The sequence below is a fragment of the Haematobia irritans genome, chromosome 3, assembly GCF_050003625.1.
Source record: "Haematobia irritans isolate KBUSLIRL chromosome 3, ASM5000362v1, whole genome shotgun sequence".
Classification (NCBI taxonomy): domain Eukaryota; kingdom Metazoa; phylum Arthropoda; class Insecta; order Diptera; family Muscidae; genus Haematobia; species Haematobia irritans.
In genome coordinates this window covers 24,667,228-24,955,585 of record NC_134399.1, presented here as the reverse complement: position 1 = coordinate 24,955,585, position 288,358 = coordinate 24,667,228, and the positions used below count along the sequence as shown (strand labels likewise).

Genomic DNA, 288,358 nt, shown 5'->3' with positions numbered 1-288,358 from the left:
TGCGGACGAAATATTTGTCTTCCCTGAGCTTCAATACTGTCTTAACCCTTTCGACTCTGAATTTTTATAGGTATCGCTAATTTTTTTTTTTTTACTTTTAATCATGTTGAAGTCATTTAAGAAGCGTCTAGCCAAAATTTCGGGTCGCCACGCCCATTCGTTTAGGCGGTAGAGAATGTTGCCTGTGGGCAATTGTGACTACAAACAATTTTGTTTACGTTTTATTGGATTTTTGTTAAGTTTTTTGTTATTTTACAGTAAATATATACTTAGATGCGCTCGTGAGTGGAATTTCAATCACGCTCAAATACATCCACGAAGAAATATTTGTACTCACGCATGCCATGTGGGTAGGAATTCACGGTCACGAAATGAAAAGTCATACTGGCACACGCTCACACATGAACAATGTTTATGTCTCACGCTTTCGCACGATTCACGACAATTTTCGTAATTCACGACAAATCTCGTAAGTCACGAATATTTTCGGAACACGACATTTTTCGTGGCTCAATAAAATTCTGGTAATTAACGAAATTTCTCGTGACTCACGCTATTGAAATCTTAAGCGTGATTAAATATGTAAAGGTGATTAAAATCGGTGAGCTTGAATTTAATCGTGAACGTGTATTTGTTCGTGATTGTGACTTTTTTGTGTCTGTTTTACCGTGAGTGCGAATTTTATCGTGAATATGAATTTTATTGTTAACGTGAATTTTATCTTGAGCGTGAGTTGTATCGTGAGCGTGGGTTGGATCGTGAAAGTAAATTTTTATCGGGAGCGTGATTTCGGAGAAAGTTTACTCACTCACAATCACGAACACAATTTGATTTTTACTCACGCTCACGCGCCACACATTTTTCTTTAATCCCGTTCACGCACATTCACGAGGTTTCGTTTAAATTTCATTCACGAGGTTTCGTTTAAATTTCATTCACGAGATTTCGTTTAAATTTCATTCACGGCTTCGCGTGAATCACGCGTGACTCACGAAAATGTTTTGTTTTTAACCCATGTGAATTTAACTGGCGGTGTAAAAAACCAAAGTATTATAAAGCGTCAATATTCGTGCTAATCGACTAGTATGTTGCCAAGAAGTGGCTTCCTCCCTTTTTACGATTCCTTCCAAATTCCCCACTGCACTGCAGATATGTTTTCCACATCATCGCCGCATTTCTCGTCACTGGGACATCCCAATTGAAGTTCAAAATTTTTTCAAAATCATTGTTTTTCAAACCTTTTTTCTCCAGGGCTTATGTTCAAAAATATGTAATTTTACTACCACAATTGCCCAAAGTTGCACACAGGCAACTTTTCAATTTTAAAAATTTCCCATCTGTTGTTTTTTTGCAATTCTAAGATTTGACTTCCAGAAATATTTTATTTGACATGTACTACAATAGATTTAATAAAAACTTTCAACATTTTAGTTGTAATTTTTGAAAAAAGTCACATGTATAAAAACCTCCTTTTAAATTCGCAAATATTTTTTTCGTGAGGTACGTGCGTATTAATGAAATTTTTTTGCTAATTGACAACCAAATTAGCTGATTTTTCATTCAACTTGAAGAAAACACTTGTAGCTTTCGATACCGTTACAGTTTTATGAACAAAAACAAAAACAACGCTGACAAGTCTCAAAACACAAAAAGTTGCCCACAGGCAACTTTAGGGTCGAAAGGGTTAAGAACATTTCCCCAATAATATTTGGCATTTATTTTGACGCCACGTTCGTTTAATGTAGGAGAGGTGCGACCATCGTACGTTTTCAGCTGGCCCCTTTGGCTAGTAAACTCGATCACGCTGATGGATTTTGAATGGCTTTGCATCGGAGGAAACCAAATTTGGTATATGGCCACTTTCGTGTAAGCGAAGTAACTCCTTGGCTGCTTCCATTTAATTTTTTTGTGCATCGGTAAGCTCTTGCACCGTGGTGCAATGGTTAGCATGCCCGCCTTGCATACACAAGGTCGTGGGTTCGATTCCTGCTTCGACCGAACACCAAAAAGTTTTTCAGCGGTGGATTATTCCACCTCAGTAATGCTGGTGACATTTCTGAGGGTTTCAAAGCTTCTCTAATTGGTTTCACTGCAATGTGGAACGCCGTTCGGACTCGGTATCACAATGGACTGAATAGTCTAAGTGAGCCTCATACATCGGGCTGCCACCTAACCTAACCTAACCTAAGCTCTTGCACTTTGGAACTTCCATACCTTTGGTCCAAGCCCAGTTTTCAATATGTGTTTCATTCGCTCTGGCGATATGTTGAGCTCATGAGCAAATTTTCTACCATAGCGGTGTTGTTAGCAAAACAAAACATTTACTCAGGAGGTTGTTTATTCACCAGATGGTGATTTGGATGGCTACAGCGATAAACCCCATAAAGGAATGCTCTTGGTATCCCCGGGGCAGCATTTTTACAGGTCTATATTCCCCTACATGACGCTTGTCTGTGTATTCTACACTAGCGCTGCGCTCTTCACCACTCACCGGCCAATTGTGTCAACAAGGTTACATTGCCCGCACCCCAAGTGCTGCCGGCAAGAGATTTGAGGACCCTGGGGACAGGTGACTTAAAAAATCCGTCGAATGTGACCCCGAGAAGTTTGGAATAGTTTGTTGGCGAAAACGTAAACTGATATCCAACTGCCTGCTTAGTTCTGCCGTCCATGTAGTGAATAGTGTGGCTTAGGATTTGGTGGCGAACATCCTCAAATTTCTCGCAGTGAAATAACTGGAACAGTGGCAGGTAGAAATTTATGCGATCTCAAATGGCCCGGATGCCACGATTATACAGAGAGAGTTAAGAGAGGGAAGAATAGATGAAAGGTAAAGGTTGAATAGGACCGAAGATATCACCACATCTTTGGGAATTCTCTGACTACTAGTCCCTAAATTCCACGAACGACTGGCATGCGTACATATAATAAAGCAACCAATGTTTATTCCATGCCGGCAGAGGCGTGTTAACTATATTCTCGAATAGTTAAAATTTCATTGATGACTCAAGCGCCACGAGGCCCGTCCTGCGGCTCGGTCTGGTTGAGCCCAGAGATGGTGAGTAAAGGTGTTGGAAAATTCTCCAGAAGTCTGGGGAGTAGAAGTGCCGCATGTGTCTTTGTTACTAGTGGGAGAAGGCAATCCTGCCTTTATGATTCACCCTTGTCCGAGTCCTAGCTTGGCTTGGAGTCAACCAAACTTCTAGTATTATGAGAGATTCCAAAGACAAAGTGATTAGCCTGGTCATGTACTCAAATCCCAGGATTTTCAGATGTATCAACAGCAGCATCGAGATTCAATAGAAGCACTTTGCATATTTTGGCGCTGTTGCTGACATCTAGCGAGATTCAATCGAAGCACTTTGCATATTTTGGCGCTGTTGCTGATATCTAGCTGCTGGGAAATTCTCCACAAAGCTGAGGAGGAATAGGAATATGATCACCTCAAACATGTTTCAAGAGCAAAATGTTATTTTTGTATGGTGACCATGTAACATGTTTGTCACTAAAATGTTATTTTCTCGTCAAATATAACCTGCTTGCCGACATCAGATACATGATTTCCGAGAAAATAACATGGTTGCGAAAACCATGCTACATGGTCACCACCCAAAAATAACATTCTGCTCTTAAAACATGTTTGAGGTGACCATATTCCTTGTCTGGGTGTGGTGAGAGAAGGACCTGTATGATTCGCCCTTGCTCTAGTCTTTGCCAGGCTTCAGTAGCAGTAGTGGCGCAAGTGTACTGCGTATTGATGAGAGAGGGAAATCGGCTTGTATAATTCACCCTTGCCTGGTTTCAGTAGTGTAGTCAACTTACCCATGGCTATTGATGATAGAGGGAAGTAGGCCTGTATGATTCACACTTGCTCAAGTCTATGTCTGGCTTCAGTAGTAGAGTTACCCTGACCTTTCTTCCAGACCTCTGGTATATTGGGAGATTCCAAAGAAAAAGTGGGGAGTCTGGTCATATACTCAACTCCCATTGTTCTCAGATCTTTCAGCAGCACCAAATTTCGTTGAAAACTTAAGTGTGCAAAGCTTTTTTATACCCTCCACCATAGGATGGGGGGTATATTAATTTTGTCATTCCGTTTGTAACACATCGAAATATTGCTCTAAGACCCCATAAAGTATATATATTCTGGGTCGTGGTGAAATTCTGAGTCGATCTGAGCATGTCCGTCCGTCCGTCTGTTGAGATCACGCTAACTTCCGAACGAAACAAGCTATCGACTTGAAACTTGGCACAAGTAGTTGTTATTGATGTAGGTCGGATGGTATTGCAAATGGGCCATATCGGTCCACTTTTACGTATAGCCCCCATATAAACGGACCCCCAAAATTGGCTTGCAGACCCTCTAAGAGAAGCAAATTTCATCCGATCCGGCATCCAATTCTGGCTCCCTACGTACCGTGCAAAAGTCCATATCGATTCGTAATTATTTGTAGACTTACATACATTTTTGTCTAACCACGTGTGGACTTACTCACAATTTAGAAAACGATTTAAGATACCACAACCCAAGTAATTCGATTGTGTATAAAAGTCTTTCGTAGAAGTTTGTACGCAATCCATGGTGGAAGGTACATAAGATTCGGCCTGGCCGAACTTACGGCCGTTTATACTTGTTTATTCTGAGTTGTTTACGAAATTCGGGGAGATTAATGTCTTGCTAACTAGTGAGAGAAGGCCTGTACAATTCACCCTTACTCGAGTCCTCTCTTGTCTTCCATAGAGGAGTGAACCTACCCATTTTCCAGGTCATCCGGTATAATGAGAAATTCCAAAGGCAACGGTGGGGTCTGGTAACATACTCAACTGCCAGTGTTCCCGGATATTTCAACAGCAGCAACGAGATTCCACCGCAGCACCTTGCATGCTTTGAAGAGAGAGGAAAATCGATCTGTATGATTAACCCTTGCTTCAGTATTTTAGTGGTTTCGGTAGCGGAATTATGGAAGAATGTTCCTTAAGGCTGGGAAGGAGTTGTGTCGCAAGTATCATGGGTATTGGAGATAGAGGGAAAACGGCCAGTGTGATCCAGCCTTGCTAGAGTCCTTGCTTGGCTTCAGTAGTGGTGTCAATGTACCCATTTTATAGGCACCCATTTTATAGATTCCATAGACAAAATGGGGAGCCTGATCATCTACTTGACTCTCAATGTTCCCCGATGTTTAAGCAGCAGCTCCATATTTTGGTGCTGTTGCTTACATCTAGCAAAGCAAATTGATGACTCCACGTTTTGCAAGGTGAACGAGGGTGCAAAATTATGAGTGATTGCAGCATTTTGCCAGATCTTTCATTACCATCCCTTTGTCTGGTAAATGACGTAACCTGGCTATGATCATTTCACCTCCCCATAATTGTCTCTCATTTATCGACCTTCCGATTCCATAGCATCTGAAGTCTGGACGTTTATTTATCAAAAGATAGCCAATTGGGACGTCTACAGAGAATACGTTAATTACCGCTCCCTCTATTTCCATATTTTTTTCTCAATTATCGACCTTCCGATTCCATAGCATCTGAAGTCTGGACGTTTATTTATCAAAAGATAGCCAATTGGGACGTCTACAGATAATACGCTAATAACCGCTTCAGTGAGCTACCGCTCCCTCTATTTCCATAATTTTTTCTCATTTATCGACCTTCCGATTCCATAGCATCTGAAGTCTGGACGTTTATTTATCAAAAGATAGCCAATTGGGACGTCTACAGAGAATACGCTAATAACCGCTTCAGTGAGCTACCGCTCCCTCTAATGTTCATGTTGCCCTAAAGAAGTTCTACAAAGCAGCAGCATCTCACTTTGGGTTTTATGTTGCTTGAATTATAATAGCGATTTATTCCATTCCATTTTCCTCCCATTATTTTCCAGATCCCTATGTATTAGAGGCTATGAAACCTTGGAAAGACATTGTTGATGCTCGAGGTGAAGTCATAATAGGCCAAACGGTAGTTGATCTCATGAAAACTCCATGCGATCATCAGGAGTGTAATTTAGGTAACTTTTTCACCGATGCTGCAATCCATGCCGTAAGTATAGTCCAAGCGATGAGGAAAGGAACTAAAAATCCAAATAAAATTTTAAATTTCCAGTTTTTGAACTTGGCTCCCTACACTGAAAAAGCATGGTCTGTAGGGCCTATTGCCTTGGTAAATAATGGTGCCTTAAGAGTTCCTTTACATCGTGGTAGTAAGTTAATGGAAATTTCTAAAATTTTATTCCATTGAATTTTAACAAATTATATTTGCAGATCTTAGTTATTCCCAGATTGTAACCATGTCACCATTTGAAAATATTTTGAATGCTTTTGATTTACCTGGAGAAAAATTACTGGAAGCTTTGGAGCATACTGTTAGTTTAATTGATTTAGATAGAGGTATTACAACTTCACGAAATTTCTTACAATTTTCTGGACTTAAAGTAATCTATGATTATAAAAAGCCTATAAATCAAAGAGTTGTAGATGTGAAAGTTCGTTGTGGTTCATGTAATTTTCCCAGATATGAACCCTTCAATGTCACTTCAACTTATCGTGTTATTGCCACCACCTTTCTCTTGGATGGTGGTGATGGTTTCCATATGTTAACCGAATCTGCGAGTAATATTCAGTGAGTATAGGGGGGATATGGGATACCCTTTGACATTTGATATTGATTTATATGGATTTGTTTTTATTTCCTGTTCTAGACCTTATATTAGCGATTTGGAAGCTTTGCTGTCTTATACGGAATTAATCAGTCCAATCTATACAGGATTACAGGGGCGTATTAAAGTAATATAGAGATCAGTTTGAAAAAAGTATCAAAAATTGTCATTGTAATGTTATGAAATATGTTAAAGATATTAAATTTAGAAATTAAATATTTTGTAAAATTTTTAATGAAAACTCGTAATTTTACCAAGTTTCGTTTAAAATAAAGAGTTGAAATAAATTTATGTGTGTATAGCTATTTTTCCAAAAATTTCTAAGGGGTAGTTATCGATGTTTAAGCATGGCACACGAATGTTACACTTCATACCGAGATTTACAGAATGAAGCCGCAGAAGTACGCCGTTGTTGTAACAGTTTTTATTGTAGTTTCATCCATTTTGTTCGATGCTTGTGTAGTTCAACTATTAGGAGCCATACTCCGAGTAGGAAAAATATAATAAATTCCTACTCCGAGTATGGCTCCATTAGAATCATCTGGATATCTGCTCACTGTGGGGTGGATGGAAACGAGCATGTGAATGACCTAGCGATAAAAGCCAGGGAAGCTGAGGAAGTAAACTTGGATAAGCCCAAGCCCTTTGGGGCTACCCGGTCCGAGTTAAAAGTGTGGACGAAGCGAGCACATGTAGAGCTGTGGAACAGTGAAATAGTCGGAAGGACCACGAAGATCATATGGGGAGATCCCGATGAAGATAAAACAAGAGAACTACTGAAGGAGAGTAGGAGTACGATCAGTAGGGCTATTGGAATCATCACGGGACACTTGGACCTCAGGGAGAGGACGAAGAGACGCTTGAACATTATCTGAGTCACTGCCCGGCATTTACAAGATACAGATCCCAACATTTGGGAGTCGAAAACATTCTAAATTTAAACCGATTGCAGGGAGTAAAATGGAAACACATTAAGGAATTCGTCGAAAGCACAGAATTCTTAAAATAGGCATGGGGTTATAATTATAAACTAGAGCGCACAACAAGCCGATTTCTGGCTTAGGTGTATGTCATATGACATGAGACGGAGAAATCCGACTCCTCTCTTCAACCTAACCTAACCTAACATTAGCCAGATCAAGGAAATCTGCTACAAGGATGGGGTGTGTCCAGAGTGATCTGGTGGTGAGACGGGTAGGCTTAGCTGGGCAAGCGAAAAGGTGACGAGTGTCATTTGGCCCTTGATTACAGATGAGGCACACGTCAGTTACGCTGCTTATCAATCACTGATAAGTAGGAATTGAAGCGGCTGTACTTGCCTGATCTTAGTTGGTCCAAAACCAAAACTGGTCTGCCGTGGGAGGTCTTTCTCCTCCGGTGCTATGGGCGGCGTCGGACTCCGAGAACAGGGTTCTCACCGCATCAGCTATAGTATCCTCATGAATTCTGTTCACACCTGTCTGGTATGCTACCTGATCTAGAGGCTCTCTTTTCTAACGCTGGATCTCGGGCTCGGGAAGATGAAGATCAATCCTTACATTCCTGGGTGGAGGTTGCCTATCCACAAGATGGTGATTTGGATGACAACTACGATAGCAACCCAAGAGGTACTGCTTTGACAACATGTAGTTGTGTCGACGCACTGGGATGATCTTGGTCTCTGCATAAAGGTGATCCAGGGGTGTACTACGGAGACATCCTATTGCAGTTCTAAGGGCAGCGTTCTGACAGGTCTGTATGTTATTCCACTGCGCGTCGCTCGTTTGAGTGAGGTGTCCACATTGGCGCTGCATAGTTTACAACTGACCAGCCAATTGCCTTATATGTAGTCAACAAGAAGTACGCTGTCGATTATTTCGATGCAACTATTTCCAACAGTCAATGCATATGAGGATTATTTTGGCTACTATCGACTAAAATTTGCTTTGGCTCTATACAGCAGTGGATATACCTATAATGCTATATGGTATTGTCGTCTGATGGCCGACATTGGAACAGTGAACAATTATAGATAAAGTTCAGCGAATGAGCTGTTTGAGAATGTCAGGTGCACTCCAGTAAGAAAGATTCCATTAATGTCATGTTGCATATATTGCCTTTAGACGTTTGCTATCGCTGTGGTCCGAAAAAAAGCACGGTCACAGTTCTGTCCTCAAAAATAATGACAGATGTTCCAAATATAGTAGATTAAACTGTGGCGTATTCGCTTTTCGACAAGAAACTCTAATTCTCATTAGTGAGGTATGGTGCACACAGATCCCATTGCATCATGTTATGTTGCATCTATTGCCTTTAGGCGGTTGCGCGAGTTATCTCTGTGGTCGGAAAAAAGCACGGCCACAGTTTGGGAGCCACCGTGGTGCAATGGTTAGCATGCCCGTCTTGCATACACAAGGTCGTATATTCGATTCCTGCTACGACCGAACACCAAAACGTTTTTCAGCGTTGGATTATCCCATCTCAGTAATGCTGGTGAGGGATTCAAAGCTTCTCTAAGTGGTTTCACTGCAATGTGGAACGCCGTTCAGACTCAGCTATAAAAAGGAGATCCCTTGTCATTAAGCTTAACATGGAATCGGGCAGCACTCAGTGATAAGAGAGAAGTTCACCAATGTGGTATCACAATGGACTGAATAGTCTATGTGAGCCTGATCCATTGGGCTGCCACCTAACCTAACGGGCACAGTTCTTTCCTCAAACTAATGACATATGTGCCTATCTTAGTGGGTTAAACTGTGGCGAATCCGCTTTCCCACTTGGATTAACAAGTGCGGTTTTGAAGAATGCTTTGTCTGGCGTCTACTCTACTAGATCCTCGACACCAAGAGGCTGGTTGGTATCAAGGACGATTTAAACTAATCGCATTTTAGAACCAAATGTCTTTCGATTGTTTTAAGGCTGCTTACATATGGGCACTTCTAGTTTTAACCGCTGAACCTACTCGATTATTTTCTTCTGCTGAACCAACCAGATTGTTTCAAAAACATTAGCAGACTGCTTAAGTTAACATTTTCCATGTCCGCCAGTAATCTAAAGCTGTATCTTATGCTCCTAAAATTCGCATACACCTTACACAAACTGCAGGATACTAACACAAGAGATGTTTAATTGATTCCTTTTCCTCCGCATCATGACAGCTTATACAATCGTCATTATACTTCACGCCAATAGATTTTTCAAACTCGCTTATCAGGCAGCGACCCGTTATACCAGATATCAGGAGTGATATATGACGTCTTGAGAAACTGCATATCTAGTGTGCGGTTTAAGTTTAAATGGGGCCATATTTGCTTGGTGTTGTTACAACCCTTGCAATTTTCCCATCGAACATTTGCCATCATAACAGCCTTCTCACGCAGTAAGAGCTTGAAGATAGCCAGAGGCATACCAACTGATTCTAGTTCCCCTGGAATATGTAGTTTAGGTTAGGTTAGCCAGAGGGATATCAACAGATTCTAATTTACCTGGAATATGTAAGGTAGTTCCTAGCCTTGCTAACTCATCCGCTTCGCAGTTCACCGGTATATTCCTATGGCCAGGCACCCATAATAGGTAAATATTGTACTGCTCAGCCATCTCGTTAAGAGATTTATGGCAGTCGATGGCCGTTTTCGATTTAAGGACCAAAGAGTCCAAGGATTTTATTGCAGGTTGACTGTGAGTATATGTTAATGCCAACATTTGTTGGAACATTACTTCTGAGCCAATTCGCCACCACTTTTATTGCTAATATTTCAGCCTGAAAAACACTACAGTGGTTAAGTCATATTTTCGCTATTCGATGTTCCAGGTACGTGATGTGATGGAAATTTGGTACGTGATGTTAGTATATGGTATCCAACAACCATGCAGGAATTGGTTCATATCAGTCCATAATTATATATAGCCCCCATATAAACCGATGCCCAGATTTGACCTCCGGAGCCCCATGGAGGAGCAAATTTCATCCGATCTGGTAGAAACTTGGCACGTGGTGTTAGTATATGGTCTCTAACAACCACGCAAAAATTTGTCCATATCGGTCCATAATTATATATAGCCCCCATATAAACCGATCCCCAGATTTGACATCCGGAGTCTTTTGGAGGAGCAAAATTCATCCGATGCGGTTGAAATTTGGTACGTGATGTTATATATGGTCTCTAACAACCATGCAAAAATTGGTCCATATCGGTCCTTAATTATATATAGCCCCCATATAAACCCATTCCCAGATTTGAACTCCGGAGCCCCATGGAGGAGCAAATTTCATCCGATCTGGTTGAAACTTGGCACGCTGTGTTAATATATGGTCTCTAACAACCACGCAAAAATTTGTTCATACCAGTCCATAATTATATATAGCCCCCATATAAACCGATCCCCAGATTTGACATCCGGAGCCTTTTGGAGGAGCAAAATTCATCCGATGCGGTTGGAATTTGGTACGAGGTGTTAGTTTATGACCTCTAACAACCATGCAAAAATTGGTCCATATCGGTCCATAATTATATATAGCCCCCATATAAACCCATTCCCAGATTTGAACTCCGGAGCCCCATGGAGGAGCAAATTTCATCCGATCTGGTTGAAACTTGGCACGCTGTGTTAATATATGGTCTCTAACAACCACGCAAAAATTTGTCCATACCAGTCCATAATTATATATAGCCCCCATATAAACCGATCCCCAGATTTGACATCCGGAGCCATTTGGAGGAGCAAATTTCATCCGATGCGGCAGAAATTTGGTACGTGATGTTAGTATATGGTCCGGATTGCGTGATATTTAGAGACCATATATTAACACCAGGTACCAAATTTCAACTCGATCGGATGAATTTCCGGTTGATCCGATCCAGTGGAAATTTGTTATGTGGTGTTAGTATATGATTTCTAACTACCATGCCTCATACAAAGCCATCTCCATATTTGAATTGAATTATATACGTAGTTAATCTGCCTTTTTATACCCTGCGCCACACTGTGGAACAGGGTATTAAAAGTTAGTGCATATGTTTGCAACATCCAGAAGGAGACGAGATAGACACATGGTGTCTTTGGCAAAAATGCTCAGGGTGGGCTCCTGAGTCTATATAGCCATGTCCGTCTGTCCGTGAACACATTTTTGTAATCAGGTCGTCTAGGTCGCAGTTTTAGCCCAATCGACTTCAAATTTGGCACAAGTATGTGTTTTGGCTCAGAATAGAACTCTATTGATTTTGGAAGAAATCGGTTCAGATTTAGATATAGCTCCCATATATATATATATATATATATATATATATATATATATATATATATATATATATATATATATATATATATATATATATATATATATATATATATATATATATATATATATATATATATATATATATATATATATATATATATATATATATATATATATATATATATATATATATATATATATATATATATATATATATATATATATATATATATATATATATATATATATATATATATATATATATATATATATATATATATATATATATATATATATATATATATATATATATATATATATATATATATATATATATCTATATATATATATATATATATTTCGCCCGATATTGACTTATATGGCCCCAGAAGCCAGAGTTTTACCCCAATTTGGTTGAATTTTTGCACTAGGAGTACAGTTACTAGTGTAGTCAAGTGGGTTCAGATTTAGATATAGCTCCCATATATAGCTTTCGCCCGATTTACACTCATATGACCACAGAGGCCAATTTTTTGCTCCGATTTAGTTGAAATTTTGCACAGGGAGTAGAATTAGCATTGTAGCTATGCGTGCCAAATTTGGTTGAAATCGGTTCAGATTTAGATATATCTCCCATATATAGCTTTCGCCCGATTTACACTCATATGACCACAGATGCCAATTTTTAACTCCGATTTAGTTGAAATTTTGCACAGGGAGTAGAATTAGCATTATTGCTATGCGTGTTAAATTTGGTTGAAATCGGTTCAGATTTCGATATAGCTCCCATATATAGCTTTCGCCCGATTTACACTCATATGACCACAGAGGCTAATTGTTTGCTCCGATTTAGTTGAAATTTTGCACACAGAGTATAATTAGCATTGTTGCTATGCGTGCAAAATTTGGTTGAAATCGGTTCAGATTTAGATATAGCTCCCGTATATAGCTTACACCCGATTTACACTCATATGACCACAGAGGCCAATTTCTAACTCCGATTTAGTTGAAATTTTGCACAGGGAGTAGAATTAGCATTGTAGGTATGCGTGATAAATTTGGTTGAAATCGGTTCAGATTTAGATATAGCTCTCATATATAGCTTACGCCCGATTTACACTCATATGACCACAGAGGCCAATTTCTAACTCTGATTTAGTAGAAATTTTGCACAGGGAGTAGAATTAGCATTGTAGCTATGCGTGCCAAATTTGGTTGAAATCGGTTCAGATTTAGATATAGCTCCCATATATATGTTTTTCTGATTTCGACAAAAATGGTCAAAATACCAACATTTTCCTTGTTAAATCGACACTGCTTAGTCGAAAAGTTGTAAAAATGACTGTAATTTTCCTAAACTTCTAATACATATATATTGAACGATAAATTATAAAAAAACTTTTGCGAAGTTTCCTTAAAATTGCTTCAGATTTAAATGTTTCCCATATTTTTTACTAACATTGTGTTCCACCCTAGTGCATTAGCCAACTTAAATTTTGAGTCTATAGATTTTGTAAAAGTCTATCAAGTTCTGTCCAAATCGAGTGATATTTAAATGTATGTGTTTGGGACAAACCTTTATATATGGCACCCAACATATTTGACGGTTGTGATATGGTATCGAAAATTTAGATCTACAAAGTGGTGCAGGGAATAATACAGTCGGCCCCCCGTCTTTCGACTTTCCTTAATTGTTTTTTAGTAAAATTGTGCACTATATTTGTATATAACTTTTTTTCTTATTTTTAGTTCACATCATTAAAGTTCGCAAAAAATTATTCAAATAAGGAACATTTACTCATATTGTGCAAAATTTAACTAAAATCAACTAATCTTCATGAACTAAAATAAAGTTCAATTGGCATTAGAGCCCATTTTTTCTGGGTGTATGTATATGGGACAAACCTTTATATATAGCCCCCAACATATTTGACGGATGTGATATGGTATCGAAAATTTAGATCTACAAAGTGGTGCAGGGTATAATATAGACGGCACCGCCCGACTTTAGACTTTCCTTACTTGTTTTGTCTAATATATATACTACGTATCGACTTACTTACAATTTAGAAGACGATATTGAGAAGTTTTAAGATACCTTGCCGTTGGTAAGTATTACCACAAGTCACGTAATACGATTGTGGATGACTGTCTTTAGTAGAAGTTTCTACGTAATCCATGGTGGAGGGTACATAAGATTCGGCCTGGCCGAACTTACAGCCGTTATTAATTTTTGAATATTCTCTGTACTTCTTTAAGCCCTTTCTTTAACATGTAGAATTAAAGAATTTCATAACTGCAATATTTATTTATTATACTGAACAGATTTCAAAAATACCCCACAAAAACCCCCAAATTTGTGGAAATTCCCCACCAAACACCCAAGTCCCCAACTCAAAATGTTCGTCTCCATCAACGAAAAAATATCTACGATTAGGGAAAAATCCCCAATACCGGTAACACTGTCTATTCTCTTCGTTAGAAGTTCGTCTAACTATCTAAGTATGCCTTGATCAAAATTTGGAGCTGTCAAAACCCAATCACCAGAATTTGTTATGCAGCACTTACGGAAAGTTTCCTACCCGTATTGGCAAGTCCATGTGGAGATATTCTAAATTTACCCCGTTTTCGGATCACACTCTTTTTCTTTTGCTGGGATACACTACGCATAGGAGGTATCCGGGCTAATCTTTCACAAATTTACAACTTTGCTCCTAATATACAACCATTATAATATTCCAGCTTAATTTTCATTCAATAGAAGAAGATTTGTTATCAAATCGTCGTCGTTGATATCTCGCAGCGAATCAATAAAACCTTCAATAATACCAACATTGAAATCCAAAAACAGCAACAATATTTTCAAATGCCCATCATCGAAAACGGCAGGGAGGAATTAGCGTTAAATTATATGGGAAAGTTAGACATGGCATTGTATGACATGTTTCAGTACTCAACTCGATCATTTGGCTAAAACAGCTTAAAAACGGACCAACACTATACGGGGGAAAAAATAACGAAAATACTCGACATACCGACGGTTACAGTTTGAAATAAAATAGAATGGCTGGCCTGTATAAGCCATTGTGAGAGATCTGAGTTTTATTAAAAAAATTAAATTAATAAATTGAGAAAAAAAAAAACTAAATCATTGGAAAATGTTTTTGAAGAAGTGTTTTATTATAGCCTGTGTGCTATTCAGTGCATCGTTGGAATTGACGAATGGCCAGATTAATAGAGATGATTTGTTTCCTTTGTCCATTATTCATATAAATGATTTGCATGCAAGGTAAGTTTGGACCAAGTGTTCGAGAGTTAAATATCTCATCCGTGACACTCTAACTTCAATGGGTGTAACTCAATTCTATTTTCATCTCTGGAATATTGTCAGCATTACTGGACGCTTAAACTACCGATGAACATATTTTTATGTTTATTTTTTTAGATTTTGTGATTGAGAAAATCGTGTAATTATATTTTTCTTATTTTCAAACAAAGTCGAAAACTTTGTCAAAGAAAGTCGAAGTGAGATCGATGTCGAATCCCAAAAATCAGCTTTTTAGTTTTTTTTTAGTCGACTTTTTGTTAGACAAAGTCGAAGTCGACTTTGAAGTAAGGTTTTTGTCAAAGAAAGTTGAAGCCGACTGTTTTTTTGTTTTTTTGTCAAAGAAAGTCGATGTGAGATCGAAGTCGAATCCCAAAAGTCGGATATTTTTTTGTTAGTCGACTTTTTATTAGAAAAAGTCGAAGTCGACTTTGAAGTAAGGTTTTTGTCAAAGAAAGTTGAAGCCGACTGTTTGTCAAAAACTGTCGAAGTCGACGTTGAAGGCGATTGGTTGTCAAAGTAAGTCGAAGTTGACTTTTTTCAAAGAAAGCGAAAGTTGACTTTTTTGAATCCTCAATTGAACTAATCGATTTTGGTGTTTTTTTAAGGTGTCTAAATCGACCCTTAGCAAATAAAAACTCGAAAAATCGGGTTTGAAGTGCATAGGAAAATTTATGTTGAAATGTCAACAAAAAGTCGAAATTCTCCGACTGTTTGTCAAAAACTGTGAAGTCGACGTTTTGGTAGAAAAAAAGTTGAAGGCGATTGGTCTGTCAAAGAAAGTTGAAGTTGGCTTTTTTCAAAGAAAGCAAAAGCCGAATTTTTAAAATCTTCACTTTGACTAATCGATTTTGATGTTTTTTAAATAGAGTTTAAATCGACTTTTATCAAAAAAAAAAATATACGGCCGTAAGTTCGGCCAGGCCGAATCTTATGTACCATGGATTGCGTAGAAACTTCTACTAAAGACTCTCATCCACAATCGAATTACTTTGGTTGTGGTATCTTAAAACTTCTTAACATGGTTTTCAAAATTGTAAGTTAGTCCATACGTGGTAGAGAGCCAGAATTGAAATATGGGGGTCGCTTATATGGGGGCTATATACAATTTTGAACGTGATATGGACCAATTTGTATGTGATTGGGGATCGATTTATCTGAGAGTTATATATAACTATAGACCGATATGGACCTAGTTAGGCATGGTTGTTAACGGCCATATACTAGGTTAGGTTAGGTTAGGTGGCAGCCCGATGTATCAGGCTCACTTAGACTATTCAGTCCATTGTGATACCACATTGATGAACTTCTCTCTAATCACTGAGTGCTGCCCGATACCATGTTAACTCAATGACAAGGGACCTCCTTTTTATAGCCGAGTCCGAACGGCGTTCCACATTGCAGTGAAACCACTTAGAGAAGCTTTTTGGTGTTCGGTCGTAGCAGGAATCGAACCCACGACCTTGTGTATGCAAGGCGGGCATGCTAACCATTGCACCACGGTGCCTCCCATATACTAGCACAATGGTTGGTACATTGTGCCATATACTAGCACAATATACCAAATTTCAACCGGCTCGGATGAAATTTGCTCCTCCAAGAGGCTCCAAAACCAAATCTCGGGATCGGTTTATATGGGGGCTATATATACTTATGAACCGATGTGGACCAATTTTAGCATGGTTGTTAGAGACCATATACCAACATCATGTACCAAATTTCAGCCGGATCGGATGAAATTTGTTTCTCCAAAAGGCACCGGAGGTAAACTCTGGGGATCGGTTTATATGGAAGCTATATATAATTATGGACTGATATGAACCAATTCCTGCATGGTTGTTGGATACCATAACCTAACACCACGTACCAAATTCAACTGAATCAGATGAATTTTGGTCTTCCAAGAGGCTCCGGAGGTCAAATCTGGTGATCGGTTTATATGGGGGCTATATATAATTATGGACCGATGTAGACCAATTTCTGCATGGTCATTAGAGACAATATACTAATACCATGTACCAAATTTCAGCCAGATCGGATGAAATTTGCTTCTCTTAGAGGCTCCGCAAGCCAAATCGGGGGATCGGTTTATATGGGGGCTATATATAATTATTGACCGATGTGGACCAATTTTTGCGTAGTTGTTTGAGATCATATGCTGACACTATGTACCAAATTTCAGCTGGATCGGATGAAATTTGTTTCTCTTAGAGGCTCCGCAAGCCAAATCTGGGGATCGGTTTATATGGGGGCTATATATAATTATGAATCGATGTGGACCAATTTTTGCATAGTTGTTAGAGATCATATGCTGACACCATGTACCAAATTTCAGCCTGATCGGATGAAATTTGCTTCTCTTAGAGGCTCCGCAAGCCAAATCGGGGGATCGGTTTATATGGGGGCTATATATAATTATTGACCGATGTGGACCAATTTTTGCATAGTTGTTAGAGATCATATGCTGACACCATGTACCAAATTTCAGCCTGATCGGATGAAATTTGCTTCTCTTAGAGGCTCCGCAAGCCAAATCGGGGGATCGGTTTATATGGGGGCTATATATAATTATTGACCGATGTGGACCAATTTTTGCATGGTTAGGTTAGGTTAGGTGGCAGCCCGATGTATCAGGATCACTTAGACTATTCAGTCCACTGTGTTACCACATTGGTGAACTTCTCTCTTATCACTGAGTGCTGCCCGATTCCATGTTAAGCTCAATGACAAGGGACCACCTTTTTATGGCCGTGTCCGAACGGCGTTCCACATTGCAGTGAAACCACTTAGAGAAGTTTTGAAACCCTCAGAAATGTCACCAGCATTACTGAGGTGGGATAATCCACCGCTGAAAAACTTTTTGGTGTTCGGTCGTGGCTCCCATCCTCAAAATAAGTCTTAGCCTATATTTGAAGCGTTTTTATCTTAAATATAAAGATTCAATATTTAAATGAATTTCGGGACGGTTTCTTTAAATCAAAAATATGTTTCTTTGCTTTAAAGAAAATTTGCCTTAGTTAAAAAACATGCGACTTTAAAGGAAGGACGTAAATTTGCAAAATTTGTGTCCTAAATTTAATGAAAAAATTTTTGGAATCAAAGATTATAAACCTTCATTAAATTAAATATTAATAACTTTAAAGAAATTTGTCCTTAATATTTTGTAAATTGCTCATCCTAAAATTTAGCTTGTGTAATCTTTAATATCACGGTAATATTTTTTTGCAGTGTGCACAAAAAATTTTTACAGTCAAGGGAACTTTCTCATATTGAATAAATTTTAACTAAAACATAATAACTGGCATTAACTAAAATAGAGTTGCATTGGCTTTAGTGCCCTGGAGGGTTTACTATTTTTTTGTTTGAGTGCACGTATGTCTTTTTTCATACCACTGTATGCCATTCATTGTCCCACAGGGCAAATTTCTAACTGCACAATAAACACGTGCTATAATAATGGGACTTTTATAGTATTTTTTTTTATACCCATCACCATAGGATGGTGACGGGGGTATAATAAGTTTGTCATTCCGTTTGTAATACATCGAAATATCGATTTCCGACTATATAAAGTATATATATTCTTGATCAGGGAGAAATTCTAAGACGATATAAGCATGTCCGTCTGTCTGTTTGTTTGGCACAGATTCGTCTTTTGTTTGCAGGCAGGTCAAGTTCGAAGATGGGCTATATCGGTCCAAGTTTGATATAGTCAATTTGCCTGAAATTGGAAATCTAGAGGTATTATAGGACCATCAAAAAGTGTACCGAAAATGGTGCATATCGGTCCATGTTTTGGTATAGCGCCCATATGGACCGATTTCCCGATTTTGCTTCTTGGGCGTCTATAAAGTGTATTTTCTATCCGATTTGCCTGAAATTGGAAATCTAGAGGTATTCTAGGACCATAAAGAGGTGTGCCGAAAATGTGGTGTATCGGTCCATGTTTTGATTACTTCTTGGGCTTCTATTATCCGTAGTTTTAATCCAAATAACCAAAAATTGGAAATCTAGAAGTACTCTGGGACCCTAAAGACGTGTACCGAAAATGATGAGTACCGGTATATGTTTTGATATAGCCCCCATATAGACCGATCTCCCGATTTTACTTCTTGGGCTTTTAGAATCCATAGTTTTCACCCAATTTGCCTGAAATTGAAATCTAGAGGTATTCTAGGAAAATAAAGAGATGTGCCGAAAATGGTGATTATCGGTCCATGTTTTGATATAGCCCCCATATAGACCGATCTCCCGATTTTACTTCTTGGGCTTCTAGAATCCGTAGTTTTTATCCAATTTGGCTGAAATTTGAAATCTAGAGGTATTCTAGGACCATAAAGGGGTGTGGCGAATATATTGAGTATCGGTACAGTTCGGTCCTCAAAGTAATGCCAAATGTGCCTAACGTAGTGGATTACACCCTGGCAAAACCACTTTTCGCCAAAAAGTTTGAAACTCTAATTCCCAACAGTGAGGCGTGGTGTACACAGACCCCGGGTAATAAAAGATATATAGATTTCTATACTAATGGCTCCAAATTGAATGGACAAGTGGGGTTCGGAGTGTATTCTAAAGATCTGGAAATTCGAATAGCGAAAAGATTACCTAATCACTGTAGTGTTTTTCAGGCTGAAATATTGGCAATAAGAGAGGTGGTGAATTGGCTGAGAAGTAATGTTCCAACAAATATTGGCATTAGTATATACTCAGACAGTCAACCTGCAATAAAATCCTTGGACTCTGTGTTCCTTAACTCGAAAACGGCCATAGACTGCCGCAAATCTCTCAGCAAGATGGCTGAGCAGTACAATATTCACCTAATATGGGTGCCTGGCCATAGGAACATACCGGGGAACTGCGAAGCAGATGTGTTAGCAAGGCTAGGAACTTCCTTACATATTCCAGGGGAACTAGAATCTGTTGATATGCCTCTGGCCACCTGCAAGCTCTTACTACGTGAGAAGACTATTATGATGGCCAATATTCGATGGGAGAATTGCAAGGGTTGTAACGACACCAAGCAAATATGGTCCCATTTAAACTTAAACCGCACACTAGATATGCTAGTGTTCTCAAGGCGTCAGATATCACTCCTGATATCTGCTATAACGGGTCGCTGCCTGATAGGAGAATTTGCAAAAACTATAGGTGCGAAGTATAATGACTATTGTATAAGCTGTCATGATGTGGAGGAAAAGGAATCAATTAAATACCTCTTGTGTGAGTGTCCTGCTTTTTGTGTAAGGCGTAAGCGAATTTTTGGAGCCTATAGCTTTAGATTATTGGCTGACCTGGAAAACGTTAACTTAAGCAGTTTGTTAATGTTTTTGGAGCAATCTGGTTGGTTCCACAAAAGTAAATAATAGAGAAGGTTCAGTGGTTAAGACTAGAAGTACCCATATGTAATAGGTACTTTTAGTTAAATGTGGTATCACAATGGACTGAATAGTCTGAGTGAGCCTGAAATGTAATCGGGCTGCCACTTTAACTTATCTAACCTAACCTAACCATCGATACAGTTTTTGATATAGCCCCCTTATAAACCGGCCCTCCGATTTGGGGTCTAGATTCTAGAACTACAAATCACGGCGTTATTTCATCATTTTCTTGCATACTTACAAGAGATGTTTATGATTCCTCTAAAACTCAAACAAAAAATGGTTCTTGTAAATTCAGAATCTGATCTACATTTATATGTAGGAAGCGTTCTGGTTGAACTGATCTGCTTGGGAAAATATCTGTCATCAAGCCCCCCCTGAAATTTGCAAAGGAAACTATTATATTTGATTCATGGTGGTGGGTATTTAAGATTCGGCCCGGCCGAACTTACTACTGTATATAACATATTTGTTTTTGTTTATTATTGTGACTCTTTTTACAAAGTGTTTTAAAATGCGTGGGAAGTACATTCACCTGAAGCTACGTTCGTAAATAGCAAGCAGCTTAATTACTTAACAGTTAAAAGTTTTATATATTTGAGACTTTGTTGTGAAATGAACGCATTAACCCACGTACTTAGTAATACATAGCTTTATTGACCATTTAATATAATTTCTATTGCTTTGCGATATAGCAATCACTCCTTTACTTCTAGAGTGAAATATACCACACAAAAATTGGAGTGAGCAGATAGAAGGATGACATTTTTGATCCAATTCGATTTTTTATGTACTTGTGAGAAATTTTTCGAGATTTATATTTTTTCTTATATCAAATACTGCATTATCGGCATATGAATTTCTTCTATTAATAATGCCTTAAAAACAGCCTGAAATAAACGATTATTTTCATTTAAACTTGGGAAACCATGAATTTTATTCGATGGCATTGCAATGCCAATGATTGGCTGCCATTGGTTGATATTTAAGCTTAAACAACATTTGCTTGAATTTCCCCAAATATGTTAGACTTTAACAATACGCTTTGTTTTCTTAATAAATACCTTTGTATAAATGTTTATGGTTTTCACAAAATAATATAAATACATAAATATTTGAAAACAAGTGTCTTTTTAATTTTTTCCATTTAAGTTAATTAATATAAATATTTTATATTTCTTTTATATAGCTAAGGAATGGGGTTCTCCAAATAAACGAATATTTATATTAGATCTTAAATCTTATACTTAAATATTATTGCAATAAAAACTTACGCTGTTTCTGGTACCCATAAGACACATATACACACCATTTCTTACCGACATCCTGATTATTTATATTTCAGCCAATCCACGTGATGTCAGTCAAAGATTATAGAAGAGGAAGATAGGAGATTGGCTACTGAGCACATCAAACCAAACGCGTATACGACAAGTATTGACATAGTATTAAAATGCAAATAAAAAGAAATTAAGAGCACGAAATAAATTTCCATAAAGGGGAAAATTAATTTTTTTGTTGTTGCCTTAAAATTTAACATTGTTTCATTAAGAAAATTAAATTTTTCATTTAAAAAATAAAAACTAAAAACAACGAAAAGATTACAGACATGTATTAAACTAATCTGGTATGACGCAAGCCAATCTCCCATCTTCCTCAAATCTATAATCTTTGATGTCAGTATTCATCCCCAAGTAACCACAGAGAGAATAAAAACACAAGAGGACGAAAATTTCTCTTCTACAAAAACAACAAATGTCAACCGTATAGATGTCGCACAATGCCTGCTGCTTTGGTATTACCGACGTTGCGGTCGAAGCGCTGTTTTGATAAACTGTTTTTTAAAGGCATCGGCAGTTATGATTTCAAATTGTCTGCCAAAAAATTTAATAGAATGGAAACATTTGTTACTACAAGTGGGGTTTAAATCCTATTTTCTTTACGTTTCGTAAAGTCGGCAGAGAACTGAACTCGGTGACGCCGACGCAAACTGTATGATATTTGAGAGAAGCGTCGATAAAAACTGTTGTCACCTACTGACGCAGTTTCGCTTAACAGTTTCGTTCTCTTGTGTTTTTATTGTCTCTGGTAACCACACAAGAAGTGGTCCATATTTACAGTGATACCTCTCAGACGAGGAAAACAATTAGTAGTGTAGTCAAGTGTGCCAAATTTGATTGCAATCGGTTCAGATTTAGATATAGCTCCCATATATATCGTTCGCCCGATTTACACTCATATGATCACAGTGGCCAATCTTTTACACCGATTTAATTGAAATTTTGCACAGGGAGTAGAATTAGCATTGTAGCTATGCGTGCCTAATTTGGTTGAAATCGGTTCAGATTTAGATATAGCTCCCATATATATGTTTTTCTGATTTCGACAAAAATGGTCAAAATACCAACATTTTCCTTGTTAAATCGCCACTGCTTAGTCGAAAAGTTTTAAAAATGACTCTAATTTTCCTAAACTTCTAATACATAAATGTCGAGCGATAAATCATAAATAAACGTTTGTGAAGTTTCCTTAAAATTGCTTCAGATTTAAATGTTTCCCATATTTTTATACCCACCACCATAGGATGGGGGGTATATTAACTTTGTCATTCCGTTTGTAACACATCGAAATATTGCTCTAAGACCCCATAAAGTATATATATTCTGGGTCGTGGTGAAATTCTGAGTCGATCTGAGCATGTCCGTCCGTCCGTCCGTCCGTCCGTCTGTTGAAATCACGCTAACTTCCGAACGAAACAAGCTATCGACTTGAAACTTGGCACAAGTAGTTGTTATTGATGTAGGTCGGATGGTATTGCAAATGGGCCATATCGGTCCACTTTTACGTATAGCCCCCATATAAACGGACCCCAAAATTTGGCTTGCGAGGCCTCTAAGAGAAGCAAATTTCATCCGATCCGGCTGAAATTTGGTACATGGTGTTAGTATATGGTCTCTAACAACCATGCAAAAATTGGTCCACATCGGTCCATAATTATATATAGCCCCCATATAAACCGATCCCCCGATTTGGCTTGCGAGGCACCTAAGAGAAGCAAATTTCATCCGATCCGGCTGAAATTTGGTACATGGTGTCAGTGTATGGTCTCTAACAACCATGCAAAAATTGGTCCACATCGGTCCATAATTATATATAGCCCCCATATAAACCGATCCCCCGATTTGGCTTGCGAGGCCTCTAAGAGAAGGAAATTTCATCCGATCCGGCTGAAATTTGGTACATGGTGTTAATATATGGTCTCTAACAACCATGCAAAAATTGGTCGACATCGGTCCATAATTATATATAGCCCCCATATAAACCGATCCCCCGATTTGGCTTGCGAGGCCGCTAAGAGAAGCAAATTTCATCCGATCCGGCTGAAATTTTGTACGTGATGTTAGTAGATGGTCTATAACAACCATGCAAAAATTGGTCCACATCGGTTCATAATTATATATAACCCCCATATAAACCGATCACCAGATTTGACTTCCGGAACCTATTGGAAGACCAAAATTCATCTGATTCGGTTGAAATTTGGTATGTGGTGTTAATATATGGCCTCAAACTCCCATCCAAAAATTGGACCATATCGGTCCATAATTATATATAGGCCCCATATAAACCGATCCCCAGATTTGACCTCCAGAGCCCCTTGGAAGAGCAAAATTCTTGCCATTCGGTTGAAATTTGGTACGTGATGTTAGTATATGGTATCCAACAACCATGCAGGAATTGGTTCCTATCAGTCCATAATTATATATAGCTCCCATATAAACCGATCCCCAGATTTGACCTCCGGTGCCTTTTGGAGAAGCAAAATTCATCCGATCTGCTTGAAATTTGGTACGTGGTGGTAGTATATGATATTTAACAACCATGCCAAAAGTGGTCCATATCAGTCCATAATCGTACATAGCCCCATATAAACCGATCCCGAGATTTGGTTTTGGAACCTCTTGGAGGAGCAAATTTCATCCGAGTGAGTTGAAATTTGGTACATTGTGCTTGTATATGGTCGTTAACAACCATGCCTAACTAGGTCCATATCGGTCTATAGTTATATATGGCCCTCAGATAAATCGATCCCCAATCACACAAAAATTGGTCCATATCAAGTTCATAATTGTATATAGCCCCCATATAAGCGACCCACATATTTCAATTCTTGCTCTCTACGTACAAAAAGTCCATATCGATTCGTAATTATTTATAGACTTAACTATACATAACTTTATTGTCTAATATATACCATGTATGGACTAAATCACAGTCTTTCGTAGAAGTTTCTACGCAATCCATGGTGGTGGGTACATAAGATTCGGCCTGGCCGAACTTGCGGCCGTATGTACTTGTTATACCCACCACCATAGAATGGTGACGGGGGTATAATAAGTTTGTCATTCCGTTTGTAACGCATCGAAATATCGATTTCCGACTATATAAAGTATATATATTCTTGATCAGGGAGAAATTCTAAGACGATATAACGATGTCCGTCTGTCCGTCTGTCTGTCTGTCTGTCTGTCTGTCTGTCTGTTGTAATCACGCTACAGTCTTCAATAATGAAGCAATTGTGCTGAAATTTTGCACAAACTCGTCTTTTGTCTGCAGGCAGGTCAAGTTCGAAGATGGGCTATATCGGTCCAGGTTTTGATATAGTCCCCATATAAACCGACCTCCCGATTTGGGGTCTTGGGCTTATAGAAACCGTAGTTTTTATCCAATTTGCCTGAAATTTGAAATCTGGAGGTATTTTGTGACCACAAATACGTGTGCCGAAAATTGTGAGTATTGATCCATATTTTGGTATAGCCCCCATATAGACCCATCTCCCGATTTTACTTCTTTGGCTTATAGAAATCGCAGTTTTTATTCAATTTACCGGAAATTGGAAATCTAGAGGTATTATAGGACCACAAATACGTGTACCAAAAATTGTGAGTATCGGTCCATATTTTGGTATAGCCCCCATATAGACCGATCTCCCGATTTTACTTCTTGGGCTTATAGAAACCGCAGTTTTTATTCAATTTACCTGAAAATGGAAACCTAGAGGTATTGTAGGACCATAAATACGTGTGCCAAAAATTGTGAGTATCGGTCCATATTTTGGTATAGCCCCCATAAAGACCCATCTCCCGATTTTACTTCTTTGGCTTATAGAAATCGCAGTTTTTATTCAATTTACCGGAAATTGGAAATCTAGAGGTATTGTAGGACCACAAATACGTGTGCCAAAAATTGTGAGTATCGGTCCATGTTTTGGTATGTTCCCCATATAAAACGACCTCCCGATTTGGGGTCTTGGGCTTATAGAAACCTTATTTTTTATCCAATTTGTCTGAAATTGGAAATCTAGAGGTATTTTAATACCATAAAGAGGTGTGTCGAAAATGGTGAGTATCGGTCCATATTTTGGTATAGCCCCCATATAGACCAATTTCCCGATTTTACTTCTTGGGCTTCTAGAATCCGAAGTTTTTATCCTATTTGCCTGAAATTGGAAATCTAGAGGTATTTTCGGGTCATAAAGAGGTGTGCCGAAAACGGTGAGTATCGGTCCATATTTCAGTATAGCCCCCAATAAGAACGATCTCCCGATTTAACTCCTTGGGTTTCTAGAAACCGTAGTTTTTATCTGATTTGCCTGACAAAAACGTGTATCGGATTAGGTTTTTATAGGTCCATTTGGTAATGCCTCCATATAGACCGACTTCACTTCTTGAGGGTGTAGAAGGCGCACTGATGATGAAAATTGCTTGAATCTCAATGTAAAATTTCCAGATTTTACTTCTACAGATTTAAGATTTCAAATCAAGACGTTATTTTATAATTTTCTTGCATACTTACAAGAGATGTTAATGATTCCTCTAAAACTCAAACAAAAATGGTTCTTATAAATCCAGAATCTGATATAGTCCTCATGGATGAAATCTTTAAATTTATCTTCGGGAAGTGTCCTCAAGTCCTCAAGCCCTCCTGAAATTTCAAAGGAAACCCTAATATTTGGTTCATGGTGGTGGGTATTTAAGATTCGGCCCGGCCGAACTTACTGCTGTATATACTTGTTTTTACTAACATTGTGTTCCACCCTAGTGCATTAGCCGACTTTAATTTTGACTCTATAGATTTTGTAGAAATCTATTAAATTCTGTCCAGATCGAGTGATATTTAAATATAGCCCCCAACACATTTGACGGATGTGATATGGTATCGAAAATTTAGATCTACAAAGTGGTGCAGGGTATAAAATAGTCGGCCCCGCCCGACTTTAGACTTTCCTTACTTGTTTTTTCAGGGCATCTGTTTAAAAATCGGCTGTTATTTGCTAATATCAAACAAATGCATATTGGTTATCTTATTAGATCTGTATATGGCGTCTTGATGTTCTTGAAAGTCATGTGAAAGTTTCAATTGGTTTCTCTATTAATATTCGAAGAATTTGTTAAGTATCACGATTAGATAATGTGTGAATATAATTATTAAAACCTCTAAATAATCATTGAAAAAAAGCAATGAACTCTTCAGACTGTTTATAGAATATCATCAACATTTTAAAGATATTGTGTGAAAAACTAGTTTAATTGTAATTATACTTATGGTTACACTGGCCTACCCAAAATTGGGTAAAAATTTACACTCAACAAAGAATTTACATAGATTCAAAGATTTTTGTATTGATCCAGGCTTCTTGTAAATATAGAAATTTTTTGGAAGATATCTAGCTTCAAATCTAGGTTCCTTAAAATTAAAATAAAGTATTTTTGTCATCAATCACGAAATAATTTTATTCAATTAATTTCTAATTAAAAATGTCTTCAATCACAGATATGATATTGTCAATCAATAAAGTCAATTAAAAATTTAATTGATGCTATTAATTTTTTATTTAAATAAATGTATGTTTTAAGAAGATATCTACACGCAGAGAAGGAATATGATCGCCTCAAACATGTTTCAAGAGCAAAATGTTATTTTTGTATGGTGACCATGCAACATGTTTGTCACTAAAATGTTATTTTCCCGTCAAATATAACCTGCTTGCCGAAATCAGATACATGATTTTCGAGAAAATAACATGGTTGCGAAAACCATGTTACATGGTCACCACCCAAAAATAACATTTTGCTCTTAAAACATGTTTGAGGTGATCATATTCCTTCTCTGGGTGTAGCTTTAAATGTAGGTTCCTTAAAATTAGGATGATAGAAAAAAGTATTTTTTTGTCATCAATCATGAAATAATTTTATTCAATTAATGTCTAATTAAAAATGAAATAATTTAGTTTTTGAATATTTTTGAAAATTCAATTAAAATTTTGGAAAATTGGAAAATTTTTTTAATTGGTAATTTTTTCTTTCAATATTTTTGTTTAGTATCCAAAATGTGAACTATAGATTTATTTCCATTCACATTCTGGCAATGTCATCATAAACATTTCTCATGATTGAAAACTGATTTATGGATATTCCATACATGGTATAACCAAATAGTACAATCGATTAACATTGTATTGTAAATCGTATGTAGTTAATAATAAACATACACAAAATAAAATTTTCAAAATCTAATCTTAAAATTAACAAATTAACTAAAATTGTATAAATGTTTGATTAAGATAAGGGGGAGGAAAATCACTTTAAAAAGAAGTTCCCATAAATTTTGCAATTCATGGCATATGGAATAAACTAAGAATTATGATAAACAAATCAATTAAAATTTTGACTGGCGGATATGTTAAATTCCGTATTACAATGTTTTAAGCCATTTAATACGACAGAAATGATTGACATATATTCCGTGGTTATCGCAAACCTATTATACCAATTTGTCCCAACAATTCCAACAAAATGGGGATAGATTACCAGCATGCTCATGAATTTCGAAAACGGCTCGAGACGACACGTTTGTCTGAAATGAAACTGAAACAACTTAAGATATTTTTGTACACTTTGAAAACAAGTCTACAAAATTTCTACAGCTGATTGAAATTTATTTTAGTTCACGAAAATTAGATCTGTTTTTAACTGTGCACAATACTATAGTATGAGAAAAATTTACTTATTTTAAATATTTTTGCTTACTTTAATGATATGAATAAAAAAGTAAAAAATATACAAATAAAGTATACAAATATATTATACAATTTCACTAAATTCATACATATTTTTATACCCTCCATCATAGGATGGGGGTATAGTAACTTTGTCATTCCGTTTGTAACACATCGAAATATTGCTCTAAGACCCCATAAAGTATATATATTCTGGGTCGTGGTGAAATTCTGAGTCGATCTAAGCATGTCCGTCCGTCCGTCCGTCTGTTGAAATCACGCTAACTTCCGAACGAAACAAGCTATCGACTTGAAACTTGGCACAAGTAGTTGTTATCGATGTAGGTTGGACGGTATTGAAAATGGGCCATATCGGTCCACTTTTACGTATAGCCCCCATATAAAGGGACCCTCAGATTTGGCTTGTGGAGCCTCTAACAGAAGCATATTTCATCCGATCCGGCTGAAATTTGGTACATGGTGTTGGTATATGGTCTCTAACAACCGTGCAAAAACTGGTTCACATCGGTCCATAATTATATATAGCCCCCATATAAACCGATCCCCAGATTTGGTTTGTGGAGTCTCTAAGAGAAGCGTATTTCATCCGATCCGGCTGAAATTTGGTACATGGTGTTGGTATATGGTCTCTAACAATCATGCAAAAATTGGTCCACATCGGTCCATAATTATATATAGCCCCCATATAAACCGATCCTCAGATTTGGCTTGCGGAGCCTAAAAGAGAAGCAAATTTCATCCGATCCGGCTGAAATTTGGTATATGGTGTTGGTATATGGTCTCTAACAACCATGCAAAAATTGGTCCACATCGGTCCATAATTATATATAGACTCCATATAAACCGGTCTCCAGATTTGGCTTGCGAAGCCTCAAAGAGAAGCAAATTGCATCCGATCCGGCTGAAATTTGGTACATGGTGTTAGTATATGATCTTTAACAACCGTGCCAGAATTGGTCCATATCGGTCCATAATTATATATAGCCCCCAAATAAAACGTTCTCCAGATTTGACCTCCGAAGCCTCTTGGAGGAGCAAAATTCATCCGATCCGGTTCAAATTAGGGACGTGGTGTTAGTATATGGTCGCTAACAACCATATCAAAATTGGTCCAATCACACAAAAATTGGTCCATATCGGTTCATAATCATGGTTGCCACTAGAGCCAAAAATAATCTACCAAAATTTTATTTCTAGAGAAAATTTTGTTAAAATTTTATTCGGTTCATAATAAAATTTTCATCATTGTCAAAATTTTATTTCTATAGAAAATTTTGTCAAAATTTTATTTCTATAGAAAATTTTGTTGAAATTTTATTAGGTTCATAATCATCGAGTGGCAACCAACTCGAACCAAAAATAATCTAACAAGATTTTATTTCTATAGAAAATTTTGTCAAAAGTTTATTTCTATAGAAAATTTTGTAAAAATTGTATTTCTGTAGAAATTTTTGTCAAAATTTTCTTTCTATAGAAAATTTTGTGAAAATTTTATTTCTATAGAAAATTTTGTTAAAATTTTATTTCTCTAGAAAATTTTGTCAATATCGGGTGAAATATATATATATATATATATATATATATATATATATATATATATATATATATATATATATATATATATATATATATATATATATATATATATATATATATATATATATATATATATATATATATATATATATATATATATATATATATATATATATATATATATATATATATATATATATATATATATATATATATATATATATATATATATATATATATATATATATATATATATATATATATATATATATATATATATATATATATATATATATATATATATATATATATATATATATATATATATATATATATATATATATATATATATATATATATATATATATATATTTCGCCCGATATGGACTTATATGGCCCCAGAAGCCAGAGTTTTACCCTAATTTGCTTAAAATTTAGATATAGCTCCCATATATATCGTTCGCCCGATTTACACTCATATGACCACGGTGGCCAATCTTTTACTCCGATTTAATTGAAATTTTGCACAGCAAGTAGAATTACCATTGTAGCTATGCGTGCCAAATTTGGTTGAAATCGGTTGAGATTTTGATATGGCTCCCATATATAGCTTTCGTCCGATTTACACTCATATGACCACAGAGGTCAATTTTTTGCTCCGATTTAGTTGAAATTTTGCACAGGGAGTAGAATTAGCATTCTAGCTATGCGTGCCAAATTTGATTGAAACCGGTTCACATTTAGATATATCTCCCATATATAGCTTTCTCCCGATTTACACTCATATGGCCACAGTGGCCAATTTTTTTGCTCCGATTTAGTTGAAAATTTTGCACAGGGATTAGAATTAGCATTGTAGCTATGTGTGCCAAATTTGGTTTAAATCGGTTCAGATTTAGATATAGCTCCCATATATATATTTTTCTGATTTCGACAAAAATGTCAAAATACCAACATTTTCCTTGTAAAATTCTGTCCAGATCGAGTGATATTGAAATGTATTTATTTGGGACAAACCTTTATATATAGCCCCCAACACATTTGACGGATGTGATATGGTATCGACTTTAGACTTTACTTACTTGTTCTAAATAGTTCATATTTTTGTAATGGATTAAGTTTACTTAAATTGTCTTCATATTATTTATTTATTTATTTATTAAAATCTTTATTGTAATTACAAATTATAATAAATGTATAACGAAACTAGCAACTAGCAACTTAGGCTGAAAAAAATTTCACTAAATTTTTTCCGATTAAAATCTAAATTCAGTTTTTAAAAATATTCAATTAAAAATTTAAGTGATTCAACAATTTTTTTTAATTGAAATAAAAATCAATCACACAAGTTAATTGTATCAATTAATTTTTCAATTGGATTAATTAATTTTTTACTGTTTTGACTGTCAATTAATTTTTTAATTGATACTATAATTTCTGTGATTGAATACATTTCAATTAAAAAAAATTTTTGTGTGTATGAAGATGGTTACATTTTTATACGCAACTTAAATTTTAGGGTGCGCAATTTACAAAATATTAAGGACAAATTTCTTTAAAATAATAAAAATTTTAATTAAAATGATGTTTATAAACATTGCTTCATTTTTTTTTTATTAAATTTGGGACACAAATTTTGGTAACTTGCATCCCTCCGTTAAGACGTATGTCTTTGAACCAAGGCAAATTTTTCTTAATGTAAAGGAAGATATTTTTGATTTGAAGAAATCGGCCTTAAATTAACTGAAATCCCAGCAAAAAATTGGAAGTTCTTCTGAAGACATAACTTTAAAAGCACTTCCAAAAATGTCCTCCTCAATTTTTAACTTTGTCATTCCGTTTGTAACACATCGAAATATTGCTCTAAGACCCCATAAAGTATATATATATTCGGGATCCATGTGAAATTCTGAGTCGATCTAAGCATGCCCATCCGTCCGTCTGTTGAAATCACGCTAACTTCCAAACGAAAAAAGCTATCGACTTGAAACTTGGCACAAGTAGTTGTTATTGCTGTAGGTCGGATGATATTGCAAATGGGCCATATCGGTCCACTTTTACGTATAGCCCCCATATAAACGGACCCCCAGATTTGGCTTGCGGATCCTATAAGAGTAGCATATTTCATCCGATCTGGCTGAAACTTGGTACATGGTGTAAGTATATATAAATATATATAGCCACCATATAAACCGATCCCCCGATTTGACCTCCGGAGCCTCTTAGAGGAGCAAAATTCATCCAATCCGGTTGAAATTTGGTACGTGGTGTTATATGGTCTCTAACAACCATGCAAAAATTGGTCCATATCGGTTCATAATTATATATAGCCCCCATATAAACCGATCCCCAGATTTGGTTTGCGGATCCTCTAAGAGAAGCAAATTTCATCCGATCCGGCTGACACACAAAAATTGGTCCATATCGGTTCATAATCAGGGTTGCCACTCGAGCCAAAAATAAACTAGAAAAATATTATTTCTATAGAAAATTTTGTCAAAAATTTATTTCTATAGAAAATTTTGTCAAAATTTTATTCCTATAGAAAATTTTGTCAAATTTTATTCCTATAGAAAATTTTGTCAAATTTTATTTCTATAGAAAAATGTTGTTAAAATTTTAATTCTATAGAGAATGTTGTCAAAATTGTAAATCTTGTGAAAATTTTGTCAAAATGTTATTTCTATAGAAAATTTTGTTAAAATCTTATTTCTATAGAAAATTTTGTTGAAATCTTATTTCTATAGAAAATTTTGTCCAAATTTTACTTCTACAGAAAATGTTGTCAAAATTTTATTTCTATAGAAAATTTTGTCGAACTTAATTATATACGTATTTCATCGCCCTTTTTTTAGTTTAATATATACGACGTATGGACTACGTGGTATATAAAGGGTGATTTGTTAAGAGCTTGATAACTTTTTTTAAAAAAAAAACGCATAAAATTTGCAAAATCTCATCGGTTCTTTATTTGAAACGTTAGATTGGTCCATGACATTTACTTTTTGAAGATAATTTCATTTAAATGTTGACCGCGGCTGCGTCTTAGGTGGTCCATTCGGAAAGTCCAATTTTGGGCAACTTTTTCGAGCATTTCGGCCGGAATAGCCCGAATTTCTTCGGAAATGTTGTCTTCCAAAGCTGGAATAGTTGCTGGCTTATTTCTGTAGACTTTAGACTTGACGTAGCCCCACAAAAAATAGTCTAAAGGCGTCAAATCGCATGATCTTGGTGGCCAACTTACCGGTCCATTTCTTGAGATGAATTGTTCTCCGAAGTTTTCCCTCAAAATGGCCATAGAATCGCGAGCTGTGTGGCATGTAGCGCCATCTTGTTGAAACCACATGTCAACCAAGTTCAGTTCTTCCATTTTTGGCAACAAAAAGTTTGTTAGCATCGAACGATAGCGATCGCCATTCACCGTAACGTTGCGTCCAACAGCATCTTTGAAAAAATACGGTCCAATGATTCCACCAGCGTACAAACCACACCAAACAGTGCATTTTTCGGGATGCATGGGCAGTTCTTGAACGGCTTCTGGTTGCTCTTCACTCCAAATGCGGCAATTTTGCTTATTTACGTAGCCATTCAACCAGAAATGAGCCTCATCGCTGAACAAAATTTGTCGATAAAAAAGCGGATTTTCTGCCAACTTTTCTAGGGCCCATTCACTGAAAATTCGACGTTGTGGCAGATCGTAAGTCTATTCATGATGAAATGTCAAAGCATACTGAGCATCTTTCTCTTTGACACCATGTCTGAAATCCCACGTGATCTGTCAAATACTAATGCATGAAAATCCTAACCTCAAAAGAATCACCCTTTACAAGTGTAGCTTAACCAACAGAGGAAAAGTATGCTTGTCAAATTTATTAGGGCAAATTTGTTTAGGCAGTAGACGACTATTAAACCCTTTTTCGGAAGGTTCAAGTGTATTTCACTTTGGGTTGAGTGAATTACCCGAATTTATTCTGATAATTGATTGATAGTTTTGCTGCAAGTAGAGGATGCTGATGAGCAATGTGGTAATTCCGAAACAGCTGTACATCCAACCATCTTGCAGTCTATAGGGCTTTGCCCAAATAAATTTGACAAGCATACTTTTCCTCTGTTGGTTAAGCTACACTTGTAGTTTAGTCAATGCATGGCTTTAAGCTGAGATCAAAAACAACAATAACGATTGAAGAGAAGCCAAAAATAACAAACAAAACGAAATAAAATTTTGACAAAACTTTTTATAGAAATAAAATTTTGGCAAAATTTTCTATAGAAATAAAATTTTGACAAAATTTTCTATATGAAATAAAATTTTCAAAAAATTTTCTATAGGAATAACATTTTGACAAAAATTTCTATAGAAATAAAATTTTGACAAAATTTTCTATAGAAATAAAATTTTCACAACATTTTCTATTGAAATGAAATTTTGACAAAATTTTCTATGGAAACAAAATTTTGACAAAATTTTCTATAGAAATAAAATTTTCACAAAATTTTAGATAGAAATAAAATTTTGACAAAATTTTCTATAGAAATAAAATTTTCATTAAATTTTCTATCGAAATAAAATTTTAACAAAATTTTCTATAGAAATAAAATTTTCACAAAATTTTATATAGAAATAAAAATTTGATAAAATTTTCTATAGAAATAAAATTTTGACAAAATTTCCTATAGTAATAAATATTTGATAAAATTTTCTATAGAAATAAAATTTTCACAAAATTTTCTATAGAAATAACATTTTTTCATTTCCTATAGAAATAAAAATTTGTAAAATAAATTTTTTTGTTTGGTAGTTTTTTGATACAATTTCCCCATTTTTTGGTAGATTTTTTTTTTATACTTTAAAAAATTATATCATATTCCTTCGTTGCGTTCAATCTCTAAATTTAAAACTTATTACGCCCACAGATTTGAAGCCACTGATACATCAGGAGGTAATTGCGAAGCAGATGAAATATGTATTGGAGGTTATGCCAGAACAGTTTATACGGTTAAACAATTATTGGAAGAACAAAAAGAGAATAATGCAGTATATTTCAATGCTGGTGATAGTTTCCAAGGAACTCTATGGTATAATATAGGGCGATGGAATGTTACAAGTCAGTTTCTGAATATGTTGCCAGCTGATGCAATGGTAAGAAAAAATGACATAAAATTTTAAATATTTAAAAATATTAGTTTCTAATCTATAACTTTTGTTTAGACATTAGGTAATCATGAATTTGACCATGGCGTCGAGGGAGTAGTTCCATTTATTCAGACATTAAACAGTCCCATGTTGGTGGCCAATATGGATGCAACCAATGAACCCACTATCGCTGGGACCTACCAAAATTCAATGATTATTGAAAGGAATAATCGTAAAATTGGTGTTATTGGCATCATTTTGGAGACCACCTATGTAAGGCCTGAGTATATGTACACATTTAAGAAATAACAATATTAAAAATTCTTCTTTAAAATTCCAGGACCTTGCCAATACTGGAAATTTAATATTCCGCAACGAAAGTGATACCATTGTTGAAGAAGCTGCCAAATTGAGAGACCAGGGTGCTAATATTATCATTGTAATATCGCATTGTGGTTACGATGTTGACAAATTGATAGCTGCTAATGCTGGTTCCGAGATTGATGTGATTGTTGGTTCTCATTCCCATACATTCCTATACACGGGAGATAATCCACCAGGTCCTGATACACCACGTGGTGATTATCCTACTGAAGTAGTACATGCTTCCGGTCATCGTGTATTGATAGTACAGGCAGGTGCCTATGCTAAATATGTGGGCAATCTAACTGTCTTCTTTGATGACGAGGGAAATGTGGTGGATTTTGAAGGAGATCCAATTTATATGGATGCTGATGTGCCAGAAGGTAAGTTAAAAGTTCTCATTAGAACTCTACCGAGAAGTTTAAGTGCGTTTTTTAATTATTATACGAGCTTTCTTCGCAAAATTTAGGATCAATTAGGTATTTTCAATGACCAGATACAAATCTATACAAGCCTAACGATACATGTTTCAGACCGGTGAGTGCACATTTCCATAGTCTTCAGTATAGATCTGGCGAAAGGAGATAGCTCAAACTTCGTCTTATAAAATATTGTTCTGGGATATAAATTGAATATTAACTTAAGGAATCAGTGGAATTTTTACCAGCAAAATTATTCGCCTTGGACAGGCACAAATAGCAATCACTGGACCGAACCTGGTCCGGTTTGAGCATCCAGACCCGATGCACATGAAATTTGGTATCGAAAAACATCGTGGCCTTTACAGTAAACACCACGAAATACTTGACCATCAGGTTTGGAACCTGATGGTGAAATTGAAATAAACCTTTTCCTCAGGAGTTTATCTACGCCGAGCTTCAATACCGAGAATCAATGTTGAAATGAGGTTATGAACAATGTTCATTGTGGTTGGCAGATCTGGAATTATTTCTTCTTTTTCTTTTTGTCTTTTTTCAAGAGAAAACAAGTATATACGGCCGTAAGTTCGGCCAGGCCGAATCTTATGTACCCTCCACCATGGATTGCGTAGGAACTTCTACTAAAGGCTGTCACCCACAATCGAATTACTTGGGTTGCGATAACACTTGCCGATGGCAAGGTATCGTACAACTTTTTAACACTGTCTTCTAAATTGTAAGTTAGTCCATAAGGGGTATATATTAAACAAAAAAAAAGGCCGATTAAATACGTATATAATTCAGTTTGACAAAATTTTCTATAGAAATAAAATTTTGACAAAATTTTCTATAGAAATAAAAACTTGACAAAATTTTCTATAGAAATAAAATGTTGACAAAATTTTCTATGGAAGTAAAATGTTGACAAAATTTTCTATAGCAATAAAATGTTGACAAAATGTTCTATAGAAATAAAATGTTGACAAAATTGTCTATAGAAATAAAATGTTGACAAAATTTTCTACAGAAATAATTTTTTTACAAAATTTTCTATAGAAATAAAATTTTGACAAAATTTTCTATGGAAATAAAATGTTGACAAACATTGCTATAGAAATAAACTTTTTACAAAACTTTCTATAGAAATGAAATTTTGACAAAACTTTCTATAGTAGTAAAATTTGACAATTTTTACATGGCTGTTAGAGGCCATATACTAACGAAATGTACCAAATTTCAACCGCTTTGGATGACTTTTGCTCCTCCAAGAGGCTCCGGAGGTCAAATCTGGGGATCGGTTTATATGGGAGCTATATGTAATTATATTATATTATTATATTAATTAGACTATATACCAACACCACGTACCAAATTTCAACCGGATCGGATTAATTTTGCTCATCCATGAGGCGCCGGAGATCAAATCTGGGGATCGTTTTATATGGGGGCTATTTATAATTATGGACCGATATGGACCAATTTTTGCATGGTTGTTAGAGACCATATACTAACACCACGTACTAAATTTCAATTGGATCGGATGAATTTTGCTCATCCAAGAGGCTCCAGAGTTCAAATCTGGGGATCGGTTTATATGGGAGCTATATATAATTATGGACCGATATGGACCAATTCTTGCATGCTTGTTAGAGACCGTATACTAACATCAGGTACCCAATTTCAAACGGATCGGATGAATTTTGCCCCTCCAAGAGGCTCCGGAGGTCAAATCTGGGGATCGGTTTATATGGGAGCTATATATAATTATGGACCGATATGGACCAGTTTTTGCATGGTTGTTAGAGACCATATACTAACACCACGTACCAAATTTCAATCGGGTAGGATGAAGTTTGCTCCTCCAAGAGGCTCCGGAGGTCATATCTGGGGATCGGTTTATATGGGAGCTATATATATTTATGGACCGATATGGACCAATTTTTGCATGGTTGTTAGAGACCGTATACTAACATCAGGTACCAAATTTCAACCGGATCGGATGAATTTTGCCCCTCCAAGAGGCTCCGAAGGTCAAATCTGGGGATCGGTTTATATGGGGGCTATATATAATTATGGACCGATATGGACCAATTTTTGCATGGTTGTTAGAGACCGTATACTTAGACCACGTACCAAATTTCAACCGGATCGGATGAATTTTGCTGCTCCGGAAGGCTCCGCAGGCCAAATTTGGGGATCGGTTTATATGGGGGCTATACGTAAACGTGGGCCGATATGGCCCATTTTCAATACCATCCGACCTACATCAATAACAACTACTTGTGCCAAGTTTCAAGTCGATAGCTAGTTTCGTTCGGAAGTTAGCGTGATTTCCACAGACGGACGGACAGCCGGACAGACGGACAGACGGACAGACGGACGGACGGACGGACATGCTTAGATCGACTCAGAATTTCACCACGACCCAGAATATATATACTTTATGGGGTCTTAGAGCAATATTTCGATGTGTTACAAACGGAATGACAAAGTTAATATACCCCCATCCTATGGTGGAGGGTATAAAAACAATATGACTTTCCTAGCTCTTTCATCAACATTGAGCTTAAAGTCCAATCTCATGACCAATATAATTTTGCGCAGTTATCGGAAAGGAATTTCAGGAGGGCTCTCTGAATGTTACCTCCATTTGTTATAGACATTTCTCTTCCTAAATTTCAGTCTCACATACTATCCTAATGTCATACCTTTTATACCCTGTATCACTTGATCATTCCATATGTAACACATTGTAATATGGGTCTCAGACCCCATAAAGTGTATATATTCTGGGTCGTGGTGAAATTCTGAGTCGACAGACCGTCCGTCACGGGTCATACCCGACGACTTTTAGGTATAGCCCCCATACCAACCGATCCTAGATTTAACTTCCGATGCATTTTTAGAATATCATTGTACGCAATCCATGTTGGATGTATCCTCCACCATGGATTGTGCACAAATATCCGGCCTTGCCGAACTTGCCAAATATTCCTCTCCAACTAAGAGGTACAAAATTTTATATAGACATAAAATATTGACAAAATTTTCTATAAAAATAAAATTTTGACAAAATTTTCTATTGAATTAAAATTTTGTCCAAATTTTCTATTGAAATAAAATTTTGTCCAAATTTTCTATTGAAATAAAGTTTTGTTAAAATATTTTATTGAAATAAATTTTTGAGAAAATTTTTTATAGAAATAACATTTTGAAATAAAGTTTGGACAAAATTTTCTATAGAAACAAAATTTAGACAAAATTTTCTATAGAAATAAAATTTTGACAAAATTTTCTATAGAAATAAAATTTTGACAAAATTTTCTATAGCAATAAAACTTGACAAAATTTTCTATAGAAATAAAATTTTAAGAAACTTTTCTATAGAAATAAAATGTTGACAGAATTCTCTATAGAAATAAAATTTAAGAAAATTTTCTATAGAAATAAGATTTTGAGAACATTTTTTATAGAAATAAAATTTTGACAAAGTTTTCTATAGATATAAATTTTTGAGAAAATTTTCTATAGAAATAAATTTTTGAAAAAATTTTCTAAATAAAATTTTGAGAAAATTTTCTAAATAACATTTTGAGAAAAAAATAAAATTTTGGCAAAATTTCTTATAGAAATAACATTTTTACTAATGTTTATATAGAAATAAAATTTTGACAAAATTTTCTATAGAAATAATATTTTGACAAAATTTTCTATAAAAATAAAATTTTGAGAAAATGTTCTAAAGAAATAAAATTTTGAGAAATTTTTCAATTTTTTACGAATAAAATTTTGAGAAAATATTCTATAGAAATAAAATTTTGAGAAAATTTTCTATAGAAATAAAATGTTCAGAAGATTTTCTATAGAAATAAAATTTTTACAAAATTTTCTACAGATATAAAATTTTTACAAAATTTTCTATAGACATAAAATTTTGGCAAAATTTCTTATAGAAATAACATTTTCACAAATGTTTATATAGAAATAAAATTTTGAGAAAATTTTTATAAAAATAAAATTTTGACAAAATTTTCTATAGAAATAATATTTTGACAAAATTTTCTATAAAAATAAAATGTTGACAAAATTTTCTATAAAAATAAAATTTTGAGAAAATGTTCTAAAGAAATAAAATTTTGAGAAATTTTTCTATAGGAATAAAATTTTGAGAAAATATTCTATAGAAATAAAATTTTGAGAAAATTTTCTATAGAAATAAAATGTTCACAAAATTTTCTATAGAAATAAAATTTTTACAAAATTTTCTACAGATATAAAATTTTTAAAAAATTTTCTATAGACATAAAATTTTGGCAAAATTTCTTATAGAAATAACATTTTCACAAATGTTTATATAGAAATAAAATTTTGACAAAATTTTGTATAGAAATAAAATTTTGAAAAAATTTTTATAAAAATAAAATTTTGACAAAATTTTCTATAGAAATAATATTTTGACAAAATTTTCTATAAAAATAAAATGTTGACAAAATTTTCTATAAAAATAAAATTTTGAGAAAATGTTCTAAAGAAATAAAATTTTGAGAAATTTTTCTATAGGAATAAAATTTTGAGAAAATATTCTATAGAAATAAAATTTTGAGAAAATTTTCTATAGCAATAAAATTTTCAGAAAATTTTCTATAGAAATAATATTTTGACAAGATTTTCTATAAAAATAAAATTTTGACAAAATTTTCTATAGAAATAAAATTTTGACAAAATTTTCTATAGAAATAAAATTTTGTTGTTGTTTTTGATTTCAGCATAAAACCATGTATTGACTAAACTGCAAGTGTAGCTCAACCAACAAGTGTAGCTTAGCCGGCATAAGCCGGCTATAGTTTAGTTCGGAAGGTTCAAGTGTGCCTCACTTTTGGGTTTAGTGAACTGTTTGAATTTATTCTGATAATTGGTTGATAGTTTTGCTGCAAGTGGAGGATGCTGATGAGGAATGTGGTAATTCCGAAACGTGCGTCCATCCAACCATCTTGCAGTCTATAGGGCTTTGCCCAAATAAATTTGACAAACATTATTTTCCTCTGTTGGTTAAGCTACACTTGTAGTGGTTTTAAGCTGAAATCAAAAACAACAACAATGATTAAAGGAAAAAAAAACCAACAATAACAAAACGAAACGAATGAGTAAAAAAGAAATAAAATTTTGACAAAATTTTCTATAGAAATAAGATTTTGAGAACTTTTTCTATAGAAACAAAATTTTGACAAAATTTTCTATAGATATAAATTTTTGAGAAAATTTTCTAAATAAAATTTTGAGAAAATTTTGTATAAAAATACAATTTTGACAAAAATTTCTAAAGAAATAACATTTGGCAAAGTTTTCTATGAAAATAAAATTTTTGACAAAATTTAAAATTTTGTATAAAAATAAAATTTTGACACAGTTTTCTATAGAAATAAAATTTTGACAAAATTTTCCACAGAAATAAAATTTTGACAAAATTTTCTATAGAAATAAAATGGTGACAAATTTTTCTATTGAAATAAAATTTTGACAAAATTTTCTATAGAAATAACATTTTGACAATATTTTCTATAGAAATAAAATTTTGACAAAATTTTTTTAAAGAAATAAAATTTATACAAATAATAACATTTTTGAGAACTTTTTCTACAGAAACAAAATTTTGACAAAATTTTCTATACATATAAATTTTTGAGAAAATTTTCTAAATAAAATTTTGAGAAAATTTTGTATAAAAATAAAATTTTAACAAAACTTTCTATGGAGATAACAATTTGGCAAAGTTTTCTATGAAAATAAACTTTTTGACATAATTTTAAATTTTGTATAAAAATAAAATTTTGACAAAGTTTTCTGTAGAAATAAAATTTTGATAAAATTTTCTATTGAAATAAATTGTTGACAAAATTGTCTATAGAAATAAAATTTCGACAAAATTTTCTATAGAAATAAAATGTTGACAAAATTTTCTATAGAAATAAAATTTTGACAAAATTTTCTATAGAAATAAAATTTTCATTAAATTTTCTATCGAAATAAAATTTTAACAAAATTTTCTATAGAAATAAAATTTTGACAAAATTTTCTATAGAAATAAAATTTTGACAAAATTTTCTATAGAAATAAAATTTTGACAAAATTTTCTATTGAAAAAAATTATTGACAAAATTGTCTATTGAAATAAATGTTTGACAAAATTTTCTATAGAAATAAAGTTTTGACAACATTTTCTATAGAAATACAATTTTGACAAAATTTTCTATGGAAATAAAATTTTGACAAAATTTTCTATAGAAGTAAAATTTTGAGAACATTTTCTATAGAAATAACATTTTGACAAAATTTTCTATAGAAATAAAACTTTGATAAAATTTTCTATAGAAATAATATTTTGACAAAATTTTCTTTGGAATAAAAATTTGACAAAATTTTCTAAAGAAATAAAATGTTGACAAAATTTTTATCTTGATATGTTCATAAATTTATTCTATTTGATTTTTATTAATCCTGATATATTGATTTTCTCTCAAAATATTCAAATATCCTCTTTCAGATCCCGATGTTGTGGCAGCTATGGTACCCTGGAAGGAAACAATTGATGCCCAAGGCAAAGTAATTGTAGGAGAAACTCTAGTGGATCTTCTAAAATCTCCTTGTAGTTATCAAGAATGCAATTTGGGTAACTTTTTCACGGATGCTATGGTTCATGCGGTAAGCATAAGAAGAAGAAGACCTAAACATGTTAAAGTAATTTTTTCTAAAAATTTTTATTTAAAGTTTTTGAATTTAGCTCCATACAATCAAGAGGCTTGGACAAATGTACCCATTGGTCTTATAAATACTGGAGCGTTACGAGTACCTCTATACCGGGGAAGTAAGTGGAAAATGCTTTTTATTTTGTTAAGCGATTATATCTATTTGCTTCATGGTTTCCCAATTTCAGATCTTAGTTATTCCCATTTGGTTACCATGTCACCATTCGAAAATATCTTAACTGCTTTCGACTTACCCGGAGATAAGCTGTTGGATGCTTTGGAATTTTCCGCCAGTAAAGTGGATTATGAGAATAATGTCACTAGTTCCTATATATTTTTACAAGTTTCTGGTCTTAAGGTTACATATGATTTCAAGAAACCCATGAATGAACGAGTCATCGATTTGAAGGTGCGTTGTGCTGCCTGTGCCATTCCCCATTACGAACCCTTTGATCCCAGTAAAACATATCGTGTCGTAACACCAAATTTCCTACAAGATGGTGGTGATGGTTTTTCTATGTTCCGTGAATATGGTACCAATGTTCAGTAAGTGCAAACTGTTCGAGGCTTACATCTATTTTGTAATAATTTTTGTTTTTTGTTTTCTTCATTAGGCCCTATATCACCGATTTGGATGCTTTATTGGCTTATACAGCTGCCTTTACACCCATCTACAAAGGTTTGGAGGGACGCATAACCGTTGTATAGAGAAAAACAAATTTTGAAATTTAATTGAATATTAATTATAGTGAAACAACAAAACAGTATTCTTTAGGCTCTTTCGATATAAAGCCTTATTTTTTCAAATAAATTTAATTCGTATTATCGTGGGATATTGGATTTTTTATGGTTGCAAAGCAAAGTAAATTAAAAATCCACAAAGGGGGAATTGACTATTTATCAGCAAATGGATTCAAATCGATATATTTTTAATATTGGTCGTTGTCTTAATTTTACTACAGGATGGCTGATATGTAATGCAAAAAAGCATTTGTCATTCCGTTTATAACAAATCGAAATATTGCTCCCAGACCTGATAAAGCATATATATTCTGGGTCGTGGTTAGAGTGATCAACAAACCGGGTTGTTTAGGTGGATTGGATAGCGGGAGGGGAGAACCAATCTGAAGGAGAAATTAGAGTCTCTTATGTTTACCACCAAGCCAACAAATCCCAGTGTCTGTTGCTTTATGTCTCCACAAGAAATGCTGGAGAGTGGATTCCCAAAATGAAACCAATTGAAAAATCAGAAATGGAAAACAATTGATTTAGGATTGATATTCTAGACGTGGATTTATTTTTCTGGTGATTCTTACCAGTCTAGTGATGACAATCGAATGAGACAGAAGTAAAACACAATTTTGCGGAAACCTAAATATGACATTGGCAGATTTTACGGCGAAGTACATATATTCACAAGATTGGCAAATCGTACGCAAACGTCAAAGATATTGTCCTTTGGGATTTTTAAAATATATGGTGGAAAAATAGGGTTTGTTTAATAGTAACACAAACATGGGTTTTTTTGAAAGTCGGTTTTTCTCGGTTTTAAAAACCCGGGCTTTTTTTCCAAAACCGGTGGACGGTATTATTTGAAACTATTAACCGGCATAACCGGTCCCAACGGTTTTCATAAAAACACGTAATTTTCAAAGGAAATTCTAATTTTATTGTCATAAAAATCAACTAAAAAAAATCGCCTAATTTATTGAAAGTTGGACACAATTGTTATTAATTAAATGAACGTTGCATCTATTTGGAAGTGTTTTCATTGCAGTTTTTTTTTAAATACCCAGATGTATTTGTGTAAATTTGTCATTAAATTGGCAATTTTACAATGAAAATATTAAAACCGAAAGCCGTTGTTGACGCCTTGAAAACACCGGTTCTTCCGGTCCAACGAAAATGTGATTTCCACGAAAATCTACGATCGGTGTAAGATGAACCGGTCTACCGGTTTTTATCCTTCCGTTTTGATCACTCTAGTCGTGGTGAAATTGTGAATCGGTCTAGCGATGTCCGTCTATTATAATCACGCTAACTTCCGAACGAATCAAGCTATCGGACCCCAGATGCAGTGTTGGCAGTATTGGGGATTTTTCCCCAACTTGGGGATATTTTCGTGAATGGGGACGAAATTTGTAAGTTGGGGATTTGGTGGGGAATTTCGAAATATTTGGGGATTTTTTCGAGAAATCGGTTTAATCTTTTTAACAAAATGTTTTTCCTCCAGGAAATTTTGTAAAAAAATCCATTTCTTTCTTGCCAAACTTTTGTCAAAATTGTATTGCTATAGAAAATTTTGTGAAAATTTTATTGCTATAGAAAATTTTGTTAAAATTTTATTTCTATAGAAAATTATGTCAAAATTTTATTTCTATAGAAATTTTTGTCAAAATTTTATTTCTATAAAAAATTTTGTCAAGATTTTATTTATATTGAAAATTTTGTAAAAATTTTATTTATATAGAAAATTTTATCAAAATTTTATATCTATAGAAAATTTATTTTTAATTTTTATAGACAATTTTGTCAAATTTTTTTTTATAGACAATATTGTCACAATTTTATTTCTATATAGAACATTTTGTCAAAATTGCATTTCTATAGGAAATTTGGTCAAAATTTCATTTCTGTAGGAAATTTTGGCAAAATTTCATTTCTTTAGGAAATTTTCTTAAAATTTCATTTCTATAGGAAATTTTCTTAAAATTTCATTTCTATAGGAAATTTTCTTAAAATTCCATTTTAGGATATTTTGTCAAAATTTCATTTCTATAGGAAAATTTGTCAAAATTTCATTTCTATAGGAAATTTTGTCAAAATTTCATTTCTATAGGGAATTTTGTCAAAATTTCATTTCTATAGGAAATTTTATCAAAATTTCATTTCTATAGGAAATTTTGTCCAAATGTCATTTCTATAGGAAATTTTTCCAAATTTCCTTTCTATAGGAAATTTTATCAAAATATTATTTCTATAGGAGCTTTTCTCAATATTTTATTTCTATAGGAATTTTTGTCAAAATTTCATTTCTATAGGAAATTTTGCCAAAATTTCATTTCTACAGAAAATTTTGGCAAAATTTCATTTGTATAGGAAATTTTGTCAAAATTTAATTTCTATAGGAAATTTGGTCAAAATTTCATTTCTATAGGAAATTTTGGCAAAATTTCATTTGTATAGGAAATTTTGTCAAAATTTAATTTCTATAGGAAATTTTGTTAAAATTTCATTTCTATATGAAATTTTGTCATAATTTCATTTTATAGGATATTTTCTTAATTTTGTCAAAATTTCATTTCTATAGAAAATTTTGTCAAAATTTCATTTCTCTTCGAAATTCTGTCCATATTTCATTTCTGTAGGAAATTTTGTCAAAATTTCATTTCTATAGGAAATATTGTCAAAATTTCATTTCTATAGGAAATTTTATCAAAATATTATTTCTATAGGAGCTTTTATCAAAATTTTATTTCTTTAGGAATTTTTGTCAAAATTTCATTTCTATAGGAAATTTTGTCAAAATTTCATTTCTATAGGAAATTTGGTCAAAATTTCATTTCTATAGGAAATTTTGTCAAACTTTCATTTCTATAGGAAATCTTGTCAAAAATTCATTTCTATAGGAAATTTTGTCAAAATTTCATTTCTATAGGAAATTTTGTAAAAATTTATTTTATATAGGAAATTTTGTCAAAATTTAATTTCTTTAGGATATTTTGTCAAAATTTCATTTCTATATGAAATTTTGTCATAATTTCATTTTATAGGAAATTTTCTTAATTTTGTCAAAATTTCATTTCTATAGAAAATTTTGTCAAAATTTAATTTCTCTTGGAAATTCTGTCCATATTTCATTTCTGTAGGAAATTTTGTCAAAATTTCATTTCTATAGGAAATATTGTCAAAATTTCATTTCTATAGGAAATTCTATCAAAATATTATTTCTATAGGAGCTTTTATCAAAATTTTATTTCTTTAGGAATTTTTGTTAAAATTTAATTTCTATAGGAAATTTTGTCAAAATGTCATTTCTATAGGAAATTTTGTCAAAATTTCATTTCTATAGGAAATTTTGTCAAAATTTCATTTCTATAGGAAATTTGGTCAAAATTTCATTTCTCTAGGAAATTTTATCAAAAAATTATTTCTATAGGAAATTTAGTCAAAATTTCATTTCTATAGACAATTTTGTCAAAATTTCATTTCTATAGGAAATGTTGCCAAAATTTCCTTTCTATTGTAAATTTTTGTCAAAATTTCATTTCTATAGGAAATTTTGTCAAAAATTCATTTTTATAGGAAATTTTGTCAAAATTTCATTTCTATAGGAAAATTTGTCAAAATTTCATTTCATTTTGTCAAAATTTCATTACTATAGGAAATTTTGTCAAAATTTCATTTCTCTAGGAAATTTTGTCAAAATTTCATTTCTATAAGAAATTTTCCTAAAATTTCATTTCTAAGGAAATTTTTTTAAAATTTCATTTCTTTAGGAAATTTTGCCAAAATTTCATTTCTATAGATAAAATTTGTCAAAATTTCATTTCTATAGGAAATTTAGTCAAAATTTCATTTCTATAGAAAATTTTGTCAAAATTTGATTTCTATAGGAAATTTTGTCAAAATTTAATTTCTATAGGAATTTTTGTTAAAATTTCATTTTTAACGGAAATTTTGTCAAAATTTCATTTCTATATGAAATTTTGTCAAAATTTCATTTCTATATGAAATTTTGTCCAAATTCCATTTCTATAGGAAATTTTGTCAAAAGTTGATTTCTATAGGAAATTTTGTCAAAATTTCATTACTGTAGGAAATTTTATCAAAATATTATTTCTATAGGAAATTTTGTCAAAATTTCATTTCTGTTCGATATTCTGCCCAAATTTAATTTCTATAGGAAATTTTCAAAATTTCACTTCTATGGGAAATTTTCAAAATTTCACTTCTATAGGTAATTTTGCCAAAATTTCATTTCTATAGGAAATTTTGTCAAAATTTCATTACTATAGGATATTTTGTCAAAATTTCATTTCTCTAGGAAATTTTGTCAAAATTTCATTTCTATAGGAAATTTTGTTAAAATTTCATTTCTATAGGAAATTTTGTTAAAATTTCACTTTTATAAGAAATTTTGTCAAAATTTCATTTCTATAGGAAATTTTGTCAAAATTTCATTTCTATAGGAAATTTTGTCAAAATTTCATTTCTCTAAGAAATTTTGTCAAAATTTCATTTCTCTAGGAAATTTTATCAAAATATTATTTCTATAAGAAATTTTGTCAAAATTTCATTACTATAGGAAATTTTGTCAAAATTTCATTTCTATAGAAAATTTTGTTAAAATTTCATTTCTGTTCGATATTCTGCCCAAATTTAATTTCTATAGGAAATTTTCAAAATTTCACTTCTATGGGAAATTTTCAAAATTTCACTTCTATAGGTAATTTTGCCAAAATTTCATTTCTATTGGAAATTTTGTCAAAATTTCATTTCTATAGGAAATTTTGTCAAAATTTCATTCCTATGGGAAATTTTGTCAAAATTTCATTTTTATAGGAAATTTTGTCAAAATTTCATTTCTGTAGGACATTTTGTCAAAATTTCATTTCTATAGGAAATTTTGCTTTTGCCCACTAAATCTAGCTTTTTTGAAAGAAAAATACATGTGTGGATAAAAGAATTCCAATCTGGGGATAAGAACTAGACAAATACTGGCAACTCTGTACATATCCCGTGAGCATAATGATTATAAATAAATCTCCACTGTTCAACCTGTAAAATAAAACAAACACTGAATTTAACTTTATCAATTTAGCGATAATTCAATTACCCATAATACAAATTCTGATACCTGTGTATTCGAGTTGAGTACACGAATCGAATTTGATTAAATTCATCAGAGTAAGCAAACTCTATAAAAATCCCAAGAGACTTACTGAGCGAGATGTGGGTATGAGAAAGAAATAAAAACAATCATAAGGGCGAAACCCACTGATTGAAAAGAATGCCAGTAAAAAAAGACTAACTACTTGCGATGACCGGCTGGTGGATTTTAGTTCTCAACTCAAACGTTGTGGATAAACAACGACGTCGTGATTCGCGGAAAGTTATTGTAAATAAGTCTTGGTATACGCACCAAGTTAGTGATCGACAGACGAAAATCACCTCCACCCCCTCTCTACCTTCTTCATCGATTTTTATTGCGGGAGCTTTACCGGCATTGAAAAATCGGCTAATAAACAAAAACCATGAAATCACAATTTTTGTTGGTGGCTTTTTTGTTAAATGGCATTACAATAGCCCCTGCATTTGCCGCTGACACGAAATCGGAATTATTTCCATTATCAATAATCCACATAAACGATTTTCATGCAAGGTATGAATTTGCTTAGCGCTCAATTAAATAAACATTTCATATGGTGCACTAATAATTCATGGCACGAGCTACACCAGCAAATACAATGGTCTTAAAATATTATGCGCGATTTTATTTTAGTCATATGTCTTGAAAGTTATTCGGAATCTTAAATTAGATAATATTTAAAAGTTTGCAAGAAAAAGAATTGGAAGCAGTATGACGGGAGTTAATTATGGAAAAATTATTGTAAAAATGGCTACATGAAGCTCCCGAAAGTAAGCAAAATGAATATTGACGATATTTTTGATGCTGGGTTAATTTTAACTAAAAAAATGATTGTAGTAAGTGAATTATGAATATAAAAGGTGATATGTAAAGCTACACTGGATAAAATATGGTCGTGAGGCCAAAGATTTCATGTCTTTAAAATACGAATGCGAATTTTGCTTGACATAGAAGATGCATTTCTCTGATATAAATTTTTTCTTTCTTATCCAAAAGTCGATAGAGTCGTTTTGTCTTTATACACTGAAAAAACAGTGAACCCACCATGAAGTAAATTTTTTGTTAATATTAGAAAATTTAGATTATTTTTAGAAAATTTTAACTAAACAGTATTGCAATAACTGACATCACGCCGATATCACAAATTTTTCAACAAATTTAAGACAATTTTTTAGTCATATTTATTTTTTTTTTCCACTTGTTAACGAAAATTTTGCAGTTTGAAGAAAAAATTGGAGTTAAAAATTGCAAGAATGTCTTTAGTACCTTACGAAGCAGGGATGGAAAATGTAGTACTATAGTACTTTTTTCAATACTTTTACACCTTGGTCAGTACCGTAGTACGCCCGCGAATGATTTAGTACCTTTCGTGTAGAAATTTTTGAGCCGATATCAGATGTATGGTACAATGGTTTTGACATAATAGTTTAATATTTTGAGAAAATCTTTAACAAACTTAACAGGATGTCTGATAAGTCCCCGGTCTAACAAAGAAAAACACATTTTTTTTGTCAAAATTCGTTTTTATTAGTCAACATAGTTCCCTTCAAGAGCGATACAACGATTATAACGACCTTCCAATTTTTTTATACCATTTTGGTAGTACTCCTTATAAAACAAAATAAAATCTTAGTTTTTTATAGTGTTTTATTTTTAATTCTTTCCAATATTGCGAACACCATCGTTGTCCGTCCTCAGGGAAATTAAATGTTTAATATTTTTAATAAGACAAAGTTTACACTGTATAAAAATTTGACAAAATTTTCCATAGAAATAAAATGTTGATAGATTATTTTTGGAGATCGGCGATATATAACTATAGACCGATATGGACCAATTTTGGTATGGTTGTTAGCGGCCATATACTAGCGCAATGTACCAAATTTCACCACGTACCAAATTTCAACCGGATCAGATGAATTTTGCTCCTCCATGAGCTCCGGAGGTCAAATCTGGGGATCGGTTTAAATGGGGGTTATATATAATTAAGACCAGTATGGACCAATTTTTGCATGGTTGTTAAGACCGTATACTAACACCACGTACCAAATTTCAACCGAATCGGGTGAATTTTGCTCTTTCAAGGGGCTCCGGAGGTCAAATCTGGGGATCGGTTTATATGGGTGCTACATATAATTATAGACCAATATGGAACAATTCCTGCATGGTTGTTAGAGACCATATACTAACACCACGTACCAAATTTCAACTGAATCGGATGAATTTTGCTCATCCATGAGTCTCCGGAGGTCAAATCTGGGGATCGGTTTATATGGGGGCTAGGTTAGGTTAGGTGGCAGCCCGATGTATCAGGCTCACTTAGACTATTCAGTCCATTGTGATACCACATTGGTGAACTTCTCTCTTATCACTGAGTGCTGCCCGATTCCATGTTAAGCTCAATGACAAGGGACCTCCTTTTTATAGCCGAGTGGGAACGGCGTTCCACATTGCAGTGAAACCACTTAGAGAAGCTTTGAAACCCTCAGAAATGTCACCAGCATTACTGAGGTGGCATAATCCACCGCTGAAAAACTTTTTGGTGTTCGGTCGAAGCAGGAATCGAACCCACGACCTTGTGTATGCATGCTAACCATTGCACCACGGTGTCTCCCATATACGGGGGCTATATATAATTTATATAGTTTATATACGTTTGTATATGGAGGATATAAAAATATTTTAACCCTCTAATGCCCCATTTTTTGTCAGCTGATTAAATATTCAATAAAAAAATTTTGTTAGCTTAAGGTGTGTTTTACGAAAAGCTTCCTCATTTAACTAAGCCCGCCTAAAGGCGGGATTGGGCATTAAAGGGTTAATTCGGACTGTAACATTTTAGCACTTTTTGTTTTGTTCTTTATATTTTTAGATTATAAAAAATTAAACGAGTATATACGGCCGTAAGTTCGGCCAGGCCGAAGCTTATGTACCCTCCACCATGGATTGCGTAGAAAAGTCTACTGAAGCCGATGGCAAGTTATTATAAAACTTCCTAACAACGTAATATATACCATATAGTCCATACGTGGTACATATTAAACTACAAAAGGGCCGATTAAATACGTATATAATTAAGTTTAAAGTTTCTATAGAAATAAAATTTTGACAACATTTTCTATAGAAGTAAAATTTTGACATAATTTGCTAAGAAATAAAATTTGGAAAAAATTTTCTATAGAAATAAAATTTTGACAAAATTTTATATAGAAATAAAATTTTATCAAAATTTTCTATAGAAATAAAATTTTGACAAAATTTTCTATAGAAATAAAATTTTGACAAAATTTTCTATAGAAATAACATTTTGACAAATTTTCTATAGAAATAAAATTTTGGTAGATTATTTTTGGCTCGAGTGGCAACCATGATTATGAACCGATATGGACCAATTTTTGTGTGATTAGGGATCGGCTATATATAACTATAGACCGATATGGACCAATTTTGGCATGGTTATTAGCGGCCTTATACTAACACCACGTTGCAAATTTCAACCGGATCGGATGAATTTTGCTCCTCCAAGAGGCTCCGAAGATCAAATCTGGGGAACGGTTTATATGGGGGCTATATATAATTATGGACCGATATGGACCAATTCTTGCGTGTTTGTTAGAGATCACATTCTAAGACCATGTTCCAAAATTCCACCGGATCGGATGAATTTTACTCCTCCAAGAGGATCCGGAGGACAAATCTGGGGATCGATTTATATGGGGGCTATATATAATTATAGACCGATATGGACCAATTCTTGCATGGTTGTTAGAGACCATATACTAACACCACGTACCAAATTTCAACCGGTTCGGGTGAATTTTTGCTCCTCTAAGAGGTTCCGGAGGTCAAATCTGGGGATCGGCTTATATGGGAGCTATATATAATTATGGGTCGATGTGGACAAATTTTTGCATGGTCATTAGAGAACATATACCAACACCATCATTCAGGCGGATCGGATGAAATTTGCTTCTCTTAGAACAATCACAAGCCAAATTTGGGGGTCCGTTTATATGGGGGCTATACGTAAAAGTGGACCGATATGGCCCAATTGCAGTACCATCCGACCTACATCAATAACAACTACTTGTGCCAAGTTTCAAGTCGATAGCTTGTTTTGTTCGGAAGTTAGCGTGATTTCAACAGACGGACGGACATGCTCAGATCGACTCAGAATTTCACCACGACCCGGAATATATATACTTTATGGGGTCTTAGAGCAATATTTCGATGTGTTACAAACGGAATGACAAAGTTAATATACCGCCATCCTATGGTGGAGGGTATAAAAAGGCCGATTAAATACGTATATAATTCAGTTTGACAAAATTTTACATAGAAATAAAATTTTGACAAAATTTTCTATAGAAATAAAATCTTCACAAAATTTTGTTTAATAATAAAATTTTGACAAAACTTTCTATAGAAATAAAATGTTGACAACATTTTCTATAGAAATAACATGTTGACAAAATGTTTTATTGTAATAAAATTTTGACAAAATTTTCTATAGTAATAAAATTTTAACAAAATTTTCCATAGAAATAAAATGTTAATAGATTATTTTGGGCACTAGAGGGTTAATTCGGATTGTAACTGCATTAAATATATGGCATTTTAGCATTTTTTGTTTTGTTCTTTAAATTTTTAGATTATAAAAAATTTGAAAAGGCAAAGTTTTTGACGAACAAAATGATTGGCACAGGTAGTTCTAAATGAGTTTTTGGTGGGGATTCCTCTATGTTTGTTAACAACATCAAGTCACCAAGACATTGAATGGACTATTTTTTTATGTTATCTGTACCTAATTTTCTCCATTTTTTCATCAACTTTGTACAAAATCGTTAATAATAGCGACCGGAATACTGCGAACAACAAATACACACAGAAAAAAATATCACCAAAATATTTCTAATTAAAAAGTTAATTGAAGTTGAAATTTTTTTCAATTAATAAATTAATTGGTGCAATTAACTTTTTAATCAAGATAGAAACATTAAGTTAATTAAGTCAATGATTGGAAATTTTAAAATTTTTAATTAAAAAGTTAATTGATACAATTAACTTTTAATCAAATTCGGAAGACTAAGTCAGTTAAAAAAGTGATGAACATTTTTTTTAAATTTTAATTAAATTTTTTATTTCAAACTATCAATTGTTAATCCAAATAAAAATTCTAAGCCAATTCAAAATGTAATTGAAAATAGTTACCTTTTTTTAATAATAAATTAATTGAGGTTTGCAATCAACATCAATTAAATTTTTAATTGAATCAATTAAAAAATTAATTGAAATTTGGTAATGAAATCAATTAATTTTTTAATCAAGATTTTTTTCTATGCCCAATTAAAACTGTGATTGATACTATCATTTTCGTGATTGAAGACATTTCAATTAAAAAATTAATTGGATCAATTAATTTCGTGATCGAATCGGAAATTTTTTTTATGTGCATGCACAGACGGATGGACACCAAGGGCTAAACCGACCCAGGAAATGATTCTGAATCGATCGGTATATTTTTAAAGGGCCTAAAATCAATATTTCTGTTAGGCACATTTTTTGCAGACACTATTTGGGTTATGGCATAATAAAGTGCTGTGCCAATACTTATGTGTGGCACTGTAATTGTTAATAATATTTTATCAAAATAAAATACCAAAATACAATTTTGAACATGTACATGGTGATAAAGATTACGACAATAAACAAGATCGATTATTGTATAATCGGCATGCCAATCTTCAAAAAGTATAATTCGGTTTGGTTTATTGACGTGACCGTTTGTTTCGTTTGTTTGAATACACCAACATTGGTTCAAGATTTTTCTTTGCAAGAGAAGAATGCCTGACCAATATTGTCTAATAATTGAAATGTGTAGATCGTCCAATAAAAGGGAACTGATGAGGATGTGGAAATTCGAAACAGCTGTCTTCCCAACAATTTTGGACAACATTTTCACGTTTCCATAAACCATAAAAATAATCAGTAACAATAGGCTAATAAATTAACCATTATATTATTGCATGTACTACAGTACACTATGTATACTTCGTACAACAAAACAGACTCGAATAGACATCATTGATGTCCAAAAAAAAATCATAGTGAGCGTAAATCATGACAACTTATAATCGAATTTTCGATTTTTAATGTTCCTATCACTAATAAGAAAATTTTCTATTTAAAATTACTTCGATTGAAAATCGATTTTAAATTAGTCCCACTTAATTTTCTATATTCATTTCTTTGCAGATATGAACCCACCGACACATCCGGTGGTGCTTGTGAAGCATCTGCAGAATGTATAGGAGGATATGCCCGCACTGTATATACAGTGCGAAATCTGCTGGAGCAACAAAAAGATAAAAATCCCGTATATTTTAATGCAGGTGATAGTTTCCAAGGATCATTGTGGTATAATATTGGACGTTGGAATGTTACTAAGGAATTTCTTAATCTATTGCCGGCCGATGCAATGGTGAACAATTTAATATTTATCTTAAAATACAATTGAATTAATAACAAATCTTAATCATTGTTTGTTTTTTAGACTTTGGGAAATCATGAATTTGATCATGGCATTGATGGTGTTGTTCCCTTCTTGGAGACCCTAGATAGTCCAATGTTGGTGGCCAATATTGATTCCACCAATGAACCAACTATGACTGGAAAATATAAACCTTCAATGATTATTGAACGAAGTGGACGCAAGATTGGTGTTATTGGAGTGATTTTGGAAACTACCTATGTAGGTATTTTTGAATCGTTGATAGTACCCTCATAGACATAGAGAGTCTCAAATCGCAAAATTTTGTTTTGACAGCTTTTTTCTTCTTCTTTAGTTAATTTAACTAACGTACTCAAAAAAAATATTAAAGGCCAAAAAAATTTCTCAAAACATAAGACTCCATGAACTAAAATAGAGTTAAATTGTGCTCAAGAGGTTTAACTTTTTATGAGTGTTGGCACGAAATCTCGATTTTCTGCTACAAAATATCTGTAAAAATTTCAATTATTCATGCTGGCAAACAATTTCATTTTCTTCGTTAATTTACGGATTTAACAACTGACACGCATTTCCAGTAAAAATGCATATAGTTCTAAAGCCCGATATGCAGCTCTTGCGAAATTCCTTGTAACATGCCAATAATGCAGTTTTGCTATGTATATCTTTTGGAAGCAAAATGTAAACAATCGATAACAATGTCTAACGGATTTTCTTTAGCAAATATAGCAATGTCTTTATTATGGGTAGCGGAAATTTCGTTAGAGGTCTTCGAGTGACAAAATTTTCTATGGAAATAAAAATTTGACAAAACTTTCTATGGAAATAAAATTCTAACAATTTTTTTATAAAAATGAAATGTTGACCTAATTTTCTATAGAAATGAAATATTGACAAAATTTTCAATACAAATGAAATTTTGACAAAATTTTCTATAGAAATGAAATATTGACAAAATTTTCTACAGAAATGAAATTTTGATAAAATTTTCTCTAGAAATAAAATTTTAACAAAATCTTCTATGGAAATCAAATGTTGACAAAATTTTTTATGGAAATAAAATTCTGACAAAATCTTTTATAGAAATACAACCTGGACAAAATTTTCTATGGATATAAAATGTTGACAAAATTTTGTATGGAAATAAAATTTTGACAAAATTATTTTATGGAACTAAAATTCTAACAAAATTTTTTCTAGAAATGAATTTTTTACAAAATTTTCTATGGAAATGAAATTTTGACAAAATTTTCTGCAGAAATAAAATTTTTATAAAAATTTCTATAGAAATAAAATTTTGATAAAATATTCTCTAGATATAAAATTTTGACAACATTTTTTATGGAAATAAAATTCTTATTGTTGTTTTTGATTTCAGCTTAAAGCCACGCATTGACTAAACTACAAGTGTAGCTTAACCAACAGATGAAGAGTATGCTAGTCAAATTTATTTGGGCAATGCCCTATAGACAATTCTGACAAAATTTTCTAAAGAAATAAAATTATTTATTTATTACAAGATTTACAATCATAATAATTTATGAAAATAAATATAAAAAAATTAGGTGCTAACAACAAAGGTTTTCTATAGAAATAAAATTTTGACAAAATTTTCTATAGAAATAAAATGTTGACTAAATTTTCTATAGAAATAAAATTTTGACAAAATTTTCTATAGAAATAAAATTTTGACAAAATTTTCTATAGAAAAAAAATTTTGATAAAATTTTCTATAGAACAAAAATGTGACAAATTTTTCTATAGAAAAAAAATTGGCTGAATTTTTTATAGAAATAAAATTTTGACAAAATTCTCTATAGAAATACAATTTTGGTAAAATTTTCTATAGAAATAAAATTTTAATTAAAAATTTCTATAGAAAAAAAATTTTTGATAAAATTGTCTAGAGAAATAAAATTTTGACAAAATTTTTATGGAAATAAAATTTTGACAAACTTTTTATGGAAATAAAATTTTGACAAAATTTTCTATAGAAATAAAATTTAGACAAAATTTTCTATGGAACTAAAATTTTGACAAAATTTTCTATAGAAATAAAATTTTCTATGGAAATAAAATTTTGAGAATTTTTTATAAAAATGACATTTAAAAAAAATTATATAATATAGAAATAAAATTTTGACAATTCTTCTATAGAAATAAAATTTGACAAAATTTTCTATAGAAATAAAATTTTGACAAAATTTTCTATAGAAATAAAATGTTGACAACATTTTCTATAGAAATAAAATTTTGACAAAAATTTCTATAGAAACAAAATTTTGACAAAATCTTCTATAGAAATAAAACCTTGACAAAATGTTCTATAGAAATAAAATGTTGACAAAATGTTCTATAGAAATAAAATGTTGACAAAATTTTGTATGGAAATAAAATTTTGACAAAATTTTGTATGGAAATAAAATTCAGACAAATTTTTTTTAGAAATGAAATTTTTACAAAATAAATAAGAAATAAAATTTTGATAAAATATTCTATAGAAATAAAAAGGAATTTTGACAAAATTTTCTATAGAAATAAAATTTTCTATGGAAATAAAATTTTGAGAATTTTTTATAAAAATTAAATTAAAAAAAAATTATATAATATAGAAATAAAATTTTGACAATTTTTCTATAGAAATAAAATTTGACAAAGTTTTCTGTAGAAATAAAATTTTGACAAAATATTCTATTGAAATAAAATTTTGACAAACTTTTCTATAAAAATAAAATTCTGACAAAAATTTTCTATAGAAATAAAATTTTGACAAAATTTTCCATAGAAATAAAATTTTGACAAAATTTTCTGTAGAAAAAAATGTTGACAAAATATTCTATAGAAATAAAATTTTGACTAAATTTTCTATAGAAATAAAATTTTGACAAAATTTTCTATAGAAATAAAATTTTGACAAATTTTTCTATAGAAATACAATTTTGACAAAATTTTCTATAGAAATAAAATTTTAACAAAATTTTCTATAGACATCTAATGTTGACAAAATTGTCTATAGAAATAAAATTTTGACAAACTTTTCTATAGAAATTTTAACAAAATTTTCTATAGAAATATAATCTTGACAAAATTTTCTATAGAACAAAATTTTCAGCTTAAAACCATGCGTTGACTAACTAAAAGAGTAGCTTAACCAACAGAGGAAATGTTTTTCAAATTTATTTGGGATTTTTTTGTTAATTTGGTAGATTTGTTTAAAATTTTCTTCAAATTTTGATAGATTATGTTTGGCACGACTGGCAACCGTGTATGCTATCCCTTAGAAATGTGTGACTATTTATGCTAGCGAAAGTATCAAGTGCGTTTGTTATCGATATTTTCAATTTCTTTCCCATGCCACCGTGATGAAATGGTTAACATACCCGTCTCATACTTCATGATCGATAACACAGTATCCATGTTTTCTGGAAATATTAAGAACGGCGACACTATTATAAGATGATTTTGATCATTACTGAAACCTAAGTGGTTTCACCGCTTGCGGTAACATTGAGACCTACTTTTCTGGAAAATATTATAAGTGACATTATCGACTATAAGATAATTTTGATCATTGCGGAAACCGAATTAATTTCAGCTTAGTACTATAGAGGTTCACCTTAATCATAAAGGCCACATACAACTGCGAATACACCTCGTATCTTTGTTATCGATAATTTCAATTTGTCCCCACTTGAGAAAGTTAAGACCGTGATGCAATGGTTAGCATGCCCATCCCATTTTCGTGCGAACACCAAAATGTGTTCATCAGTTGTTTATTCCCTCTCAGCAAAGCTGGTGATATTTTTGAGTGTTTCAAAGCTTATTTAAGTGGCTCTACCGTAATTTGCTGGTCGATAATACAGTATATGTGGGGTTTTCTGGAAATATAATGAACGGCGATGTCGATTAAAGGATGATTTTGATCATTGCGGAAACCAAAGTGATTTCACCGCAATTGATCGGTAACATTGAGATCTTGTTGCCGATCTGCAAAGGAAGATATGATAGCCTTATTCTACCGGTCCAAACCAATGTTAAAGATCAGTATGCAGTTTGAAGTAAAATTACACGATGTCGATATTGCAGTTGATTTTGTTTTTGCAAAATATTATGAATGGTATAAAATAATTTTGATTATGGCGGGAACCGAATTGATTTCAGCATAGTACTTCCTTCATTCAATCAATTTTCATTTTTTGCTATATTCCCCGTCGGTATCGAATTTTTCTTCTCCCTTAAGAAATTTATTTGGTAAATTCTATGGAAAATTCCATTTCATTTTGGACCAATTGTTTACATGATCAATTAAACCTACCCCTTTTCTTTCCCAGGATCTAGCCAATACAGGCAAATTAATATTCCTTAACGAAAGTGAATCCATCTTGGAAGAAGCTGCTAAATTAAAAGATCAAGGTGCTAATATAATTATAGTCCTATCTCACTGTGGTTATGATGTGGATAAGATAATTGCTGAAAAAACTGGCTCTGTTGTCGATGTAATTGTTGGCTCTCATTCTCATACATTTTTGTATACTGGTGATAATCCTCCTGGCCCTGATAAACCTAAAGGAGACTATCCGACTATTATTGATCATAGTTCGGGTCGAAAAGTTTTAATTGTGCAAGCAGGAGCTTATGCTAAATATGTAGGCAATTTAACAGTTTTCTTCGATGATGAAGGCAATGTAGTGGATTTCGAAGGAGCACCTTTGTATATGGATAATAAGGTGCCAGAAGGTAAGTCGTAACATTTGTTTAAAACCAAAAATATTCATGTTTCTCCTATATTGGTATATGTTTTCCCACAAATTTTTAAGTGACTAACACATAGTTTGGTTTAATATACTTATTGCAATTTTGTATAATAAGCGATTAGAACATTTGGAGAGGATAAAATTATGTCAGCACACAAAAAAATATTTTTCTGATTCAATCACGAAATTAATTGATCCAATTAATTTTTTAATTGAAATGTCTTCAATCACGAAAATGATAGTATCAATCACAGTTTTAATTGGGCATAGAAAAAATCCTTGATTAAAAAATTAATTGATGTCATTAGCAATTTTCAATTAATTTTTTAATTGATTCAATTAAAAATTTAATTGATTTTGAATCCAAACCCCAATTAATTTTTTATTAAAAAAGGTAACTATTTTCAACTACTTTCTGAATTGGCTTAGAATTTTTATTTTGATTAAGAAATGTTCATAACTTTTTTTAACTGACTTCGTCTTCTGAATTTGATTAAAAAGTTAATTCTATCAATTAATTTTTTAATTAAAAATTTTAAAATTTTCAATCATTGACTTAATTAACCTAATGTTTCTACCTTGATTAAAAAGTTAATTGTATCAATTAATTTATTAATTGAAAAAACATTCAACTTCAATTAACTTTTTAATTGGAAATATTCTGGTGATATTTTTTTCTGTGAGATATTTATATTTGAATGTAAAACGGTCCCTTGTGAGAATATGTCTTACTGCCACTGTATGAAGTGCTAAAAATGTAATTTTTATTTTATTTTTTTATTTTTATTTACTTTGTTAGTAATTCTTGGTTTAATAAGGGAGCCACCGTGGTGCAATGGTTAGCATGCCCGCCTTGCATACACAAGGTCGTGGGTTCGATTCCTGCTACGACCGATCACCAAAAAGTTTTTCAGCGGTGGATTATCCCACCTCAGTAATGCTGGTGACATTTCTGAGGGTTTCAAAGCTTCTCTAAGTGGTTTCACTGGAATGTGGAACGCCGTTCGGACTCGGCTATAAAAAGGAGGTCCCTTGTCATTGAGCTTAACATGGAATCGGGCAGCACTCAGTGATAAGATAGAAGTTCACCACTGTGGTATCACAATGGACTGAATAGTCTAAGTGAGCCTGATACATCGGGCTGCCACATAACCTAACCTAACCTACTTAAATAAGCTTTCAAAAAACACTCCGAAATATCACCAGGTTTACCGAGAGGGGATAAACCACCAATGAAAAACATTAAGGTGGTGCAAGGCGAGTATACTAAACATTGCACCACGGTGGCATGGCCCATTACAAAGTTGTCTTAACTTTCTCAAGTGGGAATGAAATTGAAAATATCGATAACAAAGGGACGAGGTATTTTCGCAACCGTATGTGGCCTTTATGATTAATGCCACTTATATTATTTTCCAAAAAACGAGGTCCCAATGTTATCACAAGCGGTGAAATCACTTAGGTTCCCGCAATGATCAAAATCATATTTTAATCGGCGTAATAACGTTTCCAGAATTCATGGATACTGTGTTATCGACAAGGAAGTATGACACGGGCATGTTAACCATTGCATCACTGTGGCATGATCCATGGCAAAGTTGTCATAACTTTGTCAAGTGGGAAAGAAATTCCAAATATCGATAAAAAAAAAGGCACTTGATACTTTTGCTAGCATAAATAGTCTCACACTTCTAAAGGGTAGCATACACAAATCTGCCAATTAAAAAAAATCCCAACTAAATTTGATAAACATATTTTCCTCTGTTGGTTAAGCTACTCTTCTAGTTCAACCTATGGTTTGTCAAAATTTTATTTCTATAGAAAATTTGGCAAACTTTTATTTCTATAGAAAATTTTGTCAAAATTTTATTTCTATAGAAAATTTTGTGAAAATTTTATTACACCACGGTGGCATGGAAAATTTTGTCAAAATTTCATTTCCTTCGAAAATTTTGTCAAAATTTTTTTTCTACAGAAAATTTTGTCAAAATTTTATTTCTACAGAAAATTTTGTCAAAATTTGATTTTTATAGAAAATTTTGTCAAAATTTTATTTCTATAGAAAATGTTGTCAAAATTTTATTTCTATAGAAAATTTTGTCAAAATTTTATTTCTATAGAAAATTTTGTCAAAATTTTATTTCTATAGAAAAAATTTACTTTTATAGATATTTGATTTCTATAGAATTTTTTTTTCAAAATTTTATTTCCATAGAAAATTTTGTCAAAATTTTATTTCTATAGAAAATTTTGTCAAAATTTTATTTCTATAGAAAATTTTGTCAAAGTTTTATTTCTATAGAAAATTTTGTTAAAATTTTATTTCTATAGAAAATTTTGTCAAAATTTTATTTCTATAGAAAAAATTTACTTTTATAGATATTTGATTTCTAAAATTTTTTTTTCAAAATTTTACTTCTATAGATATTTGTTGTCTATAAAAATTTTTTTCAAAATTTTTTTTCCATAGAAAATTTTGTCAAAATTTTATTTCTATAGAAAATTTTGTCAAAGTTTTATTTCTATAGAAAATTTTGTTAACATTTTATTTCTATAGAAAATTTTGTCAAAGTTTTATTTCTATAATTTTTTTTCAAAATTTTATTTCTACGGAAAATTTTGTCTATGTTATAGGTATTTTATTTCTATAAAAATTTTTCTTATAATTTTATTTCTATAGAAAATTTTGTCAACATTTTATTTCTATTGACAATTTGGTCATCATTATATTTCTATAGAAAATTTTGTCAAAATTTTATTTCTATAGAAAACTTTGTCAAAATTTATTTCTATTGACAATTTTTTTTTTTTTTTAATTTAATTTCTTTAGAAAATATTGCCAAAATTTTATTTTTATAGAAAATGTCATTTGAATTTTATGCTATTTGGAAGCCAATTAGTGTTGTCAAGATCTCCTGTATTGCACCTTGCGGCAACCGTGATCACTAGTCCCTACACTGTGTAAAAAAAAGTACTATATTACTGCATTTTCCAGCCCTAGGCCATATACTAACACTACGTACCAAATTTCAACTGGATCTGATGAAATTTGACTTGCGAAGGCAACTCCAAGAGCCTCGGCATAAAGATAACAGCTAAAAAATATATTTACTTTATTTTAATTTTTTTTTTTTTTTTGATTAATTTTTATTATATCTTTACTAACTGTTTGAATATTTATGTGTGACAAGATTTTTATTTGAAGCCAATTTTGTATATGGATATGGTCAGAGCAGAGTTCTTTTCATTAGAGAGAAAATGTTTCTATCAAAACTTATTCCTAGTCTCTCATTTTTTACTGGCACAAGAAATTTTTGTTTCAGTCTAGTGATGTGATCATCTTCGAAATATTGGGTTATTGATTGTAAGGATGGTGTTATCGATAGTTTTCTTATATATAGACACTGAAACATTTTCATTTGCTGAAGATGTATTCTGAACTAAAAGCTTTTTTGTAACTAACCTGATATTATAATTAACTCTGCTAAGACACTCTTATGCTCAACTCTTACACTCAAATAATACTACAACGCTTTAATATCTTCAAAGATCTTCAGTGTAAATACAATTTATCTTTGATTACAATATTTATCACGGTTACTAACCTATGTGGTTCCGGCTATGTAAAATTCTAAACATTTATAAAATCATGGTAAGAATGAAGTATATTACTTTTAGAATTGTATTGTATCATTTCATATTTCTTCTTAGATATTAGTGTCCTGGAAGCAATGAAACCATGGAAAGCCTTTGTTGATTTGCAGGGAAAAAGTGTAATTGGTGAATCATCTGTGGATCTCTTAACCAATACCTGTGATTCTGAAGAATGTAATTTGGGGAACCTATTTTGTGATGCCCTAGTAAATGCGGTAAGACTTAATAGAATTCACGTGTTCGTACTTGTCTTGAGCCAATTTTTGGTTTGTAATTGTTTTTAGTTTGAAGGACTGAAACCAGATCGAAAATCTTGGACAGATGTTGCCATTGGATTGGTAAATAATAAGGCACTAAAATCATCTCTACACAAAGGAAGTAAGTTTGATAGATATGTATGTAAGGTGGGAATCATAACTTGGTTGGCTATAGAATATAAATCATCGCATAAAAATATAGGCCAGTGAACTTTTGCAGAGACACTCTGACTCAGATCTTAGGTTTCCATGCTTCTAACATGGTAGACAGAACATATCACAGATGTCATCAAATAAGTCCCAGATGTCATCTATTGAAGACCGCATGGTTTTTAATAGAGAAAAATCCGAGATTAGGAATTTTTGGGAAGACTGGCTGTATTGAAAACTTTGAAGACTGGATGAGATTTTCTCAGAAGGCCACGACTGCGAGGAATTGTTCTTTTTATCGCCCCAACTCTGACGAAATGAGTGCCAGGCGTCACCTATTGAAGCCAGAATGGGGTTTAATAAACAGTGTATATAGTTCAATTTCAGGACCTTTCGATTTGTGCAGAAAAATGAAAAATGCCTGTCGATATTAACATAATATAGGCTGGCTGCATTGAAAAACTTCGTTAGGTCGAGCGCTATTGAGCCCGCCTTATGATACCATCTTTCTAGACGTAAAGTACGACGAGAAAGTCCACGGAAAATGGTCGCTCTTTTCTGTATTAAACCCCACGGGTGCTTCAATAGTTGGCATCTGGAACTCATTTCGAAAGTGATGGAGCGATAAAAAGAACAATTCCTGTCATTTGCAACTTCCTGGGCAATAAAACTCCAGGCGCTTTTTCCAGACCAAATTTCAGCGTTGAGTTTGCATGCAGAGGAGAACCAGTTGAGTGATTCTACTGCTGAAGCTAAAATTGAACTTTGGAATAGCCTACGAAGCTCCTGCCGTTTTGTTTCCCAGGAGGTCATGATTTGGAGGAATTGTTTATTTGTATCGCTCGGAAAGGAAGGAAATTCAAAGACTGTCGGCTTTGAAAATCTTTGGTGGGTGAAGCACCATTAAGACAGCCTTACGATACTGCCTACACTCGGATTCCACAGTCCAATCTTACCTTCAGTAGGAAAATCACCCAACTGTCTTCCTAGCTATAAAATACAACGAGCAGGTTCAAAGGATATTCGGAACAGGTTGTCCTTTGCAAGTAAATCCAACGTTGAAAATTCGGCTGGGAAACTCGCCTGGTATTTTGTTGATCCGCCGTTCAACAAAACACACTTTTTATCTCTCCACAACTTTCGAGATGAGACCCAGATGTCATCAATTGAAGCCCGAATGAAGTTTAATGGAGAAAAATTCGAGGTTAACCAATGACCGTGCATATGGTTCAACACCCTTCCCTTTGTTCAGAAAAGGAGAAAAGGCCTGGCGACATTAATTAAGACTGGATATAGTTAGGTTAGGTTAGGTGGCAGCCCGATGTATCAGGCTCACTTGGACTATTCAGTCCATTGTGATACCACATTGGTGAACTTCTCTCTTATCACTGAGTGCTGCCCGATTCCATGTTAAGCTCAATTACAAGGGACCTCCTTTTTATAGCCGAGTCCGAACGGCGTTCCACATTGCAGTGAAACCACTTAGAGAAGCTTTGAAACCCTCAGAAATGTCACCAGCATCACTGAGGTGGGATAATCCACCGCTGAAAAACTTTTCGGTGTTCGGTCGAAGCAGGAATCGAACCCACGACCTTGTGTATGCAAGGCGGGCATGCTAACCATTGCACCACGGTGGCTCCCAAGACTGGATATAGTGAAAACCTTCGGTAGGCCTAGCGCAATTAAGGCCGTCTTCTAATACAAACTGGATGAGATTCCCAAGTCCGATCTTAACTTCATCAACGTTTTTATATGCGTAAAGTACGACGAGCGAGTTCCCAGAGTATTCGAGTCAAACTGTCCCAACGCTTAAAATTGGTCTGGAAAAAGCGCCTACGTTCAACGTTGGTCTTGATCTGTCATTGGATCAAAAGCCTGATCGCATTAATATACGGTCAGTCATACCACTTTGTTCGAAGCCATCGAGAACAAGTCTTTCCCGGCAAGGACTAAACTTTGATATGGGCAGAAAAACAAAGCAATATAGAGTGAAACAGGAGTTCCCCTAAGTTCCTAAGTTTCGTCTATTCCACACCCTCTTAATGGCGTCGAAATTGTATGTCTACCAAACTGATCTTTACAGTTATTTGTGTATATCCACCACCGAATCCTCTGCCACACTATTCACTATATGGTTGGCAGAAGCACATAGGAACTTGAATGTTACTGTTGACGGACTAATAATTCCGACCCCAAAATTCTCGGGCTCATATTCGACAGTCTTTTCAAGTCTTCTGCCCAAACTACTTTTGATTACCAAACAAGCAATTGGTCGGTTAGTGGTGCAGCGTCAATGGGGACTCAACAAAAAAGCGACACGCAATAGAATAACTTACAGACCTGTCCTCCGCTGGGTCATCTTTATTTGTAGACCACGACCAACACAATTTTGTCTAAGTTGTATATCTTGGGATGTTATGGCAGTAGCAGTAACTATCTCCCAGGAATGTCATATTCTGGAGCGCGTAATCCAAGAGAGTCTCTAGATCAGGTACCATAACAGAACAGTACTCATGAGGATACTCTAGCTGAAGCAGTAGGAAATTGCAAAGTTAATCCTGCCCACGGAGTCCGACCACGGTCTATAGCTCCGGAGGAAAGAAACCTTCCAGGGCAGAAAATAGTGGTTTTAACCCAACTACAATCACGCAAGGGCAGCCACCTTAATTCTTAATCATCCGGAATTGATAGCATCGAAGACGATGTGGATTCCAATGTAACCAAATGCCGTCTTACAACAAGATCACGCGTCCCATCATAGCCGTGGAGTTCCTCGATCTGGATAGAAATTAACGAAACCAATAGTGTATAACGGCAATTGTTATACACTGTTACAACAACAACAACTGATGCCCTTTTATAACTCTAGACGGACGTTCGTGAGGGCTCCAAAGCTGATCACAGCTCTGCTATTTACACTCTCTCCTCATAATTGTAAGCAACGACACTATCCACTTGGATAAGTAGCTTTTTTGTAGTCAATCCACAAATACCATCAACGTACAAGTAGCGCATACATCCATGCAATTGTACTTATAGATCAGATTGTGAACACACACAAGCAGGTTTAAAAAAACTTCATTAAAAGAAAACAAAGCAGCAAGAAAGCCAACTAACTCCTTCTTACAAGCTATGTATGAAATAGAACTCTCGGAAACGGAAATTAAGTAACTTTACTTATTTCCCCAAGATTTCAAAAAAAAAATGTGCGCAAAATATTAAATTTTTACTATAAAAATCCCTCTCTAATTTAAACCATTTATTTTGCAGACATAACCTACTCTCAAATGATAGCCATGGCTCCATTTGAAAATACTCTCGTCTCTTATGATTTACCAGGTGAAAAGTTGAAAGACGCTTTGGAATTATCTGTCAAAGATATGGATCTAAGTAAAGGCATCAATAGATCCTATATATTTTTACAAGTAGCGGGACTAAAGGTTACTTATGATTTAAAACGGCCAATAAACGATCGAGTCGTTGGACTGAAAGTGCGTTGTGCGAATTGTCGACGTCCAAGATATGAGCATTTCGATAGTACCAAGTCGTATCGCATTGTTACAACGAACTTTTTACAAAATGGTGGCAATGGTTATACCATGTTCAGAGATTATGGTTGTAGTGTTCCCCACTCCACATACACACACTTATGTTAATTAATTATTTGTTATTATTATGTAGTATGCCTTGATAAAATGTTTTTCAAATATTGTCAGAATAATAAAAACTTTTGAAAAGAAAAGAAGTTTAAACCTAACAGAATCCTAGGCCCACTTCATTGGCGATCCTGCCAGGAGCATATTACCTCTAATAAAGATTCATATATCAACATAAACGTTAAAATCAAAACTCACCAAGCCAATTAAAAATATCTGCAATTTTTGGTACTCATTGGAAATAGTAATTCCAACGAACGGCGAGAACAACACATTTACCGCTAACGAGGGCTCATACCTTTCTCGACGTAGTCTCACTATATATTCAAATATTACCTTATAGTATATGAACAATCTGGATTACACGAGGCACTTGAATTATAAGAGGCACTTGAATTGATGTATCCTCAAAACATAAATGCTACACTGATGTAAAGGAAATCTCAATACAACTTCCCCGTGTAACTGTATTCCGAATCAAAGCAAGATATCAACCAATATCAAATCTGAAGACAATCATACGTGCTGTTCACTAAACAATTTTAGATTAATTTAAATAATTTAGTTAAGTATTTTATTATTTTACAATATCCACCTAAACCCTTATTACATCACATTTAATGGTACTCACGCGCTCTTCCCTCAGAAACGAACAAGCAACACCTACCACCTCAACCGAATTAACTAATTCTCATCACATCGCCATGACGGAAAATAACACAAACCAACCAATGAATGTCCAAGCCATGAATATTTCGTTAAAACTTCCACAGTTTTGGACGGCTTGTCCTGAAACTTGGTTTGTGCAAGTTGAAATGCATTTTGCATTAAAAGGTATAACGGACGATTTAATCAAGTACCAGTTAATAGTAACATCACTCTGAGATTTTAATGAAAATAATCGATGTGATTCACCGCCCTCCTTCAGAAAATCGATATTCTCACATAAAAAAGATAATTCTGGAGCGTTTTTCAACGAGCGAAGAGAGACGACTTGAAATTCTCATCAATCATTCAGAAATCGGTGACAAAAGACCATCGGAATTTTATCGCGATCTCAAGGTTCTAACCACCAATAACTCTTTGATAAGTGAGGAATTACTTATAAAGTTGTGGATGCGTAAACTATCTCCTACTATACAAATGCACTTAATGGCATCTAATTTACAAAATTTTGACCAAAAACTCAGACTGGCAGACACAATTCACGACTTATCAATTAAACCTCAACTGTCGTCCATATCTAATAATGACTCAGATCCTTCCAAGAAGTCTTTGGAAGAATTATCTAAACAAGCATCAGGGCTGCAAGACCGGGTGGACAATTTGTCACTTGACATAGAAGAAATCAAAGAAAAGTATGGACAAAGACGTAAACAGACGGAAGGAAACAATATACAAAACGAAAGACGCAGATTATGTTGGTACCATCGTAAGTTTGGTAATAAAGCATTGAAGTGCATTGCACCATGCGATTTCAGTACCAGACCTAGAACTAATAGTTTAAACTAATAAGCCCCTCTAACAAGACGGCCAACGAGGGGATAGGTGATCAAAAATCTAGCCGTCTATTTATTATTGACTCTATTAATGGCATTACATTTTTGGTGGACACTGGAGCTACGGTATCCGTGTTACCTGTATCATCATTTAAGAAATCAGAGGATCCATGCAATATCAATTTGGCCGCAGCTAACGGTACAACTATTAACACATATGGGATAAAGACACTTACTATTGATTTAGGACTAGATCGCCCTTTTACATTCACTTTTATTGTAGCTAAAGTGAACCATGCAATTTTGGGTGCTGATTTTTTTGCCAAATTTAATATTATCATTGACATAAAACGCAAAACAGTGACACTGAACAAAACCGCTATTCTGTCTTCCATTGAAATCTCGGATGTACACATTCCACGTATTTCAAAGCCTAAAGATAAATTCCTGGCGTTATTGGCACAATACCCGTCTATAACAGCTGAACCAGATTACTCTAAGCCAATCAAACATTCAACAGTCCACAGGATTGAAATAAAGGGCAGTTCCCCTTTTTCAAAACCTCGTCGGTTAGACCCAATTAAATTGGCAGTAGCTAAATCCGAGTTCAAATTTTTAGTTGATAAGGGTATTTGCAGACCATCACGGTCTTATGTATGCTCCCCACTCCATTTAGTCCCTAAAAAGGAACCAAACGATTGGAGACCATGTGGGGACTATCGCCGACTAAACTGTGTCACTGTTCCAGACAGATATCCACTGCCTCATATCCAAGACCTGTCAATGGAATTTCGTGGAAAACGGATATTCTCGAAACTAGACCTAACTAAAGCATATCACCAAATACCTATGGCCGAGGAAGACATTCTGAAAACAGCCATTACAACACCCTTCGGAATGTTTGAGTTCGTACGTATGCCTTTTGGATTGAGAAACAGCGCTCAAACATTCCAAAGGTTTATAAATGAAGTTTTCTTTGGGATCGACTTCGTATTTACTTACATAGATGATGTTCTGGTCGCAAGTGAGAACGCAGACCAACATTTAGAACATCTAAAAATTGTCTTTACTCGGCTTGAGGAATACGGGTTATCACTAAAGTCTTCAAAATGTGTGCTAGGTGTCTCTAACCTTGAATTCCTAGGTTATCAAATCTCCACGGAAGGAATTAAACCAGCTAATGATAGAACTGAAGCGATCACTTCATATCCTCGGCCGGAATCGATAACAAAGTTACAAAAGTTCATTGGTATGGTAAACTATTACCATAGATATATCCCAATGGTGGCAAAATATTTAGCACCACTTCACTCTATTATAGCGACAGCCTCGGCAAACAAGTCAAAACAAATAATATGGTGCAAAGAAGCTGAGGAATCCTTCGAGAATATAAAGAAAAAGTTTTCAGAGCGAACTCTATTAACACATTTCAATAAAGCTTCAGAATTGAGTTTGGCAATCGATGCGTCAAATACCGCGATAGGTGCAGTATTGCAGCAAGGGAAAGGCAAGAACACCGAACCTTTAGCGTATTTTTCCCGAAAGCTTACGGAAGCAGAACGCAAATATTCTACTTTTGATAGAGAACTTCTTGCTATGTATTCCGCCGTCAAACACTTCAGACATTTTTTAGAGGGCAGGGATTTTACAATTTACACCGATCACAAGCCCCTTACATTTTGTTTATCGTCAAGTACGGAAAGATCTCCTCGCCAAACGAGACACTTGGAATACATAGCGCAATTCACATCACGAATCGAATACATTAGAGGAAAAGATAATGTAGTCGCAGATACATTATCCAGATTTACCGAAATTGAGGCAGTAGCTCCTTGCGATATTAATATCGAAACGCTACGAGAAGAACAAAATAAAGATAATGAACTCAAGGAATTAATATCTAATAGATCCTCGATAAACAATTTGCGAGCAATTTTGACGCCCGAAACCAATGGTATTGTTTGGTGCGATGGTTCTGGAAGTAAACCAAGACCGTTTATCCCCCAATCAATGCGCAGGATGGTGTTCGAAAACTTGCATTCATTATCCCACCCAGGCATGCGCGCTACCAGGAAATTGTTGCAACAAAAATATTATTGGCCAGGAATGAGAAAGGACATTCATTCGTGGGTACAAAACTGCCTCAGTTGCCAAAAATCTAAAATATTTATTCACACTAAATCCAAAGTACAAAAGATAAACATACCTAATGGAAGATTTGAACATATACACATGGACATAGTAGGTCCTTTGCCAACATGTAGGGGATACAAGTACATTTTAACAATCATTGACCGTTTCACGCGGTGGCCAGAAGCATATCCAATCCGGAACGTTTTGTCAGAGACAATATCACGCACGTTCGTAAACAATTACATACCACGATTTGGGGTGCCACTAAAGGTAACTGTCGACCAAGGAACTCAATTCACCTCGACATTGTTCAAAGAGATAACAAGATTGATCGGATGCCATAAGATACATACATCTTGCTATCATCCACAGGCAAATGGGATGGTAGAACGCTTCCACCGACAACTTAAGGACGCTTTGAGAGCTAGTGGTAACATCAATAACTGGTCCGAGGTTCTACCAATGGTGCTTTTGGGAATACGATCAAATATTAAAGAAGACTTGAAACACAGTCCGGCTGAGTTAGTATATGGACAAGGTTTAAGATTACCCGGGGAATTAGTAGCGCCAGTAAACAATTCCTGTGACAACGCTGACATAATGATAAGAAAAATACGAGAATACTTCTCTTCAGTCAGGAGCAAGGTTATGCACCACAATAAGAATATTCCACACTACATGCCAGAAAGTCTTTTTAATTGTGAGTATGTCTTTCTGAAAGTTCAAAGACCTAGTGGCTTACACCAACCTTACGAAGGTCCGTTCAAGGTACTAGAGCGAAGGAACAATACATTCGACATATCCTATGGCGATGTAATAAAGAATGTTCATGTTGATCTACTCAAACCTGCATACGTCGATAAATCACAAACAAGCAGCCAACCAACTCACAACATAACATACAACATTATTTAAATACTATATCGTAATATTATTTTTTTTGGGAGGGGGAGTGATGTAGTGTTCCCCACTCCACATACACACACTTATGTTAATTAATTATTTGTTATTATTATGTAGTATGCCTTGATAAAATGTTTTTCAAATATTGTCAGAATAATAAAAACTTTTGAAAAGAAAAGAAGTTTAAACCTAACAGAATCCTAGGCCCACTTCAATGGTACCAATTTGAAGTGAGTATAATTGGAATTTACGAAAAGGGGGTATTAACTAAAAAAAAAATTGTATTTCTACTATATTTAAATCTAGGTCATATATTCGGGACATTGATGCTCTTGAGCAATATACCAAAGAATATTCGCCTATTTCTACAGGCGTCGAAGGACGCATACAATTTGTTTGAGAAGACAAAAGGTCTTCTCTGGACTTCCACAAATTTTTAGGAATCTCTAATCATACTTAATCATAAAACATTTTTAATAAGATCATCAATCATTTTAATTTAGTATTTTATATTTCAGTGTAGTTTTAATAAATCAAATATTTTTTAGTAATAAACCTTTTAATTTGAAAAGCCCTTTTGGGTCTGGTCACACTAGACAAATATTTGACCAAAATGAGTGTCAAACTTTTTCCAGGACCACTTTCGAAATATCAGCCAGGTCAGGTCGAATTTTATGTTCCCCACCATGGATGGTATTCTGGTAATAAGAGTGGTCAAAACCTGTGGGACTACACCGTTTTCTGTGGATCGATAGAAAAGGTGACTTGAAAAGGTTACTGAAACTTGGCCAAAGTAGCTAGCTGATTAAAGGGTGATACGGTCAAAATTTGGTCAATATATACTTGACGTATTTCGTTCAATTTTGCATTTAAAAAACCTGAACACCCCTCATTTTGAAGGTGTGTGTGTAGAATGTTGCTCCTATTTTGATTTTGGAATTCACTCTTCAGTTGTCAAAATGCCGTCCAAGCAAGAAGAGCAGCGTATCAAAATTTTGCTCGCGCATCGCGAAAATCCTACACTGTTAGAAAAATATGTTTTTCATATGTTCCGATATAAACAAAATGTGTTTCGGGCACGATTTTAAACCACAATATATTTAAGTGCGAACATGTATTGTTCCTAAACTAACACTAAATGTTTGGGACATCTATGTTAATATGTTAGAATATATTATGTTTGGGGCATCAATGTTTCATAAAAACCATATGTGTGAATACAAACATATATAAATTTACAAATTTCGACTAAACATACATATGTTGTGATATTTTATTCAAAGCGACAGAGAGAGTATAGAGAGAAATAGAGATGGAAACCGGGAGAGTTGACGAAAGATATCAATATAACACAGCAAAAGAGTCAAAAGAGAACAATTTCTGTGAAACCGCTTGTATGTTGTTTCGGAAAACTGTTTTATGATAAGGCCAAAAATTTGATATGTTTAAGTCTAAATATTATTTAATTTGAATAAAGAGAATATACATTCTGAACCAAGAGAATAGACATTTGAAAAACAAACAGCTTATGTTTTCGCCTTGAGAGCAGCATTTTATGTATGTGTGGACATGTGTTTTGTTTATCATTTTGGCATTATGGGCACAATTTTTTTCTTGGTTCGTTAAAAGAAATCAGGGGTCTTCATAAAAATAACGAAAGGGCACTATACTCTTCTTAGAGTTGGGACAGTAAAATGAAATAAGGAGGAAATAGTGAAAAATTACACAGTAAAATGTAAAAAAACAAACTTTAGTTCCTCTTTATTAAAAAGTAGTCCACGAGGAGTTGACGGACACCATCAAATATAAAAGCGGGCATTAAGTTCGAGTTTTACAGCTAAAACAATTTAAAAAGTTTATTTTCTTTAAAATGAATTATTAAAGAAAAATAAAAGGAATTTTAGAGCGATGGTGTTAAATGCTAGTAAAAAACTGTTCACTCCTAAATAAATTTATGTTTATATTATAAAATTATGTATGTATGTTTATACTCGACTCCACGTTCTTCTTTTGTTAGTTTTTGAATTCCTTCCAAATTTTAAAGTTTTGTACAAAAACAGTTTTTTATTACAAGATTGTTATTTTTGCAATAAAAAATAATATTTTATCCAAAAATCAGTCAATTTCGTTTATATCAAGCACTGTTACTGACTATAAATCTTTAATAACGCACATTTCGAAGTTTCATTTAAAAAAAATTAATATAGTATAAATATAAATGTGTAAATTAAAAAAAAAAAAAAAAAAAAAAAAAAATGTTCGGTCGGAGCAGGGATTGAACCCACGACCCTTTGCATGCAAGGCAGACATGCTAACCACTGCTCCACGTGGCAAACAAATGTATGTTTCTGTTAAATAATGTTATGTTTGCATGGGCTCGTGGGCGCTGCAAACTATGCTATATAAATGTAACTTAAAACGATAATTATGTACTGGTGACTATAACAGCTACGTAGCCCAGTGGATAGTGTGTTGGCTTACAAACTGTATGGTCCTCGGTTCGATTCTCCGTGCAGGCGAAAGGTAAAATTTAAAAAATTTATAAAAGTGAATAATTTCTTCAACATTATTTGTATTACAGAGAAAGGTTCCAATAACTAAAAAATTTCGTGGAAGTGAAAATTACGAGTATGTTAGGGAATGAGCACAATCGTGTTTGGGAAAAATTCTTCCAAGCATATAATATTTTTGGCTCAAAATGCTTCCAAACATATAATATGTTCACATAAAACAAACATATTAATGTTTCGGCAGTATGCAATAATATATGTACTTCCTGCAAAATATGTTTGGAACATATGTTAAAGAAGCGATTTTTTTTTAGGGTGTAGCTACTCGCACGCAAAGCTGGCAAAATCGCTAAAAGTTGCCAAATCAACCGTTACAAATGTAATTAAAGTGTTTGGGGAACGTTTGTCGACAGCCAGGAAGTCTGGATCGGGGGGGAATCGAAAACCGGAAGCCGCTGAGACGACAAAGAGAGTTGCCGGTAGTTTCAAGCGAAACCCTAACCTCTCTCTCCGAGATGCCGCAAATAATCTGGGCGTATCGTCTACAACCGTGCATCGAGCCAAAAAACGAGCCGGACTATCGGCTTACAAGAAGGTAGTGACTCCAAATCGCGATGATAAACAAAATACGACGGCCAAAGCGCGATCCCGGAGGCTGTACACGACGATGCTGACGAAGTTTGACTTCGTGGTAATGGACGACGAAACCTACGTCAAAGCCGACTACAAGCAGCTTCCGGGACAGGAGTTTTATACGGCAAAAGGAAGGGGAAATATAGCAGATATTTTCAAGCACATAAAACTGTCAAAGTTCGCAAAGAAATATCTGGTTTGGCAAGCCATCTGTACCTGTGGCTTGAAAAGCAGCATTTTCATAGCTTCCGGGACTGTCAACCAAGAAATTTACGTGAAAGAGTGTTTGAATAAACGTCTGCTGCCTTTCCTGAAGAAACACGGTTGTTCCGTACTGTTTTGGCCGGATTTGGCATATTGCCATTACGGTAAAAAGACCATGGAGTGGTACGCGGCCAACAACGTGCAGGTGGTTCCCAAGGACAAGAACCCTCCCAGCACGCCAGATCTCCGCCCAATTGAGAAATACTGGGCTATTGTCAAGCGGAACCTAAAGAAGACCAAAAAAACTGCTAAGGACGAGCAGCAGTTCAAGGCAACTGGCTTTCTGCGGCGAAGAAAGTGGACAAGGTGGCTGTACAAAATCTGATGGCAGGTGTCAAGCGTGAGGCCCGGCAATTCGGATTTGGAAAAGCGAAAGCCTAACTGAATATTTTTCCTGAATTTTATACTAATTGAACTTGAAGAAGAAATTTAATTTGATTTTTTAAATAAACGATTTCACCGATTTACACGCGTTTTCCCTTTACCAAATTTTGACCGTATCACCCTTTACCAAAGCGGTCGATGTATATTCTCAGGAGCAGAGGGTGAATATTGGTCGCCGCATAAGGAAGAGCCCTTACTTACAAAAGACGAATATACACTCAAAAAACATTTACTCCGATCCAAAGGCTTTGACCTTCGTTTAAAGATTTTGCTATTGATTCCGAGCCAAAGATGCGGCTTCTTTAAAATAAAGACATTTTTTAACGACCTCTTTGGCTTCAAATTTAGGATCAATAAAAATTAAAATTATGATACGGATCTCTTTTGTCGAATTTTCCTCCTCTTTTCGCGGTATATTAATAAAGTTATTCACGTACAAACAAATGCCAGTTTAAAAATCCAAATTGTAACGAATACTTCAAAATAACAAATGTTTTCTTAATTCCAAAGAAACTTTAAACCAAAGATGCAAAATCCTCAAAATAAGTCTTAACCTATATTTGAAGCGTTTTTATCTTAAATCCAAAGATCCAGTTAATCAGTTAATTTGAAAACAATTTCTTTAAATCAAAAATGAGGTTCTTTATTTTAAGGCAAATTTGCCTTAGTTCAAAGACATATGACTTTAATGGTGGGTCGCAATATTCCAAAATTTGTGTCCTAAATTTAATGAAAACATTTTTTGAAGCAAAGATTATAAACTTTATTTTAATTAAAATTTCATTATTTTAAAGAAATGTGTCCTTAATATTTTGTAAATTGCGAATCCTAAAATTTAGGTTGCATAATCTTTAATATAACGTAAATATTTTTTTTCAATGTACTATGAAATATTATGGGGAGAGATGTAAAATATGTAAAATTCTTAAAAAGTCAGCCAACATTTGTCTCGTCAACGGCGATTAGCTTGAGTTGCATATTTTATACTATTGTGAGTATGGACTAATACAGAACTGCTTTTCTTGCATCTAAACTGCATGGATTGGTTGCGAAAACGTCCTCGAGTCAACTCATTTGAGTGCTCCTTTAGTTTAAACACAGATTCTCGCGGTGTTAGCATTGTGTGGGAGCCACCGTGGTGCAATGGTTAGCATGCCCGCCTTGCATACACAAGGTAGTGGGTTCGATTGCTGCTTCGACCTAACACCAAAAAGTTTTTCAGCGGTGGATTATCCCACCTCAGTAATGCTGGTGACATTTCTGAGGGTTTCAAAGCTTCTCTAAGTGGTTCCACGGACTCGGCTATAAAAAGGAGGTTCCTTGTCATTGAGCTTAACATGGAATCGGGCAGCACTCAGTGATAAGAGAGAAGTTCACCAATGTGGTATCACAATGGACTGAATGGTCCAAGTGAGCCTGATACATCGGGCTGCCACCTAACCTAACCTAGCATTGTGGCCAATTTTTTCAACTTTTTTAAATTTTTTTTTACAGAAATAAAATTTTGATAAAAATGTCTATAGAAATAAAATGTTGACAAAATGTTCTATAGAAATAAAATTTTGACAAATTTTTCTATAGAAATAAAATGTTGACAAATTTTTCTATTGAAATAAAATTTTGACAAAATTGTCTATAGAAATTAAATTTTGATAAAATTTTCTATAGAAATAAATTTTTTATAAAATTTTCTATAGAAATTGAATTTTGACCAAATTTTCTATAAAATCTCTGATAAAATCTCATTAAATGGATTGTAATTATTAACATAACTAAAATAAATAAAGAGGAATATGAAAACTGAAACTGAAACAAAACTTTCTATACACTGAAAAAACATTGAACCCACCAGGAAGAAAACTTTCGGTTAATTTTAGAAAATTTTGAATATTTTTAGAAAATTTTAACTAAACAGTATTAAAAACGTTGGCATCACACTGATGTCATAAAAATAAGTAAATATTTTTCGACAAATTCAAGAAAATTTATTAGACATAACTAAGTTTTTTTTCACTTATTAAAGAAAATTTTGTAGTTTGAAGGAAAAATTTGAAGTTCAAAATTGCAAGAATGTCTTTAGTGAGCGTCATGGTGGACGCTTTTATGGTAAAATTTACAAATTTAAAGAAATTTTGAAATATTTTGTGGAAGACACGAATTTAGTTCATCTTTATGCTACATTTGAGTATATTTTTTCCTCGGTTTTAGTTAATTTAACTTACGTGCACAAAAATTATTAGAGTAAAGGAAACATAATTATTCCATGAACTAAAATAAAGTTAAATTGGCCTTAGTGAAATGGAGAGTTCACTTTTTTTTGAGTGTAGAAGTAAAATTCTGACAAAATTTTCTGTAGAAATAAAATTATGACAAAATTTGCTATAGAAATAAAATTTTGACAAAGTTTTCTATAGAAATAAAATTTTTACAAAATTTTCTATAAGAATAACATTTTGACGAAATTTTTCATAGAAATAAAATTTTGACAACATTTTCTATATAGAATTTCGACAAAATTTTCTATACAAATAAAAATTTTCCAAAAAAAAATTTGACAAATTTTTTTATAGAAATAAAATTTTTCACAAAAAAAAATCTTTAGAAATAAAATTATGACAAAATTTTCTATAGAAATAAAATTTTTTACAAAATTTTCTTTAAAAATAAAATTGTGGCCAATTTTTTCAATTTTTTTACAGAAATAAAATGTTGACAAATTTTTCTATAGAAATAAATAAATAAATAATGTTGCCAAATTTTTCTATAGAAATAAAGTGTTGCCAAATTTTTCTATAGAAATAAAATGTTGCCAAATTTTTCTATTGAAATAAAATTTTGCCAAAATTTTCTATAAAAATAAAATCTTGACAAAATTTTCTATGGAAATAAAATCTTGACAAAATTTTCTATAGACATACAATTTTGACAACATTTTCTATAGAAATAAAATTTTGACAAAATTTTCTATAGAAATAAAATTTTGACAAAATTTTCTATAGAAATAAAATTATGACAAAATTTTCCATAGAAGTAAAACTCTGACAAAATTTTCTGTAGAAATAAAATTATGACAAAATTTTCTGTAGAAATAAAATTTTTCACAAAAAATTCTTTAGAAATAAAATTTTCAGAAAATTTTCTGTAGAAATAAATTTCTGACAAAATTTTCCGTAGAAATAAAATTATGACAAAATTTTCTATAGAAATAGAATTTTGACAACATTGTCTATAGAAAAAAAAATGACAAAATTTTCTGTATAAATAAAATTATGACAAAATTTTCTATAGAAATAGAATTTTGACAGCATTTTTTATAGAAAACAAAATTTTGACAAAATTTGCTACAGAGATAAGTTTTGAAAAAAATTTCTATAAAAATAGAATTTTCACAAATTTTTCTATAGAAATAAAATGTTGACAAAATTTTCTATAGAAATAAAATGTTGACAAAATTTTCTATAGAAATAAAATTTTGACAAATTTTTTTATAGAAAAAAAATTTGACAAAGTTTTCTATAGAAAAAAAAAATTTGACAAAGTTTTCTATAGACATAAAATTTGACAATATTTTCTTTAGACATACAATTTTGACAAAATTTTCTATAGAAATAAAATGCTTCACAAAATTTTCTTTAGAAATAAAATTTTGACAAAATTTTCTATAGAAATAAAACTCTGACAAAATTTTCTGTAGAAATAAAATTATGACAAAATTTTCTATAGAAGTAAATTTTTTCACCAAATTTTTTACAGAAATAAAATTTTGACAAAATTTTTTACAGAAATAAAATTTTGAGAAAATTTTCTATAGAAATAAATTTCTGACAAAATTTTCTTTAGAATAAAATTATGACAAAATTTTCTGTAGAAATAAAATTATGACAAAATTTTCTATAGAAATAGAATTTTACAACATTTTCTATAGAAAAAAATGTTGACAAAATTTTCTGTAGAAATAAAATTTTGACAAAATTTTCTTTAGAAATAAAATTTTGACAACATTTTCTATAGAAAAAAAAATTGACAAATTTTTCTGTAGAAATAAAATTGTGACAAAATTTTCTATAGAAATAGAATTTTGATAACATTTTCTATAGAAAAAAAAATTGACAAAATTTTCTACAGAGATAGAGTTTTGACAAAAATTTACTATAGTATTTCTATAGAAAAAAATTTTGACAAAGTTTTCTATAGACATAAAATTTGACAAAATTTTCTATATACATACAATTTTGACAAAATTTTCTATAAAAATAACATTTTGACAAAAATTTTCTATAAAAATAAAATTTTTCACAAAATTTTCTTTAGAAATAAAATTTTGACAAAATTTTCTATACAAATGGAATTTTTACAAAATTTTCTATAGAAGTAAAACTATGACAAAATTGTCTATAGAAATAAAATGTTTACAAAATTTTCTATATAAATAAAATTTTGACAAAATTTTCGATATAAATAAAATTTTGACAAAATTTTCTATATAAATAAAATTTTGACAAAATTTTCTATAAAAATAAAATGTTTACAAAATTTTCTATATAAATAAAATTTTGACAAAATTTTCTATATAAATAAAATTTTGACAAAATTTTCTATATAAATAAAATTTTGACAAAATTTTCTATAGAAATAAAATTTTGACAAAATTTTCTATTGAAATAAAATTTTACAAAAATATTCTATAGAAATAAAATTTTACAAAAATTTTATATAGAAATAAAATTTTAACAAAATTTTCTATAGAAATGAAATTTTTCACAAAATTTCCATAGAAATAAAATTTTAACAAAATTTTCTATAAAAATAAAATTTTCACAAAATTTTCTATAGAAATTAAAATTTTTACAAAATTTTCTATAAAAATAGAATTGTGATAAAATTTTCTATATAAATAAAATTTTGACAAAATTTTCTATAAAAATTAAATTTTGACAAAATTTTCTATAGAAATAAAATTTTGACAAATACCGACTTAATCAGAGGCGATTTGTTCAGCAGAGAAGACCAATTTTTAAAATTAATTATAAGATTAGTTGTACAATATCCTACGAAATATCGTTGAAATTACGAAATATTTATAATAAATTCTTGCATATCGACGACATTAATATGAGACAGCAGCACAGAAAGTTTTGACAAAAATATATCTGCTTAATTCTATGTATAGAATATATCCAAATTAATAATCGTAAAACTAATCGACGTAAGTGAAAAGCATCAAAAATACTAACATCTCAAATATTAGATAAGGTAAACTATTATTTAATTTAATTTCTTCTTGGTATCTTATTTTTATACATTTGAACTTTATCTTTCAGATGAGAAAGTTATGTCGTTAATGCCAAAATGGAGAGATATCGTCAATACTCGTGGTAGTGTTAAAATTGGTTCAACAAAAGTGCTTTTAGAGAGCCAAACATGTGGATACAAAGAATGTAATATGGGAAATCTTTATACTGATGCTATTTTATATAAGGTAAGCTTTCGTTTTGTACAACATATATAACTTTTCTACATTGGGTCCTCATTAATATATTTATTGTGCAGACGAGAATAGTGATCATCTTCTATTTTCAGCTTATGCATTTAGTACCATTTAACATGACTAATTGGAGTAATGTTTCTATTGCTATATTGGCGGCTGGAGAACTATATACTACATGGCCCATTGGAGGTAAGTAGGTATATAATTCCCTACAAAATACACAAAAATAAATACGCACCAACATTGGGTCTAAATTCTAGACTCTAGAAAACATGTCTAGTAAACATGTAACATATTTGACGCAAGCATATTATTTCTCGGAAATAATGTATCTGATTTCGACAACCATTTTATATTTGGAAAATATTCTGAGTGGGAAAAGCACACATAGAAGGCATATAATCACCTTAACAATGTTGCAAGATCATAACATTATTTTTGTCACGAGTAACATTTTTGTTGCAAAAATAGTTTTTATTTTCCCAAACATATACATGTTTTCGGAAATCAGTTACATATTTTCCGAGTAAACAATATGGCCCCCCAATATGATCACCGTAACCATATTGCAAGAGCATAAAGTTATTTTTTTTTTTTCACGGGGAACATTTTTGTCACTAAAATATTGACGAAATCCGATACATAATTTTCGAGAAAATAGTATGATTGCGACAAACATTTAAATGTTCTCCGTAAAAAAGTAACATTATTAAATTATGTTTGTGGTGATCGCATTCCTTCTTTGGGTGTAGTTACTCTTAGAGTTCCTTTATTTTGTTATTCTTCTTTTCTTCTGCAGATATCACCTACTCCCAAATATATTCAATGGCCCCATTTGAAGCTCCTTTGGTGGCATTCGATTTACAAGGCCTACATCTAAAAAATGCTTTGGAGAAAAGTATTTCCTATCTTGATGGGGAAAATAGTGCTAGCAGTACCACTTCCTTTGTCCAGGTTACTGGCTTGAAAATTGTCTATGATCTTAAAAAGCCTGTAAATGAAAGAGTCGTTGAAGTAAAAGTTCGCTGTTCGGAATGTAAAATCCCTATCTATGAAGAATTGGATGAAGACAAAATTTATAGGATAATAGCTACAAGATATGTGGCAACTGGAGGTTATGGTTTCTCCACATTTAAAGAATATGGAACGAATGCGATGTGAGTAAACAGATGTTTTCTCCTGATTCAAACACGAAATTAATTGATCAATTTTATTTTTTAATTCAAATTGTTTCAATCACGAAAATGATAGTATTAACAACAGAATTAATTAGACATCAAAAATATACGTGGTTGAAAAGTTAATTGATTTCGCCTACAAATTCAATTATTTGTATACCCTCCACCATAGGATGGGCGTATATTAACTTCGTCATTACGTTTGTAACACATCGAAATATTGCTCTAAGACCCCATAAAGTAAATATATTCTGGGTCGTGGTGAAATTCAGAGTCGATCTAGCGATGTCCGTCCGTCCGTCTGTCCGGCTGTGGAAATCACGCTAACTTCCGAACGAAACATGCTATCGACTTGAATCTTTTACGTATAGCCCCCACATAAACGGACCCCCGGATTTGGCTTGCGGAGCCCCTTAGAGAAGCAAATTTCATCCGATCTGGTTGAAATTTCGTACGTGGTGTTAGTATATGGTCTCTAACATCCATGCAAAAATTCACGCTAAAATTGGTCCAAATCGGTCCATAATTATATAGTCCCCATATAAACCGATCACCAGATTTTGCTTGCGGATCCTCTTGGAGGAGCAACTTTCATCCGATCCGGTTGAAATTTGGTACGTGGTGTTAGTATACGGTCTCTAACATTCACGCTAAAATTGGTTCATATATAAATTGGTCCATGGACCTAATTATATATAGTCCCCATATAAACCGATCCCCAGATTTGACCTCCGAAGCCTCTTGGAGAAGCAAAATTCATCCGATCAGGCTGAAATTTGGTACGTGGTATTAGTTAATGACCTCTAACACCCATGCAAAAATTGGTCCATATCGGTCCATAATTATATATAGCCCCCATATAAACCGATCCCCAGATTTGACCTCCAGAGCCTCTTGAAAGAGAAAATTTCATCCGATCCGGTTGAAATTCGGTACGTGGTAGTTGTATACGGTATCTAACAACCATGCAAAAATTGCTTCATATCAGTCCATAATTATATATAGCCCCCATATAAACCGATCCCCAGATATGACCTCCGCATCCTCTTGGAGGAGCAAAATTCATCCGATCCGGTTGAAATTCGGTACGTGGAAGTAGTATATGGTCTCAAACAACCATGCAAAAATTGCTTCATATCAGTTCAGATATGACCTCCGATCCCCAGATATGATTCCGGAGCCTCTTGCAGGAGCAAAATTCATCCGATCCGGTTGAAATTCGGTACGTGGTAGTAGTATATGGTCTCTAACAACCATGAAAAAATTGGTCCATATCGGTCCATAATTATATAGCCCCATATAAATCAATCCCCAGATTTGAACTCCGAAACCTCTTGGAAGAGCAAATTTAATCCGTTCCGGTTGAAATTTGGTACGTGGTAGTATAGTAATTATATATAGCCCTCATATAAAATGATCCCCAGATTTGAGCTCCGGAACCTCTTGGAGGAGCAAAATTCATCCCATTCGGTTGAAATTTGGTACATTGGGCTGGTATATGGCTGTTAGCGCCATGCAATAATTGGTCCATATCGGTCTATAGTTATATATAGCCAATCATACAAAAATTGGTCCATATCGCCAAAAATAATCTACAAAAATTTTATTTCTATAGAAAATTTTGTCAAACTGAATTATATACGTACTTAATCCGCTTTTTATACCCTCCACCATAGGATGGGGGTATATTAACTTTGTCATTCCGTTTGTAACACATCGAAATATTGCTCTAAGACCCCATAAAGTATATATAAATATTCTGGGTCGTGGTGAAATTCTGAGTCGATCTGAGCATGTCCGTCCGTCCGCCCGTCTGTTGAAATCGCGCTAACTTCCCAACAAAACAAGCTATCGACTTGAAACTTGGCACAAGTAGTTGTTATTGATGTAGGTCGGATGGTATTGCAAATGGGTCATATCGGTCCACTTTTACGTATAGCCCCCATATAAACGGACCCCCAAATTTGGCTTGCGATTGCTCTAAGAGAAGCAAATTTCATCCGATCCGGCTGAAATTTGGTAAATGGTGTTAGTATATGGTCTTTAACAATTGGTCCATATCGGTCCATAATTACATATAGCCCCCATATAAACCGATTCCCCGATTTGGCTTGCGGAGCCTCTAAGAGGAGCAAATTTCATCCGATCCGACTGAAATTTGGTACATGGTGTTGGTATATGTTCTCTAATGACCATACAAAAATTGGTCCACATCGGCCCATAATTATATATAGCCCCCATATAAACCGATCCCCAGATTTGACCTCCGGAGCCTCTTAGAGGAGCAAAAGTCATCCCATCCGATTGAAATTTGGTCCGTGGTGTTAGTATATAGTCTCTAACAACCATGCAAGAATTGGTCCATATCGGTCTATAATACATAATAATAATATACAGCCCCCATATAAATCGATCCCCAGATTTGTCTTGGAGGAGCAAATTTCACCCGATCCGCTTTAAATTTGGTACGTGGCGTTTATATATGGCCTCTAACATCCATGCAAAAATTGCTTCATATCAGTCCATAATTATATATAGCCCCATTTAAACCGATCCCCAGATTTGATCTCCGGAGCCTCTTGGAGAAGCAAAATTCATCCGATCCGGCTGAAATTTGGTACGTGGTATTAGTTAATGACCTCTAACACCCATGCAAAAATTGGTCCATATCAGTCCATAATTATATATAGCCCCCATATAAACCGATCCCCAGATATGACCTCCTCATCCTCTTGGAGGAGCAAAATTCATCCGATCCGGTTGAAATTCGGTACGTGGTAGTAGTATATGGTCTCTAACAACCATGAAAAAATTGGTCCATATCGCTCCACAATTATATAGCCCCATATAAATCAATCCCCAGATTTGAACTCCGAAGCCTCTTGGAAGAGCAAATTTAATCCGTTCCGGTTGAAATTTGGTACGTGGTAGTATAGTAATTATATATAGCCCTCATATAAAATGATCCCCAGATTTGAGCTCCGGAACCTCTTGGAGGAGCAAAATTCATCCCATTCGGTTGAAATTTGGTACATTGGGCTGGTATATGGCTGTTAGCGCCATGCAATAATTGGTCCATATCGGTCTATAGTTATATATAGCCAATCATACAAAAATTGGTCCATATCGCCAAAAATAATCTAAAAAAATTTTATTTCTATAGAAAATTTTGTCAAACTGAATTATATACGTACTTAATCCGCTTTTTATACCCTCCACCATAGGATGGGGGTATATTAACTTTGTCATTCCGTTTGTAACACATCGAAATATTGCTCTAAGACCCCATAAAATATATATAAATATTCTGGGTCTTGGTGAATTTCTGAGTCGATCTGAGCATGTCCGTCCGTCTGTTGAAATCACGCTAACTTCCGAACAAAACAAGCTATCGACTTGAAACTTGGCACAAGTGGTTGTTATTGATGTAGGTCGGATGGTGTTGCAAATGGGCCATATCGGTCCACTTTTACGTATAGCCCCCATATAAACGGACCCCCAAATTTGGCTTGCGATTGCTCTAAGAGAAGCAAATTTCATCCGATCCGGCTGAAATTTGGTAAATGGTGTTAGTATATGGTCTTTAACAATTGGTCCATATCGGTCCATAATTACATATAGCCCCCATATAAACCGATTCCCCGATTTGGCTTGCGGAGCCTCTAAGAGGAGCAAATTTCATCCGATCCGGCTGAAATTTGGTACATGGTGTTGGTATATGTTCTCTAATGACCATACAAAAATTGGTCCACATCGGCCCATAATTATATATAGCCCCCATATAAACCGATCCCCAGATTTGACCTCCGGAGCCTCTTAGAGGAGCAAAAGTCATCCGATCCGATTGAAATTTGGTCCGTGGTGTTAGTATATAGTCTCTAACAACCATGCAAGAATTGGTCCATATCGGTCTATAATACATAATAATAATATACAGCCCCCTTATAAATCGATCCCCAGATTTGTCTTGGAGGAGCAAATTTCACCCGATCCGCTTGAAATTTGGTACGTGGCGTTTATATATGGCCTCTAACATCCATGCAAAAATTGCTTCATATCAGTCCATAATTATATATAGCCCCATTTAAACCGATCCCCAGATTTGATCTCCGGAGCCTCTTGGAGGAGCAAATTTCACCCGATCCGGTTGAAATTTGGTACGTGGTGTTTATATATGGCCTCTAACATCCATGCAAAAATTGGTCCAAATCGGTTCATAATTTTATATAGCCCCCATTTAAACCGATCCCCAAATTTGACCTCCGGAGCCTCTTGGAGGAGCAAAATTCATCCGATCCGGTTGAAATTCGGTACGTGGTAGTAGTATATGGTCTCTAACAACCATGCAAAAATTGGTCCATATCGGTCAATAATTATATAGCCCCATATAAATCGATCCCCAGATTTGAACTCCGGAGCCTCTTGAAAGAGCAAAATTCATCCCATTCGGTTGAAATTTGGTACGTGGTGTAAGTTTGTGGTCTCTAACAACTATGCAAAAATTGCTTCATATCAGTCCATAATTACATATAGCCCCCATATAAATCGATCCCCAGATTTGACCACCGGAGCCTCTGGGAGGACCAAATTTCATGGATTTCTGTTGAAATTTTGTATGTTGTGTTAGTATATGGACTCTAACAGGCGTGTAAACATTAGTCCATATTGGTCCATAATTATATATGGGCCCCATATAAACCGATCCCCAGATTTGAACTCCGCACTGTTAGAAAAATATGTTTTTCATATGTTTCGATATAAACAAAATGTGTTTCGGGCACAATTTTTAAACACAATATATTTAAGTGCAAACATGTAATGTTCTCAAACTAACACTAAATGTTTGGAACACATATGTTAATATGTTAGAATATATTATGTTTGGGGCATGCATGTTTCATAAAAATTATATGTGTGAATGTAAACATATATAAATTTACAAATTTCGAGTAAACATATATATGTTGTGATATTTTATTCAGAGAGCGACAGAGAGAGAGAGAGTATAGAGAAAGAAATAGAGATAAAAACCGGGAGGGTTGACGAAAGATATCAAATTAACACAGCGAGAGAATCGAAAGAGAGCAATTTCTGTGAAACCGCTTATATGTTGTTTCGGAAGCTGCTTTATGATAAGGCCAAAAATTTTATACGCTTAAGTCTAAATATTATTTAATTTAAGTCTAAATATTATTTAATTTGTGTATATTATAAAATTATTTATGTATGTTTATACTCGACCCCACGTCCTTCCTTTGTTAGAGTTTTTGAACTCCTTCCAAAATATCAAACTTTTATACCAAAACCAGTTTTTTATTACAAAATTGTTATTTTTGCAATAAAAAAATAATATTTTATCCAAAAGCTCAGTCAATTTCGTTTATATCAAGTACTGTTTCTGACTGTAAATCTTTAATAACCCACATTTCGAAGTTTCATTATAAAAATTTAATATAGTATGAATATAAATTTGTAAATTAAAAAAAAAAAAAAAAAAACAATTGGTGTTTGGTCGAAGCAGGGATTGAACCCACGACCCTTTGCATGTACGGCAGACATGCTAACCACTGCTCCACGTTGCCAACACATGTATGTTTCTGTTAAATAATGTTATGTTTGCATGGGCTCGTGGGCGCTTCAAACTATGCTATATAAATGTAACTTATAACGATAATTGTCTTCTGGTGACTATAACAGCTACGTAGCTCAGTGGTAGTGTGTTGGCTTACAAACTGTATGGTCCTCGGTTCGATTCTCCGTCCAGGCGAAAGGTAAAATTTAAAAAAATTATAAAATTGAATAATTTCTTCAACATTATTTGTATCACAGAAAAAGGTGCCAAGAACAAAAAAATTTCGTGGAAGTGAAAATTATGTTAGGGAGCACAATCTTCTTTGGGGAAAATTCTTCCAAGCATATAATATTTTTGGCTCAAAATGCTTCCAAAAATAGAATATGTTCACATAAAACAAACATATTAATGTTTCGGCAGTATCCAATAATATATGTGCTTCCTGCAAAATATGTTTGGGACATATGTTAGAGAGGCGATTTTTTTTGAGGGTGCGGAGTCTCTTGGAAGAGCAAATTTAATCCGATCCGGTTGAAATTTGGTACGTGGTAGTATATAAACTCAATTATTTGGATGGGATTCCCCTTCTTTTTCAATTCTTTTTTTGGTTGATTCAATTAAAAATGAAAAAGTTCTACGTTTTTTTCGATTATAAATGTAGTTTTCCATAGGTTGGAAATAATTTTTTATTTAATTAAAATGCTTATTAGGATATTTAATATTTTAATTAAAAACGGAAAACATTGCTATTTATCAATTTCTTAACTGTCTTTATTTTTTTTTTTTTTTTTTGTTTGATTTTATTAAAAATTTTATTGTGTCAAATCAATTTTTAAATTATAAAGTTTTCAGTTTGAATCAACTTCTTAATTGGAAATATATTTGTTATATTTTTTCTGTGTACACAGAAAAATTTTTTTTTTCAATTAAAGTCTTAATTGAGTTCTAAAAAATATTCAATTAAAAATTTAATTGATTCAACAAATTTTTTATTGAAACCAAAAATTTTTAATTGACTTCCAATTATTATTATTATTATTATTTTTTTTTGGATACTATCATTTCTGTGATTGAAGACATTTCAATTAAAACTTAATTGGATCAATTAATTTCGTGATTAAAGATAAAAACTATATTTTTTTTTGCGTAGTGATACATATGACATCATGGATATTGAATACAATATATATATTTTTAATATTTCAGCGAATATTCATCGGAATTTGAATCATTAATGGAATATGTGGAAAAAATGTCTCCTCTGTATACTGGATTGGAGGATCGCATAGTAATTGTTTGAAATTTCTAATTAGAGAACGATGAACTAATTCTAATTGTTATTATGACTTTAGAAAATTTATAAAAAATAGAAATTTTATCAAATATATTATATATAGAAATATATGTAAATTTATTTTTTTTTTAAGTTTTTTCATAATTTGTTTCAATTAATCTATAATTTTTGTTACCGATTTTAATGAAATTGTTGCTTCCACTTCTCTCTTTCAATCTGTTGAAGATGATGACGTCCTAGAAGCTTTAAAACCTTGGCATGAAGAAATCTCCTTATATGGCCAACGTGTATTGGGTTCATCTCGTGTCCATCTGCAGCAAAAGGAGTGTTCCGCTGGAGAATGTAATCTAGGAAATTTTTATACGGATGCAATGTTACATGCTGTAAGAAAATGAATCTTAAGAAACCATCACGTAATTAATTAATGCAATTAAGTTTTAATTGATATTGAAATTGAAAGTGAAATGAGGAAAACAATGGTACACACAAACAAATATTTTTTTTTTGCCAAATCATTCGCCCGAACCGAAACATGTACAGTCCAGGCGTGTATATATTGGTATCTGGCGTTTTCTTTTCAATGGCTCTATTAACCATGTTCCTTAATCTATATCTGTCCATAAAGCTCGAAAAATAATTGTATAATTAGATATAATGCATTTGGACGTCAATTGCCTGTTTCGGTATCAGGCTAACATGTAATATAATAAGCAACGATGAGCCCGTCGTAAAACTAGGAAAAACACGACTAATGTACGCGTTAGAATTGTTGTTGTATCCTGGAAACCAGTTTCTGTTAATTGTCATATGTTGTAGTTGACTGTAGAAACAATAAGCATTGTTCGACTGTTCACCACTTAGGTGAATTCTAACAAATTAGCTTTCTAAAAATAAATTTCGTGTTGTTGCATTACTATGTAACAAAACGAAATAAAAATAAGATTAAGGGACTCGTAAGTTATATGAAAAGATGATGTACAGTGGGAGAAAAGATGATTCAATTTGTAAGAGGAAATTTCCCAAATGTTTTCTCCATAAGGAGTTAGCATAAAGGGCCCAAAATTGAGTTATCTCTCCCAGCCAGATCTATACTAAAGGCTGTGGAAAGGTTCATTCGCCCGAACCGAAACATGTACAGTCCAGGCGTGTATAGATTGGTATCTGGCGTTTTCTTTTCAATGGCTCTATTAACCATGTTCCAAATCGAAATATTAGACCATCAAAGCATTCTTTTATTGCTGAAGTTGTCTCTTTAACGGCAAATAATTATTTGGTTATGTTAACCATTGCCACATTTGCCCCCAACGAACTTTGTTTAGCTGAAAAAATAATTTTAGTATCAAATAAAAACTTCGTTTGTCTAAAATAAAATGTAATAACTATTGATATTGAAATTTTACTAAAAATTAATTTGCAATTTAAACTTAATTGATTTAATTAATTTATTTTAAGAAAAAAGTTCTTACGAAAAATCTTTCTCATATTATGATTTTACACCCAAAGAAAAAATATTTTCCTGCGGAACGAAATTATAGACAAACGAAATTCTCCTGTGTTATAGTATTTTGCTTCATAGAAAATAATAAATAATAAAGAAATCTTTGTTTGTCTAAATTTTCCTTCCACGGAGAAAGATAAATCTTCTTTCTATGTACCTAAAAAATTTTTGATGAAGATTTCATAGGTTCAAGTATTTTTCTATCTTAATCACCAAACCTGAAAATAGATCACGTCATACAAACCGATCCCCAGATTTGGCCTCCAGAGCCTTGTGGATGAGTAAAATTCATCCGATGCGGTAGAAATTTGGTACATGGTGTTATTATATTGTCTCTAACAACCATGCAAAAATTGGTCCATGTCGGTCCATAATTACATATAGCCCCCATGTTAGGTATAGTGGCAGCCCGATATTTCAGGCTCACTTAGACTATTCAGTCCATTGTGATGTAGCCCCCATATAAACCGATCCCCAGGTTTGGCTTGCGGAGCCTCTAAGAGAAGCAAATTTCATCCGATCCGGCTGAAATTTGGTACATTGTGTTAGTATAGGGTCTCTAACAACCATGCAAAAATTGGTCCACATCGGACCATAATTTTATATAGCCCCCATATAAACCGATCCGCAGGTTTGATCCGGAGCCCCTTGGAAGAGCAAAATTTATCCGATCCGGTTGAAATTTGGTACGTGGTGTTAGTATATGGTCTCTAACAACCATGCCAAAATTGGTCTATATCGGTATATACACACAAAAAAAAATTTTCTGATTCAATCACCAAATTAATTGATCCAATTAATTTTTTAATTGAAATGTCTTCAATCACGAAAATGATAGTATCAATCATAGTTTTAATTGGGCATAGAAAAAATTCTTGATTAAAAAATTAATTGATTTTTTAGCAAATTTCAATTAATTGTTTAATTGATTCAATTAAACATTTAATTGATGTTGATTGCAAAACTCAATTAATTTATTTTAAAAAAGGTAACTATTTTTAATTACTTTCTGAATTGGCTTAGAGTTTTTATTTGGATTAACAAATGATTGTTTGAAATACATTTTTAATTAAAAAAAAAATCGGCACTTTTTTAACTGAATTAGTCTTCCGAATTTGATTAAAGAGTTAATTATATTACATGTTAGCCTGATACCGAAACAGGCAATTGACGTCCAAATGCATTATATCTAATTATACAATTATTATTCGAGCTTTATGGACAGATATAGATTAAGGAACATGGTTAATAGAGCCATTGAAAAGAAAACGCCAGATACAAATCTATACACGCCTGGACTGTACATGTTTCGGTTCGGGCGAATGAACCTTTCCACAGCCTTTAGTATAGATCTGGCTGGGAGAGATAACTCAATTTTGGGCCCTTTATGCTAACTCCTTATGGAGAAAACATTTGGGAAATTTCCTCTTACAAATTGAATCATCTTTTCTCCCACTGTACATCATCTTTTCATATAACTTACAAGTCCCTTAATCTTATTTTTTTATTTCGTTTTGTTACATAGTAATGCAACAACACGAAATTTATTTTTAGAAAGCTAATTTGTTAGAATTCACCTAAGTGGTGAACAGTCGAACAATGCTTATTGTTTCTACAGTCAACTACAACATATGACAATTAACAGAAACTGGTTTCCAGGATACAACAACAATTCTAACGCGTACATTAGTCGTGTTTTTCCTAGTTTTACGACGGGCTCATCGTTGCTTATTATATTACATGTTAGCCTGATACCGAAACAGGCAATTGACGTCCAAATGCATTATATCTAATTATACAATTATTATTCGAGCTTTATGGACAGATATAGATTAAGGAACATGGTTAATAGAGCCATTGAAAAGAAAACGCCAGATACAAATCTATACACGCCTGGACTGTACATGTTTCGGTTCGGGCGAATGAACCTTTCCACAGCCTTTAGTATAGATCTGGCTGGGAGAGATAACTCAATTTTGGGCCCTTTATGCTAACTCCTTATGGAGAAAACATTTGGGAAATTTCCTCTTACAAATTGAATCATCTTTTCTCCCACTGTACATCATCTTTTCATATAACTTACAAGTCCCTTAATCTTATTTTTTTATTTCGTTTTGTTACATAGTAATGCAACAACACGAAATTTATTTTTAGAAAGCTAATTTGTTAGAATTCACCTAAGTGGTGAACAGTCGAACAATGCTTATTGTTTCTACAGTCAACTACAACATATGACAATTAACAGAAACTGGTTTCCAGGATACAACAACAATTCTAACGCGTACATTAGTCGTGTTTTTCCTAGTTTTACGACGGGCTCATCGTTGCTTATTATATTACATGTTAGCCTGATACCGAAACAGGCAATTGACGTCCAAATGCATTATATCTAATTATACAATTATTATTCGAGCTTTATGGACAGATATAGATTAAGGAACATGGTTAATAGAGCCATTGAAAAGAAAACGCCAGATACAAATCTATACACGCCTGGACTGTACATGTTTCGGTTCGGGCGAATGAACCTTTCCACAGCCTTTAGTATAGATCTGGCTGGGAGAGATAACTCAATTTTGGGCCCTTTATGCTAACTCCTTATGGAGAAAACATTTGGGAAATTTCCTCTTACAAATTGAATCATCTTTTCTCCCACTGTACATCATCTTTTCATATAACTTTTTTTTCAATGGCTCTATTAACCATGTTCCTTAATCTATATCTGTCCATAAAGCTCGAATAATAATTGTATAATTAGATATAATGCATTTGGACGTCAATTGCCTGTTTCGGTATCAGGCTAACATGTAATATAATAAGCAACGATGAGCCCGTCGTAAAACTAGGAAAAACACGACTAATGTACGCGTTAGAATTGTTGTTGTATCCTGGAAACCAGTTTCTGTTAATTGTCATATGTTGTAGTTGACTGTAGAAACAATAAGCATTGTTCGACTGTTCACCACTTAGGTGAATTCTAACAAATTAGCTTTCTAAAAATAAATTTCGTGTTGTTGCATTACTATGTAACAAAACGAAATAAAAAAAAATAAGATTAAGGGACTTGTAAGTTATATGAAAAGATGATGTACAGTGGGAGAAAAGATGATTCAATTTGTAAGAGGAAATTTCCCAAATGTTTTCTCCATAAGGAGTTAGCATAAAGGGCCCAAAATTGAGTTATCTCTCCCAGCCAGATCTATACTAAAGGCTGTGGAAAGGTTCATTCGCCCGAACCGAAACATGTACAGTCCAGGCGTGTATAGATTTGTATCTGGCGTTTTCTTTTCAATGGCTCTATTAACCATGTTCCTTAATCTATATCTGTCCATAAAGCTCGAATAATAATTGTATAAAAAGTTAATTGTATCAATTATTTTTTTAATTAAAATTTTTTAAATTTTCAATCATTGACTTAATTAACTTAATGTTTCTATCATGATTAAAAAGTTAATTGTATCAATTAATTTATTAATTAAAAAAATTTTCAACTTCAATTAACTTTTTAAGTGGAAATATTTTGGTGATATTTTTTTCTGTGTATATAAATATATCCGATCCCCAATCACACAAAAATTGGTGCATATCGGTTCATAATCATGATTGCCAATCGAACCAAAAATACTCTACCAAATTTTTATTTTTATAGAAAATTTTGTCAAAATTTTATTACTATAGAAAATTTTGTGCAAATTTTATTTCTATAGAAAATTTTGTGAAAGTTTTATTTTTAAAGAAAATTTTGGCAAAATTTTATTTTTAAAAAAAATTTTGTCAAAATTTTTGTTCTATAGAAAATTTTGTCAAAATTTTATTTCTATAGCAAATTTTGTCAACATTTTATTTCTATAGAAAATTTTTCAAAATTTTATTTCTATAGAAAATTTTGTCAAAATTTTATTTCTATAGAAAATTTTGTCAAAATTTGATTTCTATCGAACATTTTTCAAAATTTTATTTCTATAGAAAATTTTGTCAAAATCTTATTTCTATAGAAAATTTTGTCAACATTTTATTTCTATAGAAAATTCTGTCAAAATTGTATTTCTATAGAAAATTTTGTTAAACTGCATTATAACTAATCGGCCTGTTTATACCCTTCACCACTACATACAAATGCACAAACTTATTATACCCTGTAATAAGTTTGTGCATTTGTATGTAACGCCAAGAAATAGTGGTCATAGACCCATCTTTTAGTATACCGATCGGCTTAGAATTAAATTCTGAGTCGATTTAGCGATGTCCGTCTGTCTGTCCGTCTGTCTGTCTATGTAATTTTGTGCACAAAGTACAGCTCGCAATTTAAGTCCGATCGTCCTCAAATTTGGCATAGGGCCGTTTCTTGGAACAGAGACAATCGCTATTGGTTTTGGAAAAAATCGGTTCAGATATATATATAGCTGCCATATATATTTATCCCCGATTTGGTCATAGATAGCGTGTTTATCAGCCGATTTTCTTGAAATACCGTACATCCAAATATTTTATGAATCTCTAAAATTTTGCAAAATATCAGCCAAATCGGTTCAGATTTAGATCTAGCTCCCATATATATCTTTCGTCCGATGTAGACTCATATGACCACAGAGGCCAAAGTTTACTACCGATCTTCGTGAAATTTTGCACAGAGGGTAGAATTGACATTCTACCAATGCTTGGTAAATTTGATTGAAATCGGTTCAAATTTAGATATAGCTCCCATATATATCTTTCGTCCGATTTGAACTTATATGGCCACAAAAGCCAGAGTTTTGCCGTGATTTGCTTCAAATTTTGCACAAGGGGTACGTTTAATAGTATCGTTAAATGCGTCAAATTTTGTTAAAATCGGTTCAAATTTAGATATAGCTCACATATATATCTTTCGCCCGATTTGGACTTATATGGTCTCAAAAGCCAGAGTTTTGCCCTGACTTACTTCACATTTTGCAAAAGCGGTACTTTTAACGATACTATTGTGTGTGCCAAATATGGTCAAAATCGATTCAGATTTAGATATAGCTCCCATATATATCTTTCGACCGATTTGAACTTATATGGCCTCAAAATCCAGGGGTTTGCCGTGATTTGCTTCAAATTTCGCACAAGGAGTACGTTTAGTAGTATCGGTAATTGTGCCAAACTTGGTTGAAATCGGTTCAGATTTAGATATGGCTCCCATATATATCTTCCGTCCGATTTGCACTCATATGACCAGGGGGGGCCAAAGTTATACTCCCATTTATGTGAAATTTCGCATAGATAGCAGAATTATTATTCTAACTATTCATGTCAAATTTAGTCAAAATCGGTTCAGATTATATATAGCTCCCATATATACGTACACCAGAGTTGGGGAAATATAGTAGACTGTTACACATTTTACACCCATATTCAATGGAAGTTTCCTCCGATTAACTGGATAGCGTTAGCCGATTTAAATTTTAATTCTAGAGATTTTGTAGAAGTAAAAAAATTGCCTCCTTTATATAGCTTCCAGCAAATGTGAAGTAGTTGAGATGGTAACACAAATTTTGGCCAACATAGGGGTGAAGGGTATATTATAGTCGGCCCCGCCCCACTTTAGACTTTACTTACTTGTTTTTGTTAAATATATATCCCGTAGGGAGTAACTTACAATTTAGAAGACGGTGTTAAGAAGTTTTAAGATAATTTGCCATCGCAAGTGTTACCGCAACCCAAGTAATTCGATTGTGGACGACAGTCTTTAGTAGAAGTTTCTTCGCAATCCATGGATTAAAAATTTATTTGGAATTTACCAACACTTGCTTAAAATATAACAACATTTTAGGCGATTTATTAAAACTGCAAAAACTTATTCATCATATACATCTAAATAGTTTCTAGACGATACACTTAACAAAAATCGACAGTGGAGTGATGTTGGCATTGCCTTAACTACTCAAGGAAATTTTCGAGTTCCACTACAGGCAGGAAGTAAGTTTTATTTCGAACAAAAACATAATTCTTTCCGCCGAAACAAAATTTTAGATCAACGAAATTTTCTTTTATTTATAAAGACAAAGACAAATAAATCTTTTTTTATGATACCCGTTGCCATGTTTGTTCCCAACGAACCTTGTTTAGCCTGAAAGACACAACTTTAACGACAAAAGAAAATTACGTTAGTCTAAAATTTCGTTTCCCAGAAATGAAATTAATTTGTTGCGTTTAATCCATAGTAGGCTTATTACAAAATTAAACGTTTTTCATGGAAACCTGATTCAAATTCTTGCGGAGAACATAGATTGATTAATATGATTATGGTAATTTTTGTTAAAAAAAATTAAAAAAATTATCTATGCCGTCTAACCACAGGCTCAAAAATTTTTCCCCAAATTAACTTACTATGGTACTAACGATACGATGCGATTATATTTATTTCCCATATAATCCATTATATTTGTATGTAGATCTTACCTATAATCATCTGGTAACAATGTGCCCCTGGGATAATGCCCTATATTCCTTGACTCTCAAAGGTTCTATAATTGTTGATCTGCTGGAAGATTCGATAGCACCATTTACTGGCAATGTAAAAACCTCATCAAAATTTTTACAAGTTTCAGGATTAAGAATTGTTTATAACATTACAAACGAAATTGGTTCTAGAGTTCAAGAACTATATGTACGTTGCACGGAATGTGACATCCCGAAATATGTCACTCTAAACGTTGATAAAGAATACAGAGTGATTGTTATGGAGTATCTGGCAGATGGAAAGAATGGTTTTAGTCTTATTAAAGATAATGCCAAAGATTTAAGGTAAGCAATATATTTTTTATAATATAATAATAAGAAGAAGAAATTTCTCTATATGTATTTTAGGAGAGGCATTGGAGATTTGGAAGCCTTGATTCAGTACATGCAATCCAATGAACCCATTATAGCTGGCCTGGAAGGTCGTATTCAGATAGTAACATAATGTATTTGTACATAAATTATTATTTTAAAAAATTTATAAATAAATTTATAAAAATAAATAAAAAATTTATAAAAATTTATAAATTTATAAATATAATAAATTAATAAATTTTTACTGCTGTTTTGTTGCTTTTTATACAGAAAACCAGTAAGAAAAGATCAAAGTTGATCGAACCGACTATATTATGTCCTATATCAGAAAATGAGTCGGGCATCTGATTTTAGTCGCAGCCTATATTTTTGTCGAAGACGACTCCGTTCAAGTCGACTCATCTTGATTGAAATTTAGTCCTCAACATTTATTTTTTTAAGTCTGAAAAATAATTTCCCGAGTAAAAATTGAGAGATCTAATTTGATACAATTAGATGTGAGTAGATCCGAAAAATGGTAAGATCTAATCATATCTAATTACTATGGAATTATATCTGATCAGATCCCAATATTGGCTTAGATCTAATGTCTTAGATATGATTATATCTATCCCAGCCTATAGTTGGATCTAAAGTTAGATCTCGTCATAACATATGTGGATTTATATATAATTATATCTAATTCTGCCTCATCATATCAAAGTAAATCTGCTTAGATCTTAAGGGGATAATTTTAAGATCTAATTACATCCCCCTAATATTTAGACGGGTTATTTTTATACCCTCCACATATTACCCCCCATATATTAATTTTGTCATTCCGTTTGTAACACATCGAAATATTGCTCTAAGACTCCATAAAGTATATATATTCTGGGTCGTGGTGAAATTCTGAGTCGATCTGAGCATGTCCGTCCGTCCATCCGTCTGTTGAAATCACGCTAACTTCCGAACGAAACAAGCTATCGACTTGAAACTTGGCACAAGTAGTTGTTATTGATGTAGGTCGGATGGTATTGCAAATGGGCCATATCGGTCCACTTTTACGTATAGCCCCCATATAAACGGACCCCCAAATTTGGTTTGCGAGGCCTCTAAGAGAAGCAAATTTCATCCGATCCGGCTGAAATTTGGTACATGGTGTTAGTATATGGTCTCTAATAACCATGCACAAATTGGTCCACATCGGTCCTTAATTATATATAGCCCCCATATAAACCGATCCCCCGATTTGGCTTGCGAGGCCTCTAAGAGAAGCAAATTTCATCCGATCCGGCTGAAATTTGGTACATGGTGTTAGTATATGGTCTCTAACATCCATGCAAAAATCGGTCCATAATTATATATAGCCCCCATATAAACCGATCACCAGATTTGACCTCCGGAGCCTCTTGGAAGACCAAAATTCATCTGATTCAGTTGAAATTTGGTACGTGGTGTTAATATATGGCCTCAAATTCCCATGCAAAGATTGGTCGGTATCGGTCCATAATTATATATAGGCCCCATATAAACCGATCACCAGATTTGACCTCCAGAGCCCGTTGGAAGAGCAAAATTCTTCCCATTCGGTTGGAATTTGGTACGTGATGTTAGTATATGGTATCCAACAACCATGCAGAAATTGGTTCCTATCAGTCCATAATTATATATAGTTCCCATATAAACCGATCCCCATCCGGTGCCTTTTGGAGAAGCAAAATTCATCCGATCTGCTTGAAATTTGGTACGTGGTGATAGTATATGATATTAACCGATCCCCCGATTTGGCTTGCGAGGCCTCTAAGAGAAGCAAATTTCATCCGATCCGGCTGAATTTTGGTACATGGTGTTAGTATATGGTCTCTAACATCCATGCAAAAATTGGTCCACATCGGTCCATAATTATATATAGCCCCCATATAAACCGATCACCAGATTTGACCTCCGGAACCTCTTGGAAGACCAAAATTCATCTGATTCAGTTGAAATTTGGTACGTGGTGTTAATATATGGCCTCAAACTCCCATGCAAAAATTGGTCGGTATCGGTCCATAATTATATATGGGCCCCATATAAACCGATCCCCAGATTTGACCTCCAGAGCCCGTTGGAAGAGCAAAATTCTTCCCATTCGGTTGAAATTTGGTACGTGATGTTAGTATATGGTATCCAACAACCATGCAAGAATTGGTTCCTATCAGTCCATAATTATATATAATTCCCATATAAACCGATCCCCCTCCGGTACCTTTTGGAGAAGCAAAATTCATCCGATCTGCTTGAAATTTGGTACGTGGTGGTAGTATATGATATTTAAGTACCATGCCAAAGTGGTCCATATCAGTCCATAATCATATATAGCCCCATATAAACCGATCCCGATTTTGGAGTCTCTTGGAGGAGCCAATGTACCAGGCCAAATCATCCGATTGAGTTGAAATTTGGTACATTGTGCTAGTATATGGTCGTTAACAACCATGCCTAACTAGGTCCATATCGGTCTATAGTTATATATATCCCTCAGATAAATCGATTTCCAATCACACAAAAATTGGTCCATATCAAGTTCATAATTGTATATAGCCCCATATAAGCGACCCCCATATTTCAATTCTGGCTCTCTACGTACCGTACAAAAAGTCCATATCGATTCGTAATTATTTGTAGACTTAACTATACATACCTTTTTTGTCTAATATATACCACGTATGGTCTAACTCACAATTTAGAAAACGATGTTAAGAAGTTTTAAGATACCACAACCCAAGTAATTCGATTGTGAATGACAGTCTTTCGTAGAAGTTTCTACGCAATCCATGATGGAGGGTACATAAGATTCGGCCTGGCCGAACTTACGGCCGTGTATACTTGTTTTTTTATTCAATCAAAAATTCAAAAATAATCCTATACTGGATTAGGTTAGGTTTAAGTGGTAGCCCGATATTTTCCGAGCTCACTTAAACCATTCAGCTTTTGACAGTATAGTTAATCACAATTTTTGTATGAAAAGATGTCATCAATTAAACTCAATGCTGTTCAAATTGAAGAAAGCACCAAAAGGGCTAAATGAAAACGCCCTAATTTTGGTGCTAAAACACCAAATTGGCATCACTGTTCATGCCAATAGTTTTTGCAAATTCGCCCCTAGCCTTGCTAGCTCTTCCTCTTCGCAGGTTTTCTAACTCTTCCGCTTAGCTATGTTCCTGTGGCCAGGCTCCCAAATTATGTGAAAATTTTTCTGTTCATCTATGTGATTGAGAAATTTGCGGCAGTATATGACCCTTTCGAGTTAGACAAGGTTGGTTACAGTAGCAGCCCGATATTTCAGGGTTCAGGGATTTTATTGCAGTTTGACTGCCTGAGTATATATTTATGCCAACATTTGTTGCGACATTGCTTCTCAGCAATGATTTTATGTTTCAGGTCTGTTGAATGTACTCAAAAAACGACTTATTCATCCAATTTGGAGCGGTCGGTACAGAAATCTATATAACTTTCATTCCCCCGGACCTGAGTGCACCACACCTCACTATTGCGAATTAGTATTTTAAATTTCTTTTCGAAAAGCAGCAGCGCCAGAGTGTAATCCACATCTGGCATTAGTTTGAGGACCGAACTGGACGATTTTGGACCAAAAATTTTTCCAAAATTAGATACGCACCATCGGACAATTTTTCCAAATTAAATTAATATCATTTAAAAGATTAAATTTTTCCAAAATTTTACTTCGATAGAAAATTTTGTAAAATTTTTATGTCTATTTATTTCTATAGAAAATTTTGTCCAAATTTTATTTCTATAGACTATTTGTCAAAATTTTATTTCTAAAGAAAATTTGGTAAAAATTTTATTTCTATAGAAAATTTGGTCAAATTTTATTTCTATAGAAAATTTTGTCAAAATTTCATTTCTTTAGAAAATTTTGTCAAACTTTGTGTTCTTTAGAAAATTTTGCCCAAATTTTATTTCTTTAGGAAATCTTGCCAAACTTTATATCTATAGAAAATTTTGTCCAAATTTTATTTCTATATAAAATTTTGTCACAAATTCATTTCTATAGAAAATTTTGTCAAAATTTAATTTCTTTAGGAAATTTTGTCAAACTTTGATTTCTATAGAAAATTTTGTCAAAATTTCATTTCTTTAGGAAATTTTATCAAACTTTTATTTCTATAGAAAATTTTGTCAAAATTTTATTTTTATAGAAAATTTTGTCAAAATTTTATCTCTATAGAAAATTTTGTCAAAATTTCATTTCTAAAGAAAATTTTATCGAAAATTTATTTCTATAGAAAATGTTGTCAAACTTGCATTTCTATAGAAAATTTTTACAAAATTTTATTTCCATAGAAAATTTTGTTAAAATTTTATTTCTATAGAAAGTTTTGTCAAAATTTTATTTCTATAAGAAATTTTTCCAAATTTTAATTCTATAGTAAATTTTGTCCAAATTTTATTTCTATAAAAAATTTTGTCCAAATTTTATTTCTATAGAAAATTTTATCAAAATTTTATTTCTATAAAAAATTTTGTCCAAATTTTATTTCTATAGAAAATTTTATCAAAATTTAATTTCTTTAGGAAATCTTGTCAAAATTCTATTTCTTTAGGAAATTTTGTCAAAATTCTAAAATACTTCTATAGAAAATTTATCCAAAATGTTATTTATATAGAAAATTTATCCAAAATGTTATTTCTATAGAAAATTTTGTCAAAATTTTATTTCTATACAAAATTTTGTCCAAATTTTATTTCTATATAAAATTTTTGCATAATTTTATATCTATACAAAATTTTTTTAAAGTTTATTTCTGTACAAAATTTTGGCAAAATTTTATTTCTATTCAAAATTTTTATTTCTATTTATTTCTTTTTTTTTTGTCAAAATTTTATTTCCACAGAAAATTTTGTAAAAATTTTAAAACCAAAATGGCAACCCTGTTGGTCAATATGTCTACGATAATGCCCTTGTTTGTCCAACATATATTGGCCACGCCACACTATAAGTTATGTTCGAAGACATACTGCAGCTTATTAATGGGTTCGATAACACATTTATCGATATTTTTGCTTTCGCCGACATTTCATAGCGTTTGGCCACAGACATTTCGTCCGGATAAACTTATAGTCTGAACGGCGCATAAAGGCAGATCGCCATTCGCCGATCTTTATCTAAACTTGTCGACTGCTGAAGTGTTTCCCACAAGACCATATAGCATTATAAGTCTAACCTCTGTCTGTACGCAATTTTTTGGCTTTTGTTCCCACTTTTTCCCTATTGCCCTTTTGTACGAGTTCAAGGCAATCGTGGCCTGTCTCATCCTTAAGGTTACGTATAGTGGTAGCCCGATATTTCAGGATCATTTAGACTATTCAGTCCATTGTGATACCACAATGGTGAACTTCTCAATGACAAGGGACCTCCTTTTTATAGCCGAGTCCAAACGGCGTTCCACATTGCAGTGAAACCACTTAGAGAAGCTTTGAGACCCTCCGAAATGTCACCAGCATTACTGAGGTGAGATAATCCACCTCGGAAAGACTTTTTGGTGTTTGGTCGAAACTGGGTTTGTATATGCGAGCGGGCATGCTAACCATTGCACCACAGTGGCTCCCCGTCTCACCTTTTCTTCAATATTAAGCTTAAAATTCAGGCGCTTATCCAATATAACTCCGAGGAATCTTTCACATTCACGAATATCTCCTTAGGAAATGAACTTAACCGTGGGAATTTTGCAGTACACTATTGGTCTGTCTTTCCTTTGCTCATTTCATACGGAGGGCTCTCTTCTCGCTGTATAATCCCCCATGTTCCGAAATTCCAAATCCTAAATCGTAAAATTATCGTTTGGCCATAAGATCCTAAACTTGAAACTTATAAACTTAAATATTGGTATTATAGTTTTCTTTAATGCGAAGTTCTAATTAAAATTGTATTGTAGTCCGAGAGTATCTCTATTTTTTTGGTCACAAGAAAAATAAATTCTTTCGATTTGCGATTCCGAATATCGGAACATGGGGGAATAACAGGTTGGCTGATAAGTCCCCGGTCTGACACAAAGATGGCGGCGCTAGTATTAAATGTATATTATTTTTATATAGTGTCAAAATTTGACGTCTGTAAGTCAATTAGTTTGTTAGTTAGAGCGTCTTTTGTAAAGCAACTTTTGTTATTGTGAAAAAAATGGAAAAAAAGGAATTTCGTGTTTTGATAAAATACTGTTTTCTGAAGGAAAAAATACGGTGGAAGCAAAAACTTAGCTTGATAATGACTTTCCGGACTCTGCCCCAGGGAAATCAACAATAATTGATTGGTATGCAAAATTCAAGCGTGGTGAAATGAGCACGGAGGACGGTGAACGCAGTGGACGCCCGAAAGAGGTGGTTACCGACGAAAACATAAAAAAATCCACAAAATGATTTTGAATGACCGTAAAATGAAGTTGATCGAGATAGCAGAGGCCTTAAAGATATCAAAGGAACGTGTTAGTCATATCATTCATCAATATTTGGATATGCGGAAGCTCTGTGCAAAATGGGTGCCGCGCGAGCTCACATTTGACCAAAAACAACAACGTGTTGATGATTCTGAGCGGTGTTTTCAGCTTTTAACTCGTAATACACCCGAGTTTTTCCGTCGATATGTGACAATGGATGAAACGTGGCTCCATCACTACACTCCTGAGTCCAATCGACAGTCGGCTGAGTGGACAGCTACCGGTGAACCGTCTCCGAAGCGTGGAAAGACTCAAAAGTCCGCTGGCAAGTAATGGCCTCTGTTTTTTGGGATGCACATGGAATAATTTTTATCGATTATCTTGAGAAGGGAAAAACCATCAACAGTGACTATTATATGGCGTTATTGGAGCGTTTGAAGGTCGAAATCGCGGAAAAACGGCCCCAAATGAAGAAGAAACAAGTATAAACGGCCGTAAGTTCGGCCAGGCCGAATCTTATGTACCCTCCACCATGGATTGCGTAGAAACTTCTACGAAAGACTGTCATTCACAATCGAATTACTTGGGTTGTGGTATCATAAAACTTCTTAACATCGTTTTCTAAATTGTGAGTTAGTCCATACGTGGTATACATTAGACAAAAAAAGTATGTGTAGGTAAGTCTACAAATAATTACGAATCGATATGGACTTTTGCACGGTACGTAGGGAGCCAGAATTGCAATATGGGGGTCGCTTATATGGGGGCTATATACAATTATTGATATGGACCAATTTTTGTGTGATTGGGGATCGATATATCTGAGGGCTATATATAACTTTAGACCGATATGGACCTAGTTAGGCATGGTTGTTAACGGCCATATACTAACACAATGTACCAAATTTCAACTGACTCGGATGAAATTTGCTCCTCCAAGAGGCTCCAAAACCAAATCTCGGGATCGGTTTATATGGGGGCTATATATGATTATGGACTGATATGGACCACTTTTGGCACGGTTGTTAAATATCATATACTACCACCACGTACAAAATTTCAACCAGATCGGATGAATTTTGCTTCTCCAAAAGGCACCGGAGGTCAAATCTGGAGATCGGTTTATATGGGTGCTATATATAATTATGGACTGATATGAACCAATTCCTGCATGGTTGTTGGATACCATATACTAACATCACGTACCAAATTTCAACCGAATCGGATGAATTTTGCTCTTCCAAGGGGCTCCGGAGGTCAAATCTGGGGATCGGTTTATATGGGGACTATATATAATTATGGATCGATTTCGACCAATTTTTGCATGGTCGTTAGAGACCATATATTAACACCACGTACCAAATTTCAACTGAATCAGATGAATTTTGGTCTTCCAAGAGGCTCCGGAGGTCAAATCTGGTGATCGGTTCATATGGGGGCTATATATAATTATGGACCGATATGGACCAATTTTTGAATGGTTGCTAGAGACCATATACTAACACCATGTACCAAATTTCAGCCGGATTGGATGAAATTTATTTCTCTTAGAGGCCTCGCAAGCCAAATCGGGGGATCGGTTTATATGGGGGCTATATATAATTATGGACCGATGTGGACCAATTTTTGCACGATTGTTAGAGACCATATACTAACACCATGTACCAAATTTCAGCCGGATCGGGTGAAATTTGCTTCTCTTAGAGGCCTCGCAAGCCAAATTTGGGGGTCCGTTTATATGGGGGCTATGCGTAAAAGTGGACCGATACGGCCCATTTGCAATATCATTCGACCTACATCAATAACAACTACTTGTGCCAAGTTTCAAGTCGATAGCTTGTTTCGTTCGGAAGTTAGCGTGATTTCAACAGACGGACGGACGGACGGACATGCTCAGATCGACTCAGAATTTCACCACGACCCAGAATATATATACTTTATGGGGTCTTAGAGCAATATTTCGATGTGTTACAAACGGAATGACAAAGTTAATATACCCCCATCCTATGGTGGAGGGTATAAAAAGTGTTGTTCCACCAAGACAACGCACCGTGCCACAAGTCATTGAGAACGATGGCAAAAATTCATGAATTTTGCTTCGAATTGCTTCCCCACCCACCGTATTCTCCAGATCTGGCTCCCAGCGACTTTTTCTTGTTCTCAGACCTCAAAAGGATGCTCGCAGGGAAATAATTTGGCTGCAATGAAGAGGTGATCGCCGAAACTGAGGCCTATTTTGAGGCAAAACCGAAGGAGTACTACCAAAATGGTATCAAAAAATTGGAAGGTCGTTGTAATCGTTGTATCGCTCTTGAAGGGAACTATGTTGAATAATAAAAATGAATTTTGACAAAAAAAATGTGTTTTTCTTTGTTAGACCGGGGACTTATCAGCCAACCTGTTATCTCTAATAGTAATTGAAAAGTTTCCGCTTACTGCAAATGCTTGATCATCTGTGTTTGCCAGATGATACTTCCTTTTTGTAAGGAAATCATAAGATTGTTTATACCAAAGTTTCAAAGAAAAGGTGATAGAATATCTCCTTAGGATGGGCCTCTGTTCATCTTAGAATGTCTGCCTGTCCTAGAGTGGCGAAAATACTTCTCTTCGTTAGAAGTTCTTCTATCAGCATGAGTACCCCTTGATCAACATTTAGAGTTCAGAATGTATTTATAATTGAACTAGGATGACGTCATTGAATACCGTCGTCTGTCGGTCAGTATTTGCATTTCCTCATGAATAATCCCAACAGGTTCGGTGATCTCAAATGGCGCAAAGCTTCAAGGGGAAACTCAAATTATTCAAAGCTAAACTTGAATCTGTAACAATATCCACAACGTTTATGATATTTCCAATAAGATTTTCACTCTCCCGATTACCAGTCCTTCAAGTTATATGCTCATTCACCGTTTCCAATACATAATCTCTCTTAATAAATTATAACACATGTTTTTTTCTTTTATTTACAGCCAATGATGTTATTGATGCAATGCAACCCTGGAAGTTAATCCTGGATGACCAGATTGCCCGGATTGTGGGTGAAAGTAAAGTTGATCTTTTAAAATCGGATTGTGATAGAAGGGAGTGTAATATAGGAAATTTCTTTGCCGATTCAGCAGTATATGCATTCACAAAACTAAACCCTTACAATGAATCCAATTGGACGCAGGCAGCTATAGCCCTTATTAATACAGGAGCAATAAGAGTGCCATTGTACAAAGGAAGTAAGTTAAGATGATATATAAGAAGAAATTCAATTCCGTAATAAAAATTGAATTTATTATATTAATCTACACTACTACTTCCATATCTCAATCTCTGTGTAGATCTCTCCTATGGACATATATCAACTATGTCACCATTTGAAAATAAAATGGCTGCCTTTACCCTACCCGGAGCACAAGTGCTAGAAGCTTTGGAATTTAGTCTCAACGAAATTGATTTATTCAACAACAAAACTTCTTCCAGTATATTTTTACAAGTTTCTGGATTGAAGGTTGTCTACAATTTCACTAAACCCAATGGTCATCGTGTTCAGCAGATAAAAGTACGCTGCAAATATTGCAGTGTGCCCATCTACCAGCCTTTAGATGTGAAGGAAGATTATCGGATAATATCATCTGACTTTATAGCTGAAGGTGGTGGGGGTTTTACCATGTTCCGGGACTATGGCAAAGATTTACAGTGAGTATACAATTTCCAGGAAGATTGTAGACTTAAAGGTTTTCACATTCTGGCAGGAGGCAAGGGTAGACTTCATACCCAAAAGATAATGGAACGCGGAATTTCGAGTGAAATACTAAGATATATGCAGCATGCATATGTGAAGGCACGATCGTTAGAGACGGTCCTACATAAGGTGGTAGGGATTCTAGCTAAGAAGGAATTTGAACCCGTCTGTTACATAGGCGATGTTATAATAACAGGTTGGCTGATAAGTTCCCGGTCTAACAAAGAAAAACACGTGTTTTGTCAAAATTCGTTTTTATTATTCAACATAGTTCCCTTCAAGAGCGATACAATGATTATAACGACCTTCCGATTTTTTGATACCAGTTTGGTAGTACTCCTTCGGTTTTGCCTCAAAATAGCCTCAGTTTCGGCGATCACCTCTTCATTGCAGTCCAATTTTTTCCTGCGAGCATCCTTTTGAGGTCTGAGAACAAGAAAAAGTCGCTGGGGGCCAGATCTGAAGAATACGGTGGGTGGGGAAACAATTCGAAGCCCAATTCATAAATTTTTGCCATCGTTCTCAATGGCTTGTGGCACGGTGCGTTGTCTTGGTGGAACAACACTTTTTTCTTCTTCATATGGGGCCGTTTTGCCGCGATTTCGACCTTCAAACGCTTCAATAACGCCATATAATAGCCACTGTTGATGGTTTTTCCCTTCTCAAGATAATCGATAAAAATTATTCCATGTGCATCCCAAAAAACGGAGGTCATTACTTTGCCAGCGGACTTTTGAGTCTTTCCACGCTTCGGAGACGGTTCACCGGTCGCTGTCCACTGTCGATTGGACTCAGGAGTGTAGTTATGGAGCCATGTTTCATCCATTGTCACATACCGACGGAAAAACTCGGGTGTATTACGAGTAAAACAGCTGCAAACACCGCTCAGATTCATCAACACGTTGTTGTTTTTGGTCAAATGTGAGCTAGCGCGGCACCCATTTTGCACAGAGCTTCCGCATATCCAAATATTGATAATTGATATGACCACCACGTTCCTTTCATATCTTTAAGGCCTCTGCTATCTCGATCAACTTCATTTTACGGTCATTCAAAATCATTTTGTGGATTTTTTTGATGTTTTCGCCGGTAACCACCTCTTTCGGGCGTCCACTGCGTTCACCGTCCTCATTTCACCACGCTTGAATTTTGCATACCAATCAATTATTTTTGTTTTCTCTGGGGCATTGTCCGGAAACTCATTATCAAGCCAAGTTTTTGCTTCCACCGTATTTTTCCCTTCAGAAAACAGTATTTTATCAAAACACGAAATTCCTTTTTTTCACTATAACAAAAGTTGCTTCACAAAAGACGCTCTATCTCACAAACTAATTGACTTACAGACGTCAAATTTTGACACGAATCATTTGAAGGTTGGTACTATATAAAAATAATATGCATTTAATGCTAGCGACGTCATCTATGTGTCAGACCGGGGACTTATCAGCAAACCTGTTATTTCTGCAGGGAACGGAACAAACTTGCAGGAGGGCGCAAGGGATCCTGAGGTGACGCACTGGATATATGAGAGCTTAACCCTTTCGACCCTAAAGTTGTCTGTGGGCAACTTTTTGTTTTTTGAGACTCACTGTCAGCGTTGTTTTTGTTCATAAAACTGTAACGGTATCGAAAGCTACAAGTGTTTTCTTCAAGTTGAATGAAAAATCAGCTAATTTGGTTGTCAATTAGCAAAAAATTTTTCATTAATACGCACGTACCTCAAGAAAAAAATATTTGCGAATTTAAAAAGAGGTTTTTATACATGTGACTTTTTTCAAAAATTACAACTAAAATGTTGAAAGTTTTTATTAAATCTATTGTAGTAAATGTCAAATAAAATATTTCTGGAAGTCAAATCTTAGAATTGCAAAAAAGCAACAGATGGGAAATTTTTAAAATTGAAAAGTTGCCTGTGGGCAACATTGGGCAATTGTGGTAGTAGGTTAGGTTAGGTTAGGTTAGGTGGCAGCCCGATGTATCAGGCTCACTTAGACTATTCAGTCCATTGTGATACCACATTGGTGAACTTCTCTCTTATCACTGAGTGCTGCCCGATTCCATGTTAAGCTCAATGACAAGGGACCTCCTTTTTATAGCCGAGTCCGAACGGCGTTCCACATTGCAGTAAAACCACTTAGAGAAGCTTGAAACCCTCAGAAATGTCACCAGCATTACTGAGGTGGGATAATCCACCGCTGAAAAACTTTTTGGTGTTCGGTCGAAGCTGGAATCGGACCCACGACCTTGTGTATGCAAGGCGGGCATGCTAACCATTGCACCACGGTGTGGTAGTAAAATTACATATTTCTGAACATAAGACCTGGAGAAAAAAGGTTTGAAAAACAATGATTTTCAAAAAATTTTGAACTTCAATTGGGATGTCCCAGTGACGAAAAATGCGGCGATGATGTGGAAAACATATCTGCAGTGCAGTGGGGAATTTGGAAGGAATCGTAAAAAGGGAGGAAGTCACTTCTTGGCAACATACTAGTGGATTAGCACGAATATTGACGCTTTATAATACTTTGGTTTTTTACACCGCCAGTTAAATTGACATGGGTTAGAAACAAAAAAAAAAAAAAAAACAAAACATTTTCGTGAGTCACGCGTGATTCACGCGAAGCCGTGAATGAAATTTAAACGAAATCTCGTGAATGAAATTTAAACGAAACCTCGTGAAAGTGCGTGAACGGGATTACAGAAAAAAATGTGTGGCGCGTGGGCGTGAGTAAAAGTCAAATTGTATTCGTGATTGTGAGTGAGTAAACTTTCTCCGAAATCACGCTCCCGATAAAAATTTATTTTCACGATCCAACCCACGCTCACGATCCAACTCACGCTCAAGATAAAATTCACGTTAACAATAAAATTCATATTCACGTTAAAATTCGCACTCACGGTAAAACAGACACAAAAAGTCACAATCACGAACAAATTCACGTTCACGATTAAATTCAAGCTCACCGATTTTAATCACCTTTACATATTTAATCACGCTTAAGATTTCAATAGCGTGAGTCACGAGAAATTTCGTTAATTACCAGAATTTTATTGAGCCACGAAAATTGTCGTGTTCCGAAAATATTCGTGACTTACGAGATTTGTCGTGAATTACGAAAATTGTCGTGAATCGTGCGAAAGCGTGAGACATAAACATTGTTCATGTGTGAGCTTGTGCGTGTATGACTTTTCATTTCGTGACCGTGAATTCCTACCCACATGGCATGCGTGAGTACAAATATTTCTTCGTGAATGTGTTTGAGCGTGATTGAAATTCCACTCACGCGCGCATCTAAGTATATATTTACTGTAAAATAACAAAAAACTTAACAAAAATCCAATAAAACGTAATACGTCTATCATTACAAAACAAAATAGTTTGTAGTCACAATTGCCCAAAGTTGCCCACAGGCAACATTCTCTACCGCCTAAACGAATGGGCGTGGCGACCCGAAATTTTGGCTAGACGCTTCTTAAATGACTTCAACATGATTAAAAGTAAAAAAAAAAAAAATAGCGATACCTATAAAAATTCGGGGTCGAAAGGGTTAATTAGGTCAATCCCGACATACGCATCGACAGTCTGGTGGACATCAATGGAGAGGAAATGCAACATAGAAATTGTAGAAAGGGTCCAACGGCCATCTTGTCTTGAAATAACTGTGGCAATGAAGACCACGTCAATTAGAACCTTGGGGACAATAGTGGACTTAAGGCCTATAGAACTTCAGATAAGAAGCGTAGCCGCCATGGGTGCGACGAGATTGAAGATGTTGGGAGAATGACGAACCATCAATGGATAAAAGGGGCGACGGTATGAACCAGGGGGCTAATCACGGCATTCGATATCGAATTCATAATCGTATCGAAAAAATTGTCGATACGATTAAAAGTTTGGATCACGGCATTCGATCGAAATTTGATGCAATTTCTCAAGCGTTGCCAACAGCAAAAAACGAAGCAGAGCAAAATGAAATGACAAAACTAAGTTAGCGTCACAAAATAGAATGTAGAAAAAAACATGTTTTTGGAGGTTTCAAAGTAAAAAGTAAATTGTATTGCATTATATCTTATGGACCCATATCTCTTTTTACATTCCTCCAAATTCCTTCCTAATTGGAGGATGAGATGAATATAAAATAATTCGGCGACAAATAAGGAATAAAAGTGCACATTGTTATTGGTGTAAGTACATGGGTTTGAAATGGTGTGCACTGTTAGAAAGTCACCTTTTGTAGGCTCAATGGACGATTTCGGCTGACGAAGGAGGCGTTCAAATGGAAAATAATTTTTGGTGGCATGTCAACGTCAATTTTATCACTTTACAAGTGTCTGCCGTCTTAAAACTTTTTGCGAGTGGGAGACTTCATAATTCACTATTCTTACAAGGTGGTCCAGAAGCGTTATGTTGTCACGGAATGGTACGGTAGTTGGTCGATCACAACCTCTTGAATATCGATCTAGCATGTGCGCTTTATATATGGTTCTTTTCCAAGCTAGAATGCCCGCTGCGAACACTACTATGACCAATTTTTGTTTAACTTTTATTGGAATTGCATTGGTCCTAAATATTAAAAATATGTTCATTATATGTAAATTTACTACAAACTAGCAACAATTCGAACTAAAACTAATATATTTACTATTCCTATATGGCGAAAACAATGTAAAAAACATGTGAAAAATGTTTTACGATTGCAATTTACCAATCGAAAAAATTGTCGATCAAAAAAACTCGATATCGACTCCCGTGATCCGAAAAATTTAGATTTCGATCAAAAGTTCTCGATATCGAATGCCGTGATTAGCCCCCAGATAAGAAAAAAGTCTGGAGAATTACTCAAGGGGAGTAGGACGATAGTCGGGGGGACCGTGGGAATAATGACCTGCCATATAGAATTGAGAACACATACATACTCGTATATGCCCAATTGGAGCAGCAGAGGATTATGTATGTAGGTCGTGTTTTGAGGATGATGAGACCTCGAGACCTTTGTCATTGTCCTGCCTTTACTGGGCAAAGGGTTAACCACATGGGTGCACACAGAAAAGAGATTGGTTGGAAATCGATTATAATAATGAACATTCTTGCTGTAGAACTAAATATCAATTGTATCTACAAATATTCTGTAGTTACTACATACATTCTATTCTTAAGACCATTTGGGAGTTATTTAAATAAAAAGTTATTTATGATAATTGATAAATGATTGGGTTAAGGCCGGTATGCACCTCTAGCGAAAAATTTCATTCCCATAAGAAATGCATTGCTATTTGTGCTAACGAAATTTTCGGTAGCTTTCAATTTCGTAAGCTGGTACGCACCTCTAATGAAAATAACAGGGTTGTCAAAAGCATATTTTGGCAGCAAACATTTAATTTATTACAATCATTGTGTGCGTAAAAGTTTTAAAAGGTCTGTAAATAATAAACAAATTATTTGAGGAATATTTGGAACATATATTAAAAATTTGTAAAAGCGATTAGCTGGTTTAAAATTTGTGTTCACAGCCCTGTTTTTTTGTTGTAGACTTAAATAAATTTTTGCTACCGAAAATTTCGCTAAAGGTGCATACCGGCCTTTAACCAATTGCTTCTCCTATGAAAAATTTTATTGGGAATCGGTTGACAGTACCTACATAGAAACATTTGTGCAACTTTCATTCTGTACTCGTCCTAACCATACGGTTATATAAACCAAATGTTAGTTGAAATATTTATTGATTGTCATTATTGTTATTATTTCAAATTTATCAATGAAAGCCAAAAACGTCATTATGTAAAATACAAACCAAAAAGAAATAATATTTTATTTATCTGTGCGGTGAGTGAAATGCTTATATATCTTACTTTTGAACGAGTCAAGATTTGGCCATCTAAGGAAATTTTTCATCAGCGAACTATTGGTATTTTAATTGATACTTATTCATTTCCTTTATAGGTTTTATATTTTACTTACAAGGAAGATGTTCTTTGCATGTCAAAACGTTGAAGATATGCCAATTTTACACGCAACGAGATGGCTTTGTGAATTAATCATTCGTAAAAGTTACAAAGACATTAAAAAATTCCAACATAATAATTGCAATTTGGATTCGGATGTTTCTATCAGAAGTGTCGGACACTGTTGGTATCGGTCCAGGTTACTCGAACTTAAAGTAACATCAGGAGATTTTAAATTGTGGGAAAACTCAATACAAATTCATACTAATTTTGAGACATCCAAAAAATTATTTAAGATGGTAAATAGTGGTCCTTGTTTGTGATATAGCCCTCGTACTGGAACGGACAGTACGAGGGCTATAGCTCGTTCTTACTTCTTGACTGCTTTGAAGTGTAAATCCACATCATGGGTTACATGTGCCAATAATTTTAATATGGCCGCAATAGAGTTATTAGATGTGTGCACGTCAGTGACATTTAACCAGTGCTCACGCGCGATTTTTATGACACACTCCCTACCACCATACTAATGAACTTCTTTCAAATACTAGCATTCACTAATACATGTATTTATGTAGTTTTACGGTTATGCTATACGTTAATTTGCCTTTAAATAAATATAAATCAATAACCAATATGTGTTTTTATGTCTTTCAACTTGGTGGTGGAAATAAATTATTTCCAAATTCGATTGTACCTACTAATAGAAATGGTCCACGCGACCGAATGATGAAGGTAGCTATAACCGATGTCGTCGGCAGACCCAACCAATACCATATGAGATATTGGTTGTGTCGACCAATTTTTATAGAAATAAAATTTTGACAAAATTTTCTATAGAAATAACATTTTAAAAAATTTTTTCTATAGAAATAAAATTTTAACAAAATTTTCTATAGATATAAAATTTTTGAAACATTTTCTATAGAAATAAAATTTTGCGAAAATTTTTATAGAAATAAAATTTGTCTAAGTTTGTTGTTTTTGTTTTTCGACCTTTTATACCCTCCACCATAGGATGGGGGTATATTAACTTTGTCATTCCGTTTGTAACACATCGAAATATTGCTCTAAGACCACATAAATTATGTATATTCTGGGTCGTGGTGAAATACTGAGTCGATCTGAGCATGTCAGTCCGTCCGTCCGTCTGTTGAAATCACGCTAACTTCCGAACGAAACAAGCTATCGACTTGAAACTTCGCACAAGTAGTTGTTATTGATGTAGGTCGGATGGTTTTACAAATGGGCCATATCGGTCCACTTCTACGTATAGCCCCCATATAAACGGACCCCCAAATTTGGCTTGCGATTGCTCTAAGAGAAGCAAATTTCATCCAATTCAGCTGAAATATGGTACATAGTGTTAGTATATTGTCTCTAGTGTCTAGTGTCTAGTGTTAGTATATTGTCTCTAATAATTATATATAGCCCCCATATAAACCGATCCCCTGATTTGGCTTGCGGAGCCTCTAAGAGAAGCAAATTTCATCCGATCCGGCTGAAATTTGGTACATGGTGTTAGTATATGGTCTCTAATGACCATGCAAAAATTGGTCCACATCGGTCCATAATTATAAATAGCCCCCATATAAACCGATCCCCCGATTTGGCTTGCGGAGCCTCTAAGAGAAGCAAATTTCATCCGATCCGGCTGAAATTTGGTACAGGGTGTTAATATATGGCCTCAAACACCCATGCAAATTGGTCCACATCGGTCCATAATTATATATAGCCCCCATATAAACCGATCACCAGATTTGACCTCCGGAGCCTCTTGGAAGACCAAAATTCATGTGATTCAGTTGAAATTTTGTACGTGGTGTTAATATATGGCCTCAAACACCCATGCAAAAATTGGTCGAAATCGGTCAATAATTACATATATAGGCCCCATATAAACCGATCACCAGATTTGACCTCCGGAGCCTCTTGAAAGACCAAAATTCGTCCGATTCGGTTGAAATTTGGTACCTGATGTTAGTATATAGTAGAGGTGTGCACGTGACACGAAATTTTCGTGACTCACGAAAATTTTCGTGACTCACGCGTGAGCCGTGAGTCACGATGGAGTCAATCTCGTGAGCGTGCGTGAGCGTGATCAAGCTGAAAATTTTCGTGCGTGAGCGTGAGTCACGAAAAAAATTCTTCGTGAATGTGCGTGAGTAAAAATGTTTGATAATTACACTCACGAAAACAAAATCACGCTCACGATTTGAATCACGGTAACTAGTTTAATCACGCTCACGATTTAAATCACGCTCACGATTTGAATCACGCTCACGACTTGTATCACGCTCACGATTTGAATCACGCTCACGAGTTGAATCACGATCTCGATTTGAATCACGATCACGATGTCAATCGCACTCACGATGTTAGTCACGCCCACGATTTTAATCACGTTCACGACATTGGTCACACTCACGACTTTGGTCACACTAAACCTTCCAATGTATGGATTGTGTAATAGTTTTTTTTTCATTTAAAATTAATTGAAAGCGCTGGTTTTCGGTGCAAAAACCGAGTATAGTGCCGTTCCTTAAACAATAAAACCTTTTATAAAATATTGCTTTGTTTTTTTTCTAACGAAAATGAGAAATATTGTCGAAAAAGTGTACCATAAAAAATTGGTAGATTAAATAAAATTCGAATTAACGAGTAAAGTAGAAAGTCGGGCCGGGCCGACTACATCATACCCCAAATCACCCCTACTGAATTAGTGAACATTGTTTGTAGGGTATCAATGATATAGGTTTGGGGAAAACCACATTTCCAGATTTAATAACATTACTGGGTATATGGGAGTTTTATCATAATCTGAACAGAAATGTCTGATATTAACACAGGAGTATAGTTGATTCTGAACCTACAGAGTTATTTAGTATGCTACTAATATTGAGTCCTTTATTAAAAAAATTAGTGTGGGTAATAAATTCAAATTTCTGAAAATAGATTTATGTAATAGCTACATACAAGTCTCAATACGATCGGCTAATACATGTTTATTTGAAATTTGAGCAGCATAGGTTAATAAATAAGAGTATTATGGTCAAATTTGGGAAAATCGATCGATGCATTTATATGGGAGCTATATCCATATATTGGTTGATACCACAGAGGGTTGCCTTGTGCTAAATTAGAGTAAGATCGGGTATTAGATAAGGCTACTATGGTTAGAAATAAAGTTACAAGGGGTACATTTTTCAAAAACGGGCGAAAAATATATATAAGAGCTATATCTAAATATGACCCGATTTGGATTATATTTTGCAGGTTTTGTTGATATTACAGGAGATTACCTTGCGCTAGCTTTGAGTAAGATCGGTTAATAAATGAGGCCACAATGGTCAACAATAAGGTTATAACAATAATATATAAATTCCTTCGTGAGTGTGCGTGAGCGCCTTGAAATTTTTTCGTGCGTGAGTGTGCGTGAGCAAAAAATTTCTTTCGTGAGTGTGCGTGATTTTTTAAAATAAATCCATTCGTGAGTGTGCGTGAGTGTGAGCGGCTCGAATATTTTTCGTGCGTGAGCAAAAATTTTCTTTCGTGAGTGTGCGTGAGCGTGAATGCCTCGAATTTTTTTCGTGCGTGAGTGTGCGTCAGTAGAATTTTTCTGTCGTGAGTGTGCGTGAGCGTGATTTTTTAAAATAAATTCATTCGTGAGTGTTCGTGAGCGTGAGCGGTTCGAAAATTTTTCGTGCGTGAGTGTGCGTGAGTAAGGTTTTTCCGTCGTGAGTGTGCGTGAGCGTGAGTAAAATATTACTCACGTGCACACCTCTAGTATATAGTATCCACCAACCATGCAGGAATTGGGTCATATCAGTCCTTAATTTTATATGTCCCCCATATAAACCGATCCCCAGATTTGACCTCCGGTGCCTTTTGGAGAAGCAAAATTCATCCGATCTGGTTGAAATTTGGTACGTAGTAAATAAACCGATCACCAGATTTGACCTCCGGAGCCTCTTGAAAGACCAAAATTCGTCCGATTCGGTTGAAATTTGGTACCTGATGTTAGTATATAGTATCCACCAACCATGCAGGAATTGGGTCATATCAGTCCTTAATTTTATATGTCCCCCATATAAACCGATCCCCAGATTTGACCTCCGGTGCCTTTTGGAGAAGCAAAATTCATCCGATCTGGTTGAAATTTGGTACGTAGTAAATTTGGTGGTAGTATATGATATTTAATAACTGTACCAAAAGAAACATAAGAAAATAAAATTTCTATATAATTTTTATAGAAATAAAAGTTTGGCAAAATTTCCTATAGAAATAAAATTTTAACAAAATTTTTTACAGAAATAAAATTCTAAGAAATACAATTTTGAAAAAATTTTCTAAGAAATACATTTTTGACTAAATTAATTTAAAAAAAAAAAAATTAAAATTTTGAAAAGTAAAATTTTTTGTAAAATTTTCACCAAATTGTGGTAGATTATTTTTGACTCAAGTGGCAACCGTGATAGTAGTACATTAGTGGCGAAAGTCTCCTTCTCTCTCTTTGCAGTTATCTTCAGATCAAGCGTTCCCTAGGTTTTGGTAATAAACCAGAAATTATGATATATGCCTTTGGCATTGGTTATCTCACTTGTCATGATAATAACTACCAAGAATTGCGATTCGCCGTCCTTACGATCTTCTCCTTGCCTCCCGTAAACTGAGATAGCCATAATTATTGTGTGAAAGAAATAATTCATATCTATCAAATATTTGCAAAAATAAACAAAAAATACATATTATTACAAGTTTAATACTAGTTCATTGGACATGAAGATTAAGGAATTGGTATTATTAAGTTATTGAAAAGAAATCGCCAGATACTAGGGATTTTTCCAGCGATCCCGTTCTCGTGAATTCCCGGGAAATTCGATAAAAATTCCCGCTTTCCCGGGAATGCAAAAAGTCCGGGAAAAAGAAAACCCTACCAGATACCCATCTCCCTAAGCCTAACTAGACATATATTTCTTTGCTAGCTAATGAAAGTTTCCGTAGTCTTTAGTGTAGATCTGCATTAATTTCAGGCTAACATAACAAATTTTTTGTTTTTATATTTTCAGAAAAGAATTAACTGATTTAGAAGCCATTTGTGACTACGTAAATGATAACTCACCCATAACCACGGGTTTGGAGAATAGAATCAGCGTCGTATTCTAAATAAAGTATTATTTTTCACCGAACTATATACCAAAGTATTAAATTCAATGAACAATATTTAATTCAACGAACAAATAAAAAAAGTTTTTAATTTATATAAAATATATAAATACGTATTGAATTATTTCTACAAAAAAATATATTTCAACTCATTATATTGGTAGATGAAAAAGTACGTTCGTGTTTTGTCAATAGATGTCATTAAACTCGTCTGTCTCCAATGCTGTCAATACATTACATCACTCTATGATACATCTAAGAAAGATACTGTCAATGTTATAAAAATAAGACCAAATACATGGAACTATCGGACACATTCGAATAGATTTGCCTTTTAAAGGCAAAAAAGATATTTTTTTATTGATTCTGTTGCTAGAAATCTATATTAACAAAAAAAAATAGCCTGGCTTGATATCAGGCTAACATAAAAATGGAAACCATTTTATTTTGTATTTTACATCAATTTAATAAAAAAAAATCGGAATAGGAAAAGTTGAAAAAAGGCTACAGCTGTTTAAAAAATTACTGAAAGTAATGAAAAAATCCAGTAATGAAAAAAGCCATATTTTTTATTATAAAAAGGAAGAACACCACTCAACGCTTGCCTTTGTTCTAGATATTTCAGTATTTGACCGTCAAATAAACATGACATCGACAAACAAACCGTCTTGAACCATTTAAAAAAGGCTGGTAATAAAAAGATGATCAAAGTTTGAGTACTACGTTAACTGTCTTTAAAAAAATTAATGGAACAATTTTATTCGTGAAATGCACCTCGAACGTGAATATGCATTAAATGAAACTTTAAGGAAAAAAAATCAATTACTCTCATTATATTCCATCATTTGTCTACACTAAACGAAAAACTTGTAGAAAGACCAATATACAAAAATAAATAAATATACAGTGCTGCTCAAAATCTGTACACAGAGGTGGAAGAAAACTAAAGACTAAGACAAATGACGTTCGCAAAATTAAGAGGACTATGCAGAAAATCCCTAAAACCAGAAATTCGCTTAAAGTGGCGAATTTAGTAGAGTTGAATATACAAAAGTGTTAAAAACTATTAATTCTCATTAAAAATAGGTTGCCAAGAAAACAATTTTGTCCGTTTCTTATTCCCACAAAAGTTTTTGTCTTAAGTCTTTAGATTTAAAATTTTCCAAAATTTAATAATGGCTTCTGTTTAGTAGAATAGTAGAAAAAAAGACAACTGTATCTACCCTCTATAACATACATCTAGTCAGTATAAAGATGTCTTTTTGAAGATTCGGCATTGGCAAATTTTGGAAATTTTTAAAAGTAAAGACTTAAGTCACAAACTTTCACCGATGAGAGTTTGTTTCTTAAGTCTTTTGACTTTGGTCCACAATAACAGCTTTTAAATCATTTGTAATTCCTGGAAAAGTTGTTCAGAGACCCAATAAAGTATACATACACGCAGAGAAGGAATATGATCACCTCAAACATGTTTCAAGAGCAAAATGTTATTTTTGGATGGTGACCATATAACATGTTTGTCATGTTTTCTCGTTAAATATAACCTGCTTGCCGAAATCAGATACATGATTTCCGAGAAAATAACTTGGTTGCGAAATCCATGTTACATGGTCACCACCAAAAATTACATTTTGCTCTTAAAACATTTTTGAGGTGATCATATTCCTTCTCTGGGTGCATTTTTAATTGTAGTGGTGATTTCTGTCCATCTGTTGAAATTACTCTAGCGTCCGTACGAAAGGATATATTATAATTAAAGTGCCTTTTTTGCAGAAATTCTCAGTATTACTGGATATTAATGAGAACTAAAAAGGTCCAAATATTTAAATCTAAAGACTTAAGTCACCGACTTTATCAGATTAGAGTTTGCTTCATAAGACTTTTGTCCATAGGACAAGTTTTTAAATAATTTGTAATTCCTAGAAAAGTAGTTCGGGGACCCAACTTTTCATCATTTGAAATTTGTGAGTCGAAAATGTCAATGGTGTGCAGAGATGGAAGTGGGAGCTGTAGCCCTCAGAGAAAATTCTTACGCCGCCAATGCTCTTAGTTTAAGTTAGTATAAGTAAAACTTTAATTTATTTAATTTATTTTATACTTTATCAAAACACGTTCCCCCATATGCAATAAAGTTACAGAATACTTCAAGCCTACTTTTGCCATATAAATTCATTCGATAAACTGTCAATAAATTGTTTTGCATATGAGCAGTTGTCTATAACTACTTTATTTAAAATATATTGCAAATGACAACTTAATACATATAAGTCAATTTAGTTAAGTGGATGTAAAATTATTAAGCATAAGTAATTTTTTCTCCTATTTAAGAAAATTTCGTACTTCATAAAAATGCAGATAAAATTCTTAGTGCTATACAAAGTTCAGAAATTTGAATTCAGCAAAAAAAAATGTTTGTTTGTGTGCAATTTGTTTTCTAATTTTTAGTTCATATCCAAAAAATGGTCTCACATTAGGGAACATTTAACTACGATGACTTAATTTCCATAAACTATTATCAATTTAAATTGGCTTTGGAAAATTTCACTGGCTTTTTTGAAATCTGAAATAAAAAAATTTTCCGTGTATAAAGATTTTTTCCGTTGCATTAATTGTGCTAATACAATAGTAATATACGAGTATGTATAACAAAATAAATTGTAGTAAAAGAGTAAATATCAAAGTAGAGAAGTTACTTAGTTCTTGTATAATAAGATTTTAGTTTTATTTATAATCGGACATAGTTTTCACTGAGATAAAATGAATTTTTTGTATATATTGCTAATATATCTAATAAATCACACTATGAGCGAATCGACAGGAAAAGAAGCAACATTTACACTAAATATTTTCCATATAAATGATTTTCATGCCAGGTATGATTGTTAAGGCAACTTGATTAGGTTAATGAATTAATTCCACGAAAGTTGAATATGGAGAGTAGAACACCAAGATTGTGAAATTGATTAATATTCACTATATATAAAAATGACATCAAAACAAGTACATACACTGAAAAAACAATAAACAGTATTACAAACGCTGGCATCACGCCGATATCACAAAAATTAATAAATAATTTTCGACAAATTCAAGAAACTTTTTTTAGACATAATTACTTTTTTCACTTGTTAAAGAAAATTTGTAGTTTGAAGGAAAAAATTGGAGTTCGAAATTGCAAGAATGTCTTTAGTGACATACGAAGTTCATGATGGACGCATTTGTAGTAAAAGTTACAAATTTAAAGAAATAATGAAATATTTTGTGGAAAATATGAATTTAGTAAATCTTTATGCTTAATTTGTGTATATTTTCCCTTTTTTAGTAAATTTAGCTAATATGCGTAAAAAAATTATTCGAGTAAAGGAAACTTTCTCCAACTTGGTTTTAGTGAAATAGAATGTTCACTCTTTTTTTAGTGTATAATTAAATTTTGACAATTGTTTTAGAACAAAGTTCACATTAATTAAGATGAACTTTATTCAATTGAATTATATAAATAAAAAAAGAAAATTGGTATGAAAAAAATGCATAAGACTAAATTGGTTGAGCAATTAATTTTCCCAATTATGTTAATTAAATAGGATTGAACCACTTGATATATCCGGTGGACCATGTCACAATGAAACACAATGTATTGGAGGATATGCACGATTAGTAAATACTTTACGTTATCAAATGCTGAGAACGCGAAATGTATTATTCTTAAATGCTGGAAATAATTTACAAGGTTCCCTCTGGCATACAATTGGTGGCTGGAATGCTATTGGCGATATACTCAATTTAAACAAAGCCCATGCTATGGTATGGTCGAAACATTGATTTCCAAATTACATTGATACCCGAATTTCCTCTGTTTTTTTTTTCCATAGACTATGGGAAATCATGATTTCGATATTGGCATAGAAAATCTAATCAAGTTCCTGGGTAAACTCAAAAGTCCGATTTTAGCCGCAAATATTGATGCAACCAACGAACCACGTTTGGAAGGAAAATTTCAAAAATCAATTATTATGAAAGTTGGTGATCAAAGGATAGGCATTATTGGAGCCATTTGTCACACAGATATTGTGAGTTATGGAATATGTACGTTTTAGCACAATACGTAACATTTTAAAATATTTAACCAAAGGACCTCAAACAAACAGGACATTTAAAATTTCGCAATGCTAGTGAAGCTATATGGAAGGAAGCCAAAACATTGAAGACAAACTTTGTCAACATCACCATTGCTCTTACCCATTGTGATTTTGAAATGGCCAAAGTTATTGCTAGATTTACTAGCTCTTTGATAGATGTTGTTGTGAGTGCCCGTAGTCATACCATCGTAGAATCTTTGGATACCATAGATGAACCTAGAGCCCGTATATTAAATTTCGTGGGAAATCATAACGTTGTAATTTTAGAAGCTGGAGCTTTTGGCAAATATTTGGGACATTCAGAAATTGTCTTTGACGATGTTGGTAATGTGGTTAATTTCGAATCAAAAGCAATATTAATCGATGGATCTTTGGGCCAAGGTAAGTACAGAACAATAGTTGATGGTAAAATGGGCATATAAAAAATATATTTCTATAGAAAATTTTGTCAAAATTTTCTTTTTATAGATAATGTTGTCAAAATTTTATTTTTATAGAAAAATTTGTCAAAATTTTCTTTTTATAGAAAATTTTGTCAAAATTTTCTTTTTATAGAAAATTTTGTCAAAACTTTTTTTCTATCGAGAATTTTATCAAAATTTTATTTCTATAGATAATTTTGTCAAAATTTTATATCTACACATAATTTTGTCAAAATTTTATTTCAATAGAAAATTTTGTCAAAATTTTATTTCTATAGAAAATTTTGTCAAAATTTTATTTCTATAGAAAATTTTGTCAATATTTTTATTTCTATAGAAAATTTTGTCAAAATTTTATTTCAATAGAAAATTTTGTCAAACTTTTATTTCAATAGAAAATTTTGTCAAAATTTTTGTTTCTATAGAAAATTTCCTTAAAATTTTATTTCTTTGAAAATTTTGTCAAAATTGTATTTCTATAGAAAATTTTGTCAAAATTGTATTTCTATAGAAAATTTTGTCAAAATGTTATTTCAATAGAAAATTTTGTAAAAATTTTATTTCTATAGAAATTTTTGACAAAATTTTACTTCAATAGAAAATTTTGTCAAAATTTTATTTCAATAGAAAATTTTGTAAACATTTTATTTCAATAGACAATTTTGTCAAAATTTTATTTCTATAGGAAATTTTGTCAGTAGTTTTATTTCTATAGAAAATTTTGTCAACATTTTCTTTCTATAGAAAATTTTGTCAAAATTTTATTTCTATAGAAAATTTTGTCAAAATTTTATTTCTATAGAAAATTTTGTCAAAATTTTATTTCTATAGAAAATTTTGTCAAAATTTTATTTCTATAGAAAATTTTGTCAAAACTTTATTTGTATAGAAAATTTTGTCAAAATTTTATTTCTATAGAAAATTTTGTCAAAATTTTATTTGTGCAGAAAATTTTGCCAAAATTATATTTCTTTAAAAAATTTTGTCAAAATTTTATTTTTATAGAAAATTTTGTCGAAATTTTATTTCTATAGAAAATTTTGTCGAAATTTTATTTCTATCGAAAATTTTGTCAAAATGATATTTCAATAGAAAATTTTGTCAAAACAATATTTCTATAGAAAATTTTGTCAAAATTTTAAGGTCATGGGGAAGGTCTCGATTACAAGGATTCGGATATAAGAAAGATACGATTTGTCGTCAAGGAGTTGTAATTACAGATCTAGGGCTGTCAACAATCTCTACATGTAATAAAAAATATATTTAATTTTTTATAGATCCATATATCCTTCAAAAAATGCAATCTTGGAAAACAAAAATTGACATTGAAGGACAAGAATCAATTGGCCATTCGTCTATTGATCTCTATAAGGATGAATGTGATTCCAAAGAATGCATGTTAGGAAATTTGTACTGCGATGCCATGATTTCAAAGGTAGGTGCTTTTATTCACTTATGTCACATTTTATAGAAAAAGAAAAATATAATTTTGTTTACTCTGACAAGCAGCTAAGAGATTTAGAAAAGGATCTTGCAATTTGCCTAGTTCTTGGTCGTTCTATAAAAGCACCATTACGAAAAGGCGGTGAGTGAAAACGAAATATTTATTATAATTGTCGATTTTTCCAATGAAAACAGTGAATAATAAACCTAAGGTTGGGATTTATATCCTGCTGGTTTTTGTATCTGATCGTACTCGTATTGCTAAATCATTTCCACTTTCATTTCCTAATATCCTTAATTGGCTAGGTGATATAATAACCGTAGCCACTCGAGCCAAAAATAATCTACCAAAATTTAGAGAAACTGTTACAAAAAAAAAACTAAAAAAAAACAAAATCTTATTTTGCAAAAAAAATATTTCTATAGAAAAATTTGTCAAAATTGTATTTCTATAGAAAAATTTGTTAAAATTTTATTTCTATACAAAATTTTGTCAAAATTTTATATCAATAGAAAATTTTGTCAAAATTTTATTTCTATAGAAAATTTTGCCAAAATTTTATTTCTATAGAAAATTTTGTCAAAATTTTATATCTATAGAAAATTTTGTCAAAATTTTTTTCTATAGAAAATTTTTGTCTAAATTTTATGTTTATATATTTTTTTTTTTAATTTTATTTCTACAGAAAATTTTGTCAAAATTTAATTTCTTTAGAAAATTTTGTTAAAATTTTATTACAATAAAAATGTTTGTCAAAATTTCATTTCTATGGAAAATTTTGTCAAAATTTTATTTCTATAGAAAATTTTGTCAAAATTTCGTTTTTATAGAAATATTTGTCAAAATTTTATTTTTTTTTTGGTTTTCGTATCTGATCGTACTCGTATTGCTAAATCGTTTCCCCTTTCATTTCCTAATATCCTTAAATGGCTAGGTGATATAATAACCGTAGCCACTCGAGCCAAAAATAATCTACCAAAATTTAGAGAAAATGTCACAAAAACAAAAATAAAAAAAAAACAAAATCTTAGTTTGCAAAAAAAATTATTTCTATAGAAAAATTTGTCAAAATTTGTCAAAATTTTATTTCTATAGAAAATTTTGTCAAAATTTTATTCCTATAGAAAATTTTGTCAAAATTTTATTTCTATAGAAAATTTTGTCAAAATTTTATTTCTATAGAAAATTTTGTTAAAATTTTATTACTATAGAACATTTTTGTCTAAATTTTATTACTATAGAACATTTTTGTCTAAATTTTATGTTTATATTTTTTTTTTAATTTTATTTCTGCAGAAAATTTTGTCAAAAGTTAATTTCTATAGAAAATTTTGTTAAAATTTTATTTCAATAAAAATGTTTGTCAAAATTTCACTTCTATGGAAAATTTTGTCAAAATATTATTTCTATAGAAAATTTTGTCAAAATTTTATTTCTATAGAAAATTTTGTCAAAATTTCGTTTTTATAGAAATATTTGTCAAAATTTTATTTTTAGAAAATTTTTTGTCAATTTTTTTTTATAGAAAATTTTGTCAAAATGTTATTTCGTTTTCTTCAATCATTATTGGTGTACTTGAGTTCAGTTTAAAACCATGTATTGACTAAACTACAAGTGTAGCTAAACCAGCCGAGGAAAAATATGCTTGTAAAATTTATTTGGGCAAAGCCCTATAGACTGCAAGACGGTTGGATGGACAGCTATTTCGGAATTACCACATTCCTCATCAGCATCCTCTACTTGCAGCAAACCAATTATCAGAATAAAATCGGGTAATTCACTAAACCGAAAGTGAACTACACTTAAGCTGAAATCACGACGAATAATAAAATTTTATTTCTATAGAAAATTTTGTCAAAATTTTATTTCTATAGAAAATTTATGAAGCACCTCTTAGTTGTAGAGGAATATTATGGAAAATCTACAAAACATCAAAAATACTACCAAACTGTCAAACTGTATAAAATCTACCAATTTTGGTAGAATTCTACCAACAGTAGAATCAGTAATTGTTCATATTGTCTTACCATCGATACTATGGTGGTATTATAATTATTTAGCTATAAAAATAAACAGATATTTTGTAAAAGCGGCGATTAATTTTTAATGATTGTGTGTATTATGATTTTTTAAAAAAATATTGATCATCTATCATAAGAAAAAATACCATTTTTGTCCCATATGTTTATTATTACGATATTTAATGCTCCCGATTTAAGCTCATATATTGTCAGTTTATTTTTTCGATTTCAAGAAATAAAATATGCTGATGTTGTGGCCACTTATCCATTTGCGTACAATCTGACTGTATACAATATACCCGGTGACAAATTAATGGCAGCTTTGGAATTCTCTGTCAGTAGCATGGACTTGAGTAAGGATGTAAAAAACTCCAGTACATTCCTTCAAGTAAGCGGTTTAAGAGTCAAATATGATCTTAAACTTCCTCCACATAAACGTATTGTTGATATGAAAGCCGCTTGTCGAAATTGTCTCACCTCCAAAATTTACCAGAATATCAAGGCAACAGCAAAATATCGCATTGTAACATCGAAATTTTTACAACATGGTGGTGAAGATTTTACCATGTTGCGAGATTTCGCTACAAGTGTGAAGTAAGTATTATTTATATACATTGAAAAAAAATGTGACCAATATTTTTCCAATTAAAAATTTAATTTAATTCTAAAAAAATTAATAACAAATTTAATTGATTCCACAATTTTTTCATAAAAACAAAAATCAATATTAATTGTATCAATCAATATTTTAATTAGATCAATTAGTCTTTTAATAGACATTAGTGATTGACACTATAATTTCTGTGATTGAATGCATTTCAATTAAAAAGTAATTGGGTCAATTAATTTCGTGATTGAAAAAAAATTATTTTCATGTTAGCCTGATACCGAAACAGGCGATTAACTTCCAAATCCATGATTTTAATTTACAAATAATTATTATTCAAATAAATTAAAAAATTCTGTGTGGTAATGGAAACAACGGTATGAACACTTGATGATAGAAAATTAAAAAAAAAATGCTTTTTATATCTTTATACTAATATTATATTTACTATAAATTTAGTATCAACTATAAATAAATAAATAAAACTTATTGTTAGCTGTACCAGCGACAAAATTGCTTATTATTATATCAAACCTATTAATACATTTCATTTTTGTTTTCTCAGGACATATGGTATTGATACGGATGCTGTCGCTGATTATATTTACGATTATACACCAATTTATCCAAGCTTAAATGGACGTATTAAAATAAATATATAAATTTGTAAAGTATTTGTGTAGTAGTATTTTTTTTTTTCAATATTTAAAGGCTAAAGAAGCTAAAGGTGAAATAAGAGAAATGGGAGAGCTAATAAAAAAATCACAATGGAGATTTCTCTCATACAAATTCACAATGATCGGGAATAACACCTTCACTAAAATCTAAAAATAAAATAAATCTGTACGATCGCATATTGGCTGATTCTAGGTTATCGAGATAGCTGATACCAATTCTACCAAAATGTGGGAAAAATTTTACCAGCAAAAAACTACCAAACAAAATATTTTATTTTCCAAACAAAATGTTTGTTTCTATACAAAATTTTGTCAAAATTTTATTTCTATAGAAAATGTTGTAAAAATTTTATTTCTATACAAAATTTTGTCAAAATTTTATTTCTATGGAAAATGTTGTCAACATTTTATTTCTATAGAATATTTTGTATAAAGTTTATTTCGATTTTGTCAAAATTTTAGTTCTATAGAAAATTTTAATAAAATTTTATGTCTATAGACAAAAAAAGAATTTTCTGGTTCAATCACGAAATTAATTGATCCAATTAATTTTTTAATTGAAATGTCTTCAATCACAGAAATGATAGTATCAATTAAAAAATTAATTGAAGGTCAATTAAAAAATTAATTGATCCAATTAAAAAATTAATTGATACTATTAATTTTTGTGATTGATTTTTGTTTCAATTAAAAAATTTGTTGAATCAATTAAATTTTTGATTGAATATTTTTTAAAACTCAATTAAAATTTTAATTGGAAAAATTTTCGTGATTTTTTTTCTTGTGTATAGAAATTTTTGTCAAAAAATTATTTCTATAGAAAATTTTGTCAAAAATTTCATTTCTATAAAAAATGTTGTAAAAATTTTATTTCTGTAGAAAATAAATGTACCTCTTAGTTGGTTAGATATATTTTGCAAAATCTACCAAAACATCAAGAATTCTACCAAACAGTAAAAAATCTGTCATATTTGGTAGAATTCTATTAACTGTGACAGTACACATTTCCATTTCTTTTCCACAATTTTTGATTTCGGACAACAATTTTTTTGAGTGTAAATGAAGGCATAACTGCTATTTTTATACCCACCACCATAGAATGGTGATGGGGGTATAATAAGTATGTCATTCCGTGTGTAACACATCGAAATATCGATTTCCGATTAGAGGTGTGCGCGTGACACGCGTGATTCACGCGTGAATCACGTGAGTCGTGAATAAAATCAGAAGCAACTCTCGTGAATGTGCGTGAATGGGACTAAAATAAATATGTCGTGCGTGAGTAATCAAATCGGTTCGTGAATGTGCGTGAATACAATTTCTGCAAAATCACGCACACGATAAAAATTAAGATTTAATTCTTACTTATGTTAAATGAAATTTATTTAGCTGTCGAACTATATTTTATTTATAAATTTTGTTACCTTTGCTCATTCCCGGTTGGAAAATGTCGTGAGTTTCGTGAATTTGTCGTGAGTCACGTGAATTGTCGTGAATCGTGCGTGAGTCTGTGAAAGTAGTTCGTGCGTGAGTACTGCTTTTCATTTCGTAAATGTGCGTGAGTGTGAGTGGCTACGACACTTATTGTGCGTGAGCGTTCGTGAATAAATATTTGACTTCGTGAATGTGCGTGAGTGAGTGTGAGTGAAATTTCACTCACGCGCACACCTCTATTTCCGATTTTATAAAGTATATATTCTTGATCAGGGAGAAATTCTAAGACGATATAAGCATGTCCGTCTGTCCGCCTGTCCGTCTGTCTGTCTGTTGTAATCACGCTACAGCCTTCAATGATGGCGCTATCGTCCTGAAATTTGGCACAGATTCGTTTTTTGTTTGCAGGTAGGTCAAGTTCGAAGATGGGCTATATCGGTCGATGTTTTGATATAGTCCCCATATAAACCGACTTCCCGATTTGGCGTCTTGGGCTTATAAAACCCGTAGTTTCTATCCAATTTGCCTGAAATTAAAAATCTAGAGGTGATGCCCATCGGTTCATGTTTTGGTATAGTCCCCATATAGACCGATCTCCCGATTTTGTGTTTATGATTTCTCTAAAACTGAAATAAAATTGGTTCTCATAAATCCAAAATCTGATCTAGTCTTCATAGGTAGAATCTGGTTGAACTGATTTGCTTGGTCCTTCCTTCAATTGTTCTTGTCCTTGGGAACCACCTACACGTTGTTGGCGGCTTACCACTCCATGGCCTTTTTACCGTAATGGCAAGATGCCAAATCCGGTCAAAACAGTACGGAACAACCTTGTTTCTTCAGGAAAGACAGCAGACGTTTATTCAAACACTCTTTCACGTAAATTTCTTGGTTGACAGTCCCGGAAGCGATGAAAATGCTGCTTTTCAAGCCACAGGTACAGATGGCTTGCCAAATCAGATATTTCTTTGCGAACTTTGACAGTTTTATGTGCTTGAAAATATCTGCTACCTTTCCCCTTCCTTTTGCCGTATAAAACTCCTGTCCCGGAAGCTGCTTGTAGTCGGCTTTGACGTAGGTTTCGTCGTCCATTACCACGCAGTCAAACTTCGTCAGCATCGTCGTGTACAGCCTCCGGGATCGCGCTTTGGCCGTCGTATTTTGTTTATCATCGCGATTTGGAGTCACTACCTTCTTGTAAGTCGATAGTCCGGCTCGTTTTTTGGCTCGATGCACGGTTGTAGACGATACACCCAGCTTATTTGCGGCATCTCGGAGAGAGAGGTTAGGGTTTCGCTTGAAACTACCGGCAACTCTCTTTGTCGTCTCAGCGGCTTCCGGTTTTCGATTTCCCCCAGATCCAGACTTCCTGGCTGTCGACAAACGTTCCACAAACACTTTAATTACATTTGTAACGGTTGATTTGGCAACTTTTAGCGATTTTGTCAGCTTTGCGTGCGAGTAGCTCGGATTTTCGCGATGCGCGAGCAAAATTTTGATACGCTGCTCTTCTTGCTTGGACGGCATTTTGACAACTGAAGAGTGAATTCCAAAATCAAAATAGGAGCAACATTCTACACACACACACCTTCAAAATGAGGGGTGTTCAGGTTTTTTAAATGCAAAATTGAAAGAAATACGTCAAGTTTATATTGACCAAATTTTGACCGTATCACCCTTTAGCCTCCACACAGACCTATCTCCAGATTTAACTCCTTTCGCTTCTAGACCCGTAGTTTTTATCCGATTTGCACAAAAATGTAAATATACTGGAATTTTAGACCCTCAAAAATCTGTTTTTTACCGGTCCGTTCGGTAAGGCATCGATTAGACCGATTTCTCTTCTTGATTAGATTAGAGCAAACTAATCCGAATTCTTGATAAGCGATTCAACGATTGTCTCTAAAATTTGTGTCAGAAAAAAACTTTGCTTGTCTAAAATTTCGTTCCTCAGAAAAGAAAACACTTCTTTCAGGGTATAACAGGCGCACTGATCATGAAAATTGCTTGAAACTGAAAGTAAAATTACCAGATTTTACTCATTGTATTCCTTTAAATAATGGCGGAAAAATCTATAGATTTAAGATTTCAAATCAAGGCGTTATTTCATCATATAACAGGTTGGCTAATAAGTCCCCGTTCTAACAAAGAAAAATACATTTTTTTGTCAAAATTCGTTTTTATTATTCAACATAGTTCCCTTCAAGAGCGAGACAACGATTATAACGACCTTCCAATTTTTTGATAACATTTTGGTAGTACTCCTTCGGTTTTGCCTCAAACTAGGCCTCAGTTTCGGCGATCACCTCTTCATTGCAGCCAATTTTTTTCCCTGCGAGCATCCTTTTGAGGTCTGAGAACAAGAAAAAGTCGTTGGGGGCCAGATCTGGAGAATACGGTGGGTGGGGAAGCAATTCGAAGCACAATTCATGAATTTTTGCCATCGTTCTCAATGACTTGTGGCACGGTGCGTTGTCTTGGTGGAACAACACTTTTTTCTTCTTCATATGGATCCGTTTTGCGGCGATTTCGACCTTCAAATGCTCCAATAACGCCATATAATAGTCACTGTTGATTGTTTTTCTCCTCTCAAGGTTATCGATAAAAATTATTCCTTGCGCATCCCAAAAAACAGAGGCCATTACTTTGCCAGCGGACTTTTGAGTCTTTCCACGCTTCGGAGACGATTCACCGGTCGTTGTCCACTCAGCCGACTGTCGATTGGACTCAGGAGTGTAGTGATGGAGCCATGTTTCATCCATTGTCACATATTGACGGAAAAATTGGGGTGTATAATGAGTTAACAGCTGCAAACACCGCTCAGATTCATCAACACGTTGTTGTTTTTGATCAAATGTGAGCTCGCGCGGCACCCATTTTGCACAGAGCTTCCGCATATCCAAATATTGATGAATGATATGACCAACACGTTCCTTTGATATCTTTAAGGCCTCTGCTATCTCGATCAACTTCATTTTACGGTCATTCAAAATCATTTTGTGGATTTTTTTGATGTTTTCGTCGGTAACCAACTCTTTCGGGCGTCCACTACGTTCACCGTCCTCCGTGCTCATTTCACCACGCTTGAATTTTGCATACCAATCAATTATTGTTGAGTTCCCTGGGGCAGAGTCCGGAAACTCATTATAAAGCCAAGTTTTTGCTTCCACCTTATTTTTTCCCTTCAGAAAACAGTATTTTATCAAAACACGAAATTCCTTTTTTTCCATTTTTTTCACAATAACAAAAGTTGCTTCACAAAAGACCCTCTATCTCACAAACTAATTGTCTTACAGACGTCAAATTTTGACACGAATCATTTGAAGGTCGGTACTATATAAAAATAATATGCATTTAATACTAGCAACGCCATCTATGTGACAGACCAGGGACTTATCAGCCAACCTGTTATGTCATACCAATTACATAAGGTTAGGTTAGGTTAGGTTAGGTGGCAGCCCGATGTATCAGGCTCACTTAGACTATTCAGTCCATTGTGATACCACATTGGTGAACTTCTCTCTTATCACTGAGTGCTGCCCGATTCCATGTTAAGCTCGATGACAAGGGATCTCCTTTTTATAGCCGAGTCCGAACGGCGTTCCACATTGCAGTGAAACCACTTAGAGAAGCTTTGAAACCCCTCAGAAATGTCACCAGCATTACTGAGGTGGGATAATCCTCCGCTGAAAAACTTTTTGGTGTTCGGTCGAAGCAGGAATTACACAAAAAAATCTTATTTTTATTTAATCCATATTTTCCAGAAATAATAAGAAGAATACTAAATTTCAGGGTTCGATATCTCAAACTAGTTCTTTCCGAATAAATTTTTTACATAAAGTTTTTCTTTAAAATACAGTCTTCTACCGCTATTTTTTTTTTTTTAAATTGTGGTAAAGTGCATTTGTTCCAAAAAAAAGATTCTATTTTACATTTTTCAAAAAAAAATCGTAAATATTCAATTATAAAAATTTATTTTCATTTCGTTTACAATTGTCCACTGTCACTGATAAGGATATTTTTAGATGTTTTACCCGATTGACTTCCCAAAGCTTCGATTTTCTTTACAATATCCAAGCCTTCAATGACACGACCAAAGACCACATGACGATTATCCAACCATGCCGTTTTCACTGTGGTAATAAAAAACTGTGAGCCATTCGTATTGGGTCCCGAGTTTGCCATGGACAAAGTACCAGCTTCCGTATGTTTCAAAACGAAATTCTCATCATCGAACTTATTGCCGTAAATAGATTTGCCACCAGTACCATTATGATTGGTAAAATCACCTCCCTGACACATAAAATTCGGTATTACACGATGAAACGAAGATCCTTTATAGCCGTAACCTTTTTCGCCAGTACATAGAGCGCGAAAATTTTCCGTTGTCTTGGGAACAACATCAACTCGAAGCTGTAAGAAAATTTTACAATATTCAATAAAAAGACATGACTCATTATTGGTTTTTCTAATGGCATATTTATTTTTCAACAATTAATAGCATAAAATACTGTTAGATATATTTATAAAATTTTTTTCTACCAGAAAATGGGTACTAAGTTTACAGTTTCACAATGAAAATCCAAAAAAAAAGGGTAAACAAAAAATGATAATAAATCGTTTGCTCGGATATGTCCATACAACTTGAGAGGGAATGGACCAGAGAATGAAAACGACCCATTTTTGTTGGCGGCAAAAATTTTTCTATTCGGTCCTGGTCAGTTAAACACAAAACAAATCAAAATGGTGGAATCCAAACCGCTATGAGATTAGTTGTACAACTGATCATACAATCAAGTTTTCGTTTTGTTAATCTCTGCTGTACCAAATTTTTATAAAAAGGTAATCTAGAAATTTTTTGAGTGGATGAATTAGTTTCTTTCTCAGATAATAATTTTCTCATTAATTTGCGACTACATTTTAGTCTATAGAAATAAAATTTTGACAAAATTTTCTATAGAAATAAAATTTTGACAAAATTGTATATAAAAATAAAATGTTGACAAAATTTTCTATAGAAATAAAATTTTGACAAAATTTTCTATAGAAATAAAATTTTGTCGAAATTTTCTACACAATAAAATTTTGTCAAAATTTCCTATAGAAATAAAATTTTGTCAAAATTTTCTATAGAAATAAAATTTTGACAAAATTTTCTACAGAAATAAAAATTTGTCAAAATTTTCTATAGAAATAAAATTTTGACAAAATTTTCTATAGAAATAAAATTTTGACAAAATTTTCTATAAAAATTAAATTTTGTCGACATTTTCTACACAATAAAATTTTGTCAAAATTTTCTATAGAAATAAAATGTTGTCAAAATTTTCTATAGAAATGAAATTTTGTCAAAATTTCCTATAGAAATAAAACTTTGTCGAATTTTTCTACAAAAATAAAATTTTGTCAAAATTTTCTATAGAAATAAAATTTTGAAAAAATTTCCTATAGAAATAAAATTTTGACAAAATTTTATATAGAAATAAAATTTTGACAAAATTTTATATAGAAATAAAATTTTGTCAAAATTTCCTGTACAAATAAAATTTTGTCGAATTTTTCTACAAAAATAAAATTTTGTCAAAATTTTCTATAGAAATAAAATGTTGACAAAATTTTCTATAGAAATAAAATTTTGACAAAATTTACTATAGAAATAAAATTTTATATAGGAATAAAATTTTGACAAAATTTTATATAGAAATAAAATTTTGTCAAAATTTTCTATAGAAATAAAATGTTGACAAAATGTTCTATAGAAATAAAATTTTGACAATATGTTCTATAGAAATAACATTTTCTATATAAGATTTTTGTTTGGTAGTTTTTTCTCCAAATTTTGGTAGATTATTTTTGGCTCGATCGACAACCGTGGTTGAATACTGGTCGGTGGCTTCATTCTCTGGAATGTACCAATTTATGAAAATTAATCTTAATTTACAATTAATTACCAGGCTAACATAAAAATTAATTATTAAAACAAATTAAATTAAAATGAGGATTTTTTTTTCACTGTGAAACACAATCTTACTACTGCCTATTACACCAAATTCTTTGCGTTTATTTTATTTCACCACAATCGGCAATTATAATTTCCTTCATGGGACGGCCTTCAGGACAGCCATACGATTCAATTTTCTTAACAACATCCATGCCTTGTATAACCATACCAAAGACCACATGCAAACCATCCAACCAGGGTGTTTTCACGGTGCAAATGAAGAACTGAGAACCATTTGTGTTGGGTCCAGCATTTGCCATTGAAAGTATACCAGGACAGGTGTGTTTAAGCTTAAAGTTCTCATCTTTAAATGTTGTTCCATAAATCGATTTACCCCCGGTTCCATCGTTTTTGGTAAAATCACCGCCTTGGCACATAAAGTTTGGTATTACACGATGAAAAGAGCAGCCCTTGTAACCAAAGCCTTTTTTACCTGTACAAAGTTGGCGAAAATTCTCGGCTGTTTTTGGAACCACATCTTTGCGTAACTGTAAGATATGTCTTTGATTTAATTAAAAAACTCAAATACCCCATATTATGGGGGAAAGGGACAAATCAAATGTAGGGGCAATAATACTCGTGCTTTCTAGCGATATTGTTGGTTGGTTTTAATGAAATCTCATGAAATGATATTTATTGAAATCTTCAAATGTTAACATGAAAAAAATAAGAAAATACATTCATTCTACTCTCCATACATTCACTTCAATTCACCACAGTCTTGTACAACTATCTTCTTTTTGGTTTTACCCGAATCACTGCCAAAGCTTTCGACTTTCTTCACGACATCCATGCCCTCGACAATGGATCCAAATACTACATGTTTGCCGTCCAACCATTCAGTTTTGTCGGTACAAATGAAAAATTGGGAACCATTGGTGTGTGGGCCGGCATTTGCCATGGACAAGATTCCTGGACCGGTATGCTTGAGTTTGAAGTTTTCATCGCGGAAAGTCTCACCATAAATGGATTTGCCACCAGTGCCATTATGATTTGTGAAATCGCCACCTTGACACATGAATCTTGGTATTACACGATGGAATGATGAGCCTTTATAACCGAAACCTTTTTCGCCGGTACAAAGGGCACGGAAGTTTTCAGCGGTCTTGGGTACAACATCGGAGCGTAACTGCAAGGGAAATAATATTCAGAAGCATGGTATGAGCAAAGCTATATAATAATACAGCAAACAGAAGGAAATTTATATTGTGGCTGAATTATGTGTAGTTGTTAGTAATTTCTTGCTGTATTAAAAAAAAACCTAAATTCTAACCTAACAAAAATTCTTAAATAGAGACCCCACCCCATAGACAACACACATATACACTGATAGCAAAATCACCAACATCACCTAATAATATGTAGTATTTACATTAACAGTATGTGATGGTATTGCAAATGTGACCTTATATTCGAGTTCTGAAGCTCCTTGGAAGAGCAAATCTCATCCAATCCGGTAGAAATTTGGTACTTCTAAAATCCATGCAAAAATTGGTCCATATCGGTTCATAATTATATATAGCCCCCATATAAACCGATCCCCAATATTTAACTTCTGGATCATCTTGGAGGATCAAATTTAGTCCGATTCGGTTGAAATCTGGTACTTGCTATTAGTATATGATCTCTAATAATTGGTCCATATCAGGCCAGCAAAAATATTTGAAATTTTTTCACAAACATTTTGTTAAAGCGCATCCCGGGATCCTGCATCGATTTTGTTTTTTCAACTTCCGATGCAGTTCTTTTGGACAAGTCTGCGAAAGTACAATTACTATTTGCCCATTTGCAAAAGGAAAATTTCAATCTTGCACACTTACATTTTGACAACAAAGAATAGAAAATCATTAAAAAATCAAAAATAGTGAAGGTTAAATTAAAAAAAGATGTCACCACGCTCGGATTTGAACAAGTGCCGTTTGACTTTTTTACTTTCATTGAATTTCTTTTAAAGATTTTTTTATCAATAATTTATTAACTGAAAAAAGAGCCGTTTGACTTTTTTACTTTCATTGGATTTTTTTATCAATAATTTATTAATTGGAAAAAGTTTTGCAAATAAATAAATAAATATATATACAAAAATATATATCGAAGATAACAAAATTTAAACGATGCACAACCCAGCATAAAACTTTAAAGTTGTTCTAAAGGCACAACTTTAAAATCACTTCCAAAAATGCCCCTTCTGGATAAATTCCGATTTTTGTTTTTAAATATTTGAGTTGAAACGTTTCAGACAAGTGTTAGAATGCATTAAAAAATCATTAAAAAATATAAAATTATTTGACAAAATATAATTAAATTTTTTTATTCACAACCAAAACACTGAATTCGGATCATCCCTTAACCCTTTGACTACCAATGTCCACTTAGGAGGACATTCGAAAACGATTTATTATTCGATTTTATTTTAAAGGAGAGGCGTTAATCTAAATAATCTAGAAATATTTTCCATGCTGATGAGCAATAAAATGCTTTTTTATAAATTTCTTTAACAATAAACGAAAAATACGTAATTTTGAGAACATTTCTCTAGGCCTACAATTCCCCTACTGAGCCTTTGACCCCTACAATTCCACTTTTGAGAACTTCGGGTTTACAGTTCCCCTACTGAGACGTTGGGGCCTATAGTTTCACCACTGGACACTTCTAGTGCTGAGAGACCCAGTACTGGCATGGATATTCCGGTTTATAAGGACTCGCCAAAAAAGTAGTGAAAATATTCTTTTTGGATCCGGAAGTGGTGCATAATTTATGCAGAAGCGATGAATTTAATATGGGCTTGTCATAGGATGGACCATTTCGACAGCCGCTGCACTGAATTTGCATCACTTCTTAACCCTTTCACTACCAAAATAAACCTAATATTAAACATTTTTAATTTTTCTTCTGTTTTTACTTGTACTAGGGTTAGGTTAGGTTATGTGGCAGCCCGATGTATCAGGCTCACTTAGACTATTCAGTCCATTGTGATACCACAGTGGTGAACTTCTCTCTTATCACTGAGTGCTGCCCGATTCCATGTTAAGCTCAATGACAAGGGACCTCCTTTTTATAGCCGAGTCCGAACGGCGTTCCACATTGCAGTGAAACCACTTAGAGAAGCTTTGAAACCCTCAGAAATGTCACCAGCATTACTGAGGTGGGATAATCCACCGCTGAAAAACTTTTTGGTGTTTGGTCGTAGCAGGAATCGAACCCACGACCTTGTGTATGCAAGGCGGGCATGCTAACGGTGGCTCCTTTTACTTTTACTTGTACTAAAAGCATGTAGAACAAAAATTGTCATTTTGAGAACCTACCTCAATTACTTCAAGAGCTATATGAGCTTGTTCTGAAAATTTGATTCTTGAATTGTGACAAAATGTCCTAATATACGAAAATAAGCGCTATTTGGCTTATAATATCTTTCACAGTGTGAGAAAAATTCAAAAAAGGACCCGTAAAAGTATCAGCTATAGTTTTTGTATAAATGTCCATTTACTAGAAACATACAGTAGAAAAATTGTCTCAAATTCTCGTACGTTACGTTTATTGTTAAAGAAGTTATTAAAAATGTATTTTGCTCACCAGTTTGGAAAATATTTATAGCTTATTTAGATTAAAGCCTCTACTTTAAAATAACATTGAGAAATAAATCAAAACTAAGTGGGAAATTAGAATTTGGTGTCTTTTTCGAATGTCCTTCTAGGTGTACATCGGTAGTGAAAGGGTTAAGGTGTGAGGTGAATTCAGTGTTTTGGATGTGAATTAAGAATTTTTGTGATATTTTGACAAATAAATAATTTTTAAAATTTTTTATGATTTTTAATGCATTATAACGCTTGTCTAGAACGTTTTTCATGAAATATGTTGAAAAAATCGCAATTTTTCTACAAAGGATTTAACATTTTTTCGGCTAAATTTCAATAATTTGTACCATTTTGTATTTTAGAAACAAAAAAATTGTATATTTGAAACAAAAAGAAAATAAATTTCCCATTAAATATTTGAAAACAAGTAAGGAAAGTCTAAAGTCGGGCGGAACCGACTATATTATACCCTGCACCACTTTGTAGATCTAAATTTTCGATACCATATCACATCCGTCAAATGTGTTGGGGACTATATATAAAGGTTTGTCCCAAATACATACATTTAAATATTTATCACTCGATCTGGACAGAATTTGATAGACTTCTACAAAATCTATAGACTCAAAATTTAAGTCGGCTAATGCACTAGGGTGGAACACAATGTTAGTAAAAAGGTATGGGAAACATTTAAATCTGAAGCAATTTTAAGGAAACTTCGCAAAAGTTTATTTATGATTTATCGCTCGATATATATGTATTAGAAGTTTAGGAAAATTAGAGTCATTTTTACAACTTTTCGACTAAGCAGAGGCGATTTTAAAAGGGAAAATGTTGCTATTTTGACCATTTATGTCGAAATCAGAAAAACATATATATGGGAGCTGTATCTAAATCTGAACCGATTTCAACCAAATTGGGCACGCACAGCTACAATGTTAATTCTACTCCTTGTGCAAAATTTCAACTAAATCGGAGTAAAAAACTGGCCTCTGTGGTCATATGAGTGTAAATCGGGCGAAAGCCATATATGGGAGCTATATATAAATCTGAACCAATTTCAATCAAATTTGGCGCGCATAGCTACAATGCTAAATCTACTCCCTGTGCAAAATTTCAACCAAATTGGGCCAAAACTGTGGCTATTAGAACCATATTAGTCCATATCGGGCGAAAGATATATATGGGAGCTATATCTAAATCTGAACCGATTTCAATGCTAAATCTACTCCCTGTGCAAAATTTCAACCAAATTGGGCCAAAACTCTGGCTTTTAGGGCCATATTAGTCCATATCGGGCGAAATATATATATGGGAGCTATATCTAAATCTGAACCGATTTCAATCAAATTTTGCACACTTGACTATACTACTAATTGTACTCCTAGTGCAAAACTTCAACCAAATTCGGCCAAAAATCTGGCTTCCGGGGCCATATAAGTCCATATCGGGCGAAAGATATATATGGGAGCTATATCTAAATCTGAACCGATTTCAATCAAATTTTGCACACTTGACTATACGACTATGTGTTGTACAAAATTTCAAGCAAATCGGTATAAAACTCTGGCTGCTGGGTCCATATTAGTGCATATCGGGCGAAAGATATATATGGGAGCTATATCTAAATCTGAACCGATTTCTTCCAAAATCAATAGGGTTCTATTCTGACCCAAATTAGGAACATGTGCCAAATTTGAAGGCGATTGGACTTAAATTGCGACATAGACTTTGATCACAAAAATGTGTTCACAGACAGACGGACGGACGGACAGACGGACATGGTGATATCGACTCAGGGGCCCACCCTGAGCATTATTGCCAAAGACACCATGTGTCTATCTCGTCTCCTTCTGGGTGTTACAAACATATGTACTAACTTATAATACCCTGTTCCACAGTGTGACGCAGGGTATAAAAAGCGAGTTATAAAAATTGACTCAAATGTGCAGTTAAAATAAAGACCATCTTTGAGAGGGCATTTTTGCAAGTTCTTTTAAAGTTGTGCCGTGAGAAGAACTTCCGATTTTTTTTGCTGATCTTAAGTTTTTGTTTTTCTTGAAATCGCAGAAGACATTTTCGAAATTAAAAAAAAACGTCCTATTTAAATCCATAGTATACCCGCATATCCAATATTTTAAATTTTATTTGCAACTGTGCATATTCGTGTATTTTTTTAGTTTCACGTGAAAGGCTGAGGGGAACTTTTTCCCTTCGGCGTTGTTCTAACATATGAGACACTTTTCCCTCCACCGATGGGAAAAATACACATAAGTTTTCACGGTGAAAGCAAGGAGAATCTTATTTGGCTAAAAATTGGTGATTGCTTAAAAGCAGCTGAATTTATTTATGTGTTGGAATATTTAAAGGAAATTGAAAACTTATTGAAATGAAAAATGTTATGCTCTTACTTGTTAATTAACAAAATATTATGTTATGTGGATATGATTATATTTGAATTTGAAATAAAACCAATTTTTTCAAATTGTTTTAAAATTAAAAACAACCAAAATTCTTTTCACGATGAAAGCAAAGCGAAAAGTGAATCTATTTGAAGGGAACCATTCGCCAGGGTGGAAGGTATTGGATTTTGGCCAATGACAGGCCAGTTTACAAAATAACAAAACAAATTTGGCACCAATTTTCTTCTACTACACTACTTTTACATTATGAAATATTTACTTGTATAAATGGTGCCAGATATGATATTATGACCAAATTGATTTTTTGTTTTGAAATTTTCCTCACTTCGAACTTATATTTGTATTGATTGCGGGAAACGTTACAAGTATAATTGCAATAGCATTTCGCACAATATATCATTAAAATCTATATGGCAAATTTTAGAAAAAAAATCAAATGGTTTCAAGGATTATTTATTTTCATCGTGGGAATTAATTTCCAACACGCGTTGTAGTATGGTGTCAAAATGTTTGCTATAATTACAAATCATTTCATATTCTCCTCGATACTAATACGAAAAGGTGGCATTATATCCCCTCCCGAAGGTTACTACAAATACACGGTAAAGCAAATTGTAAGTAGATACAAACAAACACATTGTAGGATTCTTTTGGGCAGGAAAAAAATAGAATGTTTTATTTTTGTAAAATAATAAAAAAGAATTTCATTTTGGAAATATTAAAGAGAACAATTACAATAAGTATACTTTAAGCATATTTTAAATTGGTAGTTGTTGTTAGAAAGGAAAGGAATGATGTGGCTGATGATGAGACTGCAGCGGCAGATAGGCCAACGATCCTGCGATGATACACAATATCCTTCATAAGTTCATACGAAGAAACCACTACTACTGCTGCTGCATACACACCACATATACGTTTGCTTTTTCCAAATGGAATTAAATGTTTCCTTTTATTTTAGTTTGTCCTGTTTGGTGACAGGACTTTTTCTCTCGTTTACTTTCTTAAAATTACAATTAATAAAATATATTTATATATAGTTGGTTGCTTGATTTTTGTTTTTATGTGTGGCTATTGTTGATGTTGTGGCATAAACGCACTTTGTGTGGGTGGTAGATGCGGAGGATGTTTACATAGAACCACAATCACTGACAACGATCTTCTTGCTCGTCTTGCCCGATTGAGAACCATAGCCTTCGATTTGTTTAACAACATCAATACCATCAACAACTTGACCAAAGACAACATGCTTGTTGTCCAACCAAGCGGTCTTTACGGTACAGATAAAGAATTGAGAGCCGTTGGTATTGGGACCAGCATTAGCCATGGACAAGATGCCGGGGCCGGTATGCTTCAAAGTGAAGTTCTCATCGGCGAATTTGTTGCCATAGATGGATTTTCCGCCAGTGCCATTGTGATTTGTGAAATCACCGCCTTGGCACATGAAGTTTGGAATGACACGATGGAAACAGGAGCCCTTGTAACCGAAACCCTTTTCACCAGTGCAAAGAGCACGGAAGTTCTCAGCGGTCTTGGGAACAATATCGCTACGGAGCTGCAGGAATATACATAAGAACATGGGTGACCACAAAAAAATGATTAGATGCAAGATAAAAGAAATAGGCTATGGTATGGTAGTTTTATTATAAGGACTTCTACTTGTAGTAAAGGAAAGATATTTATGTAGTGGTGTTATTAGTTCTTGGGTATAATAATTTTTTAGAAAAATCAAAATTACCAAAAAGGAATATACATAGAGAAAATGGGCGTATACAGAAGGATTTAAGGAAATTATTTATATTTTTGGGCTCTATGGAATAAGGTAGACAATTGGGATCTTTCTTTAAATTTTAATGGGGAATTTATTGGACTTTAATAACAACATCAACAATTTCCTGCAGATCATTTGATAAATAGCTGCCTGGTTTCGATAAAAGATAGTATGAACCACCATATATTGTAAATATCCTTTATGCACACAATTCAACAGTATTCAATTGTGGGATGCCACGTCGTAAAAGCCTACCTAAAAAATGGAATTTGCAATTTCGGGATTTTATTCTCGCCTTGATTGCAGGAATCCAGATCTTAATTCGTCCCATTAATCGGTTCTAAGGGCTCTCGACCAAACAAAAGACCTAAATCTAACCATGCCAAGCTCTGAGGACTTCTTCAACTCCTCCCACATCCATCCGATTGGGATGCAACTTCATTAAAAGAAACTTCGAAGTTTCACATGTGTTCCCTTTGTTATATACTCATGATTCCTAGGATTGATAATAAAAAAATCTTGTGACTATGACATGGAATTTTCTCTCGCCATATGCAGAAATGGACGAAAATTTAACAATGGCATCCGCCTAAGACTTCGTAAATGAAAAGTTGAATATTAAATTATAGGAACCGGGCAGCACTCAGTGATAAGAGAGAAGTTCACCAATGTGGTATCACAATGGAATGAATAGTCTAAGCGAGCCACCTAACCTAACCTATGAGCCCTAAGGAAAATTGGAGCAAATTGCTTTTAAAGGAGCACTGATGCCAGTCCTGTCACAGGACTGGCATCAGTGCTCCAGTTTGTCGCAACTTTTCAATTTTTATATAATTTATTGATTTCTATACTTTCATGATATTAACATCTTATTGGATCCACCCATTTTCTGATATACAAATGTCAGAATAATCTAACATGTTGGCTGATAAGTCCCCGGCCTGACACATAGATGGCGTCGCTAGTATTAAATGCATATTATTTTTATATGGTACCAACCTTCAAATGATTCGTGTCAAAATTTGACGTCTGTAAGTCAATTATTTTGTGAGATAGAGCGTCTTTTGTCAAGCAACTTTTGTTATTGTGAAACAAAAAATGAAAAAAAATTTCGTGTTTTGATAAAATACTGTTTTCTGAAGGGAAAAAATACGGTGGAAGCAAAAACTTGGCTTGATAATGAGTTTCCAGACTCTGCCCCAGGGAAATCAACAATAATTGATTGGTATGCAAAATTCAAGCGTTGTGAAATGAGCACGGAGGACAGTGAACGAAGTGGACGCCCGAAAGAGGTGGTTACCGACGAAAACATAAAAAAAAATCCACAAAATGATTTTGAATGAGCGGTGTTTGCAGCTGTTAACTCGTAGTACACCCGAGTTTTTCCGTCGATATGTGACAATGGATGAAACATGGCTCCATCACTACACTCCTGAGTCCAATCGACAATCGGCTGAGTGGAGAGCGACCGGTGAACCTTCTCCGAAGCGTGGAAAGACTCAAAAGTCCGCTGGCAAAGTAATGGCCTCTGTTTTTTGGGATGCGCATGGAATAATTTTTATCGAATATCTTGAGAAAGGAAAAACCATCAACAGTGACTATTATATGGCGTTATTGGAGCGAAATCGCGACAAAACGGCCCCATATGAAGAAGAAAAAAGTGTTGTTCCACCAAGACAATGCACCGTGCCACAAGTCATTGAGAACGATGGCAAAAATTCATGAATTGGGCTTCGAATTGCTTCCCCACCCACCGTATTCTCCAGATCTGGCCCCAGCGACTTTTTCTTGTTCTCAGACCTCAAAAGGATGCTCGCAGGGAAAAATTTGGCTGCAATGAAGAGGTGATCGCCGAATCTGAGGCCTATTTTGAGGCAAAACCGAAGGAGTACTACCAAAATGGTATCAAAAAATTGGAAGGTCGTTATAATCGTTGTATCGCTCTTGAAGGGAACTATGTTGAATAATAAAAACGAATTTTGACAAAAAAAATGTGTTTTTCTTTGTTAGACCGGGGATTTGAGCCAACCTGTTAAAAATTACGCCTTCAGTTGGGTCATTTTTTAATTATGGTCTTGGGAGTTTGATGATAAATTTACAGAAATTTGTGGAATTTTTATATATTGTAAATTTTTTGAAAGAAAGATTCTGACTCGACATTATGTTAGTTAGTTTATATGTTAGTTTCGCGCGCATTATACAGAAATGAAACATTTTTTCTGCTTCTCCATGTAATTCCGCAAAGCGTAAAAAATGACTATGGTAAATTATGCACATTTCTGATAACGCATCGAAATATTTGTCTGCCATACCCTTGTGCTTTAGATTCAGATATTCGAAAACGTTTTATTTTTCGTTTTTGTAAAAAACAATTAAAAAAACAGTGTTTCAAAAATATTTGTAACTTCAAACGGAACAAAAAATATTTTCCATTCGGTTTCCTTGTATCTACAGAGTTCAAAATAAAAAAAAATTTAAAACTTTGTTTGAACTTGATTGAAAACATTAAAAACGTTTTTGTGAAACTAAAGGTTGATTGCAAATTGCCTTTGGTCTCCCATCTTTCCACTACCCCTGCTTAATCAAAATTGGGTCTCCCATCTTTTCACTACCCCTACTTAATAAAAATTAGGTCTCCCATCTTTTCACTACCCCGGCTTAACGTTTTTTTTTATACACGGACAATTTAAAGATATAAAGTTCAGTAGGTTGGTTTATGATTTTTTTTATTGAATTTTGTTTTGTACACATGAATATTGTTTTATTTCATTATGGACATCTTTGAAAGCTTTTTTCAAACTACAAAACACAAATTGTACGTTTTTTTATTTCAAAATCGGATGTCTGTATAGATTATAAAACTTGGTGCAGTCTTCTTTTTATTATGCCCTATTTTTGTCCATAAATTTAAATGCCAATTAGTATAGACTTTTGTTGATTTATTCCATAAAAAGAAGCCAATAATAATATATATAGAGAAGTTTATTAGGGAATTTCCATTAAAATTGGCTATTTTTGGGGATGAAAGCATACTGATTTGAGGAAAATACAAAAAACAACTGGTAACATTGCCATCGTCCCTTGACATTAAAGAGGCTTGCTTAATTTTGTGAGTGGGGATTGTAAGGCTGATATCGCCAATTTCTTGCTGTAAACATTTATTCTATCACCAATGGCATTCAATGCAAGCGGATTTTGTGTACAGGATAAACCAACTACTGGGTCCATCGGCCAACCAAGCTGCCTCCTCCAGTTAAACAAACTAAGTTGCGGTTACATTTAGTAAAATATCGGGCTTTAAAAAACACAATCCAATGTGTATAATCAAAAGCGCTTATTCATTGATATTGTTTGAAAGCTTTCACGTGATTGCAGATAGCTACACAGTAAGCTGTTCATTTAATACTGAAACATATACTGACCAATTATATTATTTGCTCTTAACTATGGGAGAGAGAAAAAATCTCCACTAACGGGTGACAATATATAAAAAAAAATATATTGTTTCCAAAAACCACAACAACCCACAGTCGTGTTTGAAGCAAGTTATAATCTATGCGAAATTTCTCACATAAAACACAAAAAATTTGCACAAATGTTTAATCATATGGAGAATGAATCACTAGAACAAGTTATCGAGCAGTTTGCATGTGTAAACCATGTTTCATGTGTGTACGTGTGTGTTATTTTAGACATTTATAAAGATGACATAAGAAATGTGGCTAGAGATTACGTTATAGGGTCACAAGTGATATAAAGACAAAATTATCTAAAACACTTTCATTAAAGGACACCTAATACAATGAGCGAGGGAAAGAAAAAAAACATTGATTTGCAGGCCTAAGTATTAACACAATGGACTGAATAGTCTAAGTGAGTCTGATACATCGGGCTGCCACATAACCTAACCTAACCTAACCTTCAGTGTATTCTTTGTGCTTTCCACGCAAAAAAATGCCAAATAGATAAACTCCAATTTGGCATTTAAAAAGTTTTCATTGTATTCCAAACTGCAAGCAAATGGCATAAAATTTCGACTTCAATAAGCAATATGGGGATAACTGCTTGTTGGGAGCCTAGATATTGAACCGATGTGAACCATTATGGGGGATTTAAAAATGAAAAATCGTCAGAGAATTATACTTCTTCGAACATGGCTTGTGTATGGACAAAAAAAAGGACGATAATGCGCTGTAAATAAGACAATTGGAAAACTCATAGAATTTGGACCAAACCTTTAAACTGTGCGTGTGTATACATGTGACTTCGCGTGGGAAAGCGCATGGTATAATTTGATCTACTTTTATAAAGGAAGACCATTAACAGAAACTATTACATATCGTTATTGGACCGTTTCGAAGAAGAAATCGCCGAAAAAGATCGCATTTGAAAATGAGTCTCCAATTAGTGGAAATCCCTGAAAACTACTGGCTGAGAAAAATGTTCATCACCTGAGGATCTGACCGCCAAAAATCTACTTCTTTCACTCATAAAGAAACCAATGGTCTGACGCGTATCTTTTTTAAAGGTTAGGGCCAACGAAAATGTGCCAATTCCCGGTTTTCCATTTGGCCTGTTAAAAAAGTTGACCTCAGCACGCTCAAGAAACCTAATAGGGATATCGGTTTATAAGCAAGAAGATTGAATCATTGAAAATGGTATTAACGAAGTCAAAAATATATGAAATTTACTTTTTTTCATCGGCCTACAGCAGAAACTATGAAAAATATTCCAATAAAAAGGTCAACGATAATCAACTGAGAATTATAGACCCTTAAAAAATCGAATAGGAAACGCGGTTGTCACAGTTGGTAGAATTCTACCAAAAATGGTAGATTTTTTACAGTTTGGCAGCTTGGTAGAATTCTTGATGTAAAAAAAATTAGAAAATTACCTTTAGAAATAAAATTTTGGGAATATTTGCTATAGAAATAACATTTTGAGAAAATTTTCTATAGAAATAAAATTTTGACAAAATTTCCTATAGAAATAAAATGTTGAAAAAAAATGAAAAAATATACTATAGAAATAAAATTTTGATAAAATGTTCTATAGAAATAAAATTTTGGGAAAATTTTCTATAGAAATAAAATTTTGAGAAAATTTTCTATAGAAATAAAATTTTGAAAACATTTTTTATAGAAATAAAATTTTGACAAAATTTTCTATAGAAATAAAATTCTCGACAATAATTTCTATAGAAATAAAATTTTGACAAAATTTTCTATAGAAATCAAATTTTGACAAAATTTTCTATTGAAATAAAATTTTGACAAAATTTTCTATAGAAATAAAATTTTGACAAAATTTTCTATAGAAATAAAATTTTGACAAAATTTTCTATAGAAATAAAATGTTGACAAAATTTTCTATAGAAATAACAATTTGAGAAAATATTCTATAGAAATAAAATTTTGACAATATTTTCTATAGAAATAAAATTTTGACAAAATTTTCTATAGAAATAACAATTTGAGAAAATATTCTGTAGAAATAAAATTTTGACAAAATTTTCTATAGAAATAAAATTTTGACAAAATTTTCTATAGAAATAAAATTTTGACAAAATTTTCTATAGAAATAAAATTTTGACAAAATTTTCTATAGAAATAAAATTTTGACAACATTTTTTATAGAAATAAAATTTTGACAAAATTTTCTATAGAAATAACATTTTAACCAAATTTTCTATCGAAATAAAATTTTGACCAAATTTTCTATAGAAATAAAATTTTGATAAAATTGTCTATAGAAATAACAATTTGAGAAAATATTCTATATAAATAAAATTTATACAAAATTTTCTATAGAAATAAAATTTTAACAAAATTTTCTATAGAAATAAAATTTTGACAAAATTTTCTATAGAAATAAAATGTGACAAAATTGTATATAGAAATAAAATTTTGACAAAATTGTCTATAGAAATAAAATTTTGACAAAATTTTCTATAGAAATAACAATTTGAGAAAATATTCTATAGAAATAAAATTTTGACAAAATTTTATTTCTGTAGAAGTTATTATACGTATGCTGGATGAAAAAAGCGAAAAACATGAAAGCCTACGAATTGTAAAGCTATTCTTTTTTTATTAATAAAACGTTTTATTTTTGGTAGAAATGTATATTGAAGATTTTGCTAAATAAAATAATCAATCAGTTTTTCACTTATAAATATTTTTACACAAGTTTATAGATAACGCAACTACATTGATTACTTACTTGAAAGCTAAAGACTTGGCTTTTGATTGCCTCCTGTTTTTTTTTTTTTTTCATTTCAATCCGTGGAAGGACGCGTGTCAGAATACAACAATAAAAGCAACAGTAATATAGCATGTCAGTAATAACCCCCGTAGCTAGACAGTTATACCATTAAGTGACCTTTCAACTGTACTCGAAATGTAATTAATCGATTATCTCATGCCAATACCAGTGTGTAAGGACACTAACATAGAAGGACATGATGAGACCTTACTACTAGTAGCCTTTGGCCTAGAATTCCCAGCAATAGTTAACTATCTTTGATCTATTTTCACAAATCGCACAACAAATGCTATGTACATATTATAGCAAAACAACATTCAATGCAGTTTAGGGTCATTTGCAATTGTTTTCATTTATTTTTCAAATAGCCATGGCATGTCCTGTCATTTTTTCAAATTGTTTTCCATTTAAAATGTTGTTTTTTGTTCGTTTATAACTATAGGGACGACAAACGCTTAAATAAACATTAATGTCATGGGAGGAACAACATCCCACTCTCAAAGTGCTAAACAAACACATAGTTACACGTACAAATAAAATATTTACAATTATATGGCTCATAAAAATATTTCATGTCAAAAAATACAGGCGGCAAATCACTGAATATATAATTTGTTCTCATTAATGTATATGAGAATGGTAGTGATGGGAGGAACTTATACAAGAAAAAAAATTTGACATATAATTTATAAAAAAATCGATTAAAAAACTGTAGGCCTATGAAAAATTTTTTTAGGTATTAATGTGATTAAATCCAAAATATCTAAATGCAGAGAACAAGTTATAAGCCATGCGAAATCTGAAGGCATTGATTGATTGTTAATGATTGCAATCGGATATTGGCTAATTTTATGTATTTTGAGAAATTTACATAGTTTGATCACCCCACATAGTTTGCCAAATTTTTCTATTGACAATATTTTCTGTGTGTGATACATATAACGACTGCACACAAATTGTGACGTACCATCCGCATTTTCAGTAGACAAAACAAAAAGAGTTCATATTGCAAAAAATTGGCTCTTATTCAACAATCACCAAAATATTGGCTAATATATCAAAGAATCCACGCGACAATATGACTTTATGACAACACCAAAACATTTGTTGGTTATTTTTTATTGCTTTAATAAATTTCCACCCTTAATCTTTATCAAAAATTTAATGCTTTTATGGACTTTTGGGTTTTTTCTACCCAATTGGAACTACAGAAAATATAGATTTGCTACTGAAGAAGATTTTAATAATGTTCCATAGTATGGATAGGTTCTGGTTTTCGAATTCGTAAAACGCAAAATTTGTATCTGTAAATAAATTCTGAACTTCATATTTTGACAAGAATTTTCTGCCATTTAATTTCCTTATATGTATATAGGAAAAGTATGTAAAAATTTTGTATTATATATATATTTGTGGTTCGGGAACTAGCGATAGAGGAAAATTTTGCGTTTTGCGAATTCGTAAAACAGAAAAGGGGGATAGCTCTTAAATTTAGACTTTCCGCTTTCTTCTCGATCTGTTCAGGGAAAGTATATTTTCGTTGTAGTATCGTAAGTCCTGGCCAATATTGAACTACATTTCCTTCAATATAAACAATTTACTTAATTCTTGCAGTCCTTTGTCTAATCAAATGTCCAAAATATTTTATTTTATTAAAACAAAAAAAACTAAACATTTGCAACTCCATGGACAATCTTATTATAAAATTCTTTACCATACTTTTGTTTAGGATATAAATATTATAGTATATTAAAACTATTTTCGAGTGAATGTTGTGCAAAGGCCAAAGCCCTCATTAAGATTTGTTCAGGCAAGAAATAAAAAAAATCAAAAGAGCTAAGCATTAGAGCCACCAAGTAAAATATATCAAAATTGTATAAAAGCATTTAATTTAAAGAAAAAAGCAAAGAAACATAAACATAACACACTGTCATCCATATAAAGTATTGAAAGAACAAAGCAATGAAACAAACCTATGAAAAATTGGTAGCTAATTGTCCTAATTGGATAAAAGGGTAAATGTAACAGTCTCCCGCAATACGACCGAAAGCTCAGACTAGCCAAGCGTACTACGATTTATGATGTTTTGCCTTATAAATTCATCTGAATTTGGGACTAAAGACTCCATATGTAAAAATGTTAAACCTTTTCAACCTTCTTTTAAAGACTATTTCTTCGACATACTGCCTATAACTTATTTTAAATATACCCAAAAAACTCCCCACGATATTAATTGTGATGCTATAAACGCAATAGATGCATCTTCATCTATTATTTACTAAATTGCAATTTATTATTACTAGGTTTTCAATCTTTATATTGGTTAAGATATTTTATAAATATAAAGTTATTTTTGTAGTATTTTCGTAATCGTCTCTTCTAGGCCCATATAATAAAAACAAAGTAAAAAATAAAAAGGAAAAAAATAAAATGGAATAACAATAAAAATAATACTAAAAATAATACCTCTTTATGGCCCGAAAATACCTCTAGATTTCCAATTTCAGGCAAATTGGATGAAAACTACGGTTTCTGTAAGCCCAAGAAGTAAAATCGGGAAACCGGTCTATATGGGGGCTATACCAAAACATGGACCGATACTCACTATTTTCGGCACACCTCTTTATGGTCCCAAAATACCTCTAGATTTCCAATTTCAGGCAAATTGGATAATAAAAACTACGGTTTCTATAAGCCCAAGACCCCAAATCGGGAGGTCGGTTTATATGGGGACCATACCAAAACATGGACCGCTGCTCACCATTTTTGGCACATTTGGCACACCACTGTAGCGTGATTACAACACAGACAGACGGACATGGTCATATCGTCTTAGAATTTCTCCCCGATCAAGAATATATATACTTTATATAGTCGGAAATCGATATTTCGATGTATTACAAACGGAATGACAAACTTATTATACCGCCGCCACCATTCTATGGTGGTGGGTATAATAAAAGAAAAACAAATATTAAAAAAAATAAAAAACAAATAATAAAAAAATTTAAAAAATAATAAAAAAAATAAAAAAATAATAAAAAAAATAAAAATAAAATAAAAAATATTAAAAAAAATAAAAATAAAAAAAAAACAAAAAATAATATAATAAAAAAATGTAAAAAATAATACAAAACTAATAAAAACAATAAAACAAATAATAAAAATAAAACAAGTAATAGAAATAATAAAAAAATAAAAAAGAGGAAACAAACAATAAAAAGATTAGAAAATAATATAGCAAAAAATATAAAAAATAATACAAATATAATATAAAAAAACAATACAAATATAATAAAAAAATAAACAAACAAAAAAAAAATTAACAAATAATAAAAAAAAATTAAGCAAATAAAAAATTTATACAAATAAAAAAAAGAGAAACCATGATCAAAATCAAATCAAATTGTATTAGGGCGAGTCTCATACAAAATTTTGTGGCACATATGCATGGGTATAATTGTTGTATTATCTCCCCTGAAGAAGATATTGATTTTCTAACAAAAACCGAAACTCATGTTTTGTATATCTATGCCTTAGGGGCCTGTTGGAAACCGTAACTTTTTACTATGATGAGAGATATCAATTTACTATGGGAAGTATTTTGGTTTTTTTCGGACTTTTCGGTTCGGTGATAGTGGTGGCTGTTTGTTAAAGACAGACTGATGACTTCCATTATAATACTATTTCAATCCTGACGGATTCTATTTTGCAAATGAACTCAACCATTTTGAGATGCTAAGGGAGGGACCAACCAAAGCGAAAAAATTGGTTTGATCCGGACTAGTGTAGAAATGATTCCTGATGGTTATGGATATTAGAGGGCATTTTACAACATTATTATATATGGAAACCAAAGAAATCCAATCAACAAGCTAGATTGTATAGGGAGGGATAGGGAGGGATAGTAAAATTCCGTATGTTCCAAATATATTCCGAGTCGCGAAACAACGTTTTTCGTATAACGAAAACAATTATCAATTTGAGAAATAATACGTCCTATACTTCGATAGCAAAATAAAACAAAAACCATTATGTCCAAAGATATTGATTTTTAATGAAAAGTTAAAATTACACCCTAGGCAAGAATTTAATAAGAAATGTATGGATTTTGGAAAGATCCCAAATCTGGTGCAAATACTCGGAACCAATTCCAATTTTAGTCTCTACATAGTGTGGATGCCTTTTGTTACATTTATATGTATATATATCTTTCCCAATATTAAAATCTTAACCGAGGCTATTAGATCTGTTTTTTTTTTTTTTTTTAACAGTATCGATTTTGGAAAGATCCCAAAACTGGTGCAAATACTCGGACCAGTTCCAATTTTAGTCTCTACATAGCGTGGATGCCTTTTATTACATTCATATGTATATATCTTTCGCAAAGATTTTTCCTATTGGGATTTTCTTTTCATATTAGTATGTACATAGTGCATAGAACCTCTTTGATACAACTCATGCGCTTAAATTCAAGGTCATCTCTGGTCATTTTTTCCCAGTCAGATGCTTAACACTTTTTTTGTCCAGAGACAATTGTAAATTGCATTAAATTGTAGTCAAATGGTGTGGAGGAAACAATTTTTAATGTAATATTGAGGAGTAAATAAACGTGTTTGAATAGTCACACAAATTCTAAAAAAGAACAAAATGGAAAAATTCCGAAGAGTATAAAGACAGCGCTGCCGCTGCGATCTTATACGCACACACACACACACACACATATATATACTATCACTGTACCAACACATCCAAAAAAGGGTAATAAGTGGAAACACGAGGTTCGAAGAGGGATGGGGGATATAGCTATATAATGAAACAAGCTTTATTCAAAAAAACAATTGGCCGCACCAACAAACGCATTCCCCAAAAACACAACATGACATCAACAATTCCCGCCACCGGCCGGTAGCATGTTACTGATAAGCGCGCCAACGAGAAAAAAATCGTTTACGGATTCTGAATTGGTTGGCTGTACACTTTCTTTTCTTATTATTCTTCATCATCATATCTGCCACATTTCATCTCGTATGCTGCTCGAAAGAGATGGATTCCCATTTCTCACGTTTTCTATTACAATATGTCATCGCTTCGTTCACCAACACCCGGCCACGCTATGCTCCTCGGTTCTTTGAACCAACACATGCGCGTCCCTAGGTTAATCATTTCACATACACATCCCCGCATTTCTTGCAAATACACTATACTATAAATGACGGCGTCGTTCCCCAAGATTTTTCCTTCCTTCTTGCAAAAACTGCAAGTTGTATTTTTGCAATAATTTGCCTCATTCTAACCTCACTTTTATTTTTGTCGGCACTAAAGAAAAAAAAACATTGCCGAAAAATATTTCAAATTCCTTAAATCCAACACTCACACCATAAAACACAAGCACGCACTATCTATATCTACATTTTTGTAATGTTAAATGACGTCTACCGGCAAAAGAAAAACAATTTTGCAAATATGTAATCTAAACTTCTATGAAAATGTAGCCAATTAAATAGGAAGAAAGCAATTTTTTTCCATCTTTTCTTACCTCCATGACAATGCGGCCCAAAGGCTGACCATCAGCGGTCATATCAAAGAAAACTCGAGGCAGACCCATTTTGCTTGCGAAACTACGTACACGAAATCCAAACTGCAACTGATTCGTAATGGCGCTGTTGAAAACGATAGGTCGCGCTGCGCCAACTGACATTTGACGGCAGCAGCGTGCCAGTGTTGCCCCTAGGAAAGACATTTTGCTAGCGTTCTTTTGTGTTTAATTTACCTGATTTGAAAATAACTAATCGAAGTTACTTCGCTAACAAGTTTTCAGAGTATTCACGTGTGTTCTGCTTCAAGTGTGCAGTATAGCGGTATTTTAACCTTTTTAAAAATTGCGTAAGAAACTTATGGTGTTGCCCACTGCGTGTATATGCAACTCCGCAGAATATTCCCAAAAGGAAGCGTGGAAATCTCCCAAATAATAAACACAATGAAAGCGATTGTAATTTGTACCAGAATTTCTTAGGAAGTCTATGAAAATAAAGTGCAAAACGATAATGAAAATATGAATTTTTTGGATCCAAATCATCGATGCAACAAGTTATGGCCCATCCCACATTTGACAAGATTTTACAAAAACATGATTGATTTCGTGTATATTTTGCACTTGCAAAGCTTCGGTGGAAACCCCGAAAATTGTAGCCACTTTTATACCACAATCACACCATTGTCACCATGGCTGAACAAGAAGGTTAAATCATGGTCCCATATGATTACAATTTTTTTATTTCGACAAATTTTAAGATGTCAAAATCATATGTTAATGGTGATTGCAGCTCTTCAAATGACACTGCATAGCAAATGCATCTCAAACAAACTCGCGCATTCATAGCTGGAGAATTGTTCAAAGTTGACTTGAGTATCTTGATAACATATTCCAGACCCAAAATACCACGCACATCAGTTTTTAAACTGCATCATAAACTGTTTTTGTTAATAGATGGCGAAGATCCATTTGACTGACTTCCATTCTTAACTTTGGTGGGTATTACAGTCTTATTTGTCTCATATCGGCGTTCCTCGGATTAATTATCCACTTCACAATCACTCATAGGTGACACAATTAAATTTGAACCTTTATTTTTCTCTGGATTTTAATTATTTTTTCAGGACAATTGAAAGAATAAATAATTGCCACTTTTACCAATGCCATACGATTCTTTTATCAGCTGATTTTGACTTCTTAAAATTGTAAACAACATATTGAAATTTGTTGTTTTTGCTATCGTGATTCAACCTCCTTATTCAGCCATGATTGTCACTATCTCGATTTTACAAATTCGAAATCGCCCGTTTTAAGGCCGGTATCCAGCTCTGATTAAACTTTCCGCTATCTACAAAAAATACAAATATTGGTAAAGTTGACTTTATCCCTGCCAACATTTTTTGAATTTGGGGGCGCTTCTGAGAATCCCCACTACGTCGAAACAATCATATACCACGCCAAGTTACTACGAAAAAGTTTCTCATCAGTGCAATTATTAGGTGCCTATTTTGATCAATTTCGAAGGACGCCAATAAGAACCCCTGCAAACTATCAGAAAAAGTGCATTTTAAGGTAATTGTAGAAGAATCATTGTGGTCAAGTAAAACACGATTGTGTAGATGTTTATTGATTTGATTAAACATTTATAATTTCTTATAAATATAACATTTTTCGGTTTATCTCATCACATTTAACATAATTTTTTGCATTAATAAAAGAATGATGTTGAGTTTTAAGTAGCAAGTTACATATTGCAGCGTCTATCAGCCAGTTTGTTTATTTTCGATGAAGACAGCGTGCCTGGAAAAATATTTGAAAAACGATCACTTTATTCTATTTGGAAAGTCGAAAATTGTTCACCATATACCTTTCACAATTTTAAGCGTAATATCTATGTTTTCAGAACTTTATTTTCGTTTTTATTTAAATAAAATATAACAAGCTGGTTGCGCTTGGCGTTTCACAAAAAATAAAATGGGTCTTCTAACAGTAGTGATGGCAAAATACTTTCATGTACATTTTGTACTTTTTGATATGCTTCCCCCATCACAGTTCGCGATGGTTGTGGTGACGATGAGGATGAAATGGAACTTTGAAATGCTGGCAGGGAAATGAATACAAGAAACAAATACATGTTATGTGTGTTTTATTAAACTAAATATGTATCACTATAATTAATACCGGGTGGGTATTAAACCCAATACCGTTTAGGTATTATTTGGTAATACCGCACTGTTTATACATGTATAACATGTATATACCATAAAGGTATTGATGCATCAATACCTTTATGGTATAAGGTGGGTATTAAGTTCGAGTTTAGCCGCTAAAAACGTCATTTTTTCACGATTACTTTTCTTTAATAATCCATTTTAAGGAATACAAACTTTGTGAAAATTTGCTTTGGGCTTTTCCCCATCAAGTTATAATAAAAATTGCAACAAATACGAATAATTTCATGCATTTTTCTTACTGATTTAGTTTTCACTTTAGCGATTTTAGCGGCTAAACTCGAACTTAATACTCACCTATAGATAATAATACCGCTTCAGTATTATTTTCATTACCATATTGGTATTTTCATAATACCGGAAGGTACTTTCATGCTTTGTGCACCGGCTGTACCATTCGGTATTGATATTGTACCATACGGGGTTGGCTCACTATCAACAACGCACGGTATCGTTTTGAGACCGTATGGTAATAATTTTTCTATGGGTGTGCTAAAAAAAACAGCCCTATATTTACTTTAAACACCACAAACATCATATTCATTAACTACAAATTTCGATTCAACCAAGGGTCTCACTTTCGCAAAATGTTCCAAAGGAACGTAGCCTAAAATAATTCAGAAAACTTACCTCCTATTATTTCCATAAAAATATCTTTCAGTATAACTTAAGAAGTGATCTCTGCAAACACCATGTTTGCTGTGAATCTTACAGGATCTACGGATTTTGGAAGTATAATGTGTATGCCGTATTATTAGGAATTACACCAAGTTTATTGTGTGGACGTAATTAAAAAAATATAGCATGTCCACCAATAATAGTTTACAAAACACAAAAAATTTACTAATTTTTAAATTGCATTTGAGATCACGCGCGTAATTCATGTTTAGTTATAAATGCCTTTGGACTTGACATTTGTCGTAAGAGGAGAACCGGTTCATAGCCGGTTAAATCACAAATTGGAGATGTAACATAAATGAAAGGCTAGTCGCAAATTAAACCCGCTCCAACTGTCATTATTCTGCCATTCGTATTCAACAATAATAGAATAGATTCCTTGCGGATCAGTTAAATTAAATAATAAATAATAAGAAGGTACTGGATACGTTTCGAAATTCCTTGCAAATCAATTAATTTCGTTGTACAATAAATAGAACAAAACGCTGTAGTGCCGCAAAGGATATCGATTTTTTTAACCTTCAAAACAGGAAAAACACTAGTATAAGAACGAAGAGGAAGAAAGGATAACAGTGAAAGCAAGGAAAAATATAGACGTGTCTCTTGGGGCTACAGTGAAATTTTGGTTTATTTTTATTTCGTTCACAAGTTATTTTTAAATTGTTTTGATAATAACAAAAATTCGACAAATTGAATTATTTTTATTCGTTTTTACAAAAACAAAAAGCAAAGTAAGAGGAAATATAAAGCAAAAAAGCAATAATAACAAAAACAAAAGTGCAAAAGAACAACAAAAACATACATACACACAATGCCATCTTGTGGCGGACCTGTTTATCAACCCACAACCGTCTCCTATGAGCCGCGTTCCAATAGTGGAAATGGCTCTGGCGGAGGTTTAGGTTTTTTGGGCCCGGCTTCTTCAATCGATTCTCCACTACGAATATTTCGAAAGCCCAAACCCCAAGTAGCTCTTCTGTTATTTGCCTTAATATCTCTGGCGGCTGGAATCGCTATGTTGGCCAGCGGATGGTTGGATTGGATAGAAGATCAGGAATATGAACGCCAATTAAAAGAACAAACTCCGACAACATCAAGTGGTGAACAAGAAGAGGTAACAAGTGAAACTCAAACAGAGGCTGTCTCTTGTGTTGAAATTCCCTTGGGCATAATATTGGGTGGAGTTTTTATGACATGTTTAGGTATTGCCGCATTGGGTAAGTAGTTGTGGAAAAGTAGTAGCGAATTATATGCTCAAATTTTATCCCTATAAGGTGTTTATCTTAAAGTTGCTGACTGGCGACGTAGCTGCGTATGTCCTTGTCCATTCTTTGATAAGAAACAATCGCTGGCACGTCAATTACAATGCCAAAATGTTGAAGGTGGCTGTGGTGGTCAAGGTATAATGGCTTTGAATCCATCAACAGATCCCTTAGTGTCGCACACGCAATATGCTCCTGTATCGGAATTACCATCATTGCGTGCCGAAGATGAGGAAAGGCGCAATTTGATGCCTGATAATAAAGATTGGTATGTAAACATATTTAACTCTGAGTTGAAAATTTTAAAGAAAAAAACATTTAATGTACAAGATAATTTCAAACTATTTAAAATTTATATAGTATTAAGTGTCACAGATAGTCGTAAATTTATTTCATATATGGGCATTATCCATTGTATCGTTTATAAATTCTATGTTAGTCATTCTATTCTAAAAATAAGCCTTCGTTTATTTATAATCTTCGCGTTTGCGATATTGGAATCTCTTTGTGATTCATGGAGTCCATAAAGGGATATTGTATTTAATGCTACACATGGTACGATATTGCCTTTTATTATTTATTTATTTATTATAATTACAAATTACCATAAACTTATTTATACGGGCAACTAGAAGCTATCGGCCTACTGAGTTGTAATAGAATCAGACAAAAATGTCGACAAAAGTAACAAAACCAATCGAAGTCGTCTTTAAAACTTTTTGTCAAAAAGGATTTTTTGTTATTCATAAAATCGACTTGTTATGGGGACTCGTTTTTAATGCTGATAATTCACCAAAATTTCGAAAATAGTGACGTCAAAAATCAATTTTTTATTTATTGCAAATGTCGAAAAATTGTAGAATATAAACTTTTGGGAAAATGTCTACAAAAAGAGTATTTTTTTTAATCCTCAAATAAAAAGGAAAACGAAAACGAAAAGAAATAACAGGTTGGCTGATAAGTCTACGGTCTAACAAAGAAAAACACATTTTTTTGTCAAAATTCGTTTTTATTATTCAACATAGTTCCCTTCAAGAGCGATACAACGATTATAACGACCTTCCAATTTTTTGATACCATTTTGGGAGTACTCCTTCGGTTTTGCCTCAAAATAGGCCTCAGTTTCGGCGATCACCTCTTTATTGCAGCCAAATTTTTTCCCTGCGAGCATCCTTTTGAGGTCTGAGAACAAGAAAAAGTCGCTGGGGGTCAGATCTGGAGAATACGGTGGGTGGGGAAGCAATTCGAAGCCCAATTCATGAATTTTTGCCATCGTTCTCAATGACTTGTGGCACGGTGCGTTGCCTTGGTGGAACAACACATTTTTCTTCTTCATATGGGACCGTTTTGCCGCGATTTCGACCTTCAAACGCTCCAATAACGCCATATAATAGTCACTGTTGATGGTTTTTCCCTTCTCAAGATAATCGATAAAAATTATTCCATGCGCATCCCAAAAAACAGAGGCCATTACTTTGCCAGCGGACTTTTGAGTCTTTCCACGCTTCGGAGACGGTTCACCGGTCGATGTCCACTCAGCCAACTGTCGATTGGACTCAGGAGTGCATTGATAGAGCCATGTTTCATCCATTGCCACATATCGACGGAAAAACTCGGTCATTCAAAATCATTTTGTGGATTTTTTGATGTTTTCGTCGGTAACCACCTCTTTCGGGCGTCCACTGCGTTCACCGTCCTCCATGCTCATTTCACCACGCTTGAATTTTGCATACCAATCAATTATTGTTGATTTCCCTGGGGCAGAGTCCGGAAACTCATTATCAAGCCAAGTTTTTGCTTCCACCGTATTTTTTCCCTTCAGAAAACAGTATTTTATCAAGACTCGAAATTCTTTTTTCTCCATTTTTTTACAATAAAAAAAGTTGCTTCACAAAAGACGCTCTATCTCACAAACTAATTGACTTACAGACGTCAAATTTTGACACGAATCATTTGAAGGTTGGTACTATATAAAAATAATATGCATTTAATACTAGCGACGCCATCTATGTGTCAGACCGGGGACTTATCAGCCAACCTGTTATTGTCTGTTGCCATGATTCGGATGATGGCGGCGTTGAAATCAACTTCGGACATAATTCATCCAAATCCTAAATAAATCAAAATTTTTATATAAAAAACTTCTTTGCTCATATCTCCTAAACTAAGGGACCTAGAGGGAAATGAAGGTTAATTCGTGATCACCTCCAAAAAAAATGGAAGTTTCCATCAGAATCCTAAAACAATCGAAATTTTTATATGGAAAAATATTTTGCTCGTCTCTACGAAGAGTAAAAATTTTAACCCTTTCACTACCGATGTCCACTTAGAAGGACATTCGAAAAAGACACCAAATTCTATTCTTCCACTTAGTTTCGATTTATTTCTCGATGTTATTTTAAAGTGGAGGCTTTAATCTAAATAAGCTATAAATATTTTCTATATTGGTGAGCACTAAAATATATTTTTATAAACTTCTTTAACAATACACGAAAAATATGAAAATTTGAGACAATTTTTCTACTGTATGTTTCTAGTAAATGGACATTCATACAAAAACTATAGCTGATACTTTTTCGGGTTCTTTTTTGTATTTTTTCTCACACTATGAAACATATTATAGGCCAAATAGCGCCTATTTTCGTAAGGCCATTTGGTCACAAATCAAGAATCAAGTTTTTAGAACAAGCTCATATAGCTCTTGAAGTAATTGAGATAGGTTCTCAAAATGACAATTTTTCTTCTACATGCTGTTAGTACCAGTAAAAACACATGAAAAATTAAAGTTTTTAACATCAGGTTTATTTCGGTAGTGAAAGGGTTAACTTGTTATCTCCCCCAAAAATCGAAAATTCCATCCAAATCCTGAAAAAATCGAAAATTTCACATGAAAGACTTCCTTTGGTCACATCTCCTATACTAAGCGTCCTATAGCGAAATGAATCGAAACAAAAAAAATCGAAAACTCCATCCAAATCCTGAATAAATCGAACATTTTGTATGAGAATTTTCTTCTGCCCATATCTCTAGAGTGAGCCCCAAAAAAAATCCCGAAAAAGATATATCTTTATATAAAAAATTTCTTTTGCAGCATCCTAGAGCGCAATGGAGGTTAATTTGGGATCACCCCCAAAAATTTCAAATTTCATCCAAATCCTAATAACATCGAAATTTTTATTTAACTCGGAATTTTTTATATGAAAAACTACTTTTTGCCATATCTCCTAATCTAAGCGTCCTAGGGCGAAAAGGACGTTAATTCGACCACCCCCAAAAAATCGAAAATACCATCCAAATCCTAAAAAAAATTTGAAATTTTTATAAGATTTTTTTTTGCCATATCTCCTAAACTAAGAGCCCTAGAGCGAAAAGGACGTTAATTAGTGGCCAAAAATTTGAAAATTCCAAACAAATCCTAAAAAAATTAAAATTTTTATATAAAAAACTTCTTTTGTTCATATCTCCTAATCTAAGTGTCCTAGAGCGAAATAAAGGTTGATGCGTGATCTCAAAACATTGAAAATTCCATCTAAATCCTGAAAAAGCTTTTTGTATGTCAACTTTCTTTTGCTCATATTTGCTGGTATCTCGTAAACTAAGCGTTCTAGAGCGAATAGAACGTTAATTCGTGATCACCCCCAAAAAATCGAAAATACCATCCAAATCTTTAAAAAATCCAAATTTTATATGAAACACTTCTTTGCTCATATCTCCTAAACTAAGGGTCCTAGAGGAAAAAGTTAATTCGTAATCACCTCCAAACAATGGAAAAATTCCATCCGAATCCTAAAAAAAAATCCAAATTTGTATATGAAAACATATTTTGTTCTTATCTACGAAGAACGAGAAAAGGTTAATTCATGATCTCCCCCAGCAAAAATCGAAAATTCCATCCAAATCCTGAAAAAATCGAAAATTTTATATAAAGGACTTCCTTTGCTCATACCTTCTACACTAAGCGTTCTATGGCGAAATGAATCGAAAACAACAAAAATTGAAAATTCCATCCAAATCCTGAATAAATCGGAACATTTTGTATGCGAATTTTCATTTGCACATTGTCTCCTAAACTAAAAGCCCTAGAGTGAGGAGAAGGTTTATTCGTTGTCTTCCCCAAAAAATCCAAACAATTGAAAAAATCCACCCACATCTTAAAAACTCGGAATTTTTATACAAAAAACTTCTTTCAGCCATATCTCCCAAACTAAGCGTCCTAGAGCAAAAAAGACGTAATTTCGTGGCCACCCCCAAAAAATGGAAAATTCCATCCAAATGAAAAACTTCTTTTGTTCATATCTCCTAAAATAAACTTTGAAGAGCGAAAATAAAAAAATTACAGTTTTATATGAAAAACTTATTGTGCTCGTATATCCCACAATAAACGTCGTAGAGCGAAATGAAGGTTAATTTGTGACCACCCCCAAAAATTGATCAATCCATCTAAATGCTAAAAAAAATGGATCTTAACAGATTGGCTGATAAGTCCCCGGTGTGACACATAGATGGCGTCGCTAGTATTAAATGCATATTATTTTTATATAGTACCAACCTTCAAATGATTCGTGTCAAAATTTGACGTCTGTAAGTCAATTAGTTTGTGAAATAGAGCGTCTTTTGTGAAGCAACTTTTGTTTTTGTGAAAATGGAAAAAAAGGAATTTCGTGTTTTGATAAAATACTGTTTTCTGAAGGGGAAAAATACGGTGGAATCAAAAACTTGGCTTGATAAAGAGTTTCCGGGCTCTGCAGGGAAATCAACAATTATTGATTGGTATGCAAAATTCAAGCGTGGTGAAATGAGCAAGGAGGACGGTGAACGCAGTGGACGCCCGAAAGAGGTGGTTACCGACGAAAACATCAAAAAAATCCACAAAATGATTTTGAATGACCTAAAATGAAGTTGATCGAGATAGCAGAGGCCTTAAAGATATCAAAGGAACGTGTTGGCCATATCATTCATCAATATTTGGATATGTGGAAGCTCTGTGCAAAATGGGTGCCGCGCGAGCTCACATTTGACCAAAAACAACAACGTGTTGATGATTCTGAGCGGTGGTTGCAGCTGTTATCTCGTTATACACCCGAGTTTTTCCGTCGATATGTGACAATGAAACATGGCTCCATCACTACACTCCTGAGTGCACAGCGACCGGTGAACCGTCTCCGAAGCGTGGAAAGACTCACAAGTCCGCTGGCAAAGTATTGGCCTCTGTTTTTTGGGATGCGCATGGAATAATTTTTATCGATTATCTTGAGAAGGGAAAAACCATCAACAGTGACTATTATATGGCGTTATAGAAGCGTTTGAAGGTCGAAATCGAGGCAAAACGGCCACATATGAAGAAGAAAAAAGTGATGTTCCACCAAGACAACGCACCGTGTCACAAGTCATTGAGAACGAAAATTCATGAATTGCTTCCCCATCCACCGTATTCTCCAGATCTGGCCCCCCAGCGACTTTTTCTTGTTCTCAGACCTCAAAAGGATGCTCGCAGGGAAAACATTTAGCTGCAATGAAGAGGTGATCGCCGAAACTGAGGCCTATTTTGAGGCAAAACCAAAGGACAACAGTTTTCGTCGGGGTCACCAATGTAGAAATCAATGCGTCGTGATGATTAAAATCCCAAAAAGCAATCATTTTGTATTTTACAAATTATGAAAATCAATTGTCTTGAGAAAATCGTACATAAGTCTAAGGCTACTTAGTTAATCCAAAATTAAATAAAGAACAAACATATATCACTTGAAATGAAAAATAGACTATTTTTCTACTGACTACTAGATAATTTAAAACAAAAGTAGGATTTGAAATAGTGTCGCCACAAGTACTACCAAAATGGTATCAAAAAATTGGAAGGTCGTTATAATCGTTGTATCGCTCTTGAAGGAAACTATGTTGAATAATAAAAACGAATTTTGACAAAAAAAAATGTGTTTTTCTTTGTTAGACCGGGGACTTGTCAGCCAACCTGTTATAAAGGGTGATTTGTTAAGAGCTTGATAACTTTTTTTAAAAAAAAAACGCATAAAATTTGCAAAATCTCATCGGTTCTTTATTTGAAACGTTAGATTGGTCCATGACATTTACTTTTTGAAGATAATTTCATTTAAATGTTGACCGCGGCTGCGTCTTAGGTGGTCCATTCGGAAAGTCCAATTTTGGGCAACTTTTTCGAGCATTTCGGCCGGAATAGCCCGAATTTCTTCGGAAATGTTGTCTTCCAAAGCTGGAATAGTTGCTGGCTTATTTCTGTAGACTTTAGACTTGACGTAGCCCCACAAAAAATAGTCTAAAGGCGTCAAATCGCATGATCTTGGTGGCCAACTTACCGGTCCATTTCTTGAGATGAATTGTTCTCCGAAGTTTTCCCTCAAAATGGCCATAGAATCGCGAGCTGTGTGGCATGTAGCGCCATCTTGTTGAAACCACATGTCAACCAAGTTCAGTTCTTCCATTTTTGGCAACAAAAAGTTTGTTAGCATCGAACGATAGCGATCGCCATTCACCGTAACGTTGCGTCCAACAGCATCTTTGAAAAAATACGGTCCAATGATTCCACCAGCGTACAAACCACACCAAACAGTGCATTTTTCGGGATGCATGGGCAGTTCTTGAACGGCTTCTGGTTGCTCTTCACTCCAAATGCGGCAATTTTGCTTATTTACGTAGCCATTCAACCAGAAATGAGCCTCATCGCTGAACAAAATTTGTCGATAAAAAAGCGGATTTTCTGCCACTGATTTTGGTAATAAAATTCAATGATTTGCAAGCGTTGCTCGTTAGTAAGTCTATTCATGATGAAATGTCAAAGCATACTGAGCATCTTTCTCTTTGACACCATGTCTGAAATCCCACGTGATCTGTCAAATACTAATGCATGAAAATCCTAACCTCAAAAGAATCACCCTTTATGTGAAAAACTTCTTCGTGATCACCCCACAAAAAATTGAAAAAACAAATCCTAAAAAATTCAAACTTTTAGGTGAAAAACTTGTTGTTTAGGTGAACAACTTGTTTTTTCATCCAAATCCTAAAAAAGTTGAATTTTTCATATGAAAAACTTCTTCTAAACTAAGCATCCTAGAGCAAAAAGGACGTTAATTCATGATCACCCCCGAATTTTTTTATATGAAAAGCTTCTTTTGCCAAATTTTTATATGAAAAACTTCTTATGTCGGTTATATAAAATATAAACACAATACTTAAGTTTTCAAAAATATGTTCATTTGAATTGGATACAATGAAATGTTATATTACATCAGGCATTAGATTAAAATAACCACCTGTCTTTGTGGAGTAGTAGGGCTTACTAATATTATATATCTGTTTGTTTTTATCCTATTTCTTTTATTTCTATCTTTTCTTAGTCTCAGCAGTGCTGAAGAATCTGATCGTATGCTTGAACCCGATCCAAGAATTGTTCTACGTCCTATGGGCCGCGTTGAGGATGCTTAAAAAGGAATAATGAATCTTGAGAAATATGAACCAAGTCCACAAGACAAGAAATCAAGGTCGATGTGAATGGAGGAATATGCAAACAGAAAAAAACAATACCACACGGAATAGTTTCAACCACTCTATTTCCCTCAAACAACAATCAACACCAATACGAAAAATAAGAGCAAGAGCAAAAAAAAAAATAAAAACAAAAAACAAGCGTTAATGTCGTAGAACTAAATTAAATATTAAAAAAAAAAAAACAAAATCAAATTCAATATTTACATTTAAGTTATATTACCATTAAAAAATGTACATTTAGTTGGATACATTATTTTACCCATTTGAGAAGATTTTCTTTTCTATTATCACCATTAATTATTGTTGTGTCGCGTCTCCGAAATAAGGATTCCAAACGAATTTATTCACTAATACAAAATTGTTTTAGACAAACATATTCACAAACACACACACACACATCTACACTTAGGAACCATGTGCAAAAGCAAAAAAAGAATAATAAGAATCATATAAAATATGAAGAAAAAAAATTAAATTTGAGTTTAATACAAAAAAAATCCTAATAAATTTTGCCATAATAAATGGCTCCTTGTTCACCAAGTTATCCAAGTACTAGTTACACATCACACATACACTCATACATAATTACATTACACATATTAATTAAATTCAATATCGTTAAAAAATTCCACAAATTATTTGTGTCTAAATAAAATATTTATTAAAATTACACTGATCTAGCTTTTAGCAATTTCGAAATATTATTACGTATGTACAAAAAAAATGCTATTACCATATGTATTGCAAGCACTGAATATTTTTATTTTGGAATTTATTTATTTGTCGTCTTTAGGATTTTTAGTACTTAATTAAAGTAAAAAAAAAATCATGCGAGTGTACTTATTTAGAAAGTATTAAGATGTCAGCTTGTACGCTATGAATACCTTTATTTGGTATTGACATTTTTTTCTAACACATAGTTTTCATAATTTATTTAATAAAGTTTATATTTATTAGAACTTCATCCATAGATTCTAAAACTATGACATTTTTTCTTCTTATTTATTAGCTGTACTATATATAGAAAGGGCCTAAGACTTTTTTTATTTTATATTAGAAAGCTGGTAGGGGAAGTCAAATTTACAAATCAAACAAACAAATAAATAAATAAAAAAATCATCTTTTGCCGTAAGCTTAGTGATTAATTTATTAATTTGTAATTTATTTCGAATAAAATTATAATAAAACACATATACGAATTATGCCTGTTTTAATTATATACAATATTCATAAAATATGGTGTACACCCAAAGAAATTTGTTAGTAGACACAGTGGGACAGTCAGATAAAACAGCAAAAAGTCTGAAAACGGGAAAGCAGTGACTGTTTGCTAAACTACAAATATTGTCTGCTTTTTTAAGCTCGATTACCCGGAATATGTATGTTTGGCTGAAACGAACAAAAAACATAAACTAAGGCATTTGCCCAAAAATTGAAATGAATTAAGGCCAAAATGCTAACAAAAAACAACAAATTTGCTGATCGCATTTAGGAGCTTTTAATTACATTTGCGGGCAGGAATTTACAAAAACTGTTTTTGGTTTCTGAAAATACTTTGTATAACATTTTATAGACTAAAAATTTTACGAATTGTTCACTAGATCATGAAGTACAAAAATATGACAGCAGACAACCACTGCTGGTTTTAGCAGACTTTTCTATGAGTGTACAATATTAGTCAAAAAACAATCACGCAAATAATAATATGTGTAGGCTTCAAATTATTGCTCAATGGATTTTCAAGAACCAGATATATTCTTTTATTGTCCAAATATAAAACCTGCTGGAAGAAATAGAATCAATTAGAAAAATTACAAAAGTGTTCCCGATCTCTCACCAAAGCAAAAAAATGAATTTTGTGTTCTTTCCTTACTTTTATTCTTTATTTGAGACTTTTTTCGACAACACGATCTTACACCAAAACAGACTTAAGCAGTCTGCTAATGTTTTTGGAACAATCTGGTTGGTTCAACAAAGCAAAATAATCAAGAAGGTTCAGTGGTTAAAACTAGAAGTGCCCTTATGTAATAGGTACTTTTAGTTAATGTGGTATCACAATGGACTGAATAGTCTAAGTGAGCCTTAATCTTAATCGGGCTGCCACTTTAACCTAACCTACACCAAAACAAAAAAATGAAGTTAAGACTCGAGAGAGCAAAGTTACGACGATCACTTCTACGTGGTGAATTGCATAATCTTGTTATCTGATGACACAATTTTGATAAGTAGTCTAATCGGTCTATATGGGGGATATATGTACCAAACCATTGATACACACCATCTTTGGTACACCTATTTTTAGATCTAAAATACCACCATTTTCATAGATATACTGGCATCACATAACAAATTTCAACTGGATCGGTTCTGGAAGTCAAATTTGGTGATAGGTTTATGTGGGCGCTATATATAAATTTTTGATAGAAATAAAATATGGACAAAATTTTCTGTATATAGAAAATTTGGACAAAATTTTCTATAGAAATAAAATTTGTACAAAATTTTCTGTAAAAATAAAATTTTGACAAAAATTTCTATAAAAATAAAATTTTGACAAAATTTTCTATAGAAATAAAATTTTAACAAAATTTTTATAGAAATAAAATTTTGACAAAATTTTCTATAGAAATAAAATTTTGAAAAAAATTCAATAGAAATGAAATGTTGACAAAATTGTGTATAGAAATAAAATTTGGACAAAACTTTCTATAGAAATAAAATTTTGACAAAATTTTCCATAGAAATAAAATTTTGACAAAATTTTCCATAGAAATAAATTTTTTCTATAGAAATGACATTTTGAAAAAAATTTCTATAGAAATAAAATTTTGACAAAACTTTCTATAGAAATAAAATTTAGACAAAATTTTCTATAGAAATAAAATTTAGACAAAATTTTCTATAAAAAAAAATTTTGACAAAATTTTCGATGGAAATAAAATTTTGAAAAAAAATTCTATAGAACTAAAATTTTGCCAAAATTTACTATAGAAATAAAATTTTGACAAAATTTTCTATATAAATAAAATTTTGACAAAATTTTCTATAGAAATAAAATTTTGACAAAATTTTCTATAGAAATAAAATTTTGACAAAATTTTCTATAGACAAAAATTGTTTGCAAAATTTTCTTTTGAAATAAAATTTAGACAAAATTGTCTATAAAAATAAAATTTTGACAAAATTTTCTACGGAAATAAAATTTTGAAAAATATTCTATAGATGTAAAATTTTGACAAAATTTTCTATAGAAATAAAATTTTGACACAATTTTCTATAGAAATAAAATTTTGACAAAATTTTCTATTGAAACAAATTTTTGACAAAATTTTCTATAGAAATAAAATTTTAACAAAATTGTCTATAGAAATAAAATTTTGACAAAATTTTCTATTGAAACAAATTTTTGACAAAATTTTCTATAGAAATAAAATTTTGACAAAATTTTCTATAGAAATAAAATTTTGACAAAATTTTCTATAGAAATAAAATTTTGACAAAATTTTCTATAGAAATAAAATTTGGACAAAATTTTCTATGGAAATAAACTTTTTACAAGATTTTCTATAGAAATAAAATTTTGACAAAATTTTCTATAGAAATAAAATTTTGACAAAATTTTCTATAGAAATAAAATTTTAACAAAATTTTCTATAGAAATAAAATTTTGACAAAATTTTCTATAGAAATAAAATTTTGCCAAATTTTCTATAGAAATAAAATTTTGACAAAATTTTCTTTAGAAATAAAATTTTGACAAAATTTTCTATAGAAATAAAATTTTGACAAAATTTTCGATAGAAATAAAATTTTGACAACATTTTCTATAGAAATAAAATTTTGACAACATTTTCTTTAGAAATACAATTTTGACAAAATTTTCTTTAGAAATAAAATTTGGATAAAATTTGCTATAGAAATAAAATTTTGACAAAATTTTCTATAGAAATAAAATTTTGACAAAATTTTCTATAGAAATAAAATTTTGACAAGATTTTCTATAGAAATAAAATTTTGACACAATTTACTATAGAAATAAAATTTTGACAAAATTTTCTATAGAAATAAAATTTTGACAAAATTTTCTATAGAAATAAAATTTTGACGAAATTTTCTATAGAAATAAAATTTTGACGAAATTTTCTATAGAAATAAAATTTTGACAAAATTATTTATAGAAATAAAATTTTGGCAAAATTTTCTATAAAAATAAAATGTTGACAAAATTTTCTATAGAAATAAAATTTTAACAAAATTTTCTATTGAAACAAATTTTTGGCAAAATTTTCTATTGAAATAAAATTTAGATAAAATTTTCTATAAAAATAAAATTTTGACAAAATTTTCTATAGAAATAAAATTTTTGACAAAATTTTCTATGGAAATAAAATTTTGACAAAATTTATTGAAATAAAATGTAGACAAAATTTTCTATAAAAATAAAATTTTGACAAAATTTTCTATAGAAATAAAATTTGAACAAAATTTTCTATAGAAATAAAATTTGGACAAAACTTTCTATAGAAATAAAATTTTGACAAAATTTTCTATGGAAATAAAATTTTGACAAAATTTTCTATAGAAATAAAATTTTGACAAAATTTTCTATAGAAATAAAATTTTGACAAAATTTTCTACAAAAATAAAATTTCGACAAAATTTTCTATAGAAATAAAATTTTGACGAAATTTTCTATAGAAATAAAATTTTGACAAAATAATTTATAGAAATAAAATTTTGGCAAAATTTTCTATAAAAATAAAATTTTGACAAAATTTTCTATTGAAACAAATTTTTGACAAAATTTTCTATAGAAATAAAATTTTGACAAAATTTTCTATAGAAATAAAATTTTGATAAAATTTTCTATAGAAATAAAATTTTGACAAAATTTTCTATAGAAATAAAATTTTGACAAAATTTTCTATGGAAATAAAAATTTTACAAGATTTTCTATAGAAATAAATTTTATTTTTCTATGGAAATTTTCTATGGAAATAAAAATTTACAAGATTTTCTATAGAAATAAATTTTATTTCTAAAGAAAATCTTGTAAAATTTTTATTTCCATAGAAAATTTTGTCAAAATTTTATTTCTATAGAAAATTTTGTCAAAATTTTATTTCTATAGAAAATTTTATCAAAATTTTATTTCTATAGAAAATTTTGTCAAAATTTTATTTCTATAGAAAATTTTGTCAAAAATTTGTTTCAATAGAAAATTTTGTCAAAATTTTATTTCTATAGAAAATCTTGTAAAATTTTTATTTCCATAGAAAATTTTGTCAAAATTTTATTTCTGTAGAAAATTTTGTCAAAATTTTATTTTTATAGAAAATATTGCCAAAATTTTATTTCTATGAATAATTTTGTCAAAATTTTATTTCTATAGAAAATTTCGTCAAAATTTTATTTCTATAGAAAATTTTGTCGAAATTTTATTTTTGTAGAAAATTTTGTCAAAATTTTATTTCTATAGAAAATTTTGTCAAAATTTTATTTCTATAGAAAATTTTGTCAAAATTTTATTTCCATAGAAAATTTTGTCAAAATTTTATTTCTATAGAAAGTTTTGTCCAAATTTTATTTCTATAGAAAATTTTGTTCAAATTTTATTTCTGTAGAAAATTTTGTCAAAATTTTATTTTTATAGAAAATTTTGTCAAAATTTTATTTCAATAAATTTTGTCAAAATTTTATTTCCATAGAAAATTTTGTCAAAAATTTTATTTCTATAGAAAATTTTGTCAAAATTTTATTTCTATAGAAAATTTCGTCAAAAATTTTTTTCTATAGAAAATTTTGTCAAAAAAATTTTTTTCCATAGAAAATTTTGTCAAAATTTTATTTTTATAGAAAATTTTATCTAAATTTTATTTCAATAGAAAATTTTGCCAAAAATTTGTTTCAATAGAAAATTTTGTTAAAATTTTATTTCTATAGAAAATTTTGTCAACATTTTATTTTTCTAGAAAATTTTGTCAAAAGTTTATTTCTATAGAAAATTTTGTCAAAAATTTGTTTCAAAATTGTCAAAATTTTATTTCTATAGAAAAATTTGTCAAAAATTTGTTTCAATAGAAAATTTTGTCAAAATTTTATTTCTATAGAAAATTTTGTCAAAATTTTATTTCTATAGTAAATTGTGTCAAAATTTTATTTATATAGAAAATCTTGTCAAAATTTTATTTCTATAGAAAATTTTGTCAAAATTTTATTTCTATAGAAAATTTTGACAAAATTTTATTTCTATAGCAAGTTTTATCCACATTTTATTTCTAAAGAAAATTTTGTCAAAATTTTATTTCTAAAGAAAATTTTGTCAAAATTTTATTTCTATAGAAAATTTTGTCAAAATTTTATTTCTAAAGAAAATTTTGTCAAAATTTTATTTCTATAGAAAATTTGGCAAAATTTTATTTCTATAGAAAATTTTGTCCAAATTTTATTTCTATAGAAAATTTTGTCAAAATTTTATTTCTATAGAAAATTTTGTCAAAATTTTATTTCTATAGAAAATTTTGTCAAAATTTTATTTCTATAGAAAATTTTTTTCTTTAGAAAATTTTGTCAAAATTTTATTTCTATAGAACATTTTGTCAAAATTTTATTTATATAGAAAATTTTGTCAACATTTTTTATCTATAGAAAATTTGTCAAAATTTTATGTCCATAGAAAATTTTGTCAAAATTTTATTTTTATAGAAAATTTTGTCAAAATTTTATTTTGATAGAAAATTTTATCTAAATTTTATTTCAATAGAAAATTTTGTCAAAAATTTGTTTCAATAGAAAATTTTGTCAAAATCTTATTTCTATAGAAAAATTTGTCAAAATTTTATTTTTCTAGAAAATTTTGTCAAAAGTTTATTTTTATAGAAAATTTTGTCAAAAATTTGTTTCAATAGAAAATTTTGTCAAAATTTTATTTCTATAGAAAATTTTGTCAAAATTTTATTTCTATAGAAAAATTTGTCAAAATTTTATTTCTATAGAAAATTTTGTCAAAATTTTATTTCTATAGAAAATTTTATCCAAATTTTATTTCTAAAGAAAATTTTGTCCAAATTTTATTTCTATAAAAAATTTTGTCAAAATTTTATTTCTATAGAAAATTTTGTCAAAATTTTATTTCTATAGAAAATGTTGTCCAAATTTTATTTCTAAAGAAAATTTTGTCAAAATTTTATTTCTATAAAAAATTTTGTTAAAATTTTATTTATTTTATAAATTTTATTTTATAAATTTAAAATACTATAGAAATAAAATTTTGATAAAATTTTCTATAGAAATAAAATTTTGACAAAATTTTCTATAGAAATAAAATTTTGACAAAATTTTCTACGGAAATAAAAATTTTACAAGATTTTCTATAGAAATAAAATTTTGACAAAATTTTCTATAGAAATAAAATTTGGGCAAAATTTTCTATAGAAATAAAATGTTGACAAAATTTTCTATAGAAATAAAATTTTGACAAAATTTTCTATAGAAATAAAATTTTGACAAAATTTCCGATGGAAATAAAATTTTGACAATTTTTTCTATTGAAACAAATTTTTGACAAAATTTTCTATGGAAATAATATTTTGACAAAATTTTCGTTAGAAATAAAATTTTAACAAAATTTCCTATAGAAATAAAATTTTGACACAATTTTCTATAGAAATAAAATTTTGACAAAATTTTCGATGGAAATACAATTTTGACAAAGTTTTGTATTGAAACAAATTTTTGACAAAATTTTCTATAGAAATGAAGTTTAGACAAAATTTTCTATAGAAATAAAATTTTGACAAATTTTTCTACAGAAATAAAAATTTTGAATTTTGACAAAATTTTCTATAGAAATAAGATTTTGACAAAATTTTCTATAGTAATAAAATTTTGACAAAATTTTCTATTTTTAATTTTTTTTTTATCGAACGGAACGAATGTATAAGTTATCCAAATATGCTAAAATTCTGGACTTCACCATATGAATACTTAAGTTAGTGTCAACTAGATGATAGATTGAATTAAAATTAATGTACATCCTACGAATATGCTCCACAGAAGCATAATTCGAACGTTGAAAATCAATGACCTATATGACCTAAAAGGAACATTTATTCTATCCAACATATCAGAGCATGGAATATCCCCACAAAATAGCCTATACATCATCATGAAGCCCAATAATGTCCTTCGGCTCCTAAGAGTTGGCAAATGAATCAGCCTCAAGTGTAAGGAGGAAGAACAAAATCACTGTTCCAATGAAGATGTCCCAGAGCGAACAACAAGAACTGCTTCTGAACTGATTCTATCTTATCAATTTAAACATCATACTGAGGATCCCACACGATAGAACCATACTCCAGAATGGGTCTAACAAGGGCAGTAAAAAGCTTCTTGGTAATATAAGGGTCCGAAACACCTTCGCCCAACGCTTTATGAATCCTAGAAAAAAATTTGACAAAATTTTCTATAGAAATAAAATTTCGACAAAATTTTCTATAGGAAAATTTGACAAAATTTTCTATAGAAATAATATTTCGACAAAATTTTTTATAGGAAAATTTTGACAAAATTTTCTATAGGAAAATTTGACAAAATTTTCTATAGAAATAAAATTTTGCAAAACAAGTCTTTTGGTTTGGTAGGGTTTTGGTAAAATTTTCTTCAAAATTTGGATTTAATTATTTTTGACTGGAGTGGCAACCGTGTTTGCAATATCATCCGACCTACTTAGCAACTACACACATAAAAATGATTTTTGGATTCAATCACGAAATTAATTGATCCAATTAACCTTTAATTAAAATATCTTACATCACAGAAATAATAGTATCAACCGTCTAAGTCAATTAACAATTAATTAGGTTAGGTTAGGTGGCAGCCCGATGTATCAGGCTCACTTAGACTATTCAGTCCATTGTGATACCACATTGGTGAAGTCAATTAAAAAATTAATTGGTCCAAATAAAAAATAATTGGACAAATTAAAAAATTAATTGCTATTATTATATATATATATATATATATATATATATATATATATATATATATATATATATATATATATATATATATATATATATATATATATATATATATATATATATATATATATATATATATATATATATATATATATATATATATATATATATATATATATATATATATATATATATATATATATATATATATATATATATATATATATATATATATATATATATATATATATTATATATATATTATAACTCTTGTGATTGATTATTTTATTTGAAAAAATTAGAGTCAATTAAATTTTTAATTGAATTTGTTTTTGAAAATTCAATTAACATTTTATTTGGAAATATTTTGGTTGAACATTTTTTCTGTGTACCTATCTAGGTGTGCCAAGTTTAAAGCCGATAGCTTGTCTTGTTCGGAAGTTAGCGTGATTTTAACAGATGGACTGACATTACTAGATCGTGACAGAATTTCACCGCGACCAGGGTCTGAGACTAATGCGTTACCAATGGAATGTCGCTTAATTCGTACAAAAGATATATTCCAACGTTGTACCGAACTTTTTTATTTAAGTAGAAGAAAAGTCACCAGATTTCTAACCCACGACCCATGAAATTCCAGAGATTCGGAAAATAGGTAAAGTTGTAGGTACTGAAACTTACCTATTAAAGCCATGAGACTGGTAGCGAAATAAATATAAAAAAGTGGATTACTGTTTTTTTTTCATATTTGTTATGGTTTATTTGTATTTCCTCCAATGTAACCTCATGAATATACATACATCCTCATGGATATTTGTCAATAGTACACATGATTGTTGATACATACTAAGCATATCAATTCGATATGAAAGAAAATCTATTACAGTTAAGTTAATTAAAATGAAGTATGTTTTCTCTTTATATTTATATATAGTATTCTGGTTGTTCTATATTTATTTCTGCGAATTATCGGTGGTGGTTTTCTTAGCTACTGTCCCTCCAGTTTTCTTCAGTGTAGGATTTGCCTTGCCCGGTGTTGGTTTATTTGCACCTGCTGTACCAGGTTTAGATGGTGCAACTTTAGTTGTGGGTGTGGCTTTAGCGGGAGTTGCTTTAGCAGGTGTTGCTTTAGCAGTTGGTCCTGACTTGGCCGGTGTTGACTTAGCTGGGGTTTGTACTGCTTTTCCGCCAGTAGCGGGTGCTGTTGATTTTACTGGTGTTGCTTTTGGTGTTTGTGCCGGTTTGGAGGGTTCTGGTTTTGGCTTTGTAACCGCTGGCTTCTCTTCGGTTACTGGTTTGCTTGCTGCTACTTCCTTTTTAACTTCTTCTTTTTTAGTCTTCGGGGTTTCTTTTTCTTGAACCTTTTCCGTCTCCTCTGTGGGCTTCTCTGCTTCAACTTCCTTTTCAATCTTTTCATTTTCTGAGTCATTAGGCTTCTCCTTTTCTTTAACCACCTCTGTAGACTTCTCCTTTTCATTTGTTTCCTCCTTTTCTTTTTTAACAGTTTCTACCATTTCTGTATCTTTGACTTCTTCTTTCTCGTTATCTTTAGCCTTTTCATCTTTAGACTTAGCCTTATCACCTTCCTTATCCTTATCTTTTTCCTTAGATTTATCTTTGTGTTTATCCTTGTGATCCTTCTCAGAATGACCATCTTTGTCCTTGGATTTTTCATCCTTTTCATCTTTTTTCTTTTCATCCTTGTGGGAACTAGAAAATTTGAATTTGTATAGAAAAACATTGTCCATAGAAGAGATCTTCAAAATAAAAATACCTTTCGGATTTTGAGTCCTTATCTTTATCCTTCTCACGTGAGAAATAAGGAGCTACACGTGTATAAATGTAAGACATAGTGGAATTTTGGTCGCGATATTTGCGCTGTTAAAGAAGAATAAGGGTTACCATTTTGTTTTCAAAGAATTTCTGTGATACTTACATTCAAAGAATAAAGGTCCTGATTTGTGTCAGCTAATTTTCTAGTTAGACTCTTTGTGTCAGCTTGTAGATCCTTGATTTTAGTACTAAATTTAGTATGCTCTTTTTGCAAATCAGAGTGCTGCTTCAAGAGCTCATTGTATAGAGTTTCCATATCCGAATAATTCTTTTCAGTGCGTTTGATTTGCTCCATAAGCTTTCCGACATGTATAACAGTTCCGTTATAATTAATTAAATCGGCTAGAAATGGAAGAATAGGTTATTAATAAATCAATTAAAATATATAATGGGGCTGCAATCAACTCTTCCACAATAAAAGCAGTTTGTTGTAAAATTTTCTTTAGAAATAAAATTTTTACAAAATTTTCTTTGGAAATAAAATTTTGACAAAATTTTTAATAGAAATAAAATTTTGACAAAATTTTTAATAGAAATAAAATTTTGACAAAATTTTCTATAGAAATAAAATTTTGAAAAAATTTTCTATAGAAATAAAATTTTGACAAAATTTTCTATAGAAATAAAATTTTGACAAAATTTTCTATAGAAATAAAATTTTGACACGATTTTCTATAGAAATAAAATTTTGACAAAATTTTCTATAGAAATAAAATGTTGACAGAATTTTCTATAGAAATAAAATTTTGACAAAATTTTCTATAGAAATAAAATTTTGACATTTTCTGTAGAAATGAAATTTTGACAAAATTTTCTATAGAAATAAAATTTTGACAAATTTTTCTATAGAAATAAAATTTTGACAAAATTTTCTATAGAAATGAAATTTTGACAAAATTTTCTGTAGAAATGAAATTTTGACAAAATTTTCTATAGAAATAAAATTTTGACAAAATTTTCTATAGAAATAAAATTTTGACAAAATTTTCTATAGAAATAAAATTTTGACAAAATTTTCTATAGAAAAAAAAAATTGAACAAAATTTTCTATATAAATAAAATTTTGGCAACATTTTCTATAGAAACGAAATGTTCTATAGAAACAAAATTTTGACAAAATTTTCTATAGAAACAAAATTTTGACAAAATTTTCTATAGAAATAAAATTTTGACAAAATTTTCTATAGAAATAAAATTTTGACAAAATTTTCTATAGAATTAAAAGTTTGACAAAATTTTCTATAGAAATAAAATTTTGACAAAATTTTCTATAGAAATAAAATTTTGACAAAATTTTCGATAGAAATAAAATTTTTTTTGTTTGTTATTGTTGGCTTCTCTTCAATCGTTATTGTTGTTTTTGATCTCAGCTTAAAGCCATGCATTGACTAAACTACAAGTGTAGCTTAACCAACAACTTTGCCCAAATAAATTTGACAAGCATACTTTTCCTCTGTTGGTTAAGCTACACTTGTAGTTTAGTCAATGCATGGCTTTAAGCTGAGATCAAAAACAACAATAACGATTGAAGAGAAGCCAACAATAACAAACAAAACGAATGAAGATAGAGGAAGCACGCTCAAAAACAAACCCAGCCAACTAAATACAAATCGATGATTTGAGTTTGGCAAAGGAAAAGAGATATGCTTGCAAATTTGTTTAGGCAGTAGCCGACTATTAAACCCTTTTTCGGAAGGTTCAAGTGTATTTCACTTTGGGTTGAGTGAATTACCCGAATTTATTCTGATAATTGGTTGATAGTTTTGCAAGTAGAGGATGCTGATGAGGAATGTGGTAATTCCGAAACAGCTGTACATCCAACCATCTTGCAGTCTATAGGGCTTTGCCCAAATAAATTTGACAAGCATACTTTTCCTCTGTTAGTTAAGCTACACTTGTAGTTTAGTCAATGCATGGCTTTAAGCTGAGATCAAAAACAACAATAACGAAATAAAATTTTGACAAAATTTTCTATAGAAATAAAATTTTGACAAAATTTTCTATAGAAATAAAATTTTTACAAAATTTTCTATAGAAATAAAATTTTGACAAAATTTTCTATAGAAATAAAATTTTGACTAAATTTTCTATAGAAATAAAATTTTGACAAAATTTTCTATAGAAATAAAATTTTCACAAAATTTTCTATAGAAATAAAATCTTGATAAAATCTTCTATAGAAATAAAATTTTGACAAAATTTTCTATAGAAATAACATTTTGACAAAATTTTCTATAGAAATAAAATTTTCTATGGAAATAAAATTTTGAAAAAATATTATACAAAATTTCTAGATGAAATTTTTTCCATTTTTTGGTAGATTTTTTTGGCGGTAGCGGGTTCCCGTTACGGGCTGTAATAAGCTACCGCTTATTACAACAAAAGGGCATTTTAGGAAAAATATTTCATAACTTAAACATAAGCTATTGACCAGAGAACTGCAACCGGTGTTTTTTTTGTATTGCAATCTTATCCACAAAATGTCGGTGGCAGTGAGTAAGACACCAATTACCATGCGATCTTTTACATTGTTACAAATACGAGAATAAAAACACCAATAGTATATAACAATGTTCGTATGCAGTGTCTTGCAATCTTAAACCAATCGACATCGTAACAACGCTCGGAAAACAAAAAACGAGGTTAGCACTTAAGTGTGATTGCACTCAACAAAAAACAATTACTAGCAGTTGGCATTAGCTCAAGAGAATTGAGAGAGTACCAAATAAGAGAATACCAAACTGCTGAGATATGGGTAACCAATTTGTGTGATTGCTTTACTACGGTGTTTTCGAGAACACCGACAGTCGTCGGTTGCATTGGATATTGGTGGTTGCAATTTTTTTTTACCAATTGGTGCTTTAAGATTGCAAATGTTGGTGTTTACTAAATACACTTGTTGGTTGCGGTAGATCGCAGCAGTTCTCTGCTATTGACTGCTTTTATATGATTAGCCATAATTAACCTGTTTGAAGGATTCAATATTTTTTTAATTGGAACTTACATTGATTATTTTCGTCTTCATCAAGTGGTGTTACACCATACGAGAAATGATTTTCTCCAAACACAAATTCATATTTATTATTGCCTACAGCAATATCCTTCAGTTCTTCCACAGGTATATCATCTTTATCCTCAATACTGGGAATTGATTCATCTGTTTGTTCCTTGTCCGTGAGTTTACTATAAATAGAAAAAAAATCAGCATTTTCGTATAATTCAATTAATAACAAAAATGTACCGTGGCTTTACTTACCGATAGTGAATGGATTGTTTGGAAGCTAGTTTACCCAAAACCTTTTTAATTTGTGAACGTGAAAGATTCAAACCCAACACAGCAAATAAATCCTCCAAATCCCTTTCGAATATGTAACCACATCGTGTTGTATCGAAATAAAGGAAAGAAAGTAAAAGATGTGGTTTAACCACTACCATTTTCTTGTCGGCATTGTTAGAGCCAGCATCCTGCTTTTTATCATCCGATGTTGCTTCACGACCATCAACCGTACTCATTCTTCGTTTAGGTGGAGGTTTTTTCTCTGAACCATTTTCCCCGGAATTTTCACGGCCATCAGCTGTACTTAAACGACGTTTACGAGATTTATTGGAAGATTCATCCTCGGTTTTATTCGAAGATTTTTCTTCATTTTCACCATTTGTTTCGGTGGTGGTTTTTTCACTGTCTTGTTTTGCATCGTTCTCTGCATTGTTTTCCGCTGGATGGTCTTTCTCGTTATAGATATAGATTTCTTTGTAAATGTTAAAAGCAAAATCACGCATTAACATCTCATTGAAGAGTTCAGCAAATAGGTAGAGCTAAATAATTAATTATAAAATATTAAAAAAAAAGATGATTCTCAATACTACGAAGTTTAAACAAACCTCAAAGAATCTCTCTTTTGTATCCTCTGGATGATAGTCCAGCAATACAGACAAAGACATAATGGCACAATCAAAATGTCCATCCTTGGCCAATTTATTGGGTTGTACCACAATTTGTGGTGTGGGTGGTAGAGTATATCGACGTTTCAATTGACTCTTTTCCCTTTCGGTAAATTCCTTATCCTGTAAGAGAGATTAAATTAAAATTGGTTTGCAACGAGGTAATTTTTTTTTCGAAATACCTCAGGATGCTTACTAGCATCATATTCATCCAATATGACTATATCACTCAATTCGAAATCAATGGCATCTGCCCAGTCGTCTTTATTAGCATCCTTTTTGTCACTGCTTTTACCTCCTTTTTTAGGTTTGGCAGACGCTTCCTTCTTCCCGCTATTGTTTTGTTGTATTTTTTGCATACGTTCTCTTTTCAGGGCCTTTAACTCTTCGGCTTTCTCAGTATTCAGGGCCTTATTTAAACGGGCCACAACAACATTTCGAACTCCTGTGTGATAAATAGATGCAATACGGATTATTTTCTAATTCTTTTTTGTATCAGATTGGCTACCATACCTCTATGTGACAAATCACGAGCTACAAGCTCATCACGTATTTCTCGTACTTTCATTGTTTTCAAATCCAACATTGAGTAGTGGGTGGGTTCTGGTGTACCATCCTCCTGTAAAACACACACATGATATCTATTAATCGAAATGATCTAGAAGAACTCCAGACAACATCATTTGATGATGATTGAAATAAAACGGAATATTTCAAACCATTTGAAAATAATGATTTGAAAGGGTAACTTCTTTCACTGCCTACTGTTGGTTATTTTCAATAGCAATTTCTACTAAAATTTACTAAGGTGTTTTGTACACAAATGCTACTAGAGCTTAGTTATATAAGCTGAAGAGAATTAAAGTAAATTTTGTCACTGTAAAAGTGAAACGATTGGCAGTGCACGTTTATGAAAATTATGTTAATATTTGATTTTTGAATAGTAGAAAGGACGGACATTTTTTTAAGCGATGAGACTCAATTAGAAATAGCCTAAGGTCTTTAGTCCCCAAAATGAAGACGGAATGGAACTAAGAAAAAGATAAAAACTAGTTTTTGGTCTGGAATCCCTAGGAATTTTACAAATTATAAAAAAAACTTAAACTAGATTCATTTTTGTGACTTTTTCGTTATCAATATCATCACCGTCTTGGTAAGTTACATTTTCGTCTAGAGCATCGGCGGCGGCATTATCTTCGTTTTCATCCATATCCTCGTCAGCCTCAGCCTCTGCCGAATTGTCCATGTCCATTTGCTCGGACTCTTCGGCATTCTCAGGATCTTCATTGGCGGCATTGTTTTCATCCTCTTCGTTGTTTTCATCGTTTTCCTCTTGTTTTGCATCTTCAGCATCATCGTTGTCATTTTGTTCACCATCACCATCAGCCTCAGCTTTGTTGTCGGTCTCGTTATTTGTTGAATCATTGTTGTCGTCTGCTGTGGCAGCCGAAGCCAAAGCTTTAGCTTGGGCAGCTCTACGGGCGATAATATTTTCCGATGTTGCCGTATACAAAGCACTCAAAGTCTCATACTCGGTCTGGGTCGGCATACAAGAGTGAACATCAGGAATGAAAAAAACGACAGTTTCTACACGTGGAGGGCCATCTTTTTCCATGTTTTTGTACTCGGTACGATGATAGTAGAGTTCCACAAAACGATACCTAATCAATGTCGCAGGGGTTTTCAGAAATATTTTTTTGGTGAAGAAACAAACAACGTTGACCAGCAAACATGCACCATACACACACACACCACAGCCATCATCCAGAGATCCATCAACCATTGAGAAGTTCATGGCAAAGAAGAATAACCCAGCAAAGGAATTCAAAGGAACGAAGAAAATATACAGATTGCGGCCACAGCATTTGTCCATTTGTAGTCCCCATATCCAAGCAAGCCATTGATCAATCGATTTGTATGAGCAGAAAATATCCAAACAATTGTGTATCACCAGAATTTTTGCGTGCAAACCATGATGAAATAGTAGTAGTCGTAGTAGTAGGGTGTTACCAAGCAAGCAGTGCGTTTCATTGTTGTATTATGAAATGCCGATGAAATTGGTATTGGATTTTTGTTTTATTTTGGTTTATTTTATTTAGAGTTTTGGTACAAATTTGTCGCGTAAATAAACATGGAAAAAGAAAGAAAAAAATCATAAGGAATGTGGAACAACACTAGGCATAATGCTGTAATTCCATGCATTTTTTTTTTGTGGAAAACAGCATTTTATAAAAAAATTTTAAACAAAGATTTCTTTTTTTTTTTTTGATACAGTGCTTAGCATAAATTCGCTGGAAAAAGAAGTGGAGTTGATTATTTTTTGTGAAAACAAAACATACACACACACAACACAGAAAATAATATCGAAATTATAAACTTCTTAATAACTAAAATCAATTTCTAATTGAAATTGAGCATTAGTTTCGTTTGTTTTTAGCAGAGTTATTTTTTGAGTAATTTTCATGTCGTTTCCTATTGAAATTGAGAGAAAATAACAATTAACTTTGATTTCGCACTGTCGATGGAGCACAATAAATTTTGTGGTCCATTTTAAAATAGATGGCATGCGTCATGGTCATATGGGGTCCGGTATTTAAAATGTGGCAGAGAAAATTGGGATACTATGTAGAGACAAAGGGAGCCACCGTGGTGCAATGGTTAGCATGCCCGCCTTGCATACAAAAGGTTTTTCAGCGGTGGAGTATCCCACCTCAGTAATGCTGGTGACATTTCTGAGGGTTTCAAAGCTTCTCTGAGTGGTTTCACTGCAATGTGGAACGCCGTTCGGACTCGGCTATAAATAGGCGTCCCTTGTCATTGAGCTTAACATAGAATCGGGCATCACTCAGTGATGAGAGAGAAGTTCACCACTGTGGTATCACAATGGACGGTATAGTCTAAGTGAGCCTGAAATATCGGGCTGCCACTATACCTAACCTAACCTAAGGTTGCTGTCTTTCACAAAGGAACCAAAAATTCTCTACAAAAGAGCTTAGGAAGAGGGGGAGCTCTGTTTTCATTTTGAGATGTGCCAGAAGTGAACAACTCTGTTCAGGAGATCCTGAAGGTATCATTGATGTTATTTTATGATAAAAATAGGGATGATTTACTATAAATTTTGGTGAAATTTTGACAGTAATATCGCATTGACAAAAATTTTAAAAATGGCTGAATAGTGTTCTGAAACGGGAATTGCACTATACACTCCAACTTTTAACCATTCTGAAAATTGCGCATCATATGAATTCGTACAAAATTCCTACACTCTATGGTGGAAGAGGAGGACCAGGAAAGTAAAAGTATTTAAAATGTGACAGAAAATTGGAATACTATTTAGGAACAATGACTGTTGTCTTTCATAATAGAACCATACAAGCTACTAATGCTCTAAAGAAACAGTACCGAACAAAATTGACTTGGCAAAGCAAGAGTTTATGCACTTTTATCAACGTGGCGAAGTTCTTTTTTGTGCAGCTTTTATATATATGGTAGTCTTTGCACATGACAAAAATCATGTATAGCATTGGAGCTATAGCGTCATCAGATATCGGCCACATATAGCCTATTATTGGATAGCTCTTATCTGGGAAACCAAATTCAATTTCTATAGAACATTTTGTCAAAATTTTATTTCTATAGAAAATTTTAACAAAATATTATTTCTACAGAAAATTTTAACAAAATATTATTTCTATAGAAAATTTTGTCAAAATTTTATTTCTTAGAAAATTTTGTCAAAATTTTATTTCTATATATAATTTTGTCAAAATTTTATTTCTATAGAAAATTTTGTCAAAATTTTATTTCTATAGAAAATTTTGTCAAAATTTTATTTCTATAGAAAATTTTGTCAAAATTTTATTTCTATAGAAAATTTTAACAAAATTTTATTTCTACAGAAAATTTTGTCAATATTTTATTTCTATAGAAACCCAGCAAAAACTAGGTAACCACATCTCATTACAATTGACATTACCAGGAGTAAAGCTGTCATTACACGTTGCATTACATTGCGGCGAGTTATAATGACTAACTTGTAATGACAAAAATAAATACTTCTCGGTAATTTTCGAATTGTTATTCTCAAATTTTTAGGCAGTTGTAGTTTATATAATTATTCACATAATCGAGCACTTACATAAAAAAATCAAAAAGAATATGTAATGTAACGGTAATTCTGAAGATTTTTCCGTTAAGAATTTTTTATCACAAAGATTTCATAATAATTGTGTTTAATGACATTATCATATTATGTTTTAAATAAATGCTTTCTTATACCTCATTGACATTACACTTCCAAAATGCGCATAAACTAAATTTCAAATGCCATTTGCCTTATAAAAAAGAGACTTAAAATCCAGTTTTAGTAGATTTCGAACCTTATGTGAATTGGCTATTGGATATATTATAACGTAATTCACGAATCCAACTCCCTTACACAACGTACATTTATTTCTATTTTAAGTGTGAAATTAATTTGAGTGTAATCTTATTTAGATTATTTATTAGACTTTTTCTTTATTTATACAATATTCGTTTCTATTCAAGTAGTTCTCCTATTACAGCACCACTCGCCATATTTTGATCCATTGTAATCGGCGATAGAAATCAATATTTTCGAGATTTGGTTGCCTGAGACAATAAGTGGCTATTTTGCAAGCTTTGGTGTATCTACGAATAAGTCATTACATATTAGGTGATTATATGCTTTAAATGCACTACTTATTTTATGGCCGAAAGTATGCCTGGGGAGAAGTACTTTCCTCCTAGGACATGCGTATGTAAATGTAATCCGAAGCGATGCCAATTAATAAGTGGTTATTAATTTTTATATAGGCTTACCTACAAGATTACCGGGTAATGAGAGTTTTTGCTGGGAAATTTTATTTCTATAGAAAATTTCGTTTCTATAGAAAATTTTAACAAAATTTTATTTCTAGGGAAAATTTTGTCAAAATTTTATTTCTATAGAAAATTTTGTCAAAATTTTATTTCTATAGAAAATTTTGTCAAAATTTTATTTCTAAGAAAATTTTGTCAAAATTTTATTTCTATAGAAAATTTTGTCAAAATTTTATTTCTATAGAAAATTTTGTCCAAACTTTATTTCTATAGAAAATTTTGTCCAAACTTTCTTTCTATAGAAAATTTTGTTAAAATTTTATTTCTATAGACAATTTTGTCACAATTTTATTTCTGTAGAAAATTTTGTCAAAATTTTATTTCTTAGAAAATTTTGTCAAAATTTTATTTCTATAGAAAATTTTATTTCAATAGATCATTTTACAGGATCAGATTGCATTACAAGATATTGGGAAAGTGCAATTATCATAGCAAAAGTTTGTCTTATTGGGCATTCACTTCTGCGGGATTTAAAAATTAAGATTACTTCCAAGAATTTTTCTGAATAAAAATATTTTTCTTAGCAATGCATTTTTAGAAAATTTAGTTTCTATAGAAAATTTTAACAAAATTTTATTTCTAGGAAATAAAAAAAAAAAAAAAATTTTGTCAAAATTTTATTTCTACCCGTGTAAAAATTGGAGGATCCAATCCTATCTAATAATATCAAATTGGATCTGTTCAAATATTGGTTCAGACATAATTAGATATGCACAGATAAGCTATATATGGTGCTAGATCTGGTTAGATATAATTGCAGATCTCATCATATATAGTATAATATCTAATTATATCTGGCATATCTAATAATATATGCTTGGATAGGACCATATATAGCACTATATCTAATAATATATGGTAGATATAACATCATATCTGACTATATATGGGGTTAAATACGGTCCAAAATATAATAAAAAAAATCATGAACAAGTTAAAAAGATTTTTGAAATACACGTCTAAACCTCAATGTCATTATGTCAAATGTCAACGCCGTCAGGGGCATCACTTCTAAACAAATTTAACGCCAGACTAGTTGAGAAAATTAAGAAATTTAATATAATTGTTTTAAATGTGTTCCTTTGATAAAGTGTATATCGTTTCCTTTATTGCGGAGATTATGTAGGTAAGTAGATTGTATTTGTTATTTCCTTTGTAGTCATTTTCATATTGTTTTACTATTTTCTAGATTTGGAAAAAAAGGAAACCTCAGTGGTGTACTGTTTAACATGCTCGCCTTGCATTCAAAAGGTCACGGGTTCAATCCCAGATCCGACCAACACCAAAAATTATTTCGGCGGCGGATTATCTCCTCGCAGTAATGTTGGTGACATTTCTGCTTCAAAGATTCTCTAAGTTGTTTCAGCGCAACGTGAAATGCCGATAGGACTCGATTATAACAAGGAGTTCCCATGTTATTGAGCTAATTATTGAATCGAGCAGCAGTCAGTGATAAGTGAGATGTTGATCACTGTGATGTCATGATGGTCTGAATAGTATGTATGAGCCTAAAATAACAGCCTATCGCTATACCTAACCTAATTCCGAATACACTTTAAATGTGAGTATTAAAAGCAACATAAAATTATATGGCAATTTTTATTGCAACTTAAAGAAGAATGATGATCCAAAACAATACTAATACTTGCTTACATAGTTAAATATATTCCCATATTTGTTTATTCCTATATTTGTTTAATAATTGTTTTTTTACTTAATTTCATTGCAGATTGCCTTAACGCTGTAATACTTTAGTCGCGTTTCTAAGTCCAAAGCAGAAGAAACAAACGAAAAAACCCTTGGACAACACTCTAACTCAACTGTCAATACTCTTAAATAGCTTTGATGGATCAATTTAAATTAAACATATTTATTATGCACATACTTTTTGTCTGTATTATTAAATAAAACAATTGATCTCATTTTATATACAAATTATGGGCTTTTATGTGTTGAAAGATCTCGAAAGATACAATTGTATCAAATAATATACAATTATATCAAATTAGATCTGATTAGATGTGTCTCATTTTTGAGATCTGATCAGATCCAATTTCATAGTATTTAGATCTGACCAGATATAACCATTTTTCGGATTTGCTCAGATCTGACCATATCTTGGCTCAGATCTAACCATATCAAATCAGATCCCACAATTTTTACACGGGTAGGGAAAATTTTGTCAAAATTTTATTTCTATAGAAAATTTTGTCAAAATTTTATTTCTATAGAAAATTTTGTCCAAACTTTATTTCTATAGAAAATTTTGTCCAAACTTTATTTCTATAGAAAATTTTGTCAAAATTTTATTTCTATAGAAAATTTTGTCCAAACTTTATTTCTATAGAAAATTTTGTCCAAACTTTATTTCTATAGAAAATTTTGTTAAAATTTTATTTCTATAGAAAATTTTGTCAAAATTTTATTTCTATAGAAAATTTTGTCAAAATTTTATTTCTATAGAAAATTTTGTCAAAATTTTATTTCTATAGAAAATTTTGTCAAAATTTTATTTCTATAGAAAATTTTGTCAAAATTTTATTTCTATAGAAAATTTTGTCAAAATTTTATTTCTATAGAAAATTTTGTCAAAATTTTATTTCTATAGAAAATTTTGTCAAAATTTTATTTCTATAGAAAATTTTGTCAAAAGTTTATTTCTATAGAAAATTTTGTCAAAATTTTATTTCTATGGAAAATTTTGTCCAAACTTTATTTCTATAGAAAATTTTGTCCAAACTTTATTTCTATAGAAAATTTTGTTAAAATTTTATTTCTATAGACAATTTTGTCACAATTTTATTTCTATAGAAAATTTTGTCAAAATTTTATTTCTTAGAAAATTTTGTCAAAATTTTATTTCTTTAGAAAATTTTATTTCAATAGATCATTTTACAGGATCAGATTGCATTGCAAGATATTGGGAAAGTGCAATTATCATAGCAAAAGTTTGTCTTATTGGGCATTCACTTCTGCGGGATTTAAAAATTAAGATTACTTCCAAGAATTTTTCTGAATAAAAATATTTCTCTTAGCAATGCATTTTAAGCAAATCCATCGATTTGAAGGTTAATTAACAAATTATCGATTAGGTTGGTTTGAATTTGCCCATGTTTCTCTTCCTTTAAAAAGGAATTTGAAGATTTATTTTACATCACACATCCACCCACATATCACCACCACATACCCATCACATTTCGATATAATAATAATAATTTTATGCAGTGCTACTATGAGTAAATTGGGACTTTATCTCAATTTCAAACTAAGGGTCCTTTACATTGACTCGAATTGATCTTAAGATATTTTTAATGCAAAGACGTCCATTAAACGTTATTGTTTTTTTGCTTCGACTGTGTTTGTGCGATAGGCAAACATGTGAATTCCTCAAATTTTTTTCTTCTAATTTACTCGCATTTCTATGAATTTTTTCTATCATTCCAAATACATTTGCTGTCGTTACAACACCAATTATAATACATACCATTGGGTACAATTGGACAAATCAATGCCCGTTAGAGCCCTGCATGTACGTATTGCAGTTCGTATTAACACTGATGGGTCTGTATCGGGATTCTCACCATCCAATGAGGGTGACCAAGGTCCACCAATGGCCATGGGTTCATTACGACCTTTGGTGCCTACCAAAAACTTTACAAGTCGTGAGGGATGTGTAGGCTGTCGGTCAAGATCATCGTTATTATCAAAACAATTCTTATAAAAGTCTGCTATTGGTGGCAGGGACATTAGCATAACTTTAGCCGAATATACATAATCAGCGTCATCTGGCTCCAAGTCATCCAGTTTTTGTTCAAATGGAGATTCCAAACCCTTGTCCATGATATGGAATTGACAAGGACGTCGCAGTGAGAAAGGATTATCGGGTGTAAAGGTTTCAGTCCATTTCATGTTGGCATGGAAAAAGTCTGATGGAATGTATAATGAAGTATAACGATTTTTCAACTCTTGAACGTCGGCAGATTTCCTGAAAAAAATAGAATTAACAAAAATTATATTTAAAAACAGCATTCTTAGTGATTTAAAAGGGCTGGAGTCTTTTCCATTACAATGGCAGAGGTCATAAATGTATATGATTCAAAGAAAACAAGAAACTTTATTCAAAATAAAATGGTAATGGAATTCCTTTTTTAACGTTTAGCCATCCTATCGTGCGGAAATTAAAGGCTTATGGCAATCAGCGTTTCCAATTTCTTTCTGAAAAGTGGTTTGGCCATTATTTTGAAAACATCATCCAATGATCATGGCATTGCAAATATTTTCCAAAACAAAATAAGCAAACAAAAATGACCATAAATATTTTTATTTTGTATTTTATTTTGTTTAGGGGCAATAATTGCAATAATCATGAGATATTCTCCATTGGAATATGAAACCAAAGCTATTATATACGATTTAAGCACCCTTCACACACGTATTCGAATGCTTAAAAATTTACGAATTTGCATAACCCACTGAAGACTCAATTTATAGGTTATGTTCTCCAATCAAAGTTCAACTAGAAAAGCTCTTAAAAGACCTATACTTACAGGCACAACAATGTTTTCGGTATTTGTACCATATAACGGCGTATGGCACGAGCTCTTCGATTTTTAGGCACCACAGGTTCACGTGGTTTCTCTCGCTCCTTTTCCTTTTCTTTATCTTTGCCTTTTTCACGTTCACGTTCTCTCTCGCGTTGTTCCCGCTCACGGTCACGATGTGAGTCACGATCATTGCGATCCCTATCCAGTAGATCGCGGTCTTTTCTAGATTCTCGTTCTCTGTCACGATCACTTCGTAGTGAAGCAGCACCAGTACGTCCTGCAGAGTTATTACGATCTCGACTACGATCATGATCTTCACGTCGTCGTTTCCATTCAAGTTCATCCTGTAGGCAGAAGACAAATATGAAATAACAAACATTCTGCATTATTTTCCAATAGACTTACATCTTCCCTATCTCTGGACCGATGAAGTCTATCCCTCTCACGATCTCTGTCGCGGCGATCCCGATCATGTCTATCACCACGCAGTGGCGGCGATAAACCTCGTTTGGGTGAAGGATATCTCAGCATATCATTACGTGAATAATCCATACCTGTAGGTATGGGGCTACCAAAGGAACCCCTACCCGTATTCATCATGGGTGCTTGGGGTTTAGATTGCATCATTTGTATGCGTGTTGCGTTCCACTTAAATTGACCAGTGCTTGAATAAGTAGATTCGAAAATAACTCTATCGCCCAGTTTTGGTTCTGGTCCTTTACAAACATTGCGGTAAAAGAATACCTCGTTGTTCACCAAGCCACAATCATTATTAATCTTTGTCACAGTTCCAATAGAGTTATATTGAGCCAATCCTCCGCCCCCGCCATTTCCACCTCCTACACCACCCATATTTCCACCTTGGAAGGCAACTGGATTCAATCCAGGTCTCATCGGATAGGATACCGACGATCCTCCTCCGCCGCCACCCGAATTGGGATACATACCGCCACCACCACCACCACCAGAATTCGGATACATACCACCATCTTGAAAAGCAGCCATATTATTTTGTTGCGGCGTTTGCATAAATTGCATTTGCTGTCCCATCATATTGTTTCGTTGCCATGGTTGACCGCCTCCAAATGACATGTTTCTATCAATGTGTTGGATATTCTCTTTCTTAATGCAAGTATTTTAATAGGGAAGAAAAGTGAATCTTGCCCTTTTCCTGCAAATTAAATATTTTTCTCCGAGCAAGAATGTGATAAATGCCGGATTTTTCGCAGAATGGATAGATGATACAATGCTGGCAACATATGCAGTTGATTGAAATGAGATATAGCGGCCTAAATAAAAACGTCCACGCGGTGATAGTTGAATACAACCCTAAGGGCCATAGCGGAAATTTCGTTGCGTGCCAATAACACAGTTTTGCCATGTATTTCTTATGGGTGCAAAATCTAAACAATCGATAATAATATCTCACTGAATTATAGTTAGCAAATATGTAGCAATGCATTTCTAATGGGTAGCGGAAATTTCCAATGTATCACTTATGGAAATGGAAATTTTTGCAAGAGCTTGTGTTTTAAATGTTTACCTTACTTGCCTTTATAAAACGTCACTGTCTACACGATTTGGCGTACCCTACCTTATTTTAATATAAGGCAATCTTATAATGGGTGATTTTTAAAGATCTATAGGAAAATTAAAAAAATAAAACATAAAATTCAGAAATGTTCATGAAATCTTCATTTGAAGATTTCCATTTCATCCTCATCGCTACCACAGACTCGTAAGTGACACTCCAACAATCGCCAACTGTGATAGTATTTTGCCATCACTATTGTTACAAGAACCATTTTATATTTTGTAAAACACCAAACACAACTAGCTTCTTATAATTTATTTAAATAAAAATGATAATGAAGTGCTGAAAACATAGTTATTTCGTTTAAAATTGTGAAAGGTATATTGGTGAACAATTTTTGACTTTCCAAATGGAATAAAGTGATAGTTTTTCAAATATTTTTCCAGACACGCTGCCTCCATTGGGAATAAAAGCACTGGCTGATAGACGCTACAACATGTACCCTGCCAACATTTTTTGTATTTGGGGGCGCTTCTGAGAATCCCCACTACGTCGAAAACAATCATATACGACATCAAAAACTCGTCGGAAAAGCGCAGTCACTATTGAGAAGTTGTACCACGCCAAGTTACTACGAAAAAGTTTCTAATCAGTGCAATTATTAGGTGCCTATTTAGATCAATTTCGAAGGACGCCAATAAGAACCCCTGCAAACTATCAGAAAAAGTGGATTTTAAGGAGAAGAATCATTGTGGTCAAGAAAACACGATTATGTAGATGTTTATTGATTTTATTAAACATTTATAATTTCTTATAAATATAACATTTTTCGGTTTATCTCATCACATTTAACATAATTTTTTGCATTAATAAAATAATGATGTTGAGTTTTAAGTAGCAAGTTACATATTGCAGCGTCTATCAGCCAGTTTGTTTATTTTCGATGGGGACAGCGTGCCTGGAAAAATATTTGAAAAACGATCACTTTATTCTATTTGGAAAGTCGAAAATTGTTCACCATATACCTTTCACAATTTTAAGCATAATATCTATGTTTTCAGAACTTTATTTTCGTTTTTATTTAAATAAAATATAACAAGCTGGTTGCGCTTGGCGTTTCACAAAAAATAAAATGGCTCTTCTAACAGTAGTGATGGCAAAATACTTTCATGTACATTTTGTACTTTTTGATATGCTTCCCCCATCACAGTTCGCGATGGTTGTGGTGACATTTACGAGTCTGTGGTAGCGATGAGGATGAAATGGAACTTTGAAATGCTGGCAGGGTAACTTGCAACTTGTAACTCAACATCAATCTTTTATTTATGCATAAAAATATGTTAAATGTGATGTGATAGTCGTATACATGTTATATTAAATGTGTTATTATAAATGTGTAATAAAATTAATAAACATCTAAACAATCGTGTTTTACTTGACCACAATGATTCTTTTACAACTATCTTAAAATGCACTTTCTCCGATTGTTTGAAGGGGCTCTTATTGGCGTATCCAGAAGGGAACCTAATAATTGCACTCATGCGATACTTTTTTGTAGTAACTTGGCGTGGTACAACTTCTCAATACACGCTCACAAAAAATCGCTTCTGTAACATATACTCCCAAACATATTTTGCTTCAAGCATATATATTTTTGGGTATTGCCAAACATTTATATGTTTGATCTCTTCCAATATATAATATGTTTGAAAGCATATTGGTCTAAACAATATATGTTTGGGTAGTCTAAGTTCCAAACATTTTGTATTTTTGCATCCAAATTCAATAATGTTGTCTTCCAAAAAACAATATGTTATTATGTGACCATATAATATGTTTGGAAGCATTTTGCACCCAAAAATATTATATGCTTAAAAAAATTCTCCCAAACAATATTGTTCTCAAAATTTTATTTATTTATTTATATATTTACAATCATAATGAATTATGAAAATAAACAGGTAATATAGGTGCTAACAACATAGGTTTTCGACCTGAATGCTCAAAATTTTGTTTCTGCCCAATTGTATATTCCCCCACATCTTTCTCACTTCCACGAGATTTTTTAGTTCTTAGCACCTTTTTCTGTAATACAAACATTGTAGAAGAAATTATTCAATTGTATGATTTTTTTTATTTTAATTTTACCTTTTGCCGGACGGGGATTCGAACAGCGGACCACACAGTTTGTAAGGATCAAAGAAGTAGCTGATCAATTGCCCAAGGAAAAATAAAATGTTAATTTTGTAATAAAGGCCGGTATGCACCTCTAGCGAAATTTTCGGTAGCAAAAACTTATTTAAGTCTACAACAAAAGAACAGGGATGTGTACACAAATTTTAAACAAGCTAATCGCTTTTAAAAATTGTTAATATATGTTCCAAATATTCCTCAAATAAATTGTTTATTATTTACAGACCATTTAAAACTTTTACGCACACAATAATTGTAATAAATTAAATGTTTGCTGCCAAAATATGCTTTTGACAACCCTGTTATTTTCATTAGAGGTGCGTACCAGCTTATGAAATTGAACGCTACCGAAAATTTCGTTAGCATAAATAGCAATGCATTTCTTATGGGAATGAAATTTTCGCTAGAGGTGCATACCGGCCTTAACAAGCAACAACCACCAATTTAATTCAATATCGCTCCCTGTTAAATAGCGCTCCAAGCTACTAAACACATATATGTTTATAGGCTATTTCTAAATTAATATATGTTTGCATCCAAGCATATTATATTTACAAACATTTTATGTCCCAAACATAATATGTTCTAACATATTAATATATATGTCCCAAACATGTTATGCTAGTTTATGAACATTATATGCTTGCACTCAAAAATATTGTGTTTAAAAATTTGTGTTCCAAACATATAATGTTTAAAGCAAAACATATGAAAAACAGTCTTTTTCATCCGTGTTGTGACAGCGCTTTTCCAAGGAGTTTTGGATATCGTATACGACTGTTTTCGACATAGTGTGGATTCTCAGAAGGGTCCAAATTAAAAAAAATGTTGGCAGGGATATAATACGGTCCATATGATTCAAAGTTAGAAGTTTATTTCATGCAAATGTTGTCAGTGACTGCATGTTTCTCACGAATATATGTTCACCAAACTCAATAACTCCAATGTTAGGTTAGGTTAGGTATAGTGGCAGTCCGATATTTAAGGCTCACTTAAGGCCTGGTTATGCATCTAAAAACGGGTCATAAGCGTAGCGTGTCAGATGTTTGTTTTTGATATACGACAGCGCATACAAACGATTATCCAACGTTTGCACAACGTAAGCGTGTCGCAAGATTCAGAAAAAACAAAAATTTGTTAGCTGATCAAAAAACAAGCGTCATCGATAAAAATGCGATTAGCCTGAAAATATATTTAATTAAAAATGTGGTATTGTGTTGTTTTCGGTTAAAATTGATGATGAGAAATTAATATTTTTCATGAAATTCATTTAAAATGTAAAAAACAATCTTTTTTCTGCCAGTTTTTGATTGTTTGTTGGTACGTTTTTTTTTCAAGTTACCTAATCGCCAAAAAATCATAACCAGGCCTTTATACTATGCAGTCCATTGCTATACGGTTGTTACAGTTGGTAGAATTCTACCAAAAATTGTATATATGGTAGATTTTGCAAAATATTCCTCTCCAAGTGATAGGTACTTCATACATTTTCTATAGGAATACAATTTTGACAAAATTTTCTATAGAAATAAAACTTTGACAAAATTTTCCTATAGAAATAAAATTTGGACAAAATTTTCTATAGAAATAAAATTTTGACAAAATTATCTATAGATATAAAATTTTGAAAAAATTTTCTATAGAAATAAAATTTTGAAAAAAAATCTATAGAAATAATAGGTCTGTTCGCGTCCTTTTCCAGTAAAAACTAGCAAGAGTAAGAGTGTATTTTACACTCTTTGCTAAAAATTGCTGAAAAGTACACGAACGTTATCCAGTAACTATTTGCACATTGAAAATTTCAGCTGCTAAAACATTGAGAACAAAAAACGAATCCTGTATATTTAACTTCCAATCGTAGTTGCCGGACATGTACATTGTATTGGTACTTTGTTTGTTATCAAGAACCAGCTGGCAACGTATGCTATGGTTTGCAAGATTTTACTGGGAGACGCGATGAACTTTCTTAATGCGCTTTACAGACTATCAGTTATTCCGGACGACAGTGCTCGTGTCGAAATTATAAGTTAAGTCCGAAAGCATAATCGATACTGCTGCATGCTTATGGGATCGATAACACATTTACCGATTATTTAGTCATCGCCGACAAGTCGTATCGATCTGACACACTGTAAGATTCTTTACAAACACCGACATTCCGTCCGGAATAACTGATAGTCTGTAAAGCGCATAACAGAGCATATATTTTGATAAAAAACTTCAATAATTTGTAGGCGTTGTTCGTTTTAAATTACAGACCAAATTAATTATTTTTGACAGTGAAGGGGAACATGGAATATTTTTGTCGCAAAAATTTTGATTTCTGCGAAAATAACATGCCTGCGATAATCATGTTACATGTTCCCATCCAAAAATATCTTTTTGCTCTTGAAACATGTTTGGGGTGAACATATTTCTTCTGTAGTAGCTAAAAAATCACCCTTTACATGGCATATACACATATTCTTTGTCATGTGAAGTTTACTGATGAGTACATAAAAAAACAACTGAATTTTATTTAAATTTTCAAATTATTTTATGTGTTTATAATATTTTATTTAGAGAAAAAGGAAATTAAATTAGTAATGGAAATAGAATCATATACGGATGCATCCAAGTCTCTTGGCCGCCAAGTACGTTTCTGTAAGTTGAAATACAAACAATTCATTTATTAAGTTTGATTGAATATTTTTTGATTATTTTGTACTAGCTGATGTAGAGCAACTTTCTTCGGAAAAGTTTTTGGTTTTCTTATCCTATATTTTGCTGCTTGTGACATTTCCTTTTTCAATATGGTTTTGTCTTGAAACTGTGGCTCATTATCAAAGAATTGTAATTTTTCGTTTGGGACGCTTAAGGTATTTTTCGTTAAAATAACTATATTTTGCAAATATAAACCATATTTGGGTTTTGGTATGTATTTTTGTTTTTTTTAGAAAAAATGGTGTCCGCGGACCTGGACTGGTTGTTGTTCTACCCTGTGTGGATGAATATGTTAAAGTCGATTTGCGTACACAATCATTTGATGTTCATCCGCAAGAGGTTCTAACACGTGACTCGGTTACCATTCAGGTTGATGCTGTCGTCTATTATAGCATACGAAATCCTTTAGATGCTGTTATACAAATAAGAAACGCCCATGAATCAACCAAATTACTTGCTCAGACAACTTTACGAAATGTTGTGGGCACAAAGAACCTAATGGAACTTTTAGCTGCTAAAGAATCATTGTCGCGTACTATTGGAGGGATTTTGGATGAGGCAACAGATCAATGGGGCGTTAAAGTGGAAAGGGTAGAAATGTGAGTAAACCACCTTTGAACATAATTCTTCGCAAATTAAAATGACAAAGATCTATTTGAAAATTTTGTCTGAATTTTTAAACGTGGGAATACAAAAGGTTCACATATAGCGTAACACATCTGATCTTATAGAGTAGCACTGTCAATGGACTATGATAATCTATCATAGCTCCACTTTTCACAAAGTCTTCTATGTATTTTAACGTCTTCTATGAATTTTTATTGTGGCGGTATTATCGACGTGGATAATCTATGGTTTTATTACCTTAGTCTGCTCAAAATAGATTTGAAGTTAGGAGGGTTTGTAGGTGTCCACATATGTTCTTTGTGCTCTAGCTGCTATGACCCTCATAATTTCGAGGGACAGGAAATATTTCTACTATCAGAATAAAATCCAGTTATTGTGCTTTGTAATCGTATCGGAACGATACTGCACACTGACCAAGGCATGTAACGTCAGGAACAGTGTTACGATGGGAATCTTCTATAGTTTTATGTCCTTAGTCTGTCCAAATAGAGTCGAAGTTAGGTGGGACTACCCGTAGCCACATATGTGTACTTTGTCTAGCCACTATGACGGTCTTAGTTTCGCTCCTAATGGTGTTATCGGTGGTTTTATTAACTTATTTGCCCAAAATAGAGTAGGAGTTAGGAAGGTTTGTAGGTATCCACATAGGTGCTCTTTGTCTATCAATGTGGCTTAGTTTCGAGGACGAGGAAACTTTTCTGGTATCCAGAACAAAGCCAGACGTCAATACTTTGGGCTTTCGAATCGTACCGGAACCATGCGGCACACTGACCAAAACATGTAAGCCAAAAGATTGTTGCTTCCTTTTGGGACGGTGTTATCGATACGGCCGGCTTAGTTTTGAGGGCCAGGAAACTTTTCTGTTATCCAGAACAAAGCCAGACGTTGTCAATTCTTTGGGCTTTGGAATTGTACCGGAACCATGGGGCACACTGGCAAATACATGCAAGCCAAAAGATTGTTGATTCCTTTTGAGACGGTATTATCGATATGTATCTTCTACAGTTTTATAACCTCTATCTGTTCAAAATAAAGTTAGAGGGTTTGAATGTATCTTCATATGTGTTATTTTGTCTATCCATGTGGCCGGCTTGGTTTCGAGGACGAGAAAACATTTATGGTACCAGAACAAAAGCCAGCTGTTGTGCTCTGAATATCAATCCTTCGGGCTTTCGAATCGTACCGGAACCATGCGGCACACTGGCCAAAACATGTAAGCCAAAAGATTGTTGCTTCCTTTTGGGACGGTGTTATCGATACGGCCGGCTTAGTTTTGAGGGCCAGGAAACTTTTCTGGTATCCAGAACAAAGCCAGACGTTGTCAATCCTTTGAGCTTTGGAATTGTACCGGAACCATGCGGCGCACTGGCAAATACATGCAAGCCAAAAGATGGTTGATTCCTTTTGAGACGGTATTACCGATATGTATCTTCTACAATTTTATAACCTCTATCTGTTAAAAATAAAGTTAGAGGGTATCTTCATATGTGTTATTTTGTCTATCCATGTGGCCAGCTTAGTTTCGAGGACGAGAAAACATTTGTGGTACCAGAACAAAAGCCAGCTGTTGTGCTCTGAATATCAATACTTTGGGCTTTAGAATCGTACCGGAACCATGCGGCACACTGGCAAAAACATGTAAGCCAAAAGATTGTTCCTTCATTTTGGGACGGTTTTATCGATACTGCCGGCTTAGTTTTGAGGGTCAGGAAACTTTTCTGGTATCCAGAACAAAGCCAGACGATGTGCTTTCAATATCACCCACTTGGGCTTTGGAATCGTATCGGAACCATACGGCGCAATGGCAAAATAATGTAAGTCTTTTTAAACGGAACCAAAAGATTGTTGATTCATCTTAGACGTTTGCAACGGTCTTATCGATGCAGATCAAAATAGAGTAGGTGTTAGGAGCGTTTGCAGTCTCCACATATATATACTCTTTGTCTAGTCATGTGGTCGGCATAGTTTCAACACACTTGGGCTTTGAAATCGTATCGGAACCATAGGGCACACTGGCCAAAACATGTAGCTAAAATATTGTTAAACGTTTTAGACATATAACGGTATTATCGACGTGGATCTTCTATGTTTTGTATTTTAATCTGCCCAGAATAGAGTCGGATTCGGGAGGGTGTGCAGGTATCCACATATGTGCTTTATTGGCTAGCCATGTAGCCGGCTTAGTTGGGGGCCAGGAAACTTTTGTAGCCCTAGAACAAAAGCCAGATGTAGTGTTCTCAATATCACCTATTTAGGAATCATATCGGAACCATACGGCACAATGACCAAAGAATGTAAGTCTTTAGAAACGTGACCAAAATATTGTTGATTCCTTTTAGACGGTGTTATCGAAGTTGATCATCTATGAATCTATTTCCTTAATCTGTCTAAAATAGAGTCTGAGTTAGGAGGATTTGCAGGTCTCCATAAATGTGCAATTTTGTCTAGCCACGTGGCCGACTTAGTTTTGAGGGTCAGACATTTTTTTCTGGCATCCAGAACAAAGCCAGACGTTGTGCTTCCAACACCATCCACCTTGGAATCGTATCGGAACCATACGACACAATGGTCAAAGAATGTAAGTCTTTGGAAACGGAACCAAAATATTGTTGATTCCTTTTAGATGTTTGTAAGGCTGTTATCGACGAGGATAATGTATGGGTTTATTACCTTTATCTTCCCAAAATAGTGGAGGAGATAGAGGGTTTGTACGAATCGATACGAATTTTGATATCGATGGCATCGTTTGGGAATTATATGCAGACCGACCAATGAATATATGTATTTGGAAACGGTGACATTCCTTTTGGACGTTGGTATCCCATTGGATGATCTTTTCCTTTCGCCGGCATCAAAAAAATCCATTTCAAGCAGTTCGGTTAGGTATTGAGCCAGTAATTTTAGGCTCACTTAGAATATTTCTATTCTATTGTGGTACCACAAATGGTCAAATTCTCCCTTAACAATGAAATCTATCTGATTCTATATTTAGTTCAATGACAATGATGTTGATAACAACGCTTCACGGAATATTGATTAGCAAAATGCATTTCTTATGGGTAGCGGAATTTCGGCTGGAGGTTCATACCGGCCTTACAGACGTTTACAGAAAATTTTTCATATCCGAAACGAATGATTTCGTTCAATAGCTGAATTTATAAAGGAAAATCTGAATTCATAAAATCAGCTGTTTTTGGCTTTTCAGTCGAACGAATGCCTTCTTTTCGTATATGAAAAATTGACTGTTATTCTCAGAAAATTGACTCTTCTTGTTGTTGTTGTTGTAACAGTTTATTGTGATTTCATCCATTTTTATGTTATACGCTTTGGTACTTCAGCTTGTGGCCAGATCGAGGAACTCTGCGACTAAGGTGGGGTGCGTCCAGAGTGACCTGATGGTAAGTCGGGTTGGTTTAGCTGGGCAAGAGAAAAGATGACGCGTGTCGTGTGTCCCTTGGTTGCAAATTGGACATACGTCAGCTACGCTGCTATCAATCACTGATAAATAGGAATTGAGGCGGCTGCACTTGCCTGATCTTAACTGGGTTAAAACTACCCTAGTCTGCCGTGGGAGGTCTCTTTCCTCCGGTGCTATGGGCGGTGGACGGACTCCGAGAATAGGATTAACCTTGTAGCTTATCACCGCTTCAGCTACAGTATCCTCATGAATCCTGTTCAAACCTGCCTGGTACGCTGCTTGATCTAGTGGTTCTCTTTTGAAGCGCTGGATCTCGCGCTCTAGATTATGTATATCAACCTTTACGTTCCTGGGTGGTGGTTGTGCATCCATGAGATGGTGGTTTGGATGATTACTGCGATAACAACCCAGGAGATACTGTTTTGACAACATGTAGTTGTGTCTTCGCACAGGGATGATCTTTGTCTCCACATAAAGGTGATCCAGGGGTGTGCTGCGGAGACACCCAGTCGCAGTTCTAAGGGCAGCGTTCTGACAGGTTTGAATGTTATTCCACTGCGTATCACTAGTCTGCGGTGTCCACACTGGCGCTGCATAGTTTACCACTGACCGGCCAATTGCTTTATAGGTAGTTAACAAGGTTTCTTTGTCCGCACCCCAAGTACTGCCGGCAAGTGACTTGAGGACCTTGTTTCTACCACGGAGCTTATTACAAATTGCAGTGGCATGGGCAAATGACCTGAAAAGGCTGTCGAATGTGACCCAAAGAATCTTGGGGTAATTTATGGTCGGAATTATTTCGCCATCGACAGTAATATTGAACTGCCTGCGCACTTCTGCCGTCCATGTAGTGAATAGTGTGGCTTAGGATTTGGTGGGGGATATCCTCAAGTTTCTCGCAGTAAAATAACCAGTAAGATTAGCTAAGTAGACATTTAAACGATCGCAGATGTCGTAAACATTGGACCCAGATGCCAAGATTGTACAGTCATCCGCATATGATACAATCTCGACGCCGTCAGGTGGGCGTGGAATCGAGGACAGGTAGAGATTAAACAGTGCCGGAGATATCATCCCTCCATGGGGAACTCCCTGTTTAACTCTACGGGGTTTTGACTTTTTGTCCCTGAATTCCACGTACGACTGGCGTCCACACATATAATTCAGCACACAACGTTTCACTCCTGCCGGTAGGGACGTATTCTCGATGTCCTCAAATAATGTGGCATGGTTGACCGTATCGAATGCTTTCGATAGGTCAAGCGCCACGAGGACCGTCCTATGACACGGCCTGGGCTGATTAAGTCCCTTATTGATATGTCTTGAAATGGCATGTAAGGCTGTCGTCGTACTGTGTGCCTTACGGAATCCATGTTGATGGTGGGCACCTGGAAAATTCTCCACAAGGCTAGGGAGGAGTAGTGCCTCAAGTGTCTTGGCTTCTGGCGAGAGAAGGGATATCGGTCTGTACGATTCACCTTTACTCGAATCTTTGCCTGGTTTCAGTAGTGGAATCACCCTTCGCATCTTCTAGACATCGGGTATAATGAGTGATTCTATGGACAAATTGAGGAGTCTGGTAAGGTACTCAACTCCCAGTATTCCCAGATGCTTCAACATTAGCATTGAAATTCCGTCGGGGCCCAGCGCCTTAGATGGTTTCGCGCTGTTGATGACACTGGTAACTTCGGCTGCAGTAAATTGTGGTGTGTCGTCGGCTCGGAGACCACGTCGGTTGAAGTATTTGGCGCATCTCTTCGGATTAGTCACAGTCACGTCGCCAAAGGTTACTGAAATCCCATCATCCCTTGTAGCGGGGTTCGAGAGGGCTCTAACTGTTGACCACAATTTACCAGTCCCAGTGCCTAAGTTACATTGCTTCAGATGCTCTAACCAAGTGTTCCGCTTGTGCTCGTCGACTATCTTACTAATCTCTAGATTTAGTTCTCTGATTCTAGGATCAGCAGTGGGGTGAATTAAGGTGGCCACGACTTACTAAGGCAGTGTTGCCAAGTGTAGTACGGTCGCACTTTAACAATGTCTAGACCTCAATTTCGGTCGCCAGTTTTATTTGACCAATAGGGAAATAATTTCCATTTTATTGCATATGTGTAATCGAATTATTGCCTTTGTTCTTGAAACCTCATCTTTGAATTGTTACTATTGACATTTTTCAGAAAAGATGTCCGACTTCCAATTGCTATGCAAAGAGCCATGGCCGCAGAGGCAGAGGCATTGCGCGAAGCCAAAGCTAAAATTGTAGCAGCTGAAGGAGAATTGAGTGCTTCCAAAGCATTGAAAGAAGCTTCAGACGTTATGTCTACAAATCCCATAACCTTGCAAGTACCTAGACCTAATCTTTATCCATACAAAATGTTATGATATCACCAATATATTTTTGATTTTTCTAGTTACGTTATTTGCAAACTTTGGCCAGTATTTCCAATGAGCACAATTCGACAATAATATTTCCATTTCCCATAGATTTATTATCATTGGGAGTGGGTACTTCTGGGGCAACAACAACCTCCACAAGCACATAAAAAAAACAGAATATAATGTCTATTGTTTTAATCATGATCAAAATTTTTACTTCGTCATCAAATTTTTCAGTAAAGAAATTCATTTGCCAAAACGTATGCAAAGGGCCATGGCTACCGAGAGAGAAGCTGAACGGGAAGCTCAAGCTAAAATAGTTGCTGCCCAAGGAGAATTGGATGCTTCAGTTAATCTTAGAGAAGCTTCGGAAGTTATGAAAGCAAATCCAATTGCTTTACAGGTAATATAAGAATAATTTTTGAATCTGTAGGCGTTAGGTTCACTGAAAGAAGAGTTTTCTTTTGTGATGCTAACACATTTTCTTTAATGGCAAATAAAAGAGATTTGTCACAATCCTTGCAGTAGTTCTCGGGTTTATTTGCTCTTGAAGAAAATACTTTATAAATAAGTGATTTTCGTTTGTCTAAAATTTCGTTCCAGAGGAAAGTATTTTTTCCTTGGGTGTATACCAAAAATAGTACCTGTCCTAGTGTTATACACTATGGAATATGAGATGAGGGAATTTTCGAGAATTCTGGACTAATTACGTCCATTTTTTTCAAAGAATACAGGCTCAGTATATTCATATGAACAACTATTAGGCCCTATTAGTTGACTTGGTGCTGCAAAAGTTTCTCGGTCTAAGTCTTCGATTCCCGGTCCAAGTATTCGATGCATTATATCAAGGACAATTTAAGTCATAGGCCTGTGTTGATGCTAATTGGGGAAGGAACAGCTCTCGATACACATGGCCCTTCGATGCTCAAATTTTTTAAATCCGTCGAAAGAATACGTTTTCGCGAGGACTGCAAAATTTTCAGTGGTTTTCGTGGCACAAGGAATTTGTGAAAATGGACGGAGGATTTCCAAAGTACAAATGGAAGGACATTGAGAACGCAATGTTTGACGTCTAATCACACAAAAAAGTTTCCTGGTCAAAGCCCTTGGTACCAAGATGCTGCATGATATCAAAGACGATTTAAGCTAAAAAATAGTTGGTCCAGACCAGAGACCTATGGATTGTTTTAAAGCTGCGTTGATGCTAATCGATGAAGTTTGGGAAGTAGCCACTTCTTTTAACTCGATACACATGGCCCTGCAATGCTCAAACTTTTTATAGCCGTAAGAAAAAATACGTTTTTCTGAGGCCGCAATATTTTCCGTGTTTTTCGTGGTGGCAATGACCTCCACATGCGCATAATATTTATGTTCAGCGAGTGAATTCGAACGCTTGGAAAAACAAGCCGTGGGACGGCAATTGATAGCCTGAATGGACAAATTCGGCCTAGTCGAGTGCATTATAATGGTCGACTGTACTTTGTTTCACCGACAGTCACGAAACGATGTACTCGGATTCCCACCTGGAACTCTGCGACTAAGGTGGGATGCGTCCAGAGTGAGTCGCGTAGATTTGACTGGACAAGGAAAAATTTACGCGTGTCATGTGGACCTTATTTACAAATGGGACCCACGTCAGCAACGCTGCTATCAATCACTGAGGCGGTTGCAATTGCTGACTTTGGTTGGGCGAAAACTACTCAACTAAGGCCAGGCCGTGGGGATCTATTCCCTCCGTCGCTATGAACCGTAGTCAGATTTCAGGATTAAAATTGCAATAGCATCTTCGTGAATCTTGTACAAACCTGCATGATCTAGAAGCTCCCTTTTTCAACTTTGGATCCCGAAGATCCATCCTTATATTCCTGGGGATGCTGTAATGCTGGTGACATTTCTGAGGGTCATTGAGCTTAACATGGAATCGGGCAGCACTCAGTGATAAGAGAGAAGTTCACCAATGTGGTATCACAATGGACTGAATAGTCTAAGTGAGCCTGATACATCGGGCTGCCACCTAACCTAACCTAACCAGGAGATACCGCTTAGACAACATCTAACAATGTCTTTGCACGGGAATGATCTTGAGCTCCACATAAATATGATCCAGCGGAGTTATACGGAGACACCCATTCGCAGTTCAATCCCAGCGTGGTTCTTGCCGACTTCTCAGCAATGGGTCCGTGTCATCGGCCAGCGATTGACATATCAGTTTAAGTGTCTCATGGTTGCGCTTGTTGTCCGGAATGAGCAAAAGCGTCACACATCGCGCGCAGCCTTCTTATGCTCAACATCTTTGCTTAGAGTGTTAACCACGCGATCTGCTTTCTCACGATATTGACTGATATTGACGCTTGTTTAGCTTAGGTTATAGAGGATGACACCAATCCGTGAAACGGATTTAGTGTCCACTTAGACCACAGGGGTCCATAGGGGGTTCTCAAACTCCTTTTCTCTTCCTTTTCATTCCGTCCGGGTTAATCCCATCATATTTGTGTAATGTCCCTCATGTCTTTCTAGGTCTTCCATCCAGAGGCCTTGATGAAAGTGGGAATACTCTTCAGACTGCTATTTCGCAAATCGGTAGTAGTCTGAAAGAAATACGAGCCCAGTATCTTTTATTTTCAAAAGATGATGCTTAACACTGAGTCACTTTCGTAGACTCAGGGTCCAGACACCATCTACAAATATTATCATTCGTTAGACTAATCCTTACCATGTGTTTTCCCAGAGTATTGTGGCCTGTTATGATTCCTATTTACGGCCTCACCTGCTCTCTTTGCATCGCCCTTAATAGTCCAGAGTTTCTACTATTATTTTCGTCCAACATCAGTTTAGTTTTCTCGCAGCCCGCAGAAGAAGGCCAGCGTTTCTTCCATAAGTCATCATATCTGCCACTGATTATGTAAATATATAAAGAAAGAGGAAGAAATTCGTCCGTGGCGACGTTATTTGTGCCACTTGCGCCTTCCTTAGCACGTACGTTATAATGCCTTTAAGTCCAGCACAGCGTTACATTTGACCTTATGTTGGCATTGCCTTTATTGCCACTGACTATCGATGAAAATGCTGATATTGCATCTAAATAGCGGCCTTATGGATAGCTTTTGTAATAGCGAATATCTTTACCTGAAAGATGCTGCACTTGTCTTCCAACTTAAAGAACTCTCCGATTTCCAACTATTTGCAGTAAATAACACTAGAATAAGTTCTTATATGTTGTTCAACTGAAGATACCAGTTCGATGTATCTGCAGTTCGTGTTTCCAGTGAGTTCAGTCCTTTCAGTCAAATAAAGGGTGATACGGTCAAAATTTGGTCAATATAAACTTGACGTATTTCTTTCAATTTTGCATTTAAAACCCCTCATTTTGAAGGTGTGTGTGTGCACCCCTCATTTTGAAGGTGTGTGTGTGTGTAGAATGCTGCTACTATTTTGATTTTGGAATTCACTCTTCATTTGTCAAAATGCCGTCCAAGCAAGAAGAGCAGCGTATCAAAATTTTGCTCGCGCATAGTGAAAATCCGAGCTACTCGCACTCAAAGCTGGCAAAATCGCTAAAAGTTGCCAAATCAACCGTTACAAATGTAATTAAAGTGTTTGGGGAACGTTTGTCGACAGCCAGGAAGTCTGGATCGGGGGGAAATCGAAAACCGGAAGCCGCTGAGACGACAAAGAGAGTTGCCGGTAGTTTCAAGCGAAACCCTAACCTCTCTCTCCGAGATGTCGCAAATAAGCTGGGTGTATCGTCTACAACCGTGCATCGAGCCAAAAAACGAGCCGGACTATCGACTTACAAGAAGGTAGCGCGATCCCGGAGGCTGTACACGACGATGCTGACGAAGTTTGACTGCGTGGTAATGGGCGACGAAACCTACGTCAAAGCCGACTACAAGCAGCTTCCGGGACAGGAGTTTTATACGGCAAAAGGAAGGGGAAAGGTAGCAGATATTTTCAAGCTCATAAAACTGTCAAAGTTTGCAAAGAAATATCTGGTTTGGCAAGCCATCTGTACCTGTGGCTTGAAAAGCAGCATTTTCATAGCTTCCGGGACTGTCAACCAAGAAATTTACGTGAAAGAGTGTTTGAATAAACGTCTGCTGCCTTTCCTGAAGAGACACGGTTGTTTCGTACTGTTCTGGCCGGATTTGGCATCTTGCCATTACGGTAAAAAGGCCATGGAGTGGTACGCCGCCAACAACGTGCAGGTACTTCCCAAGGACAAGAACCCTCCCAACACGCCAGAGCTCCGCTCAATTGAGAAATACTGGGCTATTGTCAAGCGGAACCTAAAGAAGACCAAAAAACTGCTAAGGACGAGCAGCAGTTCAAAGCAAACTGGCTTTCTGCGGCGAAGAAGGTGGACAAGGTGGCTGTACATTCTGATGGCAGGTGTCAAGCGTAAGGCCCGGCAATTCGGATTTGGAAAAGCGAAAGCCTAACTGAATATTTTTCCTGAATTTTATACTAATTGAACTTGAAAAAGAAATTTAATTTGATTTTTTAAATAAACGATTTCACCGATTTACACGCGTTTTCCCTTGACCAAATTTTGACCGTATCACCCTTTAAGTATGACCTCCGCTGCCTTCCTCATATTCAAGTCAAGAGCATATCATAATTAATACCTCTAAGGTGGCAGTGGCCGTGGTTCTCTTCGCGGCAACCATATTAATATGAGCTGTTCTGTTTATTCAGGACATGTTTGTGGTGGGACGTTTTCATTTCCCAACGTCTCCCAACAAACTTTTGACAACGTATGTTATGAGCTCAATTTCGTACGCTTAACGAATTTCCCAATTCTCCGGTGTCCTTTCCATTATAATGTGGGAAATTCGTGAAAGCCTAGGTGGTGCTCTAAGATCTCCTTCCGTCGCCTCTATTCGACAAAGATTGTGCACATTATAAGTTAAGTCCGAAGGCATAATCGATACTGCTGCACGTTTATGGGATCGATAACACATTTACCGATTATTTAGTCATCGCCGACAAGTCGTATCGATCCGACACACTGTAAGATTCTTTACAAACACCGACATTCCGTCCGGAATAACTGATAGTAATTCCACCTTCAGGATTGCATTGTGATTCTAGTTCAGACTATCAGTTATTCCGGACGACAGTGCTCGTGTCGAACATATCCCATATATTGTGCACATTATAAGTTAAGTCCGAAGGCATAATCGATACTGCTGCATGTTTATGGGATCGATAACACATTTACCGATTATTTAGTCATCGCCGACAAGTCGTATCGATCCGACAGACATTAAGATTCTTTACAAACACCGATATTCCGTCCGGAATAACTGATAGTATGTAAAGCGCATTAGTTCAGAAAATTCCACCTTCAGGATTGCATTGTGATTATAGTTCAATTCAATGGGAACGGAATTTCGGTATCTGGGTCCACCACTTAAGAGCCCATACTCATTCTCTCCTTCACCCTCCAACTGATTTACCCACCATTTCCGATTTATTTCTCTGAAAACTCGACATGTTACGTGTTTCCTGCCATTCTCCAATCATCCTCAATCCATTATTACCTTGGCCGCAACGCGTCTCATCTACATCTCTACGGCTACAAATTAATTAATTTTTGTTTTCTTACAGCTCCGCTATTTACAAACATTGAATACCATTTCCAATGAAAACAATCACACCATTATATTTCCATTCCCATCAGATGTTGTGAGAAAGATGCTTCGAAAATTCCCAAATGCCAATATGAATGGTAAGTAGATATTTGGGAAAAATCCTTCGGCTCCACACACCAACATAATCTGGTTTCCATGGATATGAAAATTAGTTCCTAATCTTGTTACTGTATACACTGCTAGGTCCCAAATATTGCCCAACCATCTCGTTGAAAGATTTGCGATACTCGAGGGCTGTTTACGAATTTAGAAAAACGGAATATTGAAAAACAAAAACACTTCTCACCATTTTAGAAGAATACTTTGGAATGCATTTTATTTGATTTGAATTTTGTTTTATAGGAAATTTATAATTTCCTTTAACTATGCCATAGTTCAAGCTTCAACTTTTTCTAAAATTTCTGGATTAAGTTTCACCAGTAGCATATTATCCATTACAGTCTTCGATATTCTTGACTTTTCCTTATTCAATGTCGTTGCAAGAGCATTGCATGTTCTTCTCAGGGATGTTTGGTTAATGGATGTAGCAAGAACAATTTTTAATAGAGCATGAATCTCAGGATCCTTGATTTGCATATATTTCCAATATTCCAAAATATTTGAAGAGTATGGTAATCTTTGAGTATATGACAAATTTTCCACCTTTTGTCGTGTGGTGAGATTTATTTCGTTTGTTGTTGAACTCCTGGAGATTTCTGGCATTGCAGCTTCGAGAATATTATAGGGATCATCAACTCTACCATTCTTTTTGGCACGATATTGTGTCTCATAGTCATCGGACAGAAGTTTATTATCACCTTCCAGGGATTTGATTAGATTTTCGATATTCGTTATGTGATCCTGGAGAATTGAAATTTAAACAAAAGATGAGGTTGGAGATGGATTAAAATTAATTTAGTTATTAAATAGGAAATAAATATTGCGGTTGTAAAAGAAATTAAGGTGAAATTATAATCAATGTGTTAATTACATTAATTCCTTGCGTTGTAGGAAAGGTTAATATTTTTTCTTAAAAATCTACCAAATTTAAAAAATCTTATTTTGATGAATTTAATCAAATGTTTGTAGTTAGTATAAAAAAATTTTTTCAAAATTTAATTTATATAGAAAATTTTGTCAAAATTTAATTTATATAGAAAATTTTGTCAATTTTATTTTCTATAGAAAAGTTTGTCAAAATTTTATTTCTATAGAAAATTTTCCCAAAATTTTAGTTCTATAGAAAATTTTGTCTAAATTTTATTTCTTATATTACAAAATAGTAATGCAACAACACGAAATTTATTTTTAGAAAGCTAATAAACATGTAATATAATAAGCAACGATGAGCCCGTCGTAAAACTAGGAAAAACACGACTAATGTACGCGTTAGAATTGTTGTTGTATCCTGGAAACCAGTTTCTGTTAATTGTCATATGTTGTAGTTGACTGTAGAAACAATAAGCATTGTTCGACTGTTCACCACTTAGGTGAATTCTAACAAATTAGCTTTCTAAAAATAAATTTCGTGTTGTTGCATTACTATGTAACAAAACGAAATAAAAACAAGTATATACAGCAGTAAGTTCGGCCGGGCCGAATCTTAAATACCCACCACCATGAACCAAATATTAGGATTTCCTTTGAAATTTCAGGAGGGCTTGAGGACTTGAGGACACTTCCCGAAGATACATTTAAAGATTTCACCTATGAGGACTATATTCTGGATTTATAAGAACCATTTTTGTTTGAGTTTTAGAGGAATCATTAACATCTCTTGTAAGTGTACAAGAAAATTATAAAATAACGTCTTAATTTGAAATCTTAAATCTGTAGAAGTAACATATGGAAATTTTACATTGAGTTTCAAGCAATTTTCATGATCAGTGCGCCTTCTACACCCTCAAGAAGTGAAGTCGGTCTATATGGAGGCATTACCAAATGGACCGATAAAAACTTAATCCGATACACGTTTTTGTGAGCCTTAAATACGAGAATATTTACAATTTCAGGCAAATCGGATAAAAACTACGGTTTCTAGAAACCTAAGGAGTTAAATCGGGAAATCGTTCTTATGGGGGCTATACTAAAATACCGACCGATACTAACCGTTTTCGGCACACCTCTTTATGGCCCAAAAATACCTCTAGATTTCCAATTTCAGGCAAATGGGATAAAAACTACGGTTTCTATAAGCCCAAGAAGTAAAATCGGGAGGTCGGTTTATATGGGGGCTATACCAAAACATGGACCGACACTCACCATTTTTGGCACACCTCTTCAAGGTCCCAAAATATCTCTAGATTTTCAATTTCGCGCAAATTGGATGAAAACTACGGTTTCTATAAGCGAAAGACCCCAAATCGGGAGGTCGGTTTATATGGGGGCTATACCAAAACATGGCCCGATATAGCCCATCTTCGAACTTGACCTGCGCGCAGACAAAAGACGATTCTGTGCCAAATTTCAGGACGATAGCTCCATTATTGAATGCTGTAGCGTGATTACAACAGACAGCCAGACAGACAGACAGACAGACAGACGGACATGCTTATATCGTCTTAGAATTTCTCCCTGATCAAGAATATATATACTTTATATAGTCGGAAATCGATATTTCGATGCGTTACAAACGGAATGACAAACTTATTATACCCCGTCACCATTCTATGGTGGTGGGTATAATAAGATTAAGGGACTTGTAAGTTATATGAAAAGATGATGTACAGTGGGAGAAAAGATGATTCAATTTGTAAGAGAAAATTTCCCAAATGTTTTCTCCATAAGGAGTTAGCATAAAGGGCCCAAAATTGAGTTATCTCTCCCAGCCAGATCTATACTAAAGGCTGTGGAAAGGTTCATTCGCCCGAACCGAAACATGTACAGTCCAGGCGTGTATAGATTGGTATCTGGCGTTTTCTTTTCAATGGCTCTATTAACCATGTTCCTTAATCTATATCTGTCCATAAAGCTCGAAAAATAATTGTATAATTAAATTTTATTTCTATAGAAAATTTTCTCAAAATTTTATTTCTATAGAAAATTTTGACAAAATTTTATTTCTATATACAAATTTGTTAACATTTTTTTCTATAGAAGATTTTGTCAAAATTTTTTTTTTCTATATAAAATTTTGTCAACATTTAATTTCTTTTCTTTTTGTCAATATTTTTTTTTTGTATAGAAAATTTTGTCAAAATTTTATTTCTAGAAAAAATTTTCTCAAAATTTTAGTTCTATAGAAAATTTTGTCAAAATTTTAGTTCTATATACATTTTTGTCAAAGTGTTATTTCTACAGACAATTTTTTCAAATTTTATTTCTATAGAAAATTTTCTCAAACTTTTATTTCTATAGATTTTTTTTATTTCTATAGAAAATTTTGTCAATATTTTATTCGTTTTGTTTTGTTATTGTTGGTTTTTTTTCCTTTAATCATTGTTGTTGTTTTTTAGATTTCAGCTTAAAACCATACATTGACTAAACTACTTATTTCTGTAGAAAATTATCTCAAAATTTTATTTCTATAGAAATTTTTGCCAACATTTTATTTCTGGAGAAAATTTTGTCAATTTTTATTATTTCTATAGAAAATTTTGTCAAAATTTTAGTTCTACAGAAAAGTTTGTCAAAATTTTATTTCTATAGAAATTTGTTTATTTCTATAGAAAATATTCTCAAAATTTTATTTCTACAGAAAGTTTTGTCAAAATTTTATTTCTATGGAAAAATTCGTCAAAACTTTATTTATATAGAAAATAATCTCAAAATTTTATTTCTATAGAAAGTTTTGTCAAAATTGTATTTCTATAGAAAATTTTGTCAAAATTTTACTTTTATAGAAAATTTTGTCAAAATATAATTTCCATAGAAGATTTTGTCAAAATTTTATTTCTATAGAAAATTTTGTCAAGATTTTATTTCTATAGAAATTTTTGTCAAAATTTTATTTCTATAGAAAAATTTTCAAAATTTTATTTCTTAGAAAATTTTGTCAAAATTTTATTTCTATAGAAAATTTTGTCAAAACTTTATTTCTATAGAAAATTTTGTCAAAATTTTATTTCTATAGAAAATGTTGTCAAAATTTTATATCTATAAGAAATTTTGTCAACATTTTATATCTATAGAAAATTTTGTTAAAATTTTATTTCTATAGAAAATTTTGTCAAAATTTTATATCTATAAGAAATTTTGTCAACATTTTAGTTCTACAGAAAAGTTTGTCAAAATTTTATTTCTATATTAATTTGTTTATTTCTATAGAAAATATTCTCAAAATTTTATTTCTACAGAAAGTTTTGTCAAAATTTTATTTCTATGGAAAAATTCGTCAAAACTTTATTTATATAGAAAATAATCTCAAAATTTTATTTCTATAGAAAGTTTTGTCAAAATTTTATTTCTATAGAAAATTTTGTCAAAATTTTACTTTTATAGAAAATTTTGTCAAAATTTAATTTCCATAGAAAATTTTGTCAAAATTTTATTTCTATAGAAAATTTTGTCAAGATTTTATTTCTATAGAAAATTTTGTCAAAATTTTATTTCTATAGAAAATTTTGTCAAAATTTTATTTCTTAGAAAATTTTGTCAAAACTTTATTTCTATAGAAAATTTTGTCAAAACTTTATTTCTATAGAAAATTTTGTCAAAATTTTATTTCTATAGAAAATTTTGTCAAAATTTTATTTCTATAGAAAATTTTGTCAAAATTTTATTTCTATAGAAAATTTTGTCAAAATTTTATATCTATAGGAAATTTTGTCAAAATTTTATTTCTATAGAAAATATTCTTTCTAAAGAAAATTTTGTCAAAATTTTATTTCTATAGAAAATTTTGTCAAAATTTTACTTCTATAGAAAATTTTGTCAAAATTTAATTTCCATAGAAAATTTTGTCAAAATTTTATTTCTATACAAAATTTTGTCAAAATTTTATTTCTGTAGAAAATTTTGTCAAAATTTTATTTCTATAGAAAATTTTGTCAAAATTTTATTTCTATAGAAAATTTTGTCAAAATTTTATTTCTATTGATTTCTGTCAATATTTTATTTCTGTATTAATATGCTGTGTACAGGGACAATTTCATTTTTATGTGATAATGTATACAAAAGCACATCGTCAGCGTACATTTCTATAGAAAATTTTCTCAAAATTTTATTTCTATAGACAATTTTGTCAAAATTTTATTTCTATAGATTTCTGTCAAAATTTTATTTCTATAGAAAAATTTTTCTCAAAGTTTTATTTCTATAGAAAATTTTGTCAAAATTTTATTTTGCTAGAAAATTTTGCCAAAATTTTATTTGTTTAGATTTCTGTCAAAATTTTATTTCTATAGAAAATTTTGTCAAAATTTTATTTCTATAGATTTCTGTCAAAATTTTATTTCTGTATTAATATGCTGTGTACAGATGGCAATTTCATTTTTATGTGACCCTGTATACAATGGGTTACACGTACATTTCTATCGAAAATTTTCTCAAAATTTTATTTCTATCGAAAATTTTCTCAAATTTGTATGTCCAATTGTATACAGGGTCACATAAAAATGAAATTGCCATCTGTACACAGCATATTAATACAGAAATAAAATGTTGACAGAAATCTATAGAAATAAAGTTTTGACAAAATTTTCTATAGAAATAAAATTAGGACAAAATTTTCTATAGAAATAAACTTTTGACATTTTTTATAGAAATACAATTTTGACAAAATTAAAAAAAAATAAATTTTGGCAATATTTTTAAAAGAAATAAAATTCTAACAAATTGTTTAAAAGAAATAAGATTTTAATAAAATGTTTAAAAGAAACAAAGTTTTGACAAATTTTTCTACAGAAATAAAATTTTGACAAAATTTTCTATTGAATTAAAATTTTGACAAAATTTTCTATAGAAATAAAATTAGGACAAAATTGATTGAAGAATAAACCAACAATAACAAAACAAAACGAAAAATTTTATTTCTATAGAAAAGTTTCTGAAAATTTTATTTTTATAGAAAATTTTGTCAAAATTTTATTTCTATATAAGATTTTCTCAAAATTTTATTTCTATAGAAAATTTTGTCAAAATTTTATTTCTATATAAAATTTTCTCCGAATTTTTTTCTGTAGAAAGATTTGTCAAAATTTTATTTCTATAGAACATTTTATCAAAATTTTAATTCTATAGAAAATTTTGTCAAAATTTGATTTCTATAAAAAATGTCGCAAAATTTTATTTCTATAGAAAATTTTCTCAACATTTTATTTCTAAAAAAATTTTTTTCAAAATTTTATTTTGTATAGAAAATTTGTGAAGTATCTCTTAGTTGTTGGAGAGGAATATTTTTTCGGTGACTTAATTTCAGTGACAATTTTCATTAATATTACTAAGCTTTTTCTATCAGTATATGGTGAAGGGTTTAAAGTTCTAAACCTGTTCATTTATATTAAAAAGATTTTAAAAAATCCCCAATCAAATCATGCAAAGTCCCCAATTCTAAACTTCCAAATATGGGAAAATTTCCCAACACTGTTCCCAGGAGTGTTTATAGAAAATGTTCCCCTAACATTACTCACCACTGCTTGCCTTCGCCTCTCCTCACTAAAGTATGGTGTATCCAAATGATTAAATCTAGGATCAAAATATAAAGCAGCATTGAAAGCTTCATTGTCCAATATTTTTTGCTTCACCTCAAGCATGGCCTCCAATAGGTACATGGCATATTCATTACCAGGAAGACGTTTCAATTTTGCTTCGCATAACAGCCAATCACGATAGAAGTCACCAATAATATATTGTTCACATTGTTGGTGATCGGACCAATCTCTGAGGGGGTCATAGGTTTCCAAAAAAGCATCTAGCCATTCCAAATGAATTTCATAATTAATTTCACTATTTGTTGAAAATGCCCGGAGAGAGGATACCATATCAAAAGTGGATTTCCAACGATTACCACTATCCAAGCAGGGTAAGAATATATTGTTGGTTTGTTGCAAATGGATTTCTTTGATAGTCTGGCGACATTCATTTAAATCGCTTTCAATAGATTTAAAATAAATACGGGTAGCCAGCTCTATGATGTAGGAACCATTGAAAACTATTGATAGGAGAAATGGAGGAGCTGGGCTTAGCTCTCCACTGGATTCGACTAAAGTCAAATTGTTTATTTCTTCAATTTCATTACTTAGCAGTTGAAGAGCTTTCAGAGATCGACCATGATTATCACTGGATATGGCATACAATTGCTGGATATTAATCTCATATTCCTGTAGACACTTTAAAATCGCATCCTTTAGCTTATTGGGAGAATTGTGGTCCTTAATACGTATTGTTCCTATGGTGTAGATAATAATTTCATATTTTTCAATTTGCTGAATATGGATGACCATTAAATTGCTTCCTTGCCGTCCAACTATGTCGATTTTTAAAGCTAAGGGCTTCCCGTATAGCTTACTCTTAATATAAGTTCTTATTCGTAATGACCAAAATTCCAAAGCATCCTGGATATTCTCACTGTTTAAATCCAAACGGTATTCATCTTGATAGGGTTGTATAATTTTTTTAAAATACCTCTCATCATCGAAGATACGTAAGGGAAGATTTTTCACCGCAATCAGGCCAATACAACACTTGAGAAATTCATTTTTACTTAATTTCAGTACTTCGTTATTCAATCGCGTTATGGTATTTATATTTATTGTGGGCTTTGGATGATAGTCTCGGGTAAATTTGATATTATGCATTTTCTCATAATGCCTTTTGATATTGCCAATTATGAGACCACATAATTCTTTGCGACATATCAGACATGTTGACTTATTAGTGTCTTTATTGAAACTCACATAATTTTCGATTTTAAAGAGACGCGGTGGCATTTCCAAATGTTTTCCCTTTGCCAGCAAGTGTAGCACTGAAGAAACATCCCCTTTATAAAGTTGTCTCGCACACAATTTGGCAACTTGGCTACAAGTACAAGTACACAATGATGCTATGCGAGAGAAGAGTATCGGTAACAGTAACGGTAAATACTTGTGATAACTTTACCATGAGATATGAAAGGAGATGGGGAAACCCTGTTCAATGGCGAATAATAGAGGAACGTTTATCGTGAACAATTCACGCATTTAAATAAAGGGCGGAGTGTAAATTTGAAACGATTGCTAGTTATGGGTGGAGTTATTTAATGGGTGGAGTCGAAATCTATACACAGAAAAAAATCCGAAGTTAAACTAACGCTAAATTTAATTATTTTTATTGCAAACATTATTTGTGTGTATTTATATTTTATTATATTGTTTTTGAAATTTTCCAAATGAAATCTTACTTTTTTCTCAAACATTTTGTGAATTACATGTGGGTATAAAATTCAATGCCCTTAGCAATAAGTTCAATACACAGAAAAAAATTTCACGAAAATTTTTCCAATTAAAATCTTAATTGAGTTTTAAAAAATATTAAATTAAAAATTTAATTGATTCAACAAAATTTTTAATTGAAACAAAAATCAATCACACAAATTAATAGTATCAATTAATTTTTTAACTGACTGTCAATTAATTTTTTAATTTATACTATCATTTCTGTGATTGAAGACATTTCAATTAAAAAATTAATTGGATCAATTAATTTCGTGATTGAATCAGAAAAAAAATTTTGTGTGTGTATGTTATGAATTAAGCAAAAGAAAATTTTCGTACGATTCCCAAAAATAGTAAGAATGAATTATTGTATGGTTAAAATGGTCAAGATTAGTCGCCAATGAATTGCTTTTAGTTATTTTTATACCCACCACCATAAAATGGTGACGGGGGTATAATAAGTTTGTCATTCCGTTTGTAACACATCGAAATATCGATTTCCGACTATACAAGGTATATATATTCTTGATCAGGGAGAAATTCTAAGACGATATAAGCATGTCCGTCTGTCCGTCTGTCTGTCTGTCTGTCTGTCTGTCTGTTGTAATCACGCTACAGCCTTCAATAATGGCGCTATCGTCCCGAAATTTGGCACAGATTAGTTTTTTGTTTGCAGGCAGGTCAAGTTCGAAGATGGGCTATATCGGTCCAAGTTTTGATATAGTCCCCATATAAACCGACCTCCCGATTTGGGGTCTTGGGCCTATAAAAACCATAGTTTTTACCAGATTTGCCTGAAATTGGACATCTAGAGGTATTTTGGGACCATAAAGAGGTGTGTCGAAAATGGTCCGTATCGGTCCATGTATTAGTATAGCCCCCATATAGACCGATCTGCCGATTTTGCTTCTTAGGCGTCTAGAAACAGTATTTTCTATCAGATTTGTCTGAAATTGAAAATCTAGAGGTATTTTAGGACCATAAGGAGGTGTGTCGAAAATCGTTCGTATGGGTCCATGTTTTGATATAACCCCATATAGACCGATCTGCCGATTTTGCTTCTTGGGCGTCTAGAAACTATATTTACCATCCGATTTGCCTGAAATTGGAAATCTAGAGGTATTGTGGGACAATAAAGAGGTGTGTCGAAAATGGTCAATATCGGTCCATGTTTTGGTATAGCCCCCATATAGACCGATCTCCCGATTTTGCTTCTTACGCGTCTAGAAACAGTATTTTCTATCCGATTTGTATGAAATTGAAAATCTAAAGGTATTTTGGGACCATAAAGAGGTGTGTCGAAAATGGTCCGCATAGGTCCATGTTTTGATTTAGCCCCCATATAAACCAACCTCTCGATTTGGAGTCTTGGGCCTATAAAAACCGTAGTTTTTATCCAATTTGCCTGAAATTGAAAATATAGAGGTAACATCCGCTTTGCCTGAAATTCTTGAGCTACAATAAACTGTATTTATTACATGATTTGCCTGAAATTCGAAATATAGAGGGATTTTTAGACCACATATAAGAGTGCCGAAATTGAGGTATATCAGTTCATTTTTTGGTATAACCCCCATATAGACTGATCTCTCGATTTTTACTTCTTGGGAGTCTAGAGACTATATTTTCTGGCCGATTTGTTTGAAATTGAAAATCTGGAGGTATTTTAAGATCACAAATATGTTAGTAGCAAATGGTGCCTATCGGTCCATGTTTTGGTATAGCCCCCATATACACCGATCTCCCGGCTTTATTTCTTGGGCTTCTAGAATCCGTAGTGTTTATCCGATTTGCTGGAAATTAGTAATCTATAATAAAATTTTAGACAAACGAAATTTCTTTTTCTTATAAAGTGTTTTCGTTTATTCAACGATTGTCTCTAAAATTTGTGTCAAAAGAAAACTTTGCTTGTCTAAAATTACGTTTCTCAAAAAAGAAAACACTTCTTTCAGGGTATAGCAGGCGCACTGATCATGAAAATTGTTTCAAACTGAAAGTAACCCACTACGACGAAGAGTTTTCATAGTAAACTATTATACTTGATTCATGGTGGTGGGTATTAAAAATTCGGCCGGCCGAATTTACTGCTGTATACACTTGTTTCTTCTATGAGAGGGTATAATTTCGTGAACTGCTGTTAAAAAGTACGACAGCGCATAAAATTTTCCTGGTTTTATCAACGCTGTGTGGAAATATCAAAATGTGGAGTACAATTTAGTTCAATTTTCGCATGAGTTGCTCCATTCTTCCTATAAAACAGTTCACTTTTTTCCGGTGCGCACATAACTCTATCAATGTGCCTACCAGAAATATTGGTTTTAGACCCCATAAGATATATACCGATCGACTCAGAATCACCTTCTGAGTCGATCTAGCGCTTGGTGTCCGTCCGTCTGTCCGTCTGTCCGTCTGTCCATGTATTTGTTGTTCACAGGATTCCGGTCGCAATTATTAACCGATTTTGATGAAATTTGGCACAGGGAGTTTTTTGGGCACAAGGGCGAACGCTATTGAATTTGGAAGAAATCGGATCAAATTTAGATATAGCTTCCATATATATGTTTCGCCCGATTTCGACAAATGGGATCACATTGCGCTTATTTTCAAACGGATCGTCACCAAATTTGGCAAAAGGTAATCTTTTTCACCGCCCTTCAAGTCTGCAAAATTTCATCCAAATCGGTTCAGATTTAGATATAGCTCTCATATATATGTATCGCCCGATTTTTCTAAATTTGGCCATAAAACCCTTATTTATTACTCAAAGTTGGCTAAGTGTAATATTCTATAGCACTTACTATATGTGCAAAAAACATCGAAATCGGTTCAGATTTAGATATAGCTACCATATATATGTATAGCCCGATTTTCCCTAATTTGGCCATAGAACCCTTATTTATTAACCGATCTTACTCAAAGTTGGCTAGATCCAGTCCCCTATAGTACTAACGGTATGTGCAAAAAATCATCGAAATCGGTTCAGATTTAGCTTTAGCTCCCATATATATGTACCGCCCGATTTTTCTAAATTTGGCCATAAAACCCTTATTTATCAACCGATCTTCTATAGCACTTACTATATGTGCAAAACAAACATCGAAATCGGTTCAGATTTAGATATAGGTCCCATATATATGTATAGCCCGATTTTCCCAAATTTGGCCATAGAACCCTTATTTATTAACCGATCTTACACAAAGTTGGCTAGATCCAGTCCCCTATAGTACTAACGGTATGTGCAAAAAATCATCGAAATTGCTTCAGATTTAGCTATAGCTCCCATATATATGTATCGCCCGATTTTGCCAAATTTGGTCATAATAACCTAATTTTTGACTATAGAGACCTCATTTATTACCTAATCGTACTCAAATTTTGCACAAGGTAACCGTCTGTGGTATTAATCAAACCCGAAAAATATTATGCAAATTGGTTCAGATTTAGATATAGCTTCCATATATATGCATCGCTCTATTTTCCCAAATTTGGCCATAGTACTCTTATTTATTAACCAATGTTACTCAAATTTCAAATTTTGATGTACTAGCCGATCCTATTTATACGTACTTGTAGCTCTTACATAAGAATATTGCTCGATTTTTACAAATTTTGATTTATTACCCACACTAATTGAACGATTTTCTCTTTTTTAATAATGGGCTTAGTGGCATACTAACTCCGTAGGTGCAATATCAACACAGCCAATGTTGCTAGAAGTAGGGGAAATTCCTTATATGTACTGTTTTTCTAATATTTAGCGTCTTGTAGGGACGTAGGGCCACAATGTAGGGACATTTTCATTCAACACAATTTGTAATAATTTTTACATTTTGGTGGCTCTAGAGGAGGAAATTAGAAGACGGCAAGGCTTGATCATTAACTATGTGTGTTAACAACAGTTACCACTCGTGCCAAAAAAAAAAATCTAACAAAATTTGAAGATTACCACAAATCTACCAAACAAATATTTCTATAGAAATTTTTGTCAAAACTTTATTCCTGTAGAAAATTTTGTCAACATTTTATTTCTATTGAAAATTTTGTCAAAATTGTATTTCTATAGAAATTTTTTTCAAAATATTATTTCTATAAAAAATTTTCTCAGAATTTTATTTCTATAGAATTTTTTGTCAAAATTTTATTTTTATAGAGATTTAACAAAAAAAGATTACTATTTTGGATAGAATTCTACCAACTGTGGCAACCGTGGTGGTAATACAAATTTATATTCTAAGTTATATACGTTGCATATTCATGTTTTAAGATAATAAAGTACTTAGAACCATTTTTGTTTTGTAAATTTTTTTTAAATTTAACAAAAAATATTGTAGGGAAAATTGTGTGGGAAAGTAGGGAACTTTTTTTGTCCTTGTAGGGTAAACCGAACATTTTCCCTGGCAACATTGACTATGAGCTATAGTCAGATTGAGACAAAGTACCCATAAACATGTACCCCTTAATTTTCTTAAATATGCAACTTCGGTTTATCTCCCAGACCTATATCAATGTTATCACACAATTGTTTATGATTACTAATTCAGTAAGGGTGGTTTAGGGTATGATATAGTCGGCCCGCCCGACTTTCTATTTTACTCACTTGTTTTAGATATTTTTGTCAACATTTTATTTCCTTTGAAACATTTGCCAATTTTTTTCTATCTATATATTTCTATAGAAAATGTTGTCAAAATATTATTTCTATAGAAAATTTTATTTCTTTAGAAAATTTTATCAAAAGTTTTCTATAGAAAATTTTTGTTAAAATTTTATTTCTATAGAAAATGTTGTCAAAATTTTAATTCTATAGAAAATTTTATGAAAATTTTATTTCTATAGAAAATTTTATGAAAATTTTATTTTTATAGAAAATTTTGTCAAAATTTTATTTCTATAGAAAATTTTGTCAAAACTTTATTTCTATAGAAAATTTTGTCAAATTATTATTTCTATAGAAAAATTTGTCAAATTTTTATTTCTATACAAGGCATATTAAAGAGGTAAAGTCATGCAATCAGGTGACTAATATCGACATTCATCTTGTCAAAGGCTTTGTTTACGTTTAGTAGGTTTGTTTACATTCTTTGTGTACATAAATATTACAATACAACAACACTACACATACAAAAAATGTCAACTTAAGTGACCTGCCATTTTAGTTTGACTTTCTAAATATCATGGGGTGTACACACGTTTGCTCGTGACTTTACCTTTAATTAATATGCCTTGATTTCTATAGAATAAAATTTTGTTACTTTTAAACATTTGTTAAAATTTTATTACTTTTCAAAATTTTGTCATTTTTTTTTTATTTTTTTTAATTTGTCAAAACTTTATTTCTATAGAAAATATAGTTAAACCAGAATTTGTTTTGATAATTGGTTGATAGTTTTGCTACAAGTAGATGATGCTGATGAGGAATGTGGTAATTCCGAAACGTGCGTCCATCCAAACATCTTGCAATCTATAGGGCTTTGCCCAAATAAATTTGACAAACATTCGTTTCCTCTGTTGGTTAAGCTACACTTGTAGTTTAGTCAACGCAATGGTCTTTAAGCTGAGATCAAAACAACAAATAACATTTTATTTCTATAAAAAAATATTGTTAAAATTTTGATTTCTATAGAATTTTTTTTCATGATTTTATTTCATTTGAAAATTTAGTCAAAATTTTATTTCTTTTGATTTTTTATTTTATTTCTTTTGAAAATTCAAATAAACTTTATATCAAAGATACAAAATCCTCAAAATATGTCTTAACCGATATTTGAAGCGTTTTTAACTTAAATCTAAAGATTCAATACTTCAGTTATTTTAAGGACGATTTCTTTAATTCAAAAATGTTTTTCTTTACTTTAAGGAAAATTTTCGTTAGTTCAAAGACATACAACGGAGGGACGGAAATTTCCAAAATTTGTGTCTTAAAATTAATAAAAAAAAAAATTAAGCAATTATAAACTTCCGTTTAATTAAAATTTCATTATTTTAAAGAAATTTGTCTTTAATATTGTATAAATTGCGTTTCCTAAAATTTAGGTTGCGTAGTCTTTAATTCCACGTAAATATTTTTCAGTGTAATTGTATATAGTCCCGGAGCCTCTTGGAGGAGTTAATTTCAAATCCGGTTAAAATTTGGTACGTGATGTTAGTTTATGTCCTCTAAAAACCGTGAAAATTTGGTTCAAATTTGTCAAGAGTTATATATAGCCCCCATACACTCACAATTTTTTTGTGATTCAATCACAAAATTAATTGGTCCAATTAATATTTTAATTGAAATGACAGAAATGATAGTATCAATTAAAAAATTAATTGACAGCCAATTAAAAAATTAATTGATCCAATTAAAAAATTAATTGATACTATTAATTTGTGTGATTGATTTTTGTTTCAATTAAAAAATTTGTTGAATCAATTAAATTTTTAATTGAATATTTTTTAAAACTCAATTAAGATTTTAATTGGAAAAATTTTCGTGAAATTTTTTTCTGTAAAAATAAAACGATCCCAGATTTATTTCCCGATCGCCGGATTGTTAAAAATTAGAGGGGAGTGAAGAGACATTTGATCTAGTGATAGGAGTTGATCTAGGTGGAAGTATAGGTAGAGCAGAATGTGGATTTAGAAGACGGTGACATGGTCTGAATTGGGATACTGGGCTTTTGATATATATAGAGAGATGTGGAACTAGAATGGGGTGAATGAGGATGGACGTGGGAATTATTATCTGGGATATAGAATTGAGAGCATATCTGGCTGGGTCAAAAGCAGCAGACGATGATATATGTAGGGCGAGTGAAAAGAATGAGTAGATTTTAGACCACTACCCACAATGTCTCAAGATATGGATGAGACATTGTGGGTAGCTTACCTCAGCCACATGTCAAACATTAACTATGATACTACACCGTGGCATCATGTACAGCACACAAATAATTTTGTGACAAGTAAAATCTCATTCCCGACTTAAATAAAAGTGTGAAACTAATTATCGTACACTTCTACATGTAATCGAATGGTATCCACTAGGGGATGTCAGCTTTTAAATTTCAATAATTGGTAGTTGCCAAAGGGAAGATTTCTCTCAAAGTGTTTGCTAGATTCAACCCTCTCAATGGAAGTCAATATAAATTATCCTTCACCCACAAGTTACTCACTTTGAAAGGGGGCGAAGACTAATAATGAAGCGGTATGTAACACTTTTTCTTGATGTTTTACATCTGTTTAATAAACAGCCCTTTTGTAGAATAAAAGTTTGAATATTGGATAATGGCATGTAGCGTTAAAACGCCCACCATTTAATCCAATAATTAACATGGCTGAATGTGTCTTCAGACAAACTTTGCATTCAAACTAAACAGGTTATTTTCAATGGGCCAAAATGTGGCCATCCAAGAAGTTTAATCTGGTGATCGGTTTATATGGGGGGCACGCACAGTGCTTCGAAAACGGCAAAAAGTACGAGCTCGGATTTTTATTCTAATAAAATAAAATTCTGCTGTATTTGACAAGAACCCTTTTAAAACGGAATTTGGCATTTTTTGGTCGACATGTAGTTTGATTACTTGAATGGTATAAAATAACAAGTGGTCGGATTTTAGTCAAATTAAATATTTGATTTTTTATGAAGTAAAACTAAAAAAATTAGCAAATTAAAGTTTTTAATAGGGTGACCATGCACTCAAAAAAAAAGTTTGCTTGGATTCAAAGATTTCGATCTTCCCTTAAGGATTTTGGTATTGATTTCGAGCCAAAGATGCGGCTTCATTAAAATAAAGAATTTTTTTAGCAACCTATCTGGCTTTAAATCTAGGACCAATAAAATTAGGATACATATCTCATTTATCAAAATTTCATTCTCTTTTCGCGGTTTATTAATAAAGGTACTCACGTACAAACAAATGCCAGTTTAAACATCCAAATTAAAATGTTTTCTTAATTCCAAAAAAAAACAACTTTAAACCAAAGACGCAAAATCCTCAAAATAAGTCTTAGCCTATATTTGAAGCATTTTGATCTTATATCTAAAAATTCAATATTTCAATTAATTTAAGGAAAATTTCTTTAAATCAAAAATGTGTTTCTTTTCTTTAAGGAAAATTAGCCTTAGTTCAATGACATGTGACTTTGACGGAGGGACGCAAATTTACAAAATTTGTGTCCTACATTAAATGAAAAACAAGTATATACGGCCGTAAGTTCGGCCAGACCGAAGCTTACGTACCCTCCACCATGGATTGCGTAGAAACTTCTACTGAAGACACAATCCACAATCGAATTACTTGGGTTGCGGTAACACTTGCCGATGGCAAGGTATCAAAAACTTCCTAACACAGTCTTCTGAATTGCAAGGTAGCCCATACGTGGTATATATTAAAATAAAAAAGGCCGATTAAATACGTATATAATTAAGTTTGGCAAAAATATTCTATAGAAATAAAATTTTGACAACATTTTCTATAGAAATAACATTTTGACAAAATTTTCTATAGAAATAAAATTTTGACAAAACTTTCTATAGAAATAAAATATTGGTAGTTTATTTTTGGCTCGAGTGGCAACCATGATTATGAACCGATATGGACCAATTTTTGTGTGATTGAGGATCGACTATATATACACGCAGAGAAGGAATATGATCACCTCAAACATGTTTTAAGAGCAAAATGTTATTTTTGTATGGTGACCATGTAACATGTTTGTCACTAAAATGTTATTTTCTCGTCAAATATAACCTGCTTGCCGAAATCAGATACATGATTTCCGATAAAATAACATGGTTGCGAAAACCATGTTACATGGTCACCACCCAAAACTAACATTTTGCTCTTAAAACATGTTTGAGGTGATCATATTCCTTCTCTGGGTGTAACTATAGACCGATATGGACCGATTTTGGCATGGTTATTAGCGGCCTTATACTAACACCACGTTGCAAATTTCAACCGGATCGGATGAATTTTGCTCCTCCAAGAGGTTCCGGAGGTAAACATTTGGGATCGATTTATATGGGGGCTATATATAATTATGAACCGATATGGACCAATTCTTGCGTGTTTGTTAGAGACCACATAACAGGTTGGCTGATAAGTCCCCGGTCTGACACATAGATGGTGTCGCTAGTATTAAATGCATATTAGTTTTATATAGTACCAACCTTCAAATGATTCCTGCCAAAATTTGACGTCTGTAAGTCAATTAGTTTGTGAGATAGAGCGTCTTTTGTGAAGCAACTTTTGTTATTGTGAAAAAATGAAAAAAAAGGAATTTCGTGTTTTGATAAAATACTGTTTTCTGAAGGGAAAAAATACGGTGAAAGCAAAAACTTGGCTTGATAATGTGTTTCCGGACTCTGTCCCAGGGAAATCAACAATAATTGATTGGTATGCAAAATTCAAGCTAGGTGAAATTAGCACGGAGGACGGTGAACGCAGTGGACGCCCGAAAGAGGTGGTTACCGACGAAAACATCAACAAAATCCTCAAAATGATTTTGAATGACCGTAAAATGAAGTTGATCGAGATAGCAGAGACCTTAAAGATATCAAAGCAACGTGTTGGTCATATCATTCATCAATATTTGGATATGCGGAAGCTCTGTGCAAAATGGGTGCCGCGCGAGCTCACATTTGACCAAAAACTACAACGTGTTGATGATTCTGAGCGGTGTTTGCAGCTGTTAACTCGTAATACACCCGAGTTTTTCCATCGATATGTGACAATGGATGAAACGTGGCTCCATCACTACACTCCTGAGTCCAATCGACAGTCGGCTGAGTGGACAGCGACCGGTGAACCGTCTCCGAAGCGTGGAAAGACTCAAAAGTCCACTGGCAAAGTAATGGCCTCTGTTTTTTGGGATGCGCATGGAATAATTTTTATCAATTATCTTGAGAAGGGAAAAACCATCAACAGTGATTATTATATGGCGTTATTGGAGCGTTTGAAGGTCGAAATCGCGGCAACACGGCCCCATATGAAGAAGAAAAAAGTGTTGTTCCACCAAGACCACGCACCGTGCCACAAGTCATTGGCAACGATGGCAAAAATTCATGAATTGGGCTTCGAATTGCTTCCCCACTCACCGTATTCTCCAGATCTGACCCCCCAGCGACTTTTTCTTGTTCGCAGACCTCAAAAGGATGCTCGCAGTGAAAAAATTTGGCTGCAATGAAGAGGTGATCGCCGAAACTGAGGCCTATTTTGAGGCAAAACCGAAGGAGTACTACCAAAATGGTATCAAAAAATTGGAAGGTGGATATAATCGTTGTATCGCTCTTGAAGGGAACTATGTTGAATAATAAAAACGAATTTTGACAAAAAAATGTGTTTTTCTTTGTTAGACCGGGGACTTATCAGCCAACCTGTTATATATATTTTTAAGGCACCAATTGTAGCATACTCTACATTATTTTACTTGTAGCATACTCTGTAGGTCTCTCTTTCTAAAACTTAATATATGTTTGCATCCAAGCATTTTATATTTACAAGCATTTTATGTCCCAAACATAATATGTTGTAACATATTAACATAAATGTCCCAAACATGTTTTGCTAGTTTATGAAGATTATATGCTTGCACTCAAAAATATTGTGTTTAAAAATTTGTGTTCCAAACATATAATGTTTATAGCCAAACATATGAAAAACAGTCTTTTTCATCCGTGTAAAGGGTGATACGGTCAAAATTTGGTCAATATAAACTTGACGTATTTCTTTCAATTTTGCATTTAAAAAACCTGAACACCCCTCATTTTGAAGGTGTGTGTGTGTAGAATGTTGCTCCTATTTTGATTTTGGAATTCACTCTTCAGTTGTCAAAATGCCGTCCAAGCAAGAAGAGCAGCGTATCAAAATATTGCTCGCGCATCGCGAAAATCCGAGCTACTCGCACGCAAAGCTGGCAAAATCGCTAAAAGTTGCCAAATCAACCGTTACAAATGTAATTAAAGTGTTTGGGGAACGTTTGTCGACAGCCAGGAAGTCTGGGTCGGGGGGAAATCGAAAACCGGAAGCCGCTGAGACGACAAAGAGAGTTGCCGGTAGTTTCAAGCGAAACCCTAACCTCTCTCTCTGAGATGCCGCAAATAAGCTTGGTGTATCGTCTACAACCGTGCATCGATCCAAAAAACGACCCACACTATCGGCTTACAAGAAGGTAGTGGCTCCAAATCGCGATGATAAACAAAATACGACGGCCAAAGCGCGATCCCGGAGGCTGTACACGACGATGCTGACGAAGTTTGACTGCGTGGTAATGGACGACGAAACCTACGTCAAAGCCGACTACAAGCAGCTTCCGGGGCAAGAGTTTTATACGGCAAATGGAAGGGGAAAGGTAGCAGATATTTTCAAGCACATAAAACTGTCAAAGTTCGCAAAGAAATATCTGGTTTGGCAAGCCAACTGTACCTGTGGCTTGAAAAGCACCATTTTCATAGCTTCCGGGACTGTCAACCAAGAAATTTACGTGGAAGAGTGTTTGAATAAACGTCTGCTGCCTTTCCTGAAGAAACACGGTTGTTCCGTACTGTTTTGGCCGGATTTGGCATCTTGCCATTACGGTAAAAAGGCCATGGAGTAGTACGCCGCCAACAACGTGCAGGTGGTTCCCAAGGACAAGAACCCTTCCAACACGCCAGAGCTCCGCCCAATTGAGAAATACTGGGCTATTGTCAAGCGGAACCTGAAGAAGACCAAAAAAACTGCTAAGGACGAGCAGTAGTTCAAGGCAAACTGGCTTTCTGCGGCGAAGAAGGTGGACAAGGTGGCTGTACAAAATCTGATGGCAGGTGTCAAGCGTGAGGCCCGGCAATTCGGATTTGGAAAAGCGAAGGCCTAACTGAATATTTTTCCTGAATTTTATACTACTTGAACTTGAAGAAGAAATTTAATTTGATTTTTTAAATAAACGATTTCACCGATTTACACGCGTTATCCCTTGACCAAATTTTGACCGTATCACCCTTTAGTTAAAACAAAAAACATCTTTGGAATTGTTTTTAAAGTTGTGCCTTTAGAACAACTTCCAAATTTTTTTGCTGGGTAGTGTTTTAAGTTATAATCGTAGTAGCATATCTTGAATAGAAATACTCATGGAAACCTAGTCGATAGTAATTGATATTCATTGTTATTGGTAAGTCATTATTTCCTAACATATTCGAATGGTGCGGGTATTCGAAAAGTTATTACCGGTAACAAGTTATTGGCGTGTTGTTTGTAATATGCCTTCCGACAGATTTCTGTAATTATTTTTGTGGGTTTTGAACTGAAAAAAATATTGTCGTGACGCCAAAGATTTCATGTCCTTAAAATACGAATGCAAATTTAGCTTAGCGTAGAAGACGCATTTCTCTAATATTATGTTTTTTTCCTTGTTCAAAAGTCGATAAACTTTGCAATGAAGTCGTGTTGTCCTTATAATTAAGTGATTGGACTTAAAAATGTGCATCATAACATGAAAGAATTTTTTTTGGGCTAAGGTCAACTTGACTTTAATAATTCAGAAAAATTCTTTAAAGTTAATGAAATTATCTTTAAATTTGTTGTCTTTTTGCATCTTGACTACAAAGCAAAAAATCGTTCAAAAATAGGACATCCCAGCAAAAACTAGGTAACCACATCTCATTACAATTGACATTACCAGGAGTAAAGCTGTCATTACACGTTGCATTACATTGCGGCGAGTTATAATGACTAACTTGTAATGACAAAAATATATACTTCTCGGTAATTTTCGAATTGCTATTCTCAAATTTTTAGGCAGTTGTAGTTAATATAAGTATTCACATAATCGAGCACTTACATAAAAAATCAAAAAGAATATGTAATGTAACGGTAATTCTGAAGATTTTTCCGTTAAGAATTTTTTATCACAAATATTTCATAATAATTGTGTTTAATGACATTATCATATTATGTTTTAAATAAACATAATATGATAATAATCCAAAATGCGCTTAAACGCCGTTTTTTACCTTTTTAAGCCGCTAACATCCAAACTACTTAACCGATTTGAAAATTTTCTGAGAATGAGTTGTAGACGGCTCAATTTTCTTTAATTTGAGTAGTATTAGGATCAAAAAGGTCAAAGAAAACGAAAGATATGCTCAAAATTGTAGGTGTACCTCCAAAAATTAAAAAAAAAAAAATTAAAAAAATTATATCTCGAAAACCAATCGACAGAAAATTTTTTAAAAATCATTTTCGTGTTCAGTAGGTCATAATCAATAAGAAAAAATATGCTAGAAACAATTCACAAAATGGTTGTTGGCTAGTGTTATTTAAAATCTTAAAATTATATTAAAATTTATATTAATACTAAGTATAATTCTAATAATAATTTCAAATCATTTGTATTGCCAAATACCAGCTAGTACTGTAATTTATAAGATATCAAATCTTGTTGTACTAGTTTTACAATAATAAATAAATAAATAAATCAAATGTCATTTGCCTTATAAAAAAGAGACTTAAAATCCACTTTTAGTAGATTTCGAACCTTATGTGAATTGGCTATTGGATATATTATAACGTAATTCACGAATCCAACTCCCTTAAACAACCTACATTTATTTCTATTTTAAGTGTGACATTAATTTGAGTGTAATCGTATTTAGATTATTTATTAGATTTTTTGTTTATTTATACAATATTCTATTTCTATTCAGTAGTTCTCCTATTACAGCACCACTCGCCATATTTTGATCTATTGTAATCGGCGATAGAAATCAATATTTTCGAGATTTGGTTGCCTGAGACTATAAGTGGCTATTTTGCAAGCTTTGGTGTATCTACGAATAAGTCATTACATATTAGGTGATTATATGCTTTAAATGCACTACTTATTTTATGGCCGAAAGTATGCCTGGGGAGAAGTACTTTCCTCCTAGGACATGAGTATGTAAATGTAATCCGAAACGATGCCAATTAATAAGTGGTTATTAATTTTTAAATATGCTTACCTACAAGATTACCGGGTAATGAGAGTTTTTGCTGGGATGTTTTGCAACACTTTATTTTAAAGACGTTTTTTACTTGAAACATAGCATAATTTCTACTGGAAGTCATGTCTGAATTTGGAAAATAAAGTTGTCGTTAACATGTTTTTAAAGGACTTTGATAGAATATGAAGAAAAAAAGCTGAAAAACCGAAAATTTAAAATTTGCTTCCTAGAGTCAAGTACAAAAATCCAAAATTTAAAAGAGAATTGTGTCTTAAAAGTATCCTTACTTGAATTCTCCGCTTCTTTGGCTCGGAATCAATACCGAAATTGTTACAGTAAAGACAAAATCTTTGGAACCGGACATACGTTTTATTTTCAGTGTGCCTTATATTTCCCACGATATATACCGACATAATCCAAGCTGGACTTTTTCACCCTCATTGAATGCACATTATTTTAAGTTCTAGATATTTTAGTAAAATCATTTCAAATTTAATTTACCTTTGGTTCTCCTTCCAGGAAATTGTTGTAGCGATCCAAATTGTTGTGCTCCTATAACGCAAGCCAATAAAAAGAATCAAACGAAACCAGAAAAACAAGATATAGGTGTTTAAATATGGAATGTATGAAATTTTTTATTAAAAAAAAAAACAAAATTAAAAAAGATTTACAACAAAAAGCTTTTGGTTGAGAAATTAACAATAAAAAACAATAAGTAAAGAAATTTTGTAATAAAATAGTTTGTTAATGAGATAAAATAAACACAAACAAATTAAGAAATAATTTGGTCAAGAAATTTAAAAATACGAAGCTTTAATAAAAAAACAAATAAATTTGGGAAATTCAAAAAATTGAAAAATAAAATAACAAAATAGACAAAAACCTAACATGTTAAGACGATATAAAAAATTAAAAAATTTATGCCCTGTTTCTTTATGTCGAACGAAAACCCAGACGACTGAAAAGCAGTCACTCGAATTCGAATCAATTTGGGTTTCTGTATTTTTTATACCCTGCTTCTGTATGTCGATCGAAAACCCAGTCGACTGAAAAGCATTCACTCGAATTCGAATCAATTTGGGTTTCTCTATTTTTGAAAGTTCATATCGTTTGTATGAGAGTACATTGATTATCAAAAATGAGTATTTTCAAATTATTGGCCTGAGAATTGATTCAAATTCCAAAACTGTTTTTACTTTTTTCTTGACACTTATTGTATATATTCCTTTGCTATGAAGTGACTTGCCTGTCGAGTCGACAGTGTCGACATAGAGAAACCCAAATATTTTTTTTTTCATTTGAACTACTCTCGTTCGACATACAGAAACAGGGTATTAGTTTATAAACTTAACAATAAAATAAAAAAAAAAAACTTGAAATAAAATTATTATAAACTGAACAATGAAATAAAAAATTGAAATAACATTAAAAAGAAAATTGCCAAAAATAGACAAAAACATAACAATTTAAGACGATATAAAAAAATTCAAAATTTAGTTTATAAACTTAACAATAAAATAAAAAAACTTGAAATAAAATTATTACAATCGTAACAATAAAATAAAAAATAATTGGAATAAAATTTTTAGGAAAATTGCCAATTTGAAAAACAAAATCAAAAATTTTATATTATAACAATAAAAAAATTAGATAAAAACAAACAATTTAAGAAAACATAGAGATTCAATTTTTTTGTGTATAAACTTAACAATTGAATAAATTCAGGAAAATATTATGATAAATTTCAATACCACGCAAATAAACATCAGCTTTCAAGAACTCATTGTGGTCATGCAATAAAACGGGTGTATTATTCATAGGTGAAAAACCAATCGATGGTATACCAACGGTACGTAAAAAGTGACTATCAGTGCCACCGGCAAAAACATGAGTGTCCAAATGGAGATTCCTAGAAAAAGTGGATCAAAGTGGATCAATTAATAATGAAAATATAGTATAAAGGGTGATACGGTCAAAATTTGGTCAATATAAACTTGACGTATTTCTTTCAATTTTGCATTTAAAAAACCTGAACACCCCTCATTTTGAAGGTGTGTGTGTGTAGAATGTTGCTCCTATTTTGATTTTGGAATTCACTCTTCAGTTGTCAAAATGCCGTCCAAGCAAGAAGAGCAGCGTATCAAAATTTTGCTCGCGCATCGCGAAAATCCGAGCTACTCGCACGCAAAGCTGGCAAAATCGCTAAAAGTTGCCAAGTCAACCGTTACAAATGTAATTAAAGTGTTTGGGGAACGTTTGTCGACAGCCAGGAAGTCTGGATCGGGGGGAAATCGAAAACCGGAAGCCGTGGAGACGACAAAGAGAGTTGCCGGTAGTTTCAAGCGAAACCCTAACCTCTCTCTCCGAGATGCCGCAAATAAGCTGGGTGTATCGTCTACAACCGTGCATCGAGCCAAAAAACGAGCCGGACTATCGACTTACAAGAAGGTAGTGACTCCAAATCGCGATGATAAACAAAATACGACGGCCAAAGCGCGATCCCGGAGGCTGTACACGACGATGCTGACGAAGTTTGACTGCGTGGTAATGGACGACGAATAGCTTGCGGGACTGTCAACCAAGAAATTTACGTGAAAGAGTGTTTGAATAAACGTCTGCTGCCTTCCTGAAGAACCCACCTAATTTGGAATATACCCCTAATAACATACCCTTTTCATATAAATATGTCAAAATATTGAAATAGTTTTTATAAAAAAACAAGTATATACGGCCGTAAGTTCGGCCAGACCGAATCTTATGTACCCTCCACCATGGATTGCATAGAAACTTGTACTAAAGACTGTCATCCACAATCGAATTACTTGGGTTGTCGTATCTTAAAACTTCTTAAGATCGTTTTCTAAATTGTGAGTTAGTCCATACGTAGTAGAGAGCCAGAATTGAAATATGGGGGTCGCTTATATGGGGGCTATATAGAATTATAAACTTGATATGGACCAATTTTTGTGTGATTGGGGATCGATTTATCTGGTGGCTATATATAACTATAGACCGATATGGACCTAGTTAGGCATGGTTGTTAACGGCCACATACTAGCACAATGTACCAAATTTCAACTGACTCGGATGAAATTTGCTCCTCCAAGAGGCTCCAAAACCAAATCTCGGGATCGGTTTATATTGGGGCTATATATGATTATGGACTGATATGGACCACTTTTGGTATGGTTGTTAAATATCGTATACTACAACCACGTACCAAATTTCAACCAGATCGGATGAATTTTGCTTCTCCAAAAGACACCGGAGGTCAAATCTGGGGATCGGTTTATATGGGGGTTATATATAATTATGAACTGATATGAACCAATTAATGCATGGTTGTTGGATACCATATACTAACATCACGTACCCTAGTTCAACCGAATCGGATGAATTTTGCTCATCCAAGGGCCTCCGGAAGTCAAATCTGGGGATCGGTTCATATGGGGGCTATATATCATTGTTGACCGATTTTGACCAATTTTTGCATGTGTGTTTGATGCCATATATTAACACCACGTACCAAATTTCAACTGAATCAGATGAATTTTGGTCTTCCAAGAGGCCCCGGAGGTCAAATCTGGTGATCGGTTTATATGGGGCTATATATAATTATGGACCGATGTGGACCAATTTTTGCATGGTCATGAGAGACCATATACTAACACCATGTACCAAATTCAAGCCGGATCGGATGAAATTTGCCTCTCTTAGAGGCTCCGCAAGCCAAATCGGGGGATCGGTTTATATGGGGCTATATATAATTATGAACCGATGTGGACCAATTTTTGCATGTTTGTTAGATACCATATACTAACACCATGTACCAAATTTCAGCCGGATCGGATGAAATTTGCTTCTATTAGAGGCTCCGCAAGCCAAATCGGGGGTTCGGTTTATATGGGGGCTATATATAATTATGGACCGATGTGGACCAATTTTTGCATGGTTGTTAGAGACCATATACTAACACCATGTACCAAATTTCAGCCGGATCGGATGAATTTTGCTTCTCTTAGAGCAATCGCAAGCCAAATTTGGGGGTCCGTTTATATGGCGGCTATACGTAAAGATGGACCCATTTGCAATACCTTCCAATAACAACTACTTGTGCCAAGTTTCAAGTCGATAGCTTGTTTCGTTCGGAAGTTAGCGTGATTTCAACAGACGGACATACTCAGATCGACTCAGAATTTCACCACGACCCAGAATATATACACTTTATGGGGTCTTAGAGCAATATTTCGATGTGTTACAAACGGAATCACAAAGTTAAAATACCATACCATAAAATACAAAGTTAAATCCTATGGTAGAGGGTATAAAAAGGAATAAAAAAAGGCTTTGAAGAACATGGGCATGTGAAAATAATTTGAACATTTTTTCCCTTTGCGCTCGCGGTAAGTATTTGAAGATACATTGCATATATGTGAATTTCTAGTAAATGTGAATTTCTAGTTTCCATGGTAACTGTCAATCTAAAACATCTCAAGTCTGTGTGAACGGTGAAATGTTTTGGATACACGAATGAGGAAAACGAGTCAGTGGGAACATAGCATAAATGTCAAACAGACGATTTCAAGTATAGTGTGAACGTGCTATTAAACTACGTTTACACTATGTCCGAAATCTCCTTACACTATGTCGAAATCTCCTCAATTTTCTCTTGAAATCTCGATTGGTTTCTGTACATTTGCAATGGGGGAAGTGTCAGCTATCTCAAAGAGGATTTGGACAAAATATCTTTAAAAATGGCCTAATGTTTACATTTTAAGCTTGTAAATAAAAATCAGCTGTTAAATCCGCAAATAAACTAAATCTAAATTTTTTGCTAATTGAAAATAAAGATTTCGTGCCTAGTTTGAACGCAGATTAAATAAAAAACCGTTTCGTTCGTTGGTGTTATAAAACCATTACTTTGTCATACCTCTTACATTACTATAGGTACTTACATATCTTTAAATGCCTTTTCAAATGCCACCCAATAGGGATTGCTATTATCGACCTTTGTTGCTGGGGCAGTATCAGTTTTATAAATCCATTCCCATTCTATATCACCTCCAGCTTCGGCACACCAACGCTTAAGGGTTTCATCAAATTCCTTTAAATCGACATCGATGGCCAGACGCATATCAAAACAAGCCTCAAATTGTGGTGGAACCACATTCGATTGAACTCCACCTCTTAGTTGGGTTAAATTAATAGTGGTTACATCACCAATGTGTAAATTGGGATCTTTATCCATGCGCTCTTGTTGAGTAGCACGAAGAGACATTAATTTATCCACTAGGTAGGCCAATTTTTGCCCTGCTGTATTGGGCAAAAGTAGAGAACCATGACCAGCAGTTCCATTAAATTTGAAGTTGATTTCTGCAAGGAAATTCAATTAATTTCTAATTTGTCTCTAAACTATATAAGTATATACTGAACATACCCCAACAACTTCTCTCAGCATAGAATGCCACAAATTTCTCATCCACAGTTGCCATTCCCTCATCCAAAGAAAATCCTATGTTTAGCTTACGAAATTCTTCAGTTTTAATAAATGCCTTTAGATTTGTATCCCCACCATCTTCTTCATCGGGAACGAATGCTATATGGACCGTCCGGCGCATTTGTTTATGGGTTTTTCGTAGTTGCCTTAAAGCTGCCAAATATTGTGCGCCTACCGACTTCATATCTTGAGAACCACGAGCAAAAATTCTCCCTTCTTCGTCCATGTGTGCATCAAAAGGAGGATATGTCCATTTCTCTTTAAAAACGGGAACTACATCCATGTGCGAGTTAAGCCATATGGCAGGTAATTCTGGATTCGTACCAATCCATGTTCCTATAAGAATAGGTTTTGATTGGGTAGCACCTTTGATGTAATGGACCTTGTATGGAATCTCTTATGCTTCCAATTGTTGCGATAGAAATTTTATGCAGGGTTCTAAAGAAGTAGGAGGGAAGATATAACAAAATGTCTTATAAATAAGAGTAAATATTATAAATGTGAAATTTGTTGAGAGAATTGTGAATTAATTTCGATATGCATATGTATTTGTTCTGCTTCTTCAGGAAATGTTGTAATTTAATGCTTTTTGATTGTTTTAGTTGTTTTTATTTATTTGATGTAGTGTAATCAGCTGAGTACAGCTGATTGCTGATAATGCACCCAAAATGTCAACATGTAATGGTATACAAACGGCAGATTTAAATGTTGTTCTTATGTATGTTATCCCTGTCAATAGTACTCTGAAAGTACGGCAAAAAATAAAGGGATTTATGGATTTAGGTTGAATTACACACCATGCGTCAATCCGTGCGTTGATGGAAGGGTTGATTTTTTCTGTTTGCGGCAGACTATTCGAGCTTTTGATTTCAAAGAGAAATTTCAACTCTTCAATCAACGGACGCATTGTACGCATTCAACACATGGTATGTAATTCTACCTTTTGTTTTATAGCCTGTTTTTGTATGTCGCACGAGCTCTATCGATCGACTGAAAAGCATAGAAACTGCTGATTTTTGGTTATAACATAGACCAATTAATTTATAAAGACATCTCAATTGACTTTGCAGCGCTGTAGTTTGTCTGCACACCGTAGATGGCTCTTTTTCGTCTGCAATTGAGTGATTTTTTAATTTGGCTTTAATTTTTTTTCTTTCCTTTGTTCTCTCGTTGAAACACCAAATATTGTGAAAGTTTATAAAATAGTATTCATCCACACCTTTTTTGTAATGCAAATTGACTAATTTATACGGTTATTCTCGTTTTCCAAAAAGAAATTGAGTCACTTGACTGCGCAATTGAGTGGAATGACTGCGCACTGCAAATAAACAAAACCATGGTGAATTATCAAGGTATGTCTCTATATTTTCTTGGTCTATGGTTATAAAATCAGCTGTTTGTTTCTATTTCCATAGACCAAGGAAGGTATAGAAAACGAAAGTGAATTCACAGCGCTGTAGTTTGTCTGCACACCGTAGATGGCTCTTTTTCGTCTGCAGTTGAGTGATTTTTAAATTTGGCTTTAATTTGTTTTCTTTCCTTTGTTCTTTTGATGAAACACCAAATATTGGAAAAACATGTAAAATTCTATACATCCACATCTTTTTTGTAATGCAAATTGACTGATTTGTACGGTAATTCTCGTTTTCCAAAAAGAAATTGAGTCACTTGACTGCGCAATTGAGTGGAATGACTGCGCACTGCAAATAAAAAACACCATGGTGAATTATCAAGGTATGTCTCTATTTTAATTGGTCTATGCTATTTCAGTCGAAATGGATCTTCTTATAATGTAGCATGATTTCATGGTACAAATATTAGAGGTACTGGCATGATACAAATCAGTGTTGCCAGGTTAGGGGTTTTCCCCCCAAATTTAGGGGGTTTTTTCACGTTTAGGGGATTTTTAGGGGTAAAATTTATTTGGAGGGATTTTTGGGGGTAAAAAATTATTTCAGACATTATAAAGTGGAGCAATTCTCAAACAAATTCGGAACAATTCTAGCATGAGTTATGAGAAAAAAGATGCGGAAAGTCAACAAAAAGATCCTAAATACAAACAAGTATCCAAAAGCATTATTTTCGTTATCTTTTTTAAACTCTTCTGTTGAATGGGCATTTTTAATATTTGATAAAATTAAAAACAATCGTGTTTTAACCTAGCAGCTGAAAGCTTTTTAAGAGTAAGCCCGCTTTTTAAATTGATATACATATTGTATTATTACATCCATAGAAAAAATAATTTCCTCAGGGATGACATTTTAAACAAACGAAAATATCAAGGTACACTTAAAAGGTAGAATCAGAAAAACAAAAAAAAAATTCTCTTGTTAGTATGTGTGATTGGCCGTAATCCTTCTGTCAAATTCCGTTGCTCTTATTGTTTGGTTTACTTTTGTGTGTGTGATAAAATAAAGAAAAATAATTAGTTGGCTTATGCCGTATAAGTGTACATTGCTACTAGAGGTACTGTCACTTTTACCAAAACAATATCCAGTTAATCGAGCTGTCAGATACATTTGGAGTAGTGTTGCCCGACAAAAACAAAAAAGTAGATTTTAATTGCTTGATTTACAAGAAATATTTAAGTCGTGGGCAACAATTTTATTGTGTATTTGACATCTGGGTGTACACCAGCTGGAAGCACCTCTATGTGATGTATCACCTGTAATAGATTCATAAGGGGTACTGGTACTATTACAAAAACAACATCGAAATACAATGAACTGCCAAACATATTTCGATTAGATTTGACCCGTAAAGGCAAAAAGAAGAAATTGCTAAAATAGGGTAACCCTTTTATTGTGTATTTGACATGTATATCAGCTATGAACAACTGTTTTTGTCACACTATTTATTGCATGCAAAACAAGTAAGGAAAGTCTAAAGTCGGGAGGGGCCGACTATATTATACCCTGCACCACTTTGTAGATCTAAATTTTCGATACCATATCACATCCGTCAAATGTATTGGGGGCTATATATAAAGGTTTGTCCCAAGTACATATATTTAAATATCACTCGATCTGGACAGAATTTGATAGACTTCTACAAAATCTATAGACTCAAAATTTAAGTCGGATAATGCACTAGGGTGGAACACAATGTTAGTAAAATAATATGGGAAAATATTTAAATCTGAAGCAATTTTAAGGAAACTTCGCAAAAGTTTATTTATGATTTATCACTCGATATATATGTATTAGAAGCTTATGGAAATTAGAGTCAGTTTTACAACTTTTCGACTAAGCAGTGGCGATTTTACAAGGAAAATGTTGGTTTTCTGACCATTTTTGTCGAAATCAGAAAAACATATATATGGGAGCTATATCTACATCTGAACCGATTTCAACCAAATTTGGCACGCATAGTTTCAATGCTAATTCTACTCCCTGTGCAAAATTTCAACTAAATCGGAGTTAAAAATTGGCCTCTGTGGTCATATGAGTGTAAATCGGGCGAAAGCTATATATGGGAGCTATATATAAATCTGAACCGATTTCAACCAAATTTGGCACGCATAGCAACAATGCTAAATCTACTCCGTGTGCAAAATTTCAACCAAATTGGGCCAAAACTCTGGCTATTAGAACCATATTAGTCCATATCGGGCGAAAAATATATATGGAAGCTATATCTAAATCTGAACCGATTTCAATCAAATTTTGCACACTTAACTGCACTACTAATTTTACTCCTAGTGCAAAATTTCAAACAAATTGGGCCAAAACTCTGGCTTCTAGGACCATATTAGTCCATATCGGGCGAAAGATATATATGGGAGCTATATCTAGATCTGAATCGATTTCAACCAAATTTGGCACGCATAGCTATAATGCTGAATCTACTCCCTGTGAAAAATTTCAACCAAATTGGGCCAAAAATCTGGCTTCTGGGGCCATATAAGTCCATATCGGGCGAAAGATATATATGGGAGCTATATCTAAATCTGAACCGATTTCAATCAAATTTTGCATACTTGACTATACGACTAAGTGTTATGTTTGTACAAAATTTCAAGCAAATCGGTATAAAACTCTGGCTGCTGGGTCCATATTAGTGGATATCGGGCGAAAGATATATATGGGAGCTATATCTAAATCTGAACCGATTTCTTCAAAATCAATAGGGTTCTATTCTGACCCAAATTAGGAACATGTGCCAAATTTGAAGGCGATTGGACTTAAATTGCGACTTAGACTTTGATCACAAAAATGTGTTCACAGACAGACGGACGGACGAACAGACGGACATGGTTATATCGACTCAGGGAGCCACCCTGAGCATTATTGCCAAACACACCACGTGTCTATCTCGTCTCCTTCTGGGTGTTACAAACATATACACTAACTTATAATACGCTGTTCCACAGTGTGGCGCAGGGTATAAAAAATCACCATGTCTGATTTCAATCACGCATAATAGCGATGATAAACTTCTTCTTCCAATGGTAGGTCAACTCTAACCGACAAATATTTGAAATAGCAAAAACGCTTTCTTCTCTATTGAAAATGGAAAGTAGACTTATGGCAAAAGTGAATGTCGTTTGCTTATTATTTTAGCATTGAAATTATTGCTGATTCTTTTATTGATTCAACGCTACAATGATCAGGTATTTATTGCACTAGTTTTCTTACAGGAGTCTGTGTAAGACATGGTTGACTAATAATAAATTGCTTGTCGAGGAGTTTTATTGGAATTGGCAATTTTCACATTTTTATTTTAAAGTATCACACTGTTCCGATGCTGTTTTTTCCAACCAATACATCTAAAGGCAGCAACTGCAACATGGCATTAAGAGTATCTGCATATGTTTTGTTCGATATTTCATTCGGAGATTATTCCCTTTGGTCAGCACCAACAATTTCTTGGGCACATATTGGCAAATTGTTCTATACCCAAAAAATTTATTACTTTTCTTGGAAACGAAATTTTAGTGGAACAAAATGTTCTTCTTTTTTGGTAAATATGGTGTTTGGGATAAACTAACTTCGTTCATGATAAACTAGGCAACAGGTACCACATACCAGATTTATTTATCTTTTAAGAGACAACTTTACCAATAAAAGAATAATTCGTTGGTCTAAATATCGTTTCGAAGAAAACAATTATTTTCGTGAGCCAGGAACGTGCTTTGTCCATTGAGCCTAAGTTTTTGACCATTAACTCAGTTTGGTGTCTCTGCATTAGGAATAAAGAAAAACCAGTCTACAGATTTATGATCTTTGCTCAGTGGAAACGCGTCCAATGGTCATGAAGTTAGCAATCAAGATACGACAGGTTATGATATGTTGTTTGGCTGTTTCTGGAATTGAACCCATCACTCTCGGACTTTTTAAATTTTAATAAACAAGCAAATACCATCAGGGTTGTATTTTCTCTGTATTGTATATGCATATGTATTTAATTCCTCATATCCGAAACGAACACTTTTTTCGACTGAAACTCCAAAAACAGCTGATTTTTATACCCTTCACCACTACTGTGGTACAGGGTATAATAAGTTTGTGCATTTGTATGTAACGCCAAGAAGGAGTAATCATAGACCAACCTTTTAGTATACGGATCGGCTTAGAATTAAATTCTGAGTCGATTTAGCGATGTCCGTCTGTCTGTCCGTCTGTCTGTCTGTCTGTTGATGTATTTTTGTGTGCAAAGTACCGCTCGCAGTTTTAGTCCGATTGTCCTAAAATTTGGTATAGGGTCCTGTTTCGGCTCAAAGACGATCCCTATTGATTTTGGAAAAAATCGGTTCAGATTTAGATATAGCTGCCATATATATTTTTCGCCGATCTGGTCATAATTGGCGTGTATATCAACCGATCTTCCTCAAATTCCGTACATCCGAATATTTTATGGGTCTCGAAAAACTTGCAAAATACCAGCCAAATCGGTTCAGATTTAGATATAGCTCTCATATATAGCTTTCGCCCGATTTACACTCATTTGCCCAAAGAGGCCAATTTTTAACTCCGATTTAGTTGAAATTTTGCACAGGGAGTAGAATTAGCATTGTAACTATGCGTGCCAAATTTGGTTGAAATCGGTTCAGATTTGGATATATCTCCCATATATAGCTTTCGCCCGAATTACACTCATATGACCACAGAGGCCAATTTTTAACTCCGATTTAGTTGAAATTTTGCACAGGGAGTAGAATTAGCTTTGAAACTATGCGTGCCAAATTTGGTTGAAATCGGTTCAGATTTGGATATATCTCCCATATATAGCTTTCGCCCGATTTACACTCATATGACCACAGAGGCCAATTTTTTGCTCCGATTTAGTTGAAATTTTGCACAGGGAGTAGAATTAGCATTGTAGCTATGCGTGCCAAATTTGGTTGAAATCGGTTCAGATTTAGATATAGCTCTCATATATAGCTTTCACCCGATTTACACTCATTTGCCCAAAGAGGCCAATTTTTAACTCCGATTTAGTTGAAATTTTGCACAGGGAGTAGAATTAGCATTGTAGCTATGCGTGCCAAATTTGGTTGAAATCGGTTCAGATTTAGATATATCTCCTATATATAGCTTTCGCCCGATTTACACTCATATGACCACAGAGGCCAATTTTTAACTCCGATTTAGTTGAAATTTTGCACAGAGAGTAGAATTAGCATTGTTGCTATGCGTGCCAAATTTGGTTGAAATCGGTCCAGATTTAGATATAGCTCCCATATATATGTTTTTCTGATTTCGACAAAAATGGTAAAAAAACCAACAATTTCCTTGTAAAATCGCCACTGCTTAGTGGCAAAGTTGTAAAAATGACTCTAATTTTCCTAAACTTCTAATACATATATATCGAGCGATAAATCATAAATAAACTTTTGCAAAGTTTCCTTAAAAATGCTTCAGATTTAAATGTTTCCCATATTTATTTTTTACTAACATTGTGTTCCACCCTAGTGCATTAGCCGACTTAAATTTTGAGTCTATAGATTTTGTAGAAGTCTATCAAATTCTTCCAGGTCGAGTGATATTTAAATGTATGTATTTGGGACAAACCTTTATATATAGCCCCAAACATATTTGACGGATGTGATATATCGAAAATTTAGATCTACAAAGTGGTGCAGGGTATAAAATAGTCGGCCCCGCCCGACTTTAGACTTTCCTTACTGGTTCTTTATAAATTCAGCTGTTTTCGCCATCATAGCCGGATGCAGCGTTCTTTACAGATATGAGAAATTGGCTGTAAATCTGCTAATTTCGATTATTAATATTAATAATTAAAAGTAATTTATTATAAATTATTTAAAAAATATTTGAAAATTATTAATTAGAAATCATTTGCGAATTTATAGAAAAACATTACAAATTCGATTGCTTACTGTGAAACAGCTGTTATTATGGTTGTATTTTGCTGAAACAGCTGTTATTAGGGTTGTATTTTCTCCGTATATAAGTTGGTGTGGACAAGATGTAAAATATATAATTTAGAGATCTGCAAACCATGAACTAGCACTAGAAAAAAAATTTTAAAACATGATCCACCACCTAGTTTATTTATGAAAATTTTCAAAAATTAAAAAAAAAATTGTTTATAAGCATTTTTGCCAACATACACATATGATGAAAATAAAAATAATATAAACAAACACAAACAGGTGACAAACTAAATGCTGCAGATATGAAAAAATATCAGCTGATTGCTAATCTTATTGTACTTTATAAAAACTACTTAAAAATAATTAAAAAAAAAAATAAAAGTCAACGTTGTGTTTTGTTTAATGCTTAAGCTTTTATTTAATGTTTTCATATTAACTTTAACAATACTCCCGCATCTAGGTTAGGTTAGGTTAATACTCCCGCATCTAATCCCTTATTGATATCTTCTTTTTTTAATTTTGTTTCTCCCTCGGGAGTTCATTAATTCTCAGGCATTCGCAACGGCTGGTATCAGTTTTTCATAAATCTCAATGCCTTGCAAATAGGTATCAGCTTTTAAGAATTCATCATGATCATGTAATAAAACTGGTGTATTAATCATGGGTGAGAAACCAATGGCTGGAATGCCAGCTCTGCGAATATATCGGCTATCTGTAGCCCCAGGGAAGACTTGAGGGGAAATTTTCAAACCTCTGTAAAAAGAAATGATATATATAAAATCAAAATATCAAGATACAATATAACACCATTAGGTGATAAAATTTTCTATAGAATTTAAAGTTTTGAAAAAAATTTTATAGAAATAAAATTTTAACAAAATTTTCTATAGAAATAAAATTTTCACAAAATTATCTATGCAATTAAATATTTCGACGAAATTTTCTATAGAATTTAAAATTTTGACAAAATTAAATTTAAAGAAATAAAAAAATTTTAAGAAATAAAATGTTGACAAAATTTTTTATAGAAAAAAAACTAACAAAATTTTCTATAGAAATAAAATTTTGACAAAATTTTCTATAGAAATAAAATTTTGACAAATTTTTCTATAGAAATAAAATTTTGACAAATTTTTCTATAGAAATAAAATTTTGACAAAATTTTCCATAGAAATAAAATTTTGACACAATTTTCTGCAGAAATAAAATTTTGACAAAATTTTCTATAGAAATAAAATTTTGACAAATTTTTCTATAGAAATAAAATTTTGACAAATTTTTCTATAGACATAAAATTATAACAAAATTTTCCATAGAAATAAAATTTTAACAAAATTTTCGATAGGAATAAAATTTTGACAAAATTTCTATAGAAATAAAATTTTGACAAAATTTTCGATTGAAATACAATTCTGACAAAATTTTCTGCAGAAATAAAATTTTGACAAAACTTTCTATAGAAGTAACATTTTGAAAAAATTTTCGATAGAAATAAAATTTTGACAAAATTTTCTATACAAAAAAAATTTAAAGAAATAAAATTTTGACAAAATTAGAAAAAAAATTGACAGAAATAGAAATAAAATTTTGACAAAATTTTCTATAGAAATAAAATTTTGACACAATTTTCGATAGGAAAAAATTTTTGACAAAATTTCTATAGAAATAAAATTTTGACAAAATTTTCTATTGAAATACAATTGTGACAAAATTTTCTGCAGAAATAAAATTTTGACAAAACTTTCTATAGAAATAACATTTTGAAAAAATTTTCGATAGAAATAAAATTTTGACAAAAATTTTCTATACAAAAAACAATTTAAAGAAATAAAATTTTGACAAAGATTTTTTATAGAAAAAAAATTAACAAAATTTTCTATAAAAATAAAATTTTGACAAATTTTTGTATAGAAATAAAATTTTGACAAATTTTTTTATAGAAATAAAATTTTAACAAAATTTTCCATAGAAATAAAATTTTGACATAATTTTCGATAGGAATAAAATTTTGACAATATTTTCTATAGAAATAAAATTTTGACAAAATTTTCTATAGAAATAAAATTTTAACAAAATTTTCCATAGAAATAAAATTTTGACAACATTTTCTATAGAAATAAAATTTTGACAAATTTCTCTATAGAAATAAAATTTTCTATAAAAATAAAATTTTGACAAATTTTTGTATAGAAATAAAATTTTGACAAATTTTTCTATAGAAATAAAAGTTTGACAAAATTTTCCATAGAATTAAAATTTTGACATAATTTTCGATAGGAATAAAATTTTGACAATATTTTCTATAGAAATAAAATTTTGACAAAATTTTCTATAGAAATAAAATTTTAACAAAATTTTCCATAGAAATAAAATTGTGACAAGATTTACTACAGAAATAAAATTTTGACAATTTTTTTCTGCAAGCAGATGATGCTGATGAGGAATGTCCATTCAACCATCTTGCAGTCTATAGGGCTTTGCCCAAATAAAATTGGCAAATATATTTTTCCACTGTTGGTTAAGCTACTCTTGTAGTTTAGTCAACGCATGGTTTTAAGCTAAAATCGAAACAACACATAAAATTCTCTATAAAAATAAAATTTGTACAAAATTTTCTATAGAAATAAAATTTATACAAAATTTTCTATAGAAATGAAAATTTTGAAAATTAAGAATTTAAAATTTTGACAAAATTTTCTATAGAAATAAAATTTTGATAAAATTTTCTATAGAAATAAAATTTTGATAAACATTTTCGATAGAAATAAAATTTTGACCAAATTTTTTATAGAAATAAAATTTTGACCAAATTTCCCATAGAAATAAAATTTTGACAAAATTTTCACAAAAACAAAAATTTTAAAAATTTTCATAGAAATAAAATTTTAAAAATATTTTCTATAGAAATAAAATTTTGAGAAAATTTTCTATCGAAATAAAATTTTGAGAAAATTTTCTATAGAAATATAATTTTGAGAAAATGTTCTATAAAAATGAAATTTTGAAAAAAATGTTCTATAAAAAAAATTGACAACATTTTCTATAGAAATAAAAATTTTCACAAATTTTTCGCAAAATTTTGTTAGAAATAAAATTTTGACAAAATTTCCCATAGAAATAACATTTTGACAAAATATCTATGAAATAATATGTTGACAAAATTTCCTATAGAAATAAAATTTTTGAAAGAAAAACCTATAGAAATAAAATTTGACAAAATTATCTATACAATTAAAAATGTTGACGAAATTTTCTATAGAATTTAAAATTTTGACAGAATATTCTATAGAAATAAAATTTTGACAAAATTTTCTATAGAAATAAAATTTTGACAAATTTTTGCTGAAGTAGATGATGCTGATGAGGAATGTCCATTCAACCATCTTGCAGTCTATAGGGCTTTGCCCAAATAAAATTGACAAATATATTTTTCCACTGTTGGTTAAGCTACTCTTGTAGTTTAGTCAACGCATGGTTTTAAGCTGAAATCAAAACAACAAATAAAATTCTCTATAACATAAAAAAAATTGGACAAAATTTTCTATAGAAATAAAATTTAGACAAAAATTTCTCTATAAATGAAAATTTTGAAAATATAGAATTTAAAACTTTGGCAAAATTTTCTATAGAAATAAAATTTTGACAAAATTATCTATAGAAATAAAATTTTGTAAATTTTGACAAAATTTTCTATAGAAATAAAATTAAAAAAAAAGTATTCTATAGAATAAAATGTTGACAAATTTTTCGCAAAATTTTGTATAGAAATAAAATTTTGACAATATTTTGTTTGTATAGAAATAAAATTTTGACAAAATTTTCATAGAAATAAAATTTTAAAAAATTTTCTATAGAAATAAAATTTTGACAAAATTTTCTATAGAAATAAAATTTTGAGAAAATTTTCTATAGAAATACAATTTTTAGAAAATTTTCTATAAAATAAAATTTGGACAAAATTTTCTATAAAATTAAAAATTTGCCAAATGTTCTATAGAAATAAAATTTTGACAAATTTTTCTAAAGAAATAAAATGTTGACAAATTTTTCCATAGAAATAAAATTTTGACAAAATTTTCTATAAAATTAAAATTTTGCCAAATGTCCTATAGAAATAAAATTTTGACAAATTTTCTATAGAAATAAAATTTTTACAAAATTTTCTATAGAAATAAAATTTTTACAAAATTTTCAATAGAAATAAAACACTGCTTATAGCAACATTCCAAAGTACAGATAGATTAGAATTTCACCATGGCTAGACATACGAATTTCTCAAATCGAACTTACAAATCCTTAACTAAACAATTTTCAAAAGCTTTCCAGAAGATGTTAGAATCATCCATTTTAGTTGCAGCTACCTTAGGTTCCTTTTGCTCAAAATGCAATTCAATATCACCGCCAGCTTCAATACACCATTGACGAACCTATTGATAAGAATATGCCTTAATTCGTTTGGGGCGAAAATTGAACAAAATAATTTCACAAATTTTTACCTGTTTCTCGAAAGCTTCAAAATCTACAGTAATAGATAAACGTACATCAAAGCAAGCATCCATAAATGGTGGTATGACATTACTTTGAATTCCACCATTAATTGTGGTTAAATTGATTGTGGTAACATCTCCAATATTTAAAGCTGAATCGTTTTCCAAACGTTTACATTCATTAGCTCTAAATGCCATCATTTTGTTAAGAATATAATGGAATTTTTCTCCGACGGTATTTTTAAGTAGCAAAGAACCATGACCAGCATTGCCAGATATTTGGAAATGGATTTCTGAAAAAAATCGGAAATAAAAATAAATAAAAAATAAAAACACAATTGGATCAATCACCATGTTTAATCAGCTTTAAATAACTTACGCCATATAGATCTTTCAGCATAGTATACCAAATAGGTATCATTTGTAGATGCAACACCTTCGTCCAAAGAGAAACCCACATTTAACTTTTTGAAATCATCAGTTTTTACAAAGACCTCCATACCCAAATGGCCACCGATTTCTTCATCTAAAAAATGGGAAAAAATAGAAATTCAATATCTTGTTATAAATAAATTATAAATTCATATGGCGTAATATATAATTTATTCAACCCTTAAGATGGTACATAGACTGGATGCTGGATTGCATATAACGTTTATGCACACCATTTGCCTTATTTGTCATTTTTTTTATCAAATTATAAAGTCTGGAAATTTAAAACCTTTTTAAAGATATATGATTAACATAATTGGTGGCTTGTGACAACAATTACTATACAAAGCGTGGATGAAAAATTATCAAGGCATAATTCCAAATATAGCCATTCTTGAGGAATCCAATCGATTGGTGTAAGGATGGTCTTCCCAGAAAACCTCCACCATTGTGAATTTATATGAGCTAATGCAGTTTTATTGGAGCAAGGAGGAATAGGAAAAAGGTTACTTTATCATTAGGGTAAAGAAATTTTAAGGTGAAAATTTGGTCGGAAAATTCTAGTTTTCGAGATATCGAAGTATGAAATTTTAATCCGATCTTGTTGATAGTATATGTCCTCTATCAACCATGAAATAGCCCCCATATAAACCGATTCCCAGTTTCGACTTCCGGAGCTCCTTGGAGAAGCAAATTTCCTCTGTGATGTTATCATATGCCTTCTAACAATCATGCATAAATTGGTTCTTATAGGTCGATAATTATACATAAACCTATCCACAGATTTAACTACCGCAGCCTCTCGTAGGAGTTAATTTCATCCAAACCGGTTGAAATTTGGCACGTGATCTTAGTATATGTCCACTAAAAACCATGCAAAACTTGGTCCATAATTATATATAGCCCCGATTTAAATAGATCTTCAGATTTGACTTTTGAATTTTACCAAACAAAAAATCTAATTTCACAAAATTCTATTTCTATTGAAATATTTTGTTAATATTTTAATTCTATAGAAAACTTTGTCAAAATTTTATTTCTATAGAAAATTTTGTTTCAATAGAAAATTTTGTTACAATAGAAAATTTTGTCAAAATTTTATTTCTATAGTAAATTTTGTCAAAATTTTATTTCTATGGAAAATTTTGTTTCAATAGAAAATTTTGTCAAAATTTTGTTTCTATAGAAAATTTTGTCAAAATTTTATTTCTATAGAAAATTTTGCCAAAATTATTTTGACAAAATTTTGTAAATAAAATTTTGTTAAAATTTTATTTCTATAGAAAATTTTAGTTCTATAGAAAATTTTGTCAAAATTTTAGTTCTGTAGAAAATTTTGTTTCAATAGAAAATTTTGTCAAAATTTTATTTCTATAGAAAATTTTATCAAAATATTATTTCTGTAGAAAGTTTTGTCAAAATTTTATTTCTATAGAAAATTTTGTCAAAATTATTAAAAAAAAAAATTTGCCAAAATTTTATTTCTATAAAAAATTTTATTTCTATAGAAAATTTTGTCAAAATTATTTTGACAAAATTTTGTAAATAATATTTTGTCAAAAATTTTATTTCTATAGATAATTTTGTAAAAATTTTATTTCTATAGAAAAATTAGTCAAAATTTTATTTCTATAGAAAATTTTGTCAAAATTTTATTTCAATAGAAAATTTTGTCAAAATTATTTTTATAAAAAATGTTGTCAAAATTTTATTTCTATAGATAATTTTGTCAAAATTTTATTTCTATAGAAAATTTTGTCACAATTTAATTTCTATAGAAAGTTTTGTCAAAATTTTATTTCTTTAGAAAATTTTGTCAAAATTATTTTTATAAAAAATGTAAAAATTTTATTTCTATAGAAAATTTTGTCAAAATTTTATTTCTATAGAAAATTTTGTCAAAATGTTCTTTAGAATTTTTTTTCAATTTTTTTTCTATCGAAAATTTTGTCGAAATTATTTAATAGAAAATTTTGTCAAAATTTTATTTCTATCGAAAATTTTATTTCTACAAAAAAATTTTGTTAAAATTTTATTTCTTGTTTGTTTCTACCGAACATTTTGTCCAATTTTTATTTATATAGAATATTTTGTCAAAATTTTTGTTTCTATAGAAAATTTTATTTCTACAGATAATTTTGTTAAAATTTTATTTCTATAGAAATTTTTTTCAGAATTTTATTTCTATAGAAAATTTTATTAAAATTTTATTTCTATAGAAATTTTTTTTACTTTTATTTCTATAGAAAATTTTGTCAAAATTTTATTTGTATAGAAAATTTTGTCAAAATTATTTTTAAAAAAAATTTTGTCAAAATGTTATTTCTATTGATAATTTTGTCAAAATTTTTGTTTCTATAGAAAATTTTGTCAAAATTTTTGTTTCTATAGAAAATTTTGTCAAAATTTTATTTCTATAGAAAATTTTGACAAAATTTTATTTTAATAGAAAATTTTGTCAACATTTTATTTCTATAGAAAATTTTGTCAAAATTTAATTCCTATAGAAAATTTTGTCAAAATTGTATTTCTTTAGAAAATTTTGTCAAAATTATATTTCTATAGAAAATTTTGTCAAAATTTTATTTCTATAGAAAATTTTATCAAATCTTTATTTCAATAGAAAATTTTGTTTCTATAGAAAATTTTGTCAAAATTTTATTTCTATAGAAAAATTAGTCAAAATTTTATTTCTATAGAAAATTTTGTCAAAATTTTATTTCAATAGAAAATTTTATCAAAACGTCATTTCTACATAAAAATTTGTCAATATTTAATTTCTACAGAAAATTTTGTCAAATTTTTATTTCTATAGAAAATTTTGTCAAAATTATTTTTATAAAAAATTTTGTCAAAATTTTATTTCTATAGATAATTTTGTCAAAATTTTATTTCTATAGAAAATTTTGTCACAATTTAATTTCTATAGAAAGTTTTGTCAAAATTTTATTTCTTTAGAAAATTTTGTCAAAATTATTTTTAAAAAAAATGTAAAAATTTTATTTCTATAGAGAATTTTGTCAAAATTTTATTTCTATAGAAAATTTTGTCAAAATATTGTATAGAAAATTTTTTAAAATTTTTTTCTATCGAAAATTTTGTCGAAATTATTTAATAGAAAATTTTGTCAAAATTTTATTTCTATCGAAAATTTTATTTCTACAAAAAATTTTGTTAAAATTTTATTTCTTGTTTGTTTCTACCGAACATTTTGTCCAATTTTTATTTCTATAGAATATTTGGTCAAAATTTTATTTCTATAGAAAATTTTACTTCTACAGATAATTTTGTTAAAATTTTATTTCTATAGAAAATTTTTTCAGAATTTTATTTCTATAGAAAATTTTATCAAAATTTTATTTCTATAGAATTTTTTTTTTTAATTTTATTTCTATAGAAAATTTTGTCAGAACTTTAATTCTATAGAAAATTTTGTCAAAATTTTATTTGTATAGAAAATTTTGTCAAAATTATTAAAAAAAAAATTTTGTCAAAATTTTATTTCTATTGATAATTTTGTCAAAATTTTTGTTTCTATAGAAAATTTTGTCAAAATTTTATTTCTTTAGAAAATTTTGACAAAATTTTATTTTAATAGAAAATTTTGTCAACATTTTATTTCTATAGAAAATTTTGTCAAAATTTAATTCCTATAGAAAATTTTGTCAAAATTGTATTTCTTTAGAAAATTTTGTCAAAATTTAATTCCTATAGAAAATTTTTTCAAAATTATATTTCTATAGAAAATTTTGTCAAAATTTTATTTCTATAGAAAATTTTATCAAAACTTTATTTCAATAGAAAATTTTGTTTCTAAAGAAAATTTTGTCAAAATTTTATTTTTATAGAAAATTTTGCCAAAATTTTATTTCTATAAAAAATTTTGTCAACATTTTATTTCTATCGAAAATTTTGTTAAAATTTTATTTCTATAGAAAAATTAGTAAAAATTTTATTTCTATAGAAAATATGAAATTTTATTTCAATAGAAATTTTTGTCAAAACGTCATTTCTACATAAAAATTTGTCAATATTTAATTTCTGCAGAAAATTTTGTCAAATTTTTATTTCTATAGAAAATTTTGTCAAAATTTTATTTCTATCGAAAATTTTATTTCTATTGAAAATTTTATTTCTACAAAAAATTTTGTTAAATTTTATTTCTTGTTTGTTTCTACCGAAAATTTGTCAAAATTTTATTTCTATAGAAAATTTTGTCAAAATTTTATATCTAAAGAAAATTTTATATCTGTCGAAAATTTCGTCAATCGCACGATCTTGCAATGTGAGTTGGCGCTCAGCATCATTGGTTTTGAAATTGGACGAAGTTATCAAAAATATTCGCTCAAAAATGTTTAAGATTTTATCACATTTTTTGGACAAGATGAATCTTGGATCTTAAGGTATGATCCGAATTCAGTGTTTTGGATGTGAATTAAAAAAATAGTGATATTTTACCAAATAAATAATTTTTATAATTTGTTATGATTTTTAATGCACTTAACGTTTGTCTCAAACATTTGACCTCAAATATTTTCAAAAATGCACAATTTTTTTAAAATGATTTTAGCAATTTTTTCGACAAAATTTAAATAATTTCTACCATTTTGAATTAATTCTTACTCTGTTTCATAATTATGACAAAAGCGATTTATAAAAAATCGACTTAAAAGAACTTCCTGTGTAGTCAATATAACATCCGTGGGAGGACATTTTTTGAAGTGCTTTAAAAGCTGTGCATTTAGGTCAACTCCAAAATTTTTTTACAGCAAAATTTTCTGTATTTTACCAACAAGGCAAACAATGGAAATTTCTGAAAAATATTTGAAAAATTAACCGGTCCATTATTCCATTGCCGTGGAATTTGCCATAATATATGTGCTAGGTTGGAAATGTCTTTAATAGAGGTAGAAATCGAAAAAGTACGAAAGTTTAATTTTTTTTCTTAGTTTTTCAAATGAAATTCGAAATACTGAAATCAATGTACTTAAAAAGATGACTTCCTGCCAATGATAAACCCATGTAAAATTAATTGCTTCTGCTCCAATTTTGCACCACTTTCAGATCCAAAAAAAAAAAACATTGTCATTGCTTTTCGGGTTACACTTTGTTTGCTGGGTCTTAAAAAAGTCTAACGAATTCAAAAAAGTGTTTTGATTCCATTTAATATGATTTCCAAATTTTCCAAATCACGTTCGTGGATTTGAGGAAATTGTGTGGATATCCGAACATGGATGTACATACAGTGGGCGTCAAAATAAAGTGTACAAGGAGTTTGTTTTAGAAAAGTGCTAGTTTTTAAAATTGATTTTTTGGTTTAAGTTGAGATTGAAATACTCTTCCGGCAAAAAAACACAATTTAATTAAATCGTAAATATAAAGGATAAAATAAAATGAATTTTAAAACAAATTCTTTTGTACACTTTTTTATGACACTCACCGTATATTATTTATATTTTTTTTTTCACAGCATACACCTTATAGTTATTATGTATTTTATCATCATTTCTCATAAGATCTGTGTATGTCAAAAGGTGTTAGTTTCTTATTTGTTTTAGCAAGATTTAAATTCTTATCGTCATTACCTACATTCTGGTGGTTTAAAAATAACATTGTTAAATGTTATCTGAAGAACAAAAATGTTTTAGGACTGATTACACAGAAAACGATTATACAGATGCATACTTTTGATAAAATCAAGACTTTGAGGCTTATCGCAAACATTAAATATAATAAAGATTATGGGAAAAAAGTATTTTGAAATTTTCAATCAACAAGGTACCCAGCATATTAAAAATAATAATAAAATTTAATCCCCTTATTTAGATATATTTGAACTTACCTGACACAAATGTGATATGAATTGTGCGTTTCAAGGTAGTGCCACGCTTCTTTAGGGCACGTATGGCAGCCAAATATTGCATGCCAACACATTTCATATCCTGTGAACCACGAGCAAATATTCTACCTTCCGAATCCATTTCGGCTGCAAATGGCGGATGGGTCCATTTATCTTCGAATACGGGTACAACATCCATGTGGGAATTTAAAACTACCGATGGTAATTCCGGTTGACTACCTTGCCATGTCATAACCACAACAGGTTTTGTTTTCATGGCAGGATAGTAAACCTTAAAAGGTAGACCCAAGTCTGCAGCTTGTTTTTGAAGGAAAGCTATACATGGTTCTAGAATTGAATGAAATTGGTATTTATCAGCATATGATGAAAGGAGGAGCTGGGAGATTAGTAGTTGTTATTGAGCAAAATAAGCATACATACATGAAAGCGTGCTAGAAATTATGAAAAGCATTACACAGTTTCCAAAAGAACACCAGTTTTTTTTAGTAAAATTTTGAAAAAAGGAACAAACACAAATGAAAGCACTTTTTTAAGTTATACGAAATTGTTATTGCTTAATAATAGATGTTATATAGATAGTGATTAAAAGGGGGAGGTTTAAATAGATTTAATACAAATTTATCATTCACGATCGGATTTCTCCGACTTTACTTAAATAATTGTTAGAGAAAAAAAATTTCTTCATTGTAAAAGAGTACAAATTTAAAATTTTTCCTAATTAATCTTAATTTAAAAATTTTGGAATGAATTTTCAAACTCATGACCTATTTACAATACTCAAGGCTTTATATAAACAATTTTTGTTTGTATTTTGATCCGATCATGAAATTTTTGGATCTAATTAATTTTTTATTTGAAATTGCTTCAATTTCGAAAATGATAGTATAAATATATAAGAATTAATTAGAAATAAAAATACACTTGTTTAACATTTGTTAATTGATTTTATTCAGCACTTTCAATTAAATTTTTTAATTGATTCAATAAAAATTTCATCGATTTTGGGCTCGAGCAAAATTAAACAAAAATAATCAAAATTTTACATCTATAGAAAATTTTGTCAGAATTTTATTTCTATAGAAAATTTTGTCAAAATTTTATTTCTATAGAAAATTTTGTCAAAATTTTATTTCTATAGAAAATTTAGTCAATATTTTATTTCTATAGAAAATTTTGTCAAAATTTTATTTCCATTGAAAATTTTGTCAAAATTTTATTCCTATATAACATTTTGTAAAAATTTTGTCCAAATTTTATTTTTATAGAAAATGTTGTCAAAATTTTATTTCTATAGAAAATTTTGTTAGAATTTTATTTCTATAGAAAATTTTGTCAAAATTTTATTGCTATAGAAAATTTTGTCAAAATTTTATTTCTATAGAAAATTTTGTCAGAATTTTATTTCTATAGAAAATTTTGTCAAAATTTTATATCTATAGAAAATGTTGTCAACATTTAATTTCTATAGAAAATTTTGTCAACATTTTATTTCTATAGAAAATGTTGTCAAAATTTTATTTCTATAGAAAATTTTGTCAAAATTTTATTTCTATAGAAAATATTGTCAAAACTTTATTTCTATAGAAAATTTTGTCAAAATTTTATTTCTACAGAAAATTTTGTCAGAATTTTATTTCTATAGAAAATTTTGTCAAAATTTTATTTCTATAGAAAATTTTGGCAAAATTTTATATCTATAGAAAATTTTGTCAGAATTTTATTTCTATAGAAAATTTTGTAAAAATTTTATATCTATAGAAAATGTTGTCAACATTTAATTTCTATAGAAAATTTTGTCAACATTTTATTTCTATAGAAAATGTTGTCAAAATTTTATTTTTATAGAAAATTTTGTCAAAATTTTATTTCTATAGAAAATTTTGTCAAAACTTTATTTCTATAGAAAATTTTGTCAAAATTTTATTACTATAAAAACAACAAACAAAAATATTATTTTGCAAAATTTTATTTCTATAGAAAATCTTGTAAAAATTTTATTTCTATAGAAAATCTTGTAAAAATTTTATTTCTATAGAAAATTTTGTCAAAATGTGATTTCTATAAAAGATTTTGTCAATTTTTTTTTCTATAGAAAATTTTGTCAAAATTTTATTTCTATAGAAAATTTTGTCAAAATTTTATTTCCATAGCAAATTTTGTCAAAATTTTATTTCTATAGAAAATTTTGTTTTGTGCCAACCTTTTTCTCCAAAATGCCCCAGGTAAAAAAGTTCAACTGATTGACTGGATCTGGAATCACGATTGTCACTCGAGCCAAAAATAATCTACCAAAATTTGGAGAATTAGGAAATTTTGTCAACATTTTATTTCTATAGAAAATGTTGTCAACATTTTATTTCTATAGAAAATTTTGTCAAAATTTTATTTCTATAGAAAATTTTGTCAGAATTTTATTTCTATAGAAAATTTTGTCAGAATTTTATTTCTATAGAAAATTTTGTCAAAATTTTATTGCTATATAAAATTTTGTCCAAATTTTATTTCTGTAGAAAATTTTGTCAAAATTTATTTCTATAATTTTTTTTTTGAATTTTTTTCTATAAAAATTTTTGTCAAAATTTTATTTCTATAGAAAGTTTTATACAGGTTTTATTTCTATAGAAAATTTTGTCCAAATTTTATTCCTATAGAAAATTTTGTCAAAATTTTATTTCTATAGAAATTTTTGTCAAAATTTTATTTCTATAGACAATTTTGTTAAAGTTTTATTTCTATAGAAAAGATTGTCAACATTTTAGAAGAAATTTAGAAAATTTAGTCAAAATTTTAATTTTGATTTTGCATTTTTGTAATAATAAAATTTACTTGTTTCATAATTTGAATATTACAATTAATTGCCCTTGAGTCCTACTTTTATGTAATGATCGCCTTAGAATAACCGGTTCAGTCGATCTAGCCCTCGCTGTCCGTCTGTCAGTTCATCTCTCTTTCCCCGCCGGTCATTATTATCTATTTCTATTAATGTTCACACGACAGAGGTCGCAAATTTTGACAAAACTTTTGATAATAATAAAATTTTGACAAAATTTTCTATAGAAATACAATTTTGACAAAGTTTTCTATAGACATAAAATTTTGACAAAATTTTCTATGGAAATAAAATTTTGACAAAATTTTCTATAGAAATAAAATGTTGACAAAATTTTCTATGGAAATAAAATTTTGACAAAATTTTCGATGGAAATAAAATTTTGACAAAATTTTCTATAGAAATAAAATTTTGCAAAATAATATTTTTGTTCGGTAGTTTTTTGGTAAAATTTTCTCCAAATTTTGGTAGATTATTTTTGGCTCGAGTGACACCCGTGATTCCAGATCCAGTCAATCAGTTGAACTTTTGCACGTGGGGCTCATTGATATTGGCTGCCTCAAGTATAGGCTGCATAATTTTTAATATTGGGTCAATATTCTATCACTGTATACGTCTATCTCCATTGGGATGGGATTGCATTTAAAAAGAGCTATCTTCCGCAAAGACATTCAATATTCAATGCTCAATTACTTTGTCACATAGTATTCTGAACCTTTCTCCTCAAGAACAATGCCAAAAATCTATTGTTAGTGGTCAGTTCAAGTTCATTGAGGCATCATATGTCGATAATGCCTTAGGATATTTGCCTTTTCGCCACGTTTTAAAGTGAAGTCATATCAATGCTACACCATTATTATTCTTATAATTTTGGCATTAGACTAGGACCAATCCCTTACAAAAATGGTGACAAACAATAGCAAATATAATGTATTATGATGAACAATAAGTTGACACGTGTCTGAGGGTAATTTAGAGACCAAATAAGAAAAAAATTGGATGAAAAATTCATCCCTCTTTCTTTCGAAGCAATTACAAAAAACAACAAAATAAAAAGAACAATCACTAAATGTTTTAAAATCATATTGAAATGACATATATGAGTGGTTGTTTCTGTCTAGTGAAAATAATTATAGGGTCTAAGCTCAAAATGTCTAGGACTTTGCTAAGCGTATGCAGGATTGATAATTGAACAATTTGTTCTAACAATCGTAATACCTGGCGGAAACGGAAGTGTAATTTGATGAACAAGTAAGTCATTTTGTCGCCTTCGTCAATTAGAGGGAATTGTTGAAATGAGTTGTAATTGGACGACGCAGCAATAAAAGCGATACAAATGTACTTGCTGGAAGCTACAAAACTCTATGCCATCTAATCGACATATCATGCCAGAAATTGATTTGCTCATGAATTAATTCAAGTAATTTTCTCATCGAAGGACCTATAATACAAGTATTAAGTTACATTAGTCTAATACTCCTTTTTGTTTTACTTCAATGTTTGCCCTGGAAATAAAACTTGGCCAAGATCATTTGAGTTATGAGCACGGTTGCCACTCGAGATAAAAATAATCTACCAAAATTTGGAGACAAATTTAACAAAAAAAACCTCCAAAAAATAGTATTTTGCAAATTTTTATTTCTATAGAAACTTTTGCAAAAATTTTATTTCTACAGAAAATTTTGTCTAAATTTTATTTCTATAGAACATTTTTATCAAAATTTTATTTATATAGCAAATTATGTCAAAATTTTATTTCTGTAGAAAATTTTCTCAAAATGTTATTTTTATAGAAATCTTTATTATAATTATAATTTCTATATACACTTTTGTCAAAACTTTGTTTCCATATTTCTATTTTGTCAAAAATTTGGTCAAAATTTTATTTCCTTAGAAAATTGTGTCAAAATTGTTTTTCTATAGGAATTTTTCTCAAAAATTTATTTCTATATTATAGTCAAAATTCTACAGAAAAAAATTTCAAAATTTTATATCTATAGGATTTTTTTTTTAATTTTTATTTCTATAGAAAATGTTGTCCAAATTTTATTTCTATAGAACATTTTTATCAAAATTTTATTTATATAGCAAATTATTTCAAAATTTTATTTCTGTAGAAAATTTTCTCAAAATGCTATTTCTATAGAAATCTTTATTATAATTATAATTTCTATATACGCTTTTGTCAAAACATTGTTTGAAAATTTTGTCAAAATTTTATTACTATAGAAAATTTTGTCAAAATTTTATTTGTGAAGAAAATTTTGACAACATTTTATTTCTAAAGAAAATTTTGACAAAATTTTATTTCTAAAGAAAATTTTGAAAATTTTCTAAAGAAATTTTTTTTCTATAGGAATTTTTCTCAAAAATTTATTTCTATATTATTGTCAAAATTCTACAGAAAATTTTATATCTATGGGATTTTTTTAAAATTTTATTTCTAAAATTCTATAGAAAAAGCTGTCCAAACTTTATTTTTATAGAAAATTTTATCAAAGTTTTATTTCTATAGAATATTTTGTCGAAATTTTATTACTATAAAAAATTTTGTCAAAATTTTATTTGTAAAGAAAATTTTGACAAAATTTTATTTCTAAAGAAAATTTTGACAAAATTTTATTTCTAAAGAAAATTTTGACAAAATTTTATTTCTAAAGAAAATTTTGACAAATCTTAATAGAAAATTTTGTGAAAGTTTTATTTCTATAGAATATTCGATCAACAGTTTAGTTCTATAGAATTTTTTTTTTCAAAATTTTATTTCTATAGAAAATTTGGTCCAAGCTTTATTTCTGTATACAATTTTTATCAAAATTGTTTTTCTATAGGAATTTTTCTCAAAAATTTATTTCTATATTATTGTCAAAATTCTACAGAAAATTTTATATTTATAGGAATTTCTTAAATTTTTATTTCTATAGAACATTTTGTCAAAATTTTATTTCTATAGAAAATTTTGTTAAAATTTTAGTTTGTATAGAAAATTTATGAAACACCTCTTAGATGTAGAGGAATATTTGGCAAAATCTACCTAAACATCAATAATTCTACCAAACAGTAAAACATCTACCATTTTGAGTAGAATTCTACTAAATGTGGCAACCGCGGATTTGAATCCTTTTCGTTCCTTTAAATAAAAAAAAAACATTTTTGATTTCTAAATCAATTTTAATTTTAAAAGCCAACATTTAAATAATTCGTGTTGTGTCTAAATGAAAATAAAATGTTGCCATATATTTCAAATGAGTGAACTATATGGCACTGAATGAGTCGCTCAGACTAGGTGGAGTTACCTTCGAGCTTTCTTACGAATATGGTGACACGATTCTGGATCGTGGAATGAGCTGAAAAGTCGATGAGCGATCTCTTCGTTTCCATATGACAAATGTGTGCAAAAATTAATTTGTACTGCCACTTTTTTAATAAGTGCGAAGTTGTGGCGAATGACACCTTTCGTGCCACCTTTTGTAAAAATTCTCAAAAAAAAAATTGTTGTGCATCAATAATTATAACAAAATCAGAAGAGTAGTATCTAAAGTATTGCTTTATATCGCTCTAAAAGCTCATGAGACCCATCACGCTAAAATTTTTGTTCTTTTCAGGGAAACATAATTTTAGACCAACAAGGTTAGGTTAGGTGGCAGCCCGATGTATCAGGCTCACTTAGACTATTCAGTCCAGTGGTGAACTTCTCTCTTATCACTGAGTACTGCCCGATTCCATGTTAAGCTCAATGAAAAGGGACCTTTATAGCCGAGTCCGAACGGCGTTCCACATTCCAGTGAAACCACTTAGAGAAGCTTTAAACCACTCAGAAATGTCATCAGTATTATTGAGGTGGGATAATCCACCGCTGAAAAACTTTTTTGGTGTTCGGTCGAAGCAGGAATCGAACCCACGACCTTGTGTATGCAAGGTGGGCATGCTAACCATTACTCTTCCATTGCTGGATCCCCGTGGCTCTTTTGTTGTTAGAGTTATTCCTTTGAGGCCAAGGAAAGTTCGTTGTCTTGAAGTATGCCAATTTAATAAACAAAAAACGAGAACATTTCGTTTGTCCACAATTGAGAATTATTTTTATTTTTGTAATCACACCCTTCAAGTTATTATTGAGACTATAATTTTTGTTACGAATTTTAAGTGATTCATTATCCACAACCCTGTGTGGTAATTTGGTACCTCCAATTAGTTTAAATCCATTAAAGTTTTCTAGGTTCTTCGTTTAAACCACAAATGATTCTATACTAGAAGAAACCACCTAAGGCCATATCGATCCTTTTTGGCTTTGACCCATTAGCGTATATCCTTTACGTGAATTTAGTAATGAAATTTGTATATAAAGACTATACGTTCGTATATAATCCACTTGTATACATGAGGACGTAAAGCATTTAATGGAGGGCCAATGTGGAGCATTTCTTTGCATACTCTCCATGAGCACAGATGATTATGGCATCAACTACAAATACTAGACTAAAATCAGTTTTTTTATTTTCAACTCAATTTGTCTTTAGAGGTAGGAGATAAGACTTGAAAATGGGTATCTTCAAATAAAACAAAATTCTATTGAATTGAGGTTTATGCTTCAGAATTGGTCATAACTCTATGCCATCTAATCGACATATCATGAATTAATTAAAGCAATTTTCTCATCGAAGGACCATTAAATCACTATTAAGTTACATTAGTTTAATACTCCTTCTTTTTTAGTTTTACTTCAATGTTTGCATTGAAAAAAATCTTTTCCCAGACGATGCCATGGTATCTTAAAACATTTTAACATTGTCTTCTAAATTTTAATATAGTCCATATGGAACCTGTGTTAGATCAAAAGGCAGAATAAAAATCCTATATAAGCCAATTCAGCTCTTCATCGGTTCATATAGAGGAGTCTTTAAATAATTATGAACCGATTTTAGCAATTAGCAATTTAATTCAGATCGGATGACATTTGAAATTAATTTTAATTTTTTACAAAATGTCAAGGCAAAACCGGGTGTCAAGGGGTGCTATAGTTACCATACCCGTCTTATAAAACAAGGGTCCCAGTTTCGACGAACACCAAAAACTTTCTTGATGTTTTGGAAGATTTTGCAATATATTCCTCTCCAAATATGAAATGCCTCATAAATTTTCTATAGAAATAAAATTTGGACAAAATTTTCTTCAGAAATAAAATTCTGACAAAATTTTCTTCAGAAATAAAATTCTGACAAAATTTTCTATAGAAATAAAATTTTGACAAAATTTTCTATAGAAATTTTTGACAAAATTGTATAAAAAGTATATTTTGACAAAATTTCCTAAAGACATCAAATGTTGACATAATTTTCTATAGAATCAAAATTTTGACAAAATTTTCTATAGAAATATAAAATTTTGACAACATTTTCTATAGAATCAAAATTTTGACAAAATTTTCTATAGAATCAAAATTTTGACAAAATTTTCTATAGAAATATTAAATTTTGACAAAATTAGTGTAGAAATTATATTCTGACAAAATTTGCTAAAAACATAAAGTGTTGACAAAATTTTCTATAGAAGCAAAATTTTGACAAAATTTTCTAAAGAATCAAAATTTTGACAACATTTTCTATAGAAATAAAATTTTGACAAAATTTTCTATAGAAATAAATTTTTGACAAAATTTGTATAAAAATTTTATTTTGACAAAATTTCCTAAAGACATCAAATGTTGACATAATTTTCTATAGAATCAAAATTTTGACAAAATTTTCTATAGAAATATAAAATTTTGACAAAATTTTCTATAGAAATAAAATTTTGACAAAATTTTCTATAGAAATATAAAATTTTGACAAAATTAGTGTTGAAATTATATTTTGACAAAATTTGCTAAAAACATAAAATGTTGACAAAATTTTCTATAGAATCAAAATTTTGACAAAATTTTCTATAGAAATATAAAATTTTGACAACATTTTCTATAGAATCAAAATTTTGACAAAATTTTCTATAGAATCAAAATTTTGACAAAATTTTCTATAGAAATACTAAATTTTGACAAAATTGGTGTAGAAATTATATTTTGACAAAATTTCCTAAAGACATAAAATGTTGAAAAAATTTTCTATAGAATCAAAATTTTGACAAAATTTTCTATAGAAATGTAAAATTTTGAAAAAAATTTCTATAGAAATAAATTTTTGACAAAATTTTTATAGAAATTATATTTTGACAAAATTTCCTAAAGACATAAAATATTGACAAAATTTTCTATAGAAATAAAATTTTGACAAATTTTCTATAGAAATATAAAATTTTGACAAAATTTTTTATGGCAATAAAATTTTGGTAGATTATTTTTGGCTCGAGTGGCAATCGTGATTTTTCTGTGATTGGGGATCGGTTTATTTGGGGCTATATATAATATGGATCGATACGGACCAATTTTGGCATGGTTGTTATCGGCCATACACTAGCGAAATGTATTAAATTTCAACCGGATCGGATGAATTTTGCTCCTTCAAGAGGCTCCAGAGGTCAAATCTGGGGATCGGTTTATATAAGGGTTATATATTATTATTGACCGATATGGACCAATTCTGGCATGGTTGTTAGAGACCATATACTAACACCACGTACCAAACTTCAACCCGATCGGATGGATTTTGCTCCTTCAAGAGGCTCCGGAGGTCAAATCTGGGGATCGGTATATATAAAGGTTATATATAATTATGAACCGATATGGATCAATTCTGGCATGGTTGTTAGAGACCATATACTAACACCACGTACCAAATTTCAATCGGATCGGATGAAATTTGCTTCTCTTTGAGGCTCCGCAAGCCAAATCTGGGGATCGGTTTATATAAGAGTTATATATAATTATTGACCGATATGGACCAATTCTGGCATGGTTGTTAGAGACCATATACTAACACCACGTACCAAATTTCAACCCGATCGGATGAAATTTGCTTCTCTTAGAGGTTCCGCAAGCCAAATCTATGGATCGGTTTAAATGGGGGCTATATATAATTATTAACCGATATGGACCAATTCTGGCATGGTTGTTAGAGACCATACACTAACACCACGTACCGAATTTTAACCGGATCGGATGAAATTTCCTTCTCTTAGAGGTTCCGCAAGCCAAATCTATGGATCTGTTTAAATGGGAGCTATTTTCGCATGGTTGTTAGAGACCATATACCAACACCATGTACAAAATTTCAGCCGGATCGAATGAAATATGCTTCTCTTAGAGGCTCCGCAAACCAAATCTGGGGGTCCGTTTATATGGGTGCTATACGTAAAACGATATGGCCCATTTACAATACCATCCGACCTACATCAATAACAACTACTTGTGGCAAGTTTCAAGTCGATAGCTTGTTTCGTTTGGAAGTTAGCGTGATTTCAACAGACGGACGGACGGACATGCTTAGATCGACTCAGAATTTCACCACGACCCAGAATACATATACTTTATGGGGTCTTAGAGCAATATTTTTCGACTATTTGGAAATTTGGAAGAGATAAATGTCAATTTTTGAAATTATCTCTCAGAATACGAAGAGCTACTTCAAATTCCAAATTTCCAATTTAAATTCGAATTTTCCGTTAAATTTTGATTATTCGATTTTAGCCCCGTCAAAAGCTGATTTGACTAAATTCAAAAGACAATTTTGAAGATTACAAAAGACGACATTTCGAATGCGATTATTTGCAAAGTGGGATTTTGATTTTGAATTCCAACAAACTTATTCCATGTTTAGGAGTATGTCTATCCACACAAAATGGGACTCCTCCAGTTAACCAATCCTACACACAAAAAAAAATCTGATTTAAACACGAAATTAATTGATCCAATTAATTTTTTAATTGAAATGTCTTCAATCACGAAAATGATAGTATCAATCACAGTTTTAATTGGGCATAGAAAAAATCCTCGATTAAAAAATTAATTGATGTCATTAGCAATTTTCAATTAATGTTTTAATTGATTCAATTAAAAATTTAATTGATTTTGAATGCAAACCCCAATTAATTTGTTATTTAAAAAGGTAATTTTCAATTACTTTCTGAATTGGCTTAGAGTTTTTATTTGGATTAATAAATGTTCATCACTTTTTTTAACTGACTTAGTCTTCTGAATTTGATTAAAAAGTTAATTCTATCAATTAATTTTTTAATTAAAAATTTTAAATTTTCAATCATTGACTTAATTAACTTAATGTTACTATCTTGATTAAAAAGTTAATTGTATCAATTAATTTATTAATTGCAAAACATTCAACTTCAATTAACTCAAATATTCTGGTGATATTTTTTTCTGTTTAGCCCAACATGAATGGTCTGCTATATTGCATGATTGCACACAATTTTTTTGTCTTCAATTGCAAAATTAATTGATCTAATTAATTTTTAATTGAAGTGTCTTCAAACACAGAAATGATAGTATCAATCACTACAGTCAATTAAAAAATTAATTGATCTAAATAAAAAATTAATTGATACAATAAATTTTAATGATTGTTTTTTGTTTCTATGTAAAAGTTTGTTGAGTCAATTTTTTATTGAATATTTTTTTAAAACTCAATTAAAATTTTAATTTTAAAAAATGTTCGTGATATTTTTTTCCATGTGAAGTTTAATTTTTGCCAAAATAGTCTCTATTTTAAAAATAGTTTCTAGTATCTCAGAGTATACTTATTTATTCAGCGTTTGTACTATAGGTTAGTTCACAAATTTCTAAAAGTAATCAATATTTTATTTCCTGACGGGCTTAGTTTTTTTGAGTGTAGCTATAGTAATTCGCATTGTACATTTTATATTAATTCAATAATTTGAATTAAATTAAAGTATTTGAAATTCATTTTATGAATCATTTGAAAGGACACCATACTACAGCTGATTTGCATGAATACACAGCATTCGTGTCCTTCAATCATTTTTACTTTAATTCCTGAACTTAAAGGTCAACCTTTCTCTCTCCCATAGAACACCAAAGAAAATTGCTTTAATTTCTATCTGTTAGTATAAATTCCCTGCAAAAGTGAATACGTTCCAATGTGCACAGAAAACAACTTTGTTGCATGCTGACTAAAAACTCTATATTATGAACATTTTTTTTTAATATTGCCACATGAAAAAAGGTCAAGGAAGTTCCTCAGGCTTGTGTGCTATAGAAGCTATCACACACATCCACATATCCACTTTAGTCCTTGAAAATGTTTCCTTACATGTACTAAATATTTTCGAGTATAAAAGCAAGTGGCAACACATGTTTGCATTTCGAATGTTATACTCCATTAATAGGAAAAGTGACTCACACGTGGAGTAAAATGGATGACTGTTGATGTAATAGATACGAGTACAATATGTTATATTTTATCTATAAGATACACGAATTCTGTTATGGCAATTCTCTCAGTTCTATGTATATTGTAGCGTATAGGAAGTACAGATTTTTGTTTGTTTACAATTTATCTTGGAGTATCAGCTGATTGATTACATTGATTACTTCCCTAAATCTATGGTGAGGGGTTAAAAACTTCTTATGGCTGAAAATTGCACGCAATTTTTGGCCCAATGAAATATCCTAAAAAGAAACATTAATATTATACTACACTGAAAAAAATATTGACCGCAATTTGCAGAATACTAACGACAAATTTCTTTGAATTAATTAACTTTTTATTAAATTAAAGTTTATAATCTTTGCCACAATTTTTTTTTTATTAAATTTAGGACACTAATCTTGAAAATTTGTATCCCTCCTTTAAAGTCGTATGTCCTTGAAGTAAGATTTTTTTTTATTTTTTTTAGAATACTAGGATATATACAAATTAAAAGAAAATAGTCTTAGCGACTTTGCAACTTGAATATTTACAAAAGATTTTGATATTATAATCAATAGTTTATAAATGAATAAACGATCGAAGGAAAAAGCGCAAACATCCTTACAAAAAAGAAAAAAAATTCTTTAACGTAAATATAACCATTTTTTATTGAAAGAATTCACCTTTAAATTAACAGATATATTGAATCTTTGTATTTAAGATAAAAACTCTTCAAATATAGGCTAAGACTTATTTTGAGGATATTGCAACTTCGGATTAAAGTTTTTTTTTTGTATTAAGAAAATATTTATTATTTTGAAGTATTTATTATAATTCGGATTTTTAAGCTGGCATGAAAATTCGATAAATGGGATCTGCATCCTTATTTTAATTTTATTGGTCCTACATTCAAAAAAACAGTGAATCCACCATGAAGGAAAATTTTGTTGTGAGTTGGCTTTAGTGCCATATAGGGTTCACGTTTTGTGAGTGTAGTTTTGAGTGTAGGTGGTTAAGCTGTCTTGTCCACCGTTCATACCCAAATCAGCGTTGCCATATTTTTTTTATCTAAAATCCCCAAAAAGTCATCCAAATAAAGGTATACCCCCATGTTGCGATTTTCGGAATCGTAGATCGAAAAATTTTTTATGCGATTTTTTCTAAACCCTAAACCCTCTTTAAATTCGATACAACTTCGAGAGTATCTCATTTTTTTTTTCGTTATAATAAATATAATATCTTGAACGTATATATTCAGTTTTTGATCGGTATATATAGGGAGTAGGTGGTTAAGCTGTCTTGTCCACCGTTCATACGCAAATCAGCGTTGCCATATTTTTTATCTAAAATCCCCAAAAATTCATCCAAATAAAGGTATACCCCCATGTTGCGATTTTCGGAATCGTAGATCGCAAAATTTTTTTATGTGATTTTTTCTAAACCCTTCTTTAAATTCGATACAACTTCGAGAGTATCTCATTTTTTTCGTTATAAAAAATATAATATCTTGAACATATATATCCAGTTTTTGACCGGTATATGAATTTTTGTGCGGTAATTATAGAGCCAGGCTATATACAATTATGAACACGATTCTACCAAAAATGGCAGATTTTTTACTGTTTGGTAGATTGGTAGAATTCTGTGATGTTTTGGAAGATTTTGCAAAATATTCCTCTCCAACTAAGAGGTGCTTCATAAATTTTCTATAGAAATAAAATTTCGACAAAATTTTCTACAGAAATAAAATTCTGACAAAAATTTCTATAGAAATACAATTTTGACAAAATTTTCTATAAAAATAAATTTTTAACAAAACTTTATATAAAAATATATATTTAGACAAAATTTTCTAAAGAAATTAAATGTTGACAAAATTTTCTATAGAAATAAAATTTTGACAACATTTTCTATAGAAATATAAAATTTTGACACAATTTTCTATGGCAACAATAAAATTTTGGTAGATTATTTTTTTGGCTCGAGTGGCAATCGTGATTATGAACTGAAAAGGGAACATTTTCCTGTGATTGGGGATCGGTTAACCTGGGGGGCTATATATAACTACACGGATGAAAAAGGCTGTTTTTCATATGTTTGGCTATAAACATTATATGTTTGGAACACAAATTTTTAAACACAATATTTTTGAGTGCAAGCATATAATGTTCATAAACTAGCATAACATGTTTGGGACATATATGTTAATATGTTAGAACATATTATGTTTGGGACATAAAATGTTTGTAAATATAATATGCTTGGATGCAAACATATATTAATTTAGAAATAGCCTATAAACATATATGTGTTTAGTAGCTTGGAGCGCTATTTAACAGGGAGCGATATTGAATTAAGTTGGTGGTTGTTGCTTGTTATTACAAAATTAACATTTTATTTTTCCTTGGGCAATTGATCAGCTACTTCTTTGATCCTTACAAATTGTGTGGTCCGCTGTTCGAATCCCCGTCCGGCAAAAGGTAAAATTAAAATAAAAAAAATCATACAATTGAATAATTTCTTCTACAATGTTTGTATTACAGAAAAATGTGCTAAGAACTAAAAAATCTCGTGGAAGTGAGAAAGATGTGGGGGAATATACAATTGGGCAGAAACAAAATTTTGAGCATTCAGGTCGAAAACCTATGTTGTTAGCACCTATATTACCTGTTTATTTTCATAATTCGTTATGATTGTATATATGTAAATAAATAAAATTTTGAGCACAATATTGTTTGGGAGAATTTTTTTTAAGCATATAATATTTTTGGGTGCACAATGCTTCCAAACATATTATATGTTCACATAATAACATATTGTTTTTTGGAAGACAACATTATTGAATTTGGATGCAAAAATACAAAATGTTTGGAACTTAGACTACCCAAACATATATTGTTTAGACTAATATGCTTTCAAACATATTATATATTGGAAGAGATCAAACATATAAATGTTTGGGCAATACCCAAAAATGTATATGCTTGAAGCAAAATATGTTTGGGAGTATATGTTACAGAAGCGATTTTTTATGAGCGTGTATAGACGAATTTTGGCATGGTTGTTCGAGACCATATACTAACACCACGTACTAAGTTTCAACCGGATCCTATGAATTTTGCTCCTTCAAGAAACTCCGGAGGTCAAATCTGGGGATCGGTTTATATGGGAGCTATATATAATTATGGACCGATAGGAACCAATTCTGGCATGATTGTTAGAGACCATATACTAACACTGTTTGCCAAATTTCAGCCGGATCGAATGAAATTTGCTTTTCTTTGAGGCTCCGTGAGCCAAATCTGGGGAACGGTTTATATGGGGGCTACATATAATTATGGACCGATATGGACCAATTCTGGCATGGTTGTTAGAGACCATATACTAACACCACGTACCAAATTTCAACCGGATCGGATGAAATTTGCTACTCTTTGAGGCTCCGCAAGCCAAATTTGGGGATCGGTTTATATGGGGGCTACATATAATTATGGACCGATGTGGACCAATTTTTGCTTGGTTATTGGAGACCATATACTGACTCCATGTACCAAATTTCAGCCGGATCGAATGAAATATGTTTTTCTTAGAGGCTCCTTGGTGCAAGGGTTAGCATGACCGCCTTGCATACACAAGGTCGTGGTTTCGATTCCTGCTTCGACCGAACACCAAAAAGTTTTTTAGCGGTGGATTATCCCACCTCAGTAATGCTGGTGGCATTTCTGAGGGTTTCAAAGCTTCTCTAAGTGGTTTCACTGCAATGTGGAACGCCGTTCGGACTCGGCTATAAAAAGGAGGTCCCTTGTCATTGAGCTCATCATCCCAACAAAAAAAGCGTCGCCAAAAAGTAATGAAAATGTTCTTTTTGGATCCGGAAGTGGTGCAAGATTGACGCAGATGCGATGAATTTAACATAGGCTTGTCATAGGACGGAAGTCCTCCATTTCCACAGTCATTGCACTGAATTTGGATTACTTTTTTAGGTGTGATCCGAATTCAATGTTTTGGATGTAAATTAAAAAATTCTGTGATATTTTGTCAAATAAATAATTTTTATAATTTTTAATGGATTCTAACGCTTGTTGGAAACGCTTGACCTCAAATATTTTTAAAAATTCAAATTTTTTCAGATTGGACTTAGCATTTTTTTCGACAAACTTTAAATGATTTGTACCATTTTATGAATTCTTACTCTGTTTTTAACCTATTTGAAACAAAAAAAGTTAAAATTACCCATTAACAATATGAAAAAAAAAGTTATAAAAAATTTAATTAAAAGAACTTCCTGGGTAGTTAAAATAAAGAACATCGTTGGGAGTGAATCTTCTGGAAGTGCTTTTAAAGTTGTGCCTTTGGAAGAACTTCCAATTTTTTTAGCTGAGATGGAATCGGGCAGCACTCAGTGATAAGAGAGATGTTCACCAATTGGACATTGGACTGAATAGTCCAAGTGAGCCTGATACATCGGGCTGTCACCTAACCTAACCTAACCTTATAAGCTCCGCAAGCCAAATCTGGGGGTCCGTTTATATGGGGGCTATACGTAAAAGTGGACCGATATGGCCCACTTGCAATACCATCTGAACTACATCAATAACAACTACTTGTGCCAAGTTTCAAGTCGATAGCTTGTTTCTTCGGAAGTTAGTGTAATTTCAACAGACATGGCTAGATCGACTCAGAATTTCACCACGACGCAGAATATATATACTTTATGGGGTCTTAGAGCAATATTTCGATGTGTTACAAACGGAATGACAAAGCTAATATACCCCCCCATCCTATGGTGGAGGGTATAAAAACGCTAAATGGCGAAATTTTAATTCAAAATATGCCTTATATATAAAGAAAAAATATTGGTGTAATATAAAAGATTATGTAACGTAAAATTTACGCTAAAAATAAAAATTATTTTAAAGAAAGATTATACTCTTTATTTTTAAGATTATTTTTTATAAATTTTATTTTTTTTTTTTAATTCAATCAATAAATATTGATTAAAGTTTTTAAACATATTCAAAAAAAGCAATTACTGCAATTATTGTTTTAATCAAATCAAGCAAAGCAATTAATTGGAAAAATCCATTCTATTAATTTGTTTGATTGGTGTTGATGATTGACAGTAAAGGGTGGTTAAATTGTAAGGGCCGATGTTGAATGTGAACCACACCTAAACGCCAAGTTTTTTTCCGATTTTTTTTTTTTTGACATTTCTCTATTTCAGACTTACTCAATTTGAACCATGGACGTCGTGAATGGGCAGAATGGTTCCAAGAAATGGCAACAGTGGATGATCAATTTTCGAAGAAAATCATCTTCAGTGATGAGGCACATTTTCACCTCAGTGGATTCGTCAATAAACAGAATTGCCGCATTTGGGCGAATGAGAATCCAAGAGTGATTGTCGAAAAACCAATGCACCCACAAAGAGTGACTGTTTGGTGCGGTTTATGGGCTGGCGGCATTATCGAGACGTATTTTTTCCAAAATGAGGTCGGTCAGGCAGTTACTGTGAATGGTGTTCGCTACAGTGAGATGATAACGAACTTTTTATGCCCCGAATTGGAAGATATGGATGTGGACGATATGTGGTTTCAGCAGGACGGTGCCACTTGCCACACAGCTAACGAAACAATGGCTCTTTTGCGCAACAAATTCAATGGTCGTGTTATCTCACGTAATGGCGATGTCAATTGGCCGCCAAGATCATGTGATTTGACACCGTTGGCCTTTTTTCTTTGGGGTTATTTGAAAGAAAAGGTGTACGTCGATAAGCCAGCAACAATTCAAGAGCTAAAGGATGAGATAATTCGGCACATTAACGGCATAGAACCTCCATTATGCCTCAGCGTCATCGAAAGTTTGGACCATCGGATGAAGGTGTGTCACCGAGGTCGCGGCGCCCATTTGGCCGATATTTTGTTCCATACATAATTGAGTAATACCAATATATCATAATAAAATAAAATTACAATAATTTCCTAAATAGTTTGTGTTTTATTCAAAATCAACATCGGCCCTTGAAATTTTAACCACCCTTTACCATTATCGTGATTAAAGCAGTTAGAATTAAAAATTTAATTATTTTCGGGATTTAAGTCATAAAATATTTTTTAAACCATAATTATAAACTGAAACCCAAATTATTAGTTTAAAGTAAACTTATTTTCAGTTTGGGGGATCTACAACAGCAATTGCAGCCATACGACCCACAGCCTTGCAAATATTTCACTCCATACAAATAAAAAAAGAAACAAAAAAACATCCAAAATAAAATTTTGGACCAACAAAAAAGATCTTGTTAAATTTGTCTCCTTTCAAGGCAAATAAATCTTTATTTACAGTATCCATGGCCATTTTTGTCCCCATCAAACTTTGTTTGGCCTGATAGAAACAGCTTTTGTAACAAAAGAAAACGAAACGATGGTCTAAAATTTCTTCGCCGAGAAAAAAATATGAGTATTTGCGTATTATTATAATAATAGGGCTGTTTACTTTTAGTACTGGCTAACCAAGCCGTGACTGGCTAAAAGAAAACACAGAGTACTCGTTTATCTAGGACATATCCAAAATACTGTGCAACACTGTCATCAGTAGTTTAAAAATTTTTAATGTATGAAATTCTCATTACTTTGAATTTCATTCTATTCTACAAATTGGTCACAATAAATTGCTATTGTGAATCGAAAAAATGTCACTTTATAAAAATGTGATCTGGCAACAGCGACGCAATTTCTTAATATGACATCCTTAAAACACTGTGCAACACTGTCATCAGTAGTTTAAAAATGTTTAAATGTATGAAATTCTCACTACTTTGAATTTCATGCTATTCTACAAATTAGTCACAATAAATTGCTATTGTGAATCGAAAAAACGTCACTTTATAAAAATGTGATCTGGCAACACCGACGCAACTTCTGAATATAAACCAGTGCAATGATGTTCTGGATAGTTCATACAAATGTTGCATTCAGTGCTAAAAGAAAACAGGGCTAATATTACACTAATAGAAAAACATTCGTAATATGAATGAAATGTATCGTTAAAATTAAGCCGTCGAAACAACTTCATAAATACAATGACAATTTTTCGTTATTGTAATGAATTTTCGATATAATGACGAAACGTTTCATACTATTAAAGAACTTTTTCATAGACTTTATCAAAAAATATCGTTTTATGCCAATTTCCGTTGGCTCCATTTTAATGAATCTTTCTTTGTAAGTACATTTTGTATTAAAAGTTATTGAGAAGTTTTGCTGTCTATTTTAGTAAATACATAATTGAATGAATGTGTGAGGGGTGTAGCATTTCCATTGTTTTTTTGTTTTGCTTCCATATATTAAAGATAATTGCATTAAATGGAAAATTTTTCTTTATACTCAAATTACGATTTCCTCTGAAGAAGCAGTAAGCTTTATTGGGGATAATTTATATGTGTACTATAAGGTTTATTAGCAGATTATCATATGCACTTGCTATATGTTGGAATGTTGGTGATTCCATTTCAACTTACCATAGTCAACATCCGGATGTACACTGGGTATGCGTAAATATTCACGGAATAATTTGATTTCTTCATTATTTTCCCAAGCACTCATTTTGGTTTTGATTATGTGAATTATGCCTATAAATTGATATTAAATTTAAAATTAAATTTGAAATCTTTATCAAAGATGGCAAATTGTTGGCGTGTACGTGTGTGACAATTTTATCACTGATGATGGGGTTATTAATAGTTTAAGAATTGACACAATTAATCGATAAATGCTCCAATGTTTATATTTGTTTATTATTTTATATATCTCTTCCGTTTCGATTGTTGTTGCTGTTGTTATTATAATCAAAACAAAAACTCAGCTGTTTTTTTGTGATTATCAAAATAAAAGGACTATCGAAAACACACACACACACACGATTTGAAAATCTTTGAAGTTGACTTTACATTCACTGCGCTTTCACTCACTTTCACGTTAGTTTGTGTTTCGTTTTTATGTTTTGGTTGTTTGTCTTTCACAACTACTTTGTGGATCGGCCGGCTACTCAGAGCAAACTGAATTATTTGACTCTTAATCAGGTGGTATTTAAATGGTGTTTACAAATAGTCAGCCGTTTTATTTGTCAAATTATGAGTTTGGTTTGGGGTGTTGTGATGTGTGTGTAGGGGAATTCATATGGTTTGATTGAAGAAGTATAGCGCGCGACCCACAAACACAACAATGAACACTCTCAGTCCCTCACTCACTTCTCTACACTCACACACATCATTTCTCTTTGCACTTCCAAATGTGTGAGATTATTTTTTAGTTTGTGGAGACAGACCAGCATGTCGTTTAGTTCGGGTAAATGCCGATGCATTGCTTATCGTATATTTAAACTGAGGTTTAAAAGTGTGATGACTAAAACTATTATTTGTATACCCATCTTGTTAATTGGGAATTTGTTAAAATAAGTTTGTCATTTCGTTTGTAACACATCGAAATATCGATTTTCGACTATATAAAGTATATATTTTACTGATCAGGGAAAAAATTCTAAGACGATTACTCAGAGAAGGATCATATTCCTTCACCTCCATGGGAAAATTGTTATTTTGGTTAGGGAGAAAACAAAAAATTTTTGCCGTGAAAATATTGTTTTATCGCCGAATATAAAATGGTTGTCGAAATCAGATACATAAAGGGTGATACGGTCAAAATTTGGTCAATATAAACTTGACGTATTTCTTTCAATTTTGCATTTAAAAAACCTGAACACCCCTCATTTTGAAGGTGTGTGGGTAGAATGTTGCTCCTATTTTGATTTTGGAATTCACTCTTCAGTTTTCAAAATGCCGTCCAAACAAGAAGAACAGCTTATCAAAATTTTGCTCGCGCATCGCGAAAATCCGAGCTACTCGCACGCAAAGCAAAATCGCTAAAAGTTGCCAAATCAACCGTTACAAATGTAATTAAAGTGTTTGGGGAACGTTTGTCGACAGACAGGAAGTCTGTCGAAGCCGCTGAGACGACAAAGAGAGTTGCCGGTAGTTTTAAGCGAAACCCTAACCTCTATCTCCGAGATGCCGCAAATAAGCTGGGTGTATCGTCTAAAACCGTGCATCGAGCCAAAAAACGAGCCGGACTATCGACTTACAAGAAGGTAGTGACTCCAAATCGCGATGATAAACAAAATACGACGGCCAAAGCGCGATCCCGGAGGCTGTACACGACGAGCTGACGAAGTTTGACTGCGTGGTAATGGACGACGAAACCTAGGTCAAAGCCGACTACAAGCAGCTTCCGGGACAGGAGTTTTATACGGCAAAAGGAAGGGGAAAGGTAGCAGATATAAAACTGTCAAAGTTCGCAAATAAATATCTGGTTTGGCAAGCCATCTGTACCTGTGGCTTTAAAAGCACCATTTTCATAGCTTCCAGGACTGTCAACCAAGAAATTTACGTGAAAGAGTGTTTGAATAAACGTTTGCTGCCTTTCCTGAAGAAACACGGTTGTTCCGTACTGTTTTGGCCGGATTTGGCATCTTGCCATTACGGTAAAAGGCCATGGAGTGGTACGCCGCCAACAACGTGCAGGTGGTTCCCAAGGACAAGAACCCTCCCAACACGCCAGAGCTCCGCCCAATTGAGAAATACCGGAACCTAAAGAAGACCAAAAAAAAACTGCTAAGGACGAGCAGCAGTTCAAGGCAAACTGGCTTTCTGCGGCGAAGAAGGTGGACAAGGTGGCTGTAAAAAATCTGATGGCAGGTGTCGAGCGTGAGGCCCGGCAATTCGGATTTGGAAAAGCGAAAGCCTAACTGAATATTTTTCCTGAATTTTATACTAATTGAACTTGAAAAAGAAATTTAATTTGATTTTTTAAATAAACGATTTCACCGATTTGCACGCGTTTTCCCTTGACCAAATTTTGACCATATCACCCTTTAATGTCTGAGAAATTAACATGGTTGCAACAAACATATTATATGTTCACCATCTAAAAATAATATTTTGCTCTAGGAGGTGATCATATTCCTTCTCTGGGTGATATAACCATGTCCGTCTGTTATAATCACGTTGCAGCCTTCAATAATGACGCAAACATGCTGAAATTTAGAACAGATTCGATTTTGCTCATGTACGAAGATGGGGTATATCTGTCCAGGTTTTGATAGAGGTATTTGCACGGTTGAAAAAGACTGTTTTTCATATGTTTGGCTATAAACATTATATGTTTGGAACACAAATTTTTAAACACAATATTTTTGAGTGCAAGCATATAATGTTCATAAACTAGAATAACATGTTTGGGACATATATGTTAATATGTTAGAACATATTATGTTTGGGACATAAAATGTTTGTAAATATAATATGCTTGAATGCAAACATATATTAATTTAGAAATAGCCTATTAACATATATGTGTTTAGTAGCTTGGAGCGCTATTTAACAGGGAGCGATATTGAATTAAGTTGGTGGTTGTTGCTTGTTATTACAAAATTAACATTTTATTTTTCCTTGGGCAATTGATCAGCTACTTCTTTGATCCTTACAAACTGTGTGGTCCGTCCGGCAAAAGGTAAAATTAAAATAAAAAAAATCATAAAATTGATTAATTTCTTCTACAATGTTTGTATTACAGAAAAAGGTGCTAAGAACTAAAAAATCTCGTGGAAGTGAGAAAGATGTCGGGGAATATACAATTGGGCAGAAACAAAATTTTGAGCATTCAGGTCGAAAACCTATGTTGTTAGCACCTATATTACCTGTTTATTTTCATAATTCATTATGATTGTAAATATATAAATAAATAAATAAAATTTTGAGCACAATATTGTTTTGGAGAATTTTTTTTAAGCATATAATATTTTTGGGTGCAAAATGCTTCCAAACATATTATATGGTCACATAATAACATATTGTTTTTTGGAAGACAACATTATTGAATTTGGATGCAAAAATACAAAATGTTTGGAACTTAGACTACCCAAACATATGTTGTTTAGACCAATATGCCTTCAAACATATTATATATTGGTAGAGATCAAACATATAAATGTTTGGGCAATACCCAAAAATGTATATGCTTGAAGCAAAATATGTTTGGGAGTATATGTTACAGAAGCGATTTTTTGTGAGCGTGTGAGGTCTTTAGATAGGTGTGCAGAACATGGGGTGAATCGGTCCATGTTTTAGTATATCCTATTTAACCCAGACATCCCGATTTATCTTTTTGGGATTCTAGACACCACAATGTTTGTTCGATTTAACTGAAATTGGTCCATAAACTAGTGTGCCGAAGATGGTGTATATGGGTCCATGTTAAGATATAGCCCTCATGTAAACCGATCTCCCGATTTGATTTTTTGAGCATCTATTTTTTTCCGATTCGCCTGAAATTCAAAATCTATGGGCATTTTAAGTGCATAAACATATGTCGAAGATGATGTGTATCGTTCCATGTTTTAGCCTGATCTCCGGAGTTGCATTCTTAAAAACCACCTGATTAAGTGTGTAGACAGCCACATTTTTATCCGATTTGCCTTAACCAAGAGTTATTTGAATCCATAAGAATGTGGGCCGAAAATGGTGCCAATCGGTCCATGTTTCGGTATAGTCCCCATATATCCCTATTTCATTTTTGTGCTTCTAGGCACCGCAAATCTTATTCGATTTTCCTGCAATTGATAGAGGTATTTTATGTCCAGAAATAAAGGTTGAGTTACATACCATGCGTTAATGCGTCAATTGATTGAAGAGTTGAATTTTATCTTTGAAAGCAACAGTTTTATTAGAGTGTTTCAAAATGAAAAAAAGTCAACCCTTCCTATCAACGCACGGATTAACGCATGATGTGTAACTCAACCTTAAGTATGCCGAATATGGCGTGTATCGGTATCCCGATTTGACTTCTTGAACTTCTAGACACCGCCATTCATATCAGATATGCCTGAAATTGGAGATTTGGTCCACCAACTAGTGTGACGAAGATGGTGTGTATCGGTCCATGTTCTAGTATCACCCCCATATAACAGGTTGACTGATAAGTCCCCGGTCTAACAAAGAAAAGCACATTTTTTTGTTGTCAAAATTCGTTTTTATTATTCAACATAGTTCCCTTCAAGAGCGATACAACGATTATAACAACCTTCCAATTTTTTGATACCATTTTGGTAGTACTCCTTCGGTTTTGCCTCAAAGTATACCTCAGTTTCGGCGATCACCTTTTCATTGCAGCCAAATTTTTTCCCTGCGAGCATCCTTTTGAGGTCTGAGAACAAGAAAAATTCGCTGGGGGCCAGATCTGGAGAATACGGTGGGTGGGGAAGCAATTCGAAGCCCAATTCATGCATTTTTGCCATCGTTCTCAATGACTTGTGGCACGGTGCGTTGTCTTGGTGGGACAATACTTTTTTCTTCTTAATATTGGGCCGTTTTGTCGCTATTTCGACCTTCAAACGCTCCAATAACACCATATAATAGTCACTGTTGATGGTTTTTCCCTTCTCAAGATAATCGATAAAAATTATTCCATGCGCATCCCAAAAAACAGAGATCATTACTTTGCCAGCGGACTTTTGAGTCTTTCCACGCTTCGGAGACGGTTCACCGGTCGCTGTCCACTCAGCCAACTGTCGATTGGACTCAGGAGTGTAGTGATGGAGCCATGTTTCATCCATTGTCACATATCGACGGAAAAACTCGGGTGTATTACGAGTTAACAGCTGCAAACAACGTTCAGAATCATCAACACGTTGTTGCTTTTGGTCAAATGTGAGCTCGCGCGGCACCCATTTTGCACAGAGCTTCCGCATATCCAAATATTGATGAATGATATGACAAACACGTTCCTTTGATATCTTTAAGGCCTCTGCTATCTCGATCAACTTCATTTTACGGTCATTCAAAATCATTTTGTGGATTTTTTTGATGTTTTCGTCGGTAACCACCTCTTTCGGGCGTCCACTGCGTTCACCGTTCTCCGTGCTCATTTCACCACGCTTGAATTTTGAATACCAATCAATTTTTTTTATTTAATTTCTTGGACTTGTAGACATCGAAAATTTATCCCTTTTGTTTGCAATTGGATATCTAGAGGTACTTTAGGTCCACACATAAGTGTGCCGAATATGGTGAGTGTCGGTCCATGTTTTGCTATAGCCCCCATCTGCGCCGATCTCCCGATTTGATTCTTGAGCGTCTAGACTCAGCAAGTTTTTTTCCCATTTGCCTGCAATTGGAAATCTAGAGGTAATTTAGGTCACACATAAGTGCGCCGAATATGGTATCAGTCCATGTTTTGCTATAGCCCCCTTGCCCAAGAATCAAATCTGCAGATTTGATTCTTGGGCCTCTAGACTCATATTTCTCTGAAATACAAAATCTAGAGCTATTTTAGATCCGTACATAGGAGTGGCGAAAATGGTGCGAATCGGACCATTTTTTGTTATAGGTCCCATATAGACCGATCTCCCGATTTGACTTCGTATGCGATTACACATCCCATAAACATGTGTGTCAAATATGGTGTGCATCGGTCCATGTTTTGGTATATACGTTGGCTTGGGAGAGTATTTGTCATAAAATCCACCTGAAATTCTATATATTTTCAAGTAACCCACGATGGTGGGCATCTGAGATTCGACCCGGTTTAACTTAAGACCTTATATACTCGTTTGTTTTTTTTATTTTATTGTTCAAACTCCAAAAAAGTCGGAAATAACAAAAAATTTTAGAATCAGTTTAGATTTGTTCGAATTTCCCATCTTTGAAACGAATTATGGCCATCAGAGGGCCCACAAAACTATCACACCCTCCATGGAAGTGACTCTGCCCATTCCTGGTGAAATGTCGTCTTGAGATAGTCGACACCTTGGTATATTATAGTACCAGGTTAGGTTAGGTGGCAGCCTGATGTATCAGGCTCACTTTTGGCGATTTCGATTGGTAAAAAAGGTGCAACATTCTCGAAATTGTTTGCAAAATATGAAGGGCACTGTTATAGCTTTTGGGTCCTGTATCCCTCACAATATTATGAATTAACAATAATTTTTGAATGACACTATCATTTGAGTGAAAATATAATAACGAAAAAAGTAGTGTAACACCAAGGCAACATATTTTTTGCGAAACGAAAACGCCCTTAGACTATTCAGTTCATTGTGATACCACATTGGTGAACTTCTCTCTTATCACTGAGTGCTGCCCGATTCCATGTTAAGCTCAATGACAAGGGACCTCCTTTTTATAGCCGAGTCCGAACGGCGTTCCACATTGCAGTGAAACCACTTAGAGAAGCTTTGAAACCCTCAGAAATGTCACCAGCATTACTGAGGTGGGATAATCCACTGCTGAAAAACTTTTTTGGTGTTCGGTCGAAGCAGGAATCGAACCCACGACCTTGTGTATGCAAGGCGGGCATGCAACCATTGCACCACGGTGGCTCCCTTATAGTACCAGCCATACTATCGAAAAAGCCTTGGGTGCTAAATTCCAACGGATTAAGATCCGGAGATTTCGGTGGTAATTGTGCGATAGAAATGAAGCAAAGTTCTAATTTGTTGTCATTCTTTGTTGACGCATGCTGAGTGCGATGTTGCTGAGTCCAGTATGAATGTCCATGGTTCGAAATGTTTGTCTTCCCAGAGCTTCAATACTGTCTTTAGGAAATTTTTCCGATAATAACCGGCATTTACTTTGACGCCACGGTCGATGAATACAAACGTGGAGCGATAATAGGCTGTTTCTGGTCTCACATTATTGCCATCGGTGGCACTTGAATTCTGGTAGCCAATCGAAGGTGTACATTTTCAGCTGATCACTTGTAAACCCGATCGTTTTGTTTGTTTACAAACTGCTCAATTTGGAATGACTTCTCTTCGGAGAAAACCAAATTTGATAACTGGGCACTTTTGTGCAAGCGAAGTATCTCCCTGGTTCCTTTCACTTTACCATTTTAGTGCATTGGTGAGCTCTTGTACTTTTTGGAACATTAATGGCTTTAGTCCAACCAAATTTTGTAATATGTGTTGCATCCTTTCTCGTGAAATGTTCAGGAGCAAGTTTTCAACTACTGCGTCGTGGTTTTCGATTAAATCTGGTCTTCACTTTTCGGATCATTTCTGGTTTGTTATCGTTGTTTTTCGTTTACTTGTTCGATGCGATGCAAAACTGCCAGTATCATGGTAACGAGCAATGGTACGAGAAACAAAAGATTTATTCACATTTAAATGCTGGAGGCTTCTACACCCTCAAAAAAAAAATCGCTTCTCTAACATATGTCCCAAACATACTTTGCAGGAAGCATATATATTATTGGATACTGCCGAAACATTAATATGTTTGTGTTATGTGAACATATTGTATATTTGGAAGCATTTTGAGACCAAAAATAGTATATGCTTAGAAGAATTTTCCTCAAAGAAGATTGTGCTCATTCCCTCACATCATTTTCATTTCCACGAAATTTTTTAGTTCTTGGAACCAAGAAAAAAATTTTGCCCATAATGCAAAAATGATAAACAAAACACATGTTCACACATACATAAAATGCTGCTCTCAAGGCGAAAACACGTGTTGTTTTTTTCCAAATGTCTATTCTCTTGGTTCCGAATGTTTATTCTCTTTACTCTGCTAATATTCAAACTTAATAATATTTAGACTTAAGCATATCAAATTTTTTGCCTTATCATAAAACAGTTTTCCGAAACAACATACAAGCGGTTTCACAGAAGTTGCTCTCTTTTGAGTCTCTCGCTGTGTTATGTTGATATCTTTCGTCAACCCTCCCGGTTTCCATCTCTATTTCTTTCTCTATACTCTCTCTCTCTCTCTCTCTGTCGCTCTCTGAATAAAATATCACAACATATATATGTTTACTCGAAATTTGTAAATGTATATATGTTTACATTCACACATATTATTTCTATGAAACATTCATGCCCCAAACATAATATGTTCTAACATACAACATATGTGTCCCAAACATTTAGAGTTAGTTAAGGAACATTACATGTTTGCACTTAAATATATTGTGTTTAAAAATTGTGCCCGAAACACATTTTGTTTATATCGGAACATATAAAAAACATATTTTTCTAACAGTGTAATGATAGCTTATTGTGGTTTTCCAGCCAAATATAAAGCAATCGCGCTATCACGCTTGTATCCCATCACGATTAACTTTATTTCTGAATGCAATAGATTTTATCAGCTTGTAAATAGTAAAATGAATTGTCACAGGAATACAGCTGTCAGAAGAGCCTGAATTTGGGTATCAGTCACCCTTTGTATATAGCCCCCATATAAACCAATCCCCAGTTCTTGAGCCTCATGGAGGAAAAACTTCCATCCGATCTGTTTAAAATTTGGTACATGATTTTTTAGTTCCTTTAATAATGAAAGGCTGAAAATCACTTCATTTTTGTTCGCCACTGTACTCTCTGGATTTAAATTTGTGAATAGAAGAGCGTCTATCATGTTATCACATATTTGTGGTTATTGCGGTTTTTTGTTGTTAATTTTTTTGTTTGTTTAATTTGGAGGGTAACATGGTTTTCATGTTCAGTATCTCCTATTTCTGTAGTGGTTTTTGAGTCTCTTATCTTACGTTAATTGTTTGTGGCTCTTTTATTTTATAGGTTTATCTAATACAGATACCGTTTATCTGCTATAAAACAATAACATAGACTTTCAGATAGTTTGCCATATTAAAACATGGAGTATTCATAGATAATATTACCATAGATGTAAAGGGTGATTTGTTAAGAGCTTGATAACTTTTTTAAAAAAAAAAACGTTAGATTGGTCCATGACATTTACTTTTTGAAGATAATTTCATTTAAATGTTGACCGCGGCTGCGTCTTAGGTGGTCCATTCGGAAAGTCCAATTTTGGGCAACTTTTTCGAGCATTTCGGCCGGAATAGCCCGAATTTCTTCGGAAATGTTGTCTTCCAAAGCTGGAATAGTTGCTGGCTTATTTCTGTAGACTTTAGACTTGACGTAGCCCCACAAAAAATAGTCTAAAGGCGTCAAATCGCATGATCTTGGTGGCCAACTTACCGGTCCATTTCTTGAGATGAATTGTTCTCCGAAGTTTTCCCTCAAAATGGCCATAGAATCGCGAGCTGTGTGGCATGTAGCGCCATCTTGTTGAAACCACATGTCAACCAAGTTCAGTTCTTCCATTTTTGGCAACAAAAAGTTTGTTAGCATCGAACGATAGCGATCGCCATTCACCGTAACGTTGCGTCCAACAGCATCTTTGAAAAAATACGGTCCAATGATTCCACCAGCGTACAAACCACACCAAACAGTGCATTTTTCGGGATGCATGGGCAGTTCTTGAACGGCTTCTGGTTGCTCTTCACTCCAAATGCGGCAATTTTGCTTATTTACGTAGCCATTCAACCAGAAATGAGCCTCATCGCTGAACAAAATTTGTCGATAAAAAAGCGGATTTTCTGCCACTGATTTTGGTAATAAAATTCAATGATTTGCAAGCGTTGCTCGTTAGTAAGTCTATTCATGATGAAATGTCAAAGCATACTGAGCATCTTTCTCTTTGACACCATGTCTGAAATCCCACGTGATCTGTCAAATACTAATGCATGAAAATCCTAACCTCAAAAGAATCACCCTTTATATGACTTCATTCTGGATGGTGGATTTCTTTGTGGGTCGTAATTTGAATTTGTGAGTTAGTTTGTTTTTTGTTTTATTTTAACGATAAAGAGAGTTTATCTTTGAAATTTATGGCATAAATTTATTTACATGAAATTAATTGTAAATAAATATATATCTAGATTCTATATTAGACCTACTATTTTGATACTTTCAAATGTGGTTTTGAAAGGACCTCTTCAGTAGATTACTGAGTAGATTATATACCAAATTTTATCTTTATAAACGGCTTCTGAAATGTCCTGAAGATTTGAAGAAAATGCGTTCAGTTGTTCAGTTTACGAAAGAGGTGCCACATAGAAAAAATTCTGATAAAGTGATGCCAAATTTAACTGATTTTTATACCCTCCACCATAGGATGGGGGTATATTAACTTTGTCATTCCGTTTGTAACACATCGACATATTGGAGTAAGACCCCATAAATATATATATATATATATATATATATACATATATATATATATATATATATATATATATATATATATATATATATATATATATATATATATATATATATATATATATATATATATATATATATATATATATATATATATATATATATATATATATATATATATATATATATATATATATATATATATATATATGGTCTCTAACAACCATGCAAAAATTGGTCCACATCGGTCCATAATTATATATAGCCCCCATTTAAACGGACCCCCAAATTTGGCTTGCGGCTCCTCTAAGAGAAGCACGTTTCATCCGATCCGGGTGAAATTTGGTACATGGTGTTAGTATATGGTCTCTAACAACCGTGCAAAAATTGGTCAACATCGGTCCATAATTATATATAGCTCCCATATAAACCGATCACCAGATTTGGCTTGTGGAGCCTTTACGAGAAGCAAATTTTATCCGATCCGGCTGAAATGTGGTACATGGTGTTAGTATATGGATTCTAACAACCATGCAAAAATTGGTCCACATCGGTCAATAATTATATATAGCCCCCATATAAACCGATCCCCAGATTTGGCTTGCTAGGCCTCTAAGAGAAGCAAATTTTATCCGATCCGGCTGAAATTTGGTACATGCTGTAAGTATATGGTCTCTAACAACCATGAAAAAGTTGGTCCACATCAGTCCATAATTATATATAGCCACCATATAAACCGATCCCCCGATTTGGCTTGCGAGGCCTCTGCGAGAAGCAAATTTCATACGATCCGGCTTAAATTTGGTACATGGTGTTAGTATATGGTCTCTAACAACCATGCAAAAATTGGTCCACATCGGTCCATAATTATATATAGGCCCCATATAAATCGATCCCCAGATTTGACCTCTGGAGCCTCTTGGAAGACCAAAATTCATCTGATTCAGTAGAAATTTGGTACGTGGTGTTACTATATGGCCTAAAACTCCCATACAAAAGTTGGTCGAAATCGGTCCATAATTATATATAGCTCCCATATAAACCGATCCCCAGATTTGACCTCCGGTGCCTTTTGGAGAAGCAAAATTCATGCGATCTGCTTTGGTACGTGGTGATCGTATATGATATTTAACAACCATGCCAAAAGTGGTCCATATCAGTCCATAATCGTATATAGCCCCATATAAACCGATCCCGATATTTGGTTTTGGAGCCTCTTAGAGGAGCAAATTTCATCCGAGTGAGTTGAAATTTTGTACATTGTGCTAGTATATGGTCGTTAACATATATATATATATATATATATATATATATATATATATATATATATATATATATATATATATATATATATATATATATATATATATATATATATATATATATATATATATATATATATATATATATATATATATATATATATATATATATATATATATATATATATATATATATATATATATATATCCCTCAGACAAATCGATTTCCAGTCACACAAAAATTGGTCCATATCAAGTTCATAATTGTATTCTGGCTCTATACGTACCGTGCAAAAAGTCCATATCGATTCGTAATTATTTGTAGACTTAACTATACATAACTTTTTTGTCTAATATATACCACGTATGGACTAACTCACAATTTAGAAAACGATGTTAAGAAGTTTTAAGATACCACAACCCAAGTATTTCGATCGTGGATGACAGTATTTCGTAGAAGTTTCTACGCAATCCATGGTGGAGGGTACATAAGATTCGGCCTGGCCGAACTTACGGCCGTATATACTTGTTTTTTTTTTTGGTTGTAACGATAAAGAGAGTTTATCTTTGAAATTTGTCGCATACATTAATTTACATGAAATTAATTGTAAATAAATATGTATCTAGATTCTATATCTGACCTACTATTTTGATAACTAATTTCAAATGTGGTTTTGAAAGGACCTCTTCAGTAGATTACTGAGTAGATTATATACAAAATTTTATCTTTATAAATGCCTTCTGAATGTCCTGAAGATTTGAAGAAAATACGTTCAGTTGTTCAGATAACGAAAGAGGTTGCCACATAGAAAAAGTCCTGATAAAGTGAACCGATTTTTTAAAGCTGATACATTTAGTTGCTATTGCTCGCATAAGTTTAATATAACTTGTAATTATAATAAATGAAGTAATAAATAAATAAACTGAATTTTATTTTAAAAAACTTATTAGGTTCTAGATTTTTTGAAAATTTTCAAAGTCCTTTGCAATTTTCCTTATACCACGCCAGGATTGATAAAGCTAACACTTTTGTACTTTTTTGGTACTATTTAAGTAAAACAAGTACAGTTGTACCTCTTTTTCGAACTTTGCAACAGTCGAAAACAATATTCTTCATTGATGAAATTGATATTTTTGTACTTTTTTGGTACTATTAAAAAAAAAAAAAAATC

General features: G+C 32.4%; 9 protein-coding genes and 2 long non-coding RNA genes across 21 annotated transcripts in view; 7 read left to right on the top strand and 4 right to left on the bottom strand.

The window, feature by feature from the left end:
- Positions 1-6,949, top strand: part of LOC142229730 (5'-nucleotidase-related protein-like) — a 23,626-nt gene extending 16,677 nt beyond the window's left edge. Inside the window, exons 5-8 of the mRNA XM_075300298.1 lie at positions 5,885-6,042; positions 6,106-6,202; positions 6,264-6,621; positions 6,701-6,949. Of these exons, the coding sequence (XP_075156413.1) occupies positions 5,885-6,042; positions 6,106-6,202; positions 6,264-6,621; positions 6,701-6,794 (707 nt within the window). The 3' untranslated portion in view covers positions 6,795-6,949. The remainder of the gene's footprint in view (positions 1-5,884; positions 6,043-6,105; positions 6,203-6,263; positions 6,622-6,700) is intronic.
- Positions 6,950-14,815: 7,866 nt separating this feature from the next.
- Positions 14,816-43,687, top strand: LOC142229027 (5'-nucleotidase-related protein-like). The gene is made up of 8 exons (XM_075299558.1): positions 14,816-15,165; positions 35,110-35,335; positions 35,405-35,602; positions 35,670-36,075; positions 42,653-42,810; positions 42,877-42,973; positions 43,043-43,400; positions 43,469-43,687. Exons 1-8 carry the CDS (start codon positions 15,035-15,037, stop codon positions 43,560-43,562), a joined length of 1,668 nt encoding a protein of 555 aa, XP_075155673.1. The 5' UTR covers positions 14,816-15,034; the 3' UTR covers positions 43,563-43,687.
- A 5,222-nt stretch (positions 43,688-48,909) lies between these two features.
- Positions 48,910-119,227, top strand: LOC142228362 (5'-nucleotidase-related protein-like). 4 transcript variants are annotated; one of them, XM_075298771.1, is made up of 9 exons: positions 48,912-49,239; positions 54,982-55,207; positions 55,280-55,477; positions 59,566-59,971; positions 63,700-63,857; positions 63,927-64,020; positions 67,320-67,666; positions 72,460-72,470; positions 72,547-72,795. In XM_075298771.1, exons 1-9 carry the CDS (start codon positions 49,112-49,114, stop codon positions 72,638-72,640), a joined length of 1,662 nt encoding a protein of 553 aa, XP_075154886.1. In that variant the 5' UTR covers positions 48,912-49,111; the 3' UTR covers positions 72,641-72,795. The 4 variants fall into 4 exon arrangements, with proteins under 4 accessions (XP_075154887.1, XP_075154884.1, XP_075154886.1 ...); XM_075298772.1 differs by lacking the exons at positions 63,700-63,857; positions 63,927-64,020; positions 67,320-67,666; positions 72,460-72,470; positions 72,547-72,795 and adding exons at positions 89,789-89,946; positions 96,905-97,001; positions 97,478-97,829; positions 97,893-98,034 and having other exon boundaries at positions 48,910-49,239; XM_075298770.1 differs by lacking the exons at positions 63,700-63,857; positions 63,927-64,020; positions 67,320-67,666; positions 72,460-72,470; positions 72,547-72,795 and adding exons at positions 81,353-81,510; positions 81,612-81,708; positions 82,319-82,676; positions 89,476-89,673 and having other exon boundaries at positions 48,914-49,239.
- LOC142229518 (uncharacterized) lies at positions 111,715-112,812 on the top strand. The gene is made up of 2 exons (XR_012720425.1): positions 111,715-112,193; positions 112,247-112,812. It is a non-coding gene; the product is annotated as an uncharacterized LOC142229518 (long non-coding RNA).
- Positions 119,228-121,791: 2,564 nt separating the features above from the next.
- LOC142230413 (5'-nucleotidase-related protein-like) lies at positions 121,792-128,421 on the top strand. 2 transcript variants are annotated; one of them, XM_075301055.1, is made up of 8 exons: positions 121,792-121,990; positions 122,699-122,918; positions 122,987-123,184; positions 123,247-123,634; positions 124,953-125,110; positions 125,185-125,260; positions 127,374-127,734; positions 128,313-128,421. In XM_075301055.1, the coding sequence occupies exons 1-8, from the start codon at positions 121,875-121,877 to the stop codon at positions 128,407-128,409; spliced, it is 1,614 nt and encodes a 537-aa protein (XP_075157170.1). In that variant the 5' UTR covers positions 121,792-121,874; the 3' UTR covers positions 128,410-128,421. The 2 variants fall into 2 exon arrangements, with proteins under 2 accessions (XP_075157170.1, XP_075157171.1); XM_075301056.1 differs by lacking the exons at positions 124,953-125,110; positions 125,185-125,260.
- Positions 128,422-133,812: 5,391 nt separating this feature from the next.
- On the bottom strand, positions 133,813-155,809 carry LOC142229929 (peptidyl-prolyl cis-trans isomerase-like). 4 transcript variants are annotated; one of them, XM_075300531.1, is made up of 2 exons: positions 155,429-155,809; positions 133,813-134,268 (listed from the first exon to the last, which is right to left on the bottom strand). In XM_075300531.1, the coding sequence occupies exons 1-2, from the start codon at positions 155,630-155,632 to the stop codon at positions 133,843-133,845; spliced, it is 630 nt and encodes a 209-aa protein (XP_075156646.1). In that variant the 5' UTR covers positions 155,633-155,809; the 3' UTR covers positions 133,813-133,842. The 4 variants fall into 4 exon arrangements, with proteins under 4 accessions (XP_075156646.1, XP_075156644.1, XP_075156643.1 ...); XM_075300529.1 differs by lacking the exon at positions 133,813-134,268 and adding an exon at positions 135,845-136,344; XM_075300528.1 differs by lacking the exon at positions 133,813-134,268 and adding an exon at positions 136,452-136,985 and having other exon boundaries at positions 155,429-155,783.
- A 1,206-nt stretch (positions 155,810-157,015) lies between these two features.
- On the bottom strand, positions 157,016-157,417 carry LOC142231931 (uncharacterized). Its single transcript, XR_012720964.1, has 2 exons — positions 157,293-157,417; positions 157,016-157,225 (listed from the first exon to the last, which is right to left on the bottom strand). It is a non-coding gene; the product is annotated as an uncharacterized LOC142231931 (long non-coding RNA).
- Positions 157,418-158,669: 1,252 nt separating this feature from the next.
- LOC142229216 (uncharacterized) lies at positions 158,670-168,313 on the top strand. 3 transcript variants are annotated; one of them, XM_075299757.1, is made up of 4 exons: positions 158,670-158,751; positions 159,062-159,551; positions 159,609-159,864; positions 166,964-168,313. In XM_075299757.1, the coding sequence occupies exons 2-4, from the start codon at positions 159,146-159,148 to the stop codon at positions 167,049-167,051; spliced, it is 750 nt and encodes a 249-aa protein (XP_075155872.1). In that variant the 5' UTR covers positions 158,670-158,751; positions 159,062-159,145; the 3' UTR covers positions 167,052-168,313. The 3 variants fall into 3 exon arrangements, with proteins under 3 accessions (XP_075155872.1, XP_075155870.1, XP_075155871.1); XM_075299756.1 differs by having other exon boundaries at positions 158,682-158,751; positions 158,811-159,551; XM_075299755.1 differs by having other exon boundaries at positions 158,674-159,551.
- An 8,510-nt stretch (positions 168,314-176,823) lies between these two features.
- On the bottom strand, positions 176,824-192,555 carry LOC142229598 (cell division cycle and apoptosis regulator protein 1-like). Its single transcript, XM_075300168.1, has 12 exons — positions 191,722-192,555; positions 191,320-191,660; positions 190,257-190,757; positions 183,033-183,531; positions 182,384-182,489; positions 182,053-182,315; positions 181,811-181,993; positions 181,185-181,744; positions 180,933-181,111; positions 178,032-178,270; positions 177,870-177,973; positions 176,824-177,805 (listed from the first exon to the last, which is right to left on the bottom strand). The coding sequence occupies exons 1-12, from the start codon at positions 192,406-192,408 to the stop codon at positions 177,049-177,051; spliced, it is 4,419 nt and encodes a 1,472-aa protein (XP_075156283.1). The 5' UTR covers positions 192,409-192,555; the 3' UTR covers positions 176,824-177,048.
- A 4,968-nt stretch (positions 192,556-197,523) lies between these two features.
- Positions 197,524-204,533, top strand: LOC142229599 (band 7 protein AGAP004871-like). 2 transcript variants are annotated; one of them, XM_075300170.1, is made up of 5 exons: positions 197,524-197,686; positions 197,754-197,901; positions 197,980-198,345; positions 203,969-204,130; positions 204,203-204,533. In XM_075300170.1, exons 1-5 carry the CDS (start codon positions 197,629-197,631, stop codon positions 204,255-204,257), a joined length of 789 nt encoding a protein of 262 aa, XP_075156285.1. In that variant the 5' UTR covers positions 197,524-197,628; the 3' UTR covers positions 204,258-204,533. The 2 variants fall into 2 exon arrangements, with proteins under 2 accessions (XP_075156285.1, XP_075156284.1); XM_075300169.1 differs by having other exon boundaries at positions 203,969-204,134.
- A 6,066-nt stretch (positions 204,534-210,599) lies between these two features.
- LOC142230798 (N-fatty-acyl-amino acid synthase/hydrolase PM20D1.2-like) lies at positions 210,600-275,955 on the bottom strand. Its single transcript, XM_075301425.1, is given in 12 exon segments — positions 210,600-210,661; positions 232,595-232,645; positions 233,845-234,002; positions 237,049-237,466; positions 237,531-238,062; positions 245,481-245,679; positions 249,217-249,353; positions 249,423-249,706; positions 249,793-249,939; positions 255,688-256,032; positions 275,369-275,479; positions 275,819-275,955. Coding segments are annotated over 11 exon segments (2,403 nt in total). The 5' UTR covers positions 275,454-275,479; positions 275,819-275,955; the 3' UTR covers positions 210,600-210,614.
- Positions 275,956-288,358: the final 12,403 nt, after the last annotated feature.

Bases quoted from the DNA above. Each gene is read 5' to 3' on its own strand.
- LOC142229027 (XM_075299558.1), top strand. From the start codon at position 15,035: ATGTTTTTGAAGAAGTGTTTTATTATAGCCTGTGTGCTATTCAGTGCA. The intron at 35,336-35,404 runs GTAAGAAAAAAT...ACTTTTGTTTAG, and splicing joins TGTTGCCAGCTGATGCAATG to ACATTAGGTAATCATGAATT. The intron at 42,811-42,876 runs GTAAGCATAAGA...TTTTATTTAAAG, and splicing joins CGGATGCTATGGTTCATGCG to TTTTTGAATTTAGCTCCATA.
- LOC142228362 (XM_075298769.1), top strand. From the start codon at position 49,112: ATGAAATCACAATTTTTGTTGGTGGCTTTTTTGTTAAATGGCATTACA. The intron at 55,478-59,565 runs GTAGGTATTTTT...TTTCTTTCCCAG, and splicing joins TGATTTTGGAAACTACCTAT to GATCTAGCCAATACAGGCAA. The intron at 107,503-107,604 runs GTAAGTTAAGAT...ATCTCTGTGTAG, and splicing joins AGTGCCATTGTACAAAGGAA to ATCTCTCCTATGGACATATA.
- LOC142229598 (XM_075300168.1), bottom strand. From the start codon at position 192,408: ATGTCATTTGGAGGCGGTCAACCATGGCAACGAAACAATATGATGGGA. The intron at 191,661-191,721 runs GTAAGTCTATTG...TTCTGCCTACAG, and splicing joins GGTCCAGAGATAGGGAAGAT to GATGAACTTGAATGGAAACG. The intron at 181,994-182,052 runs GTATTTCGAAAA...TCTCTCTTACAG, and splicing joins ATGCTAGTAAGCATCCTGAG to GATAAGGAATTTACCGAAAG.
- LOC142229216 (XM_075299757.1), top strand. From the start codon at position 159,146: ATGCCATCTTGTGGCGGACCTGTTTATCAACCCACAACCGTCTCCTAT. The intron at 159,552-159,608 runs GTAAGTAGTTGT...TATCCCTATAAG, and splicing joins TTTAGGTATTGCCGCATTGG to GTGTTTATCTTAAAGTTGCT. The intron at 159,865-166,963 runs GTATGTAAACAT...ATCTTTTCTTAG, and splicing joins ATGCCTGATAATAAAGATTG to TCTCAGCAGTGCTGAAGAAT.
- LOC142229599 (XM_075300169.1), top strand. From the start codon at position 197,629: ATGGAAATAGAATCATATACGGATGCATCCAAGTCTCTTGGCCGCCAA. The intron at 197,687-197,753 runs GTAAGTTGAAAT...ATTTTGTACTAG, and splicing joins TGGCCGCCAAGTACGTTTCT to CTGATGTAGAGCAACTTTCT. The intron at 198,346-203,968 runs GTGAGTAAACCA...GACATTTTTCAG, and splicing joins AAAGTGGAAAGGGTAGAAAT to AAAAGATGTCCGACTTCCAA.
- LOC142229929 (XM_075300529.1), bottom strand. From the start codon at position 155,632: ATGTCTTTCCTAGGGGCAACACTGGCACGCTGCTGCCGTCAAATGTCA. The intron at 136,345-155,428 runs GTAAGAAAAGAT...CATATCTTACAG, and splicing joins TGGGCCGCATTGTCATGGAG to TTACGCAAAGATGTGGTTCC.
- LOC142230413 (XM_075301055.1), top strand. From the start codon at position 121,875: ATGAATTTTTTGTATATATTGCTAATATATCTAATAAATCACACTATG. The intron at 122,919-122,986 runs GTATGGTCGAAA...TTTTTTCCATAG, and splicing joins TAAACAAAGCCCATGCTATG to ACTATGGGAAATCATGATTT. The intron at 125,111-125,184 runs GTAGGTGCTTTT...TCTGACAAGCAG, and splicing joins GCGATGCCATGATTTCAAAG to CTAAGAGATTTAGAAAAGGA.